This window comes from Aulonocara sp. 'chitande type north' Nkhata Bay, linkage group LG13 (genome assembly GCF_057382095.1).
Source record: "Aulonocara sp. 'chitande type north' Nkhata Bay isolate Kocher_YH1m ecotype deep benthic linkage group LG13, A_spYH_male_GT1.1, whole genome shotgun sequence".
NCBI classification, from domain to species: Eukaryota; Metazoa; Chordata; class Actinopteri; order Cichliformes; family Cichlidae; genus Aulonocara; species Aulonocara sp. 'chitande type north' Nkhata Bay.
In genome coordinates, this window is record NC_141356.1 from 27,419,089 (window position 1) to 27,638,284 (window position 219,196).

The 219,196-nt window shown below is 41.6% G+C and overlaps 15 protein-coding genes and 1 non-coding gene across 33 annotated transcripts; 9 read left to right on the forward strand and 7 right to left on the reverse strand.

Annotated features, from left to right (window-relative positions):
- The first annotated feature begins 2,732 nt into the window (after positions 1 to 2,732).
- hps6 (HPS6 biogenesis of lysosomal organelles complex 2 subunit 3) lies at positions 2,733 to 6,051 on the forward strand. Its single transcript, XM_086259575.1, has one exon. It carries the CDS (start codon positions 3,050 to 3,052, stop codon positions 5,843 to 5,845), a length of 2,796 nt encoding a protein of 931 aa, XP_086115701.1. The 5' UTR covers positions 2,733 to 3,049; the 3' UTR covers positions 5,846 to 6,051.
- Positions 6,052 to 12,029: 5,978 nt separating this feature from the next.
- On the reverse strand, positions 12,030 to 23,797 carry prom2 (prominin 2). Its single transcript, XM_086259576.1, has 24 exons — positions 23,664 to 23,797; positions 22,508 to 22,819; positions 21,254 to 21,318; positions 20,683 to 20,888; positions 20,391 to 20,511; positions 19,899 to 19,962; positions 19,686 to 19,775; positions 17,786 to 17,982; positions 17,268 to 17,342; positions 16,684 to 16,747; positions 16,418 to 16,574; positions 16,179 to 16,331; positions 15,976 to 16,099; positions 15,803 to 15,891; positions 15,142 to 15,226; positions 14,864 to 15,007; positions 14,707 to 14,775; positions 14,529 to 14,621; positions 14,362 to 14,415; positions 14,151 to 14,231; positions 13,469 to 13,537; positions 13,265 to 13,354; positions 13,014 to 13,126; positions 12,030 to 12,907 (listed from the first exon to the last, which is right to left on the reverse strand). Exons 2-24 carry the CDS (start codon positions 22,740 to 22,742, stop codon positions 12,859 to 12,861), a joined length of 2,487 nt encoding a protein of 828 aa, XP_086115702.1. The 5' UTR covers positions 22,743 to 22,819; positions 23,664 to 23,797; the 3' UTR covers positions 12,030 to 12,858.
- A 3,090-nt stretch (positions 23,798 to 26,887) lies between these two features.
- Positions 26,888 to 46,136, reverse strand: ldb1a (LIM domain binding 1a). 5 transcript variants are annotated; one of them, XM_086259578.1, is made up of 12 exons: positions 45,979 to 46,136; positions 43,119 to 43,219; positions 34,291 to 34,393; positions 33,944 to 33,988; positions 33,662 to 33,737; positions 32,796 to 32,898; positions 32,018 to 32,190; positions 31,809 to 31,931; positions 31,631 to 31,708; positions 31,371 to 31,494; positions 31,054 to 31,196; positions 26,888 to 30,023 (listed from the first exon to the last, which is right to left on the reverse strand). In XM_086259578.1, exons 2-12 carry the CDS (start codon positions 43,144 to 43,146, stop codon positions 29,799 to 29,801), a joined length of 1,221 nt encoding a protein of 406 aa, XP_086115704.1. In that variant the 5' UTR covers positions 43,147 to 43,219; positions 45,979 to 46,136; the 3' UTR covers positions 26,888 to 29,798. The 5 variants fall into 5 exon arrangements, with proteins under 5 accessions (XP_086115704.1, XP_086115707.1, XP_086115703.1 ...); XM_086259581.1 differs by having other exon boundaries at positions 26,888 to 29,139; positions 31,048 to 31,196; XM_086259577.1 differs by having other exon boundaries at positions 31,048 to 31,196.
- A 4,975-nt stretch (positions 46,137 to 51,111) lies between these two features.
- pprc1 (PPARG related coactivator 1) lies at positions 51,112 to 60,696 on the forward strand. Of its 2 annotated transcripts, none has more exons than XM_086259583.1 (14): positions 51,112 to 51,265; positions 53,188 to 53,274; positions 53,411 to 53,560; positions 53,739 to 53,813; positions 53,901 to 55,974; positions 56,923 to 56,976; positions 57,765 to 57,825; positions 58,078 to 58,148; positions 58,263 to 58,980; positions 59,069 to 59,257; positions 59,361 to 59,439; positions 59,518 to 59,639; positions 59,957 to 60,108; positions 60,219 to 60,696. In XM_086259583.1, the coding sequence occupies exons 1-14, from the start codon at positions 51,185 to 51,187 to the stop codon at positions 60,317 to 60,319; spliced, it is 4,014 nt and encodes a 1,337-aa protein (XP_086115709.1). In that variant the 5' UTR covers positions 51,112 to 51,184; the 3' UTR covers positions 60,320 to 60,696. The 2 variants fall into 2 exon arrangements, with proteins under 2 accessions (XP_086115709.1, XP_086115710.1); XM_086259584.1 differs by having other exon boundaries at positions 58,081 to 58,148.
- LOC147316248 (small nucleolar RNA SNORA50) lies at positions 59,733 to 59,872 on the forward strand. Its single transcript, XR_015124515.1, has one exon. It is a non-coding gene; the product is annotated as a small nucleolar RNA SNORA50 (small nucleolar RNA).
- A 2,517-nt stretch (positions 60,697 to 63,213) lies between the features above and the next one.
- On the forward strand, positions 63,214 to 76,330 carry oga (O-GlcNAcase). Of its 4 annotated transcripts, none has more exons than XM_086259586.1 (19): positions 63,214 to 63,749; positions 64,183 to 64,234; positions 64,327 to 64,424; positions 64,550 to 64,680; positions 64,778 to 64,949; positions 65,048 to 65,146; positions 65,248 to 65,532; positions 66,181 to 66,339; positions 66,444 to 66,634; positions 66,866 to 67,126; positions 67,230 to 67,433; positions 67,910 to 68,084; positions 69,528 to 69,581; positions 70,950 to 71,035; positions 72,147 to 72,251; positions 73,046 to 73,137; positions 73,218 to 73,410; positions 73,507 to 73,666; positions 73,946 to 76,330. In XM_086259586.1, exons 1-19 carry the CDS (start codon positions 63,584 to 63,586, stop codon positions 74,080 to 74,082), a joined length of 2,820 nt encoding a protein of 939 aa, XP_086115712.1. In that variant the 5' UTR covers positions 63,214 to 63,583; the 3' UTR covers positions 74,083 to 76,330. The 4 variants fall into 4 exon arrangements, with proteins under 4 accessions (XP_086115712.1, XP_086115711.1, XP_086115714.1 ...); XM_086259585.1 differs by having other exon boundaries at positions 63,215 to 63,749; positions 66,866 to 67,141; XM_086259588.1 differs by lacking the exon at positions 69,528 to 69,581 and having other exon boundaries at positions 63,215 to 63,749.
- Positions 76,331 to 77,860: 1,530 nt separating this feature from the next.
- npm3 (nucleophosmin/nucleoplasmin, 3) lies at positions 77,861 to 81,152 on the forward strand. The gene is made up of 5 exons (XM_086259590.1): positions 77,861 to 78,034; positions 78,240 to 78,325; positions 78,437 to 78,556; positions 78,630 to 78,723; positions 80,363 to 81,152. Exons 1-5 carry the CDS (start codon positions 77,962 to 77,964, stop codon positions 80,470 to 80,472), a joined length of 483 nt encoding a protein of 160 aa, XP_086115716.1. The 5' UTR covers positions 77,861 to 77,961; the 3' UTR covers positions 80,473 to 81,152.
- A 10,042-nt stretch (positions 81,153 to 91,194) lies between these two features.
- LOC147316251 (E3 ubiquitin-protein ligase TRIM8-like) lies at positions 91,195 to 103,860 on the reverse strand. The gene is made up of 7 exons (XM_086259591.1): positions 103,494 to 103,860; positions 102,372 to 102,960; positions 97,338 to 97,433; positions 96,767 to 97,000; positions 96,502 to 96,533; positions 92,587 to 92,702; positions 91,195 to 92,480 (listed from the first exon to the last, which is right to left on the reverse strand). The coding sequence occupies exons 2-7, from the start codon at positions 102,939 to 102,941 to the stop codon at positions 91,840 to 91,842; spliced, it is 1,689 nt and encodes a 562-aa protein (XP_086115717.1). The 5' UTR covers positions 102,942 to 102,960; positions 103,494 to 103,860; the 3' UTR covers positions 91,195 to 91,839.
- Positions 103,861 to 104,971: 1,111 nt separating this feature from the next.
- Positions 104,972 to 120,359, reverse strand: sufu (suppressor of fused homolog (Drosophila)). 4 transcript variants are annotated; one of them, XM_086259593.1, is made up of 13 exons: positions 120,142 to 120,356; positions 115,843 to 116,019; positions 115,361 to 115,495; positions 114,954 to 115,090; positions 112,687 to 112,829; positions 111,578 to 111,663; positions 111,011 to 111,083; positions 109,686 to 109,839; positions 109,477 to 109,579; positions 108,903 to 109,037; positions 106,617 to 106,755; positions 106,465 to 106,533; positions 104,972 to 106,367 (listed from the first exon to the last, which is right to left on the reverse strand). In XM_086259593.1, the coding sequence occupies exons 1-13, from the start codon at positions 120,150 to 120,152 to the stop codon at positions 106,278 to 106,280; spliced, it is 1,452 nt and encodes a 483-aa protein (XP_086115719.1). In that variant the 5' UTR covers positions 120,153 to 120,356; the 3' UTR covers positions 104,972 to 106,277. The 4 variants fall into 4 exon arrangements, 3 of the variants coding, with proteins under 3 accessions (XP_086115719.1, XP_086115718.1, XP_086115720.1); XM_086259592.1 differs by having other exon boundaries at positions 109,686 to 109,842; positions 120,142 to 120,355; XM_086259594.1 differs by lacking the exon at positions 120,142 to 120,356 and adding an exon at positions 116,199 to 116,217 and having other exon boundaries at positions 109,686 to 109,842.
- A 1,635-nt stretch (positions 120,360 to 121,994) lies between these two features.
- mettl18 (methyltransferase 18, RPL3 N3-histidine) lies at positions 121,995 to 125,750 on the reverse strand. The gene is made up of 2 exons (XM_086259599.1): positions 125,328 to 125,750; positions 121,995 to 123,040 (listed from the first exon to the last, which is right to left on the reverse strand). The coding sequence occupies exons 1-2, from the start codon at positions 125,430 to 125,432 to the stop codon at positions 122,072 to 122,074; spliced, it is 1,074 nt and encodes a 357-aa protein (XP_086115725.1). The 5' UTR covers positions 125,433 to 125,750; the 3' UTR covers positions 121,995 to 122,071.
- Positions 125,751 to 125,773: 23 nt separating this feature from the next.
- zdhhc16a (zDHHC palmitoyltransferase 16a) lies at positions 125,774 to 132,916 on the forward strand. 4 transcript variants are annotated; one of them, XM_086259597.1, is made up of 11 exons: positions 125,774 to 125,929; positions 126,837 to 127,094; positions 127,647 to 127,841; positions 127,940 to 128,028; positions 128,360 to 128,388; positions 128,499 to 128,632; positions 128,803 to 128,886; positions 128,986 to 129,071; positions 130,155 to 130,278; positions 130,424 to 130,494; positions 130,627 to 132,552. In XM_086259597.1, the coding sequence occupies exons 2-11, from the start codon at positions 126,861 to 126,863 to the stop codon at positions 130,727 to 130,729; spliced, it is 1,149 nt and encodes a 382-aa protein (XP_086115723.1). In that variant the 5' UTR covers positions 125,774 to 125,929; positions 126,837 to 126,860; the 3' UTR covers positions 130,730 to 132,552. The 4 variants fall into 4 exon arrangements, with proteins under 4 accessions (XP_086115723.1, XP_086115721.1, XP_086115724.1 ...); XM_086259595.1 differs by having other exon boundaries at positions 128,803 to 129,071; positions 130,627 to 132,557; XM_086259598.1 differs by lacking the exon at positions 128,803 to 128,886 and having other exon boundaries at positions 130,627 to 132,553.
- Positions 132,917 to 133,431: 515 nt separating this feature from the next.
- On the forward strand, positions 133,432 to 140,424 carry ubtd1a (ubiquitin domain containing 1a). Of its 2 annotated transcripts, XM_086259600.1 has the most exons (5): positions 133,432 to 133,730; positions 134,078 to 134,164; positions 138,556 to 138,783; positions 139,271 to 139,456; positions 139,576 to 140,424. In XM_086259600.1, exons 1-5 carry the CDS (start codon positions 133,679 to 133,681, stop codon positions 139,788 to 139,790), a joined length of 768 nt encoding a protein of 255 aa, XP_086115726.1. In that variant the 5' UTR covers positions 133,432 to 133,678; the 3' UTR covers positions 139,791 to 140,424. The 2 variants fall into 2 exon arrangements, with proteins under 2 accessions (XP_086115726.1, XP_086115728.1); XM_086259602.1 differs by lacking the exons at positions 133,432 to 133,730; positions 134,078 to 134,164 and adding an exon at positions 135,071 to 135,614.
- A 1,058-nt stretch (positions 140,425 to 141,482) lies between these two features.
- rrp12 (ribosomal RNA processing 12 homolog) lies at positions 141,483 to 151,406 on the forward strand. Its single transcript, XM_086259603.1, has 34 exons — positions 141,483 to 141,735; positions 142,812 to 143,035; positions 143,154 to 143,237; positions 143,353 to 143,429; positions 143,759 to 143,864; positions 143,950 to 144,066; positions 144,217 to 144,355; positions 144,467 to 144,594; positions 144,688 to 144,786; positions 144,884 to 144,975; positions 145,061 to 145,172; positions 145,271 to 145,371; positions 145,481 to 145,595; positions 145,679 to 145,821; positions 145,899 to 146,020; positions 146,121 to 146,185; positions 146,284 to 146,446; positions 147,010 to 147,164; positions 147,654 to 147,721; positions 148,083 to 148,176; positions 148,288 to 148,446; positions 148,562 to 148,642; positions 148,728 to 148,833; positions 148,944 to 149,051; positions 149,143 to 149,300; positions 149,374 to 149,465; positions 149,570 to 149,725; positions 149,818 to 149,990; positions 150,083 to 150,193; positions 150,273 to 150,319; positions 150,411 to 150,489; positions 150,599 to 150,666; positions 150,757 to 150,839; positions 150,939 to 151,406. The coding sequence occupies exons 1-34, from the start codon at positions 141,597 to 141,599 to the stop codon at positions 151,039 to 151,041; spliced, it is 3,867 nt and encodes a 1,288-aa protein (XP_086115729.1). The 5' UTR covers positions 141,483 to 141,596; the 3' UTR covers positions 151,042 to 151,406.
- A 1,691-nt stretch (positions 151,407 to 153,097) lies between these two features.
- antxr1d (ANTXR cell adhesion molecule 1d) lies at positions 153,098 to 179,339 on the reverse strand. 3 transcript variants are annotated; one of them, XM_086259606.1, is made up of 19 exons: positions 174,791 to 175,162; positions 170,853 to 170,924; positions 170,692 to 170,763; positions 170,270 to 170,351; positions 169,798 to 169,828; positions 169,650 to 169,723; positions 169,096 to 169,164; positions 168,926 to 169,006; positions 168,744 to 168,804; positions 165,165 to 165,263; positions 163,303 to 163,372; positions 160,079 to 160,156; positions 159,886 to 159,973; positions 159,696 to 159,791; positions 159,560 to 159,598; positions 159,279 to 159,377; positions 159,029 to 159,193; positions 158,246 to 158,326; positions 153,098 to 154,245 (listed from the first exon to the last, which is right to left on the reverse strand). In XM_086259606.1, exons 1-19 carry the CDS (start codon positions 174,943 to 174,945, stop codon positions 153,934 to 153,936), a joined length of 1,824 nt encoding a protein of 607 aa, XP_086115732.1. In that variant the 5' UTR covers positions 174,946 to 175,162; the 3' UTR covers positions 153,098 to 153,933. The 3 variants fall into 3 exon arrangements, with proteins under 3 accessions (XP_086115732.1, XP_086115731.1, XP_086115730.1); XM_086259605.1 differs by lacking the exons at positions 159,886 to 159,973; positions 174,791 to 175,162 and adding an exon at positions 179,163 to 179,339 and having other exon boundaries at positions 160,078 to 160,156; XM_086259604.1 differs by lacking the exon at positions 159,886 to 159,973 and having other exon boundaries at positions 160,078 to 160,156.
- On the forward strand, positions 176,606 to 180,030 carry znf488 (zinc finger protein 488). The gene is made up of 4 exons (XM_086259607.1): positions 176,606 to 176,730; positions 177,477 to 177,696; positions 178,069 to 178,297; positions 178,410 to 180,030. Exons 1-4 carry the CDS (start codon positions 176,720 to 176,722, stop codon positions 179,504 to 179,506), a joined length of 1,557 nt encoding a protein of 518 aa, XP_086115733.1. The 5' UTR covers positions 176,606 to 176,719; the 3' UTR covers positions 179,507 to 180,030.
- Positions 180,031 to 182,770: 2,740 nt separating this feature from the next.
- gdf10a (growth differentiation factor 10a) lies at positions 182,771 to 186,932 on the reverse strand. Its single transcript, XM_086258110.1, has 3 exons — positions 186,636 to 186,932; positions 183,950 to 185,103; positions 182,771 to 183,808 (listed from the first exon to the last, which is right to left on the reverse strand). Exons 1-3 carry the CDS (start codon positions 186,877 to 186,879, stop codon positions 183,617 to 183,619), a joined length of 1,590 nt encoding a protein of 529 aa, XP_086114236.1. The 5' UTR covers positions 186,880 to 186,932; the 3' UTR covers positions 182,771 to 183,616.
- Positions 186,933 to 219,196: the final 32,264 nt, after the last annotated feature.

The following is a 219,196-nucleotide window of genomic DNA, read 5'->3' on the forward strand; positions in this document are numbered from 1 at the left end:
CTTGTAATTTCAGACACTAACAGAAGAATATGTGAATTTGAGTATGGTGTAAAGATGCAGCTTTTGTAACTAACACATCGTTGTTTTGGATCACCTAGTTGGTCAAACGTAGGTGGAAAATTAATTTAAAAAAACATGTCTCTCATCCAGCCATATCAGGATTACCGCAGGTTTTACTGGAAAGCTCGAACTGCTTGGATGCAGTGATGTAAAATAGAAACAATAAAAGTCATGAGATTTAAGGGACCGGTTGAGCTAACTGCGGTCGAGAGAAGACATCAGCCTTGTGATGCTGGCTCTGTGCAGACATGTGATAATAATTGAAAGACACAGCGAGTGCTGTCTGGCGTGCTTTAGAGTAAGATTCGGTGCATTTGTGCACTCGGGGTAAGAGTGAGAATAAGAAAAACATCATCCACATACCTCAGTGGGCACTTTTCACAGATATTCTTTTCATTATTTTGTACTCTGAACTTTAAAGTCACCAAAGTGCAGCGATTGAAGATCAATACTGCCTCCTCCTGGATATCAGGTGAACTACTGCACATGCCAGAGCAAAAACTTTTATCTAGTGGTTTAAAATTTAGCAAAGACTGACCTGGAGTAAAATCTCATAAATATGATTGTGCAACAGATAGCTCAATTTAGGGGCAGGCAGTGGAAGTTTCAGCATGATTTAATTATGCTATTGGTATCACAAGGTTTCCTGTTGATTTGGTTAATATTATCAAACACAGACAAGCTCAACAGGCCTTAATTTTATCATAGAAGCCCACATTTTATCACAATACTGAGACTTCACTCGAGACCGCGTGTATGTTTTGTCTCTGTGGACAACTTGACTAATTTATAACAATAAAAGCAGCAAAATTTAGAGCTGCTTGAACACTCAAGGAAATTATTGTAATCAGCACCTTCTTAGATTTGTTTTTCTCGCTAAAATGCTTCTAAGATAAGCTTCAGCAAAGCTTCAGAGTGGGCTAACTTGATAGCTCCTGAAATTTGCTAAGGCAGTAAACATGGCCTCAATAACTTGCAGACATTCACTTCCACTGAGTCACCGCTGAGCCTTTCACTCCCAGTGTAATAAACTGTATTTTCTATCCAAGGCAAAATTGTTTTTTTCTACCTGTGTGTGCTATGTTAGCTGTTTTTGAAATACCTACCAGGCTGTTTGTTTACAGACACTAAGCCTGACCAACATCACCTTTCAAATCCTCCTGCAACCACACACGTGGTATTCGAGCTGGCTCGGCCTTTGGATGCTGATTTAAGTGAGTCACTTTCTCAGGTTTGTATGAACTCTGGTGAGACTGTTTATTGGCCGGCGGTCGCTTTTCGCACCCTTTTGCCAAAATGAACACGGATGTGCTAGAGCAGTTTCTCGCTTTGTGCCAGTAAAGATGGACTCTTGCCACCAGATCCATGGAGGTACATTGGTTTCCATAGTTACATCGTACTGGTTTAAAAACAACCTTTTAAGAAAGCTGTCCGAGCAGAAAAGCATTCGTTCTTCATGTGTGTTTAAGCTATTTCCAGCACCAGCGTTGCTGAGCAAATTCCCTGCCCTTATTTTTCTTAATGCACTGCAACAACATGTGGAACCACAGTCCTCACTGACAGCCATTTTGAAATGCCCCCACGCACATATGTGGATAGTGATTTTGATGCATTGTTTAAATAAACTTCAGCATAAATTGGGGCATAATAATTGCATGTAAACAAGCACCAGTCAAATCTGCGAAAAAAATCCTTAAAAGGTCTGCACCTATTTTCAAAAATTAAAGTTTTTAAAAACATCTACCACCAAGTTTCTATTTGTGTCTCTCTCATAATGTTTCTTGTGGAAGGGCTGATTTCCAAAGGGCCATGTACTTTTGATTTGCTTGACCTTTCAAAGGTAGAGGTTAAAGTCTGCTATCAAGCTGGAACAGAAAGCAATTCAATCTCTTGCTCAAGGTGACACTTCAGGCCAAACTGAACATTGTCTGAATGTTATTCAGACAATATCGAACTGTTATTGGAGCTCCAAAGTTACTCCATTGTTTCTCTATTGGGGGGAAATGGATGTACCTGCAAATCATGTATACAAACAACAAAGTAAGCAAGTGATTCACTAAGACTAAGACTACAGAATGAACTGGGTGAGTGCAGGGTTTGTACTAGTACACAAACCCTGCTCAATTTAGTTGCCAGCTATGTTTCCAGTGCTGTAGTTAGTGAGAAAAACGTACTGTCCAATCACTACAATAGACAGACAGACAGACAGACAGACAGATACTTGGGGAAATTAATTGCCCACCCCTGTGTTATAAAAATATTGAAGTGATTAATTGAAGTAATTAATAATACAATAAATTCAGAGTAAAGTCATATTATAAGACTGCACAGGCTACTAGGTGATATCAATATGTATAACATAACGTAACAAAATAAGACGAAACAAGTACAATAACTAAAGTTACACTTCTTATTCCATAGACATAAGCAGTACGTATCACAGTTTTTGTGTTTGCGTGTTCCAGCTTTCACATTCAACACATTCTAATAAGTTTAATTAAGTGCTGTCAGTAATATTAAAGAAGAGTTTCCAAACGTATGTACCGGATCTCGTCACCATTTCTTGTACTATATGTATCGCTTTTGCTCTGCTGTCGCTCTTCCTTCTGCTCGCTCACGATCTTTGCAGCCGTGGCTCCTCCTCTTATGCAAAACAGCCCGAGTATCCGGAAATTAACAATCCCGTGATGTTAGGGGAGCGCTAGCATAGCAGTGGAATGAGTAGAGCGCCTTTCTCGATTAAAACTTACCCAGAGGTCAGTTTTAGCGAACTGTTTGCCTTCATTGTCGTCGACAGACATGGCGTTACCGGGGACGACGGCTGTCGAAGGACGTCTGTCCACGCACGGACCTTGAGGATGAAGATTAACGGGATGCCATTCAGTTAGCTACTCTGGACCCCGATTATGTGCCACAGAAGCTAGCAGGCTAGTTAATACGCTGTGGCAAAGTATTTACGGGCTGCTGCTCGGTGTGGAAACGGAGAAATATGGCGGGGTTGGTGTTGAAGCAGCTGTCAGATTTCGGGGACTTTTCTCACGGTAAAGAGCTGACAGAGATACTCAGTCTGAATAACAACGAGCAGATAAACAGAGTTCGCATGAGCCCAGATGGACGTCACATCCATGTCGTCCTCCGCAAGCCTAAGGTCAGTCTTGTGACTTTTGACAAGTATGAAAGACCCCAGCTGGCTCCTAACCAGAAGAAACTGGATTTGTGCGTAAACGTGCCCATCGTGGATATTTTCTATCTGGAGCATCACGGCGGCGGCAGCAGCAGCGGTGCAGCGGTCGTGGCAGTGGTTTATGAAAGTGGGAAAGTTGAGTTTTGGAAGTTCCAGGAGTGCAAGTCTGGCTGGCATCTCCTGCAGACATCACAGTTGTGCAACAGTCCCCGGGCTAAAGTGGTATCTGTCTGTGCTTGCTCTAATCTTATCATCTGGTGCGAGGAGCGGCCGCCGTCAGAAAGCTCCCCTGTCCTCAGCGCCACAAGGAATAAGTTGAGATACTGTGTTTGCAGACGTGACTTTGAGGTGAACGAGACGGCTGTCAGCTTGGGAGGGGTGAAAATCGCCCTCCACAATAATCCTGACTTTACTGTGGTCAGCTCAGGGGAATATGTGCACCTTCTTCCTGACTTGAAGTCGAAGCCGCTGTTGAACATCTCCAAATTCTTCCTCTCCTGGTCCCCTCGCTATGACTCCTTTACAGTCAGCACCACATGTAAAAACACCCCCCTTAAAAAGCTTTCAGCTAAAGAGTCTGACTTTATGAAGCTGGTAATCGATTGCTTAGGATATTTGTCTCCTCTTGAGCCACCTGAGATCTGCAGCTTCTCACCCACAGCCTGTGGAGGCCTCCTCCTGCTGCTCAGCACAGGCTGGCTCTGTCTCCTGCAGAAAGACGGGGTCCTGCGGCAAGTATACAAACTAGAAGACAACTGTTTGGTAAATTACAGCACTCACACTAGCCTTGGTATGTATGAGGACACCCTGGCACTAATTATGGGGCAAAACCTGCATCTGATAGACTTGAACTGTGGCAGAGAGCTGGAAAAGATTGTGCTGATGAGTGAAGCATTATTATATATAAACAGGGCAGATATGTGTACACCTCACCTACTCTCAGAAACTGGACTTTTTGTAGTGGTGAGCAGGGGGACGGACTCCAGAGACTGCAGCTTCAGAATAAAGTCTCCTGGTTTCAGTACAGTGGAGAGTATTCATCCTGGAGCCCTCCTGGTAGAAGCTGTCTTTGAAGAGGCCTGTAAATACTACCAGCAGAGGAGCCTGAGCAGCACCCCGCTCACCGTGGACTCGCTGAAGAAAGGGGGGAGATTCCAGGCTCCCATCTCTTTAGCCTCCATCCTCTTCAGCTACCTCAGCGCAGGCTTCAAGCAAAAGGGAGCACAGCTGTCCCAGAATGGAGGAGGTGGATGTATCACAGGGCAAGACAAGCTAATGGGTTCTCTTGAGGCTGAGCTCAAGGCTCTGGTTTCGCTGGAGGAAGTGAAGGGGACTTTAGTGAGGGGTAGTGTTAAAGAGGTGGAGGCAATGTGTGAGAGTCTAGTTGAGAAAGAAGTATTGAGGCTTCTGTCGTCTCCTGAGTTGGATAAAGAGGCTCTGCTGTACCTCAACTCCATCTTCAGCATCTTTCCCTCCGAGGGTTGGAAGGCGGCGCAGTCTGCTCTGCAGCTACACTACAACGGTGAAGGATTTCTGTCCAGCAGAGCTCCCCCTGATGTGTGGAAAACTGTTCTCAGTGCTGGTCTGTCATCCAGCCCTGTAGCCTCCCTGTCATTAACCAATGGGGGACCAAAACACAATCGCAGCCTTAAGGTCGATTACTTTACAAACTGTAAAGGAAAATCTACAACCTCCACTTCCTCAGCTGCCTTGCCTGTGTTTGAGCTCCTCTGCAGGTCAGTTTTTCATTTCCAGCCCAGCTGGCTGCCCAGATTCCTCGAGCTCGCCCAGAAGGAGCAGGGCTCGACGGGGTTGGGTCTGGGCCTGGCGGCTTCCTCTTGGAGTTTTTCTAGTGGGAGAGGAGGGGACTGCAATGAAAGCAACGTGCCACTATATAAACGAGCACTGTACCTTCTGTCCAGCTTAAACCCAGACAGAGACCAGCAGCAGGACCTAGAGGTGGAGCTGCTGCTGGTGAGTGGGAGACCCAACGCAATCCTACAGGCTCTGCGGATCCTCATGAGCAAGAAGCAGTGGTATCGGGTCACCCAGGTGGCCCAGAAGTGCTGTAAACAGAGTCCGCTGCTCAACAAGGAGATTTTCACTATTTTGTTGTGCGAGGTGGCCCATCACAGAGACCTGGATCCCTACCTGGACTTGCTGTGGACACTTTGCCCTGAGGATTTCACCGTCACCACCATCCTGAACATGGTCCTGAAAAACCTCCCCTCTCCCAACACTCCCTCCCACTCCTCGTCTTTCCTGGCGTCCAGTTCAACCTCTTCTACTCCTCCTTTCACAGACCCCCACAGTACTCAGGTGACTGTTGGGCTATTGAAACCACTGCTGAGAAAAGTGTTGCAGAGGGAGACCAAGCCTAGCCAGCGCTACGTGGACATCCTCCAGTCACCGTCATTCCCCCCTCCTGCACTGCCTCGCCAGCCCACTGAGCAGAGCGGCAGTGTCACAGACCCCAGTGCAGACTCTGATCTGTGCAACAACATCACCCCAGCTCTTCTTGCAGAAACCCCTGAACAGCAGACCTGCACACAAACAGCTATTCAAAGGCAGAGGGTGGCTCTACCTGCTAACACAGTTTGAAGAAGAATGAATGAAGAACAAAACTGTCTTTATACTCCCTTCAACACATAATCTGACCGAAGTGTAAATCGGTGTGATGACAATCATATTATAAAACAGAATAATATGTAATAATATATAATAAGATCGTATTTCTTGTTTTGTTTTGTTTTTAAACTGTTGAAATGTGACTACTAGAAAATATTAAATGACTACTGAAGATCCTACCAGTGTAATAACTGCAGGTAAATTTAAGTGTTTAAATGGGGATGCACAGATCTGATGGATCGGGCATCTGTGGCAAAGATTTCAGATCAGTGTATATCTCAGTTTATTTCTGTGCGCATGAACATTTTGCTCTAAGGAGCTTATTGCGGTCAATACGGTTAACGTCTTCTTCACTTGGCCTGTCTGTCTCCTTCGCCACACAAGAGCAGAGGAGAGAAAATGCAGTGGAGACTTTGACGTGAAGCTGAAATGAAACAGCTGCACATAAATTAGTTGTATACAATATTAAAATACTTCTTTTTTTTTTTAAGATATTTGTGTTTATTCAGCTTAGTTTCCTAGATGGCAGGAGTCCCTGTTTTTATGTCTCATTTCAGTAACTGAGTTGTTTATTTGCTTCATGTTACTTTACATATAAGTAAATGAATCCTCTGCGTGACAAGTGCAGCTTAATAATTTATTGTCGATACTCTGTATCTGCAGATATCTCAAAGAAAAGTCGGATCGGTGCATCCCTACTCTTTATGTGTATAAACTGTATCTACAGTGTTATTTATCTTTTCAGCCTTAACTGCACGTCGATGAGAATGTTCTTGCATTGCGTAACTTTAACCTGTATAGGAATCCTATCAAAGGGTAGCGGTATTAACACAATATAGTATGTAAGTGCTCAGTGAAACAGAGCCGGTTATTCCTGAACCAAAATGGCATCTGCCTCTGCCTTTATGCTCCACCCCGCTCTCAGCTTCGCACTGATTAAGTCCTGAATGCGGATGTTCTTGTATTATATCAGAACAGCAAACACAAAAGCCACTAACTCCTGTTGCTGGGTTTTATACAAAGGTGTGTTCCCTTTTTTAAAAATAGATGTTGGCTAATTATAGCCGAGTATAGCTTCCTTTTACTTGCTCAAGTGCGTTTATGCAGTGAGTAATCTAATAGTCTGAATTCAGACAAGCTGACCTTTGTGGGTTGTTTTAAGCTAGGTATGGTTTGGCAGAGCAGGGAAGAAGGAAGGAGATCAGGATTTCTTTTACTGGCTTTTGGTTTCACATTTATGCTGATGGCTTCTGTTTGGTTTTAAGTGACTCAAATCTGTAAACCAAAACAATCTACGTGACTTTCTTTTGCTTCCATTTTTCCATTCCTGTCATCTTTTTTTTGGGGGGGGGGGGGTCACTCTAGGCTCCATCTTGTCTCCTCTGCTCCCTCTCAGCCGACTCCTTGGACATACCAAACAGAGTACCCAGTAAAAGCAACTCACAGTTCAACTTTAAATTCAATTTTAGCAGTAATTCTGTTAAAATTCAAGTGCTTGTGGGACAGATTGTGACTCACACAGGCACCCTGCTGCTTGCATAAGGTCATGCATGTCCTCCTTTATGAACCCGGTGAGGGTAATGTTATTAGAGATGATAGCCCCTCGGTCTTATTGCCACTGCTGGTTATGCTCTGTCACCAGCTGCACTTTTATATGACAACAGTCAGTATTGGTTGTGCCTCTGCTTTGGGGTTTTTTCTGATTAAGTGCCAAAAACAAGTGTGTATTTGTGTTCCTGTTGTGCTTAGTGCCTTCTGTTGGAGCAGCCTGTTAAGCTTGTTATAGTCAAAGTTAAGTCTCTGTCCATAATATTTCACTCTTCTGCCTATTTATTATGTACCAATCTTTGGAAGACTACTAAAATGATAAACCAAGGTCCTGTTTGGGTGAGGTTTTGGGAAAGTCAGACATGTCTTAGGTATTCAGTGACAATCAGACTCTAAATGCTGCAGAAAAACCTGCGTGCCTTTTACGGTGCTTCTTCGAATTTACAGGGTAGTGTCATAGCTCAGCTGTCTTTTCACTCTTAGTCATATTTTGAAGACGTACGCATTTCTAAACTTTAATCAGCTCTTGGTATGAAAGGGCTACTGCCCCTAACCCCTAACAGCTTTCTGATATCTTTCTCAAGTCCATTTAATCAAGCGGCAGTCATTCCAGGCCCTGCACACCTAACAGACGTGTTAAAGCGTGCACAGCTCATCTAACAGATATGTTTCGACTCGTCTCAGATTCACTGGGAACTCCCTGACTTCCCCACAGAGGCCACTGAGCCTAACGTCACGACTGTTTCTGATGTTAATATTCACTCGCCTTAACCTTTGCTTCAAGTTGCTGTTGGCTCCTCCTGCACCGGCCTAACAAAATTTCACATCCACGTGACAACTTTGTACTTTCGGTGATGCTAATTTTTAGGCAGTATTTGTTGAAGAACGCGTAAGTATTTATGAAAAGATGCTGTATGCTATTAAACTGAAGATAAAACACGACTTTGCCGTCCAGAGTTTTATGTGTAATTTCCTGCTCATTTGCATTTTAATAATACGGTTTCTTTTAACAGCCTCGCGAGACGTGCTGCTTGTAACATGCAGTGTTGTTGACGTTGGAGTTTTGATTGCACTTTGGTATCTTGTAAAAGTTTTGATTTGTTGTTTTGTTTTAGATTAAGCCATACTGCTACAGAGCTCCGTGATGAATAGGGAAGTGATAGACAGCAGGCGGTTAACAATTTGTGTGTCTGTCAGGTCATTTTATTGCACTTTCCAAAACATGTCATTGGTATCTGCCTGCCAAGTCCTCCTTCCCACAGAATAATGTAGTTCTGGTTTGTCTAGATCTGTTGGCATATTCCTTTTACCCTTGTGCAGAGAGAACTCAACATGCCAGATGGTCTTGTGATCTTGTGAGACGCTGCTTTGCAAGTTAGCTACACAACAGACAATTGAAATGTCAAGACCAGTATGTCCTTACATGTTTTTACCTGTATTTACAGTTTAACCCAGCCTGAAAATTATTTGATTCATTTGATCCACTGCCCCATTAGAGTTTCACCGTATCCCTTTTCGTCCATGGCAAATCCACTTACAGCTGCACTTGTGTGTGTGTGTGGTACAGAGGAAGTATTTAGGTGTGTAAATATGCTGAAATATTTCCACATTCAAGGCCTGCACGAGGAATGTTTGTTCCGTTTAAGCATTCTGAACAGAGACAAAACATTTACAGTGCTTGCAAAAAGTAAAGCGAGGACGCACAGTGCATGTGTGTCCCTCACAGCAAATAGGTGGTTTCCGCATGAGGATGTGAAGGTAAAAAAAAAAGTGCTAAAGACGCAGAGGGTAGTAGGAGTCAAAACAGTGGAGAGGGAGGTGCAGGAGCCTGCATAACATGATACCTACCATCCCTCGGCCAATTATTTCCCCCCTCCTGTCTTTCTCCTTCACTTTATGTCACTTTTTTTCATCTAATTGATTTTTGCTGACTCCACCGTCTCTTATTACAAGGTGCCAGTGCTGTAATGCCATCGATTCACTTGTTCTAATTATAGATGGCATCCTGTAAACTGTAATTCGTCTAAACAGATGCTGGCAGGCTCTCCCTGCTGTTCTGTCCTTTGCTTGCCTTTGAGCAGCTGACTGCATCCTGCAGAGCAACTAAAGTGAATGCATCAGTAGAGGGATGGCCACATTAGAGCACTTTTTAAAACATTTCACGATCAGAAGTATGCAGGGGGTAAAATGTTTTTGATCATTTTCAAACCTTTTAGCAGGTGATAAAGGTAGCTATCCGCTTTGACATTACGCAGAAACCTAGAAACTGGAGTGAGTGTAAATGCTGAGCTCTTAGCTTTTAATTATAAGCTGTACACTGATCTCATTATTTGAAAGTTTGAGCAGTGAATCTTAGCGTCCATCATTCTGCACAGGGATGCCACTTTTCATAAACCAATTTAGAGATATTGGTCCATTTGTTCATATCAAGTAGGTGAAATTATAGCAACGCTCTATTTGCAGGACTCAAATCATCAGTAGGACGTCTTCAGCTTATTCAAAATGCAGCAGCCAGAATCCTTACAGGTACATGGAAACCTGACCACATTACCTCAGTATTGAAGGCATTTCAGTGGCTCTCAGTGCAATATAGAATCACCTTTAAGACCTATCGGGTCATCAGGTTCAGATCTTGTAACTGTTCTCGCCTCGCATCTCAGTCTGCTGAGCCTGCTTTCAGTTACTGTGGAGCTGTCTGTCTGCTGATTTGAGATCAATTACATCTGTGCATACGTTCAAAACCAGACTTAAAACCTTTTGGTTCTCACAGGCCTACAGGTCATGGGTGTTGTTTTGTTTTCACTGCCTTTAGGTATTGTAAACCTACATTTTTTTATGTCCTAAGTTTTCGTGTAATGAAATGTTTGTGTTAGCCCTTTGAGAGACTGCTGACCTGTCTAGGGTGTGGTAGCTGGGATACCACACCACCTGCGACCATGAATTTGATAAGCAGAAGAGGATGCATGGTGTTGAGTATAAGACTTGCAAATTCAAAACCCATCCCTTTAACATTTCAAATTAGGCTTCCGTGTAAGGCCTCAACAGCACCTGCAAGCTAACAAGTTTGTGGATGAAACCCTTGGTAGAAGGAGACAGAAGGGTGTGTATCTGCCATTAACCAATTCCTGGTTATCAGAGAACATGATTTGCATCATCATTTTCATATTTGAATTTATGTATAGCAGACATAAGGCGCCAAGATGGGAATGCGTCAGAAAATATCTATACAAAAAGAGGTATGCAGCTGCACAAGCGTTCGTTTCTTTTAATTCAAGCTTAAAAGTTTGAAATTGATTTACCAGTGCTGTGAAAAAAGTATTTTCCCTCTTTGCTTTTTTGTTTGTTTGTTTTTTGTTTTTGTTCTTTTTTTGGGGGGGGTGCATAATCATGAATTTTTAGCATCAAACATTTTACATAATTAAGGGAAATGGTTATCCAAACCTAACTCTCCCTGTGTGAAAAAGTCATTGTCCCCTAAACGTAACATCTGGGCACGAATAACTACAATCGAGCATTTGCAGTATCTGCAGATGAGTCCTTACTTCTCATGGAACAGAACTGAAGCCTTCCAAAATTCACCTTTTCTCATCAGTCCACGGGATATTTTGTTACAGATGTCTTGAGGATAATCAGGATGTTTTCTGCAAATGTGAGATGTACCTTCATGTTAAACTGAGGCCTCCAGTTGTGTAGATGCTGCTCTTAGTTCTTTTGTGATCTCCTGGATGATTTGCTGATAAGCTTTTGAAGTAATTTTGGTAAGCCGGACACTCCTGGCAAGGTTCACCACTATTCCAAGTTTCCTCCATTTGGGGACACACTGCGATTTCCTGGATTCCCAAAGTCTCGGAAACAGGTTTGTAATTCTTTCAAGATCGATACGTCAGTGACTTTGTTTCTCAACTGTTTTTTTCTCAGCATGATGTGTTACATTTTTGTTGATCGTTTAGCCTTTTTACTTTGTGATTATAGTTAGTGACATTGCACTTAGCTTCCAAAAAAATGTGGTTAATCACAGTTAATCTGTGATTTCACGTGAGAGGCATTTAATTTTTTACACAACACCAGGTAGGTTTGAATAATTTCTTTCCCGTAATGAATGAAATCCTCGTTTATAACTGCATTTTCTATTTACTCCAGTTATTTTTTGTTAATATTAGATTTTGTTTGATCTGAAACATACAAGTGTGGCAAATATGCAAAGAAAAAAGAAGAAAGAAAACAGGAAGTGGCCAATATTCTCATTTTCCACATGGCCTTTAGATGAACTAAGTTTGACACCCATACAGTGTTGCTGTAATATTTCGTGTTGCTTGGTGTTACTTCATTGCAGTCACACTGTTTCACTCCCCTAAACCTCAGTCCAGGTGCCAAAAAAACTTCCTGTTCTTAAAAAAAGCCTCAATAAAGCAGTTTCTAACATCTTCAAATGAAAGTTAAACCATGGCATTTTAGTTTTCAGCCAATTAAAACCAGTTTCATTGATGGTAATCCATCCTGTGTCACACGAGTGAGTAGATGTCTGCGAATGGTCACAAGACACACCAGTCATCAACCTAAACAATCCACAATGCTATATAATCAGTGGGTCTGTGTAAATATGATCAGATCATATCATCTGTTGTTTTGTTTTTTAATTGTTTGTGAAGAGAGTCAAATAAGTCAGCATGAACATAAAGACCAGTAAAAAGAAAAAGGAAAAAGAAAAGAGAACTTGTTAAACTAGCAGTTTATAGAAACATTAGCTATGGTTGAATCATGTTCGAGCAGAACAGATGATATAAAGTGCTGTGTAGCAACAGTATCGATTACAAATCCATAAATCTACATCTATCTATAAATCAGCATAAATTCAAAACATCTCTCAAAATCAGTTCACAGCAACATAATGTTAACAAAACAAAAAATGTAGTGGTTCTGTGTAGTTAGCAAAAACACAAGTGTTGTGGTTTTAATTTTCAGCATTAGTTCAGTTACAATTTATAACTGAGTTAGAAATGATTAGGCACACGTTAGAGTCACATTCATGGAGCTGCACACCAGCATTCATGCAAATGTATAAAGCAGCTCTGTTCACATATGAAATGCATATGAAACCTGTATAAAAACTTGAAAAACTTATAAAAACTCTAATTGTAATACAGGACTTTAAATTTGCTATGATAAAACCAATCCCTGCAGTTTCCCTTATGCCCTGTGTACCCCTGAGTTATTTTAAAGATGCCGTGTGAAACATTATTGTATGTGCAGTGTAGGACATTTCATAAGTTGCTTTTGAGTTTCCACCTTGTGGTGAAAACTGGATTTTTCAGACTTTTCATCAGAGTGACAATATGCCACATCTGTGCCTGAGTGCACCATATGTTTTTAGTTTGTAAGGCAAAGCAACATTTGCGCCTGCAGTCTTTTAAAGCAGCTCTGCGAGAATGCCATCTTTCTCATTGTTTCATCTGCGCCCGCGGGATCTGGTTCACGGTAATGTGGTTTCTGAAAAGAGACATGAAGAGTCAAAGTCAGACACATACAACCACCGTCAAATTAATCTGTCACGTCATTTTGACCCGTGCATTTTCTTTGCTTTTTTTTTTCTTACTCAAAGAAATCCGATTCCTTCATTCTCCTGTAGTACTTGGCCAGCTTGATAGAAAAGATGATGCCGGGGATGAAGAACATTATGCACCATCCCAAACTGAACCAGAAGGCATTCTGAAGAGAGAACAGGCAGCTTAAGACCATGCAGGCTTCATACAAATACAAACAAAAACAGCAAATGAAAGTTTAGTTATGTTAAATTTATATTCCTCTTCAGGGTGTATTTTGCTAGGTGGAAGATGTGATCCTCACCAGAGATTCCACCATGTATGCACAGACAATGACATCAACAGAGTCTAAAGCTCCTGCCACCGGCCCACAGCGGCCCACCTGCTGCGTGATCTGAGGGAAGATTGCATACAGATTACTAACACTAGAAAAGGTAAGCTCCGGCACCTGTACAAGCACAGGGCATTTATTTCAACAAGTACAGGCAAAGATTGGGTTAGACTTTACCATGAGTTTGGCCCAGTCAGTGTAAGCAATGAAGTAATGCAGCTGACAGTCCAGAAATGTTTTGCTTTCCTAGGTGGGCACAAAAAAATGGGGTCAGTTCCTTGTGTTTTCTCCCTTCTTTACACTGACAGGTCATGAGGGATCAGTGGGTCCATCATACTGTGATGGAAATAGCCCTGAACGGGTTTTTTTCTTCAGAATTTGTCCTCAGTGTAGAAGGGCAGAATTTAAACTGACTGCGACAGGTAGTTTAGGGAAGACAGCTGATATTTACAGATAATAGATGATAATTATAACAGTGTCAGCCTTATCTCTTAAACTGAAGGCCAGTGTCGCTTATTTACTCAGGTAGGAAGCAAATGTGGTTTCTGCAGGGCTAGTTTGGGCTATTTTTTTAAACCTTCTTCTATGACACAGTGAAAGCAACCGTTTTTGTTTTTAAGGCTCCTAAGACAACTTTCACATGACAAAAGACGGCGCTTAGAAATAATCTTCAAGGCAACGAGTTGCTATGTCCACCCTAACCCATGTGGTTGTGGAACTAGTAAGAACATTGCTTCCACTACAAGCAGCACATCAATACTCACTGCACCTCCTCCCCCCCTGTTGCCAGTGGCTAAATAACTGACCGACCACATGGAGCACTTTTCTTCCAGCTCATGTGACTCGTGCCTCTACTCACATTCTTTACAATCCGAGTTGCATTTGTTTTGAGAAAGTCTTGTGCTGCTTGCACATTGCTCAGCACCTCCTCCACCGTTCCCTGAAAGAGCCAAAAAGGCAAGCATGAGAAAAAATAAATACATGAAAAATAAATTTAAAACAAATAAGAGGATGAGAATGAAAAAATAGAGAGAATGAGTTCTGCGTTTGACTGCTCAGGGCATACTCACATTGACTTTGTCTGTAGTGGTTTGAAGGCCCTTGAGGCTTGAATTCACATTTGTCTATGGGCAAAAGCAGTCGATTTCTCTTTTTAAATTCCGATAACCAACAAAAGAATAAAACAACTCCCAGAATAAGGAGATAAGGAGAGAAAGAAAGGAAGAACAGAACTTACCAGCTGTGGCTTGATATTTGTGTCTATGTCAGCCTGGATCATCCTGACAATATTAGCCTCATTTTTGAATTGTTGTTTAATATCAGGATCAGGCTACAAACAGGCCAGAGGTTGGTTTGGTTAGGACATAAATCAAAGTCACATTAGTTTGTAATAAAGTGTAAAAGATTCCACTCACTTGAGCATCAGCTAAACTATTGAGGTTATTTGCTGTTGTATTCAGATTGATGCTGGAAATGGCGTTCATCTGAGGGAGATAAGTAATAAGATTACTTTAACATGTACACACACAATCATCTAATGACAGTTAGTGATCCACACAAAAAAAGGCATACCTGCTGCATGATAGCAGTGAAATCAAATTTTTTAGCTTCAGTGGAGATATCTTGTAATTGGTTTTTAATGTCATCACTCAGAAAAGCGACCGAGGGCAGAGAGATATTTGTGTTCTCAAAGTCCTGTTGGACACTTCCTGTGTACTGCGGGTGACCAGGGAGAGAGAGAAAAAATGTATTTCATCATTTTGATCCAGTCAGCATAACAAAACAATCTGGTATGCTTAATTCACATAGGGCTGTCTTCATTTGTTTGAAAGGGTGGCAAGGAAGCTCACTTTTGACACGTTTAGCAGGTTGCCAAGGTCTATGATTTGGGACAAATTGAGTGCTGTCCACAGAGCCTGGTTTTCCTCACAGTTTCTGAAAAAAAAATTGCTAATCAGAATGAAAGTTTTAAAGAAGCACATTTGAATTCATTTTCCTAAACAGAGAGATATGTTTGGGGGACCGGGCTAAATGTGTAGTACTGCCAACGACACGTTATTTTGACTCTGTACACAACTACTGTGTTTAAATAAAACAGTCAATATGTGATTGAAGCGCCACAGGGTTTTAAAAATGATTTTCATGAATTACGCCCATTTAAAGTTTCCCATTTTGAGTCACGGTGCTATTACGACTGGTAATACCTCAGATTTTCTGGAGTAGGAGCTGAGTATTTTTAGAACAGCATCAATAACATTAGTGTCACTAACTCATTGTTTTAAGTGCACAGACTCTACTGTAACTCTGATATTATGACATTAGAAGGAAATTTACTGTATTTCAAAATTTTGCTTATTGTGCATTATTCATATATCCCAAAGTTTTTCTCAAGATCCACAGTTTGCAGTTTTTACTGACTCCAATCATTTCATAATGGTTTTTTTTTTTAGCTCTATTGCTTAAGCATTTTTTAAAAAACTACATGGAACATGTATATCTGGCATTACATACCTGTAGATATCAGAGATACTGATGTTCATTTTCATTCCTGAAGACAAAGTTATTTGCGGCAATGGAATCAAGCCAGAACTATCAACTAACTGTGAACAGAAGAGAAGAGCATACATATATATACATACACTGTACATGTATCTGCAGGTACATGTGTGAGTGTATATCGCTACCTTTAGCAGTTGTCCATTGTTCCAGGGTCGGCAGACCAGTGTGTAAACATTTTCACCCACCAAGAAAAGTATTATCACTACAATCATGAACAGCCAGGAGAAGAGGAAGCTGAAACCTGCACTCCTGCAAATACATCCAGGTCAGAGGTCAGAGAAGAACCAGGCCCCTCGGCATGAAACCAACATTCAAAGCCAGTACTCACATCATGAGGAAGATGCCTCCACAGTTCGCTGTGCAGGAGCGCTTCATAGGGTCTTCTTTTGGTTTCAGACCCAGAGGGCCCAGGACCAAACCCAGGACGTTGCACACCACAACCAGGAGGACCACACAGCATAGGGTCACACACACGCTCCATCTGAAGAAGTATGCACACATGATGACTGAGTCGTGGGTATTTCTGCCACTGATTACACAGCAAGTTTGCACTTCAGGGGTTCTTGCCTGATAAACTCGGCGTTGTTGATTTGTGGCAAGATATTCTTGATTTCAGTTTGTGTCGTGTTCAGTGTCCTAGACACATCCGTCAGCGCAGATACAGGGAAGTAATTTTTAAACTGACTGATTTGTGCTTGTATGCTGTCCAGCTGTTTGGTGCTGCCTAATAAAACACACAAGCTCAGTAATGCACACAAACACATGCAGTACACATATTTAAAAAATGAAGTTAGTTCAGAAAGTTTGTTACAACAGCCGCAGCATTTACTCACTTTGAACTATATTGTTGGTTTCATTGTTCACCGTCTGGGGGATGTTTTGGAAATACTCCTCCACCTGAGTTATCATGTAAATAGTTTAAATATATTGTTGCCTCCATTAAAAATGATGTGAATATTGAATTTGCCTTTCTTTCAGTGAAAAAGTCAATCTTCAAAATCCTCAAAACTACAGCCTTTGCATGTGCTTGCATGTGAAGATCTAGTGTCTGTATAGTGTCTGTAAGGCACCCTCTGGCTTCTTTTCCTTTTGTGCGCAATATATGAAACACTCAGCTGAGCAAATGCCCCAAATTCTTGTTTCTATTGGTCACGCAAATGTACATCACAGCACCCCAGCACTGCCCTTTGCTCAATGCAACAGCAAGTCTTTCATCGCATGGCGCAAACCATAGGAAATAATAGGCATAACAATGTATCTGAAGGCCCCTTTATCCTATTTCACTGTTTCAAGACTCCCTTGTGAGCCTTCAAAGACCAGACAATACCAGTGTGCCTGTGTGCTGGGAACACTGACATTTCTCATGAGAAAAACAGATGTGTTCTCTGAGGCTGTTCTGTCTGCAGATGTCACTCACCTTGTTGATTTGGGATGTGAGATCAGCTTGGTTGGCTTTATCCACTGCGGACTGAAACTTGCTCAAGCCGCGAGTCTAGAGAGAACAATGACAGACACAAACAACAAACCTTTTTTTTTTTATCAGCAACAACATGTCAGACCTCAAACTAACACAAGGTGGCAGCAAACTGCAGCAAAACCAACATTTGTGTCATGGAGCAGATGGACAGAGGACAGATCAGCTGTTCAGACAAAGTCATAAATGATCATGTGCCACATTGTCTCAGGCTGACATCAGACAGTGTTTGATTGCATAAAATGATTCTTCCTGGTTCTTCATTATAATATATTATAAAACCCACTAACAGGGCTGATTCTTTGTCTGTAGATAAGTCGAACCTGACTCATGTTTTCCTTGAATGACATTCAGAAGCTGTTTCTTTTTTTTGCCTTTGTCAATCAGAACCAATTCATCCATTCAGAAAGAAACAACAAAGCAGGAATGAGTCATCTTGTTAACACAAACTCTGTACTTACATCAATGGTGGTATCCACTGTTAGTGACTGTAGTACTTGGCTTAGTGTGTTACAGTTCTGGCATCTTGAATCGGATAAAGTCTGATTGATGCTGTTTTTCACAGCAGTGATATTGGCCTGGACGCGGTCTGCGCTGGACTGCAGCTGGACCAAAGACGAGTTCAACGTCTTCAGTTGACGGCTGGTGTTTTGAATCTCTGCTCGTATGAATCAAATACACAAATATTAGTCTCTATGTGTGTGTTTATACACTACATAAATATTCATCTAAGGCTGTTTATATGGGGGGGGGGGGGGGGGTCCCTGCTACCTTCCTTTGAATGTAAAAGCTATATAAGAAGCTAAAATTCATGGGAAATTCTCACATAAGCCAAGTCAATGAACAACAGGAACATTTGTTTACCCACCCTCTTTTTACAATCCTGCACTAAGCCTGCTCTCTGTTACTTTAAGAGTGGATGTGCTCTGTAAAGAAGTGTGTCAACAAATGATTCAGCTGCTTTTGCTAAAAAGAAATGCTGAAATTCCCATAGTGAAAAGGTGGATCCTTAAAAGAGAATATTCCGGTGTCTAGACTAATATACTAAAATTAAACGATTGTAAATTAATAAACAAACATATCTAGGTTCCTTATACTATTCAGAGCCTCCGTGTCTCTGAGCTGACATCCTAGAAATGTTTTTAATACAAAGAGTCTGATCAAATGAGCTGCTGAGAACCGGAATGTCCACAGCTTAGGTTTCAGCTTTATAGGATAACCCTTCACCACTGCTGCTTGTTGAAAGCCACAGGAGATTTTGATGTAGATGCTTTAGATAAAACAAAGAATGAGCTGACTGAGGAACACTCCAGACACTATTATATACTGTATACTGTGTCCCAAATATGATTATTTACTAGTTTTGAAGCTTTTTTAACCCAAACTGTCAGCAGACGCACATCATTAGAGTTCATATAAGGGTTAGAAAGCAGTATGATTGGGAAATCCACAGCTTTTAACCTATAATCTCTGAGTCTAAAAAGTGAAGTTAGTAAGGAAGTGCCTTGAGCCAGAATTCTAATGACCAGCAGGGGGCGATGTTTCTCGTTTCAAAAAGAAGTGAGATTGTGAGAAAACTTTCCAGATTCCTAATTCCTTGCAAAAATGTGAGAAGTCTTACATAATATTTGATATTTTTTTGTTCAACCAATTTAGAGTTAATAGGCCAGATTTTTTTTTAATTGTATGCAGGGTACGCTTTTGGGTGTGGCTCCCTCGCGACTGTCCAAGTTTCAAAATGTCAGCCTGTAAATCAGTATGTAACCAGAATTATTATATTTTTGTGTTATCTAATTAGTTTTTATTTTGATTTCCTTTTGAATTTTTGTTTTTCACTTTCTTTGGTGTCAGTTAGTTTCCAGGGCATCTTTCTCCTTTTTTATTAGTTTCGGTGTTAGCTTTAATCTTTTGAATTATTTCTCTATGAGGGGCATGTGTCAGGGTTAAGCTTTAGGAAAATCAGTACAAGTATTACAATAAAAACCTTTTAAAAGCTAGTTTCACAGCTAGTTTTAGTTTTTAGTTTAGTTTTGTTTCACTATAACAACCTTATATGTAACATAATTCTTTTAGCTAGTCAAAGCATTGCACTTGCACTGTTATTTCTGTACTTCTGTGTCTGTTTTTTTCTTAGCTAAAAAAAAGAAACTAAAAAAGCTAACTAAGTAAATAAAGCAAATGCAAAGGTTTAAGGGAAAACTAGATAAAAGGGATGCCAAGGTGAAAAGCATTTACAGTAAACTGTACACTGTGTTTTTTGGTGGGGGTGGCTTTGTTATTGCCAATCTCATGACAGGTATCTACATTTGAACTTTCATTAACACGCTGATGCAGGACTCAGCATGCAGATATGGCTCATACCTTGATCCAGAAGTTTAACGGAGCGCAACGCTCTGTGCAGGGTACCGTTGAATTTACTCTGGATCGCTGATCCCAACTGGATTCCGATGTCTAAGACAGAAAAACATGTTTTGAAATGGTTAAACATGTGACAAGGGTGGGAAATGTATTGCAGCAGTTTGGTTGTACAATAGTTGTTCCTCTGCTCCTTCATTGTTAGTTCCTTTTTCTTACCTTTCAGGTTTTTTTTAACCTCATCCACAGTTTTGTTGCTCTTGTCCACAACACTGTTAATTTGCTGGAAATGGAGTAAAAACGAACTATTTCAGACTGTGTACTTAAGATATGGTTCACAACACAACAAACAGAGATGACTGATTACATTGGCTGATCATACATAGCAGCTTTTGCAAGTGACGAACAACAAACAGCCCCATTTTCCATCCAACCTTTTCCCAGTCTCTTGTAACTTCAGATAAGTATATTGACAATGTGGAAAACGGAGTCGGTATTTAATCAGTGGTCTGACTTCAAAACTGAGGTCTGTTTGCATCTCACACAAAAGCTGCAGAGGGATTGCAGGAGAGCAGCACTTACTGTGAATAATCCGTAACAGGAACTAACAAAACAGTTTACGGTTAAGAATAAAGTTCAAGAGCAGTTAGTCAGCCGGTACCAATAAATGCTGTCACAATGCATTTCCACATTTCAGAAATGTTCTCTTGCCTCAGGCACATTGGTGAAGAAGGTGTTAATATTTTCAATAGTGTTTATCAGCTCCCCTGGACCCTTGTCCACGCTCACTTTGAAGGCTTCGTTACTTCTGAACATGCAGACATTCCCAGCTCTGCAAAACACATACAGACACAAACACAATTAAATTTATGTCACCAACGTATTGTTGATCTGAGCGATGCAGTGAGCCGTGTGCATTCAAGCTGTCTTCACTGCTAATTTCAGATAACACATCATCATTACGCTGGTCAAAACCTCCCAAGAGCAGTCTACACACACTCACAAGATAATGATGGTGGTGGCGAATGCACACCAGTAGAGTGTTTTCCTGCAGCGGTGAATGGAGGATGACTGCTCCTGGTACATCTTCCCACCGCAGTTGCCACAGCAGCGGCAGCAGGCCAGGAAGAATCCAACTATGGGCATGAGGACGATGTACAGGATCCCGATGGCAATACACACCAAGAAACCCACTTTGTGCACCAGGATCTGAACACGTAACATGCCCACACACATACAAACGATATGTATTAGCGTTAAGGTGTCACAAATATCAGTTTCAAAGCCAAGACGGCAGAACTGCAGCAGTTCTTTGTGGCCAGCTGTGACGTCAAATACCTGTGAGACATCAGTACACTGTGGATTTACTTTACTGTGGTGACAGTCCACAATCAAGTGGATCAAAGAGCTTTAGTACATTTAATGGACTGGAACAAAACACAAAGGGATTTTTTTTGAGACAGTCTCATATAACAGCCGTCAGAGCTCTAATGACGGAGTGGCCTTTTCTATTATTATTAGCACAAAGTTCCTGTTTACAGTAAAATATGTGGAAATCATGTACACTGCCTTACTTCTTTGATGGTTGCTTGATCTGGCGGCCCACGTTGGAACTCTTTGACTACCGTGACCACCAAATCTGGAAAGAAATTAAAGAGAAACATTTTTTTTTTTTTAGTACATGAGTGGCCGATACAAATCTATGCTGCTGGTTTCTGTCCTAGTCATCCACACAATTTGTACAAAGGCTAGAAGGACAATATGTCTTTCGCTCTGCACACACGTTTATTCTTTCTCATTGTAAAAGTGGAAACCTGACACCTTGCATCTTGCCGTGACCAGGAAACCAGTCTAGCTTTCAGAAAACATTAGATACCAAAAACAACAATACAAAACCTATCATTTAATGTCTGACAGGGACAACAGCAGGCACAGGTGACTGAGAAGACATGTCGATCAGGAGACCAGATAAATGTTAAATGTCCTTTAGTATGTTGAAATGAATTTGCATTTTATAAAACATTTGCCAATTGATAACCACTGGCTTAATCGCTTTTTCCTAAGTAAGAACCCTGTTCAGCATTTTATCCTTATCGTAACATTAGGCAAGGCAAGGCAAGGCAAGTTTATTTGTATAGCACAATTCAACAACAAGGTGATTCAAAGTGCTTTACAGAGACATTAGAAACAAGAACAAATAAAAAGCATGATTTAAAGTTTATTATTTTTTTATGAAACGCTGTTTGTTTAAGCCCTGGTGACCTCATGAGGATGGAAAAATCAGCGGACTCTTTATAAATGGTTAAAGTGGTCATTGTGCGAAATCTACTCAATAAACATATCTAATACTAATACTGATAATCGTCGCTTTTAAATTCAGTCTGAACTGGTGAAAGGCAGGCTTTCGTGTAAACGTGCCTTCTTTTCATAAATCAATACTACGTAGAAATTATTACACAGGTTTATGGAGCAATTGGACAGACAATAGATGTGACACACACACGTCTGAGCCAGGATACGGGACCTTACAAACAACAGAGCACCTAAAGGTTAAATATTCACTCTGCAAAATGCAAGAATGCCCATTAACTTCTTACTGATTAACCAATTCCATCATGTTTTTGTCTAGTTTCTTTGTAGCACGGAGCAGGAGTGCAGGGTAATAGTGTGTCACCTTTAACCAAACAGGGAAATTTTGCGACATGCAGAACATGAAAGCCAAAGGATTTTATTGTGATTTGAATATTTCCTGTCTGCTCTGTGCGTGTGTAGCTCGACATGTTGCTACATGAAGAAGTAAGGCAGTAAAGGTCGGTGGTGATACTGACCTGAAGAAAAGGCGTTTGGCTCAACTGTGTGGAGAAAGGATTGGACTATTGCTGACATAAAGCCTGTTTTTGAATTATTTTTGGCTGTATTGTGGTAGTGAGGCTGGGTAAAATTCTGTGGGGCCACATCTGCTTTACAGCTAGTTTGAGAAAGGACAGGCTGGGTCAGGCTGAGCCCGAGCAGCACCACTCCTACTACTCCGCACAAGTTCCTCATGTTCCCGTATAACCCCATGTTTGCAGGTGAAAGCAGTCGGAGAAGGCAGGTCCACAGAGAGCTCAACTCATGGCGCAAGCTCTTCCTTGAAGCATCTGAAAACAACACAATGAAACTGATAAAACCATGGTGCATCCGCACAAGGCAGAAAAATTAGAGACTGAAGAAGAGACGCATAAAGCCACAGACTGAGTCACACAGACATAGAGACAACAGAACAGTTTGTTACAGCCAGGAAATGGGAAAGCAAAAAAACACTGCTGGCATTTTGTAAAATGGGAAATCTGAATACAGCGCATGTAGGTCTCTGATAAGAACAGTGCCCTTTAGGATTCTGTGTTATTCTATACTTATCGAGAGACCCTCAATTGTGACCCAAAGGAGTGACCTTCATAATCACAGGAAAAGTTGGTAAAAATTAGATGAAGCCTGAATACTTTCATGGAATCGGTCCCTGCTATGTTTATAGTGTAAACACACAAATAGGTATGTGACTCATGTACCTGTATCCTTGCTGTTTAACCCTAAACCATGTTTGTCATTCATAGCAGGAGACAGTAAAAAGGAATAAGCGGAATAAAAACAATTTTCAATGCATGAAACTCACATGCAACACTTGAATATGACTGTAATGTTTGTGAAGGTGGAGCTCTTTTAAGCAAATTATATTATCGTGATAATACAAAGTTCTCATTTCCCGTTCTAAAATGCGTCACTTTTATCAGTCTGCTGATATTTGCCTTACATACTGACACTCAGCTGGGAAGAGTTTGAGCATGTCCTCCACGTCTAAACAGCAGCTGAGGTAAGAATGTGAACAAAGTGCGGTCAAAGTGAAGAGAGTAAAAATCATGAAGTAACAGAAGCGTAAAGTGAAGCCGAGTGTGAAAGCAGAAGACAAAGAGAGATCATTTGGATCTTGTCATTTGGAAAACATACCTTTCTTGGCTTGAGCGTTGAAGGACCGAGGAGCTGCTCTAGTCTCTGGTGAATTAGTAGGAGACTCTCCAATCCCACAAAAGAAATGTAATATGCTCAGTCTTGTTATCAAGTGGACTGTGTGCTGACTTGCAGAGAACTGCCACTGAGAAGAGAGGGAGGTAAAATTATAGACTGAAGGAGGGATAAAGGGAGGGTCGACGTGTGGTGTGTCAGGGGGAAGGAGGAGTCATAATAGGGGTAAACAAAATAGATTTTACTAATTTTGTTTCCTGTATTCTCAAATGCATGTAAGGGATGTCAGACTTGTTTGTTTTGGAAATGTTTTCTTAACATGTATAGTTGTAGTTAAATTTGTGGCGCCTAGACAGGCGAAAAACTAAAGAAACCAACAAAACAAAATTGTTTTCAAGAAAATGTGTTAAAATTAGGAAATTATTTATCACAGAAAGTCATCGTCGACCCAAGTTCACTCCCAAGTGAATCAGTTCACATCTGCAATATGAAACGCAAGGTGTGGCTTTAATGGAAGCAAGGGCAAAGCCCAAACATGTAGGGGAAGATGGAAAGGACATGCTTGGGATAAGAAAGAAAAATGACTAAAGCCTGCCAAAAGATTCTCCAAAATATTTCAACATCGAGCAAATTACTGACAGCAGCTGACAAATTACTTTCACTTTGGTCAAAAGTCAAGTCAAGACAGGACAATTTTTACACAGACTGAGCAACACTTGACAACAAACTATTTACAGTTGCACAAGAAGGAAGTCCCACTACACACGTGCATGGGTAGAATTCCCCACTGTGATCATACTGTTAACATTTTTGCATGGAAAGAATCAACAGCGTTTTCTAAAACATTTTGCAGGAAAAACATTTCCCTCTCTGTGTAACAAAGCGTAACCTTTCTGAGGTGGGTATTTCTTGTTTAGAAGGTGCATTCATGGAACGAAGAAAGGATTGTAAAATAGGAATGCATTTAATTTCCATAATGCAAACAGAATTCAAAGAGTTTCTGTCCAACGTCAACAATCATTTGCTGATTGCTTATAGGTGTTTTACTATAACCTAAAATTTTAGGTTTTCCGGTTTATAACCCTGTCAGGTAGCTTTAATACAAGGATGACATCAACACCTTGCAGTGCTTTGACTTGCTGATTGTCCTTAATAATTGTGTGCTCTTGAAATAACATCACAGGTCATGTAATTCTCAGTTAAACAAGAACTAAGAGGGCAGATTAACAACATAACAGTACTTTTCATCAATAAGGGCAGCATGTTCCATTTACCAGCAAGAATTCAGTGAATGATAAGGCAACACCAGTGACTCATCCTGTTTATTATGTCAGCGCTCATGATCCTTCTTCTCCTTTCAGCTTGTGAACATAGGGGTGATTTGGTGACTAAAGAAGTTTTTGTTAGTTCAGGATAAATTGCAACAAAACTGAATGTACTTTAAAAAATTAAATATGTAATCAACACTCTCTGTTTAACCTGTTTTACAGTATCTTAAGTTTATTTTCTGCCAGTTATCAATAACAAAGACATGCGCCGATCTTTACTTAATTGGTAACCTATGGGTAACTATGGCTACATATACATAAAAGCCACACAGACTTTGACAATTTCTGCCATCAGAAATCAAGAAATAGTGAAGAAGTTCTTTTAAAATGGGGGGGGAAAAAAACAAAGAGAGATGACTCACCTCAGGAAATGCAGCTTGGATAATCTGGCATTTATAAACTCAAAACAAGTGCTGCTGTGTCTTGTTCATATTAGTCTTCACACTGTCTCAGCAAGAAAACTCTTGTGCACCCATTCTGCTCGTCTGTACGTTAATTTTCTTTCCAGAGGCAAGTGATTTTAAAGAGTATGTATTACCACAGAGGTTTTACATATCCATAATCTGTGAATAAACAATAGTGGACCGCACCCACCTGCTGTTCAAATCTCATGTTTACCAAGGGCAGACAGTCAGGAGAAAGTAGGCAAGATGGTAGGTTTGAAGGAAACAACGATTTTAATTCTTCTTCTTTTTTTTTTAAATTTCAGACAGTGGATTAACTAAAGGGCAGCTATGTAAGATGAATAAGGATTATATTGAACTGTACATCATGCAAAGGAACTCTTCCAAAGCACAACAACAAAAACTGTAAATGAGGAAAATAAATCCTGCTTTGAGGAAGTTATTATTTGTTGTGGGTGATTCTCTAACATGCAATGCAGCAGGTATACAGCCAATAAAAAAACAAAACAAAACAGGAAGTTGTGAGAAAAAGTTGTTGAAGGTAAGTTATGAAGAGGTGATCAGTGAGCAGCAGTAAGGCTTTATGCCAAGAAACAGCTCTACAGACGTGATGTTTGCTTGAAAAATCTTTAATGGGGAAGTATAGAGAAACGTCAGAGGGAGTATTAGTGCATTAGTGGATGTAGAGAAAGAGCATGTAAAAGGGTGCCAACACAGGAACTGTGGTACTGCATGAGGAAGTCAAGAGTGGCAGAGAAGTATGTGGTGCACAACATGTACGAGGGCAGGGAGTTAGTGGTGAGGTGTATGGTAGGAGTGACAGACGGGCTCGAGGTGGGGCAAGGATTACATCTGGAATCAGCTCTGAGCCCCTTCTTGTTTGCGATGGTGATGGACAGGCTGACAGATGAGGTCAGGCAGGAGTCTCCAGAGGGTATGTAGTGAGAGTAGTAGTTCCTGAGAGAAGAGGAATGACTAAGAAACAAGATTGAACACATGGGTGTGAATTAGAAGGAGAAAGGTGTAACGACGAAGAAACGAGGAGCACAGGTAGTGAAAGCAGATGAGTTTAAATACCTGGGGTCACCCATCCAAAGCCATGGAGGGTTTGTGTTGACTTGTGAAAGGAGGATAGCAGCAAAAGTGACACTAACAAGACAGGAGGATGAGCTGGAGATGGAAAAGTTGAAGAAAATAAGATCAGGTCAAGTGGTTTAGAGACAAACAGAGGCAAGGCTGAGACAGAGGGATGGTGGATATTGGAAAAAAGTATGGTGACACGAGAGCTGCAACTGAGGGAAAAAAGGGGAAGACCACAGAGAACATTTATGGCGGATATGCAGAGCTGGTGTGACAGACGGGTTTAAGGGACACGGTGAGATGAGATGGCTGCAGATGATTTGCTGTGGGTGCGGTCACCTATGTGTGACAAAACGCCAAAGAGCTTCCTCTATCACCAGCAATAAAGACAACCACATTTTTCCGTGAAAATTCATCTTTATTGATACCATACATGAATTATCAATGACAGAAACCTGGCAAAAAAATATAGATATAAAACCACCCCCATGATGAGGTGCTACAGGAGCCAGCTATGGGTGCATTGCCATTTCATCTCTGTCTCATACACCCTTATATTTCCCAAACAGAAAACACAGGGTGTTGATAAGTTGCTCCTAGATTCAATTCTGTGTCTGCCTGCTGAACTGAAACACCACAAAAGTAGACTAGGGGTGCTGGAGACAATGAATAAGGATTTCAACACAATAGCCTGCAGCCTAGTGTAGATTTACAGATGGCTTTTCAGCCAAAAACGATGGAGGAATTTCTGGCAGGCTGCGCACTCATGTGCTCTGTGAGACCCCTGCTGGACAGTCTACAAATTACCATGCAACAGCTGTTAGCCGGCATCTGGGTGATGCTGTCAGGCAACTTTTTCCCTATTTCTCTGCAAACCCTGACACCACAGCTTTAAGACCAACTTCCCCAAGGGTAAGATCCAATGTCAGGTCAACCTTCCTTTTTTGTTAAACTCATCTCTCAGATATTAACATTTATCTGAAAAACAGACATCAAATAGCCTAAAAACAAGACCATAAGTATTATAATTAAAAGGTTTTGGTCAATTCTATTAAATTTCAATAAAGGTCGCACCATTGTGGCACATTTCCAGCATCTAAGGAACTTGAGGCATACAACTGGATGACTTTGAGGTCAACACTTTCTGTCACCGTTGCCATTTACTGGTTTTCAAATACACCTGACGCTTCCACACCCTCGATGGCATTTAAATTCCTCCTCGATAATACTGAGCCAACAGAACAATGTGCAAACTGCATCTCCGTAAGAAACACAACAGAATGACCTCCGTTGGCATTAACTGACTCAGCAGCCCCACAAATTCCTCCATATATCATCATGAATATTGTACAGGTGGGTTCAACCTAAACAGAACATCAGTACATAGAAAAATAAATACAGTTTCCTAAAATGCGGGCAAAAATTGTTTTTTAAGTCAGTGATTGTACCATTAAAAATCACGTTTTAAAAAAAAAAAAAACAAACTTAAGAGGTTTTTCATCTCTTTACATTAGATTGAGTATCTCATAGTTCTAGGGAGGAATACATAGAATAACTTTTACAGAAATTACTACCTAAAAATATACAAGCACAGACACAAACATGAGGAGTAAAGCCAACAAATGATTCATTATATAACATAAAACAGCGCCGTTTAAACAGTATAAGAATCTTTACATGTAGCTCCTTGGTCTGCAGCTTTCTTAATTGTACTTAAAAACATTTCTGGGAAGCTTAAGTTAATACAAAAGTCTTATTTTTTATTTTACAACCCCATCAAAAGTTGTTTTTAAAATATTTGAGTAGCAAATTTGATTTCTATCATTATATTCTTTGAATAGAGGACCCTCACCCCAATATAGAGATCTGAAGACAAAGCAAACAGTTCTGCGATGATAAGACAACAGATGTGAACCAGGTGCTCGATGGAAATTTACCTGGGGAAACTGGTTTCCAGTGTGCTACTCTGAACTCGCATCAGATAGTTAAGCACTGGCCCTGTTGTCTCCAGCCTGTTTAGCACTGAAGCCAATGGGCCAGATGACAGCTGGATGTCTGAGACACATGGATGACATATCAAGGATAGACTTACATGAAAGTTATTTACCATCACAATAAGAATGATCTAACAGCAATATTTCTACATTAATATACTGCAGGTTTCAGATGTTTACAGTTCTTACATTAGCAATAATAGAAAAGGAAAAAAAATACACCGTCAATTCATAAGAAAAATAGATTGCCGTTAATAGTGGAAAACAGTGCAAAGAATATTCTGGGGTGTTTTTTGTTGGCTTGCTTGTCTGTTTATTTTTAGAAATTGTTTACAAAAAAATTGAAAAACAAAACAAAATCAAAACAAGTCTAAAACATAGAAAATAAAAACACACTTCTGTTAGCGCCTGGTGCTCTGGTCCAGACACGCTGCATACCACCTTTCTCCAGTACCTCAACGTTTTATGCTGAAGGTGTAAGGTAACCGTGTTAGTGTGTGCGCACTGCTGTGAGTGTGTGCGTGTTTGCATGTGTGTGTGTATGTGTATGGGTGTGTGTCTGTCAGTGTTTGTGTGTGTTTAAGATTTAGCGTAGTGGTTCTCAACTCCGGTCCTCAAGCTCCGGCACTGTACAGGTTTTTGTTCCAACCAGGTCCTACAAAAACAAATAATTGAGTTTTTAAAAACCGAACGTTGAATTTTGATACTAAGAGTGCACACAGTTTTCTGCAGCCTGCAAAAACATGTCAAATAAAAGCTAAGCATTCCTTCCCTGTGACATGAGCACAACAGAAACAGTGACGTGCGAGGCTGACGGGAACGCACGCCTGAGAGACCCGAGGTTGGAACAAGAACCCGCTGACATGGGCGCCGCTGCGAGCACTCGGACAACCGGACACGCCAACTCTGGCTCAAACATTGTGGTGAGCGATGATTGCGGGACGAGGGAGGTGGGGGGGTAAACACACATACACGCACACTGCCAGCCCGCCAGACTCACCACACCACTAAGAGGACTGGTTGTAGCCGGGCAGACTAGGGCCAAGGCTGAGCACCAATGATCATGTGAGGGAGGTAGAGTGGCTGAACTGGCCTTTGTGTGACGGCAATAAGCTCGATTGGTCAATCTATTTCACCACCCACTCTCCTTTTATCATGAAAGAACACAAATAAAAATTAACTCAACATAAGCGCTCGAAGCCGCCCTCCCTGACCCCTCTTGCTAGCATGTTGGCTCAGGTGGATCCCAGTAAGTTTTTTGGGGGGGGGAGAAAAAAAAAATACAAAAACAAAACGAGTTGGGACCCCCCTCGTCTACTGGGACGACTGGGAGTTGTCATTCTTGCTCTCCTGACTGGAGGGTGCCTTGTTGTTCCAGGGCGAGTGTGCCCCCAGTGCAGGTGAGCTGTTGAAACTGTCCTCATCCTCCAGGCCATTCGCCCCATCGTACTGCGTGTTCTCCAGCCGCGTGATCAGACGCTCGTCCTCGTCACCAAACTCCCCTCCCATCAGAGTGGGCTCGCCCACCATCATCACATCCTAAAGGGGACAGCAAGGGCCGGTACAAATTATCCCCATAATACAGGGGGGTGCGCGGAATGACTGCACGCATGGGTCACTAACCCTGAACTCAACTCTGTAGTTGTTCATTTCGTTTTGGTTTTTGCTTTAGGTGCAATCTGACTGGGCTCAATTCCAGCATTACATTTATTTGTTTTATGAACGTCATTATACTGGAAATCAAGGGAACCCAAGTATTAAAAGCTTTTCATTTTAGTGTCCTCTTATTCTGAACCAAATCACAACTGGACAATGTGTGTTCAGGTCATCTACTCAGACATTTAAGTAGTCCATGTGGCCCTGACTCCCTGTCCCGAGAACCAGGGTCGAGAAGCCTTTCCTACTGGCCAGAAGTGGGCATCCCTGATCCTTGAGTGCTGCATCACGGGGGTTTTCATTCCACCTCGGGTCTCGTTCGCTCAGTCAAACAAGCAGTGCTGTGTGAAATCACGTGCTCTGATAGACTCAGTGGTAACTCTAAGACCGGGATAACACGGCAGATTTAGAGTGAAAGCCTAACTATCCCACTGGAAATCAGAGCAAGGTTAACCCTACCCCACAGACCCAAAATATATTAAGCAGAGACGGAGGTCAGTTGTACCTCCTCTATATGATAGACCGTTTAACCTGTGGCCCTAGAGGACCAGGGACTGCCCATCACTGGATCACATGAGGGGGTCTAAAACCTAAATCTATCCTCTGTAGAATTACAAAAAACAAAACCACACACACACGCACACACACACACCCCCACACACACACACACAAAAACCTAATCCCACCAAACTCCGAGTCCAAATGCCTCCCTGACCTACCTCCACCCAAACCTGGTACTACAACTAAACATGCTAGCAACCCCAGCTCCCACCCAATATACGCATACAAAGAATTTTCTGACCCCTCTGCCCTTCTTTCCAACCCTTACACCCTTTTTTTCCCCCCCATGCCTTGCTCAGCTGAAGTTTGGAGGTGCAGACAGAAGTCAAGTAGATGTAATGCTTACAGGTACCTGGCTGGAGAGTGAAAAGCTGTTGGCTGGACTCTTCTTTTTACTGTTGCTGTTGTTATTGCTGCCTCCGCCAGAGCTCACGGTGCTCCCGCCGGACACCTTCCTTTTCCGCCGCTTGTTTGGAGCTTGTCTGGCAGGCTCAGCTACAAGCACAGAAAGACATGTTTCACATAAATCTCTATAAATCACTAGTTTCTAGGTCATTTACAGATAAGAAACTATCACGCAGCAGCTGCTGGATTTTAGTATGGGTGCTTCAAAGCTTAAATTGAAAGGGTAACTATCATAAATGCCACTGGCTATTTCAAACGCGTTACCTGGAGGCGCTACCATTCTTTGCCACTTTTGGAAGAGGCAGGTCTTCAGGCAGTCTCTGGGGCTCAAACTATAGGTTTTATGCCTAGACATCAATTCTTGCATGGGTTCCAATATCACACATAGCTTAAGGGAAGACGAGAGAGGCCAAAGTTGAATGATAGATGTTAGATTGTTCCAAACACAGATAATTCACCAATATGTTACCAAAAAAAAGAAGAAAAAAAAAAAAAGAACAAGATCAAGAAGGAAATTTGCTTACACGGAGGTAGTTGAGCGTGGAGTTGGACAGCCCACATCTGGTGATATTTTTAGCCAGCTGATCAAGCATCTGGGGATCCTGGAGGATAGGGGGAAAAAAACAAACAAGTAATGACCAATTGCACGCACGGTACGTGAATCTGAGTATTAAAGAGGGGCTTGTTTACACGGCAACTCACATGCATAGCCAAAATGCTCCTCGGTAGGACCTCTCTGTGTTGTCTGATGCTGAAGTGCCACGTCTTGATCCTCATCATGTCGTCAAACATAAACTCTAGGTACAGGCGGCCCTCAACACAAATCTAAATCAAACAGCAGAGATCATGGGTTACCATCTCAACAAAAGGTTCAGAGACAATTGTGCGTCTATTATCCACACTGGCATTACCTGTGTAAACATAGGTTTGCCGTTCTGGGTCACCATGGTGCACTGGTCACAATCGAGAGACACAAAGTTACTATGGAACGACTCCTTTGGATGCTTCAAAACATAGAAGAGCTCAGTGGCGCCCCCCTCAAAGATACTTCTGAAGTACCGGGGAATCAACGTTCTGCCGATGGCTGCAGACAAAATGTGCCAAAGTTAAAAGCTTAAAGCTGACAGGACATTAAAAAAAAAAAAAAAAAAAGCCGTCATCTGATTTATAAAAACCTTATAATACGGTACAACCCCAACAGACCACTCTTCTCTTAGACAGCAGGACATTTAAAAGTAGCATGGGAGGCAGAGCCTTCAGCTTTCAGGCCCCTCTCCTGTGGAACCAGCTCCCAGTTTGGATTCAGGAGACACCCTCTACTTTTAAGATTAGGCTTAAAACCTTACTTTTTGATAAAGCTTATATTTGGGGCTGGATCAGGTGATCCTCAATCCTATTTAGTTATGCTCCAATAGCTCTGGGCTGCTGGGGCCTTGCCATAATGCAGCAAGTGTTTCCTCTTCACTTACTTCTTTTCACTCTGATTATAAACCACTCTGCATTTAATCATTAGTTATTATTAATCTCTGGTTCTTTTCTACCAGAACCAGAGATTCCCACTGTTGCCAAGTGCTTGCTCATAAGCAGGTCACCTGATTGTTGGGGTTTTCTCTTTATTATTGTAGGGTGTTAAAATAAAACATATTCAATGACAAGCAGCTATCATTTCTTTGAAAACATATTTCTTACTGTATCGTTTTGGACCATCTTCCAGACAGAAAGTGATCGTGAGCATAGCATCATCTTCAAAAAACTCTGTGGTGAAGGCATCCCACCAGAGATTGTCACAGTCCTATGAGCAGAAGAAGAAACATTTTTCAGTTTTTGATTCCTCAAAATGTGCAGTGAGTTATGTTAAAATAGGTCATGTTCAAAAGGAAGAACAGATGCCATTTGAAAAAAACAAGAACTAGAAATTCATATACCTGCACCTCTCCTATAACCTTTCTACTCCTCAGGACAACAGAATGAAACGCACGCAAAAAGCCCTGCGATTGGCGACCTGTCCATGGTGTACCTGAATCTCACCCTGTGACACCTCAGATGATAGTCATTCAGCAGCTTTAAGCATTTTCTTAAAGATAAATGTTAAAGTGTGTTTTCCTGGATAAGCAACCAAACCCAACAATTCACTTTCCTGAAAGTAAAACTCAATTCCAGTAGTTCTTCCAGCTGTAGCATTTCCTGTAGTGTGCAAACAGCCTCACAACGTAACAACACATAATGGCTACTCTTTTGCCCGTTTAGGCATAGAAACAGTTGGTACTCCAATTATGTTTTAGCCAGGTTTATCAGATAATCCTATTAGAGTCTGGATGTAACTCAAGTCTGAGTTCTGACTTAATTTTCTCGCATAATCCCTAACATGGTTACCTACACATCAACAGCTGTTGGGAGGGAAATCTAAAAATAGGGTTTACAGGATCTGCAAAATGTAGTTCTACGAGGACTTTATTACATTTCCTGCTTGGAAATAAAAGACAGGCTCTGTGTTTTTGTGAAACAGTTTGTGTTGGGTTGCTACTACACTGTGTGAAATACAAAACGATTCTCACCTCTGTCCAGTTCTGTAATCTTTTGTTCAGCTCATATATCCGGTAGTCTGTCTGGTTCCCATACGGTGTGGGTCTCCTGAAACAGAAAATGGGGATATTCAACACCCTGCAGTGGGGGCTGCTTCAGTGCACTTACACCCGTAGTGCAAACAAAAGCAATAATCCAAGAGCAGCTTCAAACTAAATGCAGCATAAATTTTTGAACAGTATATGCTATATAAAGGACTTCTGACCTAAAACAGGATCAAATGGCGTTAATTATTTAAGCATCAATGTGCTCACCCCATTCCAGGCTCCATGTATGAGGGGGGATACATGGGTGTAGGCCTAGGACAAAAAAAAAAAAAAAAAAAAAAGATATTGATAATCTCCACCAAGCATGTATGCCTTTAATAACATTCTGCAAATAGATTGCATTTCATAACCTCTCCATATTATTAAAATTAAATAAATAAATGTAAAAACAGACGTCTTATATTCTTAAGTAAACATCAAGAAAACTGATTTTATAATAAAAACAAGAAGCCTGCAAGAAGTCAAAAGATAAGACATCAAGAGGGTAACAAATGGCATAATTTACTGGCTGAATGAATTCACAAATTTCCCTTGAGAGCTCAGCTCAGACCTACCCCACATCTCTGTCCAGCATAGCGCCTGGGTGGAAGGGGGGAAAGCTGCCGCCGTTGGGGGGCTCCTTAGGAGAGTACAGCTTGAATGACTTTGACGAACAGCCTGCACACAACCCCGGAGCAGAGGAGGAGGAGGGGGGGGGAGGGGGGGCAGAGAATTAAAGGAGATTTAGATTACTTTGGATTTAGCTCATTCAAATCGCAGCAACATCTCAGTAATCTAATGTTGGATGATTTTGTTCAGACTTGTTCAAATAAAAGCCCACTGCCATAACAATTTCCTGCTGCTCTCATCATCTAATGCACCTTCAATCTGCTAAATGGACAAGAAAACAAATGATTGTTTTGGGGAGGGGGGGTATATTTATTAACCTGTAGACATCTGAAAACACAAACTGCAAAATGAGTGGAAACCAGATCCACTGGCATATTTTTTGTATTTTTGTGGCACCTGTACCATTACTGGTGACCCTCCTCTCAACATACAGCCCTATGTGAACCTAAAACCATGCCTTTCTACACTGTGTGCTGGACTCCCCCCCTCTTGCTGCCTCTTCTATACCCATCCCCCCCCCCCCCCCCCCCCCCCCCATCCCTACACTGGCTGTTGTTAACCCCTGTCTGCCCAGATAACACAGTCATGCTCAAACAATCTGGCAGTGCTGAGAAAACATCTACTCAAGAAGGCTCCACACAAACAGCTGCTTCAAGTTTTAGGGTCTCAAAAGATATTTTATACCCAGGTTGTAGGAAAACAACCCCTAGAAATCTGAGTCAGACCGGCCAGTCACAGCAACCCTCCAGTTCCCCTACCCTTTGAAGCAGACACAGAAGTGGGGCACCAACATGAGGAATTTAAAGTATGTTTTGATAGGCAGGTATTAGCAACATTTAAATAACAGCAAAACCCATTTGTATCCAGTTGTTTAACAATGCCTACACTGCCTGTAAATGTGGTATTCCCAACAGGCACCTGCATAATGTTAATTTGACCTACAATTTATGCACAACGGTTGGTCACTGTCTGCTTGACATAGGAAAGAGGGGGCTGTACTTAATTAAAACCAGCAGGGGGAGAAACGTCGACTCCCAGCGCCATGCATGCTAATGCAAACCAAAACCATAGAGGGGTGTAAATGTAAGATTTTTGCCACTTTCTGTGAACTGATCGAGTTATCTACATGTGCACCAATTCTCAAATGGTGATTGTTAGGTTCAAACAGAGAGAGAAAAACATTAATTGTCCTCCTTCACCACACACTACTACAACTCCTCCTCCATTTACTTTCACCCTTTTCTTCCTTCTTTCTGTATACTCTCAAGAGTCATGGTAGGTCATCTTCTCCTCCCTATTAGTATGAGGCTGATCTTGCTCAAGGCCACCCAACAATGGTTCCCTACACATTACCTCTGACCTATACACCCACCCCCAGCAAGTCTAGCCATTAGTCCCAGACTGCATTCAGGCCCATATGATAAGCCTTTGTTCATTTTGATGCTGATCCCACAGCTTTGTGCAAAACATAATGTCCAGTGTAACAAATCACATCTCTATTGTGAAAAAACAAAAAAAACAACCTTTCTTCAATCACAACCCTTAATGTGAAAACAGAAACAGCTACAATGAAGCTACAATCAAATTATGCAAAGATATTTTAAAACAAAGGCCCTGAGGAAAAAAAAATGTTGACACATGGGGGATTCTCACCTCTAACATAAATACACACACAAATATGAGGTTCAATCAGCAGTACTAACCCATCTAAAAAAAAACAACCCTGCAGATCATTAGATCCTTATGCATGTAAACAACTACTAACACGAAAAGACAGGCTCAGAGGCACCTGAGGTTAAAGGATGTCACGTACTGACAAATGACTACAGTCCTTAAGCATCCTTGAACAGAGTAAACTTTAACAAGGTGAGAGATCACGATGCATATTTCACTACGCTAACAAAAGGTTAACTTAACTGGACTTTGATGCAGTTCAGTCCGCCCAAACTGCTTAATGCAAACAATAGAACTGCATCCAGAGGATGGCCATCAGCCAATAAAACATCCAAAGCTATGTGCAAGACTCCTAACGTATTTGCACAGCTCTCTGGTGTCACCTCATTGCTCCGTGTATTCACATGCATGAGCAGTATACCTGTAAAAATGCGCGAGCATCCACTTTAACAGCACGGGCCAGGCGTAAACTGAACCACAGGGCCGCGTTCATTAACATTAACCGTTTGCAGAAAACGGATGCCATTGCTAAGCTATTAACCCACTTGCTAAATATCACCGCCCTCCGCTCCCTATCCCCCCGTGTCTGTTTACGATCAATTTCAGCGGATATTGTGAACCTGTGATGCTGCTAACCTGGTATAGCAGTTCGATTGAGTTACCTGCAGAGAAACGTCCACCTAAACGCGGTGCTGCTCAACACCTCGGGTCGGTGTTTCTAGCCAGCTAGCCTTGCTGCTAGCCGGAGCGGCTGGATGGTGAATTCTCCGCCGCTGATAATGTACTCTTGTGGTCCTAAACCAAACAGCTGACGACGGGAACTGAAACACTCCCGCTACTTCCCCGCTTCTGGTGAATTTGCAATTCCTGCTTATATGTTTTAAATGTCATTTGTCTGGAGGACTGTGTTCTACTACTACCGGACCCTTTGTTCCTGCCAGCCGAGACACGAACAAACAAAGGCCCCGCCTTCCTCCAGGCTCCTCCGCCCATCCCTACACACAGACCGGGACAAAAATCTCAGGCCCCAGTCAAGACAAATTGGGGCCCCCAATTTGTCCCATCAGTAGACCAGTGGCCCCCAGTGTAGTACAAGGTGGGTCCCCATTGCGAGGAACAACCGTCTCACTTAATCTTATTCCACAGTCTGACAGCATTGTGGGCCATGCCGTTTCTGTGCCAGCCCTGCGCTGAAGTATAGTGGGTATGAATAATATTTGGGTCAGCAGAGTTTAGGAGGGTAAGGTAGCTTTTTTTTCTTCTTTCATTGATGCAATCAAATATCCATCTGCACTTTGCCTACTGTATTTATTACAAGTCATAAAGTGTCATAGTCTATAATAGCATTGTAATAAGATGCCACACAAGTGAAATACACTGAAACATGTAGCTCACTTGCAAGTCTATCTTTTTGTCCAAGTATTACATGTGACATATCTCAGATATTTAACTATCTTGCACTTCACTTTGTTAAAATTGTGTGTGAACAGGCTGATTTTTAAAACACACCACATTGCTCCCTAACTGCAGTGCTAGATAATTAAATATCTTAATACTTGACCAAGTAACCACGTGTTGCAAAAAGAAAAAAAAATGCATCATTATGTCTGCACTTTTTTTTCCCCCCTCATTCAAGCATTTTTAATCTAAAAAGTTACATAGACTTCATTACTGCTCAGTAAAAGCTGAATCTCAGATTTCATGATCAGATATGGCTGCAATAAAATATGTCTTTTTCCTACTTTAACTGTGGATCAAAGTGACAGGATTATGTCCCGTGAAACTGCAGTGTCTGAGATGATTTCTTCTCAACTTCCCACGCAGAGTGTCCGACCATTTATGAAAGCTCTGTGTGAGGGCACTGAAACAGTCAATCAGTCATAATGATCACTCATGAAGAATGAGTAGTCCTTTTAGAATATGCTGTAAAAGTAACACTGTGTTAGCAGTGCTGGACCCATTTAAACTAGTGGTCATCCAAGTCCTGCACAATCTTAAAACCCCTTAACCTTTATTCTTTTCATGGAGTGTGAATCAAACATCCTATTTATACCATTAAATCAGTTATGACTTGCTACCGACATAGCGCTTTTAATTGTAGCTTTGTAAAGGCCTATTAAAAGTGATTGACGCGGCTGATGACTCAAATCTTTTCAACCACAGCTCTGTGCCCGTCATAGCCTCAGTTCGCGTAGGCTAATCTGCAGCCTCACTTTTAATCAATAACCACTCTAATGTTTACAAGCAATATATTTGAGGCCTAGAGAACCATTTGTGGTCTCAAAGTGCATTTTATGCTCATTTGTTGAGGCTTTCACTTGAGCTGCCAGTCAGTTAGAATTTCTATAAGCCGGGAGTGCAGCCTAGGGAAGTGAAGCTATGCTTTTTGAGATGTACAGTAAACACATCTGACCCACACCAGCGTCTCTCAGCGCACAAACCCTATGTTATATATAGAGCAGAGATATGTAAAACTGTATGCAAAAAAAAAAAAAAAAAAAAGCAGGCACTGCTGTACGCAGTTTTCAGAGAAGGATGCACCACCTGTGGTCTAATCTGTTAGTGATAACACAAGCCCAACTTTGAGATCGCTTGTTGAACAAAACCAAAGCTGGCTGGTGTATCAACTCCTTGTGCAAGTCAGTTTTGATGGACTTGCACAGAGGTGTGAAAGGACAGCATCTCCCTCTGCTGGCAAATGCTGATAAAAGAAAAAAAAATTTATCTCATGCTTCAAAGTAGAATGAATTTACTGTCCTGGAGTTTACAGTAATATTTGATTTTGGCCATAACAACAAATTTGTACATGCTCCGCTGTAGTTGTATATTAAATTCTATTATCAACAATATACATATGCACAAAATCCATTAGTGTGGATTTCATGGCAATATGCATTACCACATGCATTACTCTGAACTGAATCCTCTTTAATCTGTATTCGGTAAGAGTCACATTTAGCACATAGTCACCTGGCAGGCAGTGATAACATTAAAGGCACCATAGCGCAGGAACTAAGTCCTATTTTGGTCTCAGAAAAGGAGGTTTTGAACGGCACAGGTATTCGTGTACAAACACCGATATATCGTCTTTTTTTTATATCTATCTATCTATCTATACACACGCACACGCACACACAGAGAGAGAGTTGGGCCGACTTGCATTCAGTCTGCTTTGTCTTGCTCGACTTCTGTGCTTTGTTTCATTGTTGCAAAAAAAGGTTTTTCCATTTTTATTTATTCATTGGTTATTTAAACTCTGGCTTGCTTAGGCAAATAATATACTAGGAAAAACTGATATTGATAAACAAAGTAGGTCATCACACACTAGCCACATGTAATTATGCCTCGAAAACATTTTCCAGGCCCTTCAAATGCATTACGACTTTGACCAAGCGTGTGACAAAAGAGCTTTTAGCAGCACTGAGGAAATCTGAAGAAAGCTGGTGAAGAAGAGGATGTTCCAATTCCTGTTGCTGCTTTTTTAGACACCGCAGTGGAAGTATAAGCCTGTCTGGGAAACTGTTGTGACACCTGACTGGAAGTGATAGCAACAAGGCAGGAGACTGTCCTAACACAGGCGTCACCCAGAGGATGCTGCTGTGGTTTACCGAGAGGAAGTTAACAGTGTGTGTTCAAGACATGGCAAAGGATAACGACAGAGAGAAAAACCTCATGTCTGTGTGAAGGTCTGTGTCGTGAACAGTAGCAACAACACAGATCTCGGACCTGCAGCCAGACTGAATTAACAAATTCCTTGGAAAGAGTTAAAATTTTAGGTTTTAAAATGAATTTCACAGTCTCCCTGCTGAAATGAAATTCGTGGGGGTGGTAAGTTCTCCAGATAAAATTTTAGCTGTTTAAACTTAAGAACTAAGACAGACTACGATATTATTTAGAGACTAAGCATGGAAATCCCCAAAAGGGTATAAAGACACAGCATTTAATTGTAATGAAATATGTAAACTTAAAGCGATGCACAACATCACTTACTCTCTTACCCAAAATTAGAAGCAGAAGAAACAACTTACAGCAAAACTCCCTTCAATAATGTCAGTGTTTCAATATTAGTCTTGATTTGCATAAAACTGATCAAATATAAGGCTTGCCATTCAGCACTCTAACCCATCTTGACACCAACTTTACTTTGCACAGGTTGAATAATTCATGATACATTTAATAAAAAGGGGGAGAAAAAACAAATCTGGTTGGATTAATAAACCATTCCTGGTGTTGAGTCCACATAGGCGGCACAAAGATATAGTTTTCAGCTCTCCTTATACTTTGTTTTTACAGCAGTCTGCTGTCGTCTTCACTAGCTTGTACATGTTTTACAATTACAGGTGTGCTTCAATAGAAAAATAATTTCCTCCCCATTTCGATGTCTCCCTATCCTCCCCCTGTTTTCAGCTGGGTGGCACATGCCAGCTTTCTCTTGCCATCCTGTCAGCCTGCAGCAGATGTGACATCACTACAGCTCATCTCCACTCTGCCTGCCCCCCCCAACAAAAAAAAAAAAATTCTCCGACTCCCCCAGCATCTCTGTCTGTCTCCCACGCATTCCTTCTTTCTCTCTGCCTCTGCACACACAGCCATTTTGATCTAGCAAACAAGATCTGAGAGCCTCAGTAGAATAGAGAGAGGCGGGGAAAGGAGAAGAAGCAAGAGAATTGAGGAGAAAAAGAAAGCGAGGCAGGCTTTTCAGTTCAGTGAGATAAAGCTGAAGGAGTCACGTTGTTGTGTAACAGTAATCACACAAAAAAAAAATCCTAGCTGTTTGGCTGCCATCTTGGCTCTGCTTTAAGTCACTTTTCTTTAATCAGGAACCACGTGACTTTCTGCATGAGGTAACGCCACTTTTACTGCAAAAGGCAGTAGGCGAGGGATGAAGGAGTGACTGAAAGGGAGAGGAAGAGAGGGTGAAAGAGGGAAAGGAAGAGGGGCGAGAGAGTGAGATGAGGAAGGCAGAAATGGGAGGGAGGGGTTAGAGTGGGATGGGTGAGAGACGGAGAGAGTGGTGAGCAAAGGGGAGCGCATGCTTGAGTGGGTGCATGCGAGAATGGGGGGGGGGTATCTTCAGCTCACAAGCAATCTATTTTTACCATTTAGCCTGAACAAAGGATGTGATTGGCTCCACTGTGTTAGGACGAATCTCCTTCACGCAAGGAACAAAGCCTTAAAAAGGTTAATTCACAGCAAAGTCACAACAACAGCAGGATGTCACAGGGTTGTCACCGAGCTAGACAGCCATGAGAATGCCGTTCTTTATTCTGGCTTATAAACAGCAAGTATGCCTAGTGAAAAAACAAAACACATCTGTGCAATTCTGACCGAATAAATGTGAAAATGATGTTAGAACTATAGACAACTTGTTTTTACAATGTAGATTCATGCAGGAATGATGGGGAAGATCTCCCATTCAGGAACATACAAGAATGTAAACAAACCAGCCTTCAAATATAATGATTTACAGCATGCAGACACAGGGAGGGAGACAGAGAGAGAGAGAGAGAGAGAAACAGCAAACCAGCTTGGATCAACATGACTCTGGTTATTTGTGAGACCTACCAGCCTAAACTTGTCCTAGCAGGCTCCTCGTGATGGTGCACAAACGAGCGAGTGTACTTGCATCCTGCACTGCAAATTTTTCCAAGCACGCATGTGTAAGCCTATGTAAGTCTGTGACTGTTTAAGCGGTGGTACACGGCATGCACATGGCAGATCACTCTGGTGGACCGTGTTCTCCGTACATCCTTCAAAAACATGTGGATGTCATTAAAAGTTTCTGCTCCACAGTACGGTCTGTTAACAGGGGGAACGAAGGAGGCAGAGTCACTGAAATGCTACAGGAGGGAGAAAAGAACCTAGATAGTACAGAAACAAAAACATCTGAGAGAAGGACATCAAGCAGAGGCCCTAATATTACTCCATTTGATAGCTGATTGCCCATGAATCAGAGCAGCCCCATTAAAATGATACTGACACCCTAATTCAATCTGCCCTCTCCAAAATCCCCCGAGCAGATGCTACGATTCAATTTCTATCTGATATCTTTTCCAATGTGATGCACAGAGCCCGTCCCCTGGCACCGTGAGGCTTTTCACTGTGTGCAAGGCAACCATCTCTGTAGCCTGCCTGCTCTCAGTGGGATACTTTTAAAGAGAAATTGCTCCAAAGTCAAAAAAAGGGGGATCAAACACACCATGAAGAGAACAGATTAGAAGATGTACTTGATAAAAACTGCCAAAACATTTTGCTTGCCAGAGACTGACATGTGCAGACAGACTCCGACTGTACTAGATGCTCTTCCTCTTGCTCTGATAGAGTAGCACAAGAGCCAACTGTAGATCCTGAATATCAATAACACTCAATTCTGTGGTTATAATCCATACTTTAGCTAACCGTTAAAGCTTAAGAGTGCAAGTCTTATTTTCTGAAAGACATGCAGGAATGCAAAATGCAAAGTCACAATGACAAAGAGCTGTGCAATAGCCCAAATGTAGCTTAACTCTAGGCAAGTTGGTTAAGTCTTAAGTACCCTCATTAATAGTTTAAATCCATCAAGGGAGCTTTAAACCATTTTGAAGCAAGTAAATTAAAGTACTTTTGCCTCATTCAGTTCTGACCCCCGGGACAAATCTAAAATGTATGTGACACTAAGCAGTGAGTTCCAACAACTCTTCTAGATGTACAAGAGCCCTAATATCCGTTAAGCAAAACTACAGTGGCCAAATGAAGCTGAGAAATGGAGTACTTATTGATATCTCAGTCTCTGTATGTGGTAAAACTCAAAGAGCCATTGATCAACCGCACAGCAGGCTAGCGTGACTGAGAGGCTCTGCTGAACAACTCAATCCTAAAGTGTGGTAGCCTCAGTCTATAACCTTGTTTTAGGACATGTGCTGTGAGTGAAGCATGGATTCACCGCCACACTGCATGCCCACACAAACTCACACTCGCATAGCTTGACGTTGGCCCTAGGGGGGTTTGCAGCACTTTTACATAAGTCATCTTTTTGACAGCACCACTGAGCACAGAGACGGAGGAGGAAAGAGGGAGATCAGAGACAGGAAGAGATAAAGAAGAGAGAGTAGGCACTCACCGGGACATGCACAACCTCCAACAGACATCTTCTCACATGTTGGGTTCTTCTCTAAACGAAACAGCTGCACTCAGTCCACACGCTGCTCGCATGGGCCAACTCTGAGGAAAACAACACAGACAGAGGGGTGGAGAGATAAGAGGGAGTGGTACAAAGCAGGGCATGTACACCACAACTACACTCCTCTCTCTCTCTCCGTCAGAGGCAGGAAGTTGGCACTGGTGCTCTAGCTGCATCATTAATAGGCATATTGCAACACAAGTGGGAGGGAAAATAGAGAAAGGAGTGAAATAGGAAGAAAAGAGTGTGTGAGACTGGAGTAAGTAATATGGACTGGAGCAAGGGAGCGTGTGTGAAATGGAGAATGCAGGAGGGAGGCAATTAGAGCAAAGGAGAGGAAAAAGAGAAACTGCACAAGGTGTGTGTGTGTGCGCGTGCGTGTCAGTGATGCATCGTCTATTTTTGCCCGGTGCTGCTGTGGGAGATAAACATACTCAGTAGGAGCCCAGAGGCAGAGGGTCATTACCGCCAAACAAACATGCATGCACAAACACACTCTCACACACACACCGTGCCTCATGTATGACAGATTTTCATCTCTCTTTCCGTCTCCCTCTCCTTCCTTTTGTTTTTCTGCTGCAGAGAAAACGTGGGTGTTAATCACTACAGACAGTATCGATTAAAAATGCAAAGCCCACCTGGAGCGCAGGGACACCGGAGACCCATGGGAGGCAGGAGGCGCGTGCGTGCGCAAATGCGCACAAGCCCACAACCAAGAGCTGAGTGTAAACAGTCTGACTCCATTGCAAACGTCTGTTCAGCAAACCCTACTTCTTTTTCCTTTTTGGCTTTTTAATCTTACTGAACTGTCAGTTTAATCTCCTCACTCTGTTGATATTACTTTGACCTTTCTGCAGCTTGATGTGATTGTGATTCATTTCCTCTCCCTCCTCCATTTCACTGGTTTCCTTTTCCTTTCATCCCACAACTTCTCTTGGCCCAAGCGTGCCTGCTCTCTGAGCCAATAATCTCATAATCTCACACATCACTACACAAACACACAAGCACATAACCGACTCTCATAATTTAGATGTCTTTGTTGCTCATCTACTTCATCCTGTCAAATGGGTGAAAGTCTATGCGGTGAATTATCACCAAATTATTGAGACTAAACGGGAAACGGTGAAAAGGTTTAAAGATGATAGGAAATGAGCCTGGGTCATAACTGCGTCAGTAAATATCGGGCAGAATACTTTTTTTTTTTTTAAACAAAGATGCATGTGTCCCAGAGGCCATTTCTGCATTACCAGTCAGAATTTGGAAAACCATGGAAAAAGTTTGCACTGTTTTTTTTTTAATGCAGCATAATGAGTTAGGGTGCACACAAAGTAACGCAGAAGAGTCAAAAAATAGATAGCAGTTAGCTCAAAAGTAATGGATCAGTGGTTGATCGCTACAAAAGGCACAAGTAAAAAGTTTAGTAAACAGCTAAAGTAGAAGATAAATGGCTAAAATAGAAGCCAGTAGAATAGTGTATGTCATGCAGTCCAGGTTACAGGTTAGCTGGCAATTTTACAGCATTTTCTTTTTTTTAAACAGTGCTGCCTAGTTTGGGTTGAAATTTAGTTTAAAAATATGACATATGTGTGGACTATGTGAAAAACTGGGGGGGGGGGGGGGGGGGGGGGGGGGTTGTTGATAGTGGGCTACATAACCACTGGTCTATGATATCCGTGTTGTCCCTGCATTAACAAAGGACTCCCAAGTGAGTTGAAGCCTCGTTTAACAAACCTCTGTTTTCCATTTTCTGTCACTCACAACCAATATGCCAACACAAGACAAACAACTGTCTCCACAGAAATGAAAGCTGACGGGCACATTCCCAACACAGCAGCTCACTGGCAGACGCATCACAGTTAAATGTCATACACAGTGTCAGACACTGCTCTTAGGACCAAGACACAATGAACAACCCTGCGGGCGTCCTCGTTTCCCTTTACTTGTCTTCTCCCCTCCTCTTTTCATTTGCCCTTCTCACACACAGACTTTTTTTGGCGTCTTTTGTTTCAACGGTGTTTGTCTTTCGGAGTCATCTCATCTCAATCTGCCGTTTCGTCACAGTTCAGTGTTTTTGTGCACCTCGATGGTCGCGATCAGTGGGTTTGACATCAAGACAACATCCTGCTACTTGTGAACTCTGAGCAACACAAGATATGAGAGAACAACAGAGACATCCCCAATAATGCAAGAAAAACAAACAGAAATAAAGAGCGTGAGGGAAGAAAGAGCAGGGAGGGTGTGCGAATGGGATTTTTGGAAATGGCTCCTGTTTCCAGGAGTGATAATGCTTTGAAGCCGAGCGCTTCAGCACTAACTGCACTGTTGTTCATCCTCTTTCTCACTCTCCTCTCTGCCTCTCACTCTCCCTGCTTGTGCAGATGCAGAGATTCCCGCTCTGTCAACACATTGCACAAAAAAGCTCTCTGAGAATAATGAAGTTCCCCCCTCTGTTCGCCTCCTTCTCTCCACTGTGGGAGCACGCAGCAGCAGCAGTTCCATAACACTATGTGACAGACAGCAAAGTGCCTGCACACAGACATGCTGCCAGCTTGGCTTACTGAGGCATGCGTCTCATCCTAGTGTGTTGTCTTTACACAGTGTAAAAACACTCCACAGAGCACCTTGATTCTTCATAAATATCTATTAAAATGTTTGAAAGGCTCTTGGTGCCACCATCGCCTTCCTCTCACTCTTTTGTCTTCCAGGTGTTCTACCCCCCCGCTTTTCTTTTCTCCACTATCTCTCTCACTCTCTCATTTACAGACAAACACTCTTAAATGTCCTCCATATCTGTGCTTACCTTTGTCTTCCTCTTTCTCCTCTTACCACACTCGCGCGAAAAAGTCCGCTCAGGCCAGCCACGCAGAGGAAACCAAGCTGGGCCAGCAGAGAGAGAGAGTGAGGGAGGAAGAATGTGATGAGCAGATGCAGATAGGAGACACAAATGGGTTGGGGGGTGGGGGGGTGGGGGTCTAGTAGTGTGCAAATTGGATGATGAGAAGGAAGGAAGGAGGGAGGGAAGGAAGGAAGGAAGGAGGCGGGAGGCGGTGGAAGAGGGGAAATGAGAGGAGGGAGGGGGTGATGGTGGTGGTGGTGGTGGGGGGCTCTCAGCTGCACTGGTATGAATATGACGCAGAGGCAGCAGCCAGAGCCACTTCTCTCCTCTCCTTTCGAGCCCCATCCCTCCATACCCACCGACAGACAGGAGAGAGGGGAGAGAGAGGGCACTGTATCCATGGCAACGGCAGAGCAGCGGTAGGTAGCAGTTAGGGAGTGTGCTGGGGCACAGTGGTGTTCCTTTCTTTCCCTGTCTCTCCAACACACAGACAAGCTCATAAGTCCTACAGCTCCCACAGATGTACAGTATACAGCCGCTGATACGCTGAAGGAAAACACAGAGGAAACGTGGGCAGCACTGACTCATTTGGACATGACAGATAATGAGAAGCAGACTGTTTGGGTCTGTTGTGTCTCAGGAAACTTGGAAAACTGGGGCCAGAGAAGGTTTATTATACTCTAAATGCAGGGGGGCGGGGACAACTGTCAGCATCAAGTAATGAAATTGTTGTCTTTTGTGTCAAGACATGGATAATATGAAACACTGCAAGTGCAATGAGGCCAGTGCTTTGCAGTGATGCCAACAAGTGAAGCTGATGACAATCAGCAAAATAAACAGATTCCCTGGCGTTCAAGTTGAAAGACAAACATGTGGCAAGCAGAGACATTACTGTAGGAACAAATATGCAACACTTCTTTCCAGACATTGTTTTTTCTGTCTATACCTACATCTATTTAGCATATAATTTTATGTAGAAAAAAAACAGTCTAAATTTTAATATCCATCACCCAGACATATATGGACAAGAAAAGCAAGAGGATGAACTGCAACCTTTTCAAACACTAAAAAAAAGCAGTAGGCCTACTTCAAACTACTACTAGAACTATCAGAGACTGCATACCTTAACCAAGGCTGAAAATTCCCTCCACATCATGCACAAACATATTTGTTCGGTGTGTTTTCTCAGGAACATCAAAACCCAATTTCAAATTGATATCCAGGTTTTCCCCTCAGCTGTAAAAGGCTGATGGAGTATCGTCGTCACCCTGCCGGGCAGGCCAGCAGACAATATTGACACCAAGGTTTGCGGATGCGAAACTCAAAAAAGGAGACGGTGTAGGAGTTTCAAACTGATACCTGGTCAGGGTAAGAGGTCAAGTTTTCTGAAAATCTTGTGAATGTAGCAAAGACAGAGGGGGAGCACTGGTGGTTGTCAGCTTTTTTTTGTTTTTGTTTTAGAGGGATCAGTGTTTCATTAACATGCCATCTGAAACACAAATAAAATACAACTTTAGTAATATTTGTCCAATCTTTACAGTTGCATGACATCGGACATACAGGTTTAAGGTTTCACACTCCAGCATCATTCATATATTGAGTTCATTTGCAGCCACTGCCATTACAGAGCTAAGTTAGTTAGGGTAACTGGTTTCATTACAATTTAACACACTACAATGTATTCTAACTGATGTGCGCACACATTTGATTTATAGAAGGCACTTTTTTTAATTACCTGTGTGAGTGTCCAGCCTCCTGCTCCAGTCCCTCCTAGTTTTAGCAGAACAAGATTGAGGGTGGAGCTAGTTGTAATGTAAAGGCAAATCATTATGGACTGAACCATCTGCTGTCACAGTCTGGGGCTGACAGGATTTATTTTAATTAATTTTAGTCATTTGGTCTGTATTTTCCCCCTTTGCATTTAAAATGGTTTAATCTGCTAGTATATAGGTTGAGTTTGTTAGCACGGTAAAATAATTTTTCTTGTTTTGGGTTTTTGAGGTTGTATCTCTGTCTGTATGTCCTTTAGCTGAGTGGTCTCTTACAAGGGGAAACAAATCATGATTCAGTATATGTGAATTCAAGTTTGGTTTAACACTGAAAAACAGAACCCATGGCATGAAGTCAACACGGTAACCTAAATGACTCTCAAACATTTCTAAAATGAACATTATTTCCAGTTGAGTTTCCAAGCAAATATAAAAAGATCTTAATATATATGGGTTTTTTCAAACAGTTCAGTTGGCAGTGGCTAAAATGCAGTTTCTTGCTTCTTTCCCATCTGGCGCCCACAGTTTTAGCCTATAATTACTTTCAGTGACCGTGGAAACAAGGAAGTAGGGAGAGCTTTCCAGGACTTGAGGGCACTTATGTTGCTGTTTTAATGTGAACATTTTTTTTTACATGGACACAAATATCAAATATGCTAACCACAGCCACTGCAAAAGAACAACAATCTTTCCCTAAATAGACTCATCTACCACTTTGTTAGGTACATCTTGCCAGGTTGGATCACCTTTACTCATTTTTCACAGCATAGATTTACAAGGTGCTGCTGATAGCATCACACAGTTGGATGTTAAAGAAAGTAATTTGAGCTTTAATTTGGCACATTATCCTCCTGGGGGTAGCCATAAGATAATTGGGTACATATAAACACTTGAACATGGTCAGCGTCAATGCTAAGGTACTCCGCAGCTTTTTAAGGATGGTCAAGTGGTAGTAAGGTGACCAGGATGGATCCATGCTTTCATGCTGTTTATGCCAAATTCTGACCCTACCATCCAAATGCTGCAGTAGAAACTGAGACTCATCAGACCAGACAACATTTTCCAGTCTTCTATTGTCCAGCTTTGGTAAGCTCCTGAAAACTCTTGCGTCAGTTTCCTGATCTTTAAGCAGCACCTTGTTTCTGCTTAAATCACCTTACTTCCCATTCTGATGCTCGATTTGAACTTCAGCAGGTCATCTTAGTCATGTCTACGTGGCTAAATGCATTGCACTGCTGACACGTCATTGACTAAATAACCTAATAAAGCGGCAGGTAATTTACATCTATGTTTTATCGACATAGCACGTAACATATTGGGTCAAGTGATGGGGACAATCACTCAAATCACACAACTGATGAAGATTTTACAGTAAAGTCACGGGCTCTTGTCAGACTCTGTTTTCTGATTTTGAGTTATGGTTTTTGTAACGCACTCTTTAGAATAATCCACGTACAAAATCAAGTTTGCGCAAAAGATTACCACTGCGACAACCTCGCTCAGACTAACCAAACACCACACTGCAGAGACATAGTGCTTCCCCTCAGAGCTTTGGTGACGTGAGTAAAAGACGATGGTGGAAATCTTTTGTCATGCGAAGTAATAAATGAAAGGCACAAGAAGATAAGCAAAACAGAGGGAGAGATTAAACTGGGTCAAATACAAAAGTGGGGGTGATGTGTTTCTCATTAGGATTCCTATTGTATTGGCAAGGAAAAGCCATAGGCAATTCCCTGTGTCTCAAAGGTAGAAATGGATTAAAGGTGAGCCCAACCACAAGCACACATGTGCACACTCTGTGGTCTTCCATTGTGGTTTGCTACTCTGTTTGTCTGTATTTCAGATGCATTCTCTTCTGTGATAAATAAAACTGCTACATCTTCAAACTCTCATTGGTAAAATGTTTAAGTCTTCCATTTTGAGAGGCGTCCTTATTGTGGCTGACCTGTTCAGTCCAAAACTAATGTGGTTACTTTGAGAAAGCATTCTTACCAACAGCACGCTAAAAGACATCACACAAATAGTTTGGGACACGTGGGGTGAAGGATGGGGCCTCGCTTAATCAAGCTTGTCCTGGTGCATCCCGTCGTTGCTCAGTTGAATCGAGATCTTAGGAATTTGCAGGTTAGGTCAATGCCTCTGTCTTCCTCCTCGGGTCATTTCTCAATCAGGTGTTTCTCATTTTTCTAATGCTCCATACTGTGTAAACACGACAGACAAGCAAAGTCAGAACTAGGAATAGTCACAATAAAATAAAATAGAATATGAAAACATGGTTAATAGCAATGTAAACCATGTTAAAAACCTGATTTTTAAAAAAACAGCAAAAAAGATCATTAAAAACAGGCAATGAAAGAATAATAAGCTATTATTTCAACAAAAGGCCAGGTTGAACTGCAATGTTTTCCGCTACTCAATATGACCAACCCAGATTGGGTTAGTCATTTTGGGCAGTTATTTTGAAGGATAATCTGTATTAACTTCATTCTTATGGCCATTGGAACATAAATTCTAGAGCACGACTGATATATTGGCCAATAATAGTTTTCTGCCAATATACCACCGTCTTTGGCCTATAAATCAAAATTTTAAAAGTAAAGGAGAGACAGGAAAATTGCCCTTCAACTATATTATCAATGTTGTTTCACAGTGTGTCCACCAGAGGGCACAAACAACAACCAGGTCATCCAAAGTAATTCACAAATACATTACCACCACATCTTAGTACAGGCTTGTAAATAACCATACATAACAAATGTTTAGGGAAATCTGTTTATGTTTCTTCTGTCAGAAAGAAAAAAAATATAGGCCAATATATGATATTTAAATTATACTAGATATTGGCATTGGTATCGGTCTCAAAACTCATATTGTTTAGGCTGTAATTAAAAACTGCACATAGAGAATCAACAGTGCATCAGTAAGTCAGCATTTTAGGTTAGTATCTCAAAATTTCAATTAAATATTTCAAAAAATGTAAAAATACACAGTAAGTAAGCTGAAATTTTGAGATAATAACCTGATAATAACCTGATATTCTTCACTGGCAAAAACAAGGCCGATTAAAACCTGCCTGAAAAAAGAAAAACAGTTTGGCATTGTTATTTCGTCGTTGTCTTTGACGCATAAGTACCAAATCTCTCTTGTAGCAAAGAGAGACATTGTAGCACTTTGGACTACATCAGCAACTGACTATTGACCATTCATGAGGCTGAAAACGTGGGTAGCGAGCTAGTTTGGAACTACAGGAACTACAAAGAAACGTGGCCGCTCAACCCCTGACCCCCTCTGCGTCATTTTGCCGGGAATGCTGCACCACGTGTCTCCAGCCGGTCTGCGTGCACCTCTGATTCATTACTTTTCATTCTGAAACGAGTCTGGGCAGGGAGTAGACCTCCAAGATGGCGGCGCGGTGGGGAACAGGCGAGGAGACTTTAACAGCGTGCAATATGGACTTTTTCCCTTTGGATACACTAGACGAGGTAACGAAAATGTTTTATTCTTTATTTCCTAGCATCTGGGTCCACTGTTAGTAGTGTTTGGGTGACTTTTGGGGGGCAGAGTGCTCATCTGTACGGGATGTACTGTGCACGAGAAAGTGACACGTGGATGCAACTGTAGCATAACAACTATAACTCACTGAAAAGGCGCATCTTATTTAGTGATTGTTGCAGCTTTATGACTCCGTGGTCTCATGTTTTGATAAATAATGCTCGCTGGTTAAATTTTCTTGTGTTCATGGACGTTTGGTAACGCTAGCTGGTGAGTCAGTGTAGCTTGGCTGGCCGGCTGGCTAAGTGAAGGAGGCAGGTTTTCTCTGACATAAAGCCAACAAGCGGTTAAATATCATCGTGACAGTTGTGCAGTGTTATCAGTAGTTGGCCTGATATTGCCTCCAGTTGTGTAGATGATATCAATATTACGCTTTTAATCTCATTTGCTGCACTTTTTACCCGATAGTCTTGCTCTTCATCCACAGATACACACGTGGCAATAAAAATCGCATTAACCCTGCCCGATTATTTTACAGTCCTTCAACTTAATACAATATAGTGTGTATATAATAACCACTGAAATAAGTGTTTTGTAAACAGAGTTATTTGCTCGACAGTTGATCTGATGCTTTATTAATTTAGCTGTGTAGTTTACATGCTTTGCCCTATCATTCTGCAGTAAAGTGTCAACAGCTCAGGGATGATGATGATGATGATGCTGTTTTATATCTAACATTGTACGTACTCATACTCACACTGGCACTGCTGTTATATGCAAGTTTTCATTCAAACTTAACTCTGTGTACACATGTGGTTCAGTGGGGGATCACATGTTGGATTCCCCCACACATGCGCACGAGAGACAGTCAAATTAAAGCTCACAAGCCGTTCCCTCGGAGTCCGCGAACTGTGGTTTTGTTAACACGTTGACGTGTTAATTTGTGCATTAAAGTGAAGATTTTTGCTTTTTAGTCGCATGAATTTAAGCCAGCAGTGGAAGAAGAGCTGAAGGCCCTGCTTCTGGTTTGTTGTAGTGCAACACGTGGGTTTGGGTGGCCTGTCGTTGGACGGGGTGAGGCGAAGATCAAACATGTCTGCACGCTGTGTGCATGTGTAGATAGAAACACGTGGGGCTCTGTTAGACCACTGCATGGCGACATTAAGTTAATTTTGTCGGTTATGTTTCCAGTGATAGGAGGGCCCGTTTGTAGAAGTTATTGCCATGTTTATGGTTCTGGGAGATTACCCGAAGATTAGTTTTACGCCAAGTCAGCCAACATTATATCAAAGCGCATGCTAATACGTTTTACACTGGTCAAACTGGTCTTGGTATTCACAGAACATGCTACTAGTATGTGCATAATTTAAGTAATGATTCAGGATTTTTTCTTTTCTTTTTTTTTTTTAATTCATCCATCCATCCATGGATGGATGGATACATACATTTATATTAATTGTAAAGCAGATCCAGTTGTGTTTATGTACAGAATAGCCTCTGCTATTTTGTTTTTCCTCCTCCTGCAAGTTGGAATTAAAAACATGTGCCCTCCTTTGCCCGCTGAGGTTTCCTTTTCAGGCTCTTGTTTATAAATGCCTCACTTGAGCCACGGCCATGAAAATGAATGAATGAGATTTGTTGACCTGTTTCTCTGTTTACCTTTTGTGCACACTGTTCTTTATGTGGTTTTTTGAAATGACACAAGTCCACTCGTGATGGTGAGGCAGCCCAGTGGTCCATTAGTGACACTGCAATGGTGCCTCGCCTTGAAAGGTTTGGAGGAATGTGGAAGTTCTTTTTTTCACTTGTGCATTTATGGGTTTGTTTCTTTCTTTCTTTTTAAAGCAACAGTTAGTTATTGATTTGACTGCTTATTTCAGATTTGACATTTGTTTGCTCTCCCCCTCTTTAGACTGATGAGCTGAGCTCCGGAGAAACTCTGGAGGCCCTTCAAAGCTGCTTAAATCTGTCCTTCTTTGAGGACACACCGACAATAGAGGCAAGACTAACTTCACATTGTGTAGTATTACGTTTTCATCAACTTCAAGGAGTTATACAGTATTGTAAGCTCTGTATATTACACTACCTAATGTCCCAGACTCTGACCTAATTGTTTGTTTTGATCCTTTATATAGTCCAAAGTCCTAGATGATGACAACGAAGCCACGCTGCTAACAGCCTTGACGGAGATTCTTGACAATGTAGAAGATGAGAACCTGTCTCCGTTTGACATACTGCCTGACTCAGACCTGCTGTCAGGTCAAAGGGGCAGGGAACAGTCTCCGGTTAGTGCCCAGCAGTTGTACATGTGTCTGAAATTATCTCTGCTCTCAACATTCCCCAATCTGATCTTTGAGCACAGGACAGAGTGGAACGCTCTGCTAATCTCTGTTATTCTGAACATACCTGTTTGCTAGTTTGTTAAAGTTAACATCAGTATTTTTTTTCTTGTTCACTCTCTAGCTCAGGAAATTACTGGGTTTATCACGTTCCCCTACAGAGAAAGACGCACCATCTAGGCCTTTATCAACTGGAAAGGTAGCGTCTTCCTATTTATAGTAATGTAAATAATCTTGTACTGTAGGCAGATTTTAACCAGATAGTTATGTTCCCATTTATACTCAGAGCCTCCCTAGGATACAGAAAAACTCTATGCAGAGGAGTGATGGGGAGGAAGAGGAAGACAGCTCCCTCACGCTGAGCCCAGTTGGGCTTGACTCATGTCCTGACGCTGACCTGTTAGACTGGGAGGCTCTGTCCTTCCTACATCCTCTTACCTTGGAACAGACAAATGAAGACGGTGTCTCGATTAGCCTGGGCGACCTGGTCAGGCATATCCAACCCTACTGCTTGTCGGTATGTGTGGAGAATGAGGCAGGGGAACAGATTATGCCGGAAGGAGGCATAGTGCTTGAGGTTGTGGACCGGGGGGAAAATGGAGAACCCATCCTGGCCATGACAGACATAAATCTACCAGTTAAAGAGCAGCTTTCAGAAAAAGAGCAGAAAGTTTCAGATGAAGCAGAAGACAGTTCAGAGCATATAGTTGTTGATGACGAAGACGATGTAACGGTCAACGAGGCACCCATGAAAATCACATCCCCAGAAATAACAGGAGTGTGTTTAGATGTAAAAGATGAGAAGACCGTTAAGAGCCAAATGGAAGAAATTAAAGAGAAAAGTCCATCCAGGAGGAAAAAGAAAAAGAAATGCAAGCAACAGTCTCATCCTTATCTTGTGGAAGGAAGAGTCCTTCGGAGTGGCACCATAAGAAATGCAGCACAGGAACTGCCCAAAGAGCCCAAAAGAAAATCTGTCAAAGAAGAAAAGAAACAAAAACTCCCAAAAGTTCCTGCTGCCTCAACCCAAGTTCCATCGCTGGTAAAACCTAAAGAAAAAGAGCTATGCCAAACTGAAACTCAACCTCAGACCTCCACTACAGCAGTAATCAGTGAAGTGACTGTGCAACAAACTAAAGTTAAATCTCTGTCCTCTAGACAGGACACAGTGCTGTTAAGTGCTAAACCTGGGAAGAGTGAAGACAGGTATACACCCACAACAATGAGTTCTCAGGATCCCAGTGAAGCTTCACAACAGCCAGTCCAAGCCCCCACTGAGCTCGTGAATGTATTAGCAGCTCCCCCTGTTTCCCTCTCTCCGGTGTCTTCAGAGATCCCGACAGCTGCTCCCATCTCTGTGACTCCCGAGGTGATGCTGAGTGCTAGTGAGGCTGTCCCTCCCGTGGCTCCGGCAGTCCCAGAGCCCAAACCCAAAGCACTTAGTTTAGAGGAGTATAGACGGCTTAGACAACAGAAAAGGCCTGCTCCAGTGGAAAAGCAACGCAACAATAGCACCAAGTGGCCTAGCCTCCCAGAGCTTCCCAAAGAGCTTCCCCCTATTCCCTGCCTGCCTGACCCAAGCCCCAAGGATCCTCGACGTCCCATCACCCAGCCGGCAAAAAAGGAGGTGGAGGAGGTCAAACCTGCGTGGCAACCAAGAGGACCATGTGCACCACCGACCCCCGAGGCACTGCTGGCTCCACCTGCCTACATGGTTGCCCCTTCCAGCAAGGTTTCACCTGCTACTTCAATTCCTAAACCCCAACAAACACCCGAACCGCCCAGTCTGCCTCAGAAAAATCCTGTTCTGGTCCCTAATGTAGTTAAAGATTCAGCCATGCCCCAAAACATCACTACTCAGCTTGCAGCACCTAATGTGCCTAAAAACTTTGGGGCTCCTAACACTCAGCTCGCATCTTCAGTAGATGGGAAATGTTCTCCTGCTCTTTCAGGAGGGATGGATGGAGTAGATGGAGTCCCCATCTCTCAGCCTGTATCTAAGTGTGAAGAGCTCACCAAGACCACTCTTAAAACCACTACAGATGAAATAAAACCCACTGCTGCTACTGGATCTCTTCCCAGTGTCCCCCAGAAGACCACTGTGGTTTCCCAGAAAGTGCCTGAGGTCACTGCTCTCACTTCCTTAAATATCACCATTGCGTCTGATAGCAAGTCCTCCAAATCCACAGCTGATGGTACCCAGCTGTGTTCCACTCCAGCTGCTAGTCTCTCGAACTCCCAGAGTCTAAAAACAAAACCAGTTGTTGCTGAAACTAAAGAAACACCCACAACACCAGTGGAAGCCCAAAGAGCAAAGAGTTCCACACAGGAGCTGATTGAAGCATTCACAAGTGAAATAGGTGAGCTTAAAGTTAAACTTGTGTTTTAAAAGCTTTAGTTTGTTTTTAGGAGTAGAAACATTCTCATACCTTCTCTTCTTTCCTTTTTTGTTTTTAAGTATTATCTTTCTTTGACAAGAGTAATTCACTGATATGCTATAAACTGTTGTCAGTGCCACAGCTTTGCTGACTTGAACTCACTGTGCTTAATCTGCTCCAGTGGCAGGCTGATGTGCAAGAATCCAATATTAGAAATTATAAATTGTCTACTGTTAGAAAGCAGGAAAATGCACAGTGTCACTTTAAAAATCGACCCATTTGTGCTCTTCAGGACTGTTACGTACAATAATCTGTTTCCTGGCTGTCACGTTTTCAGCTGAGCCTTTGTCCTGTGTCCAGTCTATTCTCTGTACCGCTGTAGTTCTGCTCAGTTTGAGTGTTACTGTGAAAAGAGCTTTTGTGTACTGCATTATAGTACATGTAATAGTTTAAGGGGGGCTTTTTTGCCCATTTAAAGTGCCATGTTTTTGGCCTCTGCTTAACTACAGCTCTAAATAATGCTTAAAGTAGGCTTCAGTTCAATCTTTCACACTCTGATTTTTAAAATGAGCAGTTTTAACTCCTGAATCGTCAAGGTCACTCTCCCTTTAAGCCAGCTTTCTTCTGATTGGCTGCTTCTTGTAAACAACAGCTTTGAACAGCAGGTGGGTGGAGCTTCTGTGCTCACACCCCAGGTGGAGATGGCCATATTAATGATGTCCACTATCAGTGAATTCATTCAGAGCCACGAGTAGAACAAAGTGTCTGAAGCCTGATCATTTGGGTTTACTTACACATGTTGACGTTATTAAACTGTTTGAGCATCCACTATTGCTGGCAGTATATCTATGAGAGAAAATAAAAAGCTCTGCAGTTTGCCTTTAAATGAGCATCATTCTGTTATAATCACATAATGACCTTTATTTACAGGTATTGAAGCTGCTGATCTGACCAGTTTACTGGAGCAGTTTGAGGAAACCCAAGGTAATTAATAATGCTTCAGTTTTCTCTGTATCCACTCCATCTCAGAGGTTTCGTTTGAACGTTTTGCACACTCGGATTTATTTTACTTCCTTGAATTATAATTAGATGGGTGTTTAGGCCAGTAGCTCCGTGTGTCACATAGTGAAGTACCAAGCTAAATGTGGTCAGAGGATCAGTTTTCCTGGTTTTGTAATGGTGCAATGTAGTATGCAAGCTTGCAGCCCCATCTTTGGTTAGCAGTAGTGGATTAGTGGGTAGGAGTTGTGATTGACTTCAGGAGATGTGTGCTTAACAGGGGTTCATGCATGAACTTTCCTTTAGTTTGCAAATCACATACAAGAACCGCCTTGTAGTTGGTCTGTTACTATGGTAAATGGGTGAATTCCAAGCTTGTGTTTCTAATCAAGCCGTTTGTTTAAATTCAAAGATAGTGGGGCATCTCTGTTTTTAACTGTAACATTCCCCTTTAAGAGAGATGGATGCTGCAGGGGCCAGAGAAGCTGCTCTGTGCACTTGTCTGCTCAGCTACTGGAATTCTGCCCCGTCTGCAAATCCATTTAACTCGAGCCCTTCTGTCTTTGTTTGGGCGGATGTACAAGGCCTGACTTATGTCAAGTGTTTGGGTTTGTTTTTGTTTTGTTTTGTTTTTTTTAAATGCGCTTTATGTAGCTGCTGACTATTTTCAGTCCTATGGAAAATAAGCCCTGTACTAAAAACATTTCCACTGAGAGTTTTTAACCTCACTTTGTGCACCGATGCACTAACTTTTCTATTCCTTCCCCCTTCAGCCAAAGAGGAGCAATGTGTGTCGGAGGTCTCTGGTAGAGCAGCAGCTGTAGGAAACTCGAGGTGAGTTACCCTACAGCCCTGACGCTGCTCTGTGTGAGTGAGTAACTGTCTGTGAGAGTGAAAACCGTTTGATTTGTGTGACAGATTGTGTATGTGAGGAGGTGGTCCAAGCCCACCTCATGCCAAGACCTACCGCAAATCCTGCCAGTGCCTGGCAGCACTAAGGGCCATCTCGGGTTGGGCTGAAGACCACCGAGGTTTGACCTACGCTGTTTACCGCTGATATACTAACATACGCCTGTGCTTGCTCAGCAGTGTCGAACTGGTTCCAGAGAAGTCTGTTGTGGAACGTGTAAAAGCTAGTGACATCTCAAGCACTGCAGGTAAATGAGCATTTTGACTTGATTAATTTAGAGATGTTTTGTCTGCTCAAATGCTTCATTTATGTCAGTGTATACAGAAGTCTGAAGTACTCATGATATTTCCCTCTGCTTCAGCTCTGACACCTCCAGCCACTCCTCCTCATCAAATGTGGAAACCCCTGGCAGCTGTGGCACTGCTTGGGAAGAGCAAAGCCTCCGAAGCCTCCAAGTCGAGCCCCTCCAAAGTTATCCAGATAGAAGCTCGGCCTCTGCCCTCAGTCAGGCCACGTAGCAAACCCACGCTCGCTGCTGCCACTGTAGCCCCCGATTTGGCGTGCATGGATCATGACTATTGCCTTCCCAACAAAGGCACTCCCACTGCAGAGCCAGGCAAGCGTTGGAATATTAAACAGCAGTCCTTTATCACCATTAAACCCATCAGGCAACATACTCCAACCACTACACAAACAACCCCAGCTGCCCTGGCATCATCTCTCCAATCTACCATAAATCAGGCGGTTTTAACCAAAACACAAGTTTGTCCAGTGAAGCCCCTGGAGCCCAAGGCAAATAGGTTGGACGAAAGCTCTGTTATGGAGACTCCAGATGCTTCTCCTACTCGGCCAGAGACTGAATTGAAGGAAAGGAGCCCGAGGAGAGGTCCGTTGGGAAGGTCATACCGTCGCCATGCTGCTTCTCGCACACCCAGCCCCAGATGTAGTTCTGAAGAGAGGCCCAGAGGTCGGTCTAGAAAAAGATCACATCATTCTCCCAGTCCAATGTCCAGCTGTTCAGAGTCAGACTCCGATTCTTCTAGATCTCGGTCTAGATCACACTCTCCAACAAAGAAAAGGTTTGTCCCAAAACATGTTTGGTTCAGATGCATTAAACCTCTTCACTGATGTGTAATGATTTCCCTTTTCCTTCTTTTTGATTTTTAGGTATCGTCACCAGAGCAGTTCCAGCTCCTCGTCCCGTTCCTCCTATCAGCCTTCTGTGTCCCGCTCTCCTCCCAGAAGGAGAAGGTATTCCTATTCTTCTTCTCGTTCTGGCTCTTGGAGTCGCTCCAGGTCACGATCTCGGTCCCCTCAAAGACGGGATCAGTGGAGTAAAGGCAGACAATTGTACAGGTACAGTACTGTGACTTCTCTTGGTAGCCGTTTCATTTGTGCCCTACATATACTTTGAGAAACCTTGAAATGACGAGTAAAGGCTTCATCTTTTCTTCTTCAGTCCCTCATATCGGCCCAGCTATGGTCATGCTCCAAAGCCAAATGCGGAAGAGGTGAAGAGACGCAAGGAGAAAGCCATTGTAAGTTAATTATTCTAGGTATAATTAAGTGAAATGATTCCAGTAGTTATGATGTAAAACTGATGGACTCTCTTCCAGGAGGAGCGCCGCGTTGTTTACGTTGGTAAAATCCGGGGAACGATGACCCAAAAAGAACTAAAAGAGCGCTTCTCCTATTTTGGCGAGATCGAAGAATGTACCCTGCACTTTAGAGACCATGGGTAAGTAAGCTCCTCGTATTATACATGCAAACATCTTACATCACCACTTTTTCTTAGCATAGAGCTTTTGGGAAGGTTTTGTAAATGAGAAAGTTGCACTGTCTTTGAACCTTCTTGGTCTTGTCTATGACCTCTTAGGCCAAGCTACAGTGCTAAAGCAAATTCAGGCTTGTTCATAACTGGAGCTTCCTGGCATCACCACCAGGTGGCTCTTTTAAAAGCAAGTTACACCTTGAAGCTATGTGCGAGTCCTGTTGCTGCCCTCTCTGCTCAAACTAAAAATGAGGAGGAATTAAACTTTTGGTCATCTGCCACAGGGACAACTACGGCTTTGTGACTTATTACAACACCAGGGATGCTTTCACAGCGATTGAGAATGGAAGTAAACTGCGCAAGCCTGACGAGTTGCCGTTTGATCTCTGTTTCGGTGGAAGGAGACAGTTCTGCCAGAGCAACTATGCTGACTTAGGTATGCTTTTAAATTTCCAGATGCAAAAAAAGTTTCTGCATAACTCTTTGATTTTTTTTTTTTTTCCTCTTCTTATTTTTAATGCAATTCCGTCTCTATAATCATTTCAGATTCGAGTAGAGAGTACGAGCCAACGCCTGCAAAAGGCAAGTATCATGCACTAGACTTCGACACTTTACTGAGGCAGGCCCAGCAGAATCAGAAGAGGTAACGAGAGGCCTGCAGCAGGACGCAGCAGATATTTACCTCAGAGCTGACGATGGCTCCTCACCTGCAACACTGTTTACAGTTTAGCTGTTGCATTAGGGATTTGTTTTTTGTTCTTTTTGTAATGTTTCTGCAAGCTAACACCTTCTATTGAAGTGAAGATTTATAATGAAAAAAGCAAAAGGAGGCAAAAAAATTGAATAATGGAATAAATACAACAATAATTTTTAAAGTTTATTTAAATGTACAATTGAACTTGAATTGAATGGAGAGGGAAATGTTTTTAAAAGGGTGGAATAAGTAGAATGGCGCTCCCTAATTATTGGGAGGAGGATGTATTACATTGTAATGTATTACAGACCTCAATAAAAAAGAAAAATAGTTTTCTTTTTTTTCCTCTCACTGTTTTTAATTAAATTTGAATTTATAATTTTTCTGTGATGTAATTGTTAATTTCATGGAATATGTGATGGTTCAGACTTGGTGCTTTGGTTTCAGGGTCCGAGTGAATTCATCAATTCAAGTTTTGTAATTCTGAAGAAGAAAAGAGTTGAGTACAATAGCAGTGGCTCATTTCTGCTAAGCGTCCCAGTGGGCTGGTATAAATAATAATGGATTGTATTAATATAGCGCTTTTTGGGGCCCTCAAAGCGCTGTACAATTCCACTATTCATTCACTCTCACATTCACACACTGGTGGAGGCAAGCTACGGTTGTAGCCACAGCTGCCCTGGGGCAGACTGACAGAAGCGAGGCTGCCATATCGCGCCATCGGCCCCTCTGGCCATCACCAGTAGGCGGTACGTGAAGTGTCTTGCCCAAGGACACAATGACCGAGATGGTTCGAGCCGGTTACAAGACGAACTGCCAACTCTTTGAGCCACGATCTAAATGAAAGAACCCCAGAACTGTTCAGCTAAATGTGCTTATTAATGTCATTGGTTAAACTTGAGATTTAACCAGCATTTCCTGCTGTGGTAATCATTGAGTTTTCTAAAAAGGTGAAATTCTCTCCCTGTCATAGCTTTCTGCACTACCCCAATGAAAAAGAGCCATGTTTAATATTAGGTGTCACACTGCCACAAGCCTGTTGCATGGATTTTGTCATATTTTTAATGTGTGTGCTGAAAAGTTTTCTATTCAGTTACATTTTTAGGTCACTTTATACCATAAGTTAAAGATCTTACTGTATTGGGGAGAGAACCCAAACAATTTAATGAGTCTGCACTGTCACGAAGTGCTGTGACAGCGCATCACAGCAAGGGCTACAGCATACTAAGCCTATGGCACCCTAACCTGATCCAGCCCAAACTGTAAGCTTTATCAAAAACAAAGGTTTTAGCCACATTTAAAGGGTACAGAGGGTGTCTGCCTCCTAAATCTGAACTGGGAGCTGATTCCACTGGAGAGGGGCCTGATAGCTAAATATGAAAGTTTGTTTCCACCACTGAACCAAAACGTAATACTTTGAACCCCATCCATAATTCCAAATTTCAACTAACTTACTTCAAATATCAAGTTATTTTCTCAGAGAACGGAGTAAGTCGAACTACTGCGATAACCTGAAATCTTGACTACGGATGGAAATTTTTCTTCAGTGGTGGAAATGAGCTTCCATAGCTGAAAGCTGTGCCTCCTGTTCTACTTTTAGAAACTCCAGGAACCACATGTAGGCCTGCAGCCTGAGAGCAAAGTGCTTTATTAGGATAATATGGCACTAAGGTCTTCAAGATATGCATTTAACTACTGCAGAGACTCCACCCATCCTACATCCACCTGTTTGACCACTGCCCTCAGGGAGATGCTACAGGTCCAGCCAAACCAGGACTAACATACACTAACACTGTTCCAGTTTTTTTCCACAAGCCATCAGCTGTACTGAACACGCACATCAGCACCTCTCACACATAAACACCACCACCACACAACACAAGTGCAATACCTCAAAGCAACCTTGCACATCTGTATAAAGCTTTAATATGTGTATAGTTGGCATTTTTAGATTTGTTTATTGTTAGCTACTTGTTTGTTTTATTGCTATTTATTATAAATGCTGATAGGAGAGTGTTGCTTCTAATTTAACATAGGGATCTTGATATAACAGCTACCCACTATTTTAATCATTTGTTATATTCCTTTTGATACTTTTTTTTTTTTTTTTTTTTTTAACTCTTTATGCAATTCTTTCATTAACTTTTCTTGGCTAGCATCAATGACTGTGTAAAAAACATGTACAAATCTATTCAGGGCCATTGAATTTATTTTTTTGTCCTGACTAGTTGACCTAATCTTTGGACTCACCCCCTGGATATTGTGAAAACTCGCAACCCTGTTTTGTAGTCATTGTAGTAAAGCACGCTGTGTACTGTGGAAAAGTATAACTGGATTATCTTGACGATTTGGAACAAAGCATGCGCATTTTGCTGACACAGATCATAAACAGATGAGCAGCACCTCCCCTCTGTTTGAAAGTGGTGTTGGAGCTTAGCTGCATTCCTAATATGGGCTGGAATTTAAAGATATTACACAGCCGGCGAGATGTTCAACGCAGTCGACCAACAGAGCGAATAATTGCCACCCTCTTGTGTATTTGATAAATACGTGCACACTTTGTATCCCCGCTCATTGATAAATGAGAGAGATTGATGATGTTGTGGGTAATCACGCATAAACCAATCTGTTATTTAGCTTCATTATTGCTACATATCTGACTACTATTAAGTGTATTGAGTAAAAAAAAACGGATGTCGTTATAATTTTGATGTACATTTTGCCCACAACTGGTTACAAAGGAGGCTAATCCTATCATGCCGTGAACTGAGGTGTAGGCTATATCTTTAACTGTGTAAAATCTTTGCGGTGTTTTGTCACGTACATCTAGTTGTGACTGGTTTGAACTGGTTTCGTGAGCATGCGCACTTGGTGTAAACAGGAAGAAACGACGTAAAGTAGGTCAAATCCACCCATAAAGAAGAGAAATGCACGGACAGCCACGAGCGAGTGTTTGGTTTTTGTTTACATATTAGCCAAACTAAATGATGATTTGTATCACCTGATAGTAATTTATATCACAGCTTGTAAAACCAGTCAGGGTCTTTGTTTCGAAAACTCGATAGATTCCTTGCGTTAGCTAACATTAGGCTCAGAGTGACGCGGTTTATTTCCACCAGGTTTGCCTGGCAGCATTCGCCTGCTGACCTACATTTGAAAATATTCCCTGGGTTCGTCGCAAATTTCGTGACTTTTGTATCGAGCGAAACGTCGAAAAATGGTTCAAAAAGAAAATACGTTAGAGACTCCTCAAGTGGATGGTGAGCCGAGCCCCAGCCCAGTCTCCGGAGAGCCTTGTGCAGAGGTCCCTGGCCCGGTGGAAGAGACTGTGATCGGAGTCGAAACGACGGGCCTCAGAAAATTTATAAGCGGAGTCGTGGAAGGTAATGTTGGAGAAAGATTATGTATGTAGTTTGGTATCGTCACATATATAAATAAATAATAAATTTGTATCTTAAAATGCAAATATGCTGGTTAATAAAAAAAATTACCCTTTAAAATTTCATAGGCTTACGTGTATATACAACACGATCTAGTTAATCGCATACAATCAGAAGCTAGGCGTCGAAATGCTGCAGTAATTCCGCTGTCTGTCTGTACATGATGAACACAGTGCTACACTTCATGAATTTAAAAGGGACGTCTTTATTTGGGCACATTCCTGAGTAATTCAGAAGATCAGTATTAAGCAGATTCAAGCACGTCGGCACCAAGGGGCAAACTGTCGAAGCGACTAAGCAGCTCGCTGTGCATGCAGGAAACGCACATTAGGACTGCAGGGTGCGTGGAAACTGAATGTCGTGTTTTCTAACGCAGGCTTTTATGGGCGGCCATGGACAATGGAACAGAGGAAAGAGCTGTTCAGGAGGTACTGTGGATCATTTAAGACTGCATGTTGACAGCATTATAGCAGGGTAACTCGGATTGTTTTAATGAGTCTGAAAAAAATGATTTTCACAGGCAGCAGAAATGGGGACTGAATACATACCTTTACGCACCCAAAGATGACTGCAAACACAGAATGTTCTGGAGGGAGCTGTATTCAGTGGAGGAAGCAGGTGATTACCAAGAATGTCGTTGGGGAGACGGGGGAATGATTGTATGATACTTTTAAAGTGAGCCAATTGCATATTAATTATAAATGCACAATAATTTACACTTTTGTCTTTCTCCTGTCTCCTAGAGCAACTCATGACTTTAATCAGTGCTGCTAATGAGCATGGGATAGAGTTCATCTATGCCATTTCCCCTGGATTAGATATTACCTTCTCCAACCAAAAAGAGGTTTCTGCACTCAAGAGGAAACTTGATCAGGTATTGCAGCATTTTTATGAAGAACACATTGAAATCCTTCTTGATGGATATCTACAGCAGTTTTCTGTATTTTACTATGTCATTTCTTCCCTTTCAGGTTTCACACTTTGGCTGCAAGTCCTTTGCCTTACTTTTTGATGATATTGACCACAACATGTGCCCTGCTGATAAAGAAGTGTTCAGTTCTTTTGCACACGCTCAGGTTTCTATCACCAATGAAATCTACCAATATCTTGGCGAGCCTGAAACCTTCCTCTTCTGTCCCACAGGTAACTTGTTTTCCTTGTTTTTTTGTACCTGCCTTATTTGCTCATTTTGTGTGTGTTTGCGCTACTTGCTCACTTATTTTTCTCACCGTCAAATTCAGAGTACTGTGGAACATTTTGCTACCCAAGTGTCCCTCAGTCCCCTTACCTCCACACAGTAGGGGAGAAGCTCCTGCCTGACATTGATGTGCTATGGACAGGCAAGTCTAACAGTTTTCCTTGAAATTGCAAACCTATTCATACATGTCTATGTTGAAGACTTAAAAAGAATAATTATTTGGATATGTTGACTTTTCTGTAGGCCCCAAAGTGGTTTCCAAAGACATCACAGTGGAGTCTATTGAAGAGGTGTCAAAAATCCTGAGAAGAGCCCCAGTAATCTGGGACAATATTCATGCCAATGATTATGACCAGAAGAGACTTTTCTTGGGTCCCTACAAGGGCCGCTCCACAGAGCTCATCCCCAGACTGAAGGGAGTCCTCACCAATCCAAACTGCGAGTTTGAATCCAACTTTGTAGCAATCCACACTTTGGCCACCTGGTACAAGTCTAATATGAACGGTGTGCGCAAGGATGTGGTCATGAGTAAGCAACAGAGACTTTCTTTTGTTTGTTTAGTTATTCTGCAAATTTCAAAGCATACCACAGACAGAAAAGATCCAGCTTGAAATGAGTGGGTAAAATGTACTTCATTAAGCAATAAGGAAGGAGGGGAAAAATGAAGATCAGTATCAAATAATTTTATCAAAACCCTTTATGCCTTTGAGGCAAAGGGGTAATTTAACAAAAATAAAACACACAGGGTTTTGAAAATTTGGGTGGGGGTGTACTTATAGTTAGCTGGGGAAATGTAACACCCGATGTAAGGTTTATCAAAACTAGGAAAACATTTCCGCAGTCTGGTTTTAATATACTATACATCTATTTAAGCTAAGTAATGCTTATACAAACGCACATGGAGTGAAAAGAATCCTGAGCATTGGATTTCTTAAACGCCTTTCATTAAGTTTAGGCCTCAGCTCCTCATATCAAAGTCTGAAGTCATGGGTAGGTACACAATCTTTAGTTACAAGGATTTTAAAGTTTCCAAAAGTGTCATTATCAGTATAATGCTTATTTTGTGTTGATGCAGTATACTCTCAGTATGAAGTTACTGTCATCTTGCACTGAAATCCAGATTATTAATGGATGTACTTCTCTGTTTTTTCTCTCCCCACCTTGCCCCTTTACCAGCTGATGGTGAGGACAGCACCGTTTCTATCCAGATTAAGTTGGAGAATGAAGGCAGTGATGAAGAACTTGAGACAGACATGCTCTATAGCCCACAACTTGCTCTAAAACTGGCTCTCACAGAATGGCTTGGGGAGTTTGGTGTGCCTCACCAATACAACAGTAAGTTTAATCTCCATTAATTTTTTTTGTTAATAGAGTTTTTAGCAGCATCACCTGAAATGCCTAAAAACCATACCGTATGCACTGACACTCTGTTCTCACAGGCCGGCAGGTGCCTCAGAGTGGTGCCAAAGGCACGGGCATAGATGTGTCATCCATGACTGCTCCCTCTCTTTGCTCCTCAACAACGGTCACAACTGTGTTCCAGCAGCCCATCATGTCTCCAGCAATGCCTGCTCTGTGCCTGGATCCAATCTCACTTCCTTTGGCAAAAAGACCTCAGGAGGAAGAGGAGGTGGAGTTTGCATTATGACACAGTTGTAGCACTTGTGTGACCTTAACTCATTGCTAAAAGTACTTGTTTTCTGTTCATGCAGCTCATCACCCAGTAAAATAACCATTGGGTCATTGATTAAAGGGCTAATAATGAAAGTAATTGTCCTCTCTTTATAGTCTGGTACAATCCAGACAGAGGATTGTACCAGACTATCTACAGGTACTTTAACTTTTTACTGGGCATGTGCAGGTGGAGGTGGAAAAGAAGGATTCAGATGAGGAGCCCATGGAGATGGTGGTTGAGAAGCAAGATGAGGCAGAGCCAGAAGCCGAAGTCGACCCAGAAGAGAAGCATGCAGGTCCTATTTTAGCTGACAAGATGGCCGAGGACCTCAAACCTATGGATACAGACAAAGAGAGTCTGGCAGAGTCCAAATCTCCTGAGGAGTCAATTCAAGAGGACTCTGGTAATGATATCGCCCCTATGCAGACAGATGATCAGCTCAAACAGGTGCTGCAAACATTAGTGAGTCATTTCTCCTTTATATCTGCATTTGAAGGCAAAAACCAAATTAAAATGCTTGCAAAGTCTCATTGCTGATTTGGGTCCACAGGAAGTGTTTGTACCAGGGCCCAACGAAAAGGCACTGTTCACAGCAGAGCCTCTTACCCTGGAGGACCTGTGCTTGCTGGCAGAGCTCTTTTACCTGCCTTACGAACATGGACCCAAGGCCATGCAAATGTTAAAGGAGTTCAACTGGCTAAGAGCCAACAGCAGCGTCGTTAGTGTCAACTGCAAGAGGAGAGAATCTGAAAAGGTGGGTGATTTTACTGAAACACGCACATGGAGTGTGTTCAGAGAAGGAGGTCCATTAGATGGCTAGTCTGTTATCAACTAACCATGCTGTTCATGGTGCAGAAAACAAAATGGTGGCTGTGTAGTACCCATACTGCCCATTGGGTGGTGTGGTTATGACGGCAAATGGTGTGCTTGGACTACAGTTTAGTGCTGTGCTTTTTGTGTAAACTATGGCTTCCCTTTCTATGCAGCTTGTTTTGCTTTTAGTTACATATTCACACGTCACAGTGGAAAAGTACAGTTGTAAATAATTTCAACACTCATGGCCTATTGGGACACTTGTATATGATATGTCATAAGTGACATGAGTGGGGTTTTTTTTTTTTGTTTTTTTTAGGGGGGGGGGGGTTCTTCCTGCTACCACAACTCTTAAGTGGTTTAATGCTTGCGTTTTCCACCAGTATTTATCTTTTTCAAACATTGTGTTGAACACAGGTGACCGAATGGCAGTCACGGGCAGAAAAGTTTGAGGAGATGTGCTGCTCAGTCATCCAGATGTTCACACGGCTATCTAATACAGCTAACCGCACCATCCTGTATGACCTCTACTCTTACCTCTGGGACATCAAGAGCATCATTTCTATGGTCAAGTCTTTTGTCCAGTGGCTCGGTATGTATAAAGGGAACCACGGGGTCCTTATTCTTAGAGAGCAGTAGTTTAGCGTAGAGTCCATTCAAGTGTTGTAATCCTTTACCATTCTCAGGAACACAGTTGCATACAAATTACTAAAGCACATCATTTAAAAAAAAAAAAAAAAAAAAAAAAAAAAAAGAAAGAACAAACAGTGTAATGATGGCTCATTTAGCTGCATGGTTTCCATTCTAGACCTGGACTATGTTATTTTTAAGAATGATATGAGACAACAATCTGAATAACAGTAATATTTCTAATCTTCTGCATCAGTTAATGTAGGATTAGTTTTTGGCAAATATCCCCAGCTGAAATTGGTAGCAGGTTATTTGATTAGTTTAGAAATGGGTTAGGTCAAATGCATCACATTTAAATGGATATAAATCTATTAATTGCGCTTTAATTTGTTTTTTTTTTCTTCTTTTTTCTAATCTGACTGAATGCTGCTTGCACTGCTGCTGTGCTCCCTTTTTATTCCACAACAATTTGCTCCATGTTTGTCTAAACTGAGTATCTGTGGAGAAAATGTCCCAGCAGGGTTACTGCTGCTTGCTGTGTATCCAGTAACATCACTGCTGCGTTCCCACACAGACACTTGCTTCCATTTCTCTGTCTGTGGGGATGGGCACAGGGGAAATCCCAACCCCCCTCCCTTCCTCCATGCCCTAGCGCGCACGCGAGCTTGGAGAGCAAGTTGACTGACTCACTGTGGAAGGCCATTCTGGTGCATAAACAAGGAATCAGAAATATCTAAATTGTCCTTAATATGAATCGCATGCATATATTACAAGAAGGTTGTTGGATTTTTAAGCTACTGAATCATGTGCTCACTCTGTATCAGAGGAGAATGCATCACATTGTAAAAGAGGATATTCTTTCTTTCCCTCCCACTTTCATCTCTCTCTTAAATTAGTCTTTCAGGTGATGTCCTGTGATACAGCATGAGTGACATGGAGTCTTCTCATGACATCTCCATCTTTTCATGGAGTGTTTGTTTGTTAGTCTGAAGCACCAGCATGGCCTGTAGGTTACTCCCTGTAACCCAGTTTCATTCACAGGTTTCTGTCCTGTCTGGCTATATGGTAAAGCTGAGGTCTCTGGCCCACAGTACACAGCAGGCAGCATACCCACACTGGCAAATCCACATTAAAAGTCCACACTGCCGGCTTGATGCTTCAGTAAATGGTCTTAAACGCTCAAGCCTCACCAAAGAAGTTAAAGCCCCATAAATATAGTTACCTGCATGAAGTTCCCAAATATTGACTTCTGCTTTTGCTATCAGCATTCATTTCATCAGTCCCCATATTTTCCCCCCTAGTGGAAGCTGTGCAGCCGGCACTTAGTCACAACCTCCCTGGTTATTGCACTGAGAACACTTACTAATAACTATTTTCTACTGTTTTCTCCCTTCACTATGTACAGATGGAAGAATCCACAGTACAAGTTTCTACTGCTATTGGATCGACAGTGGCCGATGTATGCATATGCAGGCGTTGTCTCTTATGTTCATGTATCAAATTGATCTTTGTAGTTTTATTTTAAAGCTAAAAATTTAAAAGTAAAGGAAAGATTTGGAGGAAAGCAAGCTGCCCTCTGGATGAAGTCACATTTTGCGCAGCGATTTTAAAGTCTGAATACTAAGTGTTAACTCCCAAATTTCTCTTTGGCAGCATCTCTCTAACTTGTTTTTTTGTTTCTGTCAGTAGGCCTGTAGAATTGGCTCAGACCAGCCAGATGCACTCACTCAAGGGACCTTACACTTGGTTTTATTTATATTTAATATGTAATATTTGAGTGGACTCACCCTAAAAAAAAAAGGGGGGGCAGAAAGACAAAAGAACAAATGTTCCATGTTATTCTGCATAAATGTCACAGTGCTGGATCGGTGCCGTTGCACTACATAATCGGCTAGTCTTTTGCGGTACCCTTTGTGGTTTTTAATCTGGATATCCAGGTTCCCAGTTCCTTCCTGTGGCTGCATCTGTATGCTGTGTTGTCAGTTCATCAAAGGAAATGTTTTAGGTATCAGGGAGAGATTTACATGTAAAGCACTGTTAGGTGTCCTGCACGCGCGCTGCATTTGTCTGGTCACATGACAGGGCTTCTTGTCAACCAGGGGTTGGTTTTTATTAGCAACTTGAATCAGAAGCTTGCTCATTTGTCTTTATATTGATTGGGTTTTAATAATAAGCTGAGAGGTCCTTTAAGTCTGGAAATGCTGATCATGCTGCCTCTCGTCTTCCTGGTTTTTAATGACTTGTGTCATGTGACAAGGCAGATAAAATGAGAATGTGACTTCACACAAGGTGCTAATATCAGTGGGGTGACGGCAGCTAAAGCTTACTTTGGTAGCCCATAGACGGATTTTATTTTTTTTATCCCCCCGCCCTTCTCCCCCCCCCCCCCCCCCCCCCTGTATTGGTCATGAAGTCTGTCAGCTTCTCAAATGAGAATTACCCTCCTGAAACACTGAAAATGAAAGACCTGCATCAAATAACTTGCCACGTAGACACCATGTCACATGGAGCTTTTGGGTAACGTTTTGCATTTACAAAGGTGCAGAGCAGTTTTTTGTAAAAGTAATGTGCATCTTGCACCAGATTCCTTCTAGCATATATAAGCTTTAGATGCTTGAGCCCCATTTGATTGTAAAATATATTCTCTACATATAATTCCAAATTGGGTCCTTTTTTTTATGTTTTAATGATTAAAAAAAATAAAAATTCATAAATATTTTGCTATTAGATATATGACCCCCTTCATTCTCATCTCCCCACTCCCTTCATCTGTATCAGAGAGCCCCATCCTGTGGTAACAATGTCCGCTTGGCTCTGCTCCTAACAGGGTGTCGTAGTCAGTCCTCAGCACAGTTCCTTAGAGGAGACCAAGAGCCATGGGCCTTTAGGGGAGGTCTAGCAGGAGAGTTCCAGGTATCTAATGCACCGAATTTACAGCAATCAAATGGAAAAAAAAAAGAGAGAGAGAGAAAAAAAGAGTGCTGTGAGCAAAGGCGACGATGGTATTATGTGCATAGGTATGAAGGGGTTTGGTCTGTCAAAGGTGAGCTGATTGCAGTGAGTTATGCTCACGACATCCAGGCTCCATCCCCTCCACTTGATCTCCAAATATGTTTGTGCCCTGGCATTACTTTGGGATATTGGCAATATCTGTGAGGGGAGTGGGTGACCTGAATTCCATGCTGGGAGGGGAAAAAGACAAACAAACTTAAAGCCAGTGTTTGGCGTGGCATCTTCTGATTGTGTTGCTGCTTCTGATCAATTTTGGTTTCTTTCAGCAACTGCTGAAGGAGATGCTGCTTTTCCCTGGCGCATGCAGCGCAAGCGAGTATGGTTAGGTTTTATTTTCATGACATATCATTTCTTTGCAGGAAAGCACAGCGCTCAAAGCCAGCCCTTTGCGAGCGCACGCGCAAGCATCGCAGCGCCAGCGAGAACGCAAGCATGTACGCGATGAGAGAATTCCATGATTAAACACATCAGTCCAGTCTAAAGTGGTGTTTCCAGCCCAGACTCCCAATGGCAACCAAAATGCTGTTGAGTGACTCAGTTGGCAATCATTTAATTCCCCGTTTTGGTTTTTTGTTGCTTGGAGTTCTCTCGGTCTTTCTGCGCTAGCATCATTATTTTTCTCAACAGGAGGGTCCTGCGCAGCGAAGTATTGCGATGCCTTACAAAAGGGAAAGGAGCATCTCCTTCAGCCAGTAAAACCTTAGTCAGACCAAAACGCGAGCCTTTTTTTTTTCTTTTTGTTATGTTTGCAAATGTCTGTTTGTAGTTGGTGCTGTTTCTTTAGCGAAAATGAGAAAGAAGTGAGGTTTGCTCTTGTTGTCCACTGTCAGGTCAACAAGGAACAACAGTTTATATACTCAAGTTGTCTTCAGACTCCAAAGCACTTTTCTGTCTTTAGTTCCTTTTGGGTTGATAGTGGTTCAACTTGGCAAACACACAGTGAGGCAGTCAGCCAGACTAGCACGACACCTTTTCCCTGTGAAACTGACCCTCCTTATTTTGATATCCACAGCGATTGTTGCCAATAGATGGGGCAAACGATCTTTTCTACCAACCTCCACCTTCATTGCCATCCTCAAAAATCTATACCATAAGGCCGTACTTTCCCAAAGATGAGGTGAGATACTTGTTGTTTTTGTTTTTTGTTTTTTTTTAGTTAAGCCACACTCCTGTAGTCCTTTTTATAACAGTTGTCAAGCACGGCAAAATTGTCTTGTCTTGAAGGAATTTCTTTAGCTTTGGCACGTTTACTTGTTAATTGATTAGGTTTGCTCATTAAATGTCACAAAACAGTTTGTCACCAGACCTCAGATATTTGTATAAGTATCCTGTCGTCTTCCCCTCATTTCACATAAGTGACAAAATGATGAAGCTGCAACATGTCTGTCTTGGACATCCACATGTTTTGTATGAAACTGATTTACTTCTGGAAAATCCCTTCTAACTAATATGTGACCATATTTTGTATTTCGTCACTTATTTAGTTCCTCTGAGTCTTTATTACATTATCTAGCAAAAAAAACCCCACCCTATAAGCAGTTTTTGCCAGGCCTTCAGCACTTTTTCAAATTTTGATGACCATGAAGCTGCGTATTGCCGACATGCGTTGAACACATTAAAACAAATGAAACAAAAAATGAGACTGTAACATTGCATTCACAGGGGATGTTTAAATTTAAAAATAAAATAAAAAAAAATGTGGGATTTATTATAAATAATGGATTTTTGTCTTTATATTGATTGTAGTGAAAAGCTACAAAAGTCTGGACCAATATTAATGTAAACTGCAAGCTGAGTAATTCGCAGAATCCATATAACTTATGAGTCACTTATTCAAGTAGAGTTAAAGTTGCTAAACTTGGTGTGAACGCAACGGTTTCATTAACAGCTGTTATCTGTCTCATTATGCAGACTGCAGTCTATAAAATATGTAAAGAGATGTACTGTGAAGGCACGGAGGATGTACCATTCTCTGATGACGATCCTGACCTCATAGGAGACAGGTAAGAAAAGGCACATGCATTTGTTTGCAGTCCACACATTTCCCCATTCCCCTTATTAGGGCTTTAATCTGTGTTCACAGGTTAGTAGGAGGTCTCCTGACACTCAGTTCGGACTATGGGTTTGTGTTGGAGGATGATGAAGGGATCTGTGGTTATGCTCTCGGCACCGTAGATGTTAAACCCTTTATCAAGAAATGCAAGTTGAGCTGGATTCCCTTCATGCAAGAGAAATACCACAAACCTGACTGTGATAAGGACCTCACAGAGGCTGAGGTATGCTTATAATCAATTTCTTTCTATCGTAATATTGAGCGTTATGATTGTGCGTCCTTTTATTAAGATTACTAAAGCACTCTTTCATTATTGTAGAAGATGATACTGAGTTTCCATGAAGAGGAGGAGGGTCTGCCGGACTCTTTCCTCTCCAACTTTCCCTCTCTCATCAAGGTTGACGTTCACGCCAAAGTCACTGACCCCAGTGTGGCCAAAAGCATGATGGGCTGTCTGTTATCTTCTCTTAAGGCCAACGGTAGGTAGCAGCCAATCGTGTCTTTAGCCCCCTGCCTCATAACCACTCCATAGAAGTATTGATTCATTAAGTTTATTTTTCAAGTTTTAGTAAAGTGGAAAACAAAGGTTCACTTATCTACATGTAATGTGTGCATGAGGCCAAAGTCCAAAATGACAAGATTAGAAGCCTAGATGACTGTTTTTTATCATAAAGGCTTCTTTACCCCTTTTAGATTTACTGTAAATAAACCAAGGGTAGTGAACTTTGGTTCTCTTTTCTGTGTCCTTTCTCTCTCAGGATCCCACGGCTCGTTCTGTAAGGTTCGACAGACTGATAAGCGAATGTTGGACTTCTATAGTAAGCTGGGATGCTTTGAAGTGGCCAAAATGGAGGGCTTTCCTAAAGACGTCATCATTATGGGCCGTAGCCTTTGAAGAAACATCCTGCAACAATGACGGACAGAGCGAGTTGACATAGTTTAAACGTGTTTGCTACCTTCATGAGAAAACTTTCATGGTGATTTTTATATCACGTTACCAATCTGGGCTCTTTTTAGGATTTGTGTGGAAGCACAGCGGATGCCTGTGCCCCCCCCCCCCCCCTTAGATGTTTTGGCTCTACTGGATTCAGCACGTCGAAGGCCAAGGAGTGATCTGTAATCTCTTTCACTCAGTAACACATAAGTGGAACCCCTTCTCTGATCCCACTATTCCTTCCTAGGAGGAAGGAAGAGATGACTCCTTGAGACCTTCTTAACCCACCCCCCCCCCCCCCCCCTTTTTTTTTTTTTTATTTTATTTTTTTTAAATCCAGTGGCCATTACATGAATTTTACCCGCATGCCTGAAATCGGCGTCTGTATCTGAAGGCTGAGCTGTGAAATGAGGGTAGCCCGCATCTAGTGTCGTAACTACCGCTACATCCTGCTTTCCCAGATGTGACATGGAGAAATGGTATAGTCGTTGGCTTAGGTGAAACATCTTTATGCAGGATGTGAAGTGCTGTTTGAGAGTTTGCCTTTCGTTTTCACATCGTGGTATTTTCGGTCGCTCCACCACATACTTGGAGATGGATGCCTTTTTAGGTAGTGTGTTTCTGACAAAATTGATCTGAAGCACTGTGTGTGTGTGTACACATGAAGGGTGAACAGTTGTAGCTTTTTAAGGTTTTGCCAAGCCCTGAATTAAATTGTTGCCACAGGCCAACAAAGCAAACGTCAAAGAGGTCCTTTTGAATTTCTGTTCTAGTAGTAGACATTTGGAAAGCAATAAAAGCTTTCATGTGTTCATTAACATGTTTTTCAGCCATTGCCTTTTTGTTCCTTGCCTTATCATTTTAGCTTATAATTTCAAGCACAGCTAGAGATGGCACGTTGACCTTGTTGTTTTTCAAATTCCAGAGATGTAGCCTCACACTCACAGTAAAGCGTCTTGGTTTTTGCTCTACCAGATCCATAACGCAAGCACAGAAACCCTTCAGTAAACTAAGCTGATATTGTACCATTTTTAGTTAAGTTAAATTCTATGTTTATCTAATATTGTTGAAATGTTTGTCTTTCTAACTTTGCGTAGTTAAAATGTCAAATTTACCACAGTTTGTTTCGTTCCTGTTTGAAAGCACGAATGTTTAAATCGACACTTCCTGAGAGTAGTACACCACGGGACCAAAATGTGTTAGGCTTTTTGCGTTGCTTTGTTTTTTTTTTGTTTTTTTCTTTTTGGTTGAAATGATGAAGAATCCGAAATCTTCTGTTCCTCCACTAATATGAAACTGCTCATTTCACCAGACCTGATGGGCAAATTCACTCATGTCATCCCTTAATGCTTTGTTTCAGCGTTGCATACCAGTAAATGTATTTTCAGCTGCGTTTCAGCGAGGCGCTCTTGGGATCACTGAGGTTGTTGAATCCTGTCACCAAATGTGAAAATGGCAATGGTTTCAACACTGTTTAGTTCAGTTGATGTGGTTTGGAGCCGAAATTCATACCCTTCCTCCCTCACAAGCTCTTCATTGAATGTGTTTTTAAGTCAAAGCTATAATTTGCTTTTATGAATTTTTTTTTTCTTTTAAAAAGCACTGTCACTCATAGGAGTGTTTAACCGGTTAACTGAGGATCTGTGGTTGTTACTCAGTAGCTGCCTGCCAATGTGATGTTTTGAAACTGTGCATTCATAATGTGCATGAGTTGTAATGGATTTGTTGTGGCAGATGCTGGGGGAAAAAAAAAAACTCATCTTCATGCTACATAGAGGAAGAAGCATGCCACTCAACCCTATGAATATAATACTGTTGTTCTCGGAGAGTCTGTAAACTCTGTCGATCATAAAGTGTTGTTTTGTTTTCTATATTGAAACTGATGCTGGTTTAGTTAATCTCTTGTCCTGTACAGCCGTTTTACCTGTCAGCCAGGTGTGAAACTCGCCCACGGGATCTGCTATCTGTCTGCTGAAACAGCAGTATAATTTTCACACTTGTCTTAAATGGTTCATTTTGCAGTTTGCTGATGCTTGAGCTTTCTCCTCTGCCAACTAGATTTGATTAATACTTGGCTGTGAAAGAGAAAGGGCTCCAGTGGTAGATTTTCAGTTAAGGGGTGGGGGGATCATTAAAGTGAGTTTTCCATTGTAAAGTTTGTATGTAAAGTATATAAAATGGAAAAACTAATAAACGATAAGTGACTGTTGCTTTGTCCTGTGCGCCACTATTTATCTAGAAATATTTTTTAATACCTGTCTGCAGTGAAAGATTTCATGTAAGGTTTTTAGAAGTAAAGGGAAAGTAATATCTTTACATAAAGGAATATTGACCTGTTCAGATGGGTCGAAGTGACCTTTGGTTTAATGTCCTTGTTAAAAGAATCTTTATTGCAAACAATTATGTAATAATCAACAGCCAGTGGTTAGGTACACCTGTTCAACTAGTCATTAAGGCAAATATCTAATCGGCCAATCACATGGCAGCAACTCAGTGCCTTTAGGCATGTAGACATGGTCAACATACCTGCTCAAAATCAAACCAAGCATCAGAATGGAGCTAAAAGGTGATTTATTTTTTATTTTTTTAAAGTACTTGAAATGTGCAATCTGTGATGCCAGACAGGCTGGACTGAGTATTCAGAAGCTGATTATCTACTGGGATTTTTCCCAAAGTAATTTCTAGGGTTTATAGAAAGTGGTTTTAAAAATCAAAATCAGTGAGTAGCAGTTTTTTTTTTTTTTTTTTTTTTTTTTTTTTTTTTTTTTGTTTTTTAAACGTAGAAATGACTTGAGGTCAGAGGAGAATAGCCAGACTGCTTTTGAGCTGATATGAAAACAACCATAACCACTGATTTACAACCAGTGTGTGCACAAGAGCATCTCTGAACACTGAAGCAGATGGCTTACAGCAGCAGAAGACCATGCTGGGGTGCCACTCATGTCAAGTAAGGGCAGGAACCCAAGGCTGCAAGTTACATGAGATTTGCCAGAACTGGAAAAAACGTTCTGGATTTCTGCTGCAACATTTGTAATGGTATGATCAGAATTTGGCGTTAAAAAGCTGAAAGCACGAGCTCATTCCTGCCTTGTATCAAAGATTCAGGCTCCTGGTGGTAATGGTGTGACGGGTGTTTTCTCTGCACACTTTGGGCCCCTTAGTACCAACTGAGCATCATTTAAACACCAGTCTGAGTATTGTTGCTGACCATGTCCATCCTTTTATGACCACAGTATGTCCATTTTTGATGTCTGCTTCCAACAGGATAACACTCAATGTCACAAAGCTCAAATCATCTCAAACTGGTATCTTGAACATGACACTGAGTTCACTGCACTTAAATGGCCTCCACAGTCACCAGATTTCAACAACAGAGCACCTCTGGGATGTGACGGAACATGAGATTCCCATCATGGATGTGCAGCAACTGTGTGGTGCTGTAATGTCAATATGGACAAAAGTCTCTGAGGAAGGTTTCCCCCTGGGTGAATCTATGTCACGAAGACAGCTCTGAAGGGACTAAGTTTAAGCAGATATTATTAGCATTAGCAGATAGTATTGTTCACCTGTAATATTCTATATTTCACTGTATTTTACATTAAGTTCAATAGTTTTTAAGTTTATTAGCCACCGCTGTGAATCAGCTCAGGTAAATGAGAAGTTCATCACGTGTTTTACTCAGGCAGCGGCAGCGCCTGATTTCTGTAAAAGGAGGCACGGGCGCGCACTGATGACGTATCAGGCACGCGTGTAGGCTGCGACGTGCTTGTTATTTATCGTGGAGAGCTCATTAGACAGGAAAGCGCCAGCAGAATACTTAACTTTTACCGCTTCTGCAAAATGTCTTTCCACGACGATGAATCCTCGGACGTCGGACCGAGCGGTCAATCCAGGCTGGAGAGCTTCCTGTTCAGTAAGGGCCTGTTAAAACAGTCTGTCAGAGATGTTCTGTAGGCGCACACGTGGGTTTCTGCTGTGATGTTCCTACAGAAATTTCTTCCTCCTTGTTTTACTGGGGATTTTGTTTTGGGTTGTTTTGTTTTTTGTTTTTTTTTGTTTTTGGGGGGGGTTTAATAAAATCCGTTGTCATTTAATTGCCGGTCTTACTGTTATTCCAGGTTGCGAGCTGTCCTCCAAAGTACCTTTCTACACTTTCCAAGGAGATGAGGAGGAGGACCTGGAGCACTTCCTTGAACTCAGAACAGTATGTACAGTTTTGTTACCATCATTGGGATTTACCAGCGGCACGAACACACCAGTCAGTCACACTTTAGTCTGTCCGCAACAGTGATGTTCGGTGTTGTGATTGCTGCAGGTTTGCTTGGGTAACGGTGCCAAGGAGGAGAGCAATGTGGTGGAGGTGACAGCCATGAACCACCAAGGAAAGACGATCTCGGTGCCCGTTGCCAACCTTCACATCAAGTGTCTCCCCATGGTGTGTAAACTGAGGCTGATGTGCCACACAGCTGAAGTTTGATCTGTCTTAACTTTGATGCTTTCTGTCACAGGTGAGTCTGGGAGAGTTTGAGCTGAAAGCCCCAGTCACCATCCGACTCAAGGCCGGCACAGGGCCAGTTTCTGTCAGTGGGCTACACCTTATTGGTAATACTCTACTTTCTTTGTGCTTTAACACTTTAACACTGCCAGTACTGACATTCTAAGAAGCTCACTGACAATATCTCATCTGTTTTCAGCCCCTTCATTGTATTTATATCAAAATGATAGTAATCAGTGAATAATAGGAACTGATCCAGTGCAGGTACTCTGCTTTTCAAACTGAGTTGGCTGACCCAAATAAACATGCAGCAGGAATTTTGTATTTTTATTTGTAGCTGATTATAAAAAAATTGCTCTGCTTGACATTTAAGGAAGTTAATTAGAGTAATGCTTGGCTGTAGTTGATTGGTTGACTTATTGGTCTATATTAGGGATGGGCAACAGTTTTTCGCAGTGTGACGTAATAAATAAAGCAAAGAGCCAGACATTCAAACCTCTGAGTTCCAATATGTCACCCCTAACCCTGAATTACTCTAAACTGCATGAATTTTGGTAGGTATAACATGTAAGAATAATGTCCTTGTTTCAAAAATCAAGAGCTTTCTTCTAGAAAGTTTGGATAAAACAATCTGCTGAAATCCTGTGTCAGCTTTTAATTTTCTATATTTTAAGTGAAGGCGTTGTAATTAATAACTGGGGGGAAATGATTTGCACACAAGTGAAAGCAGTGCCGAACAACATCTATAAATATGGATCCTCATTCTTATTTATTTGCTGGGAGGCAGGGCTTGTTTAGTTTGCCTAAAACTCTTCCCCCCACGAAGATGTTTAACAATTCCTCCGTAACTTTAACAAAGAGTTTTGACCTCTCAGCATGTATCGCTATCGTCATTTGAAGACTGTAACAGTAGTTTCCCTTTTTTTTTTTTTTTTTTTTTTTTTTTTTTTTTTGTGTGTGTAGCTACATAATCAGAGACGACCCTCACTAACTTCTGATGCAAACCCATTCATTTTGTTTTATAAGCAGCTCCAGCTTATTCATCGTACTTTTAAAAGAACGTTTACTCAAATTAAGTCCCCCTACCCCGAGACGTTCCCCCTCTCATACAAGAGCCTTCTTCAGTTCTACAAGCTGATTGGGAATCCCAGGTATTTAACCTCCACTGGGGTTATCACCTTGGAGGCGGTCCTGACACTTCTACGTGAACCTGAAAATCAAGCTTAGTTGACTTCGGCTTAAGTGCTTAACACCTATGATATTTTGAAAAAGATCTTTTGTACCTCACAGCCTTTGAAAAACGACAGTCTAAAGCGGCGGCTTTGGGATCCAAACGCATTTAATTTTCAATACAGATGAATGCTATGAACGTCCTGTATAGTGAAACACCTGGAGTAACCTTGGTGCTCCCTCACCCTGCTAGACAAAAGGTTAAATATGTCTCTGGGCAATAAAACTTTGTAAAAGAAATCTGCAACTTACACCTTACAATTTTATTTCTTCTGCTGTTTCAAGTTAGTGTGTGCGTGAGGGTCAACTGTGAGGGCACATTCAGTAAAGCGACCTTTCTGGCCCTTAAAGAGTTCACCATTTTCTATGTTTTTTTTTATTTTTATTCTTTTGTTCTTTTAATATGAAACAAAATAACAGAACATTTAAGGGCCAAGTCTCGCACACGCAGTCGAGATGGTGGTACCAGGATTCGGTGTAACACGGTGAGCTGACATTTTCTCCTGATCTTCTCAGCCACACAGGTCGAAGACTCCAATTTGTCTGAGGAAGAAGAGGAGGAGGAGGAAGAAGAAGAGGAAGAGCTGCCTGCTATCAAACCAGCAAAGAAGAAGCAGAAGCAATAGGTGGAGGGTTCACCGATGGTTTTGTTTTGTTTTTCTGAAATGGCTCACTCTCTGATGCATTTTAAGAAATAACACTTTTTTTGTACCAGACGGACACATTTTACAAAGTTCCCACTTCTTCCACACCAGCCGCGAGAACGCTGTGTGTGGTGGCAGCTAATGGTGCAGTCGGAGGAATCACGACTGGCTCTGATGTTCTCGCCTCTCCTCTGTTTCTCACTGCGAGCATTGCAGCAGTGTAACTCGCTTGTAGAAGAACTGTTTTGTTTTGTTCTTTTTTTGTTTTTTTTTTGCTACCCACAGTTTTATACTGTATATAATTCAGTCACCACTGAAGGTAGTGGAAGAGGTGTCTTTTTACCACCAGCGGATCCCGGTATTGTTTAAAAAGGCCGATCTGGTAAAAAAATAAATAAATAAAAACGTTGTCGTCCACTTATCAGACGGGAAAGAAAATGCGTTCCAGCTCAAACCGAGTGGTGCAGACGGATGATGATGTGCGCACGTCTTGATTCGTAGGAGTGTCATCCTGCCAGTTGTAATATCAGAATACTGTTTTTCTACGTGATGTTTCAATCCTAAATGTGAAGATTTGTACTTAAAGTCAGAACAAGAAAGCAATTTTGTCCAAATAAATGAGAAATCCCAGCACAATAAATAAAATCCACAGTTTGTCTGTTTGTGGTTTGCTTTCTGTTAGCTCGCAAAATTTGTACAATTTAGGCCAGCGCTGCTTTTTTTTTTTTTGTTGTTCTCCAAAAGTTGATTCTGTTCATCTGGACGTAGCGTTTTCAGTGGGAGAAACCGAAAAGAAGCAGTCGGCTGAGACTGAAGAAGTCACTTGGATGAGTGACAAAACATTTCTCCCACTGAAAACGCTACGTCCAGATTAACAGAATCAACTTTTGGAGCTTTACTTACCTGGATGATTGAGAATGCATCAAGATGTTTGTTTGTTTTTTCTCAAGTGTCTTTGTTAAAGCTCCTGAAACTACAGCCATCTGAAATATTCTTATTTAGCTCAGAGCTGAACCTCTGCTCAAAGTCTTGTCTAGCACATCCTAAAGATTCTCAGTGTGGTCAGCATCTGTGGTCCAGTCTGTGTCTCATGGTTACCGATCCTACTACTACTGCTGCCCGTCACCGCTGCCAAAGGTAGGTCTCCAGAGATTTCTGTCCTGGGCCATTCTTTCCAGCTGTAGCCCATCTTTTTTGCCGGCCCTCGAGGCCTGGAGTTCAACACCTGTGGCGTAAAGCATACCCTACCCAGCACCATCTTCTCTTCCTGATTTCCTACTGAGAGTTGACAGGTTCCTTTCCATAGTTTGGTGTTACTGATTGGGTCTGGCCAGCGAACGTGGAGAAACCTGAGACGGCTGTTGAGGAATGTCTGGATTTCTCTTTTTGAGGTTTTATTTGTCTTCCAGGTTTCAGCCCCGTAGAGCAGTACTGACTTTATAGCTGGAGTTGAACAGTTGGATCTTGGTAGTTAGGTTCAGCTCTCTCCAGGGGACTTCCACTAAGGATGATTGTGATGTAAAAGGCTGGATCAGCTTCCTGATCCAGCCTTTTACAATTTAAGCCTGATAAATCTCAACATTGTCATCTTGGAATATGCCCAATGCTGTCAGGAAAGAAAGAAAAAAGGTCAATCCCAAATATTCAGGCAGCGGAAGCTAGACCTCAAGTCTAATGGGAGGCTCTTATCTGCACTCTCCAGTAAAAAGAAACATGTTGGCATTTATTTTGCCGGACAGTGCATATTCAGTTCCAAAGTATATCTCTTTAACTGTAATAAAAGATTTTCAAAATGATCAGATCCAAAACTCAATTTGGCAGAAAGGAAGTAAAAGCAACAAACAAGCAGCAGAGAGATACAAAATAGAACCACAAGCAAAAAGACGGGTCCATAAAAATTCGTCCAACTGCAGTTAACTAGCCTGCGCAACAGTACTCGCCAGGTTGTCCATAAACCACCAACAATAGAGAGATCGGGGTGTTTGAAGGGTGAGAATGAAAATAGTGAGGACAGTAAAAGTTTTATGAAGGCAGATACAGTCAGCTTGCATCCTGAATTAGCTTCATATTATCTGCAAGAGTACTTTTGTGTAAAGGCACGATCTTTGCAGGGTAGCTGGAGCGAACTGTTGAACCTGCAGGTCAGAGCCACCTCACTCAACCTCACTGATGTCCATTGTGCTTAGAATGTATCTGAATATACAGCCTTTGAGAGCTTCCTCATCACACATAATGCACTTTTGAATGTGTTTCTTAAAATGCTTCACTGTATAAGAGTTTATCTGAATGATAACGGCCGTTTGTCAGTAAACCATTCAAAGTCCATTCAAAAGTTGTCAGTCAGCGTGCATAAAGATAAGACAAGAGGAAAAGGACATCATTGGTGAACCCGACTCAACTGTCAGCTGGACGTGCTTTGTTCACTTTATCAAGCCGAGCAGCACCTCTGAGGATGAAATATGAGTGCAAAAACCTGCACTCCCAATTTGGCCACTTGTATGTCTGTAGTTTTTTTTTTTATGTATTAAATACTCACAGACTTACTGGTTAAAATATCCAACTGAAACCACTTACAGCCTGGTATTTGCCACTGGATATTACTTCGTTCCTATGATTTGTAATACCATGTGCCACATCATCAACACACCTATCTAGTTTTTCTAACTAGATGGGTGTGGTTCTTAAGAGCTTTAAACAGAAAAGGTACCTGGACTTAAGTATGTTTCACCTCTCATAAAAGAGGCGTCTTCAGTTCTAAGAATAAAAGGTGGAGAGTCCCAGGTAGCAGGTTTACCAGAGAAGCTCATGAGAATTTTCTCCAAGAATGACCCACCAATGCCCTTCAAATCCAGCCATATCTTTAGAAATAAACACTATATCCCGAGAAAAAAACTCCCAAATACAAGCTAAATAAGACTGTATGCTGTGCAGTGCAGTGAGGAGTACTTGGATTGCTACACAGGAGAGACCAGACAGCCACCCCACAAACACATGGCTCATCATAGAAGCTCAGCTGTACACCTGCGCTTAAAGCATAAAGGTCATCCATGTCCTCCTTTACTGTGAACGACCATCATTGAACAGTGGTGGTGTTTCAAGACACCAACTGTCAGCCGCCTACAACGCAGTCTTTGAGAACCCTTCCCACGCACTTCAAACCCGATTCAGACTTAGCCTCAGGTGACCTCAAAGGTCACATTATATAGTAGGGCAAGGTTCACAGTGGTTTCACACTTAACCCCAGTGATGGTAATCACCAACGCCTTTTTCCACACCTTGATTCATGTGATGACACACATGATCAACAGCAGGTCAACAACCACCTCCAAAGGGGACAACCCCCACTAAGGGTTAAATACCTGAGACTCTCCACCTTTTGTTTTTAGAATTGAAGAAGCCTCTTGGATGAGAGGTGAAATGTCTTCACACACTTAAAGAAGTCCGTTTGCCTTCTTTTTTCAAGCCTTTAAGACTACCATGAACTGGAGAACCTACACAGCCATGCATACCGAGTGGTTACTTGCAAAATACATAAACTGCTGTCCAAAGTTTTGCCAACTTATTTTTTTTTATAGTGAGTTGGAAATTGTAAAATCCTTTTAAACACAGACATCTATACTGATCATCTCTTCACAGTGATGGGCAGCAGTCCCACAGAAGAAAAGCTGAGGGAGCGATTGCTTACAAGCAGCACTGCCAGATGTCCGAAAAAGCCTAACACCACCACAAGCTATGCTGCCACTACGGTGACTTGAGAAATGGGCACCTGACCCCTTGACGGCAGCTTTCTGCTACCTGCAGACCGGTAAAGCCATCTTTTTCTCTAGTCCGTGAGGGGAAAAAACAACACATGCACTAACCCCACATGACGTTACATTACCTGCTCTGGATTTTGGATGAGTGTATGTGTCACACCTTTTGGGAAGATTCACCAGATTCCACACCACTACAGTTTAAAAACCTCGGTGATGCGTCACACAGCAAATCAGCGTGTAACAGTCTTCCAACTAGTTAATGTCACCTTCACTCGGAGCAGGTGGTGCTGCTTCTTATTTTCTGACTCATAAACCACATCCAACTGGTCGGTGCTGAGTGGGAGTTTTGTGAACCTTTGCAGCACTTTTATTGCTTATCAGGGTTTTATGGTCCAGCATCTGCGTGGGGCATTAAACGCTCACTTTCAAGTAGAGGTTACAGCTGTGTCCAGAGCAGCGCTTGGGTCTGTGACAATATACTGACTAACACAGGGAGGCCAAATCTACTGCTGAAACCCTCCTTACCGTCACAGACATTTGAGGGACAGTGGAAGTATATCATCATTTTTTTTCACTGAAACACTTTCACAAGGGATCACCACACCCGTGTTGCCACACCAAGTAGCTCTGCATGTTTAGTTTGACAGATTTCTTTTTTATGCCAGATGCTCTTCCTGATGTAAATCCAGAGGATTTTCTGTCTCCTCCCAGGTAAATGTGTAAGCCACATGGTTGATTTGTGATTTTATTCATTGTTAGTCACCAGTGAGTGGAAAGTACCATGAAGTACAATGGAGAAAGCATCCAGCTTGATCTTTGCCAAAGCTTAGCTCACCATAGAAATGACTGATACTGAGTCACTAATTTCTTTCATTAGCTCATTGAAAGCTAACGAAACAGAAAGCTGCTGGTGGATGATGCTGGGCCTCACGGGTGGGGAAAAGAGGCACTGATACGTGTTGGGACTGAGCAGGTTAAATATGTAATTTGACTAAGTTTAATGAAAAGGATTTTTATAGGGCAAATTTAAAAAGAAAAAAGGACAAAAATGTTATTGTGATGACATTTACTTCGCTAAAATTTAACATTAATTCTTTTGGCATTATTAGCTTTTTTCTGCATATGAAGATGGGCATGCAAAACGCATCTGAGAACCAATGGCATATGAAGAGATCACACAACATAGCATCAGTCTTCACTGCCAGAACAGGACTCTTTAAAATATGACTATATCCTGCAAACGTGCAGTTTGGATCGTAGCTCTAGACCCTGCTGAACTTGGAGGTCCTGGACAAACCATGTCTGACATGCATCGACCGGCGAGGTCAAAGTTCAGCTGTGCTGGTAATGAAGGAAGTGTCATTTGTCAGCCCACAGCTGTTCACCATTTCTCTGACCCGATCCTGCATGAACTGGACGATTATTAACCCTACGAAGGCTCATTCATCTAGGATGATAACCCAGGCCAAATCTGAACCATATGCTATCAGAAAATGTTAATTATTTTTTGGGGTCGTGAATCAGGACACAAAGCAACAGGCCAAGGAGGGCTAAACAGTTTGGCTTGTTTTCCAAAACCACTGTAGTGAGAACTATGTAAACATGGCATTAATGACTAACATCTGTAGCCTAATCCTATCTAAAATATATTCTCCTGTAAAACAAACACTAATAATGAATAAATATTTAAATCAGAAACTGTATCAAGTTCCTTATATTTATGAGTTTTCCTGTTTTTTCTGTATTATATATAATATATTTATCATATGTTGTGTTATATATGCATAGATCATAGCTTAAAACATAAAACATAGCTAAAGTATATTTCACTGTCAAATAAAAATGGATATATAGTAAGATTCTCTGGGGGGAAGTGCCTTGTTGATGTCAGAGGTGAGAGGAGAATGGCCAGACTGGTTTGAGTTGATAGGAAGGCAACTGTAATTCAAATAACCACTTGTTACAATCATGCTGTGCAGATGAACATCAGTGAAGCAGCAGCAGAAGACCACACTGGGTGCTTCTCCTGTTAGCCAGGAACAAGATTCAAGGTTTCAGCTGCAATATTCACAGGATAGGTTCAGAATCTGGTATAAACAACAGGAAAGCACAGATCCATCCTGCCTTCAGTGGTTAAGGCTCATGGTGTAATGGTGTGATGGATGTCTTCTGGGCACACAACTGAGCTTAATTTAAACACCACAGCCGACCTGAGCATTACTGCTGCCAGTGCATCCACCCTTTTATGACCACACTGTATCGATCTTCTGATGGCTGCTTCCAGTTAGGTAATACACCATGTGACAAAGCTTAAATCATCTCAAGTGGCTTCTTGAACATGACAGTGAGTTCACTAAAATTGCCTCCACTGTAACCAGATCTCCATCCAATAAGCACCTTTCATATGTGTTGTCTATTAAAAGGGGAGCAAGACGTCACTAGCGAGGTATAGCTAACGAAGTAGTAGGTAACTGCATGTCTTCCTGAGAAACCAGCATGTACGGTAAAGTGCAACTGATGCTTGTTTGGTAAATACTTGGCTGAAACTCAAATTGAAAGTGAAATCCACAAAGCTCACATTTAATGCTGCCATTTGCAACAATGATGTTCAAGTTTGACTTTAAAAAGGTTTTCATTCAAGTAAAATTTCAGTACAGTTCTTATTTTGATCATTTCCAAACCAACCTTTAACCCCCCCGCAATGGTTCACTCCAAGAGTACAAGAGTAAAGACACTTTAATAGTTTGCACCTCTGACACTTGAGTGTGTCACTAGTGTAGCACAAAGTTCCTATGGCAACGACTGACATCACTTTGTACTGTCTCTAATTAATCCAGCTTGTCTCCGTGAAAGATCTCTGACACGTTCAAAAGCACTGATCTCACATGTCTTCATATATACACAGCCAAAAACACAAATATACACACATATATGCACATCCACTGATTCTGCTTACCTGCATTTATACATCTTCCTTTGCTTATTTTCACTGCTTCACTCTAACATGCATTGCATGAATGTTGCCTGTTTCCCTGCAGCTCAAATTTGACAGAGGGCTGGTTTATGTTAGAATGATTTCCCCGAGCAAAAATAGACCTGCAGATCAATAAACATTGGCTGCAGATCAATAAACATTGGCTACAGATTTTTGTCTTTGATGTTTGTGCACTTGTGTGTGTGTGTGTGTATGCACTGCTATCCTGGATTAGAGTTTTGGCACAGATTTCAAAGGTCTTATCAGATGAAGGTTAGAATTCTGCTTGGTTGATGAATGGCTGCTCCGTATGCATTCAGCTGGGCATGTTCATGTTCCTGACAGTGTTAATGGAAGGACTGTTAAAGCTTTGTGTGACAAATGCATTTCTGCCATACTGTAAGTTAGTACATAATGCATCCATGTCAGCCACCTCTAATATCCACCGCTGAACTGGAACAGGCAGGGCGGTTACACAAGCTGGAAGCTGCGCAAATGCATTTCTGACTATGTCAATAATACTAATCAAAGGTCTGAGTAACAGAGGAAGTCAAACCGTACCCAGCTGAAAAAATTCACTAGATCTGTTCAGCTGTTGCACACTCCATTGTGTTCACTGTGAACATAACGTAAAATCATTTTAGAACATTTTCTCCTTTACGAACGTCATTGCACCCTTTGTGTGGGAATCCAAATTGTGGTCAGGTGCATCCTGTTTACTTTAACTGTCCTTGAGCTCTGCTGGAGTCCACCTGTGGCAAACTGGCAAACTGATTAGCCATAGTTTAGAAAGGCACACACCTGTGTATATAAAGCTTCTACAATTCACACTGCACAGCAAGACAATAGCAGCCATTATGACTGGAAACTGCATTGAGGTGCTGGTTCTAAATCCATTTATAAAAGTTTGAGTGGTTATTAGGAGAAACACCCAAGTAACGGAATGACCAGGGCTCTTCTTAGAGTCAGCCAGACTAAGTAGGATGTCTGAGTAAATATTTAATTGGTCTGGTATGTGACCAAGAATTCAGCATTTATTGCAAGAAGACTTCAGATGTTTTCTGTAGAGATCGGAGAACCTGCAGGAAGTTTGACCGCCACCAGACGCGAGCAGTTCTGAGTAAAAGACACATAACAGTCTGCTTCATGTGTTTCAAATCACATGTAAAGGATGTCTGAAAATAAAAACTCAGCAAACATGTAGAATCGTGTTTGTGGGACACAGGCACTGCTGTTGGATGGTCTTCTTTGCAGCTGGGGTCAGAAAGCCCGACAGGAAGGATGAGGAAAAGGATTCTGGCTAAATGCATGTAGGTCTTGCAAGATACCATCGCCAGAGTGCATCGGCTTTGGGAGAGTGGGAGTCGCCTTTCATGACAACAGTCACCCAGTGTTCAAAAGGTCATCCATCCCCCCATCTATTCTCTGTACTGCTCCCAATCGATGATGAGGAATAGCCCCAAACATATAATAAAATGCTGGGAATACAAGGAAGTCTTAAGCCAAGGGGAGGAAGGTCAGCCATTCTGGGGATGACTGAACTGCTGTGCTATTTCCTTTTCTCGGGACAGTTATACTGGTGTTTCTGGATTACAGTGGGAGTATCTGTGAAGCTCAGCAAAGACTCTCTCTGGTCCTGGGTGGGTCAGAAACCACACACACACACAAACACTAAGTTATGTATGCACATTCATGGAAGAGTACCTCCTTCTAATAAATGAATGATCAACAGATATATGTTTACTGACATGGATTTATTGTCATCACAATCCTCTTGCTCTTACCAGACAAACTGGGGAGGTTGTAGATTTCTTTGACTCGTCATCACAGAGGTCACTTCGGCATCCCTTAAGCTGACATCTGTATTACACCCAAAAGAAAAGTGGTTTCGAAACAAGTCTCAGACTGTAACTAGTGGAGCAGAATTAAACCGTTTAAAACATCTTTGGCAAGATCTGAACTTGTCAGTTTGTACACGTTTGTTATCCACTTTGACAGAGCTGTCACAGAGAATAAAATAAACTATCTTAAGCCAGGTGTGCAAAGATTGTAGCCTAGAAGCTCCAATTATTGCCAAAGGACAAGTAAAAAGTATAAAGAACTGAACACTACTTATATGAATGATTTTTAGTCAGTAATACATTCACTAACCACTCTGAAACGTGTGGTTTAGTGTGGCTTGACACAGAAAAGGGTGCCTGAATACTTTCCAAATCACTGTCTCACTTTCAGCTCGGGCTGTGATGCAAATATTGCAGTTATTACTGGCATTAGAGGTTGCAAACATTTGTCAGAGTATCAAGATCATATCATAGGTAAACAGACCCTGAAGATCAGAATTAGTAATAAATGTCAGGGGAGAAAAAGAGAGAAACAGTTCCTACCTTGACTCCAATATCTCTAGTCACTGGCAAAAGCATACAAACAACAGCTGCACAGTTTCCTGCACACTGAGCACACGTACTGCAGGCTCATGTCCTGCTGCAGGCACGGGCGTGTTGTTCTCATACATATACAGCCCCGACACACCTGCCACAACAGAGCACAGCTGTCAGCGCATCAGCCTTTACCCTATACGTGACCTCGCGGAGCTCTCACACAAGCCTAATTATGCACATATACGATGCAACGCACTAACCGCCTGATTGTGTGGCGACACCTGAGCACACATTCACTTATAAAACAGGATTCAACTCGTCTGCACAGAGCCCGCACACAAGGCAACGCAAACCAAGAACAAGCATACCATAGAGGCTTTTCGTCCAGCCCTGTGTTTGTGCCTGTAGTTAGGACAGGGCAACACAATGCACGAGAGAACGATTCAACAAAATTTCCAATTCTTTTATGAGACCTAACAAAAAAAGAAAAACAGCACATGCAAACCCCGCTCTATAGAATGGATCGTTGATTTAATAGGGCTCTATAAATAAAAATGATCATATGGATAAAATGCTCCTTTGGAACATCTGCTGTATGTTTTATTAATAACACACACACACACAGAGCGAGAAGGGACAGTGAACAAGGGGAATGCTAATTGGCTTACACACAAACACACACATACGCACATTGTCAGATTGCCACACTGTAACTAAACCTCAGCTCCTCTCACTCCTCTCCCTCGTGCATTTGCTGCTAAAGGGAGGCCGAGTTATCATGGAAGTGAAACAGATTTCAAAGAAGACAAAAAAACAACAACTAAAAAAACTAAAAGCAGACTGGACCATATAGGAGGGAGCAAGGTTTTATAACCTATAAATAAGTGATGTGCCTTACCATTGCTACTCCCCCCTCGACCCTGACTTTGCTGCCCCCACCATCCCAAGCTCGCTCCTGCTATCTCGCTAAATGGGGGAGGGGAACAATGAAAGGAGTATGAGTGACAGATAAGTAGATCCTCATTAAAACTCTGCGCTTATATCATCCTCCGCTCTAACCCTCCTCTCCTCCTCTGCATCGAGCTCTGGAAAATGAAAGAGGAAGGGAGAGAGGAGAGGGAAGGTGCTGCTCATTGGTTATTCCTGTTCTCTGACCTAACTTGACAACCAGCTCCAATAACAAGACAAAGAGGGATGACACAGAGATTTTTGCCAGAGACCAGGATGCTGACAAGGAAGTGAACTGTCCTAAATTGGCAGATAATGGGCCTGCTGTGGGCCGCTCTGTAACCTCCTCCGCCTTTCAGTCTTTTTTTCCCTCTCTCTGTTTTACAAGCTTTGCTGGTCAGCAGCAGGGTCGGATGTACCACTGTAACACCTTCTCTTTATTTTTTGTTTTCATGTGTAACTCAGTGAGTCACCCTGGAAAAGCTCTTTACCCAAACAAATCGCACAATTTGCTTCTTAGGACAAATAGACCTCAAACTATAATCAGACACGGCGTTTAAAATAACCAGCGCGTCACCTGATTTAAAGTACACACTAGCATACCCAGCGGATTACTTTTGAAAACCAGTGCTCAAAATACAATGAAAGGTCATGTAATATGCTTTTTTATTTATTCAAAAGATTTTGGTTTATTCATAATCTTCTATAAAAAAAAAAAACTAATGGAAAAACCTGAATCTGGAAAAAAACAAAACATTTGCAGTCCAGTGTTTTTTTGTTGTTGTTTTTTTCTAAAGCCACATGGACTTTGGAGTGCATGGAGAGGCTCCCTGCATGCTTTCAGCTGCAAACAGGAATTAATCAAGAGTTAGGAAATTGCAAGTACAATACAAGTGTGTTAACAGTCTCTTTAGGCACTGGAGTCTCTGGAGTCCCATGCCAGGACCCCTGAAGAATATGTCATTTCTTAAGTTTGAATGGATTTAAGACTACATTATTCACATTAGCACTTCCAGTCGAACTGAAACAGACAATAAATAATGCTTTCAAATTAGATCATTAGTACTGTCACTGTGATTCGGGGAGTAAACAGAGCTACACAAGTTAACAGGGCATGTTCTCCCCAAATGGTTTCAAATAAATGTCAAGAGTGATTGTCATAAAGGTGTGTGGAGATATAATCTGGGGTTGCGTCTCTGAATCAAAATGGAAAGGAGAAAAAAAAAAGCAAACATGGAACTTCTTGATGCCAAACGTGATCTAATAAAACAGAACGGATGCTGATTTGGGTTTATTATTTGGTCCCGTAATGCTTGGTTGAAGACTGGCCGTACAGCCCATAGAATTCAGCATGTCTGGCTGTCTGCGATGTTTCCATCAGTCCCCTCATGGGAAAATGCTGCAGTGGCTGACTTGCAGGTAGAGGGGCATGTGGGGCAAACTCCTGAGAGGTCACAGAGGGGAAGGTGTCCGACGCTGGGTACGGAGGCCGGGCGCAAGCAGCAGGGGCCCTGGAGCAGCAAGTACACATCAGTACTTTCCTCCCTTCGTACACGGCTTGTTGTGAGGCACCAACACTTGAGAAGTGGGAGGATGGGAATATGGTTCCTGAGTGGTGGCTAGAGCTGGACCCTAGACCCACCATGTGATGGGCTGAAGTATCTAGGAGCCGACTATGACCAGGGCCAGTGTGAGGATTCTGTGAGAGGACTTCAGAGGCATATACAGATGATGCCCGGTGACCTTGGTTGGCCAGGAAGGGTTTTTTGCTGCTGTAGAGCAAAGGTGGAGGATTCTGGGAGTTTTCTGGGTTAGCCTCCAGGAACGCCATGCTGTATTTCCTCTTCTGTATTCCTGAACTAGTCCCCAACTGGGAGCTAGCAGAGCTGCTGTGAGACTGCACAATCTCCAGAAGAGGCGACTCATTGAACGGTTCTGAGAATGACAAGTAGAGGTAGGACAGAGAGATGAGTGCTAATTCTAATGATAATACATCTCTGAAAAACTCATCTATAGTTATTTTTCTGTAATTTAATCCTACCCTCCAGCATTTTTCGCAAGTTCTTCTCTTTTGTTGACAGGTCGGACAGCAAATGATGAGAGTGGAGCTGGCCCACTCTGACTGGAGGGATAATGCTATTCAGATGTGAGTTTGACCTGTAAAAAGAAACACAACAGTAAAATCATTAGTATCGAATTGTTAGAGACACTCTGCACTTTGAGATTTAAAAAATATAAATATTCTTTTTTAAAGTTGGCTGTGATTAAATTTGGACAAGATGATAGTGCTGCGAAGTTATCAACACTACCTTAGCTAGCTTGGTTATTTCCATTGGTAGCTCACTGCATGATTAAATAGGATGCAAAGTTTGACTGTAATCATTGCACCAGTTTAATCATTATTAAAACTGATACAGCTACAAAATTGGCTAAACAGACAAACCTGTTTTTACAACAGACTGTAAAAGTTCTGGTGCCAAAGGTTGGGCATTTTAAAACCCAGTTTGAAGTGGCCATTGTAAGAACTTTTTGGAAATATCCCCTTGTTGAGTCTGAAAACCAGTGACTTTCAAGTCTAAATGCTCCATCAGTTCCCAAAAGCAAACAAGCACCGACTCACCCCTAACGATAACATGTTGAAATGCTTAAGTTAAAAATAGTCCAACTTCTTTCAACAATAAAATGACTAGTGTGACTTTTCTCCCAGTAATAAGGTCTAGCAGAGTTAGAAGCTAATCTGCCTCAACACAAGATTTGCGAATCGACATGTTGAGCACAGACCTTAGAAAGTTTGTCAACTTCACCTGACTAACCACTGGTGATGTGAAGTCAAGATAAAACAATTTTCTACTTTGAGGGGAGGTCACTACCAATTACTGCACAGAATGGTGGTTATTGACATGTGAGAGCTCAGTAAATACATCGGTCGGTTAGCTATGCAACCGGAACCTGGCATGTCTGCTAGCAATCAACCATCAGCTTTAAGTGCTAATCACTTCCTGTGTAGATGCAGCTTTAGATGTGAACTAGCTGACACCTACAAATGAGATAACATGTTTTTACTGAAGTACGAAAAAAAAAGTACAGCCATGCTATACCTCTTGACATAATACAAACTGCAAACTTAATAACGGATGTTTGAATGTTTAGTCGTAACCACTTGTAGCAGATGGCTGCCCCTCCCTTAGCCTGGTTCTGCCTAAAGTTTCTTCCTGTTAAAAGGAAGTTTTTCCTTCTTACTGTTGCAAAGTGCTTACTAATAGGGGGTTCCTTCATTGTTGAATACTTTCTTGAGACAACTGTTGTTGTGATTTACATAAATAAACCTATACATGAATAAACCATCAATTGACCTGCTACCTGTAGCTAGCCATGAGGTAGCTAGCTACAGCGCTATGGTTAGGCTAATATTAGCATATTAGGAAGATGAGGCCTAAATTGTTGTGAATAAGAGTATATACTGAAAGTCCCCGACAGCTAAAGATAAATGTCACCATATGGCAGAAAGAAGACTATCGGGAAAAACTTTGCAGCCAAGTGAACGTCTGAGGTGAACCCATCCACCTCAGACTGGACTAGGGTTGCCAACCGTCCCTTAAAAAACGGAATCGTCCCGTATTTAGAAACAAAAGTACACGTCCCGTATTGAGCTAATAAGGGACGCACTTTGTCCCGTAATACAGTGAGAATCAAAAGTAGTCTATAAATGTTTATGGATTTAACACTTTGTTTGAAAACATAATTCCCAGCCCCTCTCCTGCTTTGTGACCAATGAGCTGACAGCACACTTATGACAATTCGAGTATGACAATTCAGATTACCGCTCATCTCATTGGTCGAGGAAAGGTCGCTTGCGGAGAAAATACCGGAAGACAACAGATGACCACAACAAGAAGCATGGCCAACAGGGAAACAAACGCTGACACTGCGGTGCAAGTCTCGGATGACAGTACACCTAAAGCTGGGCAGACACTGTGCGATTTTTTTCAGTCACGTTATTCAGCTCCTGCTCAAACTGCACGATTGACTCGCAGAGGTTAGAAGTTCGTATGTCACGATGTACTCTCACACTATACCGCCCGATGCTCTGATGCGACCTGAGTGCTCACACTGTGCCTCCATAACATGAAGGTTATAACAGAAAATCTGTCGCTCGCTCTCTCTGTCTTTCACTCACACAGACACACCACCACCATCAACTTTGCTAAATTGCTAATGAAAAACACTGATCAGGCAGCTGTGATTGAGCAGCAGTGTAAATCCAACTATTTTCACGGTTGTTGTGGTCGTGATAATTTTGTGATGCCACATCGAAAAGGCTCGGATGAGCTTTTCAAAGTTCTACAAGTTGTGCCTCCATCGCTTGTGTCCAGATCACACGCTGCACAGCCGTGCTGCGCCGTCTTTTTCACCAACGTTTACGTTTGCGCGCGAGCAGTGTGAGCGCCTGTGGTGACACCCTCACGAGCGATTGATGATCGGGAGCTGGTCGTGAGGTGTTAATCACTTCTCGTTACCCCACGTATACTACACGACGCACGATGAAGGCCAAAATCGGTCCGATCACTCAAAAATCGGCTCAAAATGGGCCTAAAACCGCACAGTGTGAGCCCAGCGTTAGAGCAGCAATGTTTGTTCCCCTCAGAGAAAGGGAAGAATGGGAAAAGGAAAACACCTGGCTGGAAAACGTTAATATGGGCATGTGCAGTGAATATCAGCGCTATGTGGCCAGAAGTGTGATAATATAATTTATTTTGTGTAATAAACAACTGCAAGGATAGATGATTACAACAAATTGATGACTAATACATAAAAGTAATACATAGATGAATAATGATGATGAGTTATGATGCGTAATCATGGGAACAAGCGGGTTTACAAACAGGAGCAGCTGATTAGCATTAGAAAAGCTGAAATAATACCTCAACTGAAGCCAATTGTACTAAATGCACTAAATGTGCACTGTTACAAGAATATTTTTCTTTCTATTGTTTTCTATTATTTTAAGTTAAGCAGGACAGAGTGCTTTTAAAGAAAGATTTACTTTTATTCTCAAAAGTTAAGCATGACAGGCTTCTGTTTAAGAAAGAGACCTGTTTTACTGTGTTAATGTTGTCATTTTGAGCTAAAAATAAATGGCTAAATGATCATTTGTTTCACATGTGTTCATATCACAAAGAATACACATCTACTTAAATCAAATTCAAGTCAAAGGGTTAAAAAAAATAATTTCACACACAAAAAAAGAGCTAGAAAATTCACCACACTGGGAAGGGTGAAGACAACTGGGTTGCCCGGCCCTGGCCACGAGGTGTCCCTTATTTATTTTTCAGGGAGTTGGCAACCCTAGACTGGACATCCACACCAAAATCATGCTGTCCAGGGGACTGTAGATCCATTGGCTGTAGTGTGCAGGGTCAAAGTTTAACTTGCTAAAAACACTATGCATAGTGCTAAAAAAAAGTTGTTGAGGCCAGGAGTGACAAATGAATAGTTAAAATCACTGCAGCATGTTAGAAAACTGTGAGGCTCACCCAGTCCCACCATTAAACAAGCAAATAACATGTGGCAAGGAGACAACCCCTCCTGCTTATGATCAGGTTTTTGAAATAATTCATCACAGAGTATTTTCCATTTATACATCATAGGGGAAACACATGGGTTTATCTGTTCTACTGCTGTTTTCTCTGACCTTTGCTTATATTTCGCTTGCTTGACCTCTGTTGGAGTTGTTGTTGTTTTTTGCCTGCTTTTATTACCAGTACACCCGCTAAAGCTACATTTAGCTAATTCCACTGAAAACAACGCAACAGTTGAATGTTGTACAAGGACATATTTGATAGTTTGGCTGTTTTTCTCACAATGAATAAAGATGATGATCAGTGCACTAAAAAGCTTGCATGAAAACATCACTGAGTTAGTCCAAAGAAATGAATATCTTAGAATAACTTCTTACCTGTCCATGAGGAGCTGATAAGGTTTTGTATTCTGAAATGAAAAAAACAAAAGTTTCACGGGTCATTCCCACACACCTTCAAATGTCTCACTAACAGTTATTATAAGATGCATCAGGGTTTACTGCGCATGCTTTCATATCACAACATCATTTTATATCCCTCAAAAGTATCACTGTCTGATGCAGATGCAAGAACTGTGAAAAGGGGTCATAGAGATAAAGGTTCATGTTCGATAAATAGAAACAATTTGCAGATTTGTTGTACCTTCATGAAATTCAAACTGCCTGCTTTTTGGAAGAATGTTTGCACTGAGCTCAGGAGTTTTTCTGCTTCGTGGCGCCTCTCGTTGAGCTGCAGCACCTGCTGGGAGTTCTTCCTCACGTACGAGTTGTAGGTGCTCTCCAGCATCTGCATGGTTTCAGCCTGGTTTGCTTCTAGCAGCGCATGCATCCGCTGATACTGGGCTCTTGCACGCTCTTTCAGTTCAGACACTGCATCCTGTGGTCACAGGATACACAAGTATGCACGTTTACACGCAGAAATGCATTTTTAAATGACTAAAAGTACTGATGTTAACAAACAGATACTACAATTTTTATTAACAGACACACAATTTTATGGAATCTATGCTGTTCTTGTTCAATATGAAAGTGGGAAAGTCGTTTGTTAAATCCATTTTCACTTTGCTGCACCTGCCAGTCATAGTTAAAGTTACATTTACCTTTGATTTCCCAAGAGTGAGAAACGGTAGAGTAATTTCATTACAGCAGACAAAATTATAGCACAAACCCCCATGCTGATAACATTCACATAACATTCGGAATTGAAAATGCACCTTCATCAGTGTCTTGTCTGACTCCAGCTTGTTGAGGTGCTCATCGATGTTCTGAACACGACCTTCCAGTCTGTCTTGCTGCCTCATTAGCATGGCCTGTGGAGGAATGACAGATAGGATGGATTAGATAGGCGAACCACAACAAGATGCCCTGAAAATTAAAAACAAAGATACCCATACATTTAGAAACTCTGAAAAACTTGGGCCTCGGCTGTGACCGCAGCATACCTAGCTGCTTTTCACGAGGCATCGAGACAACTTTCTCCACAGTCAGCTGCCAGCGACATGAACATGCATTTAGGCATTCGGAGAGCAAAGGCAAACATGGCTGCACAAATCATTCTCTGACTGCTCCAAAGTTTGACGCTGACCCTGCTGTGTCAAATGAGCTCCATTGTTGGGACAAGCTTACTTCCTCTGTGGGTACACAAGAGCCAAGAGCCAGTTAAAAAAAATCCACTGAACATAATCCTTCCCCATTTACTGCAGAGGCTGGGAATCAATCTGCTGTCACAGACTGACAACTAACTAGAAACAGGGGAGGGCAGGTAGACTTTTTAATGAACTGTTTCTGCATTGGAAAGGCCGCGTACCCAAATAAGAGAAAACCTGCTGTCATGGCAACAAAGTCTTGTGTATGTAGTCATATGTGAAATCTCATGTGTATGTAGGGAGCGGGGGTGCCTCACTACCCCCCCCCCTGCACTTTCTCATTTTGCCACATGCATTGCTCCCATTGTTTGCATTGGCCTGTGTGTCAGTGACAGATTGTCATGTCTGTGTGCACAGTGCCGAGGTCTCCTCCCTCCCTCCCAATGAGCATGCACCCGAGAAAGGGGACGAGAGGAAAGGCGATGCTTGCACATGCCAAGAACGGATAGAAAGAGAGTGAGAAAGACATACAAAAAGAGAGCGAAACCAAAAGAAAAAGGAGAAAAAAAAGTTTCGCCCAAAAGAGAGAGAGATAGGGAGAATGAGGACATTCCTGTGGTCTCGAGTGAGTGAGTCTCAGGGTAGTCACATTGTGGTATCACAGCAACAGACCTCTTCAGCTGCTTGCAACACTCACGTTGTGCTGTCTAATGGACATCCACAGGCTGGCCACTATAGTTTACCACAGTGAACACTTTCAACAGTGTATATAGTTTCAACAAAATAACAAAGAAAGACTCTAAATGGCATAAAATAGTAGCCAAATGTACCATAATAACTCACTTATGCTTGTTATCAGAACAGTTCTTTTGAGTGAAGAAGACTACTGATTTGTCCACCTAGGAAACAGCAGGAATACGTTTATCTCCCCTAACACTCAAAGGAAGCAGAGTGGATTATATGACATGTATTTTGGGCAGCTGAGAGTAAATGCACTGACATGGGAAAGACCCAAAAGTGGTATTTCTACTGCTTCAGCATATTTTAAGGCTGGCCACAAAAACTGACAAAATTTCTATCCAGGCACTCATTTTGGGACAGCGTAGTAGTCTGGTGGTTAGCACTATTGCCTCAAACCAAGAGGGTTCTGGATTTGAACCTGGGGCAGGGCCCTTGTGTGTGGAGTTTACATGCTCTTCCTGTGCTTGTGCAGCTTTTCTCTGGGAGCTTTAGCTCTGCACCCGAAGTTAACGCCGCCTATACTGGCCCAGGACACTCTTCCAAAACATGCTAACTCTCGAGACTTCATTCTTGGTTAAATAAAGGTTTAAAAATATTACTAGCCACCAATTTTGCTCTGTTTTTAGTGTACTCCAACCCCTATTTGTCTTCTAACTGCTTGTTACTGTTAGCTAGTCTCTACATTTGTAAACTTTAATGTGACTGAGATACTCTGCTATTTGATGCTGAGCAGGCAGTGGACAGCTGGTTTCTCAAAGCTATCTACAGCTGTCTCCTACAGCTGGAAAAGTAGTGGATGGGAGTGACCCAAATAAGTAAAACCGGATCAATTAACTGAAAGATGCTCAAAAGCTCAGCTGAACTGAGGGAACTGCCACTGACACTTGAGCTTCGGAGTCATTTCTATCAGCGACATCTCTAACATTACACAGTTTCTGATCCACGGTAGCTATAAAACTATCGATGAGGGAAGCTTTAAGTGCTGAGAAGGAAAAACACTGCATTTCGTTCGTGAATTAACTGCTGCATCACCCTGCAGTGCTGACTATGTTTTTAAAAAATTGGTCCCACAAGTGAAATCAAGAATACATTTTTATGAGTACAGCTTAATGGGCTGTTATACTGACACCTATAGAGTGTGTATGCATGTGTATGTGGAGAAATAAAGTGAACTGTTGAAGTAAGCCCTATATCATACAGCCATGCGGGTGAATGTAATTAACAGCTGCACTTGCAGAGGTTTTCATATCATTCATGGAAAGAACAACAATAAGTTCAGCAAGGGCTGCAGCAAGCCCTGTACCACACACCTCGAAGACTATTCTTCTTAATTCTCCCAATTAAAGTTGAGGCACATTTCTATTAAGGACTTTACAGTTTAAGCATTATTAATGCCTCGTGTTGGTTCATGTTCCAAATGACTTGTCAGAGTCATTATCTAAAGCTTTTGGTGGTTTCACCATAACATATCAAGTTCTGCTTTGTGCACCAACAATGAGATCACATATAGAAACCACGAGCACACTGTGATGTGTTCAGTTAGTGGATTTTACATGTTCACTAATGAAATGTTGTTTTGAGTGTTTTTCTCAGATGCAGCTAGCACTGAGCGCGAACACTTCTCGTGTAATTGGCAGGGCTTTACGTTGAAAATCAGCAGCGTAGTCTTTAATCCTGTTTCGCACAGTTGTAACACATCCTACACCTGTACTCCATCTCAACACCACATCTTGCTTACACAAGAGGCAGTTTAGTTAAACACTCCTCTTCAAACAACCTGATAGTAACCGTAACAGCTGACACTACCCTGCAAACTGGTGGACTTGTGTCAGTTGGCTGCCTGTGTTTCTTCTTTCCTTCACTTTTTCATGTCCTGCCTCCTCAGTGCCTTTGAACTTAAGACGGTGCACTGGTATTATTCATCACTTTGGTAACACGGCACACACGAGCTCAGTGTGAATGCTGCATTGACAAAACAGGAAAGAGCACTTTGTTGGGTTATTAGTATCGTAAATGGTGCGTGAGCTGCTTTATGTGAGCTGGCTTCACATTATAGCAGCAGCTTTTCTGTGTCTTGATGCTTCTGCTCAGCAACTCTGTCTTCCTCTTTTTGTCGTGTTTCCTCCAATTCCTTTTTTTTGTCTTGTGTGTTTGAAATAGCACAGAGGGGCTGGGGCAGTGTAGCAGCATGAAAGCCTACCTTTATCAAGCTTAAGCCCGCCAATGATCACTTTCCCCACTGTCCTATTTAGGCATCCAGACACCCACAGGTTGCCAGGAAGCTCATGTTTAAATGAGGAGCCTCAGGCTCAATGAACAGAGAGCCTCTTTCACAATCAACTGACAACTATTCCCTACTTCTGATGTCAGTGGCCTGCCCTCAGTATTCTGGGTATCTGACTCACTCCAGCCCAGATACACGAAGCTTCAAACAGCAGAGCTTCCATGAGCGACGGTTTCCTGCTGAGGTGCCTGAGAAAGCCAAGGTGAGGTTGTGTGGGAGGGCTCCTCCTCCGCTTGTCCCAGGGAGAACATTACTATTATATTACGCTTCTTTTCTCATCTCGAAATTACCAGCATGTCTGCAAAAGGTTAATGTAAAAGTCTCCTTTGAGAGCCAAAGATAACTAAAAGATACAAACATTGCTACGTCGGTTTTGTGTCTTTGTTTATCCCAAAAGCAACAAGAGTGCTGCCCGGGGAATTTAAGACCAAAATAGACCACAGCTCTGCGAAGGAGAACGACCTCTCAGCAAATAATGACGAGAAGACACTGTGGTCTCGTATTACTTTAACAAATGACCCAGCACACAAGGAGCACAACAGTTTTTGCTATTAACACTTTTTTTTCTCAATAAATCACTGTGTATTATATGCCTGAAGGTCCAGGGATGGACAGTGTGACTCCACAGTGCAATATGCTCTGTGAAAATACAGTTGTGAAAGAACAGAAAGATGGCTGGGTGTGTGCATATGAGTGTGCACAGAGAGCAGCTGTGGAAAGGGCTGAACAGACATCTTTTGTCCCAATAATAGCTCTGAACCAGGGTCAACTGATTTAGAACTTACCCTGGAAAGAAATATGTGTAACTTTCCCCAAGTGGAATAATGCCTTCACTAAATAGTATCAAAAAGACGACGAGAGGGCAAACTGTAAAACAAATCTGCTTCTGATTGCTTCCATAGATAGGGAGGAGAAGGGAAGGAATGTGTTTAAGGTGTGGGTGGCTGTTTTTACACCTTGCTACTTGCGTTAGTCTTGAGAAAAGCAAAGAAACAGAAATAAAGTGAGGAAAACCCCACATGGCGGTGGCAGCCATGGCATGCTGGCCCTCGTTTCTTTACGCATCCTGAGGTCAAGGCTGCCAAGACACGCTCATTATTTAATTGTTGCCAATTCGTAACCAGATTAGGATCTATTTTGCTCTTACTCTCAATTCATTTCCACCTCTTCCTCCCTGCTAAATGTCCCTAAAATAGCATTCCAACCCTGGAACCCTGAAACTGATCAGCTAACATAAACAAACTACACGCGTTTCCGCCCCTCACCGCACATAGGTCATCGTTTCCGGTGGATGCAGATTGCATCACAGCACTTATCCGAAGGGCACAGCGCTGCTAATGGGAAGGCGTGGCGGTAAAGAGTGGGTGGTATGATCAAGGTTAAAAGCAGCGTGTGTGTGTGTGTGTGTGTGTGAAGTATGCCTATATATGTGTGTTTGTGTGCTATCCATGTACCCAGAGGGGTGGCTTTCACCTGTCCAGTCCTTTTACATCAGATTAAAGAGGAGGGAAAGAGAGAAGGCCTTTATAGACTAGCGAACTGAAAGAATTACCCATGAATTGTGTGCACCAAATGAAATCTTTTCATTGCCCTGTAGGAGAGTGTGTGTGTATGTGTGTGTGTGTGCGCATTTGTACCTGCATTTGTATGCGTTGCGTATCAACATCGCAGACTGTGTGTCTTTGGTTAGTGCAGTGAGAGATGCAGCAGAACGGACACAGAGCCACCTGCTCTTCCTCACAGTGGAGCAGCCTGTACTCCTCGTGACTGGGACAGGTCCAAGCGCTCAGCTCCTCAGCATCGACTAACAGGTGTCCCGGCGCCGCACACGGCTGCTGTAGGTGCGTCTGGATATGAGTTTGGCAGCAGGGCTCCTTACAACGCAGACAGACTTTCCGCACGGGCAGCGGGGGCCCTCGTCTGCAGAGGACACAGTGCAGCACAGGGGGGGCTTTCTCAGTGTTCAAAGCATTGAAGCGCTTCACTATGTTGGCGAGCTTGAAGTTCTTCTCCAGTGTGGGCTTCTGGTCGTAGTCATGGTTGCACTCTGGACAGCGGACCGCGGCGGTGTCTTTGGCCCAAGCCTCAGAGATGCAACCCTTGCAGAAGTTGTGCTTGCACGGCAGCTGGATGGGCTCGTCGAAAACATTCAGGCAAATGGGACACAGAAGTTCCTCTTCGAAGCAGTTTTTCCAGCTTGCATCCATGACCTCGGCTGAATCCAAACTGATGAAAAACAAAACAAAGGAAAGGCTTAAGAACTGGTTTAAATGAACCACTGCTTTTTAAAAAAATGAGCCTATTACAGTTTAATTTTTACTGCACTTATATTCAACTAAAATGGCACAGATTGGAAACAGGCCAAACCAACACACAGGGCACTGAGTTACAGGCTTATTAGGAGTGCATTACAGTGGCACAGCAATTAACAAATGAAGCTTAAAGTAAGTAGTAACAACCTGCTTTTCAGAGCAAAAGAGTGCCATTACACTGAAACCCAACACCAAATATATATAAATATATATAAATTACATTTCTTCATATTTCAGCGTAATGTTTGGCTTCGCTGGGGAACAGGACGACACAAGCTGTGGCGTTTTGAGAGCGAGTGGGAACTTGACACTGAACAACAAATGTGACTCTTGTCAAATAAACTGTTACACTGACATTTTATTACGCGAAGGCACTCCTCGGCTTTTCTTACAGCAACCCACAGAAACATAACAGATGTATTCTTAAAAGAAAAGGCGTAACGTTACCAACTATTTCTCTTCCATGTCGTCGGCAGACTCCGGTGCACCTATAATACCGTGGAGCTTGTCATCCAGTCCGCGGTGAGATCCTCGCTCCTCTTGCTTCAGATTACAGCCTTCTGTCGGTCGCAGCGCTCAAAGCCGGGATTTTATAAGAGTCCCCCTCTGGTTTTCTCGTCTGGTTTCGCTTTCCCGTCAACTCTTCTGAGTAATATTTTATGGTAAGTACAGGCAGGATAGTCACTCGTCGGAAGAGAGTGCAGTGCTTCCACACCGACCGACTGCCGACCTCCAATAACGTGACCCGTCACGGAGTTGATACACAGGCGGGGAGGAGCCGGTAGGAGGAAGGCGAATGAACGGCCACAGCAAACTCTACCGGACAGACTGTAAAAGACCAGGAGGCGTTTGTGTGGCTCTTCATGCTTTGAAGCAGAAGAAGAGTCTCTGGCTGGGACAAAGCAGAGCCCGACACCCCCAGCCCCAGGGGCCCGTGACAGGGTTGGTGCATGTGGGGAGGAAAAGAGTGGAAAACATGGGAAGGTAATGTGGAGTAGATTTCAAATTAGTCACTCTTTTTAGGTAAAAAATAAATAAATAAATACATTTTAGTCTTTTTTTTTTTTCTTACATAGCGTTGTGAAATGTACAGTGATGAGTGTTAAAACTATGCAGTGACGCAGACATCCTGTAAAAGTGTAATATGAAGTGAGCGTGGGGGCCAGAGGCAGCCCTAGGTTGACTAATAAGATTAGACTTCTTAAGAAGAGTTTGCACAAATATTAACAATCTATTTAAAAGTATATTTTAATAACATCAGACTGTAAAGCTTATTTGGAAGTAAGAATCCCAGCCCGACTATCCATCCATCCATCCATCCATTCGCTTCCGCTTATCCTTTTCAGGGTCGCGGGGGGCGCTGGAACCTATCCCAGCTGTCATAGGGCGAAAGGCGGGGTACACCCTGGACAGGTCGCCAGTCTGTCGCAGGGCTAACACACAGGGACAGACAATCATTCACACTCACATTCACTCGCACATTCACACCTAGTGGCAATTTGGATTATCCAATTAACCTATCCCCACAAGCTGCATGTCTTTGGACGGTGGGAGGAAGCCGGAGTACCCGGAGAGAACCCACGCAAACACAGGGAGAACATGCAAACTCCACACAGAAAGAATTGAACTCAGGGGCCAGATCAGAACTCCAAAGAGTCCAGTCTGTCCAATTAGGCAACAGTGCTAACCACCGTGCCACCAATCCACGTTTGACACACCTGAAGTAGACCACCAGAGCTTTTTACTCTTCTGGGAGTCTGAAAGTTTGAAAATCGAAACCTAGACATAGCCATAAATAATAAATTTACTTAATTACTTTCAGAAAAAGTGTAATACTGTTGTTTTGCACGTTACAGGAAATCACAATAAAATAGAAAAAAATTATAAATAAAAATTCAAAAATAATGTTCCACAGTACTTCTGAATTAGTGTTCCAGCTTTATTTGTGTAAATACATACATACATACACACTTTAATGCACTTGGGATTACAATCAGCCAGTTCAGTCAATAAGATAGTGCTTAAAAAATTCAGTACAAAAAAAAATCAAAATTTTATTTGTCATTCTGAATAAAAAAAGAAAACGGTAACATGTTTTATGAGTACATTTCTGTAGGAAAATGCTGTAGTAAAAGTAGTCTTCTTTATTTGGCATGAATATGGAGTGAAATAACAGTATCAGAAAAAGGGAGTGAATGCAGCAGGCTCGATTCAAAATGATGTGTCCAAACAATCCAGGAGCTTCAGGCTGCATTGACAATCACGGAAAATATGTTGGGATTTTTTCCCCCCTTCGGCTGGAGGGAAAGGCACTGTGGAGGTTTACTCATTTTTAAACAGGTCCACTGATCCAAATCATATGTTACATATATGTAGGCACTGGAAACTGCACTTGAGGAGGCCATGATCACAGATTACAGTCTATTAACATCTACAACAGTGACACTACACATGGGTGTTGTGTGAGAAAACCTAACTCATTACTGGAGTTATAATCTTGGCACAGAGGAGCAATCGAGGTGGTTATACCTGCAGCATTTGCCAGGTACTTAAAAAGTGACAGTTAATAACAGGCTATGAGACAATGATTAACTGTCAGACTAGTGTTCCCGAAACATGAAACATTTGAGACAGAAATGGTTCAAACTTTGGCGTGACCACAAACATATCAGAGAAAAATGTCCAGCATTTGTAAATACTATACATATCAGCTCAGTTTAAAAACAACACTGATAAAAAATGTTTAAACTGGTTATTCTTCTTCCCTTTCGAAGGCCACCGGAATAAATAGAAGTGTTTTTGAGAACTGCTGCTCAGTTATTGCTTTAGACAGCATGTCAGGAGATCACAGGATGTATGCTCAACTACATTAGTGATGTATATTTTGAACTACCTGGAGGACTGACAGCATCCAGTTTGACCAACAGGATTGTTCTAACAAGCCAACCATCTGGACTGGCTGGTCTGATAGTCTCAAAAGCCTCATACAGATATTGTAAACAATGGTGCTAGTCTGAGAATGCGGTAACAGTCAGAAATGTTTAGTTCATCCCTCAGATTATCTTTTTGAGTGAAACAGTTGAGGCCAGCCACAGTGGGAACAACGTATCTATAAGCTCTGACAGCCTCTTAGAGTCCAGGGAGGTCTGCTGTTTCTGATGGTCCACTCTGGAAATGTTTACATGTCTTTTTCTTGGCATTTTCAAAAGAGCAAGTGTCTCTGTGTCAGTCTCACTGGAGTGGATTATCAAACACAGAGTCTGGTAGAACAGAGATTTTTAGCTTCTTTTCTGGCCAGCTGTACTCCTTTGGCAACTTTGTCTGCAGAAAGAGAAAACACATGCAAGGTATACCAGGCATGTAGTCACAGTGCCTAAAACTGAAAGTAAAAGGTAACCTGCAAGGGGTTTTTGCTTGCCTCATCACGAGTGTTGAGTTCCTGTAAATCCCCGAGCATCTGCTCCACAAACTCTTCAGTCAACAAAATCTATGAAAGGAGAACAGAATTTAGAAAATGAACTCATTAAACAGGAACGCAACAGCCAGAGGTCAGAGTTTCCGTGTGGGTACCTGAAGCCAGGGGCCATGGGCTGCATAGGGATGCTCTTCAGTAGCAAAAGCACCTTCAACTCCTGTAGACACAAAAGTGATGGCCGTGTCTCCGTTGATACTTTTATATGTGAAGTGTCTCCCGTGGAGCAACCGCCCCCTGTAAAAGATCAAACACAATCCATTATGAACTAACCACATGATTACACTCATAAGTTGTGTTTGTTTTCATTTATGTTTGCCATAAAACAAGATTTCTTATGTCATAAAGAAATTGCTAGTAAGCGTTTAAAATTTATAAGCTTTAACCTTTTATCTTCTGAACAATTTTTTTGTGGTGACTGAGGAAAGGCAGTTTGCCATTTTGCATCAGAGGAAGCCTTAAAGAACTGACCTGTTGAAGATAATAAATCAAGGTCAAAATGCTTGAAATAACCACGAGAATTAAACTAAATCTGTTAGTCGATGCTGAGGAGTTGAGTGCTTTCTAATTCAGAGAAATAACCGTAAACATTTAAAGTCAGTTAATTATTTAAATGAATTTAAATTAAGAGAAACACTATGTTCTGCAGTTTTCAATGGGAGGAATAGAAAAAAGATCCAAAAGATTTGTTTCATTAATATCACAGAGGACAGTTTGTAGGAAATATGACATAATCGCCCTTCATTGCGGTATCACATAACTAAATGGTAAAATGGTAAATGGCCTGTATTTATATAGCGCTTTACTAGTCCCTAAGGACCCCAAAGCGCTTTACATATCCAGTCATCCACCCATTCACACACTGGTGATGGCAAGCTACATTGTAGCCACAGCCACCCTGGGGCGCACTGACAGAGGCGAGGCTGCCGGACACTGGCGCCACCGGGCCCTCTGACCACCACCAGTAGGCAACGGGTGAAGTGTCTTGCCCAAGGACACAACGACCGAGACTGTCCAAGCCGGGGCTCGAACCGGCAACCTTCCGATTACAAGGCGACCTCCCAACTCTTGAGCCACGATCGATAACTGGGACATAACACTGTGTTCTCAACACATTTCTCCTCCTTTTACACAGAGCTCTCTCTGTACAGTAACTCTAAGCTTGTTCTCTCCTAAAAATGAGTTTAAAAATAAAGCAGGTTGAAACTGGTGGGAAAGAGACTTCCTATTGGATAGTCCGCTCAGTTGGCATTTTGTTTGGTTACACACATTCCTATAAATGTCACCTATGCCCCCCTCCCACAAAAAAAAAAAAAAAATCCAGACGGATTGTAAATTCCACAAGTTACAGAGTATATCAGAAATCTTATTGTTTGCTATTGCAAGTTTGCCATTTGTCACTTCAGCATTAGAGGGAAATGGTACAAAGGAGACTTTCGACCGGATAGTCCGCTTAAATGGCATTTTCTTTGGTTATACACATTCCTATAAATGTCACCTACATCCCCAGTAAAAAGTAAACAAAATCCAGATATTACTGGACTGTGAATTCCAAAACTCACGTTAGAGGCAATAGCTGCATTCTTTTTGTCAATAACGGACTCCTTTCACCAAGTGCAGGCTCTCTTCTCTTTCTCATTTTAAGATTAACATTTTTTTTTCTCTTCAATGTAAGATGGCTGAAATGGTAAGGATTTATAGACCATGTGACTGTCATGAACATATGGAGGTAACTTTAACATTGAATTTATATCTGCTAATCTGTATTAATGTACTATCTTTGTCCTAAATCCTCTTCCTGCTGTTTGATACACTTCTTGCTGTGTAGGCGAGCAGGAAGGAGAGCCAGACATGCTCCACATGCTGTGTTGACAGCACTGATTCAGTTGCTCTGTCAATGTACACTAATAACCTTCGTTGACTTCTCTGTTTAAGAAAAGCTAGGAAATAGATGTAAAAACACCAAAACATGTTAGACAAATCTAGAGGATCAGAGTCTACGTCCAACAGTCCACTGTTAACAAATACTAAATTCCTGAATGTCACTTCTTTGATGTTACAGGTAACATTAATATCGACTTTAAGCCGTTTCACATTCTGCTCACTTATGATAACACTAGGCCCACTAAAAAGCAGCTAACTTGTTATTTTCTTCAGACTTTGAAGTGATATCAAAGTACATGTGGGAGGAAGTTCAACTGATATTTGAGGGTGCCTTTCAGAAAACCTCCTCATTCACCCCTGAGGAACTAGTGGTCCTACATGCCATTATATTCGGCCACACCTGTTCAAAATAAATATCTGGGGTATCCTTTCGGTCTCACATACATTCAGAAAGGGTTAATTTGCCCAGCGGTTGTAGGAGAAGAAGAATGGTGCTTTACCGCAAGCAGAGGGGCAACAGTGTGCCTGACTCTTGGTTGAATTTCAAATGGACACTCTCCAACTGCCGTGTTCGGACCAACTCATGAGGAACAATAGCTGCTGAGCTCTCACTCTCCAAACTGTCCTTTCGACTCCTGATAAACACAGAAAGAAGAAGAAAATAATCTCAGTGAGGAAGCAGAAAATGGTATGTTCACTGATGAGTCTGTTAGAAAACAACTAAGAAGGGAAAGGCAGCTTTTTGGCTCACGCACACACACACGTGCGCACGCACACACACGCACACACACACACACACACGTGCGCACGCACACAAACAGATTTCGCAACTCCTTTCATGAAGCAGTTACCTGATACAGCAGAAGACCCAAACTTCCACAGAAAAGCAGCAACAGAATAGCAACACAGCAACATAATATGCTGGTAGCTAAGAAAGAACGATGATGATAGTTCAGATGTCACTGGGGATTTGAGTCACAGCACAAGAGGGAGGGAGTTATCCTGGCGCAACCCTTGTGCTGAGCTGAACCCATGTTAAGATTGTGAGTGCTGGAGTGTAGGAGGAACACTCACTGCGGTCTCTCGTGGCTCTGTTTCTGGCTGTTGATAGGTGGTAGGGCTGCTTTGCTGTTAAACTCCAGTCCTTTTCTCAGAGTCTCCCTGATCTGCTCTGTGTCTGTCAGCCCACAAACAAAGACAGAAACAAGTATTATTTCATTAGGTTAGGCATTTCTGCTCAGCTTGAGTATCTATCGTATGCGCTTCTTTGGAAGCTGGCATACCTTTGTCTGAGAGCCTGCGTGGCTGTGATCCAATGCAGATTGATCGACTGTCCTCCTCATCCTCTGGCGGCCGACTCAGATCGTCCCACACACACTTGGCGCTGACCCCACTCAGGTTCGAGCCTTCTGTCTCGATACCCTGGTCCACTCTCTCCTGCTTAGATAGGCAAGAAATATACACAAATTGTCAATACAAGCTCACATAAAACACAACGTCAACTTCTTCAGAAATGAAAACGATGCATAAATATCTACAGGCAAAAAAGAGGTGATAAAACTTGTGACAGCAAAACAAACCAAAAACAATAATATCAATGAAGAAAAGGTTCCCTTTAAAGTGCTTTGTAGAAGATTTCGCTTCCAATATCAACAAATCATTGACCAGGACCAATTAGCTCTTCAAATGGTTTCTTTTCAACCACTACTACTTCTTTTGGCTGCTCCCTTTAGGGGCCGCCACAACGACCATCTACCAACATCTCACCCTATCACTAGCATCTTCCTTTGTCACACCAACCCTCTGCATGTCCTCCTTCACTACATCCATTAACCTTCTCGGTGGTCTTCCCATTTTCCTACTGCCTGCCAGCTCTATATTTAAAATCCTTTGTCCAATACATCCACTATCCCGCCTCTGCACATGTCCAAACCATCTCGTTGCCTCACTAACTTTGTCTTGAAACTGCTCTTATATGCTCATTTCTAATCCAATGCTCATAGGATATGCTCATTTCTGGTCACGCTCAAAGAAAACCTTTGCATGTTCAGGTCTCCTACCTCCAGTTCAGCCCCTTGTCTTTTTGTTAGGGCCACTACCTCTCCACCAACAGAGTGGGTCTCTTGAACCCATCTATCACTCCTACTGCACACCTCACCCCTGTCTCATTGTCTTCATAAATGTCCTGCACTACCCTCAAATACTTCTCCTCTGCTGACAACCTGACACAGTACCACAGTTTCTCTGCTCACACCCTATTGTATGCTTTCTGTAGATAAGGCGTGCCAAACATAAGGCCTGGGGGGCCAGAGTCTACCCAACAGTGAGTTTGACATCCCTGCTCTAGAGCCACAGGACACAAGACAGTGCTACTTGTTCTAATCTTCTATAGCGTGGCAACAGGTTTCGTTTGAGTCACACTAAGCTTAACTCTTTACAGAAGAGTTAAAATTAATATAAAACAGTAGATTTTGATCATGCTTAAGTTTCGATGACAAATGTTTCCAAAAACAGAACACAAAATAAATAAATCATTAAAGACCATAAAAATGCCTCTTTATGTCATACTGTATAAAAGCAACATGGTGCAGAATTGAGTAAAGCTTACTTGTAGCTGTGGATCAATTTCAAAAATGGTCTCTCCTCTCCTCATGTCAGTGATTAGCCAGGGGCCACCGGCTCTGTGCACAGGAAAAGCATCACCATTAGTTCAGGTCAGCATTAACTTCAAGTTAAACACACCAAGTTAATAAATTAACTAGTAACTATGCTCCTCACTTGCTGCTCACAATGTACTCAAACTGAGCACAAAGTGGCATTCACATAATGGTGTTTTCTATTCAACTCAGTTCCTACAAGTTGATTGACCATTTACAGGCAACTGTAAAAAAAAAAGGAAAGACAGAAAAACAAGAGAAAAATACTGTGACTGAGCAGGTAAATCATTTCGATTTTATCCGCCAGATATGGAGTGCACTAAAAAGGGAAAAAATATGTGTGTAATGCTTAAGTCAAGTTATGCTTTCCACTTCAAATGATGACTTTCATGAGAGTTCTACACAAAAATGACACGCAGGTTTGACTAATCAACACCTACGTGTAAATCCAAGCTAAGCAACAGAATAAAAAGTAAAACTAGCTTTGACCAGATCACCTGCTACACAGTTCTACTCACACTCTGACTCCACGCATCAGCTCCAGGATACCCTGTCCATTCCACTGTTGGGCCGCCTGCAGCTCCTCTGTACATACTCCCACAATCTACGAGACACATATTTTATGGTTTTTACACCAACTGTTGTAAGACACCCCATACCTATTTTATTAATATTGGGTAACATTACATAATATTGAATAAATGCCAAAATATCATCTGACAATTCAAGATGGATTTTTGATACTGCGTTCCTCTCCTCATTTGCCTACAGTCAACTGTTGCAGCCGTTTACCGTCACAAGGGGGCAGTGTCGCAAACAACAGGTCTGCAAGCTACTCTTCGTTGTTGGTCCTTCAGCCATAAAACACAGTTATATCAGCTAAAAAAACAAAAGAATAAAAAGCATCCATTGTAGCCACCTGTCTGTGGCTTTTTTTTTAAATCTTTGATTTCTGCGCTTCTCCTGTTCAACCTGAACTCTGCTGCCACTTTTAAGCCAACAACTATGTGAGCCATGAACAGCATCATCGACATTAAGCTATGTAAAATGTAAATGGACTGGTTCTTATATAGCCCATTTCTACTCTGCCTGAGCACTCAAAGCCCTTTATACAACTTTCCTCATTCACCCATTCACACAAGCACATGGAAGTGCTTTCTAGCTAACATTCACAGACATTCATTTTCAATCCGATGCATCTGAGAGCAACTTGAGGTTAGCATCTTGCCCAAGGATATTTGGCATGCAGACTGGAAGATAAGATAAGATAAGATAAGATAAGATAAGATAAGATAAGATAAGATAAGATAAGATAAGATAACCTTTATTAGTCCCACACGTGGGAAATTTGCCAGAGGAAGAGCCAGTCGAACCACCAACCTTCTGATTAGTAAATGACCTGCTCTACCCCCTGAGCTACAGTCACCGCTATCCTCTGCTGTTGGACTTTTGAAGGACTTCACAACACAATTTTTACATAGGTTGCATAATCCAGCATAGGCAAAAACCTACTCAAAGAGACACAAACACAATACCTCAAATCTTACATTAATTAGCTCAACACAGAATCGTTTTGAGCCTACTGTCAAGTGGATTACACTAGTGACAAGTGACATTAAAAACTCACCTGGAGAAAACTCACTGTGCCAAATGGCGTCTGAACCGGTTGCATCTGTGGGTCTTCTGTAAGCAACATATGCTGGATACGAGATTCACTGTTGTCTAGTGGACTGTGCCACGATACATGGTCACCACTACAAAATGTGTTTTCTGCATGAGTGAAGAGAAAGAAAATACATTATTTTTTAAAATAAAAACAAATCATGGGATTATAATTTGTCTAGCAGACACCCTGTCATGGCTGCTCAAACAATCCTACATTTCATCATCTGACTGTACATAAACATTGACGGAATGGTCCAGCAACATGAGAAGAGGGGAGGCAGATCAGAAAAAGAGGTAGCATGAGTAAGAGGAAAAACAGTCAAAATGAGACCCAAATATGGAAAGAAAACCATAAAAACTACTTTTCCGTAGAAGCTAATCTGACTGTTTGCGAGGTAACACGCGCCCACGCCAGACTTGCTTCAGGAGAAACGAGAGGGGGGTAGATGGCCAGGAATCAGCATTCGTTTAGCTTAGGGGCCTAGCCCACCCACACACAAATTGACCCCAGCTGGAAAGCAGAGAAGGACTGAGTAGAGGTGAGTCTGGAGTAAAAAGTCTTCTCTTTCTGCATGCTCCCTTCTTGTCTATCGAATTACATTATTTACACAAATTTTGGATTCAAAGGAGCTTAGCAACAGTGTATACACCCATGCAGAGTACATATATTCACACTACCACAACTGTCTTGTTTGGAACTTGTGAAAACAATCCTACTAAAAACAGCAAAAGATAACAAAAGGGAAATTAGATGTCCTTTCAATACCCAGAGCTACAACACACATAAATGTGTGTTGTAGCTAGAGCAGACTCCTCTAGTTAAGCTTGTTTACATGCATCACTGGGATTTCAAGCTACCTTTACAAAGAACACATTCTTTGGCACACCACCATGTTTTTGCTTGGCCAATAGAGAGTTATCACATTAAAACTTTGCAGTTAAATCATTTGCTAGACCACAAATAACGTGTGACAAATAAGTACACTGTGTTACAAATTTTTAAGTGAATGACCAAGAATTTACAGATGGCTGCAAAATGGAAAAAAACCCAAAACAAAACAAAACAGCAAACTGTCAGATTTTGGGCCACCATGTGCCACCAACCAGTATCAGTGCACCATTGCGTAGATTCTTCAAATCTCTGGAACACTGCTAGAGGCATGATATGCATTTCTTTTAACAAGCTATCCCCTCTTTCGGGAATAACTTTACCTTTCTGTTTCAGTGGCTGTCTTGATACTGTTTATTCAGATCAGTAATAAGAGAACCATGATATCAGCCCCACAGTGCAGTGGCAAGTGAAAGGTTGGTGGTTCAGTTCCAGCCATCTTTGCTCTTTGTCCACTGTACAAGGCTCCAGCGGCTATTTCAAACTCTTGCACATTGATCTGACCAGAAATGTATCATCTAGATAGAATGTATTAACTGCAGCAACATGCACAGTCATAACCTTGTGCGTGTTAATGCAACTCACAATTTAGACTGTGTCATGTCCACAATACATAAACTTAACTTGATCTGCAGTAAGCCTGCAGTTTGAATCTTCATGGCGAACTGACCAGGGTGCACATTCATATATGAAGCCAACATGACGCTATCAGATTAATGGAAGGGTATGCATGTCTGAAAGAGGCGAAACACATCAGTCTAAAAATCTCCCACAGACGCTACACTGGTTTGAGATATGGTAATAGTGAAAGGAATAGTATAACAGTAACGTTATTCCCATTCTCTTTGAGTGACACCTGGTGCTCTATGAATGGAGAAGATATCCCAAAAGACAGCACCCACGTCAAAATAAAATTATGACATCACAGTACAACGATCTATTTATTTTTTTAACCACTTAACCAGTCTTTTGCTGAGTACTGAGTTATTTTCCATACAATGTTTAAATCAACAAAAATAAAACAAAATTTATTTATGAAAATAAATTTATTTTTAGTCTGAAAGGCATTCAATTTGATGAATTATCACAACTTAATATAGTTTGTTTCTGTTGTTTAAGATGGCAGCATGGCGGTGCCCTAAGCATGAATGTTAGCATGAAATGAATGGTTGTCTCTTGTATCAGCCCTTTGCTACTGCACTACTACAAATATTTTTGCTGCAAAACTACCCACAATAAAGTTTTTGACCTCTTCCAATTCTTTTGTTTGATTGTCTTTTAATATGACCTTTATCCATGCAAACATTTTTATAAATTGCAGAACTGCTTTGTGCCCTTACCTGACTGGAAGACATAGCGAGCCAAACCTTGCATTAGCTCAGCTGGCCATGTTGGAGGTGCGGTCTCCCCCACCTCTCTTTTGAGTCTAAAAGTGAGCTCAAAGCCAAACCCACTTGGTCCATCTGGCCCTGTAAATCTGACAAACAAACTTTATGAGAAAATGGACTGACAAAATGTCAGCACTTATACTTTTGTGTTATTTGTATATGCATGAGGGCTGTGAAAAGCCAAATACTTATTGAGATGAACGAACTATTCAGAGTTCACAGTTGGTCAGGAGGGGACATTTAGTAAAGGGCTGAAAACTAAAATATTGTATGGGTCAAAATGACTTCCCACATTCAATAAACGGTCACACAGAGGGGCGTTTAAAAACCAAGATTTGTGTTACTGACACAGTACTTACTCATGAACACGGTTATCCCCATACAGGTCACTGAGTCCAAAGCTCACATAGTGCCAATGCTCCTGGACGTCCTGAGCTGGACAGCCTACGTTTCTATACATACTGATGTAGTCTAGCGGATCTGGTCCACCGAGCCTATGAGAAGCAAAGAATGAGAACCATGTACAGTTTTGTTATTGTTGTGAGTAGACACCCCAATGTAAAGACATCTGGGTTACAATGGAAGTCATTTATACGTGTAAACGTGGTGAGAGACATTTCAAAAGCTGGATTTAAGCCAGTATGGCTTAGAAGAGACATTCTCAAACTTTCCGAATAACAGTAACTACAGTATGGCTTCTGGATGTTGGGTTAGCTACAATGTTAGCTTGGAAGCTAAAATAGTTCTGGGCTAATATTTAGCTATTTTTAGATTAAATATATTGTACAAATATAATGCCCGCACGCATGTCAGACGAGCAACAGCAACATGGGTTACTTACCAATATTTTACAATAGCTGTTACTTGAAGCGGGTTTGCCTGCTCGGGATAAAGTCGCCGACATTCCCCATAGATAGCCTGCAGCCCAGGAGGAAACAGCGGCACCAGCCCGTGGGCTTGTGCACCACTGGTAGGCCGTACCTCATCCATGCCACGACCTCGAATAAACCGGGTTACTCTATAGAAACAACGTATATACAGTTACCGTTGGCAACTACCACTTGTTCAAAATTAGGCTAAACTAAACCATAAAAGCTTCAGACAAGTACTGCTGTGTAATAACAAACGATAAACTCTTTTCTGTTGCCCCACTCGGTAGTCGCCTGTTGCTCATCCTTTACAAAGAAACTACCTTACCATTGGTTGGCGAAAGGCCATTGCGTCAGTGACTGGCAGCATATTGTAGCCAATGAAAATAAAGATAACGGTTGTGTGAATTTGTGGATAAATGTAATTGGCTGAAATGATGCTTATGAAATAGTTAAGGGGACAAGCACTTTCAGGGTTGGGGTATTAATGTTTTTAAGCAGGCAAATTATGACTAGGTAGTTAAAAAGACAAAAAAACAAAAAACAGCCAACAAAAAAGTAGAAACTCTTTCAAATACATTGCTGAGAAAAAATCTTTTAACTCCCGTGTGACGTGTATGTACAGAATATAACCAGCAAAAAATCTTTCAAATAGAGTATGTAATGTCTGTTACTTGTATAAAGTCTTGCATTAAATTTTAGGATTTTTTCACTTGCCGTTAAATGTGTTAAATGGAAATAACGTTTTGGGGGGGGGTTTTGTTTGGTTTTTTTTACTGTTTAATCTGTATGTCCTTTAAAATGATAGTCTCCAAAAGTAAATAGCTTTGTGTGAACTATAGTAAGGTAAAACACATCATATAATAGAAATACTGACATGCTATTAAAATCAACTTACTTGTTTAAAGTACTTACTCGCTTTACTCCCATGCAATAACCATCCACCCACTGTTTAGACTTTATTTATTTACTTTATCAGTTAGAGTCAGAGAGTTCAATCAAAACCAGCCTGAAACGTTATTCCTTTGAAAAGGTCAACAAGTCAAGATGTGACCATGACTGAGCAGTCACTAAGACACTACACTGTGTGTTCCATGTTTTGAATAAAAATGCAAACAGCGAATAGTAATTAAAGTTTATTCAAGATTTTTCTCATTGCAGAAGCTTTCCTGGATTCTAAATGAATGATAACAAGAAGGGAGGGAAGTATTATTTGTTTTAGAGAAAAGTATGAATCCAAAGAGCTATTACATTTCTAAAGAGACCCTAAGTTTACTACACAATCATTTCTTTCAATAGAGTGAATGCATGAATAACAAAACACAGTGTTACAGCATAGTAATGCTGTATATAAGATTCCTCATCACTAAGAGGTGGCAACCTTGTTTTGCACATATGTTCTTTGTGACTTATTACACACTTTAGTCTACACATGCAGTGGCACACTTGTAACTACTGCTATATATTATATAACAACCTAAAGAACTATATCCTGTGATGCTGTTTATCCAAGTGAAATTTGGTTCAAATGTAGTATAGTATGTTCTCTGTGATTTCAGTCCCACTCTAACCACTGTGGCACAAGTCCCAGAAAAGAGTATAGCCTGAAGGACCCCCGCCCCCCCCCCCCCCCCCCCCACACACACACACACCAAAATGGGAGATTTCTTAGTTGAGGTTGGAAATGATGTATTGTCCTGTCATGACGCTTCCAGACATTATCAAAGGACTTTGTGTACAGTGTATGGCTTTTTCCAGACTGACTTTCAGAGACACATCTAGGAGCTGTTTTGAGAGAACGCCTCCACTGCAAATGGCACAAATTAAAACTAAAAAGGACGGTGCATTAACAAAAGGGGACATGGTTTATGCGGGGCGTAGATAAGAAGAGGAAAAGATAGCTAATACACTTTCATTTTGAATGTAGCTTAGATGTAATGATGTGGCAGCCCTGTGAGCACTATGATTCACTTGATATTTACTGTTTCAGTGCTGGTTACAAAGACCCACATCATAATGTCATTTAGTGATAACAGTATTATAGAAATTGCATACGTCTTTCATTCCCACCAAGTGTAACACTACACTGCTTAATTTAACTTGAGTTGCCAACGCTGATACCAGAAATGAGTTGCTTTAAACCTGTTCTGGTGTGTCATAACTACATAACTACAATATATGTAGGTGAGCATTCCCGTCCTGAATGACTATACAAAAACGTGGTGTTTTGTAAGTTGTACGTCAGATTTTTGCACTGAAGGCAAAACTTACATTACCGATTAATTAAGTCAAAAAGAAAGCACGTATTTAATACTGACATACTTTTACCAGCTCTTGCAGCATTTTGGAATTATTAAGCTATAGCCATGTTGGAGTTAAAAATGTTAAAAAATAAAATAACATTTATGAGAGGCAACATACGCACGCACACACACACACATATGTGTGTGTGGGTGTGTGTTTAACATTTTTAACTTTAGCATGGCTATAGCTTAATAATGCCAAAATGCTGCAAGAGCTGGTAAAATTATGTCAGCATTAAATACGTAGCAGAGCAGCTCTTGAACTTTCAGACGTACTTTTTACCATAATTTTTCCTTTTAAAAAATTGCTATTAATTAATTAAATCCCCACAAATACGGTTGACTTTTGATTGGGTTTATTAACAATACATAATGACACTTTATAATAATACTGAGAAACACATTAGTCATTTCAAAATGTATGCTTTATTCACAGCAATAATATGTGCAATTAAAAATTAACTCCTCATTCACAGGAATCTCCATACAAACTTAACACCAAGCATTATTTTATTGATTTCACACGGTGGTAACTTCGGCATTCTGGTGCTGCGCCGTACGGCTGACAAACTAGTACCATGCCAAAAGAACTGAGCCCATAGATGACACCTGAAGATGTCACCATCTATGGAATTCAGTTCTCATAGTAGAGCACACATTAAAATCTGTTCTTCGGGCACTTCTGGATCCTTGAATGGCTTTATCGATTTACACAGCTCATACTTCAATACTAACTCTTTTCACATCTCATTAAATCTCCCATTAAATAATGAAAAAAAAGCCAACTATAAGAATAATAAAATTAGTAAACTCTAAAAACTTCACAATAAATGTGGGCTGCAGTTAAGTGACACATGTTGAGAAGCATGTTGGGGTTAGGTTACCGATCCCAATTTCTGAAGAAAGGCTGGGTAATGATGAAATGATAACGTCAGCTGTACTTCTTCCAGAGTAAGATTGAGCAAGAGGTCATTACTGTGGCAACTGAAGGGATTAGTCACATTTAACATTTGCTTAACAAAGTGGTGTATGAAGTCGTTGAAAAAAAAATGCTGTTAATTTGCAGGGGTTAAGAGGTGTTTTTTTATACGTTGAAAATGAAAGTAAAGTGGGAAACAAGCTCCCAAGAACGGAAACGATTCTGTGGTTAGAGAACATATGGAGAGTTTCAGGATCATTTGAGCAATCCAACTTTTTTTTTTTTTTCATCTGTGTTCCTGGAAATGCTTCAAAACTACTGAAATGCAAGTCTGTCCACTGGAAGCACTGAATCAGATCGTGGTGATAGTACTCTGGTCAAGGCATGAAATGACTCATCAGTTACAGCAGTACACTCCCAGTAAAAGCGCTTTAGGACTGTGTGATTAGTGACATACAGTTAGTCGACGTATCTTTGAACCCTGCAAAGTAAGTATGCTATTAACTGACTGTGATAGACTCGCCTCTTTTATTTAACAAGAGAAAAAGAAAGAAACCCCCCACCACCCCACACCTCATTCAAGGCCTGGAGTCAATGTTGACAGTGAAGATACAGTGAAGATAATTTGTCTGTGTTATCTCAATCCAAGTTTATCCATTATGATGGTGCATTCTTTTAAGGTACAGTACAGCACGATGAACTTTCGAAGGAAGGCCACACCTGAGTATGTTCAGGAAACTCATATCTTTCCGGCAGTTGGACTGGGAAACAACCGGTTCTACGGCCTATCACTAGACAAGGCCAATCCCCTATGAGATCATTAACTGTTTCTTCAAAGTCTACATCAAAAAAAATTCACAGTGTGGCAGGTTTAAAAGCCTTCATTTGCTTTTTGCTCAAAGAATGAAGAAGTTAGCATTTCTTTGACCTAATTAAAAAATGTTCAACCCCCCCCACACACCCAAAAAACACATGTCATTTTGTATAAGCTTTTTGAAAACCACACACTCAATTTGACCATACTGAGAGTTTTCTTTTAATATACTTACCTCGGTTTCATTGATTTCCTTTCCTGATCCTGGTTATGTCATAAACAAACCTCCTCATAAAGGCCTCCCAGGATTATTTCATAGTCAAGCTTTAAAAACAACACACTTTCGCAGTCCCATCTCACCAGAAAGAAAGCAGCAGGCTTCTTCAAACTCGGCAAATATACATTCCTCCTCAAATCACCTGCACATTCTGCTCGCTCCCCAATGTCCTCCAGGTCCCAGGGATGGATGCAGCACACTGTCTGACATTCACAGAAAGAAGCACTTAAATATCTTGCCACCTTTCACATCACCCATCAGCCTCCCTCCTCTCTGTTTTTCATACACTCCCTCTGTACGGTAAGCCCGACAGTCACTTCCCAGTAAGAAGGAAGCAGTGGGAGTGTAAAACACGCCCCCTCACAGTGAATCAACACATAATAGTTTCTGAGGAAAACCATCTGACTTGCCCTGCCCCCTTGTTCCCATAAAGTAAGCAGGGGAAAGGCTGTGTCTACTGGAGGGGCCAGGAATTCCCCCACAGGCCCTGAACAGCTGTCAAGATGAGAGACGATGACGAAGCGGACACAGTGGAAGTTTGCCGGCCAGGCATATGCAAACAGAAACCATGTTTGGTGTATTTTATGTTTCTCTGAGTGAAATAGCGTTTAACACTACAGTATATTTACATAATAAGCTGCTGGAAATTCTGTCCACACACTGTGGGTGTTGAAATGCACAGTCATGTTAGAGCTGGTGACATTATGTTTCCTAAAAGTTTTTCTTTTTTCTTAATCTTTGCTAAATATTATTTTATCAGTGGGTCTCTACAGTGCTGACGTCACGGGTATGTTTAGGATGAGATAGATTCTTGAGAATGTTTGTGTAGCTGGAGTCATCTATTCAGTTGGGGTCTGATAGGGCTGTATTGTAAAAGAACCTTTGTTTGCTTTCTGATCATAGTCAAACACGACACACGTACAGGTTGTATTTAGTCACACGGATGAGACCGGGTCGGCGGGCTAAAACGACAATTTCAGAACAACACATCAGGCAGTGTTATTCAGTTTCATTGCCGAGTGACCCTGTGAAAACCCTCTGACTTCCTCATCCTCTTATTTAGTCACCTCAAATGCGAGAAACTGGTCTGGACTTGAGGCATACTTCCCCAGAAAAAAAAGCCCTATTCGAAAAAAAGTAGACGGATTTCCTTGAGCTGGACAAAAAGGGGATTCCACATGGAGATGGAAAAATTACAGCAAAATTCCCTTTCTTGATTTTGGATGGATATTTGCCCATACTTCCTGCATAGGCATATGTGTAGACATTTTCAAAAATGTTTTTTTTTTTTTAATTTTGCACTGTTGCCAGATTATGTGGTGAACTTCACTGAAAGGAAACCAGTAGAATAAGAGCTACAGAGACCCCACAGAGTCCCACCATTGATGTTCAGTGACTCCAGAATCCACTTTCAAACTACATCCTTGAGCTAGTGGGATAAGTTGCAATTGACATTTTGTGCTGGACTTCAGAAACAAGCCTGGCTTTCATGCTGGTGTTTGAACACTGGGGAAATCACTCGCAAAGGTCACTGAGCCCATTTCCTTTCTTTCCTCTCCATGCATCTAAAGACCTGTAACAGCCCCTTTCAACTGCACTTCAGTTACTGGCAGACATATTCAAATTTCGATATAGGAAGTGAAAGAAGGTGTAGGTAACAAAAGAGCAAATATGAGCCAATAGTGTGTTTTCATTGCAGCTTTTCCTTGTTTAACCACGGCAGTTTTAACATACCAAAATAAAGACAGGAGTCATAACGACACAGCTGGCTGATTCAGGACTGCACACAATAATCAAGCAATAGCCTTGCTCTATTTTTTATTTTCATTCAGTTTTTCATCAATAAATCAATTACAGATAAAACCGATGAGTTCCTGACATTCCTTACTCAAGCATCCTTTGACTTTTTAAAACGCAGTACTACTACATGTCTCTGAAGTCCTTCTTCTCCATCCCACAGATGATCCACAGAGAAAACATCCCTCTGCTCCACAAATGTTTCAAAGAGATGTAGTCCACCACCTACACCAAAGTAGTGGGATTTGGTGGCGAGGTAGACCAGACCATCTGGTGCCAACAGTTTGCGCAGGGTCTCGTGTAGAGCAGGGTAGTACGCAGTGTTGTAGATAGTCTCTGATGTGAATATAAGATCATATTTGGGTGGTGGATCTGCCTTTAGAACCAAAGCGAGAAATGTGCTCCAGTCACCAGAGTAAAAATGACACCTGGTTAGTAATGGGTGCTGGGCTAAGTCTATGGCTTGCTTCTTAGGAGGTGGGCTGTTTTCTGTGATCTCCTTCTGCCCTTTCGCCTTCTTTTTAGAACCGTCTTCCTCCTTCATTTTTCCCTTACCACTCCCTTCTTTGTCATCTTCACTGTCTACTTCATCATCCTCTTGGCAGTTTAGCATTACATTTGGCACTGTGAGCTGTTCAATGACTGTACTGTTATAATCTTGGAAGTGGACCTGACTGGCTCCCCTCTTCAGAGCCAGTATTCCCAGCAGCCCTGCGCCACAGCCCAAATCCAAAACCGCCTTCCCCCCAAAGGTCTCTCCATCTTTCTCAATCAACTCCAGAAGGTCATACGTGCACTCCCACACCTTCAGCCCTCCCTCGTACACACCAGAGATGAGGTCAGACTTCTGCTCCGCTGTGCGTGAAAGAATTTTTTCGCTGTCCTCTCTCTCTGACGCAGTCTTCTCAAAAACGGTCTCATTGAGGAAGTGCAGAGGAGGAAGAGTTCCAACTGTAACCGTTTCAAAGATGGCATCCATAAGGAGGAACTGTGGATCGGATGGCGGAAAGTGCTCGCTGGCCTCTTTTACTGGTTGTGCTGGTTTGGGGCCGTCCTCTACCTGCAAACAGAAAGCAGTATGCACAGTTGATAATAAAACCACACGCCTCAGCAATGTATGTGGGTGATGGTCACATGTTGTGACATGAGCAAGAGTTTTCCGTTTTACAATAACGCAGTTTTATTTATTAAAGTTAGTGTTAATGAGTAACAAATATTTTGGTATGTAGCGTTCTAACGTTTTTTCATTTTCTGAAGTGGAGCACAGGCGGCACAGTGGTGTGGTGGTTAACTGTCTTCCTGTTGTCGCACAGGAAGAAAGTCCTGGGTTTGAAACTCCACACACATGGCTTTGTGTGGAGTTTTATGTTAGGTTAATTGGCGATTATAAATTTTGCTGTAGGTGTAAAAACAAGCACGCGTGGTTATTTTTCTTTCTATGTTAGCCCTGTAAGAGAATGGTAACCTCTCCACAACGCACCCTTCCTCCTGCCCTGTGAAAGCTGGGACAGGCTCCAGCTGCTCCACAACCCTGCTTCAAGCAAAATATGGATGGATGAAGTGGGGCATGCAGGAAAAAAGATGGAAAAATGTCATAACTAGTGGTGATGTTAAAACCGCTTTGACAGTTACACTGAAAATGGGGGGTGGCTTGATGTTACTGTAAGAATGGCTAACATCTGCACATAAATGTTGCGAAATCTTCTTTGGGACCTATAAAATGCAACAATGTCAGTTATTAAAACATAAAAGTCTGTTGTTTGGTTTAAAGTTAATTAGTCTATTCAAATGTTGTAACAAAGATTTACTCAATTCTGTGTGTACATACCAAGTATAGTATGCTTTTACCACTGTGATTTGTTTTCTTGTAATAATGATGTAAAAGGTCAGTTGACTGATAAATCACTCAAACATGAGAATGTTATGCATCAGCCATGTGAGTCACCGTGACTGAAATGACGTTTGCTTCTCTGGACTGGTAGGTGTAAATGCTCATGTCGTCTAACTCAGTGGAGCCGAACAGTTTAGATTTAAATGCCAGTAAAGTCTGTTGCATACCTCAGAAGTTTTGTGTCATACATAACAATAACAAAGCACACAGTACTTTAACAATTTGGATTGTTTCCGCTTTAACATGCCTTATCCTGTAATGTTAACAAGCAGATGTTAACAGCCTACGCTCTCTAGTGGATGCACACAAAATTAAAGAATTTTTATTGCTTTTTTAAAGCTCATGCGGTCAGAATTTACAGCATTGTTTAATTGAACAGCTTGTGCTTTAGTGAGGATGGATTTTTACCTTTGTCCCCTTTAACATAAGACAGGTTTATCTTTACAAATTAAAGCTAACTTTGGCTGCTCCCTCGTCACAAGGGGTCGCCGCAGAGTTTAGGGCTGCATGTTTGATTTGGCTTCTTTTTCTGTGGGATGTTTTTACTTGTAACCCCAAAGAGGATTTGTGCATTTCGCTGGAATCAAACCACCAACCTTTGGTTTGTTAAGGGAATGCGCTAACCGTTACACCGACGCCCCTCTATACGTTTATCTTCACAATTGTTTTTGGACTATTCTACACTTTGATTTAATGTTAAGTCTTATCTAAATATAATTTTGACAGGGCTGCCATGCAGGCGAAAAAAAAAAGCTTCTATTTGCTTGTCTTTAAAAAAAAATCTAAATTATTTATTCTACATTACAATTGGTAAATGTTACACAAATCTCTTCTCATTTTTCTACTTAAAGACTTTCGGAATTATTTATCATTTGTAGCAGTAAACTAGATGTATTTTTAATCAATATTTTTTCATATCAGCTTTTAAATATTTATTCACGTGTTTAGATGTAATCTATTCTAATGTACAGATCACAGAATATATTGAAATGTAGGCAAACCTAGGCAGATTTTGTCTGCTGTACTTGTAGTTAATTGCTTTATTACAGATGATTTTCCACAGTTAAAAAATAAACTATAATGTTCAAGAACCTTATTATTTTTGCTCTCTTTCGATGTTGCCCCGGGCTTATTTGTGATCCTTTGATAAAAATATCAAAGGATCACAAATAATGGGAAGTTATAGGAAAAGAATAGGAAAGCAGTGCTGTTGTTACTACTTACATAAAGGCATTTATGACAGACAGATACATTTCTGGGGCTTTGTAAGTTTTCTGCCTGCAGCCATAAATGTTCTTCCCACACTCTCGCAGAGGGTCCAAGTCTAAACTTGCTTTACAGCACCGCAATTGCTAGCTTGAACGTTACTTCTGCTATTACTAGTTACGCGGCGGTACTTAGAGCACTCTGAGTAACTTAAGCTATGGCACATCATAGGTAAGCTAATGTTACTCACAGATACGACAGCATGATCTTTATTTCCGTGCTGCAATTCATTTCCATCCACGTCTCCGGGGCCTGTTGTTTGTGCTGGAAGGTCGAAGTTAAAACAAAACGACATGCTGACTGACACCACCGTTCACTAAGTTTGAGGATAGAAGATTTGGATCACAGTTTCAAACAGGTTCTACCAAAGGCTGGCTCAACATGGCATGCGTAGCTAGCAAGGCTGCTATGGATAAAAAACTACATGTCCCAAAAGTCTGAGACCCCCCCCACCAGTTATGCTATATGTTATATTTCAGTTATGCATGTAGCCGAATCGTTATACGTATGTGTACGTGTTATAACATAAAATACAGAAAGTTCAGAAACATAAATGTCAAGTCCTGAAGTAAAAATAACTGTTGAAATCACTTCCTGACTCAGACTACCACGATGCCGTTCGGTGGTGTTCCAGCGCATGCGCATTAATTGGAGGATTCCGCTCTTAACTGTCACAGGTCCGTGATCCTGCTCCTCCTCGCTAATATGTGGCTATAATCCCGTTTTTTGTCTTCCTTTTGAAAATGTTGACGGGAGTGGTGGTCTCGGTGGGGGTCTCGTCTTCATAAAACAGTGAGTAAAAAAGAAATGTTGTAAAATATCAGTAAAATATGATGCACGGCGCGAGACGAATATTTGAAAAGGAGAGCAGTATGTGACATCCAAAAATAAGGGATTTGGGAGCGCTATGACTCACGGAGAGTATTCACAACAACATGTCTTATGGACACATTGAGTGTTACTTTATTCAGGGAGGTGACAGCTATGGCTGATCGCCATGCAGTGGTTTTTGGCTTGCTTGTCATTAACTGCAGGTGACCAGCCTACTCCACAACAAAAATCATTGTCCCCCTCACACCTTATCTAGCTGCCAAAAGCCTCCACCCAGACTCCACCCTGTCTGGAATGCAGCACAGCAAGACTGGTACATGTTGGAAACACATGTTCTTCTGGTTACCTGTGCATTTCTGTTGTATGTACCTGCAAATGCTCTGGCTCTTTCACTCACGCCTTTAGTCGTACCTAATGAAGTAGTTTAGGTGTCAGCTCTCTGAAACTGATATCACTAGCGGTCAAAACAAATTCACTGGGAAAAAGAAGTCCAAGTTGTCTGGCTCTGAAATTCACCTATTGGTAAGTCAGACATTGCTCAACCGAGCTGATTAGGGCAGACGTGTTCTCTCTTTTTCAGCTGCTGTTAACTATGTATTTATTTTTCTTATAGGTAAGAGTAAATGGAGTATCCTTGGGGCTTGGGTTGTTTGTTATCAACAAACTTATCATTTTCCTTTTGTGTTGCCAAATTGTGTTGAATTCCTTTTTTTATTATTCCTGTTGTACATATGAAATTTGTGTTAGACATAGCAGCATACACATTCCTCACATTTTTTTAAGTCTTGCACATCAGGTTGGGAGAGGTGTGGAAGTGAGAGTTTATGATTGACTTTCATTAATCGTAATGTTTTCTTTCTTCCTGCAGGTGCTTGCATTTTACAAATGCAGAATGCGGTGGTGTTCGAGCTCTGCGTTTCACCTGCTGCGCTGTGTGCGGCTGCGGTTGTGTAGCAGGCGGGGACAGAACAGGCTTCCTTTGTGGATTAGGGAAATATGGGCTTATATGAGACTGCTGGCAAAATCACTCTACTTTAACTCGCTCACAGACTCAGATGTGGTTTTTGACTCAGTCTTTGAACCAGTTTTCCTGACTGTGGATTACGTCACCCGGTGGTTTGGTCTGGTGAGTGTGCTTTTAAATGGTTACGAGAAAGTTGTTGTTGTTGTTTTTTTGTTTATTTTCTGGAGACCACTGCAGTGATGGAAAATAAGGACATTAACCTTCTTGGAATTGGTCAAAATATGATCTTCCATACACAGGTCACAGTTGTTGTTTGTGGTATAATAACAACAAACAATGACATTTTTTTTTTGTGAACGTCTGATTTTGTTAACTACCAAAGCTCCTATGATCACAGTCCCCCTAACTTCAGATAATCATTATTGGTAGTGTCATATCAAGTCTGCACAACAAACATTTCGCGGGGGCAATTCTCTTTCTTATTGGATAGCAACAGATCCTCATTCATTAAAATGTTTCAGATCTGGGGTGTAGACACTCCTGACCTAAATACAAGAGGGGGTAGGCACATACAATCTCTTTGATAGTAGCCTGCACCAAGGGTTTTGACAGTAATGAAAAAAATGTGTGTTCTTGGATGTAGCTTTAAATGTAGATCTAATGTGATTTCCTGCATAACTGCTCACATTGTCTGATCATTCTTTTTTCTTTAAGGTGTTTGTTTACCTGGTGGTGATACTGACCAGCTCCATCGTGGGGATAGCCTATGTGGTCTTGCTGCCTCTGATCCTCAACACTTACTCTCCTCCGTGGATCGCTTGGCATGTTTGTTATGGACATTGGAACCTCATCATGATTGCTTTCCATTACTACAAAGCCGCCAACACCTCTCCTGGGTATCCCCCTACAGTAAGATATCAGCTACAGTTTTTTTTTTTTTTTGTACTTTAAACTGGAAATTTTGTATTTAAAAAAACAAAACAAAACAAACTTTTATTTTGTCGTAGGAAAAACATGACGGTCCAGTTGTATCAGTCTGCAAAAAGTGCATTATTCCTAAACCAGCAAGAACACACCACTGTGGGATCTGTAACAGGTGAGTTTTTATCTGTTTTATTACATGTTAATAAGTATCAGGTGTTTGAATGTCAAAGCTAAAGTATGTTGGTGGTTGCAAGACCTTTAATGTGGCTACGTCAAATCGCAACATTCAAAATTAAGATGTTTTCATTGACAGTTGACTTCTTGTATCTCTAGGTTAGTTTTTCTAGTATTGCTATCTTCATTCCATAAAATCTTATCATGCTTTAAGTCTTCCCAGACTATTATTTTGCAGTTTGAGATATGATTAGAATACATTCCCTTAAAAAAAATCACACAACTAAAATACCAATTATCAAACTAATGTTTTTCTCTTGCTTTTGCAGATGCATTTTGAAAATGGACCATCATTGTCGTATCCTTTGTGCTGAATTTATTCCAGCTTATTATTTCAGAAGCACGTCAGAAAATGTATATGTTTATAGACAGAGATGGACATAATTTTCCTTAATGTCAGCACCTCAGCCTGGTTGAATAACTGTGTGGGCCATTTTAATCACCGTTACTTCTTCTCCTTCTGTCTCTTCATGACCTTGGGCTGTGTCTACTGTAGCATCAGTGGGAGAAACCTGTTCCTAGATGCATACAATGCACTCGAGGTGAGATAGTCGGGCTGTTGCTGCCTGTAGGTCTGCTGGTGCTTTGTTGTAGTTAGATTTGTTTTAAAGCCTCCATGTCTGGTGTCTTTCTCTTTGGGGCCTTAGCATTTCTTTATTGACTCTGCTTTTTTTCTGTCTTTAATGCTTGGGTTTGTGGGCTGTTCCATTAGCACTTCAAACATTTGGAATTGGAAAAGCCTGGAATACCGGTAACAGGGATGGGACTGCTTATAGGGCTTCTTCCTTCTGGCCAGGTAGCGCTTCAAAAGCCAACACACAGCATTATTGAGTTTATTTATTTTTATTTTTTTTCAGTTACTTATCTTTTTTTGTTTGTTTTTTGTTTTGGAAAGACCCACTATCAGACCCCTGCTCCTCCATACACATTTAAGGATAAGATGATTCATAAGAGCATCATCTACATGTGGGTCCTCACCAGGTAAAAAGTGCATTTTATGTTGCTTTTTCACACATACATGCAAGAAAAACTTTAATAACTGACTTACAAGGATTTCTGATTTCTCATTAAATGTAGTCATGTCGTGTTGTTCACAGTCAGGATTGGAACTTTCCAGTTCATTAGAAGTAAAATTTTAGTGGAGTAGAAAAAAAATCTAAATACTTGGGTATTCATCTATTCACAATAAGAAAGTGTGTACAAATAAATGGTAACAGCCAATCACCTGCAAAATTTGCAATTTTGCAATGCACTTGGATGTTCCACAACACGTCTAAGACACCGATCTGCATTTTATGGGTAGACAAAAAAGCACTAAGCATGGTGGAGCTAGCATCATGATTTGGAGCTGCTTTGTTAGGACCCAGACTGAGAATCCAAAACTGTGGCAAGAAACCTTTTCGGGAGAATGTCAGGACAGAAGCCTGACGCTTAGGAGAGGTTGGATAGTTACAACAAGCAAGTACACATGTAAATAAAAAAATAAACAACAGAACAGTTGAGGGGAAAAAACCCCCAGAGTGACAGTTAAAGACCTTAACCAGTTGGGATGGTGGCCTGGCTGTCCAGTTAAGACATGCAGAAATATTTACTGGTCCAAAGTTTTTGCTAAAGTCTGATTGAACTGCTAACTTAAAAGGGTTATTCAGCCTGGACTATGGCTTCTTCCTCAACAAAGGAATTAAAATGAGTTTTTCAGTCAAGTAATAGATTATATTTGTAATTGTGACATATTTGAATACATAATTTTAATAATCCATTCAAAAATCCTGGTAATTTCAAGGGGGTCACAAACTTCATTTTGAGCATTGAGCTAATGGATATTATTTAAAGATAATTACAAAGAAATATAAAAAAAATCTAACCATTGCTTTAGGAAGATAGCAGGAGGAAAAAAAGAAAGTGTTATCGGTCGAAGGATTCTGGGTATGTAATCTCACACTCGTTTTGCTTCTTACTTCTTGTTCAAAGCAGTAGGGTATAAAGGTAGAGTTGAATCAGAGCAGGATTGTTGTCTTTGTCATCCATGCAGAGGATAAAGTGAATTGTGCTTTGTTGTAACAGCACAGTGGGAGTGGCACTGGGAGCTTTGACCTTCTGGCATGCAGTTCTCATCTCCAGAGGAGAGACGAGTATTGAAAGACATATCAACAGCAAAGAAACAAAGCGGATGGCCAAATGGGGAAAGGTAGCCATGAACATAAATAAAATGTGAAGGTTATGTTGTGATAAGACATAGGAGACTTCAAATCCTCAAAATATATATATTTTCCTTTGGTTAAAGTGACGTTGGTCATTTGTAACATGTTCCTGTTCTTTTGTTTTTCTGTCAGGTTTACAGAAACCCCTTTAACTACAGCAGGTTGAATAACTGGAAAATCTTCTTAGGTGTGGAGAAGAGAAGGTTTGTCTCTCTCCCTCTCAGATTTCTGTTTTCTAAGAAACAGAAATCTGTTTTGTTTTCTGCACCTTATGTGACTAATGTTACCTTGTGCTTCTTGTAATTTCTGCTTTTGTTTTTGTCTTTTGGTTTTAGTCACTGGGTGACGCGTGTTCTCCTTCCCTCTGCTCACCCCCCACATGGTGATGGCTTGACGTGGGCTGTCTTCCCAGTTAAAAAGGATTTGATACCTGTATGACAGACTCTGCTAAGGCATCCATTCTTGTCTAATTTACCAGTCTTTTCTCTGTCAACCTACTTGATCGGGTTTGCTTAAAGGATTCCTGCTTGGTGGCTACACCTAAGTGAAAGGATTTACGTCAATCTCCGATACCTCAAAAAACTTGCTGTTGCATTGCTCTTGCTTCTGCAGTCTGTATTGCTCAACAAGGCAATGTGTCACAGTTTGTTCTGTACTGGGTTTTACTTAGTCTTACGAACTGGTTTTACTTGACTCTGAGCATGAATTCGATAGTTTTATAAGCCAAATATACTGACTGAACTGTTAAATAATTTTTTTTAAGCAAACCATCTCAGCTTCGACCTGAGCTGTTTTTTATTTAAAGGAAAAAAAGAAGAAGTAGCAGAAGAAAAACACTAAGGTCATGGACACATCGGGTTTATCTCGGCACCTCCGCCTGTCTTGTTTGCACACCCTAGTGTGATATTATCATTTGATTTGAACACTCACGGGGAATTGCAGTACCATTATGATGTTATTTATCGGAATTTTGTACGTATTAAGTTAATCTTTACAACATTAAATAAATTCTACATTGTTAATATTGTGTTTTTAAGGGGTACTGTCACTGTTTTATAACACTATACAGTAAATACTTAGCTTAAGCAGATTTCATCCTGATTGTAACCCTCGTTCACCCTGCTACTGCAAATCACACCCGCCCACTCACTGAAACACACACAAACACACCTGTCAATACACAGTCTCCCAGCAGATGTCAGCGTTTAACACGTGAAATATGGGCTTTGGACTCTTCATTGTTTAAAAGATCTGAATAATTGATAGTAAAGAGAAAGAAAAATCTTTTTTTTAAATTATTATTATTTATTTATTTCTGTAACAAGTGATAATGTGAACTGCTGAGAGAAATTACTGAGCTAGATTTATGATGGCTGTGGGCCGAGCTTAGCATTGCATGTATGGTACAAATTAGTTGTGGGCAGTTTTGACAGCTGCATATGCAACCAAATGTGTTTTTGTGAAGGTCAAAACAAGGTGAGGGAGATCGCGAGATGAGTGGCTTACATAATCTTTTAGCCCTCAGAGAACTGGATGCTCAATTCTATGTACTCAGTATTCAGGAATTATATGTCATGCCACTATGGGAGACTGAACCTTGTCCAAAACAAAACACTGATGCATCTCACCTCATCAGACACGTCAGGTTATTTATATTATGTGTTTCTTTTTTTACACTTTCTTGTGTACACTCTAAATGAACTAACGGATAAGCTGTGCTTTTTGTGCCAGGACTAAACTTGGCATGGATTACCATGTGCCTAGACAAGGATACAGCATAATCGTGACTTTTTGGGCATAGGAACACTAGACAGCCACCTATGGTGTCACCAGCTGGTGAGGTGCAAAAATGGAGTAAAAGCTATTTTTTCATTGCTCCTGATTAACTTTTAAAAGCTATAGCTTGTAAACACTGCTCATCATGAAATAAACCACTGATATAGACAGGAGACTACAAACTATAGGAAACTCTGGAGCAGGCTGACATTTTTAAAGCTTTTGTGACCTCTGTGATTCACTTGGGCGCACTGCTAAGAAAAACAGGTTGGGGATGTTGTCTGCAAATGTTAGCTCACAACACAATAACTTGTAACAGAGATGCCTTTATATTTGTGCAGGTGTGTCCTACAGGTGTGGGTTGATGGGAGTCAGTTGGTTGTAGAATGATGTTCACGCCCTGAAACTGTCACTGATGTCCTTGTATAGCAAATTTAGATATTTCAATGTGGACAGTCTGTGTGCTGTCACCTAAATATAGGAAAAAAATAAAAAATAAAAAAAATAAGATGCTTGCGAGAGGTCTACACACAACTGTCTGTGAGTGGTTCATTTTAAAATTCAATTCAATTTTATTTACACAGCGCCAAATCACAACAACAGTCCCCGATTATAAAAGTTAGAAAACGCAAGAATGTTACACACATTTACACATTTTATGCATTCATCCATAGTTATTCATAACTACTAATTACTCACAACACAAATACAGGATTAGTCAGGATTTAACATATTCACAGTTTGTGGACACCTTAGTCAGATGAGCTGTCCCACACTGATTTAGTGTTTCACACTTTGTTAGGCAACATGTTACTCAGATTCAGTGTTGTGGAGGGGAGCACCCACCCACCAAAATAGACCGAACAGGCTGTAAATTTCAGAAGCTTGATTCGTTTTTCTTCGGAAACTTTGTTGAAATAGCATATTTGTATGTGACAGATTGTGCACTTTCATGTAGTTGAAACTGTAGATAGATGAGTAACAGTTGTGCCGGTGGTGTTTTTCTTGAATTAACTAAAACTGCAGTTGTTTGTAGTAGAAATGTCACGTTTTATGGAGACCACAGTATAGCATCAATTAACCTAAGAATGATAAATAAAACTTCCGCCATTCATTTCAGAATAAAACCCCAGTTGAAAAATGTAACAATATATTGTGCAATAACCCAATAAATTCATTTTAAAGGTTTTGTCTTTGACAGGACTTATTTTAGAGACATTTTCCTGTCGTTTCAAACTCTAAATGGTGGTTAAAAGACGGCTAAATTATGTTTCAGCCATCCTATTATCCCGAAGGAGCGGTTTAGCAGTTTCCTGTCTTGTTCTGACGCGACCGCTCTAAGTTACGCATGCGTACAGACTGCAAGTCTTTAATTCTGGATCAGTGTGGACGGATTGTGTTGGTAGGCTGTGTACACTATGATTTGGAGGAAATGTGGATACTGATCGCATATTTTTGGAGAAACGGCTGAGATTTACTAAAGGCTCTGCAGAGGCCACCTGGACACATCGCCTCTGCACAGACACACTGGGTCTGTGCCTGTCCTCCTACTTGGCTGATTACCTCTTCTGCTGATCGTCGCGTGAGGCTCTAACTTCACCTGAAGTTCGGATGTGGCAGGCAAACTGCAGACGAATGCATAATCTAGCAGACTGGATTTCCGGTATGTAAAATAAATATATGCATTGATTTGGATTCATTAAAAAAAATGTAAGAGTGCAAAAACACAACTCTGGACGCGTGCGTGGGCAATAATCAGCTGGCATTAGCTTCAGGCGCGTGTCCCCGTCAGCTGGCGGTACACGTGACGTAAACACATCAGCTCGTCTGACCTCATAAGAACAAGGCGTGCTGAGCTGTCATTCCCTGATGGTGCTTTTCATATAAGGCACTTAATTTCACATCATTACCAACAGTTTATTTATGTGACATTATTGCACGTTCATTTCAAAGCGTTTATATTCGAAAATATGTAAAATATGACAGATTTCTCCTTGATCTGAAATGTAGGGACAGTGATGGGAGGCTGTGTGGGGAGGAGTAGGATGGATGGACAAGGGAGTGCCCGAAACTCGACAAGGAGCAAAAAACGCGGAGGTAAGAAGCTGGACATTGGCTTCGCAGATGTTGAAATAAGTGCAGCTTCATACTTAGGACATCATGTCCGCAAAGCACAAACCAGCAATGGCTTTCTCTACATCTTTGCTGACTTGCAGTTTGTGGTGATGTAACTCTTGAGCTTGAGTGACCCTTCTAATATTCCTCCTTGACCAGCACTTTTGTATTAAATTATTATTTTCCAATATTACCATCGCGGTAGGGAGATTACTGTATAGTGATGTATTTAAGCACATCAGTTAAACACTACATAATAATGGGACTTACTGTCATTGAATTCAACCAATACAACGAGACACTTTCTGCATTTTTATTTACACTACATATACATTCATGTAGCACCTGCCAGATGGGCTGTAAGATAAAGCCTCAGGGTTTCAGGTGTTGCATCCTAGCTACACCTTTGTTATTCTGAATACTTATAGTTTCAGGTGTTAAATGTGTCGTGGCTTAGTCATGTGTCTAATCTGGGTTTAAGGACCTGGCCTGATAGGACAGATTATATAAACACTGTTCAATCCATTCACAGAGCCTGTGTGCTGTGTGCTGCGCTAGACTGCCATTCATTATGCATTGAGCAGCAGCAGGAGCCTCAACAGAGAGTTTTTCAATCAGAGATTGACCTACTTGGTACATGATGTGCTTTATGTGCAAAACACATTCATATGCAGAAGGAAATACATTACCTGCAAGACAGGCATGACCTCTTAGACATTTCGATCACCATCATAAGCTCAGACCTCACAGTTTGGTGAAATTCAATGAACTGCCTCATTGTCAGTTGTGAGAAAGTAGCATCGTATTTCTATAATTATCACAGCCTTAGAAAAGAAAAAGAATCGCCTGTTCAGGACATTTCCTCGAAGTAGACATTGGCTTTCCTTTGAATCAGACTGTAATTGTCTGACAACGGTTTATTGTGTGCTAATAGGTTTAGCACTTTGCCTCTGAGTATTTTTATCCCAGCTCTAAATAGAGCTGATAGGATTAGGGCTCTTGTGTAAAGACGCCACCTTCTGCCAAGGACACTCAACTTGCTCTCCTCCTATATTCTACCTGTTTCCATGAATTGATTCAAAGTTATTTTGGGGTTGTGGTGTGTTTGTTAGTAGAAGGGGATAAAAGTGGTGGGGGATCAGTCATTTTTCAGCAACTGGGGAAATGTAACAATGATTAGCAGAGCTGTGATTCTTAGTCTGCGCAGCTTGGTGAACTAGATCAGGCATTTGTTTCTTCAAGCTGGTCCGACCGAGCGGAGACTGTCCTCTTCCTCGGGATCGTTCACTGTAGCTCATCGTTAAGGATTTTTGATGTACAGCAGTTTGGCGCATATCAAACCTCAGCGACAGAAGAGCAATGGGAGTACCAAACTCAAGGGAATACAATTACTATCAGGTTCCAAATTCCCCTTTGAAGATTTTGCTTAAAAGTAAGTATAGATTTTTGTCAGGGGTGGAAAAAGTTACTCTGGGTGCAATAAAATGCCCCAGAGGGGTATGTGTTATAGTCTTTACTAATGTTTTTGCTGTTATAATCCCATTATGTAGTGGTAATTGGTAAATTAGCATTTGAAGCGCAGCTGAAAAACTGATTTACAATAACAAATGAAAATCAAATTGTATCTTCAGTGCTGCCTTTGACTTTAATACTTTCATGATGATCCATTAAAGCCTGCTTTAATGGATCATCATTTTATTAGTTAAAACATTTAAGGTGTAAAAGCTGCAAAGCTTTTGCACCTTAAGTGCATCTTAAATGTATGAAGACTTTGTTGATCATTTTTTTACTTGCACAGATGTTGACATATCTGACTTTGTGTATTTTTCTATTATCTATTATACAGTTATTATGAACTTAGTATTACATGCACATTTTACAGTAGGTAGATACAACACTGCTCACAGATCCTGCTTATAGTGGTTGTTTAAAATGATATATAAAATCATACTGCATAAGCAGCAGGTCTACATTAGACCTTTTAATCTCATTCCTGTTATTGCAGAGATTTACTTGTACCATTCTTTTTTTCTTTTCTTTTTTTACTTCCACCTGCACATTTTAGCTCAGGAAAGTCAAACTTGCTCACTCGCTTCAGTTTAAAGTGCTAATCTTTCCAGGGAGCTAGTCTTACAGCTAAAGGACATGCTGTCAAATCTGATCTCCCTCTACGCAAACACTAACACTGACAAACTGAGTACAGCAGCGAGGTGGATGAAACATTTTTATATTTTGTAGGTCGTCATCACTAAGCACTGATTGCATCTGCTTCAATCTAGTAAACACAACCAAAGCAAAAATGCTTGTACATACTGTTATGTAACAAAATGTACAACCAGGAAATAAAATCTGGCATGTTTTGTTCTGCACTCTCATTCTGAAAGTCTTAGACTTGCACAATCCCAAAACTGTCACTGTGTATTTTCCCATGTCTACTGGCAGGGTCACTTGTTAGGATTCCAGACAAACAATCTAATTTGCATTTGTTTGGCTGGCATGTTAATTTAGTTTTGCATGTGTGCCTGGCTGCATAATCAACATTACACGGGCTAAAAATAAATGTTTTTGTAAGAGAAGTAAAAGCAAAGAATATAATAAAGCTGCAAACACTGGAACAGGGTGGCATCATTTTATATAGCTGTCTCTAGATTTTAGGGGTATTCTGCTCATGGGTTTAGAAGTGTGGGACAGTTCCAGTTTGCACGTCATTTTTAATGCATAAAGTGTAAATTATAAATAATATAAATGTCGTACTTCTGCGTGAAAGCTCAGGCTGAAAGTTTGATATAAATGAACTTGCAAAGCTTTAACATTCTGATGTGCTCAGGCTGGACATGTCTGTTTAATTCAATCCTAAGGGTAATGTGGGAGGAATATAAATCACATGAGACAGAATAAAGTAAACAACTTAAATGTAAAAAATTTTAATGAGTAAAAAACAGTAATAAATGGCAGAATAACTTAATAAGCAGTTCAAAAGAATACATTTAATATAACCATATGTGCTCATTTTGTTATCGGTCTTTAGGATTAAGGTGTCTATGTACAAATTTAATTCAACCAGACAAATTTTGGGGGAATTCACCAACTGAAATTAGCAAATTTGTCATATAACTCAAAACATAATTTTACATTGGAATTTAGTAACAATGTTTTGAGGCCTCTTGTACTGTGTGGTCAGTGTTATAATATTTCAGCTGGTTTCTAGATCAGTGCTACAGAAGATGTCTTTAATATCTATGTCTATTGGGATGTGTATCATTGCTAAATGTTATTTAAGATTTTATAAAGGCTTCCTTTGATCTTGTTGGAAAATCAGGTTTGAAAGGGACAAAACCACGCTTTGCAGCAGTTTGTAAACACTCCGTAATTCGATAAAGTGACAGTGTAATTGAGTTGTAGTGGCTTTGTGTTTGTATTTATGCGTGCGTGCAGTGGCAGATCTGTGTCTGTTGGCTGCCTTTCATTGGCTAAAGGGTTGTCATCTTTCTATCCAATGCCTTAAGGGATAGGCACAGATAAATCCTGTTATGTGGGACCTGCTTACTGCCTATAATCCACTGGTGTTTGCTTGTGAGTGAGCGCCTGTCCGTGCGCATGTGTGTATTACTGGCCACTGCAGTAATCCACAGCACTATAAATAATCACTTTGATTTTCCTTTCTCTGTGAAGCAAATTGACTTTTTGGTACACCAGTACTGCAGCTATACACCAATAGCTAGCAAAGAAACACCTGCAGTAGGTGTACAAAATACTGCTGCTGGAGCTCTGATTTAAAGAAAACGAAAGAACAAGACCAAAAAAAAGCGCATTTTGGTTACTGGCTATAGTCAGCCTATGCAGAAACTGCTAAATATCACAGATAGTGACTGTGGTGTGTGTGTGTGTACAAGGTATTAAGATGAGCTTTTTGTCCCTTTTTGTGTTTACATGACTCAAACCAAGAACATTTAATGCATTCAGTGCATTTATACCTACATTCTTTTAAGGACACTTCACATCAGAGTAAAACAAAAATATTTCCTGACCTTGGCTGTCTGATGTAATAGTACAGAGCTCAGGCGTTTTTTTGGAGCAGTGATGTCCTTATCCACTTTAGTAGACATCGACGTAATAAGTAGTTTACTACCAGATACCTGGATTCGCACCATGTAATCTCTTTATTATGTAATTAGAATAAATTAGCAACAAAGTTTTTTTCTTTGTTTGTTTGTTGTTTTACTTTTTATAAACTAGAAGTTGTTTTCAAAAGCGTAGCCCGGATTATTTCTGGGTCACAGTCTCTTGGTCATTTCTTAGAGCAGTCTGTAAAATTAGATTAAACACCTCTCTTTCTTTTTTTTTTTTTTACCCCTCCCTCTCTTTTTGTTAAGGACGCAATGAGCCTCTAAAGAAAGAGCGTCCAAAATGGAAGAGTGAGTACCCGATGACTGAGGGCCAGCTCAGGAGCAAGAGGGATGAATTTTGGGATACAGCTCCGGCCTTTGATGGACGCAAGGAAATCTGGGACGCACTCAGAGCAGCAGCCCTGGCTGCAGAGTGCAATGACCTGGAGCTAGCGCAGGCTATCGTGGATGGTGCCTGCATTACATTACCACATGGTATGCAAACACACATACACAAAATCCCCTTTGAGATATGAAAGCATAATTTGGCTATAAATTATACGCTGTAAGTGGACTAGACCTCCCATTGTAAATGCAGAGCTCACTGTAATCATTTGTAAAAGTCAAAGAACAGTTTGCTGAATCCCATCAACTGTGCAGAGATTACTGTTGTAGTAGTTACATACCGTAATAGTCGCAGTACTGCATGACCACTGTGAGTGGTCTGATGCACTGAAAGCCCTGGTGGCGTTAGCTGGAAAAAAAAAAAGCAGTCCTCACATAGTCTTCTCACATGCTCATCTGCTTTTAACTGCTACTAATGGAAGAAAAGTGATGCTCAGACAGGATTTCTTAACAGTTGAAATGAGGGGACATGTGTAGCTCAAGGTTAAAGTTGTGTATGTTGTGGAGAGGGATAAGGGTTTTTTTTTTTTTTGGTTTTTTTAACTGGTTGTTTATCTGGGTTATTTCTCTTCTGCAGGCTCTCTCACAGAGTGTTACGATGAGCTGGGCAACCGCTATCAGCTCCCAGCGTACACTTTAGCCCCGCCTGTCAACCTCATCACTGAAACATCCAGCGACAGCAAGGTTTCCGAATCGACGCAAAAACAATCTCAGCCCTCTCCGAGCAGAGAAGAGTTCCAGCTACGGGTGCGATTATCAACTGGTAAGACTTGGAATTATGCATCTGTATATCTCTAAAAATCACGTTATGCATGGATTGTTGGAAATGAGATTTTTTTTACCTGGATAAAAAGATCTGTGTCAACTCTACTTCTCCCTTAGGAAAGGATGTGCGTCTCACAGCCAGCATGGCAGACACCATCGCTGAGCTAAAGAAGTTACTAGAAGAACAGGAAGAAATTGATGTGTCCCGCCAGAGGTGGTTCTTTTCTGGGAAGCTTCTGACCGACAAGACTCGCCTGCAAGATACTAAAATCCAAAAGGAATTTGTCGTCCAAGTGATTGTCAATATAAATCCCTCAGTCATAACTAACTGAGGCAAATAAAGCAAGGTGAAGAAAAGATCATGAATGTGCCAGAGGTGGGCTGCTGGAACAGGAGTTGGTGACATTACTGTCCAGTTAATTCTGCGGTGGAATTTTGTGTACATTTTTATATAAAAATATATTGCTTTTTGTATTGCTCCTTTTTCTATTTTTCCTTTTTCCAAATGGGGAAAAAAGCACTGAAACACTTTAGGTGAAAAGTAGAGCCCTAAGATGCACATCCCAGTGTCCGTCTATTTGTGAAGCCATGAACTCACAGCTTTGTTGTTTACATGGGTTTCCCTTCTTGTCATGTTTGTTTGTTCTGGTGCTTATGAATAAATTAAATATGGTTCACCTCAGAATCTAGACAAAAATCTTTCTTTCTAACTCTTTTACTTTCATCTGTTTAGGTAGTAGAAACGTTCACTGTATGTTGTTTGCTCATGTGCACACTGTTTTCATTTCACTACTGTACATTCATGGTAAAGACAGGGAATGTAATGAAGGCACCTTTTTTAAAGGGAATAAGAGATGACCAGACTTGCTTTTTTAATTTTATCACTATGAACAAGAAGGTGTAGTTTGATGTACAAATATGATGCTCACTGTACTTGAATAACTTAATAAATATTATAAATTTAAAGTTGTTCTTTTCATTTATTTATTGGCACCAAGATCTGCAATTGGAACTGGATGTTCCCAATAAGGGTTGGACCCCCTTTTGCTGATGAAAATCTCTCAGTTAACTCACTGTCACTGTGGTCATAATATGGTTAACAATACTGAGGTAGGCGCTGACATTTAAATGATGCTCAGTTGGTGCTAAGGGGCCCAAAGTGTGCCAAGAAAATAACCCCCACATCATTACACGACCAGCAGCAGCCTGAATCATTGATACAAGGCAGGATGGATCCATGCTTTTGTGTTGTTTACGCTAAATTCTGGCCCTACCACTTGAATAACACGGTAGCAACCGAGACTCATCAAACCATGCAGCATTTCTATAATCTTTGATCGTGCAACTTTGGTAAGCCCGTGTGACTGTTCTTGCATCGCAGGATTGTCACCAGCTGGTCTTCTGCTGTTGTAGCCCATCTCTATGTTGTGCCTTCAGAGATGCTCTTCTGCATACATTATCTGAGTTATGTTACCTTCATGTCCTCCATTCTCCCTTGATCTCTGGCATCAACAAGACATTTTTGCTCACTAGATTTTCTTTTTTTCAGGCCATCATCTGTAAGAGAGATGTTTGTGTGAGGAAAATCCCAGCAGATCAGCAGTTTCTGAAATACTCATTCCAGCCTATCTGACACCAAGAACCACACCACCTTCAAAGTCAATTAAATCTCCTTTCATCCCCTTTCTGATGCTTGGTTTAAACTTCAGCAGGTCATCATGACCATGTCTACATGCCTAAATACACTGAGTTGCTGCCATGTGATTGGCTGATAAGATGTTTGTGATAAAGCAGTTGAAAATGTGTACCTAAAATGGCAGACGGGTGTAATGACTGGCTGTATTTTTGTATCATCGTTCTTTTTATATGGTTTTATATGCCACACCTGACAAAGCTATACTTAAATTAAGGTCACGGGTTTCCTTTATCTGCAGAAGAGGTCATATCTCTCTTTAGACGATGGCAGTCAGGGTAGTTGCAGTCATGGACCGTAGGCTCGTGTTATTCACGCTGTCTGTGGTGGACAGCGCCATCTTCAGGAAACATAACTTGTGACACGTGAGCAAAGCTGTGACGTAGTTTGGTAGGCGACAGAATCGGGCACAGTTGGTGTAACGTGATTATTTTCAGTCCCGAAAATGGTGAAATCGGGGAAACTTCGCTCTGGGACGGCGTCGAAGCTCAAACGGTGGAAAAAAGGACACAGCAGCGACTCTAACCCGCAGACGAGTCGCTTCCGTCAGGCTGCTAAAAGCCGCTTCTTCAGCCGACCCACCGGTAAGCGTTCCCTCTACACGTGGGTCTCCGGCTAGCGTTAGCCATTTAATCTTTCTAGGTTTTGACACAATCAGCAGCCACATTCAAGCTGCTGGCAGAAACTTTAACGTCATATCGCCACATCTATATCTTTTTGTCAGGTTAAATAACTTGTATGTCAGTTTAGTTTTAGAGCAACAGCTACTTGTGTGTTTGGAGCTCAAAGACCAAGCTATCATCTTTAGTTGTGTAAAAGTATCTGCCCTGCACCTATTAAGCCTAGAAAAGATGTGCTTTACAATAAATGTGCAAAGTTTGTCAGTTATTAGACGCAAATGTGGTTGTTTTGGCTCTGTAGCCAGCTGATTGTATGAGCAACAGCATGTTTAGGTTTGAACATCCAGCTGTGATTTGAGTATTTACATCAGCACACTGGGTGAAGCGTCCCCTTTACTTATCTGGTCTGCTTAATTATGAGAGTCCAAAGTAACTAAAGAATAGTGTAGCAATAGTTAGGATGGTTATTGGTAAGATATTGTTGTCGTCAGTGGTGATCTAAGTTCAGACTGTCAATTCACTTTATTGATTCCTGCTCAGTTTTTTTCCTAAGACTAAAAGGTTGGCCTGTACATATTTTCAGCATCAGCTGTTTTATTATTGAGTCTGAACATATTGTAGAAACAAAATAGGAAAACTGGTTGCATCGGACTAAGGTGTGCAAAGGCTCCAATACTTTGGGATTGTCTTTACTGTTTTGGAAATGTCTGAAAAAGCATGCATGCATGGAAAATTAGATGATAGGTTTGGTGGCATGCAACTATGATTGACTGGTTGATTTGGTAGTGGTTCACAGTTAGCATGCCTAAATAAAAAGCAGCTTGGTCTCCTCCTCTTTGGGAAGGTTAATTGATTTTTTTGTTTTTTTTTCCCAAGTCAACCACATGCTTGTGCAGGTGAGGTTAGGTAATCCGTCAGTCAAAGGGAAAAACTAAAGGTCGCGCTTTCTTGCACATCTGTCTCCATGTCTAATTTGGGGTCAGAATTTGGTGTAATAAGGTTTTAGAATTCAGTTTTTGTTTTTTGTTTTAACCCCACAGGAAAGAGTGATCTCACAATCGATGCTCTCAAGCTTCACAATGAGCTGCAGGCCGGTCCGCTGGAGATCGGCACTCGTAAAGATGCCGCCATGGAAGAAGAGCCAGAAGAGGCTGTATCACAAAGAAGTTCGGGTACCTTCCTCAGTGGCCTATCAGACTGCTCCAACCTTACCTTTAGAAAGGTGCAGCGCTTCTGGGAGTCTAATTCAGCTGCACACAAAGAGGTGGGCATCACTTTTATGATGGGCCATTTATTGATAACATTTTAGTTTGTGTGCTGTTTATATTGTGAGCAAAGCTGGACAGTGAGCTTCCCTGCAGCTCTAACGTTGTCTTCTACAGATCTGTGCCGTGTTGGCAGCCGTTACTGAAGTGATCCGCAGTCAAGGTGGGAAGGAGACTGAAACAGAGTACTTTGCTGCTTTGGTGAGTGCTTTTTTTTAAAAAGATTCTTTTAGATTTTATGGTGTGGTTTGCTCGAAAGGCAACGTAAATCAAGGTTTTGTTTTTCAAAATCCACTAAATCTTATTTTCCCCTAAGATGACCACCCTGGAGGTTGTGGATACAGCAGAATCCCAGGCTGCAGTGGCATACCTCCTCAACCTTGTCATGAAACGGTAGGACCCAAATACTTAAATGTTACTCCACTAAGCAGCACTGTTTCCTCACAATAAGAAGTTTCCTGGTTTGAACCCTGGCTTGGGACTTTTTTTTTCTCTCTCTCTTGAGTTTGCACGGTCTCTCAACCGTGGGTTTACTTAGGCTTCTTCTCACAGTTCAGAGACATGCGTGTTAGGTTAACTGATGATATTCTCCACCCGCCATCGACAGAAAGTAGAGAAAGTCCTTAAAGTGTTAAGATATATAAGCGTGGCTTATAATGTCCACAATAAATTCAACTGGTGTGTTGCATTTTTCCATCTGCTTGACGTGTTGCATTCCTTAGTGTTCCTGCTCCGGTCCTCAAGTCGAAGTTTTCCGACACCACCAAGGCTCTGATGGATGTCATGTCCAAACAGGCCACATCTGACACTACCTCGGCACTCAGATGGGTAAGTGGGCTTGTTTCTGTGTCTGTTTGGCTCTTCTTTTGACAACTGCAGCAATGCTTAACTTTGTTATTTTTCTCCTCTGCAGATACTGTCATGTCTGGCCACTCTATTGAGGAAGCAGGACGCATCTGTGTGGACTTACCCATCTACTCTCCAGGCTTACCATGGCCTTCTCAGCTTCACAGTGCACAACAAGCCTAAGGCGAGTCCCACCAACCTGCTCGTAACTGCTCAGCCACACTAAACAGATGCGTTCAGTCTGTCTTGGATTTACTGCTCATCAGCTGTATTAAACATTCAGTGAAATACTAAAAGTGAGGACATTTGTGCCATTGAATTTTTTTCCTTTCAGGTCCGTAAAGCAGCACAGCAAGGTGTTTGCTCCATTCTTAGAGGCAGTGACTTCCTGTTTACAGAAAATGCTCCAGCCCATCATCCTGCTGCAGTTACCACAGCCAAATTCTGCACAAAAGAAATGGAGCAAGCAGGAGGTGAGACAACAGGTTTATTAGGACCGCGGGTTGTTCTCTATATGATGAAGATTTGTGCGACTCTATGGCTGTCCAGCAGGTTGTGGGTAATGTTTGTGTTTTTCCCCATAGGCAGTAAAGAGGACACAACCGCACTCCATGTGCTTGGCCTTTTGAAGGAGCTGATGGGGACGTTTCCTCTGGGAGCTGTCAAGTCCTGTTGTGAGACTCTGCTGCGAGTGATGACACTCAGTCATGTGGTGAGAACACAAAAATATTCATAGGTGCTGCCAAATCCCCCTTGTTCATCATCGTGGATACTCAAATATAGTTGTCGATGTCTCTGACTGTAGTTGGTGACCGCTAGTGCCATGCAGGCCTTTCATCAGCTGTTCAGCGGGAAGCCCAATGCTTCGACGCTCTCACCAGAACTCAACGCACAGATCATCACTGTGAGTGAACATAAACCAAACAAGATTTTTAAAGTTCGATTTTTAGTTATAATACAAAGCTTGGTGTGAAAACTCAATTGTCATCTCTTATCTCCAGGCTCTGTACGATTACCTGCCCAGTGAGAATGATTTACAGCCGCTGCTCGCTTGGCTTGCTGTCATGGAGAAAGCGCACATTCACCTGGCGAGGTAATAAATGAAAACAGTACAACAGATTCCCATAACTGTGCATTTTCCAGTCCGACTGTTGGTCCACAACATCCTTGTCGTCTAGTTTGCAGAGTTCTCTGAGTTTGGGTCACCTCCCTCGCCTCTTTTCTGCTGCGATGTCCTGCTTGTTGTCACCTCACACTCAGGTGGTTTCTGCAGCCACCAACACATTAAAGGTAAGGGACAATGAAGATGGGTATCTTTAGCAGATGATGATGTAAATGCTTGTGTGCACGCTCCCAGATGAAGATTTATTCCTGGTTATCTCTTCCAGACGTTGTTGACTGAATGTGTTGCCTCTCCTATGGATGAAATGGGCACCGTCACTGGCACAGCATCTTCAGGGAACTCCTCCTATGTCTGCAAAATGTTTCGGTATGTTTCCTAGTGTTAAGCATGCTAGTCTGTCTTTTTTCCTTTTTGTTCTTAGGAACTACATATAAATGTTCATCATTACGATTGTGGCTGTGCATGTGTGTTTCAGTATTGTAGAAGAAGGATTGTCCTATCGCTTCCATGCCTCTTGGCCGTTTGTGCTGCAGATTCTGGGTTGCTTCTATCGAGTTGCAGGGAAACAAGCTCATCCCATCATGACTAAGGTATTGCCACAAAATTTTGCTGATCACTAGGCTGTCAAAGTAAGATAAGTTTGCTTAACTCAATGCTTTTTTGTCCTGGACAGTCTCTGCAATCTCTGGCAGACCTGCGCTCCACTCCTTATTTTGCCTTCAGTGGAGAGTTGGACCTGGCTGTAGGAGGAGCTGTGGAGAGCATGGGGCCCGAAGTGGTGCTAGGTGCCGTGCCTCTCAACATCACTGGCTATGAGTAAGGACACAAACATAGTAGTATTCTTGATGTTTTTATTGCTTAACAAATTAACAAACTTTTTTTTCTTTCTTCAGCGATGACTTGGAGTTCCCACGCAGCTGGCTGGTCCCAGTCATAAGAGATCATGTGAAGAACACTCATCTTAGTTTCTTCACTTCCTATTTCCTCCCTCTGGCTTCTACACTTAAACAGAGAGGTAAACAAAAAGGGGTATGGTCCTTTGGAGGGTTAGGTAGAACAAAGGTGCATTTTCTGGCTTGTGTGTACTGATAGATTGCTCTGTGATTGTGTTGTAGCTGTAGAGTTGGAGCAAACAGGGCAAAAACTGGAGGCCAAAGTCTATGACACCTTACAGCTTCAGGTACTTTTACAAACTTCATGTAAATAAGTAAACAGAACCACTTGATGAATTATTACAATTTTTTAGCGCGTGTTGCTTTCTTCTTTTTCTTTCTTTAGATTTGGACCATGCTTCCTGGCTTCTGTACGTGCCCTGTGGACGTGCTGACAGCTTTTAAAGGCATTGCCCGCACTCTTGGTATGGCTGTCAATGAACGGCCAGACCTGAGGCTCACAGTATGTCAGGCCCTACGCACCATTATCAACAAGAGCTGCTCAACAGGTAGGAAAACACATGGTCAAACAGTAAGAGAACAATATAATCCTATGTCTACTCAATTATGGAAACATTCATAACCCTGAGTATTTTGGTCAATATTAACATCGTGTTTATCCAACATGATTATTCATTAACTTTAGAAGCAACATCCACTTATTGAACTTAAATGTCTCAACAGTGGATCACCTTAAACTTTGAATATAAGTCGATTACAACAAAAATGAAATTGAAGTGAGATGCAGAGTCATAGAGGTAAGATTCAGAAAAAGACCATGAAGCCTGTCACAAAGAGCACATTTGGAGGCCAGTGCCACAGCGCTGGTGGTCAGAGCTTTCAAAATGGGAGGCCTGGAGGTTCACATGAAAAGAAAAGACAGAAGTTGATTTGTATAATTGGAAGAGAAACAGTCCCTTAATACAAGATCATCATTTCTTTATGCCCTTTATCTTGTTGTAATAATTGAAAGATAAAAAGGTATCTGGGGGTTAAATCAAGTCACCCAACACTTGAATCTTCTAAATTTGTTCATTTACAGTGTTTTGTGTCCTTTTTTTTTCCACTGCAGAAGAAGAAAAGGCCGAAGTGGGCCGCTTCTCTAAGAATTTCCTGCCCATCCTTTTCAATGTGTACAGCCAGCAGCCTGCTAATGGAGAGTCTGGAACCTACAGGATGGCTGTGCTGGACACCATCAAAGTGTATTTGGGTATCACTGAAATGCCGGTTAGTACGGCTTATTTTTCTTGCATTCTTTCGCACTAAATTGCATGCAGTTACTGCCATATTGAACACTTTTTGAAGTGCTCCAGTCATTGAGAGCTGATCATGCACTATATGGTCAGAAGTACTGGGCCACCTACACTTTGCCATGAAGCTCCTGGCACACAGTTTTTGTGCTGATGTTAATGGCAGAGGTGGTTTGGATTCTTTTACAGACTATGAGCCTCAGCACTCAGTGTGCCTGCTCTGTAACCTAAATGTTTCCATTTCCAACAATGCCACTTGTAGACATGTAATAACCTGACTTGTTGCAATGAGCTCTTTAATATGATGTGTGGCCCAGTACTTTTCATACGACATATTTCAGCGTATCTAATCTGAATTTGTACAGAAATTAATATATTTATAGGCAATCAAGGCCATCATAGGCCATATTTCTTATGCTGGTTTATCACTAATGATAATAATAAAAAAAAAAATATCAACCCTCAGATGATCTGCACATTCCTGCAAAAAGCCACAGAGAGGTTGACCAGCGCAGAATCAAATGAGTTCATACGGTAAGTCATAAATGAGAATCTCTTGCCATCACCTTCTCTCCTTCTGAATCGGTGATTTATATACACTGAGCTACATGAGCCAGAGGATTAAGAAGTGAGTGACATTGGTCATCTTTTTAAAATGTAATAGTCTGCTCAGGGAACCTTGGGTCTTGTCATTCATTTGAATATTATGCAATATCCACTTAGGTATGGGTGGAAAAAACCCCAGTGCACCTCTGATTTCACTCTCTGATGCCAGCAGTCTCCTTCAGCAGAAAATTACACAAAACCTGATCAGGAACAGCTTGAGGAACGAAGCCTCTAAACATCCCCCATTGTCTAATTGATTCTTTTTGTTTTGGCTTTATTTGCATTTTAGGCTGTCAGTGATGGATCTTGTCGTTGCTATGGCTCCCTGTGTTGATGAAGTCACCATGACTAAAACCTTTGAGCTGATAAGGCCATATCTGGAGGTAAGAGCACTTGTAGTTTCTGATTTAAACCCATCAAACTTGAGTAGTATTCTTGTTAACTGTGTCTCTGTTGGTGCATTTTTAAAAAAAATTGATTTATTTCTTTTTCAGACAAAAGAGCCAAGCATGCAGAAGAAGGCGTACCGTGTGCTAGAGGAGATGTGTGGAGGAGAGAGAGATGCATGTAGATTGTTTGTCATGTCCAATCTGGAAACACTCAAAGTCGTGCTGCTTGAGACTCTGAAAAACGCCTCTTCACCTGCAAAAAGGGTGAGTGTGCTGTTTGAAAGAGAAGTAAAATAAACGAGACACTCAAAGGGACTTTATATTTTGGTTTATACTGCTGTCTGATTTTTATCTTCCTGTTTGTATTGCTTTTCCACAGCCGAGACTTAAGTGTCTGAGCCACATCGTAAGAAGGTTAAATGAAGATCACAAAGACTTTATCACCACGCTGCTGCCAGAGGTATTGTCACAAACAAGTGCTGGCAAACACAGAGAGATGGACTACTGGTTTTTGTCAGTTTTTATAAGGATGTTGTGTCTTTCAGGTGATCATATGTACGAAGGAGGTGTCTGTTGGTGCTCGTAAGAGTGCCTATAATCTGCTGGTGGAAATAGGAAATGCTTTTGTCCGCTTCTGTGGAAATACTAAAGGTAACATACATACATATTGTTTCTGCTAAATTTGCACGGACCCAAATCTTTCCACAAAAAAACTTGATTGTAAAGGTTTGTAATTAGTTGCGCTTCCATCTCTGATCCAGATGCCATGGAGCAGTATTTAGTGATGGTGTATGCAGGACTCACGGGCTCCGTCACCATGATCACTTGCGCAGTGCTGGCTCTCACACGCCTTGTGTTTGAGTACAAAGGTAGGCCTGCTGACTTTCAGCAATTCAGTGGTGTTGATTTCAAGGTTTAGAGTCTCGGACTGGATTCAGTGTGCTTCCTTTTCTTTCTCAGACTCCATAGAGCTGACCACCATGGAGCAGCTGCTGCAAAACATTTGTCTGCTGCTGTCGTCTCATACCAGAGAGGTAGTGAAGGCTGCCTTAGGCTTCATCAAGGTCATCCTCTTCATCATGGACCCCAAGACCCTGGCCTCGCATGTCACTGTCATGGTATGTACTGTACATTGTAGTTAATGGAGTTGCATTATTTTATTTTATTAAATATTTTGTTGTTTTTGTTCAGATGGAAGGCATTGGAAACATTAGGGATGATATGAGAAGGCACTTCAGAACAAAGCTGAAGAACATCTTCACTAAATTCATCAGAAAATTTGGGTAAAGGCACCACATTCTTATAGATGCCATCAGGGCTCTGTCAGCTAGCTCGTGGCTCTAATTGTGTGTTTTGTTTTTGTTTTTTTTCCTTGCTGTGTGCTCAGTTTTGAGCTGGTGAAGAGTATGCTCCCTGCAGAGCACCACAAGGTGCTAGCAAACATCCGCAAGGCTGAGGCTCGGAACAAGAGGCGGAAACAGGCCACAGAGGAGCAGGACGACTCTGAAAGCGAGCAGGAAGCACCTAAAGCAAAGGGTGAAAGGTAGGCCGCTGTTCCCAACATAAAACCCTGCCTTTCATCATGCATTTGCCCATCTCCTTCCTTTAAAAAACCAAAAACTTTCTGCCCTTAAGTATCGAGGAGATTCTCGCTGAGTCGGACAGTGATTTGTCAGAGGATGAAGGAAAGACTCGCGGTGCTCAGAAGAAAGCAGGCAAACAGCAGAAAGGACGGGCTTGGCTCAAAGAGGGAGAGGAAGATGACCCACTTAACTTCCTTGATCCTAAGGTTTCGCAGAGAGTGTTAGGTAAGACCATCTGTTTTGTTTTCAATGGGTGCTTTTTGCCTGCAGTTTAATTTCTGAACAAAAGTATACTCAGTTTTGTTGTCGTTTCATAGCCACAAACCCAGAGCTGAAGAAGAGTGCCAAGGCTGACCACGGCTTTAAAGTGACCTCAGATGGACGGTTGATCATTAAAGAAGATGAAGATGAGGATGTAAAGGACAAAGGTAAGTGAGATCCAGTGCTGATCCGTACATTGCTTAATGTGTGATCAGACAGTGATAACAATTTAAAAAAACCTCACAGATGGAGGTGAGATGGAGGACATCCTGGAAGAGGCTGGAGTCAAAAGTGTGAGTATTTAACCTTGAACCTACAGAGTTTGTCTTCTCTGGGACATTTCAGCACAATTTTATTTACTCTGTCCTTTCAAAATACCCTCAGAAAAAGTCACAGAAGAGGAAGTTTAATGATGACAACTTTGATGATGAAATGGACATCGAACCCCAGTTGAAATATAAAGGTAACTTAAATTGAATTAACTTTTTTTAGCAACTTAAACAAGTTGCTAAAAAAAAGTTTAAGCAATTTAAAACACGTCATACTAATTATACGTCTTCTTTTTTACGCAGCTGGAGGTTCAGGTATCCACAGACCCCTCGGACATGGCCAGGAATTTGGAGCCGATTACAAATCAAAGGTGAGTCTGAGAGCAGTAACTGGACTGTGATGTGGTCCTAGTTGTGAGCTTTAGTTCTGAATGGTTATTCTTTGGTCTTGCATTCCTCAGAAAGGAAAAGGAGATGTAAAGAAAAAAGGGAAGCTTGATCCTTACGCTTACATCCCTCTGAAGAAGGCCCAGCTCAATCGCAGGTATGAGCAGCTGCTGTTACTGTGTAGATCTGTAAAACTCTGAAAGCTCTGGAGTTTAAAAATTTGGTTGGTAACATATTTTTATTTATTCTCTCAAAGGAAACGTGCCAAACTGCAGGGCCAGTTCAAGGGCATGGTGAGAGGAGCCCAGAAGGGGGCGCTGTCTGGAAAGAAAATGCAGAAGAAAAAGAGGAAAGCCTGAAAACAAACAGAGTATTTTCCTCACTGCACTCTAAATGCACTGTGTGCAATGGCATGTTCATGTATATGCCAAACGTTTGACTTACACACACACACACAAATCCTAGGGGTGTGTGTGTGTGTGTGTGTGTGTGTGTGTGTGTGTGTGTTTCTGATGAGTGTCTACAAAGGTGAAAGCAGTGTGTTATTAGACTTTGACATCTTTAAATGGTCCCTGACAGCTTTCACAGCAGCAGATGTTTTACAGGCTTCCCCTGCCTTAATGGTTTTTGTTATCCTTTGGCTGTACATCAGAGAAATGTTTCTGCTATGATGAACACGAGTATATTTATGTGCTGAAATATACAAACAATATTGGAAGTGTGATGCGTGTCCTGTTATGTGTTCTTTGGTCCCTTGAGGGTGCTGTAGGCTTCTGAATAGTCGAAAAGCTGCATTCCCGGAGCTTTTACAGCTCAATCTAAATGCACCATTAACTTTGTGGAATATTTGAACCTGTTATTGCTACTTAAGAGACTGAATCAAACAATGTAGGTTGCTTGTGCTATGGGGGTTAACATAAATTACTGTTATGTGATTCATTTTCCTTGGGTTGCTGTGAAATAAGTCGTGTCAGCTACTTAAGACACATAAGAAATTTATGCCAATTAATTGTATTTTAACTTTTTCTTTTACAATAACCCCTAATTCCCAGTGAAACGTGGTTTTACATGTTTTCTAGCAGCATTTATGTGTAAATATATGACAAATGTATCACCTATTTTTAGAATTGTGAATTTGAATAGCACGTAAAGCAGTTGTCAGAATTTAGGAGTTATTTTGCAGATAGCTACACCTGATCAAATATGCCAATTGCATGGCAGTAAATCAGTACACTTAGTTATGTAGACTTAGTCAAGATGACCTGCTGAAGTTCAAACCAAACATCAGGATGAGGAAGAAAATGGTTTTAAGTGACTCAGACTGTGTTGTGGTTGGTGGTGCCAGATGGGCTGGTCTGAGTATTTCAGAAACTGCTGATCAGCTGGGATTTTCCAGCACAACCCTCTCTAAGTGAAAATACTTTCAGAGCTGTTATCTGCTTCAAGCTCATAGGTAGGGAACAGTAACTCAAATAGCCACTTGTTACAGTCGAAGTTGCATCATGTTGCCTTGAAACAGATGGGTAATAACAGCAGAAGACCAAAACAGGTGCCACTTATTTCAGCTAAGAATATAATTTGCACAGGCACACCAAAATTGAAAAATGATGAGTTTCGATTTCTGCTGTAATATTTGGATGGTAGGGTGAGAATATGGTTTAACTAACATGAAAGCATGGATCCCATTCTGCCTCTTTCAAATTCAGGCTGGTGGTGCAATGGTGTTAGTTTTTTCTTAGCACACTTTAGGCCCCTCAGTACCAACAGAGCATGGTTTAATGTCACTGTGTACCTGAGTATGGTTGCTAACTATGTTCATTCCTTTGACCACACTGCTTTCAGTAGCATAAACAATTATGTCACAAAGACCAAATGATCTCAAACTGGTTTATTAAGCATGGCAGTGAGTTCACTGTACCTGAATGGCCTAGATCTAAATCTAATTGGTCACCTTTGGGATGCGGTGGATCAGGTGTGCAGCTGACAAATCAAATCTGCAGCTTCTGTGTGATGTCATCATGTCAATATGTGTCAAAATCTCAGGATTGTTTCCAGCACCTTGTTGAATAAATGTCAAGAAGAATTAAGGCAGTTCAGAAGGCAAAATGGGATCCAAACCAGTACTAGTAAAGCATATCTAAAAAAAAAAAGAGGCCTGTGGGTGTATGTCACAGACAGCTTATTAATGTCTGGAGAGCAGCACAAGTGCAATTAGTTTAAGAGCTGCTTAAAGAGAAATGCATTACATCACCAAATGTTGCACCGGGCAATAGCCAATTAACTAATAAGTGTGTCATAAGGTCCGTGTTGCACTGATCCCGGCGAGGCTAGAAGCTGATTTACAATACGAGTGCAGAAACATTCTTCAAATATAACATGCTTTTAATTACTATGAAAGAATTGTCTGGCAGGAAGGAGATTAAAAAAAAACATTTTTATTAAAGACAGACATTCAAAGTTGTTAATAATGAAATAATGCAAATGATATACAAGAGAACCCTGAAGATACAATTGTTCAGTGGTGTTGATAAGAAGACAAATACATCAGATGCCATGCCACAGTACTTCCTAAAAGCCACCCAGATGCCCCTTGCCCTTTAAAGAAAAAACCCAGGAAAGTATCTGATACTAAAGAGAGCATATGCAGACAGGGCCTGTATTCTAATAAATAAAATGCGGTGTAACTGCCCTGCAGTTTCAATAGGATCACTGAACGTTTAAACTTTAAGAAAGAGCTTTTGTTTGAAAAGTTAAACGATGAATCGGGGTGATTTTTGTAGACACCCAGAAAATAAAAAATGCTAAATTTCAGACCACTCCCTCGCTCAGCATTCTTTCCCTTTGTATTTACCAGCACAAACTGTCATGAGCCAACTTTCAGCCACACACAAGAAACCCCTTTTTTTACTGGATTGCACTTACTCTAAACCATTTAGTTCACCATTGCATCTAAGACTGGACATACAGACTTAATCTTTAACTACATGCTTGTTTTGTTTTTTGGGTTTTTTTTCTAAAATGTTTACCCCCTTTTTTGTATAAAAAAAAAAAGAAACTTGAAAGTCAGTAGCTGATTTTAAAATCAGATAAATACATTTTGCTGTCCAGCAACAAAGCACAGAGCTTCAAGTTTGAGCTCCTGGCTTGCCTATGAGTCATCAGAGTGAAGAGAGGACATGTTTTTTTTTTTTTTTTTTTTTAATGGAATCGGCTGACCTATCAGCTCTTTATCGTGGGCTCTCTATTTATCATTAGAGCCTGGGTGGGGGTCGAGAAGGCGGGGGTCCTGGTGGACCCGGGGGTGTGCGAGTTGGGGGTGGACACGGAGGTGGTCGTACCATGGATGGGGGTGCCCTTGCAGGTGGTGTGGTGCATGAGGGTGGTGTGGTACGGGGCCCCCTTGACGGAGGCTTCGTGCGGGGAACAGAGTAAGACACCAGAGGTTGCTGTTCAACAACCGGAGGAGCGGGCGGAGCCGAGGGAGAGCAATGTGCACGAGGAGGGGCCCGGTTGTTTGGGGTGGACTCTCCATCTTTGACGCGCTGAAAGCGAATACAGCGGCCCTGCATGACAAACGGAGAGAGATGGTGGTTTAAAAAAAACAACAACAACTGCTACACATTATCATTTAAAAGCAGAATGCAGATTAAAATACAGTGCATCTCTGTGCACTGGCACTAAGTTTTTAAGAGCCACCAGCCAAGATGGGTTGCGTGAGACTTCTCCCAGCTTTACTAACACAAGGATGTGTGTTTTAGGGCCTGGAGGGCACACAAAGCTGCTTCTGTCTGCTGTCCACACCTGCACTACAATAGCTGTGATTTTAGCAAAGACGCCGAGTTATCGCACAGGCAAGTACACACATACATACACAGAGGGCAGCTTTTTCTGTTTCCCCTCCTCTTCTCTTGCAACCTCAGCAGTGACTAGTCCTTTCTTGGCGTAGAACAGAAAGTGGTTTATGTCTCTTATGTGCTTGACTTGAAGGAATGTAAAGGAGGGATTTCAATATCACCACAATAGTTAACAGAAGCCATTTAGCATTTTAACATAATTTACAAGTCAGGGAGAATGGAACGCTTCTCTTATTGTCCTCTCTGTTCCCCTGCATAGCATCCCTCTGCAGACACACACATGCATGCTCACTTGTCCTGCTCAGTCAGTGTGTGAAGGATGGAGAGTAGGTCTCTGTGTCACAGACCCTTGGTGGTCTGATTATAACACCTTATTAAACAGAGAGGCCCTAAAGTCACACAGGGGCCATTAAGAGGGCCTCAGCAGCAGTAGCTTTGTAACTGCAGGGTCATTGTGTTGTATGTGTGTGTGTATGAAGGGTATGTAATTGATTGGGGGCGGGCCAGGTGGGAGGGGGGTGCTGACTGCTTTGGTGTTGTTGCCGGGCTGCTGTGAAAAGGCCAGTTTGTGAGCAGCAGAGCAGCAGCAAAACACCAGAGAGAGCATATGGACACAATGAGAGCACAAGCTCATGAATATGAGTATGTTTATGTGTGTGTCTGTGTGCGAGAGAGAGGGAGAGACTGTAAACATGCATCCACCAGAACATATGGCCTCAAATGAAACCTCTGGCTCATGAATAACAGAAAGAGAGGTGGAGAAACCTTAATTAAGGTGATATGGACACATAAGAGCTATGTGAGAGGTCAAGAATGAGTCACTTGTGATGGTCACTCTCCCCGTTTGCCCCTGTGACTGTGTAATATCTGTCCCTACTTTATCACCCCTCTTGGCATTTGTTTACTTCTGAGCCTCAACTCCTTTTCAGGAGAAAAACAAAGCCCTGAAACACCTCCAGCATCCCTGCTTGCACCACTCTTCTGACAGACACACACACACAAAGCAGATTGTTTTGTACGCTCAAGGGGAACTCTCTTTCTCTTACACACTCACGCACGCACGCACGCACACACACACACACACACACACCGCCATTATAGTAAAGCAAACAGGAAAAAGAAGAGCGGAGGCACATCTGACCTGACAGCTCTGCCTGTCACCTCGCATGACATTACAGCAATTCACTCACATAAGGAAAATGCTGTGTGCGAACTCACGAGAGTTAACACACTTCATCGGCAGTTTAGGGTCGATACAGAGCAGATCTGTAATGTCACATTTTGAGATCCCTCCCCCACATAAATGAACATAAAAGGGCGATAAGCAGTGCATTTAAATGATACCTACCAAACATTTTTGGTTACTGTGGATCAGTGTTTCCCGACAGCCCTATCATTTAATCTCAACTACCCTTCCCAGAAACAACTTAAACTGGGACTAAGAAGTAGTTCCCATGAAAACAGCTGACAACCTTTTCTGTTGATTATTCATAATACCACTGAAATAGATGCTGCTGATAAAAAACTGTTTATTTGCATTTAGACTTCCAGTGAGCAAATGAACTCTGTGATACTGAAACACTGTTGTGGACATACACAGATGTGTGAGAAATTATTGAAGAACTCCAAACCCTAGAATTGACACTGAGGAGTTCGAGGAGCCCTATTATGATTTGAGAAGGATTTTTGCTGAGATTGCTTCTGTGCACTTTCCCTTTAGAGGAAAGAGTGACTGTAAAGTGTATCCTGAGTGGGAATGATCTCCTACTGGATTGTTTGATTTGGATGAAAATGATGCGACCCATGCATCAGTCTAGTAGCCTGTGGGAGATTTGCTGTGATGTGAAGAGACTTTATATTGATTTTTCATGTAACATTTATAAATTTGTGTAAACTAATACTTTCTATAAAGTGGTGAGAAGAAAAAAAGAAAGGGGAGGGGGTTAGAAGAGGAAGTGCTCATTTGTGCAGTCTGTTCATGAGAACAGAGAGTTGGTGACCGCCCTCTGGTCTGGCCTGTACTGTGTGACAAGAGCCATCAGCGCCATCAGCTCCGGGGACAAAAGAAGGGAATCTCATCTGTCACAATATGGCTCGTGGCCTTTCAACTGCCCATCTGTTTGCGTGATGCTTGCTTAGGAGAAGTGACATGCACATTACAGTAGCGCGCACACACACACAAATACACGGAAATGCACGCACACATGGCAGAAAAAGAGATAAAATGCAAACTTGGAGCGTGGCAGAAACTGGCAGGCCGCTGATGGCTGTTTGCAGAGGCAGTGAAGTAGGAGTAATGTGGGGAGAAAGCAGGACAAGCACCTCCTGAGCTGCTGGTTAACAAGCTGGACTGAGAGGTGTGATAGTTAATGCTATCTACTGCTGTACTTTTTGCCACCACACTGGGGCTTCTTAATAACCAGCTGTGCTGAGGTTTCTGGGTTTTGAAGAGATGCTTGTTGTTTTTCCTGTGTGGAATATCCAAGCCTGGCTTTATCAGCGATGAGCAATCACTGTCGTCTTTCATGTCTGATATGGCTATCAGCACCTATTCTAAACATTCTCTCCTCCTCTGCAGCAAAAGTGAATCCCCTCGTTTTTTTCCATGTGAGAAGTAGCGTTTTTTAATTTTTCTCAGTTAATGGCGCGTGAAAGGAGGTGGGTGGGGGTTATTGTTGAGTGTCTGTGAACCGCAGCCCCACAGAAAGTGTCTAACAAAGACTCGAGAAACTTCTGCCATGACAGAGATGAACTGTTCTGCGCAGTGAAAAAAAAAGATGTGTAGGATGGAAAGAAAAGATAAAACCAGCGGTGGCGACCACTTTTACAGACGCGAGCAGACACACACTCGCACTGTTGCACAGTAAAGATGAATCATGTCATTGAAGAGCACAAATCGATAAATTTTACAGTGATGAGACCACAGCTATGAGAAGCGACAATGACACCATTTACAACGGAGCAGATGTTTCACCATGACAACCAGTGTGATGAGGAAAACATGTCTTTGGGGGTTACGAGATGCCAGACGCGGGGGTCAAGGTTAGATAAGAGGGACCACTCTGCTCTCTGTCTCGATCTGTCACACTCAGTTGCAGGAAACATAGTGATGTCATGATCCAGGACTTTTCAGCAGTGGCAGTAATGTCCAGTAATAGCACATTCAATTATTTTTTTTTGGTTTTTCTCATAAAACATAGCACTTAAAACAAAGAATGACACAATTTGTATATATTTGTTTACTATAATCATGACTTAACAGTAAACAGTGATGGTGAAACATGCTATTTGAAACCTCAACAGAAACCATGTCATTTTCTGGGAGTCAGAGGGAAAAGTACATAATAGCACAGTACGCCTTGTGTGTGAACAATTGCAGCTTTGACAAAGAGAGTCCTGTCTGTACCTCACTATTTCCCCTGTGAATGTTTTTCCACATGTGTTTGTGTGGGTGTGCGTGCTGAGAACTGGGGTGCTGCGTTAAAGATTTTCCTATGTCTTTATGGTGTCGTTATGCAGCGTGGCAGACAAAAGAAGGATGCAGATGCTCTACGGAAAGACAGAAAACCCGCTGTTTAGAAGGCAAGCCCCCTAAATTACTCGTAATCAGCAAATTATAGTTTGTGTCAGCCGTTGTGCATCTTTGTGGTTTCTTAAATTGCAGAAACGGATGAAAATGTAACTTGACTGTAGGTAGAAGCAGGCTCACCTCGTCTCCAGGCTGCGGTCTCATCAGAGATACCTGGTCATAGCCTCTCCTGAACAGAGCCCAGATAGCGTCTAGTTTCCCCTGGGGAGTCAGGAAAGTGAATTAAAAATGGAGGATTTATAATGAAACAAATGTCATATATAAATGAGAGTGATTTAAAACAAAAAAGTTAATCTAAATAAAAATTTTTTAGTGTGTTCTGCCAAGGTCCACAGACAGAGAATGAGACTGATTATAATGCCAAATAATATATGATTTTTTGAAAAGGACCATAATACCTTAATGTCTCGTGTGCCATATTTAATATATGAGTTTTTGTGAGTTTTTGAGAACATCATCAGTGTGATTTTTTTTCCTCCTGAAAACTTACATAAATTGCAATAAATTGCAAAAGAAATAGATAATGTAGTAAATGTGATAAATAAATTAAAACTGCAAATTAATATTTAATTAAGCTTTAAAATGTGTCAGATGGTTCAATAAATGCTCTATTTAAAAAAAACAATTTAAATTTTCTGGCAATTATTTGCTTGTCCAGCTCTTGAAAGGGTTAATGTACCTGTTTATCTGTATATCATTTGCTTTACTAGATCCTGAAATATATGATCAATTATTATTATTATGTTTTGATTGTTTGTCATATGATTTTTATTTAGGTTAGGTGCTGTAAATTTTGCAGCTTTATATAAAGATAAATATAGCTGACTTCCTCTCCTGCGGTTGGATAAAGTAAGCTACAAACATAAACGGAACATTTAAAGAGCATTCATATGATAAACTTACCTGAATGGGGGTGTACCACCTCCTCTGTTGTGGGGGTCGACGGGGAGGCTTTCGGGGCTTGGGCTCATAGGGTTCAAATTCCTGCTCCGGCATCTTCACAACAGCATTTTTAGGTTTGTCCAGCTTCGCACCTTCCTCTGTGGATCCTTTCTCCCCCCATCGCACCTTAAGTAAGTAAGAAATTTTTTAAAAAAAAAATTCGTCCGTTTGCCTTTTGCAAATTCTGAAAGTTGAGAGTGAGTGAGTGTACCTCCATGCGCTTGATGCCACCTACTCCTCTTCCTCCATAATATGAAGCATCCACTGTGGGCCACTTTTTCTTGGGTAAACCATCATCATCATCTGACTCCTGTTAGCGAAGCCTCAATGAGGATACAGCTCATATGCTTAAACACTGTTATTACTATTACTTTACTATATTAACTGCAAAAATAAGAAACATTGCAGTAGTCCTGAATTCTTATGCAAATCTTTGAATAGAATGAAAGAAAGGGGAAAGATTGCGACAGGTTCATGTGACAGGTGACTTACAGGCTCTGGAGGAGGAGGTGGTGGAGGCTCTTTGATCACCTGAAGCAGAGAAAAATAAATTAATAATATAGTGTAAACAAAAAAACAGTGTAGTTGTTTTCCTGAAAAACGAGGTCATTTGGTCTGTCAAACTTACCACAGTGCAGCAGAGAGGCCAGAACCACCACATCAGCAGCAGAGCCAACAGCAGGAATACCACGAGCAAGGATATCAACACGATGGTGCCGTCAAACTGCGCAAATGCAGATGGACGGGATAACGGTTAAACAGGAATAAAACACAAGTGAAGTGAAAACAAAGGGAAAGTGAAAAGCAAAAGTACTCACAGCCTCCTCTGATGACAGACGCAACAGAGGAGAATTCAGAGGGAAAGGAGAGATGAAGATAAAAGAGCCAAAAGAGAAATAAGACAGATGAAAGAAAGTTTTTTCAAAAGAAAAAAAAGGCAGCATGCCAGAGAGAAATATTACCATCTAATGTTGTGAAGCTGTAGTGTAAGCTACACTGGATCTACTTACACATTCAGTAGTAGTGACGTGAACAGAGCTGGTGATATAGGAGAGGCCTTCGTTCATGCTCACCTGCAGGTAGATCACTCTAAAGAAATACAAAAAACAACACAAGCCGGCTGCTGGTCATCTAACACAGAAGTGCTGACATATCACATCTGCTTGTATGAACACATTCACAGCGTAGCTTCAAGCTACTGTAAAAGTTTAACCAGGTGCCAAATACTTTCTTGCTTTGTCCATACTTGCTCCATTATAAGCACACGAAAATATGCTGACAAAAACGCAGAGCTAAAAGCGTTCGAAGAGGTCAGCGAGGTCTCCACCCACGGGAGGAATCTCTTCTGCTTGGACTGGACGCAGACCTCTGATGTGGAAACCACAGACAGCTAAAATGACTTCTAATTGTACAGCATTCAGCACCGATATGCGTAGCTGTAACTACTCAAGTACAGGAAGGGCGGACACAAGGGTGGGAAAAAGCAAATCATTTTAGATGGGAAGATAACAGGATAGAATGGATGGAAATGAAACTGTAAATAAAATAAAACAAAGGCCAAGACATTTGAGCCACATACGCTGGCAGGGGGTTAAAGAGCAGACTGCTGGAGTGTAGAAGAAGAATGGAGAAAGACTTCTTGTGCTTGGTCTAATGGTTTAGGGCGACACAGACAAGGGGGGTATTGAGCTTTGGGTTAAGTTTGAGGAGGGGGCGGGAAGGCGGAGGTCATTGCAGGGTGGTGGGATGGCTGGGAAGATGAAACAGAGGCGGGGGATGGGAGAAGGAAAGCCTTTCCTCATCCACATCCCCTCAGCGCTCCACGCCACTGTAGCTCGTCTCATAACTCATGCTGACACTGACTTGGGAATAGAAAATTGGCAGTGCAGGTGCCACTAATCTTTTCTTCTGCATCTTCTCTCCTTTTTCTGTCTTTCCTTCCCCATCCTGTGGTCAGCCCTCCTTTCAGGCAAGGGACAGGGTGCTATCAGCTCCACGCTGACAGAGAGATCTCAGCCCCTATCAATCATCAATCTGCCCACTATATATGTCTTTGCCCCACATATGTGTGTGTCTTTGTGTGTGCGCTCAGGAGGGGGAGCTGCATCCGGAAGGTTCCCAGTCAACACAGATTTGTGTGACAGGACCGCCAGTGCCTTCATTCTAACCGACAGTGCGACTTGGGTGAGACAGGAGGAGAGTGAGGGGCTTTTGGTGGAGACCCTCGCTGATGCTGGAAGCCGGAGTCCCTAAGATCTCAAGTAAAGCTGAAGACCTAAAAATTCCTCAACAGGAAGCAGTTCACATATCTAAAGTGTAATAACTTTAGATATGTGAACGAAAAATTTATTTCATCACTGGTTTATAAAATTGCATAAAATGTTTTTTTTTATAGTTTTAGTATAATCCATTAATCTTTTTTTTAAGCTTGTGGTGTGTTATTATTTGATAATAACATGCATATAACATAATAATCACATATATCTACTGATGTTTAAGAAGCTGAATTTTTTTTCCTTAATAAGTGATTTAAAAGAAATCCATCTATTCCCTTCCATTTATCCTGATCAGGGTTGTGGGATAGCCTGGATGATAGCCTGGATGGTAGCCTATCCCAGCTACCATAGGGCAAGAGGCAGAGTACACCCTGGACAGGTTGCCAATCTGACACAGGGCTAACACAGAGAGACAGACAGCCAGTCACACTCATTCACACCTATGGGCCATTTAGAATCACCCATTAACCTAACGTAACCTTTGGACGGTGGGAGGAAGCTGGAGTACCCGGAGAGAACTCGGGGAGAACATGCAAACTCCTCACAGAAAGGCCCCGCCCAGGACTCTCAACTCAGGACCTTCTTGCTGAGGCAAAAGTGTCTACAGTGCATCACCATGCTGCCTGATTTCAGTTCAATGTTTTTTTCCCTTTTACTTTTTTTTTAATGAGATGTTTGAAAAAATGTTCTGTGAAACTGAAAACCTTTGTGATAAGCATTATGATCATGTTAAGAATGCTAAAACAGTCCAATGGGAGAGAAGAAAAAAGTATATAAAAGTGTATAACACCTGTCCAACCTGAACAGTGTCACGCTCGCCTCACTCTACATTTCCACTTCTGTTGCAATGAACTCATCAGCCAGCTGTTGGCCTTCTCTCTGGACCCTTCAGCCACCACAGCTGACTTGCTCTTTAGTAGCACTCAGGGTTTTAGGCAGTATCGACTCTTCTCTCCTCTGTTACATGGAAGGACGCCTCCTTCAGGCATCACTGCAGAGTGTAATGATGCTGCCTGTTTCGATCTGCTCTCAGGAGGAGTAGCTCCACCTGCTACAACAGCACACCAGCAACAAAGATCAGACACTAAAGCAGAGACACGTACAGGGTGTTTGCTGGACTTTACAGTTTGCTCCATATGTCTTTTACATTCTGTCATTATGTCAAACCCTAAACAGTTATATGCCAGTAATATACTACTTTTAATGTTCAGTATTAAAAAAATAGTTTGGTCTGTCAGTTTCGTGAGTTCTTTGGAGAAAAAATATTTCCTCCTTATCTCTGAGCAGTGGTTCCCCATCAAAGCAGTACTTTTCACTGGCGGATAAGAAAAGCTCAAATCATGCTAAAAATCTGAGTGACAGAAACAAGACAGATGATGACTGGGAGGTGTCTGAGGCCACAGGCCTGAGTGTATAATTATGCACAAGACTGCAGGCAGAGAGGATGGAAGGGCTGCTGGGCCTTTATCCTCTCCAAACTCAACCCACAGTATCTCTCTGTCTGCCCCGCAAGGAAATTGTGCTCTGAATTACCAAGGGCAAAGCTGGAATCCCTCAGAGGAAACTTTACACTGCCCCGCTGACTCCACTCACACTTTGTCTCTGCCAAAGTGCCAGACAGAGATTAGGAGCATCACACACAAACACACCGGAGTTGTGAGGTTCTCTCGAGCAGGCTCTCATTAAGTCATGTTCCTGGGCTCTACTCCTGTTGTCCCCTTGTGATTGGTGTCTGGCTTCGTTAGCTGTGACAAACATTGATTGATCACAGACACACAATGACTTTGGCCCTAATTTGTTCAAGGACAGCAGTCTTCTGTGTCCACAACAAACTTGAGAGCAGCTGGCAAATGTCCGCATTACAGCTGTACGGGGATAGTTCAGAGACTGGAGCCACAGCTGAGAAACAATCTGAGGTAAATAAGGGTGGAAAAACAAGATCTGAGATGTGCTACTTACTTCCCCACTTCCTTTACCACAGGAGCAGGGCACAGCAGAAAGGTGTCCTCTATTCCAGCTGGTCTCTCATCTACATGGGGAAAAGCAAAAATCACACTTCTTAAAAACAATTTTTTTTTTTTTTTGCTTCTGATACTTATAAGTTTTTCTTTCAATCATGCCAAAAATCATGCCCAATACACAATACTTGGCATTTAAGCATGTTTTGGCCCATCCTTAAAATAGAACCACAAGAATGTTATAAAATGGCAATTTCAGAGCTCACTGGATGGGTTACAGCTGAAACTATTAGGGTGGAAAATTAGTTCTCAGTAGAACTTGAATTTTATCTTAGAAAATGAAAAGCATCTGGCATTAATCCTCAGAGAGGATTCTGGGTGGAACCATTATATTATGGATGGGTTCATCCTACTGCAGGGGTTCATGCCCTTTGTGTTTGGTTTGAGATAAAGTCCTCTTAAAGGGTTTCTGGTTATCAGATAATTATCTGCCATGTAAAAAATTTAAATAAATAAGCAAATAAACCACACCATATTTACCATAAATCAGATTTTTTTTCTTGCTTCAGTGTTGTTTCCTTGTGTAATTATTGAGTGTTTCTAGTGAAATTGCTATTAGTTTTAATCTTTTAAGCAGAAGTTAAATTATATGCAACATTCTTTGACTGGAAGAAATTTGTTTAACATTTAAACCTATTTTCTGCACATTCCAGCACATAAAATAAAATATTTTTTGTGTTTACACTCACTCTTTCAAATAGATGCAAGTGAAACACAGCAGAAAATAAATTAAATCAAAGACCCAGCGGTCCTGTTGCTCTATTTTCACCTGTAAAGCAGGAGTAGGGTAGGCGGAGGTTTGCCCTGGTGCAGGTGTGCCGCAGCGGTCAGTTGAAGAATCCGCGAGTTTCTGTGAATTTCCCATTACGTCGTTGCGCACTTTTTTTTTTGCTGTAAAAAGAAGTTTTCTTCCCACGCACAACGAACACTAATGTTTTTGTCACTTTTTATGGAATCAAACTCAAAGTAAGGTCAGTACTTCCACGCTTTAAACGCTGCACGCTCATACTCTCTCCCGCACTGATATATTATCCATTGTTGATCTGCACACAGCTGTTGCCACGAACGTCGCACTCGCTTACGTCATTGTCATGAGACACTTTCGCAAGAAAATCACGGTTTTAGTAACGCAGCGTGCTTACGGGAAAGTAACAGTAATCTAATTACCGTTTTTGCAATAGTAATCCCTTACTTTACTCGTTACTTGAAAAAAGTAATCGGATTACAGTAACTGCCCATCTCTGGTTATGACCCTCATTTTCAGTGGAAAAAGCCCAAATGGGGCGCACCAGGTTAGTGTACTCATGCAACATCTATAGGGTTTTGAATTTAACCCCACAGAGTCCAACTTTCTGTTACAATGTCCCGAGGACTCTAAGGGAGAACATTCAGTGGAAACAAACCTGACCTGCCATTGTGTGGCAGTGTGTGACAAACTGAAAATGCAGGAATTTTTTGACAAGTGCAACCTTGAAATGCAAAATACCTACCCTTCTTTCCAGATATGTCTTCTTATGACTTTTCCCCAGAAATAAAATTATGAAGAAATAACCATTGTGCAAGCATCACCAGTGCACAATTGCAAGAGATGTAAATAGGGTTTTTTAGTGATAAAAAATAGCAACAGCACTGGGAGCAGCTCAGAGTGATCCAAGAAGGAAGACAGAAGATGGGACATCTGCCACATCTGAACTATTCTAATAAAAGATTCAATCTGGGAACAGGGTCCTGCTTAATGGCAAGCAGGAGAAAAGGATGCATACTATTTATTATAGTGTTCTTGTGTACACCTGCAGAACTTACCCACAGTATGTGTGTCATTTAATTTGAAGCTGCAGAGGACCTGGTTGATGTTTCTTGCATGGAGAAAGCCATTACCTCTCACAACCACCTGGAAACTCTCTGAGAGAAAAAATGGGTCCAGACATCAGGAATGATTAGTTATACAACCACTTATGAGAAACAATGGTAATGCATATATTTTTTTAGCTGCACAAGAGTTGCAAAAGATCAAATTACTGCAGAAAAAGTATGCAGTCATTGTGGGCCAGACAGCCAGTCCCTTGCTCTGTCGGGCTCAACTTGAGCAGTGAGAACTTGTGCATGCCTCATTACTGCTTGTTTATATCTGTGTGCTTGTGCGTGTATGTGTGGAAAGGCCATAATATGCTCCAGTGGTGCTAATGCTAAAAGTGTTGCTATTCAGAAATATCTCAGACTGTGCAATAGCCAGGAGGTGTGTGCGAATGTGTGTGTGTGTCTTTTGACCTTTAATTTCCCCTAGGCACTGTTAAAGTGCACTGACAGAGGCTTGCCAGCATATGCTGGAGTGTCTATGTGGCTGCTTCCCAGCATATGTTAAAGAGCGGGGAAAAAAAACACTTGCTTAAAAACATGCCTGCTGGGCTGACAACAGCACAGTACTGTCAAAGTAGGTCTGACCTTACCTATGGCACTACCACACGGCGTTAGCTCTTGTGTGTGCCTGTGTGCAGATCTGTGCGTGTGCTGTAATTCTGCTTCTCCGTGGAATGTGCAGGCATTGGCATGTGTTCAGTGTATGCATGAATGAAAGTGTGCACACAAGTGAACTGAGGTTTCCCCTAGCAGTATCCTGGCTAATCGAAGGGAACATTTGCCAGCCACATCTTTAACATTTAAAGCACCAGCGTGAAGATCACTGGATAAAAACATCACAGGTTGCGGGGTGTATATGTGACAGTATTTCTTTAAAGGTCAGACAAGCTGCCATGAAATCCATGAATACAGATACAAAGAAAGAGAAAGAGCTGAGAAGACAATTGAAAAGCAAAGAAACACCAGATGTTTATGTGTTTACAGATTCTGCAAAAATGCTGAGTGCAGATTGAAGTCTGCAGACAATCCACGATTTACATCAACCATGGAAATTAGAATTATACTCGCACAAGCATATTATAATGCATTTGTTTAAAGACACTACAAAAACTGCACCAAACTCCTTGCTGACCTCATACAGCTGTGTATGTGCTTATTGACAGATTCAGTTTATCTTCACTTTGGTTTTATTTAAGAAACTTTATACAGTAAATCAAAGACCCTGTGACATTACAGTAGGCAAAACCCAGTTCACTGACCAAAACCTGAACCAATCACCTCATATATAAGAAAGTAGTGGTGACACAATATAATATAATATAATATAATATAATATAATATAATATAATATAATATAATATAATATAATATAATATAATATAATATGATATAATATAATATAATATAATATAATATAAGTTGTGGTCTATGTGGTTTGCAGTCAGACCAAGCAAGCTACACCATGGCATAGCTCACACACAAAAACCCACAATCTGATGCTAAATATACTCCAATGAAAGGGATAGATTTTGCTTTGTTCATGGGCATGTAGAAGTACAGAAAAGTAAAGAAACCCCCCCCCAAAACAACATAGGAACAAATCAGGACCTCATTTATCCAAAAAATGTGAGAAGTCTATAATATTTCCTAACCTTATTTAAAAATAGATATTTTCAATTGTCATTATCTGACTGATTGAAAACAGCAGTGTTTTCTTAGCTAGAAATGTCTCAGTCACAAAATCTATTATACACACACACCAGGCTTGATGTGTTAAAAGGTCACTCCTGTCAGACACATGGTGGATGAGGACTGGTGGTGCCCCACTACCATGTCCGACACATATGCTGCTGCCCTCTCCTGTCTGCTCTCTGCTTTTCCTGCATGGCAACGTGTCCATTTACATCCACACCTGAATGGCTGGCAGGGATTTTGTTTTGTACGAATATGTGATTATACATACGAATACGCATGGGCACTGAGTGTGCGGAGAAAAGGGGGTACAGCTTGTCCCAACAGTGCCTCTTCAATCACGTTAGTGCAAAAGGACAGTGAAGGACAGGGAGGGGCAAAGGAGGAAGGCACGGCGGGTAGAAAAGGGTCAGACGTTAATGAAAGCAGCTATCTCTCCTGTCATGTTAGATCGAAGGCCGTACTCTCACTGTCCTCAACGTGTGCTTGTGTGTGCGCGCTGGGAATCAGTGCTGTCATGTCTTATAGTGTGGCCCAACGTTCACTGTCTGGTCTGATGGCCTGTTTGCAGGCAGCTCGATCTGGTCACTTCACATCAATGTGAGGGACGTGTTTACACACGTGCCGGGAGATGCGTGTGCGCTAGCAGACTAAAGACCATTTAAATGTGTGTGTTGGGGTAAAGCGTGTACGATATGCTATGTGACTACACGCGGGCCAAGAAAAATAACAGTGAAAGAGACTGTCACAATATAAATGTGGGGTGTCAGTATGTATTCACGCTTCAATGCATGGCCTTGCTGTTCAAATTAAATCACATAGCTAAATGATAAAAACTGCTTTACTTTATAAGAGTTTGGGGCAGGAGGGCTGGTGATTTCTCCACAATCTAAAGCCTTTTCTGGTATAATGTGAAAGCACCGGATGTCTGATTTCCATTGTATATGTGCACAAATCACAACAAAGGCAGACAAAGCGCACTATAAGCATTTGAGCATATTACAACTTAATTAATTAGGCCAGAGTAAGGCCTTGGTTAAAGCGGGTCCCTGCTTTCTTAGTTCACTGACCATTAGGCTGCTCATCAATCGAATAATAAATGAGGCTGCTGAAGGATATTTGGGCACACGTCGAGTGACACAAAGTCTCTTGCGCACTAACAGAAACTGTAATTATCATGTGAGAACAGCTTCTCCTTTTGTCCTTTTACGGCAACATGAATCTTCTCTCATCTCCTCTCTCCACATCCTCTCCCGTCCTTCATATCTCATAATGGATGTTAATCTCCATTGGTTGTCCTGGTAGCAGGGCTGCAAATGCACTCCCTTAAGTGAGTCCTAATAAGGTCATGTCAAAGCTCATCCATCCTGCTGGCTACCCATAAAGGCTCTCTCTTAATGCTTCATCTCTTGCCTCCTACTTCCTTAAACTGCTGTCTAGGAGCAGAAGTGCTGGGCAGAGGAAGTGAGGGAGAGGACAGGGTTTAAACCAACCCAAATGGCTATTTAGCATATACGATGTGGCAAACTAGGCCAGAGATGCAGCCATGCTTGAAGATTCATGGCTAATTCCTCTGACCAACACCCGCAGACCCCTCCTCCTCTTTTTTTTTTTTTTGCACCCATGCTGTGCTGAAGCGGCCATGCTAATTTCCCCCGGCCGTGAATGACAATACGCTCTCTGTCACTCTGCGGTCATAAGCATCCATGCGATTACTCAACCTCATGTTTCACTCCAGAGGCTTTGGATGACTGTCATCTGAAACAATCGCACACCGTGACTGCCCACTCTGTGAACTAGAAAGGGAAAACCCCCGCTCCTCACACCTCTTACCTCCTGCACACACACTGGACGGCTCTGCTGCCAGAATCTCAATGCAGGACTTCTTAATGATCTGAGAGAGAGGGGATGGAAACAAAAAAAAAATAGTTATGTGATACCTCAGATTTTTATGGCTCTCTTTTGTATGTGTGTGAGTGTTTATATGGTATACATGTGGTATGTGTGTGCCATACTGAGTCAATGATTCCCCTGAGGGCTTGGAAGCCTCCCCATACAGGAAACACATGTTCCACTGTGTCTGCAATAGTTGCAAGCTAGAAAAGCATACAGACACACAGACAAAATAAGATATTTGGATTTTTATGTATTTGGAATATTTCTGATATCTGTCAGTAGATCGTACCTGGGTCTGGTTGAATTCTTTGACTCCTACACAATAAACAATAGCTCCCATAGATCTGGCCCTCTGTGCCTGCAAACAAAAAGAAAGAACAATTGCAAAGAGATTCTTGTGGTCTCGTGGAGCCACTAAAATCTCCCCAAAACCACCATTTTCTCAGTTCACACAGCAAAAATGAAAAAACTGGTGTTTCACAACATGATGCATTCTCCAAAAAAGGGGCATTAACTTTTACGCATCCTGATTATTAATCATTTCTAAATAACTTTAGCAGTATTTATCATCTGTATTTGTAATAAAAGTAAAAATGACCATGGCGCAGCCAAGAGGGCAGGTCTTTTGCATCCAAATGGCAGATGCACCAATCAAAGCTGGCAAAATATTAAAGTGGTTTAAAATATGAAAACCATAATAAGGGCCACCAAAGAAGAACAGCACTAATAACATAAAGTTAACAAACAGCTAACAGGCACGCAGCCTACAGTAACGGTCCTCAGCCCGGCCGCAATATTTTCTCGACTGGCTCCAAAACGTTTCTACTTTACAGCACGTCTCACCTCTCTCTGTGCTGTGTCAAACTGCCACTCATTCAGCTCTCCGTCAGTTAAGGCGATGATGACGCTGGCAGTCCCTGCAGAACGCACAACTTTCACGTTCTCTGAAACTTTGCACTGCAATGTATGAAGCTTTTGGGTTGAAGCTTACCTTGTTTCTCTTTATAGATCTGTGCATTAGCCTACATTTAAAAAGAAAGGAATTCAACCGTAAGTTCAACAACAACCGAAACTCTCAGTTACAGATCATAGAAGAGTTACAGCCGGTGATCATACAGTCTAACACCTTGATACTGAGGTAGAGTCAAGCCACAGATCGCACTTTGCACACTGTGCTCTGGCAAAGATGGGTGAATGTCTTTAAATGTTTTGCTTAAAAAAAAACCACATTCCTGTTTTCACAAAAGAAAAAAAATTAATAAAAGAGTAATTTCTTTAAGAATGCCTCTCTTAAATACTTAGCTCGGCACTTTCAGGAAGGAGCAAGTAATTCATGGTTTGAGACACACCTCATACTTATCTAATTGCTCTTGGTTCCAGCTGCCAGGCACAATTAATGCTCAGTGGGTATTTTCTGGAAGGTTTATGAAGACTCAGATAGTGTGATTTAAACCCAGCCTTACCATCTCCAGGCCTAAGTTCATATACGTGTCTCCACCAGGGATAACCTTCCTCAGAGCCATTAAGCCTCCAGTGATGTCCTCCCTGAAGAATAAACAAACAGCCTTATAAAACATCCTGAAAGGATGTCGCTTTTAAGAAAAGACATGGAGTAAACGGAATAGGAAAGATTCAACTGAGTTGGAAAGTAACGTTTTAGCTTAAGTTTTAACCAAAGATAGTCTCACTTTTTGTATTCGTAAGGTTGCATGAAGCTGCATAAAATCTGTTAGCAATTATGCAATATCTGTTCTGTTGATCTTGAAGGGTCACAAGACCAGTTTAACAGACAAAGATGAGTAAAGATAGCATTTTTGTACAGTACTTGTACGCAGATACAGACATAACATAAGGGATTAGTCAGTTACTGATGTGTAGAGTTTACCTGTTCTCGGTCAGTTTCATGATGATTTTTCCTTGTGTTGAGAAGACTATGAAGGACATTCTCAACATAGGGCTGGGAACACAAAGTGCTTTTGCGTTAACATGGACGAAAGGAGAAAACAAAATACTAAAAACACATCAGTGACTAAATCCTGCTGGTACCTAATAAACTTTTCTGCCAGCTGCTCCACAAAGGAGTAGATCTCTATCCAATGATGCTTTACGCTCCCAGACCTGAAAAATACCACAAACACGGACTTGTGTGATGTGATGCTGTAGCATATTATTCCACCTAGATCAAAAAGAAGGAAAAGAGAAAAGCTGAATTTGAGGTTAATAAACTGAGGTTTATTTTCATGCAGTGATTTAGAGGTAGTGTGCCTACAAATACTAAGGGTTTAATGATTTTTTAAGGAACAGCAGTTTATTTCTTACACAGAGAAGACCGTCTTCTGGTCACTTAATCACATTCCCTTGCTTTGGACTGTAACCTGTTGGCTGTGTGCTGCTGATTAGCCCGCTACATGCTGCTGCGTACATGACAGTGTCCTTAATGAAATCGAGTCCCATGGGGCTGCTAATGGGGGCTAATTGCTGCTGGGCCAGAGGGTTGAGGTTAGACAGGGACAGATGTAGCAGTCTGCCTCTAGCAGGGACCACGAAGCAGGCAGCTGGCCTGTGTGTGTATAGTGGACATGCATGTGTATGTGGAAGAGTGCAAGTGTGTGTGTTTGACTGTGAGGGGGAACAGATGGTCCCACTGAGTGCAGCCAGCCAAACAACAGGTTGGGGATGCACGGAGTAAAAAGGCTGCGACATGAACAACAGAGGGACCCAGAAGTGACACTCAGCAGGGGGTAAAGGTGTGAGTGTGTGTGTGTGAAGGATGCAACATCAAACAGCTTGTAAACCAAAACTCTGCAAAGGTCAGGCATCCGTGTGTACACATAACAGGGTCATGAGCAAAGTGAAAGTCTGAGCTGGTCAAATTTACGACAGCTCTTTTGAATCTTTTATTTTCCCCAGAACTGCCTCCTCCACTTTTCCCTTTCCCAAGAAGTAAAGGCATAAAAAAGTCCCTGATACAAAAGTTTACTAGTAAAAAAAACCCCATCTTAATCCTTTCTTGGTGCAGAGCTCCTATTTGGGAGCTGTCTGGGTTTACTTGACCTTACCTGATTAAGTATGAAACCTAAACTTGATCTTTGAACAGGAAGTCATTATTTCATTATATTAAGAAAAAGTGTGTCCTCATATGGGGCCAGTGGGTTTATTTTACAGGCTAAAGATATGAAGATATGCTTCATGAGGAAGCAGGGTGCTCTTTGTTACAAATACACAAAAGAGGTTTTAGTCCAGTGCGCAGGATAGGAAGTTATGTGACACACTGCCAAAAGTAAAAACTGTGTTTCATGTACTGCTCATTAAACTGAGACTAAATCAAAGGGTTCTCTTGTTAGGTAACATTAACATTGCAAACTACAACCAATGAGAGGATGATTGGGCCTCATTTTTGTTACCAGTCCTTTTCCATATACAGAACTTCTGGTTTGTCAGTTGTCCTTTTTTCTTCGTGATAATGAAAATATCTGCCAGGTTTCCCCAAATCCTTTTAGGACATTTATATATATAGTAGATTTTTTAAAAAGCAGATTCTGACATTTTGTTTGAAAACATATTGTTGAGACAGACAATTCTCCATCCACAGAAAAAGCACAACGCATTCAAAGTCGTCTCCTCTGCTGAAAATTAAAGCAATCTTTCTACAATTTTAGTAATTACCCTTGAGTCTTCTACCTGCATTCCTAAACTGTGAGATGCACAGTCCCCTTTTCCAAAACCAATCCAAAGCACTTGGATCGGTCAGCACAAAACTCTGTTCAGAGCCCAGCCATAAAACACAACACCTATTATTCCATTTGTGGGCAACCAGATAGTCCGAAAAAAATGCAGCATGGTATTCGGTGCGGCTCAGACACGGAGAGCAGGAATGTAGGAAGCTGATGGTCGTTTTTCTAATGTTTATTCTGTGTATACTGAGATGCTACAGTGGAGCGTGCACACAGTCTCCCCTTAGCATGTCTCATAACCTACTGGAGAGTGTAGCAAAAGCAAAACCTGCAAACAAGATGAGTATTGATAAGGTGAAGTCCAATTTAGAGATGATTTTGCCCTATTCTTTCTTAAATATTAGTCATTGTGTCGCATTTGATATCAGCCAAGAAATCAGTGCTATCTCAGGAGAAAGATCAACAGCTTCCTGAAGGCCTGCTGGAGCTTGCTAGACAGTCAAAAAAAGAAAAGGGGCGTATCAGAGGTTTAGCCATGCGTGACATGCCGTGCTCCCCAGGCTCCTCCTAAACTTTTTGAAGCAAAGGGTAAAGAGAGAAGAGAGGGGCTGACAGATGTTGCCGTGAACATTAAAAAGATCATCAAATATGTCGAGACCAAAGTAAAATGTCACTCAGCTCGTCCACCTCGCAGCTCATAGGTGGCGGTGGTGCACACGGGTCAGCCGAGGACATAAAGAATTTTTTTTTTTAACCATTACCTCAGCATATTTTCAAATGTTATATACCACATTGTTTAGCTGCTTCACCGCAAAATCACATCACTCCGTCTGTCGAGAACATAATTATTCCACTGAAATTCTAACCTGCTATTCTTTTACACAGGGAGGTCACAAATCCAACCATACCTTATGGCTTTGTTGTCATTCTCTCTCCTTGTATCTGTCTACGTTGCATGTTTAGACTTGCTTGTCTGTGACCATATGCATAAATCTCACCTTGCCGCTCATGCCAAAATAACAGAAACATGCCAATTACAATGTCTGAAACGACATGAGCTGGAGCGCAGGGTAAAATCATCAGGCTTACACATGCCAGAACAGTGGCAGAAGCATCCACAGTGACCATGCGGCCTGAAAAAATGCTTTGAGTCACTAAGAGTCTGTAGAATTTCATAATGATAAAGATATTTAAAGAGCGTCCTGGTGTTATTCTAACAGTACTGATGTCAGTAATAGGGTAATGGATTAAATTCAGACTGGGGACCTTTGTTTGACATTCCCACTGTCTCAAACTTCATTTCCTGTCCACCCACCAGACAACTATGAGTTGAAAAAAGAAGGAGGAGGAAATACTTGGAAAGAGAAACAGGGACATTTTAGGATTTCTCTAAGACCTCTCTAAAGATGCAGGAGTACCACTTTACTTTAAACTGCAAAGTTTTTGCAGCAAACGTTCAAAGTGGAATTCTAACAAAACAGAGAAAAAAATGACTGAATGATCATCCTGGTGGATGATAAGAGCCAGGCAATGACAAAGAAGATCAGCTGGAGGATGCGCCTTATGCAAGATGTTTCATAACTTACACCAAAGCTGTGCATTTAACTAAAATGCATTAAGAAACCGTTTATCAAGCAGTAATATAACGATCAGCTGAGCCAACATCCAGTGTAAAAGGTGTATTAGAAACAATGTTTTTGTTGTGTTTGCTTTCAGTGCAAAACCCCACTCTAGTCGTGACAGGAAGCCATTAGTTGATGCTTCTTCTCTTTATTTTGATGGAGCCGATGCTTAAAGTGATAACCGGCCCATATAGCACCGCTATGGGGCAGCTGCAGCAGCTGTGTCCGCAGGCGTCATCAGCCTGAAACTCTATCCATCCTGCTCGCCCTGCCCACATCCCCTCGGTAAAGCTTGGTCTTTTTGTCTCACCACTTTAAACCGAACTAAAAAGAAAAGCATGCCCCGATGTCAAGAATATACTTCCAACTTAAATTTCAATCTGATTACTTGCATGTCCCGAAGACACAAAACAGCAAGTTAAAATGATTTTAGGTATGTTTCTTTAAGTGAAGTCATTGCGTTGCACAGATTTAAGATTCAATCTTGTGATTTGGTGCAAAAGCCAGTTTGATTAAAATGAAGACTCTGGGTATTTTTTCGACTTTACACGCTCACTCGCTTTTCTCAGACTCTGTTACATCAGGAGGTCCGACTGACGCGCTCCGCGTTTCCAAACAACTACACGGTTGCATGGCAATGCGCAGCGACCAGAAATTAACAAAGCAATAAATAATATCCGAGACTCACTTGTCCAGAACAAAATAGAGGTCGAAGGCGCCCTGGCAGGACCTCTCCTCCTCCTCCTGTTGCTCTCCCTGCAGCTCTCCTCTGACCGAGACATCGAGACAGAAAATTCCAACTACAGCCAAGACGAGGAACATGCGAGCCCGTGTCCTCGCCATCTTTCCCGGTTACTGTTGACTACTCCGGCACTGCAACAACTAAAGAGCTTCACATCTCCCTATCGTCCGTTTCCGGATGGACTCTGTGCACACACACAGCCCCGTTTCCTGGTTACGTTTTCTTTCACGTTATTTTGAGTGCATTCAGTCTGGAAGAATCTTGTTAAGACCGAGCCGGCCTCTCCAAGTCTTCTCCTTCGATTGAGAGAGGAAGGGGAAAAAAAGAGAAGCACTAAAGCTGGGCAGGATGAAGGAGAGGAGCGACACCCGAGGAGACACACAAAACTCCACTTTATTTTCCTCAAAAACTGTTACGGGGGGAGAGTGGCTGTGTACATCCTCGTTTTTGGGATGTTCTCTTTGGCCTTATCAGTTTGTCAAAAATAAAGATTCTGGGATGGGGAAAAAGTGTCATGTCCTACTAGTGTGGTTTGATTTTTTGTTTTTCATAGTTGGAAACATCAGACGACCACAAATCAGATGTATTATACATAAATAATTAAATTTATGTCCATGTCTTTTCTAATATACCAGTTACCAAAGGCCTAAAGTCGAATATGGTCTCCTATTCGTCAGTGCAGTCAGTGAATTGTATAGTGTTAATCAAAGAGTTCATAGCTTGTTTTAATTTGTGCATGAAAGAAAACGAATCCAAAGAGCTGCTCAATACCGTCATATCCACAGGACATGGTGCTGCTGAAAGGATGTCCAAGTGTTCCTGTGATTGTGATACGTTGCCACAAACGGAAGAAATTTGAATTCTAATCCAAAGTAAAACACTATTTTTAGTCTATAGTGTAAAAGTGCTTTAACCAGACAGTTGGAGCGCGACCAAAGAGTCCCCCCTTCGAGGCTTCTGCGTCCCCACTTTCTCGTTACACAAAGTTGGCTCACGAACTACCAGGACATTTACTCAAAAACCAAAGCTTTGATGCAGAATAATCATTAAATGCTCATTAGACAGAAACATTTAGTTTATGAATAATGTATTTGCCTGGTGGCAAACCCAGACCACCCTGCATCATGTCATGTAACAGCGGCCAATTTTACAATTTCCCACTGCCCACATTAGACAGTTTCCACTAGTTTCTCGTAGCTAGACACAATGTCTCCAGAAACGTGACCAAGACCTCTCCGCTCAATCCCACATAGCGTGCATGTGCTGAAGTGCAGTCTCGAAGTATTACTCGCGTCTTTCGTTTAAAACCATGACATGACAGATTACCACAACATTATGATTTATATATGATTAATTGCATGCTGGCAAAAGAGCGGGCTGTTCCAGCGTGCTGCTTCGCCCAGTTTGTGGTTTTAGTAACACTATAAAATTAACAAATAATCTGTTGAGACCTGATATGAAACATAAGAAAATATGACTTTTGTCCATCAGCGGTGTTCAGGTCAGCTGTACAAGGCATAAATGTGCGTTATTAACCAGCAATCACTGTTCTGTCCAAACAAACACCCACGTCTTCCCTTTTCCACGGAAGGGAACTGTAAACCAGACAAAGGAAAAATTACTAATAAAATACTAATTTGAAGGCGCGTGAGTGAGCGTGTGCGCGAGCGCGCACGCGTTTGCATCAATGCGCCACGCTTCAGTGCGCTCTCTGAAGGGGATAAGTGGGAATGGGAGAGGGGAGAGACGACAGTGCGGAGGAAGATTCAGCCGGATAAGTAACTCGTCAGCAAGAAAAGGGAAGGCTTCGTCACCGAGGTCCGCTGCACCTGCTGCAACTTCCTTGGCTCCCAAACGGCTTAAACATCCTCTTCCATGTCCGGCGGGTGAGTTCGCATGGCAACACAGGCATGTGCGTTTTTACTCTTAAATGTCAACATTAAAGAAGAAGAAGAAGAAAAAAACCAAAAAAACAAATCGGGGATTTTTAGATCGGTACCACATTCTGTCATGATGCTGTGCGGTTCAGCTGTCAATATTTTAAACCATAGCCTACAAACCTAAAAGATTGCATACTTTTAATTGATCGGAGAGAGGGAAAACATTAGTCACGCAATCTAAGAGCGTTTATGCTGTTTATACATTATGGAAAACATACTGAACTTATCCTGCGCGTTGAGCAGGCAGCTGGACTCCACGGCAGATGTGGAGACAAAAGGACTAACCGAGTGAAAAACTGAGACAAAGGACGTTGGTAATCATTTTGCCTCGACACCGGCTGCTCTCACTACGCAGTGGTACCCTCGGTTTTACTAGCAAATGAAAAATAAAATACACTTGGGCAAATTTATTTTCATTACGATTTTGGAATTCTGTGTGTGCTTGGATCAGATCCAAACCGGCTAACTGCACATCGCACAAATCCAACCTTTTTTGAGTTTCATATAAAACACTTGCACTTTTTTGAGACAAGATATAAATTATAATTACTATTCCAGGCTGATTTTAACAGGAAATATAATGAGATTGCTCTACTCCCCAGGTTATCTTGCCATTCTGTTAAACAACATGAATTTTAAAACTATTTTGGAGTAATTCTTCACCTTTACTAACAATAACTATTCCATTACAGTTTAACGATGGATCATACTTTCCTGCCTCGGTCCATCTGGACCGGCGACAGTAAATTCCTCCAGCATTCTTCAGATCTCTACACCAGTGTGGTAGTTGCGCGCAGCATCCCTGCAGGCACATGCTTCGGTCCGTGCGTGCTCCAGAACACTTTCTACGACTCTATCGCTTTCATAGCGCAGAAATCCTGTGACAAGAGAGCGAAATCCTGTGTGTTCAGGGTGCGTATGACAAATTTGTGATAAACTGTCTTGCAGATATACTTTGTAACATCTTTACTGAGTTACTATATAACTCAACGGTGACATGATTCCAAAAGTAAAGGGTTTTTCAGATGTATATAGTTTTAATTGTCATACGTTACATCCAGGTTTTTGTGTTATTATGGGATTGTTTTTGACCAGCTGTATTTTGAGTGTTATTGTACTGACCAGTAAAAGAAAAAAAAGTGTATAAAATCACCTCAGCATTAAAAGATGCAATCTGCCACCAATTAACTATTTAAATTATTTACAAGCAGGCTCTTAGAAAGACAGAATAAAAATCCTCTAAGTCGGGACACTGTGTAAAACATCAGGGGTTGCTATCAACAGGTCGATCCTGAGGCCATGCGTAATTCTGCCCTGATGCTGTCTTGGTTGCGGCTCGTGCAAGCTGCGCGCAACGGCGAGGAGCAGAACACAGAGGCCTTTTTGAAAGGGGGTCAGCTGTACGTGCGGACTACCCGGGACATCCGGCAGGAAGAAGAGCTGCTGATCTGGTACGACCACGAGCTGTCTCATCTGCTGGGCTTCACCGAAATAGCAAAAGAGTCAAACGAAGGTGAGACTGCCCTTTAATGCATGTGCACGATTAAATCAAATTTTATGTCACTCCAAAATCATTGAAATTATTAAAAACAGTCACGTCATATTGTCTTTCGTTTTTCTTTCAGAATTAAAATGTGGGCGATGTAACCAGGTCTTCAAAAACGAGCATCCCTTCCTGGCTCACTGCAGATTCTTTTGTGCTCACGTAAAGACTGACACCTGGAGCCGCGAGCTTTATGAGCACAAGCACGTGGAAATTAAGAGGCAACGCAGAGTGACAGATTTCCACAACATTGCCAGAGATTTGGAACACAAAAGAACTGGAAACAACGACGACGCGGAGACTTCCCCAAAGAAGAGAAAGTATGAGGAAACTCTTTATCCAAAATGGAGAAAAACGGTTCTATTAGAGAAGACTAATATTTCAAATGATGATAATATTACACCACCGACTAAGAGTTACGACCAGCCAGCAGGAGACAGCCCTTCAGGTGAGGGGAAACGGAAAGCTGAGACGTTGAAACTGGATCTTTTGGAACGTAAAAGTGAGGAGCTTGTTCAAGGTGATGAATCCAAGTGGACTTTTACGCACGACAGAGATCTGGACGCGCGGATGGAGACAGGAGGGGAGGGCTCTAGCATGCATTTAAGCAGCAACAGTGCATTTTCTCTGGTGATATCGAACAGCCAGGGCGAACAGAAAAGCGCATTTTGTAAACCGAGTAAAAGAAGTTCTCCTGTTGACCCCCAGGCTCACCCCAGCAGAGGTTCAACAGCCCCCTCTAGCCGCCTGGAGGAGATGACGAATGCATTTACCTCTAGGACGTCTGTGGGATACAATAATCTGATACCATCCAACATCCTGAGCAGTGACTTACAGACTGTACCCTCCCCGGTAGCATTAAACACTGCTTTCCATTACGCGCCGGAGCACTGGTCTAGAAACATAGGCGCTCAGCTGCAAACCACATCGGCCCTCACGATCCTTCCTCCGACTTTTACCACATTCGGCGTGTCGGTGCAGAACTGGTGCGCCAAGTGCAACCTGTCCTTCCGCATGACCTCTGACCTCGTTTTTCACATGCGCTCTCACCACAAAAAGGAGTTCGCCGCAGAGTCTCAGGTGAGGAGAAGAAGGGAGGAGAAACTTACCTGTCCAATCTGCCACGAATACTTCCGAGAGCGGCACCACCTGTCAAGACACATGACATCCCATAACTGAGACAAGAGAAGGGAAAGAAACTCTTTATTTATTACCTAAATGCTTCTCATATTTAACAAGCTTCGACTGCAACCCAAGGCAAGACTTTAGTGTATATCTTTGAATGTAGGTAGCTGTATAATAACAAAACGGATACACATGCCCATCACAGCTTGTCCACTAGATGACGATAGAGGTGCGTGTAAACTGATCTCAGTGCAGTTTGTCCACTAGTTCAGTATGTTAAGTTATTTTGTGCCTTATGGAACTCAGGAGGGACAGAGAGGTTTCAAGGACAGCTCATGATTGTCACAAATATCTCAAAGCAATCCTCTTTAGACCATTTGCTTTTTCCTCGATCTAAATTGTACAGGAGGTATGGGTTGAGTGTGTATGCACATTAGTTTTAAAATCTAAAATTATATAAAGTGGAAATAAAAGCTTGTGGTGTATTTTGTTCCATCATCATATGGGTTAAAATCAGAGGGTCAGTTTTTCCAGTTCCAACAGGAGGTGACTGAGACCACCATTTGCCCTGTATTGATCATTCAGTGTGTTTAAATATATATTAGACACGTTTATTGTTTAGTGTATGCACCCGTATAACATTCCTGTGGCATTTGAGATCTGCATCCAGCATTTTAGTCTGCTATTTGAACAAATGAGCTGAAAAATACCATATTAAGCAGCTCATTTAAATAGGATGCCTGCTCCAAAAAAAAAAAAAAAAATCAATTATTAGTTTTATAAACTTCTGAGTTATCATTCATCTGCAGACTTGGATGTAATCCAGGTAGACTGCACCACTTTGAACTTGTGATTTTATGTTTATCCACCAATCCTGTGCCGCTTACTTTCCACTAGGGACAGGCTGTGGACAGATGGACATAAATAGTTCTCTGTTGCAGGTAAATGAGCCAAGAAGAAGGCATGAAGTTCATGGAAAAGTCAAGTGTAGACCTTGTCCTGTCAGTCTATAACAAAAGCAGGGATGTAGTTCCCCATACATTGTTTTCTGTCTTATTTGATTAAGTCAGTTTAACTTCCCGGGAAAAAGATTTCCTTCATTTTTTTTTTTACAATCAGAAGAACATCATCCACCTTTTATAACAGAGACTTAAACATGTAGATGACATGAAAACTGCTCAATATCCTCTGACAATTTTATTCCTTTGAATATGTATTGAGTTTTAAACCAGCACTTACATTTAAGGAGCCCAAATACTTGTTTCCTTACTAAAATAATGCTTGATAAAAGGTCCCAAAACGTATTTCAATCTGGTAAAAAATGGAGGTTTTAGAGTTTCTAAAGGAAAATAAGATTTCACAATAAAAAGAAACTTAGTCTATATGATTAAATGGGCAATTAAGAGTCACTCTATTGAAGCCATGTTCTAATAAACAGCACTATTGCTTCTCTGAACTCAGTAACCACGTGAGGAAAGAGCTATTTCAGCCCAGACACAGAAAATCCTCTGTTGTCTAATAATGGCTGTATTGGTCTCCTTTAATTGAACAGTCATCATATGGAAAAACAAATATTGTTCTTGGTCCCCTGCTCGCCTCGTTTCATTTAGGCTTTTAGGCATTTTGCGCTCTGAACGTGAGCCTAGACTACTGTGGTTTTCTTGGTTGGAATTGACCATTGTAAGTACTCTCCTGTGACCATGATTGCGGTTGACATGGGGTTCACTTTCTAATAGCAGACTGTAGGTCCAGACTGTAAATGGGATCAGTTAAGAAATTTGGTGGGGAGGAACAAAAAAAAAAAAATTGAATTTGTTCATTACATTAAAGCCAGCCTATTTTAAAGCTACAACTTCTATTAATGTAAGCATGATTTATATAAGCCCTAATTACAGTCATCATCCTAATTTAAAAGGTGGTTAGGCGCTGTAAATCGTAACATGGTTTTGCAGTTACTGAACATTTCCACTTGTGTGGAGAAAACTGAATCACGCTTTTGTACGTCAGGCATCTCTCCCTCCCCTCCTGTGTCACACGCCGACGTCTTCAAACGTGGATTTAAAGATCATCTTTTTGTGTTTCTTGTCATCTCGTCTTTTCAAATTTCAGTAAAACAGAGCTACACTTTGTATTTTCAAGTTTCATCGTACCACAGACCTCCACCTTTTTTATTGGCTAAAAGGAAATGTTCAGCTGCTTCTACAGGGTGCTCTAAAAAGAGCAGACACAAACATAAAATGCATGTGAGTAAAAATATTCACAATCTTTTATAAAAGACGCATCGCTGTCTATTGTATCTGTTGGTACAGATTTTAATGAGCCTGTCTTATTTGGGAATATCTTGTTTTACTTTAACATTAAAGGATCTTCTCCTGCTGATCACTGTCAAAAAAGCCACATGAACTTGTTCTGATTCATTGCTTTAAGACAATAGAACCTTCCCAAAATGGGTGAATACTCTTGGATGGAAAAGGGAAAAGCTTACAATGGAAAAAGCCATGCTGGAAGGAGGGATGGCACACTTATTATAGCTCCAGTTACATGCAGCACAAGGGTTCGGACTCGCGTCCCCTTTCCCCCAAATTTCTCTGCCTCTGAGACAAAATTGCTGTCCAGTCGCAGAAAACTTCAAAGCCACTTGTGGTTGAGAGCAGATGTGGAAACTGCCAACTTTTGAGACTCAAGGCAATGTAGCCACAGAGTAATGAGTTAATAATTAAATGGTTCCCTCTGTCATTTCAGTGTCAGTTTGACACACTGTTTTGGCACCACATGGGTCAGCTTCCTCCTCCGGCGAATAAAAGCGACAAGCAGTTGAACTGAAGTGGTTGAGATCATCTATCTGTGGCCATCTGTTTAAAAAGAACAAAAATAAATCTGAAGAAAAGAAAACCATTTACTTGGAAGCACTCTGCTTCTGAACATGGATAGAAGAGAGGAAGTGCAGCGGGTTTTGAATTTCAAGTGTCTGACGTCCTAATATGCGCTTGCCTGCTTCCTCCATCAACCATTAACCCGCGGCGGCCGCATCAGTCACATTATTTGAAGAACAACAGACGCATGAGCCTTTGGTGAGGTGTAATAATGGGTTCAAGGGGGCTCTTGGGGAATGTCGGCTATCTTTGAGTGGAACCTTCCTGCTTTTGTGCTCGGCTATTTTGAAACAGCGGTGCCCTTTTAGGATTGTTTTGACAGAAAAGTTCACCCTGACGAATCAAGCATTACGCACGATAATGTCCAAGAATAACAAACTGTGTGAAACAATAATGTTCCAGCAAGAGCATTTGGATTAAATTATGTCTTTATTCTAACTTATAGAATGCTACCTTTTCATAATTTAAACAATACACATGTACAATCTCATCTAATCATACATATATTCTAACCATGAGAAATTATCTTTTTTTTTAAACCAAGTTTCACATTTAAAATAGAAAAATATTTCTGGTTTCATTATAACATTCTTGAAGTGTTATGAGGGGGCGGGTGGGTGCAAATGAATTCCAGATGCTCTCCACAGTTCATTGGATACTTCCTTTTTAAGATATAAAGAGCAATAAAGTACAATATCTTGCAACGTCACATATATGTACAATGTGGCGTGATTAGTTTAAAAGTAGGAACAGCTATACAGAGTATGTAAAAATGCATACATTTTTCATCATCTCCACTGTTTGTATGTTTTCGCATAAGCTGCCTGATGACACAGTAACAGTCTCTTACTTAAAGTCTTTGCATCCAAAGAAAACGTGAACACAAACTCACTGTGAGCTGTTTGAAAAATAAGTACATTCTGCCATTAAAAACAACAAAAAAAATCCCTTAAATATTTCTGTCCATGAAACATCAATATTATTTCAAACAGAATGAAAACTACTGGGCTTTTTATGTATTTCTTTTCTGTTACACATGTGGAGCATCAACTTTACATGTGTGACTCTGTTCCTCTTGCAAGCGCAGATGCCAGACAATGTGTCTCTTCAACTCTGCTGCCCCGGGACAGAAGAGATGGAAGTAATTTCACTATAGCCTATGTTCCTCTAGGAATAATGACAGCCAAAGTGACTCTGTTTTTCAATATCAGGAAACCGCTTAACAGAGGTATGGTTGTGTCCATGTTAGTCCAGTTTTTCTGTTTCTCTTCAATCTGTTTCCAGCTCTTTTTTATCTGCAGGAGCAGGACTGGACAGTCATGTTAGGATAAACCTTGAGCACTGGGTTTCTGGATTCATCCTGGTAGAGCACAGCCAGGGGACTCATATTTTCTGGTACGCAGCAGGGCTCAGGAATCCCAGGGATAATTCCAACTGCCCGGACTATGCTCTGAATGGTGGCATGGTTAGTTGGCTTCACCACCTGGAAAAGTTTGAGTGAAGGAGAAACATGCAAATGAGAAAATAAATACGAGAGATTAGAAAGTGCACATTAAGGTTATCAGTGTAGCTCACGTGAACCAAAAGAACCTACATAACACGGCTTGGATGATTGTGCTCCTACCTTGGGCATGGGAAAGCCACATGTGCCAGCACAATAGTAAGCATCAAAGGCTTTGGGTGCTATGACCCACTCATTCCAGCCAATATCTGTGAAATCCACTCTGAGGTTCCTCCTCGAACAGCCTTTGTGCTGGGTGTTACTCCACTGCCGCCTCCTGGCTTTGCGCATTGTTTGTTCATCAAACCTCAGAACAGGTGACAGTGTATTTGTGCTTCCCTTGTGCTTCTTTCCATCTTTTCCCTCATTTCTCCTCTCATGCATTTGCCCATCACTGACAGTCAGTTTGTGGCTATCTTTGAGATTTTCCACAGTTGAATCATTGGTTTTGATGCCCTGTGATGTTCTTTCTCCATCTTTCAAAACCTGAGATTCATGCGCTTTTCTAACTTGCTCCACATCTTTTTCCTCCTCGCTCTTCCTCTTCTTTTCCTTCCTTCCTGGTTTAGTCTTGTGTTTGAGTGTCAGGTACCATGTGCTCTTCCAAAGGTCATCTTTCCTGTATGAATCAGGTCTGTAGTCAACCTCGGGCAGCTCATTGTTCTGGATGGGGTCAGAGAGCAGATTTGCTTCCCTTCTCACGCGTCCTTTCACCTCTGGTGAGGAGTTAGGTCTGTGCAGGAGCTGAGAGGAATATGAGGGCTCTCCTCCCTCGTTAAACGGGTCATATCTCTGTAGGCTTGCAGCCACACTATTGGGCTCGTCTAAGGCTTGGTCATTTGCATACAGTAACAGGTAGGGCATACTGCCAGCAGAGAGGATCTCCTCTGGTTTCGTCCTGAACTGTTGCCTTAACTCCAGTTCAATTGACACCAACAGATGACCCCTGTCCCGCGCCTCCTTAATGACCTGGGTCACATCTTTCATCTGCCACACCCCTCTCCTGTGGGGGTGGAAGGTCACATTGCCTAGAAATGACCCCATTGACCCAGATCTGACCTCTGACCCAGAGGAGAAGGAATAAAGGAGCAAGCTGATAGACAGAGAAGGGTGCACGGCTGAGGAGCGGCAGGTTGAGCTCTTGAAGCGTTTACAGAACCAGGGTTTTTGATACGAGTGTCTGTTCAGCAGGAAGTGGAATGTGGCAGAGAGGATGACCTCTGAGTCCTGGAGGGTTGTAAGGTTTAGTCGGTACATCATCCTGTGGTCAGCAGAACCTGCAAAAATAATCAATCAGCCAGTCAGTGTGAGGCAGGCAGGTGAAAAGCACTCTGCAAACTTTTGTTTTATTCCATTTCACCGTCTTAAAATCCAGAAATGCTTTTTGCAGATTTACTCAGAAACAGTTTTGCAGTTTTGTTTTTTTTAAATCACTCTTAAGCTTTTGAGTGCTGTTTTTTGGAGTGGATAATTTAGCCTAAATTAGTCTGACTTTCTGGATGTTTGACTTTTGGGACAGTACATATACTGTGATTAGAAAATAGAAACATCTGCCAGCACAGGCAATGGCAACAGGAACTGAACCTTATTTGAACTCAGGCATTTGAGCTTTAAGTGATAATCTAGATAAAGTTTGATTGACTCCGATGGAAACGAACATTAATGAATTCCCACATGAAAAGGAAAGGCATTTGGAAAATGGTTAACATATTACAGCGAAAGCCCGTATCTGTGGTAAAATCTAAAAGAAATGTGGGACAATTAAACACCTCTCTTTAAACTGTTGTGTTACATGACTGAGCTCAGTGTCTGGTGCACAACTTCATTGCTTGGTAGGATTTCAGAAGGTGCCCTTAAGAGGAACCAGACTCCGCGGATCTGGCTGGCAGAGGTGGAGGGGTGGAGGGGGCGGCGGGGAACAGAGAGCTACATATTCATGATGAACATTTACTTCAACAGCAGAGTTATTGTTCATTGTGTAAGAGTTCAGCGGAAGTATAGACTGACTCAAAAGATATACATTACCCTGGAATCGCCTGCATATGGAAATGCTTACCTCAGTTTCTCTTAAAGCTTCCCCTTAAGTTTAATACAGCCTGCAGTGTCTACCCAGACACCAAGACATAATCAACTGTTTTAACAGATATTACATTGTTGCAAAAAAAAAAAAAAAAAAAACCTCCTACATCTCTGCTTGGGTTACACCAAGCTTTTGCAGTAAAAATACACTAGTGTTATGATATGTTATCTGAGAGCTATGTAGGATGTACGTGCCTGTGAATTGTGTTTATAAAAACAGCAGACAGAGAGGGACGACTGTGCTTTAATTCTCTCGACTCCAGGACGTTACTCTTGTCCTGTATTAACCGCAGAGGCCGACTGTCCCTTAGGTTTCACTGTGATATATTTTACCGGACACTGCACGCAGGGAATCACGTGCATTCTTGCGCGTCTGTCTGGGGTAACTGATCAGACTGTGCGCACAAGGGGCACAGCTGCTACCACAAACACAGCGTGCCCGCAGTGTCCCAAAATCATTTAAATACATTCTCAGACTGTTCCAAAACAATCGCACCTATTTAAAGCATCTGGACGAGACACGCAACCCCAGAGTGTTTGCACTTCTAATGGTGAGGATCAGACACTTCTCCCAACACATTTATATGTTTGTGTTGGATTAGAGTTCCAAGAATAACCCACACCTTTATTTTATTTTTTTAAAATTTTGATTCCATTATTAAATATAAATGAAAGCTTTTGGAGCTCTTCTGATTAAGGCTATAGATTGAACGCTGTTATTTTCACACACCTTGGCTAGCTCTGAAACTCCTAACGGTGTTTCCCTCTTTCAGGCGGTTTTCCTTGTTGTATTTCTCGTACAACCTGTACATGTGCTGAGAGACCACTTCCTCCCCCAGGTCATCCGAGAACTGATTCGACGAGGGCTGGAGGAAATTGCCATCTTCGGTTACTGTCCTAAACGATGCTGCGCCCAGGAAACAGTTAAACATCACCAGGAACAGGTGCGAGGAACTCGTGCCGAGAGCTGCCATTTCAGTGTTGAAATGAAGGCAAAATTAAAAAAAAAAACCCAAAAAGTCCAAGAGGCAAAACTATCCAAAGTCGCGCCAAAGCAATCCAGACTAGAAAAGCAGTGCGCAAATGCTGCACCTCTCCTCTCACTTTCACCAGCGCGTCTCTCTCTTCTCTGTCAGCTGTGCAGGACCTGGATGCTGAATGTTTTAGTCCGTGGCAACAGTTAGAGCTGCTACTTTTACACTTGAGTCTCTGTGAGCGCCAGAGGCTTGAGGGGGTTATACCGGAGCGGTGAGAGGCGCTGACGTATACTCATGTGAGCCAACGAGTACTCGGCAGAGCGCGGAGCCAGAAGTGGAGGTCATGATGTTCACCCCCCCCCCTCCTCCTTCCCCACACGCGCGCACGCACACACAGACTCTGATGGTGTTGTTGTTGATGATGTCCTTATGCTCTTTTGCATTAGTGAAACACAAACACAGATCAAGTTTCAGGAGTAAACTTGAACTCAGTTGTTTAGCAAACTCAACAAACTGTGTTTTTTCTATTTGTGGGCAAAGTAATTCCACCTCACAATTTCCAGCTCACCACATTATTTCCAGTAACTGCTTTTGACACGCTCTCAGTCACACATAATTAGCATAGAAATACCTACAATAATAGTCTGACCAACCACCCAAGGGCTATTGTTAGGACAGTGATCCACATTTTATGCTGTGTGCTGTTTTTCTCCGTGTGCGAGAGAGAGAGAGAGAGAGTTGGTAGTGAAAGACTGTGAGATGAAACTCTTTTGAAGGACTTACTGTGATTTTATTCATGGCAAACAGAACATGGCCTCTGCTGGGGTTGGTGGATCTAAACTCAGCAAAGTCCTCTCTCTGCTGTGTATGTATTTTTTTTATTTTGTGTGTGTGCATGTGTGCATACAAGCTATTTCCAGTGTGTGTCTCCACTGTCTGGAGTTCTGTACCAACAATGCTTGTTTTGTGGAAGTGGTGGTCTCCAGCAGAGAGGCTGTAACTAGCTGGGCCTCTCGGGTTATTCTCCACACACACAAAAACACACACAAACACACACACACACAAAAGCGTGCACGATAACACGTAGAGAGAGCTACTTAGTACCTTTCTGGCCCCCAAGGGCCCCACAGGATACTCTTTTTCAATATGTTACATAGAAGCAATAGGTCCTAAAGTTGGACCCTTCTCATGATTTTCTTGAAATGTGTGTGTGTGTGTTCATGCATATTAGTGTGATAGCAGAGGAGCATTCTGTTGGATGTGGCGTGCTTTAGACTTTTGTCATAGCACACAGATACATGAATGCTTTGTCTCTCTTCATACCATGTTGAGTTAAAAAACAAAACATGATAAATGGCTGTGGTCATTTATCTGATTGCAAGAAAACTCATTTTAAAGTGTCATCTTTAAAAAATAAGAACTGTGAGAAATCCAGTGAGGATTTAAAAGAGACGTTTTATGAATGACCACTCTATAAATCAAAACTCATGGCTACGCAAACAAACTGAACAATATGCTATTGCTTCTTTGGAAGTTATATCATTAGAAAAAAGTTGCCTAACTGCAAACTGTCTTTCCCTGTTATTAACAAGCCATTAAACACTTCTTTCATTATGACAAAATGGGAGTGTCTTGTTGCTATAATTTAAACCACCACATGGTTATAAACAAAGAGATCTTTTGCATTTAAGACAAAATGAGTGGCTTGAGACAAAATACAGTTATTCCTACTGAAACACGTTAACATCTTGAAAATAACACAGAGAGAGACGGAAAGTGATATGTGGAAAAAGGGCGTTAGGTTCAAAATAAATGATCCCGTGGAGAAAAAAACCCCAGCCCAATCTAAGTTTACGTGTGAGGAAGACAACATGAAATGGCTGTGAACTCTAACGCTGAATATGTAGGGCAGTGTGAGATTAATGTTGGGCATTACATTAATGCTGCTCTCTCCATCATGACTATGAGGACAACAGCCTTGCTATGTGAGAAAACCCCCACAGAGAAACCGCCATAATCTAAAACTAACTGTTCAACCCCACATATGCGAGTAGTCAGACTCACACTGAGATCAGAATTCACACATTTTGATTTTAATAAATATAACCAACTTACATGCATAACAGCCTTTATCAGGATAAGTGTGCTGCAGTGATATGCAGTGAAGTGACCTTAAAACCAGAAGTAGCGTTAAAAACACAAGTAAAACTGCAGAAACCAACACACAGCATGCATCACTGCACTGTCATGGCAGAGTGAAGACATCCCTGCATCTCCTATTATTGATCATTTAATTGTATTTTATCAGAGGGATTCCAAACTCCAGAGCCTTCAGGAACTCGGGGCGGACCTCATCAACACCAGGGGCTCTGCCACCAAGGAGTTGTTTAACTGCCTCAGTGACCTCGCCCCCGGAAATTGGCGGGTCATTCCCCTCATCCCCAGACTCTGCTTCCTCCTCGGAAGACGTGTCAGTGGGATTAAGGAGGTCCTCGAAGTATTCCTTCCACCGCCTGACAATTTTCTCAGTCGACGTCAGCAGCGCTCCGCCAGCACTATACACAGTGCAGGTAGAGCACCGCTTTCCCCTCCTGAGACGTCTGACGGTTTGCCAGAATCTCTTCGAGGCAGCCCGAAAGTCTTTTTCCATGGCCTCTCCGAACTCCTCCCACACCCGAGTTTTTGCTTCAGCCACTGCCCGAGCCGCATTCCACTTGGCCTGTCGATACCTGTCGGCTGCCTCCGGAGTCCCACAGGCTAACCAAGCCCGATAGGACTCCTTCTTCAGCCTGGTGGCTCCCTTCACCTCTGGTGTCCACCATTTGGTTCGGGGATTACCACCACGGCAGGCACCAACCACCTTGCGGCCGCAGCTCAATGCAGCAGCTTCGGCAATGGAGACGCTGAACATGGTCCATTCGGACTCAATGTCCCCAGTCTCCCTCGGAATGCTGTTGAAGCTCTGCCAGAGGTGTGCGTTGAAGATCTCGCGGACTGTGGCCTCTGCTAGACGTTCCCAGCACACCCTCACTACGCGTTTAGGTGCACCAGGTCTGTCCAGCGTCTTCCCCCGCCACCTGATCCAACTCACCACCAGGTGGTGATCAGTTGACAGCTCAGCCCCTCTCTTTACCCGAGTGTCCAGAACATATGGTCGCAGGTCTGCTGATACGATTACAAAATCAATCATCGACCTACGGCCTAGAGCGTCCTGGTGCCACGTGCACTTATGGACACTCTTATGTTCGAACAGGGTGTTCGTTATGGCCAAACTGTGATTAGCACAGAAGTCCAATAACAGAGCACCGCTCGGGTTCAGATCAGGGAGGCCGTTCCTCCCAATCACGCCCCTCCAGGTCTCGCTGTCGTTACCCACGTGAGCATTGAAGTCTGCAATGTTGCGTGGAGATCAGGGGCAGTACCTGTGGACTGGCAGACCGGGGTGGTGGTCCCCATCTTCAAGAAAGGGGACCGGAGGGTGTGTTCCAACTACAGGGGGATCACACTCCTCAGCCTCCCTGGGAAAGTCTATGCCAGGGTGCTGGAAAGGAGAGTTCGTCCGTTAGTCGAACCTCGGATACAGGAGGAACAATGCGGTTTTCGTCCTGGTCGCGGAACACTGGACCAGCTCTTTATCCTCTCCAGGATACTTGAGGGTGCATGGGAGTTTGCCCAACCAGTCTACATGTGTTTTGTGGACTTGGAGAAGGCATTCGACCGTGTCCCTCGGGGTGTCCTGTGGGAGGTGTTGCGGGAATATGGGGTGTCTGGCCCATTGCTACGGGCCATTCGATCCCTATACAACCGTTGCAAGAGCTTGGTTCGCATTGCCGGCAATAAGTCGGACTCGTTCCCGGTGGGTGATGGGCTCCGCCAGGGCTGCCCTTTGTCTCCGGTTCTGTTCATAATTTTTATGGACAGGATTTCTAGGCGCAGCCAAGTGGCGGAGGGCTTTCGCTTTGGTGGCCTCAGAATCTCATCTCTGATTTTTGCGGATGATGTGGTTCTGTTGGCTTCATCGGGTGAGGGCCTCCAGCTCGCACTGGAGCGGTTCGCAGCCGAGTGTGAAGCAGCGGGAATGAGGATCAGCACCTCCAAATCTGAGGCCATGGTTCTCAGCCGGAAAAGGGTGGAGTGCCCACTCCGGGTCGGGGATGAGTTCCTGCCCCAAGTGGAGGAGTTCAAGTATCTCGGGGTCTTGTTCGCGAGTGATGGGAGAAGGGAGCCGGAGATCGACAGACAGATTGGGGCTGCAGCTGCAGTAATGCGGACGCTGCACCGGTCCGTCGTGGTGAAGAGGGAGCTGAGTGTAAAAGCGAAGCTCTCAATTTACCGGTCGATCTACATCCCTACCCTCACCTATGGCCACGAGCTGTGGGTAGTGACCGAAAGAACGAGATCGCGGATACAAGCGGCAGAAATGAGCTTCCTCCGAAGGGTGGCTGGCCTCCCATCCGGGAGGGGCTCAGAGTAGAGCAGCTGCTGCTCCACATCGAAAGGAGCCAGCTGAGGTGGTTCGGGCATCTGACAAGGATGCCCCCTGGGCGCCTCCTGGGTGAGGTGTTCCAGGCATGTCCCACCGGGAGGAGGCCCCGGGGCAGACCCAGGACACGCTGGAGAGATTATATCTCTCGGCTGGCCTGGGAACGCCTTGGTATTCCCCCGGATAAGCTGGAGGAGGTGGCTGGGGAGAGGGAGGTCTGGGCCTCTTTGCTTAGGCTGCTGCCCCCGCGACCCGGCCCCGGACAAAGCGGATGAAAATGGATGGATGGATGGATTCCAAACTCCAAAACATGCAAACATTATTAGAAATTGCCAAATACTTTATGTATAATCTGGATTTTTGTCAAAACTTTTGTAAAAAAATTCGTAGATGCACTGATTCAAAGCTACTAGACTAGACTAGTTTTATAATCCAGGTCTGGAGCGAAAGTTGTTACTGTCTACTGATCTCTGCAGCAGCACTGAACTGTGAAGCCCCACTCAGGCTGTGTTACAGGGCCACGGTGTGTTATAGTTTGTTCAACATGGAGGTCCACTCGTAGGGCCGTCCAAACCAAACAGAACTTGTGCTCTACTCTCTGTGGGGGAATGGAAGAGTGTGAGGAATTAACATGCTTGTGTGTGTCTGAGTCTGTGTGTGGTGCATGGACTGATGGTGTATCTGGAAGTGCTCCTAGTTTAGCACCTTTGCATGTTGGGTGAGAGTTTCTGGTTCCAGAGAATAACACTGGGGGTCTAATGGATGTTTGTGCATCAGCATGGGGAATTTGTTAGGGATCAACTATATGCTAGTCATCCTCTAGTACTGATGTTTTGGTTTCTCAAAAAAACCCACAAAGTGATGTTTATATATTTTTGATGGGCGGGTTAAATGTCATGTCTTACACTAAAATTAATAAAGAATGGTTAGTTTATGGCTAATATTTGTGTGTTGCATGTTTTTAGGCTTGACATGGTATTGATATTCTCCATTTGAATGTTTTAAAGAAAACATTTCAGAAATATATTCAACAATTTTGTTTAAACGCTTCAGTATCTATCCATATAAGTTTTTTTTTTCTTTTAAATTTCGTGCCTGTGTTATTATATTTTCAGGTTGTATGTTAGCCCATATCTCCTATTCTAATGAACACAATATCCCATGAACCTCTGGTGAATTTCTTCACACTTGGACCAAATGTTCTCTTTGACTTAAGGATGAACTGATCATAATTCATTATTTTGTTATATCTTGACATTAATTTATTAATGATTCAGTCTAAAGGGATGAAATGACAAGTTACTACAGCCACAAACTTCAATAAAGGAAACAAACTAGTCTTATTTTTTTTTCCTTTAATTCAATCTGTTTTGACAATATAGTGTATGTCCTTCACTGACATTCTCAGTCACCTGAGGAGTTGCTCTGCTGTTGTGCCTTATACATTGCACTACTACAGAAGCCATTGACATTAAATCATCAAATATGAAATGTCCACCATGCTAACCTTGTTATCCATCCATCCATCTGTGACCAAAAAAGACCAACTGGAGCACAAAGTGATCACAACAAGTGTGGCTAAACGCCACTCACTTACTGCCATGGACTGCCACCAAACACACTAAACTGTAACAAATTACAGCAAAGCAAAATAACAATGTGCTTCGATGGAAGGGCAGCACAACAACCCAGCTAAAACGCACTAAAGAGAGTTTGCTCAGTCACAGTAAATACCTTAACAAAAAAAACAAAAGAAGAAAAACCAAAAAAGAACCAAACAAAAAAAAAATCCTCTGCTGTTTAGGCTTGCTAAAAGAGTCCAAAATATCCCGGACGAGCCCCCATTTATGTTTCAAGCCGGCTCAAAAGCCACAATGTAAAGTGGAGACAAACACCAGACTTTGTAAAAACATTGGTTATATTTTAAATTACTTAATGATCTCATCTAAAAATGACAGCCAAGAGAGCGTGGCGAGATCTGGCGTGAAGAGGCGCCTCCCCTCCAAGCTGATCTTTGGCTTTTATCCGCCTCTCATCAGGTGTAGACAATCAGCAATTAAGCCCAGGCAAAACCCCAAACTCTCAAACTGCCCCTGCAAGGAAAGCAAGGGTTGTAATGGGGCATATAACTATATTTAGCGTCTAGTTGTGTACTGAATTTAGACTAATCAGTGCCAACTTTTATACATTTGCAATTGCATAGCTTACTGGAATTAATATATGAATGAATTATTAGTATCAGCTTTATTGGCCAGCCTTATAGATGCATTAATACATACAGAAACATTTACAGATTATCCAGGGTTGTGATTATTTCCGGAAATATACTGTATTTTGGTCACTGCAAACAAAACCTTCTTCCAATGAGGTGAAGAAGTCTAGTGGCAGAAGAAGGCACATCTTGGGGAGCTACGAAAGGCGAGGAATGTCATCTACTTTGCTTAGTACATGTAAATGAGAGTAAGAGTCAGCATGAGTGTGTAATGTATGTGTGTGACTATGGAGACTGTAGTTATGCTACAGGGTATACCTCTGTGACCCATTCACATGGTTAATAAAACATTCATAGAAGCAGAGGAATGTTATGGTTTGTGCATATGTGTCTGTGTGTGTCTGTGTGAATGTATGTGTAGGCAATCGTTTGTATGTCCTTGTGTCTGTGATGTTGGGCCTCCTGCAGTGACCCCACGGAGTGCACCATTCTGTCCACAAACAAAGAGCCGGCTGTTTCCCCCCGACTTCAACTGCGAACTGCCCCAGCACTGCTGACCGTTTACCGCCGAGCTAACCAAATATTTCCCTTTCTGCTCTGAATTTGTCTCAATAAATAGATTTGCGCTTTGGGGTTTTCTTTCTCCTCTGGCTCTTTGCTTTTGATACAAGACTCTTGAACTCACAGGTGGCCACATACATACAGAGACCAAAGTGGGACATCTTGTTTAAAAAGTGGAGGACAGGACTTCACTTCTCATAATTTCACCTCTTTTGAGATATTGACAGTGTGTGGGGAAAAGGAACCTAGAGTACACCAGACCTCTGTGGGAATATTGCTTCATGTTTAATTGACATGTTTCAGATTCACTTTGGTTCACTTCTGTCTTCACAGCCTGTGGCTTAGAAAGACGTATTGTGCTTAAGATCTCACTGACTGACTATTTTCTCAGAACCTGACTCTGACCACTTGACAGGAGGGCTGATCGGTGATTAAGGAAAATAAATGGAAATGTGTGTGGTGTGTTTTAAACTCTTGCAGGATTAATGTTCTTTCCCAGGTCTGACATGCAGCCGTTGTTCTGTCTTTTTCCACCTCTGAATGGCCACATTATTCACTGTTAGGAACATCTATGCCTACAGTGTATCTCAACTAATATCTAATAGCTTAGACATAATAATGATAATAATGTTGTTAGTGTGTGTTTGTATGCAAATATCAATTACCCAGTCACCAGTAATTGTCTCCATTCTTTTTTTTCTCCGAGGCTGTCATTGTGTATTCATTCACACAGTCTAAACTCCAGTTATTTTCCACATAGTGCAAAGCAAACAGCTCTGCATTCAGACACCAAGAGTGCAAAATATTCTAGAAAGAGTGTGATTTAAGCTGCGACTGGTGGTGTTGTGTTTACTCTGACGCCCATGATATTCATTACAGGCTGCGCTGTGTGCTGCTACTTCCTGAACACGTCCCATAGGTCCATGACCTTGACCTATACAGGCTGCCTTGAAACCCCATTGGGCTGTAGCCAGGATGGAGGAAATTGCACTGTGAGATTGATTAGCTAAATCCTTTAACTATTCGGATTTCACAATGGGGCCTGAGTGACTGCACCTTTGGTAGGTGACTGCATCAAACAAAGAAGGGAATGTCCGGCAGACCCCACTGTGTTTTTGTTGCTTTATTCCAAAGTTCAAGTGATATTTAGGGTTAATTCGGTGTGTGTAAGTTGTAGCATACTTCTTAATGTTACAGCAATCTTAAACTTATGTGTAAAGCAAATCAAAAAGCACTTAGTTTTTTTATGTAGTTCTTAGATTGTATTTTAAGTTCGTTCAGTCATGATCTATAAGTGTAAAAAAGAAAAAGTTAGGTACCTCTGGTTTATCCTGATTTTTATCAAGATAAAAAAGGACCTTCCATCATAAAGACTGTTAAAAGGTTTAGTGTTTCAAATGTAACAGAAATGGGATCTGCACTTAGATCTAATTGATCTGAATCCAATGTAAGTCAGTAGAAGCAAGACAGAACACGTCTGTGTAAAGGACAAGGAGGCAGGTGGTGATGAAGGTGAAGGTGCAAGGAGTAGGTGTAGTGAAGGTGGATAAGTTTAAATATCTGGGGGTCAACAGGGTAGAGGGTGGGCAGCAGCAAGAAGGTTTACAAGAGAATACTGAGACCTGCTATTATGTATGATTTGGAGACGGTGGCACTAACAGGAAGACAGGAGGCCAAGCTGGAGGTGGAAGCTCATGGGAGTGACCTGGTAGGATAGGAATAGAAATGAGCTTATCTATCTTAATTGTCCCTTGGGGATAAATAACGTTTTTTTGACTTTTGACTTTGACTTTGATCAGAGGGACACCTCAGGGTGAGATGGTTTGGACATACAGAGCAGAGAGATAATGAACAAGAGATGCTGAAGCTGCCAGGCAGGAAGAAAAGAGGAAGACCACTGAGTGTTATGGAGGTAGTGAAGGAGGACATGCAGAGGGTTAGTGTGACAGAAGAGGATGCGAGAGACAGGATGAAATGGAGGCACCATTGTGGTGAGCCCTGTCGTAAGGATCCTGTGGCTCTTTCATGCTTTGATGGTCTCCAACTGAACAGTCATGAGAAAGTTTGGATCATTTCTGTCAAAACACTAAATGAAGGAATATCTCTTGGGAGAGTCTTCCATCTCCCCACGGACTTCAACAATCAATCTCAAGTTGCATGGATGCTATTCTGGTAGCACATAGTGGTCAAAAACTCTACTAAGACACTTTATTTTGGAAAGTACATTTAATTTTCCCCCAATATACAATGCTTTCCTTAACCTCTGAGACAAGAAGAATGTATTTCTTCAGTACGATGAGAGGGAGCTGTACATGGAATGTGATATTTCTTGTAAATCTCAGCAGGACATTATAATGAATGCATGTATCGTTTTTGTGCAATTGCTCTTGGGATGCCTTCTGCACGGAGTTCCTAAAAAGCATGTTTTCCTAAAGCTCCATCCCACTAAAGGAAGCAGATACACAATATATGCTGGAAATACGATGGCATGGCCTTTCTGTAGCTTGATGGATCTGTCAGATTGATCCATGCTCTAATTTGCTTCTGTCTCCATCATTTAGCTAGACAACGTGTGACACGTCCCAATAAAACTCTTGTCGAGCAATTACTGCCGTATCTATTTTCCATTAGAGGGGTTTAGGCCTCCTGTTGTGCTTCAGGCTCTTACTGCACATGACCGTTGCTCTGGTGATGTCAGGTCGTGGGTTTAAAAAGTGAAAAAGCTCCTAGTGGCAAGTGACTGACTGGAGAAAGCGAATAGAGTTGAGATTTTAAAGAAATATGTTTTTCTATTTCTAAGTCATGTTGAATCAGTTTGAGATTTCATGATTCTGGCATTCGCTGACATGAGACCAAACATTTCATCCACTGGGATCTTTTGTCTCCAGTGGTGCTACAGGTTGAGAGGCCAACAGACTAAACATACGGTGTGAGAGAGCAAGTCTCATGCACGCTGACACTCTCTGAAAGCCTGCTGTAAAGTCAAGGCCAGAGCAGTGGTGGCCAGTCTCAAAGAAGAGAGAAGGCCTTTTGTTGTACTTTGAGATTTTAAACAACCTTCAAGTTTCACCACATTATTGCTTACATTCAAGCATCAGATTACAGGGAAACATTTTAATTGAAACATATACCAGCACAGTGTGTAAGATGTTTTAGGAAGAGTGCTGCACAGATGCTGTTAAATAAACCAAATATCCCTTTTGCGCTGTGTGACATGAAGCTTTTACTGTCCTGTTTAAAGCCTAAAAGTCACTTTCCTGATTCCTTTCTTCAGAATATTATTATTGTGAAATCCTCCAGCATGAGTTATTCAAACATCATATCATAAAATCATCCAAAGGAAACAGGATATCTATGTATTATTCAGCTATTAGCAAATTATTAATAATACTTCCCTTTCACTTCTTTTCCTTCTATACTCTCTGTATATTTTTTATGTTTTTTTGCTCCAATTTTCTGTGTTTTTCTCTGTTTATACACAGCTTTTTAAAGAAAAAAAAATATTACATCCCACTTACAAAAACGAACCCCATAGTAATTGCCCCCATTTAGACTTTACTGTGTGTCTCTGTGTGAGTTTTGTTTTGATGTGTGTGTGTGTTCATATACAACATAAATCTTAGTGATAGATTGTTTCTGGATGAAGCTCAAATGTGGCTTCTGAACAGGAAATGCTAAAATGGTGGTGGTAACTGATATGTCTGCTAGTTATGTGATTGCTTCTGAGTGGTAGAGAGCCAAAGATGAAATGCTTCACGTTGTTTTGAATGAAACACTGGCGGCTTCAGTTCCAGATGTTTAAAAACTGCATGCTTAAAATTTTACATTTCATGTCACCTCATGTTTATGGTTTGGTGCAGCCTACATCTCTTCATGATTGATGGTACACATCCATCTTATCTTAGACTTAAATATTATTATATAAATATTATTTATGAATGGTTTCGGATGTGGTGGACATAAGCTGTTAACAGCGAGTCTGCCTGTAAACTGAAACCTCAGTCTTGGTTCAGTCTTTCTGATTCACACGGCATTTTTCTGAAATGAATAGACTTCCCCTACTGACACAGTGGGAGCAGCAGGGAAGCGGTGTCAGATGTTACACTGCATGTGTGTATTCTGATTGTGTGCGTGTACTCGTGTGAGTGTGTGTTTATGTGTATTTATATTGCGCTCATTACTGCTTTCAATCCCTTGGCAATAGACCATGAGGTCTTCACATTATGTCTCTTGTTTAACCTCTCATATCATCACAGACTGGCTCCACAACCCTGCCATTCAGACTGAAAGGATCCAAACCATGGGATTTTAAAGGAAAAGCTCCTATCAGGCCTCATGAGCCTCAGACTCTATTATGAAGCCTTAATAAAACTCATATACAGTCATGTGAAAAATAAAGATTTCACAGGACTCTCTGAAGTCATGGGGAAAATACTAAGTGCACCCTTCCTGCTTCCATAGGAATAAGGAGGGTAGGTAGCATCCAAGTGCTGATAATAATATGAATTTGATCAGCAGGTCATTAGTAGAAAGCAGATGTTTTTGTCAGTTTGCTGATCTGAAGCATTCAGGTGTGTGTTAACACAATGTCAAGGTAGATGGACACCAGCAAATATCTCACAGAAGCAGTTGTTGCTGCCCATCAGTCTCAGACATTTCCAAACAATATGATATAAGTGTAGCATTTCACACTGAGAAAGATTATTCACAAGCAGAAAACATTCACAGCAGTTGTCATTGTGTCCTGGAAAATTCACCCCAAGACCGTCAGCCTGTGCAATGCTCAGAGAAACTGCAGAAAACGAAGAGCTACATCTCAGACTCTACAGGTCTTGGATGGCATGCTAAATATTAATATTCATGACAGCACAATTAGAAAAGACTGAATATGTGTGGCTTATTTGGAAGGGTTGCTAGGTGGATGCTTCTTCACTATAAAAAAAAAGATACATTTGCAAAATTGCACCTGAAAAAAACGACAAGACTTCTGGAACAATGTCGTTTGAAGACAACATGTCTGGCCATAATGCACATGACCATGTGTACATGACCATGTGCACATGGCCATGTGCATTATCAGCAAAAACACCCCATACCAACCATCAGCATAGGGCTGCAGCAGTGATGGGCTTGTTTTCCAGCCACAGGACCATTAATTTGACCATGAACTCCTCAGTATGTCAAAGTATTCTAGATTTAATTGTGAGGCCACTTGTCCCACAGCTAAAGATCGCTCTAAACTAGGCCATGCAACAGGACAATGATCTCAAGCACAGCAGCAAATCTGCAACAGAATGACTAAAAAGAGTAAAGTTTGCCCTGATCAAAACCCAGACCTTAATTTGATTGAAATGCTGGGGCGGGCTCTTAATGCAACACTTAATTTACATAGTGTTGCATAGAGCTTTCCTTTGTTAACATGACTGTAGATGCTCACTCTTCCTCCTATACTCCCCTCTACCTTCTTGTACCTCAGACATGAGGCAAAGACAGATGAGAGATTTTAACCGGAGATGTCTGATGTCATGGTTGGCAGCAAACTTCAAGCAGGAACAACATTCTGTCAGTACAGTGATCCTAATGGAATGGGAAATAAGCTAATTTTTCTGGAAGTGGAAACACTGTGGATCTGTATGTTTTACCTTCTGAATGCAGTGCGTATAAATGCATGGCCTCACTATTCGCAAGAGTTTTGTCCTGGAAAACTCATAAAATATCAATTAAATCATAGTTAAGTGGCCATGTGTAAGTGTCAGCAGTAGCTATGATCTCACCAGCACATCCATTTTACAAGCATAATAGAGGTGTGGGGCCAGATTTGGGAGATAAAGCTGTAAGGAGAGTGCAGATTGGTTCATGACAGTGTCAGCGGTGAGACATGTGGCACACACCAGAGTACGTCTCCTAACACCCAGACGTCTGCTGTACCACATAGAGCCGATTGTTCTCCAGCCATGGGCTCTTCCATTCAGCGCTTCTCCAGTCCATCCCAGGCCCAGAGAGGACTCCCCTATCCTGGGGTGACTAATGCTGAATGACAGGCAGACAGTGATCAAAGCTGCTCCTGGAAGCCCTCCTGTCACAGTTCAGAGGGGGCAGAGAGGAGACGATAAGTGAAGAGACAGGAGCAGTATGCCCGATCTGGAGCTGGGCCAAGAATCAAGGATCAGACAGCATGGTTGGACTTTATTAGCTTCATCAGAGACAATGCACTCTCCACAGTGGACCTTCACCATGGCCAGATTATCTCATCTCTTTTTATAGCTCAGTGGCTTGGAGCCACACCACACTGGAGTCCTGTAGCCATGAGGTGAAGAGATGCCTGGCTAATAGATGTAGAGTCTGGTCTGCTATCATCTTCTTACATTGTTAGTAATACAGAAAATCACACCAGGGGGAGAGTCAAAATAAGATTTCAGTTTCATTCATTGTTCTTTATACATTGTAAAGTGTATAAAACAGCAAGGTCTTCAGGGGAGAAGCAAATAACTACGTTCTCCTACATTTGTGCCAATATATGTCTATGCACTGCAGTCCCCAAAACACCCCCTGCATGAATTTTAATGTTAAAATGAACCACTGAGCAATGGATGAAGTAGACTCTGTCTTCCATCTCCCTTAAAAATGTTTATATTTTTATTATAAAGTACATGTCATGGTATATCCTGGGTCCTTTCATCCATGGTACCCGTTCTGACTGGAGCCAACAAAAACACTTTGCTTGGCTCTGACCTGCTCTTTACTGTTAGTACACTTGGTGAAAAGCTGGGGTATAAAGTCTTGTTTTCCAGACAGGAAGCACAATGCCAGCCTTTAGTTAATCTGTTTTGCAAAATGTTTGCTCAAAAACCTTTGTGTGTATGTCTGCTTAAAAGTATAAAGACGAGATTTGTCAAGAACCCAGAACATTCCTTTTGGGTGAACTTCTTCCCACCTCTGGTGACGACAATAGAAATGTCTCTGTTGTATGAAGGAAATTAAAGCTATTGTGCAATCATGGCCTGAATGATATATCCCATCAGGAGAAAACTGCTCAAGGAGTTTCTCAAGTTTCATATTGCCTTGACACCACCTGATGGCTGTTGTTTCCACTACAAGGGTATGGTTAAGATTTAGGAAGTGCTTCATGACCTCTATGGTCTGTGCCTTAAGGCAGCTTTTACACGGAGCAGCACCCAGTGCTATAGCTCAGTGGCATTAATTGCTTGTAGGAGCTCTGCGTTCAGAAAGCCCTTGATGTGATGGATGAATGAAGGGAGCAGAGAAGCACTCTGGGGCCGATTGTGTTTCTCTTCAGTCACCACATTGCCAATACAAACCTGGACAAGCAAAGACAAACAGGAGAAAAGCCAATAACACTCTCCAACTGTCAAAAGAAGGAACTGTGGGTACTAGAAATTGCATGTAGCTTGTAAGACCATGGCGGGAGACAAATTACATTCAATAAACTACTAATAAAATTATGTAAAATTGTCACTGGTGTAACACCTGCTTAGTATAGTAGGGTTAAACTTATAGACTAGATTCGAGAGGAGTAAAATAAATTTGAGAGAATTGAGTGTTGAACAGCCGGCAGATTTATTACAATGTTACAGTGGTGCAATAATCCAATGTAAACAGCATAGAAAATTAACAGAAGATCAACAGAGAAGAGCGCTCTTTTGAAAATAACAACAAAATAAAATAAAATAAGTAGTCTCTTTAGACCTGACTCCTGATGAGCAGGATATTGGGAGTTTCAATAGTTTCCCAGAGAAACAATCCGTATGAAGTAAGCAGTTTTTGCTCTTGCTTATCTGAAATCCTGCGATTCGAAGTAATTCAGACTGTAACTCTACTCCTGCATCCAGAACAGCTGGCCACACTGCTTTTGGATTCGCCAAGAGTTTTCACAGGGTCTGGCTCGCCATCCATATCCAGAACCACTTCAGATCCAGGATCACAAAAAACCAGTCTGCACATACAGTACAGAGCAATAAACAGAATAGTTCTTAACAGTTTTTCTAAATAAAATGAGATCTCATAAAGTTTTCAAAATCAAGTACACTGTCGTTTTAACATTGTTCTGTCTCTATGAATTCCATTTGTATTGCTTTACAGCATTACAATCAATTGTATTTAAATACCCCTTTTTAAGGCATATGTAATCACATCATGAAATGTTTGTAACGTAACTAGTTTTAAATAACTTATTTACATGTATTAACCTATAACTGAAATGACAAAGTGCAGAAAAGGCACTGGACAACATTTATGGCTAAAAGAGAAGTGCATCCTGCATTAGTTTTGCACATTTGTGAAGATGCCCAATCAAATAGACAATAAAATAAAATACGACATTCCATTTCACACACGATTCAAGTACTCCGACTGGTTTTAGCTTTTTTTAGACAATACGGAATTCGCACTGTTGCAGTGTTTACCACATGTAAAATTAGCATAAGTTTTCCTGCTAACTTATCATCTCTAGTAACTCACCGGAATTCCCAAGAAACAAATACACGCTCTGCCTGGTTTTGGTCGAGAGTAAAACACATAAAGGCCTCTGAAAAGTACATAACTTTAAGTTAGAGACTGTTGAAAATACTTTATAACACTTATTTTATACCAAAAGACTCACTGTGTAGCTTGTTATTTGCTCTCGGTGTCTTGCTCCGTTTTGCCTAGCTTAATGCAGCAACGTGCTTTTGTTGCATTCACTGAACTACAGAAAATCAAAGTGTGTTCAAGGGGTGTCGGAAATAATATTACCAGGTAAAAACAAGAAAATACTAGTAACCATGTCTATAGGGGTTACACTGGCAAAGCAGATCCACTTGGGGCACCCTTTGTGTGCATGTGTGAAGTTGTGATTGACGTTCTTGCTTGCCGCTTCGTGCGCCCAAGGTAAAAGAATATCATTCTGCTTTGCGTCTCTCATCATATCTCAGTATGTCATTAGGATTGTTTATGTTTATGTAATTATTTCCTTTTTGTGGAGCCGGAGGGATAGTTCAGTGTTTTAATATTGCATTTGATCTGGGGATCTTCAAACATGTTCCCATAAATCCTGAAATGCAAATCATAGACCCGGAGGATTGCTGTGGTGCCTTGAGGTCTGAGTGCAGTTTTGATGGGGTGAAATTCAAAAGAATAATCATGGTTTTGGGGAATGAAAACTGAAACTGTAGCCAAGCAGGATCCTCTCTGAAGTGCTTCCGTATGCCTCCTGAGTCAAAAGGCCTATTTCATTGTTGAGCCAGTCGGGTTCTGAGTTCATATCATTCCTATTATTATCCATCCACATCCACCTCATTAACTCAGCCTCTCCTTGTTTCGCTGAAATTGTTTCAGTGAAGCTCAAAAGTGGCTTGTTTAATTTAAAACTCCATCCACAACAATAAAACACTGTTGCTGTGGCCTCCAGGGCTGCTTCTAAAATAGTACTCTAAGTGTCTGCTTTAATAGCAGAGATCAGCGGAAGAGTCTTTGAAAATAGATCTAGCTCTGCTGTTTGGCCGACCACAACAACCAGCTTGAACAGAATGTGGTGGCTGATCCAAATAGAACCAAAATGTGTTTTAGAGCATTTACCCTGCGTATGCCTGGTTATGATGTACAAAGATAGGGGACATTATCTCTGTTTTTGCTCATTTTCTTCCAATTTTAGATAATTTGGCCACCTAAATCACAATACAGAAGAAAACATACACAAAGTCTCCACTTAATCTGTTTGTAATCTAGGTGTGCTAATAGTTTGCCCATTTTTAAAAAAAGATCTGTTCTTTGAATTGTCCAGAGTAAGGAACTGGTTCTCGTGGATTTTATACCCTTAAATCTAATTTCTTTATTGCCTTGTGCACTGCAAATCAGCTTAAATTTACCTCCAACATACTTATTATGAAAGTGGCCACAAACTACAGATTATGCAAAACCCCAAAAATCTGTTTGGAAAATGTGGTTAGACTCTTTATTTAGTCAAAACAATGAAGAAGTAATATTATCCTCACCCAAGAATGGTGATGATATATTTCTGTGGCTCTTACTTCCCAGAATGACAAAAAAAGAAAAGATCATTTAAACTCGCCCAATGACACCCTTGAGATCACCTTTCTGTGCCCCCCTGAACATTGATATTTCTACAGTGTTAATTAAATGACCTGTTTTGACTACTTGTATTGCATGTCTATTTTATCCCAGGATCCAAAACTCATGGGAAGAGAATTTAGCACCTTCTGTGTTTCACTTTCTTGCTGACGAGTCTCTCACTACTACCTAAAGACCAAAACAGCCATTTTTCAGTGGAATATCCCAAAGTGTCCAAGCCTGAAGGCAATAAATCTCACAAGGATCATGACCAGGACTAATATCCAAATCTGAAGGAAAACATTCAACACAAACCACCTAAATTGTGCCAGCGTATAGTGCATATAAAGTAGAGCAGTGAGTCTGTGGCCACACCAACACAATTTTAGCTTATCACCTGGCTTTCTTATCAGATATGGCTCTGTGTGACTCCACCAAACTTCTTGTTGAAGGGTGGGTGTTTTGACACAGTGGCTCAAGTCCAGTACAAATGGTCAAAAGTGGACTTTCATGTAAAAATGACAGCTGGAAGCAAAGACAGGAAAACAACTTTAAAGGGTAGTTATGCCCCATTTAAATTGTATATTGTGTTTTAAGTGGCATATGGGTGGTTTTCTGACTCCACACAGATTATCAGAGGAGTTTTAAAGGTGTGTGGTGAGATGCCAGTTTTGTCATGCAGGAAGTTTGCAGCTTGGTTAAGGAATATTGGTCCTAAAGAACAACACACGAGTCTAGAATAAATAAAAGACCAGACACTTGGAATAAATTAGTTGTAAAATTGTTTCATGGGATTTCTGAAATCTGTGGATGACACCATCGTAGCTATGTCCATTTTTATACTGTCTATTGTCATTGTTTGGTCAGCTTTTACCTTTTGTGTAAGCAAGCAAAGACATAGAAATGAACGAAAACATTTCTATATTTTAGACTTCTAAAAATAAAAAGCAGTTCGATTCTTCTGAGAGACTGCAAAAGCTGTAGTTTAGTAGTGCTGGTCAGTAGTGTTAATGCAATATGTGGAGAAGCAGGAATAACATGTGTAACATGTGTACCTTATATACTGTAGGGTTTGATTGCTGGATGGCCATTGGGTATGCATGTAGATTTCAGTTCAGGAGACAACTGGAAGGCCAAGGCCATACTTGCAATAAACACGAGGAACAAAGGACCTTTCTATAACAGAGTGGTGTACCAAATGGCACTAAAGGATCAAGTTATGTAGCAATACTCTTATCTTACTACCAACAGGGTATAACACTAGTTTCAGGGTATTATTTGTGCAAACTTGATAAAAACAAAATAAATATTTGACAGAAAGCAAAGTATTTAGACACCAGGCAGCTATCAGTGTAGGCTGTTTAGCAGCAGAGTTGGTGAAAGGTCAGAGGACTTTATAAACTCGTATGGCACATGACCAGTGGTTTTTGACAGCTGTAACAAGAGTCAGTTGATCGTTTTTTGGACACTGTCGCTTCAAAATATTTGTCTCTTGCTGTCACTCTGGCCAAAGCCACATCTCAAGCAGCTCTCAGCAGCATTGCAGTACTATTATAAATAATCAGAGGGGTGTATGATGAGCACCAAAATGTCTTTCTTCTAAAACCTGGCTGCTGCACGATGCCTGGGAGGAAGGAAGTAGAGGGAGATGACAGCTGACAGATGCATCGCTCTTGGTGGCCACTAGTGCTTTTTGGGGACTTGGATTGGATCAGTGGTTGATACTGAGCAACCACTTTTCAATGTCTCCTTCACGAAATGCAGCTGAACAAGGTCCAGAGAGTGTGTAGTGCCCAGCCATGTGGCCTGAAGAAGATGAGAAACTTTGTCCTTCGTTTTCAAACTCCCACGTCTTTTATCTTAATTCTGCTCTTCTGCTTGAGAACTTGCAACTTTCTGTAAAGGCTTTCACGGTGGGTGGGTCATCGGGACCATATGAGTTCCCATGAGAATGGTTGATCTGCCCACTGCTCCAGAAAGGTGATGTAGTTCAGCCGTTTTGTTTTCTTGCTTTACTGCAGCAAGCCTCTCACATGACATGACCCACAGTTAATTTGGATTCCTGAAACCCCAAAGCCAGCACTTTATTCTTTCTTTGTGTTTTATGTCCTTTTTTTCTTCTGTGAAGCTGCTTCGGATTGGAGGAGCTTTATCAGCCTTACTTGCCTGCTGGGATGATAAAACCCCGTGGTGCCGAGTCTAATGAGTCCAGCTTGTTGATTTATTCCTGCATTTAGACCTGCATGTCTCTCTCCAAATCAGTGTTTTCATTCTTTTCCTCTTTGGTTAGGTCAGCGACACAGGGAGGAGTGGATAAAGTTGTTTTTCTTTTACAGACATTCTGTGTTTCACTCAAAACACTCATACAACCTTAGTTTGCCCACTCTCACCAGCTGGCAGCCTCAGACTGTGGAAGAAGAGGGCTTTGTGATTTGAGGGCAGCCTGCTGAGCATGCTCTAAACACACCCACGGTGCTTCAGGGGAGAGGAGCTGGGAAAGGAGAGGCCTAAGAGAACACAGAGGCCTCAAAGCAGCAACTAGTGACCCGGCCTGCTGCTAACACTTTACATTACTGGCCCAATACCATTACAACAAACAAATAGAAACTACTGTAAAAAAAAAAAAGAGTTATAAGTGCTAAAGTATGTGGTGAACTGGCTGCCTCCAAGTCAGGTGAAGAAGCAGAGACAGAAAGAAAGCAGAAGTTTGAGGCTCAGCAGACTTCTATAATGTGCAGGGCACCTCGGCGTTTAAAAGCATAGCCAAATAAACTGAGTGCCAGAGCCAAACGTATAACTGGACCTCAAAAAGTCTGCATGCATAACTCAAAGATAAAACATGTGAGAGGAGAAAGAATAATAAACTCCTGGCAGGAGGAGGCCCGAGCTGAGCTGAGAAAGGCCTGTCAATCGCTTTGTGTATGTGTTGGTGTGCGTATTTGTTCAGAGACAGAATAAGATTGATGAGGCTGTCGTCTTTGGTGGTATCATGGCATCATGGTAGCATGGTAACACTGTAATAGCGTAATGGGGTGGAGATTTGAACTGGGGCGTAATGGCTCTCAGATGTGTGTGTGTGTGTGGCAGCACTCAACAGGTGTGCCCTGGCTTGTCATCACATCATAGTCTTTCTTTTCACATTCATTAGTGCTCTATTTAAAACTATTAGAACCCATATTGACCATGTAATGTGGGAACTGAGAAATTGATTCTGATTTGAAACCCAGAATTCTGTCTGCAAGTGAACATTATTAGATTTCTGTGAAACGTTGGGAAACATCTCATCAGCTGCCAGGGAGCTTGGGTTTCGTGTTTTTCCACGTTTTCGTTTCATGGCCAGGCAGTATAGTGAGATTTTCATACCCAGAAAACATCTGACATTTACACCTGGAATCGAGTTTAATGACAGCAGTGAAAGTGAGCAAAAACAATGAAGAAACAATGAGAAAGAAAGATGCAAAAATAGAAAACTGAAGGGAGTTCCATTTGAGTTTGGTGGTGGCCTCGTTCTAAAAGTCATCCAATACAAAGGTGATAAAAATCTTGCCTTTTAACCATGACATCAGCTGCCAAATGATCCGTGATATTCCATGACACAGTTCATTCTGCCAGTCTGCATCAGCCAGTCTGCTTTCTGCATGTGTGACAGTATGGAAAGAATTAGTGTTGAGATGTTCGGCTTCAGCTTTAATATATTCCAGTCCAAAACTTTGTCCTTCATGAGCAGCTAGTGCCATTTTTTGTTTATCTAAAATCCAATGCTAGGAGTCACCAAATCAATGAAAATGTCATTCTTTTTCATTTGTCACCCTCCCACAACCTCACCAGTGCTAGTATACCTATTAGTTTCCATTGACTTTTTAAAGCTGTATTTCTGCCTTGATATGTATTCACACTAAAATGGTCCCTCTTCCCCACTTCTCTTGTTAAATGTTATGTTTCCAGCCTGTGTTCTCTCTGCAGGCTTTACCTGGTAAACAGCAGAAACACCTAAAATCGTTGGAAAATGTGCGTCATGGAATTGGGGAGCACCCCTTCCCTTTACCCAGCATTCTGCTAAAGTATAAAACACTACAGCCAGATGGAAACCATAAACCAAATAAAACAATTCAAATAAAGTCAAATAAAGTAAAAATATGGATCTAATGAGAAGCAAGAAGGGATATTAATAGTACGAACTTTTCATCACACCCTGGGCTGTCAACATAGGTCTAAAAACTGTAGGAGGTCCTCAAATACACTTCTGGGATTGTTTGTGTCTGTTTTTGTTTATTGTAAATTATTGTATTTTGAAATGTAATGAATAAATTCAAAAGTAAGGAGGAAATGGATTGACCTTTTTTGCTTCCACCCTGACATATCTGGCTAATAAGTGGACTGAGCTTTGTCATGTGGTTTGTAGTGACCAGTTGTGGTCCAATGAGAGTTTTCTCTGTGCAAATAAAATCCAAAACACAGGAAAAAGCTACAAATTTATGAACTCATCACCTGATTCAGACCAGAGTAAAGAAACTATGGGTGTGAAACAGCCCCTGAGCTCTTGGAATGGTTGGGAAAACGAGCACTTGACTTAGAGACTTGAGAGGGTTCAAAAGTATTATGGAGTTTATATTATTTCTACTGTAATCAGTAAGTTACTAATTCTGTGTACTTACAAGCCCAATACAAAATACTCATTAAAGTGATACTTATAAATGAGGTATATTCATAGATGGTACTATAGGCCACCCCATGTGTTATTTTAGCTTCAGTTCAATATGCAAATAAGGACCCAGATTTACGAGTATTTAACATGCTTGCAATGCACTCTGAAAAGCTGTAGGTGTCTGGTACTGCAATCACTTGAGGTTCTCAGACAATAAAGAAGAATGAATTAGAGCTGCACTGAAGTTCAGTGCTGCTGCACTTCTATGCTCCAGCTATTTGATGTCTTAATAGCATCAGCGAATGCAAACAACCTGCCGACTTCCTGCACGGTTTTATCTTTGTCCAAGAGAAGCAGAAATTAGCATACCTCACTCTCTCTGCATGTATGCATGTCACTGTCTATTAGTGCCTATGAGCGTTGGTGACTGCACGGGTGGAGGAAAAAGCTGTCGGGGAAAGCCCTGGTGAGGTGTCCCCCTCTAACTGTGGCAAGCTAGTTAGAATTTCCAGGCACTTATAAGAAACACTGTTATTTTAACACGCACATGCACACACGCACATACACGTGACCTTTTTTGTTGAAAACAAGGCATCAATGTTCTCAATTTTGTCTTGGCCTGTCATAGGTCTGTGACTCAATATACATCACAAGACTGTCTACGTAGACGAGAGGGTCGAATAGTTTTTTTTCTCTAAAGGAGTGCGATAGGTGATTCCCGAGAAACTGAAAGAAGTGAATAAAAGCCTCTTTATGTGTTTTACGGCCCCTGTTATAAGGTCACAGGCTCAGAGTAGTCACAGCTCAGTAACGGTTTGACACGGTTGATTTCAGGGATCTGATTGATGCTCTGCAGTAATGATCCCCATATCCCACACTCTGAGGTGTGAGCTTCACTAATTATTAAACAGAATGAAATATGGGTTTGTACTTTAGCAGTAGCATTAGAGGCTTTTGACCTGGGCCCACATGTTTGTTGTTTTAATTAATTTTCTGCTTTTGCAGAGGCTCTGCCTCATTGCATAAAGGTGTAAAAATTTGATTTTTATTGGTGTTACCCCGTTCTCAGATAATAATGTATTTCACAAATATAGGAAGCATTTTTATTAGGGGATGCTCCCCTTACTTACTCTTCAGCAAACATAATGCTTTGCCTTAACTGGGTGTAGAAGAAATTTGATTGATCGTGTGTGTGGGTGGAAAGAGGAAGATAATGAATTCATCAAAGCATTTTTGGCTGTCAGCTCCAAACTTCCTTGACATGTGTGAGAAAATGTCATAAAGTCTGGGTAAGGTCACATACACGCTCACTCACACACAGAACACACTTACGAATAAAATAACATAAAATACACACTTTTGTATAAAAGTTTTTTACTTAAGCTACATGATTGATGACCGTTCATGCATTTTTTTCTTAATTGTGACGAATGCTTCTTTAAATGGGAATTAATGAGCTCTGCTTTTCTTGCATACATGCACCTAAATGGCAATTTGCACCCATAATGCCTCGTTTGAAAATGAAGATATTTAATGGCAGCTGTCAAAAAATCCCAGAAGAAGCATGTGTCTGCCTTTGCTTGTGGTTTCCCTTTGCAGCATTAGAAATAAACAGTAAAATGCAATGTTTTTATAATTCTGTGGATTAGCATCACTGTTCCATTTTCATTGTTAATTTACATTTACAGGAAAGAAAATATTAGATGCAAGGAAAGTCCATATGAAACACACCCAGCAGATACAGATATACACATCTCTATCTTCTCCTGTCTCTGGCATGGTCGTGCTGCCTTTGCTTTGTGCTCTAAACATCTTCCCATCCTCAAAGAAAGCCTCTGATGGGCCTCTTTGACATGCATTGTTTGTGCAAGAAAATTTAGACCCCTAGCTCCTGGCCTTGGCCCTCATCTGCAATCCAGTCATAGGCGGGGCCGCCACTGTGACTAATGCCTAATAGATCAGCCTCTTTGAGTGTGTGCGTGCATACATGTTCGTGTGTGTGCCCGAGAAAGAGAGTAAGTGTGACTAATGTCTAGAGAATGGTATTTATACATTAGGGGGCCATTAATGGCTTAGACTCCTGGGTGGAACAGCAAGGGGTGAGACAGGCATTGTCGCGGCCCCCATCACCCCTATCACACCCACTGCTATCCTTGCGGCACCCACAGCCATTTTTAGGATGTTGGAGAAACAAACAACAGCTGCCTAAGCACTGGCACATACTAAATGAACATCCAGACAAGCACTTAGATGTTTAATCCGATTTTAGTTCAGAGTCTTCAACTGAAGAGTCTTTTACATGGATTACATGTTCCAGTACTACGCTTACGTCACAATTTTATTCATTTTAAGCTCTTCTTTTTCTCAGAAACATCCATAGAAGATGAAAACTTAATTCATTCATTGCAAAGAGTTCTCTTTCCCTCCAATTTGTATAGTATATTTTTTTTCTCTCATTTCTTTTCTAAATGTACTTGTATATTGTTCACATGTTGAAATAAATTACCAATCAATCAATCAATTCTGGGGAAAAAATTACACTATCAGAAAGACCAAAATAGAAATATTACTAAAACACAAGCTAAACAAAGATTTTAAATCTTGTCAAGCAAGCAACATAACATTTTAAATGTGAGCAAGCAAACCTGTGTTTTCAGGTCTTTTTCCCCATGATATAGCGTGAGTAACACCACAGAAAGTAATGTAGCTAAAGTTAGCTAGATAGCTAGGGCTAGCAAGCTGACCCTGCTGCTGTAAAACTAACATGCAGAGACGAGAAGATTAGTTTGTGCACTTAAATAACTTTTTTCTATGACTAAAGTAAACACCCTTCTTTTATGATGTTTATTTTATAAAGTATAGTCCTCATTAAGCCCAAAAAGGAGGACAACGCAGGGTAATCTTTATAGGCCAACCCTGGGCTTGTGACGTCTAATTCGAAAATGTCAAGATGGCATAAAGGATGATGCTCAGCTTGATGCTTCAAGGTTCTGCACCATCACACAGTATGCTGCCTTAATTTTTTATGTTTAGTTTGTGCCTTCATTGAATGCTTTTGGACACAATTACAAATAGAAAGAGTTACTGATGGCTGCTCCCTTTCCACGAGGTCACCGGACTGGGTAGCTCTGCATGTTTTTGATTTGAAAGTTTTACACTGGATGTCCTTCCTGACACAAACCTAATGGGGATTTGTATCTCCAGCTAGAATCAAACCAGCGACCTTTCGCTTGCAAAGCAAAGGTCTTACACACATTTACGCAATTGGAAACATGTTACAGAGAGCTTTTTTTTTTTTTAACTTCCTGTAAAAGAGAGTAAATTGGAATAACTAAGACTGTCTACTTTTCAGAAACACACAAAGCTGCATGCTAATATAAAAGTGCTCCAAGTTACACTTCCTCTATATAGCATTCATGCATAAAAAAAGATCTTAGTTTCTTACTGTATTACCCGAGAAGAAAAGTTTTATGTATTGTTATTTCTTTTCATCGTGTTTTTGCAGTCCATACTAGTTGTCACAAAAAATATTATCATTCAAGGGAAGGAAAGGCCAGCAGTTCAAAATACTCCAATAGGTGCATCCAGATAAGGAGTTTGTGTAACACAGGAAGTCAGTAATTCCCCAGTGAAGCTTGGTTATGGTGGTGAAAAGCTGTGTACACTGATAACAGAAAAGAACAGAAAAATGTTGAATGATAGTATGAACATGGCTTCCTGTTTTAATTCTAAAATAAATAAAGCAATAGTTGCTGGCCTGACTCACAATAGACATCAGTTTGATCAGTTAACAGAACTCAGCACATCTGTGTTATTTCTTATCGCATCGCTGCATTATATTTGACTGTTTGCTGCCATAGACTGGCTACTGGACTGGTAATGGATGATAAGGTTGTTGCTCAAAAAGTTAATCTATTACAGATTACATGGTATTTTTTTGAACTGCATTGCATTACTTAATTATGCCCCAGAGAAGGTAATTTGTTACTTTACTTTTGTGTTACTCTGTAACATGTCCTAAAATGTCTGTCACATAGTTACCAGTTAACAATATAAGCCTTGGGCTTCAAACACACTGACATAAACCTTTGTCCTAAAGTGGATGCATCCTTAATGTTTAAGTTTAAATGCAAAAATTAAACAACAAATTGAACTTTAGAAGCTGCTAAAAGAGGCCTCAAAGGGATTCTATTGTAGAAATATATGCAGGTATGGATGGAGGCTACAATGAATGCTCAAAACTGCCTTTATTACCCGCTGACTGTTGGAGCCAGTTTTGTGGCATCATCTTGTCTGGGCAGATGTTTCCAAAAGAGCGAACATCTGCACAGACAGCATGATATGTTGATGTTGTGCTAACATTATGAAGCAGTTGCTTCTGTTCTGAAAGTTAGTAAATTTCATATCTCTGGTCCTCTGAAGTTATAACCTCTCCACCACGTTCCTTCCCCCTGCATACAAACTGAAACCAGCCGATTGTAGTCCAAGTATGCGAAAAGAAAAATCTGTTTGATGTTTTTTTTTTCATTCTATCTACTCACCATGCAGCTTATTGAAGAACTTTTGTAGCTCAAATAAATACATAATTATAACTGTAACATTATTGCCTTACTGAATCATGTGATTACTATGAGTCACTTTGTAGCATTATGCCTGGTAATAATGGTGAAATTGGCTCTTTTTCATGGTGCCTTTCATCCAAGGGAGGGTCTGGACTGAATTGAGTGAGTGTGGCTTGTCCTTATCCTATCAGGATTAATGGCAGAGTTTACACATATATACTGGATGAGTTGAATTTAAAGTTGTCCATCCAAATGTAGAGTAGACTCATAAGATTTCTAAATTAGGACTTTTGTTTACCTTAAAAAGCTTGTTGTGGTGCTGGGCCCTGTCACTTGTCTTTATGTTTAATTGCAAAGACATGAGAGGATGTCTTAGAGTAGTATTATGCATTATGCACAGTGAGTTGAACTGGGTGGGCAGTGTTGGAAAACCCAAGTGTGTGTGTAAGAGTGAGGCAGTAATGAAAGGTGTAAAAATACCATCCCACTCCAAGATAAACCCTCTCTCCCACGGTCTGACATTTACAGAGCTCAGGATGGAGCGTGGGAGTACGTGAGGGGTTTGCCCTATGAGGGTGTGCCTGTGCTTGCTGTGCGTATACTTCTGTGTATGAGGTTTCCCTCCATCAGAGAGAAAAGGTACATTGATGTAAGATGGTGCTGCTGATCCTGTGTCAAGTGCAGCTCAAGGTCAGATGGAAACTCTGGAATTTTCCACCGGTATATAGCTGTTTGTGTTTGTGTGTTTTCAGTGTTTGCATAGAAATGTATGACGTTTTAGAGTGTGTTTCATTCATAACTGAGAAGGGAAATCTGTTTTCATACTGCAGAGTTTTAGAAGCGGGGATGACGCTGCCTAGGAAACCCCGTGTTAGAGGAATGTGTCACAGCGATGCATACATAGTGAGATATACTGTATAACCGCTCTTACACAGATCTTAATGAATTTTAGAAAAATGTCAGTCATTGCAGCTTCTCACTGGTGTTTTGATGAAACCTCCACCAGTGTCTGTCTTAGGGAGTCAGAAAATGGGTTTTTCTAGTGACAGGAATTCCTGTGTAAAGACAGGAAAGTTGCAGCCAGCTGTTTAGCAGTGAAATGTGGACTTTGATTGTAATCACTCTTACTTACACCTTCACATCTGCTCATGTGATAAAAGTGTCTATAAAAAGCAAACATGCATATGTGTACATATTATGTATTTGAATTGCTTCTTGGAAGTCTCATTCCAGCCACTTGCACTTGACCACTATGGATCTCGAAATTCTGTAAGCACGAAGAATCACTAAATGAGTTAAATGGACCCAACCTTCATGTAGTGGTTCATTTAGGGCCCCTGTTACATCCCAGAGACCAAACAGCAGTCCACAATTTCAGAGCTAATGACAGAACATCAGCTGTTTGCTAAGCAGCATGCTTGTCCATTTTTTTTTTTACATTCCCTGGGATTTTGTGCTGTGAATTCATCCCAAATTTTTATAGCAATTTGGGGAAACAACCCTTTGCTGTGGGCAGTGGCTCATCCACAGCAAATTGAAAAGGCTGGAATTTTCCCTCTTGCACTGTTGTCTCCCGCCTAAAGTGAAATTCAAGTTAAAGGGCTGCCTTTTCTGCAAAGTGTCAGGAATCCAGTGCACATCGTGTATGCTAAAGTGCAAGCAGTCAGTGCAAAAATAGCAGTGATACCAACGGCTGAGGTGCAAAAGGAGATGGACCAACATGTTCAGTAGTTCACCTTATAATGATTGTCAAGAAAAAATACCTCTGGCCCCATGTCAGATTTCTTTTTCTTTGAATTGCATTCATTTTTAAGAAACACTCTAATGCAATGAATTAGACACACTAGAAGCAAAAATGGACAATAAATGCTGATTATGAAATGGAGTTTACCTTTGCTAACACAGGATTTTTGAGGAGCTTGAGTGTATCAAAAAGCAGAAACGGAAAAAAAAGCCCAGAAAGACCTTGTTGGTTTCCTTCTCTCAAACGGCCATGTTTGACATTTTCATGTCAAGCACAAACAGCCTTTAACCATCAACCTTTGCTCCAACACTGCAACCCACACAGAAGACCCACAAACGCAAACTCACCAGAGACCTGTCAGGTCACTAAAATATGACCTTTGGCATGATACATCTGATAAAGTTCCCCACTTTACACGCTGACAGCCTTTGCTGAAGTAATTTACTGGGCTTCAATAAAGGAGCACTCAGCTCTTTTGCCTCTTTTGGCTCAGTGGTTTGTGACAGGCGGGCAAGTGGAGGAGCAGCCCATTCAGTGACCCGCCATAGTTGATGTTCATCACAGTGACACTGACCTACTTAACTGCCATCTCCTCTTGAATGTCAAAGAAATCACTGCTTGACATTTGGAGGAAAGCTTGGTCAGTATTAGCCAGGAAGGACAAATAATAGCCTGCACACCCTCTGATAACGACTACTGGCAGAAAGGAGAAAAGAATGACTTTTTAGTGGGTAGCTGCATTGTTTGCGTGTGATTGGTGTTATATTTCAGAAGCTAGGTTAATTTGCCTGGAAAGTGCGCTCAGAGCATAAACACAGGCTTAGGAGAGGCCATCACCGCTAACGTCTCAACTCGAATCAGACACAGATTGATGGTGGTGAGGCAAAAAAGGCTCCTCTGCTGCGTATTTAGCAAGCGGCGAATGTGGGAAGCAGTGACCCGAAGCAGAGGTCTCATCAGTGCCTGTCCCTGTCTGAGCCCCCTCTGCCTGTCAAAGTCGCATTTTAATCGCAAACATAATTTGAATTTACACTAATGAATACAAATGACTCCCAGGACTCCACAAGCTGAAAGTAATAAATTATTATCGATGCTAACAATCGCATTTCTGAAGCCCTTTTTCAATTAGCCGCCCCTGTGGAGACGATCGTGGAGGGCCCACTCAAATGAAGATAAACGATGCCCCTCGTATCGCCGTGCGCCTGCTTCCCTGATTTAATAGCTTTCTAATTCAGTAACATCTTCGACGTGACGAGGCATGAGGCTCTTTCCCAACCAAAGCTTGATGAGAAAGTCACTTAATTGAAAGCAGGTGTTAATCAACCTTGCTCTGATGTGGCGTGTGATTTAGGAGGGAGTTTGACAAAGAGAACATCGTCCTTGCCACTCATTGACACAGACCATCCAGTTCACAAAGGGCCCTTTTTGCTACACTTAACAGCTTTTGGAGTATATCCTGCGCCATTTAACCAAATATCCCATTATCACTGACTAAGACGTTTAAATGTGACCATTCAAATATTTGCAAACTTTATTTAGTAGATTATAAATTCATTTATTTTTGGCTACACAAGTAGCCCCCTAAAATTGCACTAAATTGTAATGTACTTTTAATTTCTTGTGGCACATATGTACCGTTGTTCCTTCTGGTAAAGCTCATCAACAAAACCAAAGTTTATGTCCACTGACAGGTGCTCGTTTACTCTGGCTGCTTGGAGAGGGCGCATGATAATTACGGCAAATTATGGTTGTGGAAAAAGGTCTTTGCTGAGCTCTGTTGATGGACTCGGGACTTGCTGCTCCAGAACATACAAACCAACATCAAGAATGCAAAATTATTCACCTCCTTTAGCCTATAAGGACTGCTATGGCTATGTTGTGGTTTGCTTCTAATGTAGCTGTGTGGCTAAAAAAAAAAAGACACTGTTCATGCTTTATTTTAGACAAAATACTCCACAATGCTCTGTGCCCATTTCCTAAAATTCAAATCACCTGGACCTTATTCCAGAATTATCCAGCAATTTTACATGGATCAGTGGCCCTTGTGATATTGGAGACTAACTTTGCTTTCTTCACTACATAAAAGAACTGTACATTGTACAATAAGTCTTATAACAGCGTCTTACAACTTCAAGCCTTTTATAACTATGCTTTTGTGTTGTCTTCTTGACTAGATGTGTCATTTTTCTCAAAAGAAATACATTCTGTAAAGCTGTTAGGAAATTCCCTGCTCATTTTATTAACTGGGCACATGAACCACAAGAAAACGGAGACCAAGCTGTAATTGTATTTAGTTTGTCTTTTGTTGTATGTTTGTTGTTTTCACATTTAACAGGCACAATAGAACGGAGCAGGAAATGAAACAAAATTTACTGGATTCCTCAGTGAATTAGATCATTTGCACAAAGCACCATAGGGTGTAATTATAGACCCCACTTGCAAGTCAAAACAGAAAACCTAATGACGAGCCCAGCTTACCCATTACCTAACCAACTTAAAAGGGGTCCCTTAATCATAATCATCTTCCTTTGACAAGTCTGTGGTTTTTGAAAATCTTGAAAGCCACAAAAGTGACAATCTGCTCCGAGAGCGGATGAATGGCTCTCTGTGTCTCTGTCAGTGGGCCGTCATCACAGTGGAGCCTATGGGGTCGACTCGCAAAAGGGCATGGTCAACAGCAAATCAGAAAATCACATTAGTGCGCATTTATTTAGCCTGAAAATGAATTAAATGCCAGGTTTTGAAGTCCAGAAAGAGCTCAGATTTCTTCTGTGATGGTAGCGTGTGACAGCTGATATCTGTAATGTGGGAAAGCATATTAGGTTGTTTCACTGCATTGATGACAATGAGTCATCTGCTGTAGCACACACATAGATAAACATTCGTTTTCTTTTCAATGCTCTCACTCAGCACATGGCTATTCAACAGAAACAAGTAAAAGTGACAGTCAGAGAGGAAGTGTCAGGGATGGCCGCAGATGTAACCTGAATTTTTTATATCATTATAGTAACGACTGCCCGGTCCTTTCAGCTCTGCAACTCTTTGTGGCATCTTTTTGATGACAAGTGCTGGTGTTAGGTCACTTATCACTTGCAGAGCATTCTTCTTGGGTTCAAAGGGCAGCTGTTTTCAACCAGTTAGATTCAGTATGTTTTCATTATTCAGAGCAGAGGCAGTACAATGAAATTTGCTGCATCAATCAGGGCAGCACAGCACAACAACTAGCATTCAGAAGACAGAAGGCTAACTGCACTACAGTACAATACCATAGAACATGAACAGTTTAAAGATAATGTGTCAAATAGGTTTATTATTCATCTGTTATCATCATTGATAAATTGGTGGTGCGTGTCAGTCATCATGTTACTCCATAACATCAAAGACAATACAATATTTTTTTCCTCTCATTTTTGCTCAGTGCTTGTTTGTTATCAGTTATTCTTCCTTCCAGCATACACAAGGATGTCATTAAGTCTTCCAGAACCACATTCAACCATTGCGTCTTGACTCAAGCTACTCAGGAAAAGAGATAAGGTGAATATGCAAAACCATGCCAGATTTTTTTTTCCATATCATGCAAAAATATCCATCTAGTGTTCTTGAATTTCAGGACAGGACACGGTGAGTGTTATTCCTGTTTTAGGGACACTGTGAAAGCTGAAACTTTCATATCATTTGTTCTGGTCTAGCAGTCAGGGATAGTTACACTCTGATGATTTTCTTCTGCAGTACTGTAACACACCTCATTTCTTCACCTCAGTGTTTACAACAAGTTTCCTGATTTGTGGCTGCGGCTCAGGTGGTGGAGTGGGCAGAGGGTCAGTGGACTGATCCCCTGGCTCCTTCTATCCTTGTGTCAAAGTATCCCTGGTCAAGATAAGAACCCCAGTTATTTCCCTGGCACAGCTATCAGAGTGTGAATATTAGGAAAATGCACTTGGGCAGAGATAAAAGCACTGTAGGAATGACACCTGCAGTAGGAGGTGCTTTGAGTGTTCAACTTGAGTAGAAAGGTGCTATAGAAGTAATACTGCATTTTCCA

Bases quoted from the DNA above. Each gene is read 5' to 3' on its own strand.
- hps6 (XM_086259575.1), top strand. From the start codon at position 3,050: ATGGCGGGGTTGGTGTTGAAGCAGCTGTCAGATTTCGGGGACTTTTCT.
- prom2 (XM_086259576.1), bottom strand. From the start codon at position 22,742: ATGGGGTTATACGGGAACATGAGGAACTTGTGCGGAGTAGTAGGAGTG. The intron at 16,332-16,417 runs GCAAGAACCCCT...ATACTTCTTCAG, and splicing joins AACAACGCCGAGTTTATCAG to ATGGAGCGTGTGTGTGACCC. The intron at 13,127-13,264 runs GTGAGGATCACA...TTCTCTCTTCAG, and splicing joins CATACATGGTGGAATCTCTG to AATGCCTTCTGGTTCAGTTT.
- ldb1a (XM_086259577.1), bottom strand. From the start codon at position 43,146: ATGTCTGTTGGAGGTTGTGCATGTCCCG. The intron at 31,932-32,017 runs GTAATGCCAGTG...TGTTTGATTTAG, and splicing joins GCAAACCTATGTTTACACAG to ATTTGTGTTGAGGGCCGCCT. The intron at 31,709-31,808 runs GTGAGTTGCCGT...CCTATCCTCCAG, and splicing joins GGAGCATTTTGGCTATGCAT to GATCCCCAGATGCTTGATCA.
- pprc1 (XM_086259583.1), top strand. From the start codon at position 51,185: ATGGCGGCGCGGTGGGGAACAGGCGAGGAGACTTTAACAGCGTGCAAT. The intron at 53,561-53,738 runs GTTAGTGCCCAG...TTCACTCTCTAG, and splicing joins GGGGCAGGGAACAGTCTCCG to CTCAGGAAATTACTGGGTTT. The intron at 55,975-56,922 runs GTGAGCTTAAAG...CTTTATTTACAG, and splicing joins AGCATTCACAAGTGAAATAG to GTATTGAAGCTGCTGATCTG.
- oga (XM_086259585.1), top strand. From the start codon at position 63,584: ATGGTTCAAAAAGAAAATACGTTAGAGACTCCTCAAGTGGATGGTGAG. The intron at 71,036-72,146 runs GTATCTAATGCA...TGATATCCACAG, and splicing joins GTCTAGCAGGAGAGTTCCAG to CGATTGTTGCCAATAGATGG. The intron at 72,252-73,045 runs GTGAGATACTTG...CTCATTATGCAG, and splicing joins CGTACTTTCCCAAAGATGAG to ACTGCAGTCTATAAAATATG.
- npm3 (XM_086259590.1), top strand. From the start codon at position 77,962: ATGTCTTTCCACGACGATGAATCCTCGGACGTCGGACCGAGCGGTCAA. The intron at 78,326-78,436 runs GTATGTACAGTT...TGATTGCTGCAG, and splicing joins ACTTCCTTGAACTCAGAACA to GTTTGCTTGGGTAACGGTGC. The intron at 78,557-78,629 runs GTGTGTAAACTG...TTTCTGTCACAG, and splicing joins ACATCAAGTGTCTCCCCATG to GTGAGTCTGGGAGAGTTTGA.
- LOC147316251 (XM_086259591.1), bottom strand. From the start codon at position 102,941: ATGGATGCAAGCTGGAAAAACTGCTTCGAAGAGGAACTTCTGTGTCCC. The intron at 97,434-102,371 runs GTACAAATGCGC...ATTCCTCCACAG, and splicing joins CGCAACGCATACAAATGCAG to GCCATGCTAATGAGGCAGCA. The intron at 92,481-92,586 runs GTAGGATTAAAT...TGTCATTCTCAG, and splicing joins CTTGCGAAAAATGCTGGAGG to AACCGTTCAATGAGTCGCCT.
- sufu (XM_086259592.1), bottom strand. The intron at 115,091-115,360 runs GTAAGTACTGTG...TTTGTTTGTCAG, and splicing joins GGGGATAACCGTGTTCATGA to ATTTACAGGGCCAGATGGAC. The intron at 106,756-108,902 runs GTAAAGCACCAT...GATCTTTTACAG, and splicing joins CTGTTGCCCCTCTGCTTGCG to GGGGCGGTTGCTCCACGGGA.
- mettl18 (XM_086259599.1), bottom strand. From the start codon at position 125,432: ATGTCGTTTTGTTTTAACTTCGACCTTCCAGCACAAACAACAGGCCCC. The intron at 123,041-125,327 runs GTGAGTAACATT...TTCTGTTTGCAG, and splicing joins AAGATCATGCTGTCGTATCT to GTAGAGGACGGCCCCAAACC.
- zdhhc16a (XM_086259595.1), top strand. From the start codon at position 126,861: ATGCGGTGGTGTTCGAGCTCTGCGTTTCACCTGCTGCGCTGTGTGCGG. The intron at 128,029-128,359 runs GTGAGTTTTTAT...TTGCTTTTGCAG, and splicing joins CACTGTGGGATCTGTAACAG to ATGCATTTTGAAAATGGACC. The intron at 128,389-128,498 runs GTATCCTTTGTG...TCAGCACCTCAG, and splicing joins GAAAATGGACCATCATTGTC to CCTGGTTGAATAACTGTGTG.
- ubtd1a (XM_086259600.1), top strand. From the start codon at position 133,679: ATGTGGCAGGCAAACTGCAGACGAATGCATAATCTAGCAGACTGGATT. The intron at 133,731-134,077 runs GTATGTAAAATA...TCTGAAATGTAG, and splicing joins TCTAGCAGACTGGATTTCCG to GGACAGTGATGGGAGGCTGT. The intron at 138,784-139,270 runs GTATGCAAACAC...TCTCTTCTGCAG, and splicing joins CTGCATTACATTACCACATG to GCTCTCTCACAGAGTGTTAC.
- rrp12 (XM_086259603.1), top strand. From the start codon at position 141,597: ATGGTGAAATCGGGGAAACTTCGCTCTGGGACGGCGTCGAAGCTCAAA. The intron at 143,036-143,153 runs GTGGGCATCACT...TGTCTTCTACAG, and splicing joins ATTCAGCTGCACACAAAGAG to ATCTGTGCCGTGTTGGCAGC. The intron at 146,021-146,120 runs GTAAACAAAAAG...ATTGTGTTGTAG, and splicing joins TTCTACACTTAAACAGAGAG to CTGTAGAGTTGGAGCAAACA.
- antxr1d (XM_086259606.1), bottom strand. From the start codon at position 174,945: ATGGCGAGGACACGGGCTCGCATGTTCCTCGTCTTGGCTGTAGTTGGA. The intron at 170,925-174,790 runs GTGAGTCTCGGA...GGTATTTTTCAG, and splicing joins CTCTATTTTGTTCTGGACAA to GTCTGGGAGCGTAAAGCATC. The intron at 154,246-158,245 runs GTGAGCCTGCTT...TTTGTCATGCAG, and splicing joins GACCGCAGCCTGGAGACGAG to GGCCGCTGTATTCGCTTTCA.
- znf488 (XM_086259607.1), top strand. The intron at 177,697-178,068 runs GTGCGTATGACA...TGCTATCAACAG, and splicing joins CGAAATCCTGTGTGTTCAGG to GTCGATCCTGAGGCCATGCG. The intron at 178,298-178,409 runs GTGAGACTGCCC...TTTTTCTTTCAG, and splicing joins AGCAAAAGAGTCAAACGAAG to AATTAAAATGTGGGCGATGT.
- gdf10a (XM_086258110.1), bottom strand. From the start codon at position 186,879: ATGGCAGCTCTCGGCACGAGTTCCTCGCACCTGTTCCTGGTGATGTTT. The intron at 185,104-186,635 runs GTGTGTGAAAAT...TTATTTTTGCAG, and splicing joins GAGTTTCAGAGCTAGCCAAG to GTTCTGCTGACCACAGGATG. The intron at 183,809-183,949 runs GTAGGAGCACAA...AAACTTTTCCAG, and splicing joins GTGGCTTTCCCATGCCCAAG to GTGGTGAAGCCAACTAACCA.